This window comes from Lepisma saccharinum, chromosome 13 (assembly GCF_977018435.1).
Source record: "Lepisma saccharinum chromosome 13, izLepSacc3.1, whole genome shotgun sequence".
Taxonomy (NCBI): Eukaryota; Metazoa; Arthropoda; class Insecta; order Zygentoma; family Lepismatidae; genus Lepisma; species Lepisma saccharinum.
In genome coordinates this window covers 54,399,228-54,687,585 of record NC_139241.1, presented here as the reverse complement: position 1 = coordinate 54,687,585, position 288,358 = coordinate 54,399,228, and the positions used below count along the sequence as shown (strand labels likewise).

General features: G+C 37.2%; 4 protein-coding genes across 7 annotated transcripts; 2 read left to right on the top strand and 2 right to left on the bottom strand.

Annotated features, from left to right (window-relative positions):
• Positions 1–14,262: 14,262 nt before the first annotated feature.
• On the top strand, positions 14,263–87,019 carry rig (gem nuclear organelle associated protein rigor mortis). Its single transcript, XM_083134194.1, has 21 exons — positions 14,263–14,537; positions 22,424–22,771; positions 27,066–27,309; positions 35,864–36,485; positions 37,956–38,064; positions 39,597–39,759; positions 41,582–41,668; positions 42,233–42,347; positions 44,062–44,258; positions 51,736–51,878; positions 54,123–54,297; positions 57,858–57,974; positions 67,704–67,781; positions 68,960–69,256; positions 71,018–71,162; positions 72,137–72,230; positions 72,661–72,824; positions 74,566–74,776; positions 81,516–81,767; positions 83,233–83,398; positions 85,254–87,019. Exons 2-21 carry the CDS (start codon positions 22,445–22,447, stop codon positions 86,387–86,389), a joined length of 4,842 nt encoding a protein of 1,613 aa, XP_082990320.1. The 5' UTR covers positions 14,263–14,537; positions 22,424–22,444; the 3' UTR covers positions 86,390–87,019.
• A 22,738-nt stretch (positions 87,020–109,757) lies between these two features.
• LOC145997294 (breast carcinoma-amplified sequence 3 homolog) lies at positions 109,758–177,533 on the bottom strand. 4 transcript variants are annotated; one of them, XM_083134191.1, is made up of 9 exons: positions 177,449–177,533; positions 171,571–171,709; positions 164,986–165,363; positions 159,103–160,393; positions 153,865–154,082; positions 150,395–150,480; positions 146,394–146,542; positions 142,518–142,661; positions 109,758–118,935 (listed from the first exon to the last, which is right to left on the bottom strand). In XM_083134191.1, the coding sequence occupies exons 2-9, from the start codon at positions 171,691–171,693 to the stop codon at positions 118,787–118,789; spliced, it is 2,538 nt and encodes an 845-aa protein (XP_082990317.1). In that variant the 5' UTR covers positions 171,694–171,709; positions 177,449–177,533; the 3' UTR covers positions 109,758–118,786. The 4 variants fall into 4 exon arrangements, with proteins under 4 accessions (XP_082990317.1, XP_082990315.1, XP_082990316.1 ...); XM_083134189.1 differs by lacking the exon at positions 109,758–118,935 and adding an exon at positions 126,030–134,421; XM_083134190.1 differs by lacking the exon at positions 109,758–118,935 and adding an exon at positions 126,030–134,421 and having other exon boundaries at positions 171,571–171,704; positions 177,449–177,507.
• A 54-nt stretch (positions 177,534–177,587) lies between these two features.
• snz (sorting nexin snazarus) lies at positions 177,588–246,900 on the top strand. The gene is made up of 19 exons (XM_083134188.1): positions 177,588–177,873; positions 179,637–179,850; positions 183,482–183,654; positions 184,857–184,991; positions 188,684–188,862; positions 210,677–210,863; positions 213,023–213,143; positions 215,248–215,385; positions 219,380–219,589; positions 220,919–221,105; positions 222,946–223,079; positions 224,325–224,498; positions 230,895–231,034; positions 233,038–233,161; positions 235,079–235,212; positions 235,597–235,827; positions 239,564–239,707; positions 243,452–243,590; positions 244,660–246,900. Coding segments are annotated over exons 1-19 (2,820 nt in total). The 5' UTR covers positions 177,588–177,871; the 3' UTR covers positions 244,714–246,900.
• Positions 246,901–252,848: 5,948 nt separating this feature from the next.
• Positions 252,849–273,215, bottom strand: LOC145996969 (uncharacterized). Its single transcript, XM_083133559.1, has 3 exons — positions 273,198–273,215; positions 258,622–258,855; positions 252,849–253,955 (listed from the first exon to the last, which is right to left on the bottom strand). Exons 2-3 carry the CDS (start codon positions 258,848–258,850, stop codon positions 253,495–253,497), a joined length of 690 nt encoding a protein of 229 aa, XP_082989685.1. The 5' UTR covers positions 258,851–258,855; positions 273,198–273,215; the 3' UTR covers positions 252,849–253,494.
• Positions 273,216–288,358: the final 15,143 nt, after the last annotated feature.

Below are 288,358 nucleotides of genomic sequence, written 5' to 3'. Positions count from 1 at the left end.
GGTCTCCAAATTTTTGTTTTCAGGCCTCTTTGGATCTGAACCACTGAGTAATGTATCTCCATTGCAAATTGAATGTGGGATCCTTTAACATGTTGACTGTCAAGCTCCTGAGCTAATGATATTGCTTGGGGCCAAACTACTTCCTAATATTTGCTTATATGATCAAAAGGCTTGTATCTAACATCGACAATACCCACTAAGAGTTTGAGTTTAAGCCCACTTTATTCACAGTAAGGCTAATCGCGACTGAATGTACTGTTTAAGGTGAAATTTCAACCAGTATGTACCTCCACTGGGTATCAAACCTGGGACACCTTGATTACAAGATGGTTACCACTACACCATCAGGGAGGCCCTGCCAATATGATAAATATGCATGTAGTGAAGGCCAGAAAAAATTGTTGGCAATGAAGCCTGCAGGTGTAACTTGCAGTTTGATGTAATATTTGCATTAAACTAGCACCTGAAGTTGAAAATTGTATCTGGGGCAGGGTGTCTATCAGTTAGGAATGTGAAGGAAGTCAAGCAAGTAGGCCAAGAAAGTCAAGAAAAAGTCACAAAATTATGCTTGTGGTCAAGAATTGTTGCTAATTTTTTTTTACAGTATAGTGAATGTACATTGTAGTGGGATTTGATAAATTGTATTGAGTTGTGGTAAAGATTTGTTCACTCTGTTTCTCAAGAATTACATTCTTCTATGTGTGAAGTTTTGTAAAACTATTAAAGTAATGTGGCCATTCCCCATCCAGGATGAAGTCTGAAGCATTAAGTTTTACATGTATTAATAATTAAAGCAAGTCTAAATCTCTTTTTAAAGTAGAGCTTCAATTTTCATCTTAACTGGCCTTGCGGTAGGGGTTTTTCATTGAATAAAAATATATATTTTCTTTACTACACCTAATTAGAGGACAATTAAATAAATGTTAAGAAAAAATGAGGGTCAAGAAAATGTAAAGTCATGGAAAAGTCAAGAATTTTGGATGTTATTGTGGTAAACACCCTGTGGGAGATGCTCTTATGGTTTGACATGGTGACAATGGGACTGTTGAAGGATGCTTTGGGAAAATTTTGCTAGCTGGGGGATACCATGTTTACTACTGAAGTCAATAATGATTGGCACTGTGCCTAACAAGAAAAGATACACATTGTTTTCCAAACCTAGTGGATTCACAAACAATGGAGGAAGCTCAAAACAAAGAAATCAAGGACACAAACTGAATAATCAATCACATCATTTGTTCATTCCACGAAACTTCTGGTCAAGCAATAGAGGCTCGGTCGAGAATGATGGTCTCGATACTAGTAATAAAATAAATTCTTCCAATCAGCTAGTTTACTTCTGCATAGCAAATAGAAACCTGTCTAAATAGAAACCAAACATCATCCATCAGTACTCATCCCATTCCTGCTGCAGCCTCGGACGAGGTATGGTTCGGTTTGTTTTGGATTAGTGTTCTGTTTTTACTGTCAGATTATGAACTCGCTACACTCATCCTTTTGCCAGATACAGCATTTAAAGAAATCAATATATATTTTATTTGCATTTACTAATGAAAAGTTTGAGATAGACACTGTCTCCCATCTCTATTGACACTCCACTACTGCAAGTATTTATTATCTGATGTGATGGTTCTTCTATTACCATGAGATTTTAATGCACTGATTACATTTCTTACAACTGCAAGCATGTACAATTCTTGTAGAATTTTTGAAGTGGAAACAGGAACTGAATAGAACCAAGTATTTCAACAGATCAGGACAAAAAACATTTCAGGATGGATGATTAAAACAGTGGTATGTTCGTCAACTAGCAATCGAACGTGTAAACTGTCCAGCAAGAATTGAAGCCACAGTAAATGAAGAAACTGGGCACATAACTGTATTTTATCATCATACTCATGTTGTTCATGCAAAGAACCACAAACCCTTCGTAAGCATGGCTATTTCAACTGAATTTCAACAAAATTTTAGTGTTCCCCCTTCCTTATATGGAAAATAGGAATTATGGTTGTGCATAAATAAGTCTAAGGATTGGGTTTAGAAAGTTGAGAAGATATTGTGACAGAAGTCTACTTACAGTGCATGAGTCATCTAAAGAAAGATGGTAGTTGTCGTCCTCAGAAGAATGTCTTGACACAAAATTTTAGATTGAGTATACCAAAAAAATACTCGTACCAGGTGTTGTTAAACAGCTTCTTTGCACAGAATTTTAGTATAATACCTTTGAAACATTAAAATAGCAAAAAATATGTTGCCTCCTGTAACGTTCTTTAATGAGATTCGACTATTTCTTTGCAGGGTCAATCTGAAGAGTGTGAGTGTGTGTGTGTGTCACACACAATCTGGTTAATTATGGGATCGAGTCATGCCGGGACGTAGCTCAATTAAATAAACATAAGATTTCAGTTTGGGTCACCCTTGACCACCTCTACCCTGAATGGTGTGGACTAAGGATGTTGGGAGCCTTAGTCGGTTGAATGATACTCACCACTTGCGTGATGATTTGGCCCTCGGCTATTGGCGTCGGCGACAGTTGGGCAGAGATGGGTGCACTGGAGATGGCGGGAGATGCTGGAGACTGCTGGCTTAGATGCTGACAGCGATAGGAGGCGGCAGGAGTTTTGGTGGCTTATCGCTGGACCGCTACTTCTCCGGACTTGGGCTGGCTTCTTGGCTTCTGGCTCTCTGTAGTCCAGACTGCTGCAATCATACCGCACACTTGTTGCGATCTCGTGATGATGTGATCTTGTCAATCAGCGTCGATGGTGTCTATTTACCATCTCCAGGTTTATTTTTATACTTCAGAATTCCTTTGAGATGTGGTGGACTTTGCACCTGAAGATATTCACCAGGGGTATCCCTTGATGCTGGTGGAAAGTTATAGTGGAGGTGCAATCACTGCTGGTAAGGGCCATTGCCTTGCTGACTGTGCAGAGCCGAGTGGAAATTTCTTATTACTAGACTCTGCATCTGGTAGAAATTGGGGTGAATGAGCTTTCAACCAATGAGTTTCAGAGCTATGATTTAACAAATGGAGATTTCAATTTTTATGCTCCCAATTCCTTCATCTCTCTCTCTCTCTCTCACCACACACACACAGAGAGAGAGAGAGAGAGAGAGAGATGTATACACGTATGTAAAAATGAAACAAGATGAAGAACTCCAAATAAAAAAAATGTGATATTATACCCAATTCATAACATGAAGAACTGTTCGAAAGAGAAAATATTATTGGCATGTGTTACTTTCTTCTCATTACACATTGAGTGTTTGGGAAGGTGTTGAAAACAGAATGTTATAATACGGTGGCGCTTAATTGAACCTAATGACATGGAGAAAAATCTGACATGATGGGAAGAAATTTGTCATATCCTCCATCAGCATTCAAAATACTTCCACAATAGCCTATTGGTTTGTATCAACCGAAATTTCCCATGTTTAAATTTAGTTTATTGCAGTCTGTAATAAGTGTAATGGAATGGTGAATGTGAGAATTTTAATTGTGAAATTTTGAAAAATCCTGACATGATGGGGAAAAAAATGGATGCCATTTCTGTGATCTGCACTCAAAATACTATTATACTTTCAGAATCGCCTACTGATTTGAAACCATCCAAATTTTTCCCCCAAAATGGAGGGCTGTGTGATTATATAATTTCAGCAGTTTAAAATAAGAAAGTCTAGTTACTGAGTTATGACAACTCATCACATCACATTAAATAACTCGTAAATTGTTCTCATGTAGCATTATAGCACTTTAAAATGTCTTGTGACATTTTATGTGAACTTCTTTCTAGACACACAGGATGCAAAAAGAAGAAGTTTTTGAAAGTTTGCAAGCCTTTTTAAAGTGTTGCAGTGGATTATTATGAGCGTCCCTACTTCAATATGATGTAATCAAGATTCTTGTTGTTTGGGTTAACCTGGAGAGGGAGGAAAATGGCATAGAAATATATACAAATATGGAAAAATAATAATGCTAATTTGACCAGCTCTGTTTATGCCCCTGCTGCCCATTCTTTTCTGTCATATGCAACAAAAACAAGTCGCTGCAGTCAGTCAGCAGTCCCACAAAAGACTTACACAGAAGGGTAGGAATCCACAACCCTCCCTCCACACAGTGACATTCATTCCTTTCCCAAGAACTCTGGAATCTGCCCAGCATGATGATAATGGTGGTTTTGAAAATGTCCACGTTCTTACCCAAGAGTTTGCAAGCAAGAATTGGCAATGGATGATTTGTTTCATTTTTCCACATAGCATTGACCACTAGGCAGTTACATGCCTTCGATGTCACATTTGGGTGCAGCACATCAGTTCTGCCTTGGTTCTTGTCATCTGCTTTCCAAAAGGGTACAGCATTTCTCGAAAATCTATGTGGAACTTCTTGTGTTGGACCCCCAAGTCACAAAGGTGAATGAACCTTTGAAAATGACATATCTTGACTAAAGAGTTGTTTCTCTTGGCTGCTCGTCTAGTCACTCAAGATCATTGACAACAGTGGAGAAAATTCAAAAGATACTTATCGATACCAACATGGCTCCGTCCTACTGTTTTTATGAATTCTTGTTCAGATTTCTGGCCTCCCCGATGGCATTGTCACCTTGTAATCAAGAGGTCCCAGGTTCGATACCCGGTGGAGGCACATAGTGGTTCGGATCCCACTTTAAACTGCAGGTCCAGTCCCAATTAGCCTTAATATGCATAAAGTGGACTTAAAACACCAACTCAATCAAATTATTCAGATTTCTGTACAGCAATCGCAACAATTTGTTCACAAGAATAGAGTGGTTTAAGGAGTAAAAAACTCTGGAGATACATTTATTTGAATTTGAACTTAAAATTTTGGGTGCGTCAGCACCTAGGCTATTTTGCACCTGTCACGTTATACAGGATCCAGCCCTTACCATAACTAAAATAGCATAATTGCAATGTTGTTTTACTAAACTATTAAAATATTCTGACTTGTTAAAAGCTAAGATATGAGAAAATACCATGTAATTCAAGTGGTGACATTTTATGATAAATACTACTCCCTCTGTCCCATAATTATAGTCCGGTATACCAAAATGGTAGTACAGGAATGACAGCCGAAGAGGCAGATGAAAAGTACAATTTGTACTGATCCTTGAGTAGTAAAGTTGTATGACTCATTCCCTTGTTTCATGTTCTTCTGCCTACATCAATGTCACAGTTTGAATATCGAGCAATTATTACGAGACAACAAACAAAGTTGTACCGGACAATAATTATGGGACAGAGGGAGTAATATTTTTTTGTGACTTGCAAACTGTAAGTTATAGCAATTACTGCCATGTCGAACAAAGTAAGGAAAGAACATTTGACTGCCATAACTAGGGGTGTCCAAGGATAAAAATTTGTGATGAGAACATGTGTAAAATTCAAGATTTTCACCATGTTCACAAATTTTGCAAGTTTCCCATCCCGAAACTGGTCCAGAAATGGCAAATTTTATCAGTTCCGTATGATAGGATTTCCCTCCCCAATCATGTTTTGGGAAACTTACAAAATTTGTGAACTGTAGGAGCTGGAGTCATTGGCTGTGAGTATGCGACTATTTTCGCTACAATTGGCACACATGTCTATTTGATTAACGATAAAGAGAAAATCCTCCCCCATCTTGACGAAGAGATCTCATGGTGAAAATCTTGAATTCTACACACTATCCCCCTCCCTCTTAAGTGATTGTTTTTGCATTTCTGGAATAAAAAAACATTAATTTCAAAAAATTTAGACACTTTTAGCAGAAAAAATACCAAGAAATAACCATTTCCCAACACAATCCTTTGGAATTTCTTGATTTGTCGGGATCTCAAAAAGTCGAAAATCATTTCCCCAAGTTGGCAATTCACATGCTGTCACTTTGAATTACTTTTCTTTTATACAGTAACCTTTGATGCATAAAAACATTGATCATTGGTGCTACGATGGAGAGCAGATTAAGTGCTCTCTGCTTGATATCAATGCATCATGAAAAATTTCAAAATGATAAAGAATTGTTCATCATCAAAGTGATAGATATTTATGGAAAGGAAGCAAGGCGAATCCAAATTCTTTTTAAATAGTGGACTCAAGTTGGAATTTGTCAACAGCGCCAAGGTATTTTCACTCAATTTCAATTTTATAATTTGTAAAATAATAATAACAAGAAAAGGTAACAACTTCTGTAACTGAGGGTCAAGATATGAAATCTTACTTTGAGTCTCAATGAGAAAAAAATCCTGTGGGCACCTTTGTACCACATTACAATTTTTAAGTTTGGATTGAACTCCATCCCTTATCACAAACCTCTATTTTACTTCTTTTATATTGACCTGTGTTATCTCTCATGGCTCAATACTGTTGTCTTCATTACATTTAGCCATTGCATCATTCACCATAACATGCTTTTCCTTGTTCTTTGTTGTCTGACAAAAAATGTTTGCAAAGAACCACTATTGAATTTTCTGGGTGCCTTTGGATAATTCTATTCCTGTGTTGTTCCTAAATAGTATTCATTATTTGTTTAGTTGACCTCTGTGACAGCGGGTGACCACAGTGTGCTAAGATGGCGGGTGTCCCAGGTTTCGAATCCCAGTCTGGATATGGGTGTTCTTTATGACTGTCTCTTCACCATATCATCACTCATTCTCTTCATCATGAATAGACAAAAGTGACAGAAAAGTGATACTAAACAAAAATACATTTGTTTTTTTGTTTAAGTGATCTTGCAGGATGGCAACTATAGGGCCATGGTAATATTCAAGTATAATTCCCAGTTTTAAAGGCGAATTTTCCAAAAATTCAAGGGTACATGCAGATAGATGTTCTCTCTCTTTCAATCCTAGATATTAGTACCGTCTCTCTCCACCCACACACAGATATAGTAACAATATAAAGGGTCTGAGTCATTCCAATGGAACCAAAAATTCTAATTCAATTAAATGGTGTACATACTTAAAAAAAATATTTAATTTATGGTGCAGAGTTTACGTTTGCCATTTAACATACTAAGACTCGAAATGCATCTACAAACATAAATCGCAAATGTTACGGCATATACTAATCTATGAAAGATTGCTAATTGTATAAAAATTTCAAACTCAATTTAACATCAACTTCGAGATATTTTATCTTGCAATAATCTTCCATCTGTCAGATAGATTGTTCTGCAAAGGATACTAACAAAGTAAACAGATTGAGAGAAAACTGTTCTATTTTCCACGCAGCTTTCTTTTCCTTCTTTGATAAAAATAAAGCTGAACTGTGAAAAACGTGCCTCAGTGAATTTATAGACATGTATAAATTCAATGGAATTTTGATTCACAAAAGTTGCTATTTTCACGTGCACAGAGAAAAATCCATGCAGAATTAGAATTGGAAATGGTCGGGAAAAAATGGCTTTCTGCGGCTTTTTTCACAAAAGTGTGTCAAATCAATGAAAATACAGGAGTTGGCAGTATTTTTCCTGTTTCATTGTTTTCGTTTAGCTCCCTACTGTAAAGTGGACACTCATTTCATAATATAAAATACAATTTACAATATGAAATTCGTAGATAGACATAAACATTGTTGAAACGGTTCCTACCGAGTGTTATCTTCATATTTTGGTTGGCTTATTAAATAAATCTATGTAGTATAAACATATTCATGTAATTAGAGTAGTTTTGTATGTTTTTTTTTTTTAATATAACCTAATAGTATGATCAGTAAGATACTATTTACAATGTTTGAATTTGTTATACGAACACGTACATGAAGCAAAAAAGAAAATACTGCTCTACCTTTAGAAAGTCTAGTATCAAATCTCTTTACATTAAATTTTGTGTTCAGTAAAATATGTATATTTGTATTCTGGCTTTCCAGTACATCATGCATAATTTGGATAAATGGCTGCTAAACCTGGTCACAGAGCAACTAGTGGTGTATTTTCGCTGCTTGTTGCAAAATTCTCAATATTTGTGAGACCTCAGCCCAGTAAATTTATTTCTTACAAGTCAATGCCCTGATCCCAACAATTTCACTGATAAATACATTTCTGATCTTTAAAGTTTATATGGAAATTAATATGCACCCTTAATTAATATTTATATATCAACTCTGGCATAATCATGGTTCAATTATGTATAGACTTGCTGTAAAATATAAAATTAGATTTAAATTTGTTGTCAATCCCTGGGTGCAATGGATTTTTGCGGCCCAGCAGTTGAAAAACACTGGCACTAAAACTGAAGCAGAAGCAAATAAGACTGGTCACAAATGTCAAGCAAAAAAATCCTATTTTACAACTCTGGACTGGACCTACAGATTGAAATGAGATCCGAGGCACTCTGACCACTGAGGTTCGATCTTCTTGTTACAAGGCAACATTAATAATTTATTCCACTCCAGAGGCCCATTTGTGATTATAAAAGGAAACTTCTATCAAAAAGCTGGCCTTTTTACAACAATAGTACTAGCAATTTGTTCTCTGTGATTTACAGGCTAAATTAAATCTTAATGTCTGATGATGTAGCTAACAATCTTGTTAAGTTTAGAGAATATTCAGACCAAAGCAACACATGACAGTGGGGGGCCATGACAACTGACATGGGCCCCTTCAGTCTGTAAGCAAACATCCACCATGCATGCACAAGCAAGACCGAGGTGAAATGATGTGCGCCATTGAAGGAGATTTCAGACTGAAGTCACAGATGACAAGCGACACAGTCTCATTCAGTATAAAGCAAAACATTCACCGTGCATACCATTGAGAAAACAGTGTAGTCCGAGCAACATGCAAGTGACATGTTTAGGTCGTTGTCACACTTTGTTTTAAAAGGTTGAATGGTTTACTGAGAGTCTGCTTCCAAGTGACTGACACATGTCACTTGTTGCTTTGGTCTGAAAGTTCCCTGAGAAAATAGTACAGGCCAAGTAACAAGTGACACTTGCTTCGGGGTCATTGGATGTCAATTCATCCAGGTCATGTCACCCACCATCCCCAATTTTGACTAAATTCAGTATACTTATACAATTTTTAATGCTGATTACAAAAACAATATTTTTTAGATTGGTCTAGGGGTTCAGAAGTTAACGCACTTTCTAAAATCTCCGTGTACGCCACTTGCAGATCCACTTTGAATGACACGCATTAGGTTATAAATGATGGTATCTTCCCTCAGGTTTGTCGTAGAAACTTCAAGTTTCTTTTCTTTTGTTAAAAATGGTGTAAGCTTTCATTCAAATAAGGTTTCAGATGAATGTATTAATAACCATGTATTTTTATGTATAGTTCCATGTAATTTTTAGAAGACTAAATTACTTACTTCAATAGCGAATTTCGTGCAATACCCCCCCCCCTTCAATTTCCCACCAATTTTATATGTGGGTAGCTCGGAGTGTGTACTAATGCCTGATGGAAGAATTGGAATGGGCGGTTCAGAGACAGGGTGATAAAAAACCTGAGGGAAAATACCATCATTTATAACCTATTGTGTGTTATTCAAGGTGGAGCCGCAAGTGGCGTACACAGAGATTTTAAAGAGCACGCCAAGTTACAGGCTTGGTCACATGACAAGTGGAGTTGTTGTTCATTTGTTAGAAATTGCAGAGGTAGAAAGCCAGCAAGTTGTTTGTTGCAGTTCTTCAAATGTGTGGAAATGTATGTATAAGAACATTTGCTATGTGATTTCTGTGGTGAAACACAAGTGTTTAAAATGTGGAAAAGCAACGTGTTCTCGGTTATATCTACTGATCGTATTTGGCACTGCAGTCGAAGTGCAGTTTGAAAGATTTACACTTCCAGTCAACACCTTCAAGACCACACTGCAAGATCATTCTCGAAGTATACTCGCTTCAAGTATGGTCTTGCATCTTTTGGACACGGCCTGATACTCTCTTTGAATATTCCATAATTCATGTATTAATGTTAAATTTCAAGGGTACATATTAATTAATGTTTAAAGTTGAAAAAATAGGATGATATCTGCGAGAAAAATTGATGGGATCGGAGCATCAACTTTGAAAATACGACAGTTTCAAGTGATTCTTCCATTTCTAGTACATTCAGCCACATGTGATAGATATTGAAATAATCTAATGTGTGTCTATTCAGCCGACATCAGTGTTACTATTAATACCATGTTCCTGGGTGGATCACAGTTGTAACTTTATGCACACAAAATATGCCTGTTATGGCATGCAAGACCTTTTAACACATATTTTGACTTTGTATTTGCTAAACAAGCTGTGATTGATCAATAGTTCCAAAGTTATTGAACCTTGCAGTTAGCTACAATACTTATTGATCAAATATGGGTCACAATTTTTGTTGTGCACCACCTTCTTCCACAGGCTATAGCTTTAGAACTATTTCTCAGAGAAACCTAATATCCAAGACTTTCTGAAATTGGTCTGACAAGGAATGACCCATATAATTTCTTTACTGATATTTAAATGTAGTTGCGGTAGCTCAGTCATTAAGGCGTCTGACTACCATGTGAGAGATCCGGGTTCGATCACCGGCGGGGGAGAACCAGGAATTTTTCCACCTGTTCAAGCAGCTCCGGTACCCACCCAGCATCGTATAAAGTTGGTACCTAGAGAAAACTCAGGGGGGGGGGTAAAGGCAGCCAGGGGCATGGTGCTGATCACATCACCTCCACCTTCGGCTGTGATCAAGAAATTGTGGGGACCTAACCTCACACCCCCTATACGCCATCATGGCATGGTGCATAACACACAGGAGCACTTTACTTTACTGATATTTAAAAACTGTTTAAGCTATGTATATGATTCATCATATCTGGTTGAAAATATATGTAACTTTTTGAATTTGGTATTGCCTAGCCTTTTTATATAAATAAAGTTTACTATAAGTTGTCTTACTTCTGTGTACATGGACATCTCCAGGATCTTTTCGAGGGGGGTGGGCAGGAATATTTTTACCCCTCAAAAAACACTATTTCAGTCTGAAATTATCATGTTTCTTCAATGAATTTATAATAAATAACATGAATTACCGTGACTGAAATGAAATTATGTGTGAAATATGTAGTTTTTAAGTGGACAGTCATTTTCCTTGGCTCCTTTCGGATGTCCATATCTGTGTATGTAAATTACAGTGGCACATTCTCCAATTACCACGATTACAGCTAGTAAACCAACTTTTTTCATATTGTATTTCATTTAAAGTATGGTTTATTGCTCATTATATATTCTGCAAGCTACGAAAACAAGCTTCTAAACCAGAATTTAAGTAAATTATTTACAAAAACTTAAAAACTGGTCTCCATCACACCTTCTGATGACCAGGTTTCCTCCCAGATTGTAGGTAAGGGAGACGAAAAGAAAGTAGGAGAGTGGTTATTTAAAAACATGAGGCTTCAGGGTGTTTGGCAGACAATGTTGTTATGTGAAGGGAAATTTATCTTGCTACAGGGAAACCTATGGCAGACAATGTTGTTATGTGAAGGGAAATTTATCTTGCTACAGGGAAACCTATGTCCAATTGTAGGTAAAGATTGAATTTTATGAAAAATTTTAAAAAAGCAGAAAATTTGAAGTTGTTGGATTTCCATTTTCTTTTATTTACTTGCATGCCTTCATTAGTGTTTTTCTTCTATTACATATATTACATAGGCCTATATCTGGTACACTAGATCAAATTTTCAGAAACCTGTGCGTTACTGTATAAAAAGCAGGGTACCAGTTAGATATAGTGAAAACACATTTAACTCCGAATAATTTACATTTGTACTTACCTTATATGCATAGCGGAACATTTTTCAACTTGGGATTATGTTTTTTTCACTGAAAAAAGTGTAATTTTTCAGATTACAAGTATTTATTGGTCGTTGCTAATTCGCTTTCGTTACACACAATATGGCGGGCAAATCTTGACTCACGTTGTCTATCGTCAGCTGATATGCAGTGTTTCCAAACTTATGAACCGAAAAATGCCACACAAACTATTCACAAAAGGTTTTTAAGCGAAAATTGATCCACAAACCATTCATGGAAGGTTAAGTTAGGTTAGGCAAAAATAGAAAATTAAATTGGGGGAAAAAACCGCTCGCACGTCATCTTGTAAAACTACAGTGTGGTTGCTACACTAACACTTATTAACCGAAAAAAGATAGTTTTTAGGCTAACACTGATCCACAAACCATTCAAAGAAGGTTAGGTTAGGTTCAGTTCGGTTAGGCAAAAATAGAAAATTAAATTGGAAAAAAAAACTCGCTCATACGTCATCTTGTAAAACGACTGCGTGGTTGCTACACTGACAGGGGGTTACATATTTGAATGCACAGAACATTTGATTCACGTAGTTGATGGTAATGGTGGCACGAGCTATCGTGCAACGGAGATACATTAATGTCGAAAATGACATTATTTACCGGCCGAATAAGTTGCACGAATTGAAAGAACACTATTCCCAGCTTCCAAAAGTCCACAGGAACTCAATTCCGTAAGTACTTTCCCATCATTTCTCCTGTAAATTTGAAGAATTCTGTTTTCACTATATCTAACTGTTACCAAAAGCAGAATTTATACTAGCATTAACATGAACTCATTTCCTAAAGTATATATTTTGGTCCTTTTCATCATGGACGTAATGGCATTTTAACTTTGTGTTCTGTAATTTATCATCAAATTCTAAACAGGGTCATTCCATGTGAAAATGCTTAAAGAACTAAACCTGACCCACCTAACTACGAAAGTATGAGTGCAAAATGTGCAATTTTTTCAACACCTTTAAATTGCAGTATTTTGGCAATCATGGCACCTGTAGAAGCTTATTGAACAAAATCTTCAAACATTTTGATACACAAATGACTGGTGTCAAGCACATGGGGCCGTTTACCCACCATACCCCTCCTGAATTACATTGACATTTATATTAATCGACAGATTTTGATGTTTTGCATAATATAAAATTAGTTGCAGCATGCGGAAAACACAAATAACTGAGATATTCGATCATAAAGTATGACCAGCAAAAGCAAAAACCTGCCATTTTGGAGTGCTTCCGCCGCTTGTTATTATTAAAACCCTTTGTATGCACACTCAAATAGCAAAAGAACAAGTCGATAATAACTATTGGTACCAAACCTAACCTAACTATGTAAAATTATACTTGCTGTTGTAGAATGTCGTTTTGGGTGCTAGATTCAATTGCGCAAAACTTTCAGGCTCTTATTGGTAAAGAAACACTTTATTTCACAGTGGCACATTTTCGCGAGCTAAAATCAACTGAAAACGTTCACAAACAACAAAATATTCATATACCATGCAAAACCTTTCACATTCTATAGAGGGTGTACACAGGGTCAAGGGTGCCAAACTCCACAGTATGTGTTAACAGACGTAAATCGAAATCGAACCATGTAAAAATTACGTACGTAGCATGATGAAATCGCAATAAAACAAAAGGAACTTGGGCCCCAAAATCACTATAAATTGGGTATTTATGAAAGAATGTGGGGGTTATACGGATATATCACTGCCTCACATAACACACTCATATCAACATGTTTCAAGAAGCTTGCACTAAAATATCATTAACTATTTAATGTAAAAAAAACAGTGCATTAATTACAACCCCTCACAGAAGAGGTTTATTGAGAAATATTAATCTGGCTAGGTCTAACATTGCATTTAGAGGGGTGTAGGGGTAAATTTACAGCCAAAGTAACTGTAAATTGGGCATTTGTGAAAAAATGTGGGGTTTGTGCTGATAAATCACTGCCTCGCAGTACATACCCATATTAACATGTTGCATATTGCTGGAATCTTGCACTAAACGATCATTACGCCAATGCTAAGGTTTCTCTTACAGACATTTCTTTCGTCACAGCTCCTCTTCCATTTTTCAGTATCATAATTTTATACTCTAGTTATTGCATTATTGATTCAACTGTCTTGTCTACTCACTTTCGGCGAGTTTGTATCTTGCAGTTTTCAATATAATTTTATACTCCAGTTATTGCATTATTATCATTATTGATTCAACTGTCTACTAACTTAAGGGAGTTTGTAAAAGGATTTCACCTGAAAATGATATCAATCCGACAAATTATTCACACACTTCTTTATAATTAACATATATTCAATTGATATACAGAATAAGACAACAACAAACAACACGCTTCGGTATCTGATCTTCATTTGTTTACATGACGATTGCGCGAGGCCCCTTAATTAGGATTTCATCATCACTTCCGGTGCTAGTCCTGTCCTATGTGGAAAAAGAAATTTCGCGTCCCGTACACCCCTACCAAGCACTGTTCGCATGATTTAGGCACCATGTAGCATGAGACTGTTGTATTCTGTTTGGTTGTGCTGCACAGCCGTATGCGGCATTATACTGACGCAGTATTCGTCGCATGCTACATTCAACGGTATAAAGTGGTTGCAAAGAAGAGCATAAAATGGCATCACCAGCACTGTGCTTGCGGCTTTATTACGAATAGTGTGTTTTTGAATTTTGATGTCAACTTTAAACATTTGAATACTGCTCTTTTTTCGTGGTGATTTTACGTTATACATTGGTGGTAAGTATATTTCAATTTTTATAAATTCTATTTGTAGCGTAACACCAATATTTGTGCGTATCTAATAAGTAATATCTTTTTTTTAGGCTTACATTCCAATCATTGTGGTGGTAATATTTTTAATATTCGCAGGTGAAGTTGACAGCGTTTGTACGTGTAAGTAATTATGTAAATGCGGTATTTTGTTATTTAATTGCACCTAAGCTAGATCCATATTGTACAAACGTTTGTATGACGGTTTTGTATAAAGCATGATTATTGATCGGGTGTAATTCCGTAGTGTCCACCTTCTCAAAAGGGCAAAATTTCGTGTTTCCTTTTTTTGGCTGAAGAAGCAGTGGTAAATTTCTTATATCCGGAAAACGGATTTCTTGAAATTTACAGGAGAAATTACTTACCGAATGCAGTTTCTTTATAGTTGTGGAAGTTCGGGGAAGTGTTTTCTCGCATCGTTCATTGAATTTGGGGTACTACTTTACTATACCGGAGACACCTATCAATGATTTATTTCGCAATTTTTTAGATTGCTAATGTACTATTCTGGGTAACACTTTACTATACCGGAGACGGATTTCTTCAAATTTACAGGAGAAACTACTTACGCAAATCATTTTCTGTAGCGTTGTTGATGTTCGGGAATGTAGTTTTGATCCATTTTAATGCGAATGCATGTGGTTTTCTACGAAAATCTATTTCCGACGCGCTATTGCTTCTGCCGCCACATCATGATGTGTCGAGGATGCGTCGTGAAGTTGTTGCCGGGTGTGGAAGATGCCGTGGAATTTGTAATTCCGATGTTGTTCGTATATGCTAAATTGAACGAAAGGAGTGCTAATGGAACCTAACCTAACAGGCCTAACCTAACCTAGTAGGCATACCTTGTCCCCGTGATGGTTCGTGGGGCTATCGTATGTAAGAAATAGACATTATTTTCGTTAGAAATCCATTATTTCACCTAAAGAAATGTTCTACAACGCAGAATAGTACGTTATCAATGTAAAAAATTGCGAAATAAATCATTGATAAGTGTCTCAGGTATAGTAAAGTAGTACCCGATTCTGCATTGCGGAACGTTTCTTTAGGTGAAATAATGAATTTCTAACGAAAATAATGTCTATTTCTTACATTAACGAGTACTTACTGTTGTTCCTTATTTCCCACAAACCATCCACGGGTAGCCCCACGAACCATCACGGGGACGAGGTAAGCCTACTAGGTTAGGTTTCATGAGCACTTCTTTCGTTCAATTTAGCATATACGGACAATACGAGAGCGTATTGTGCTCTCGTGCAGAAAGCAAATGGCGGCAACAGCAATAGTGAGTCGGAAATAGATTTTCGTAGAAAACCACATGAATTTGCATTAAAATGGATCAAAACTACATTCTCGAACATCATCAACGCTACAGAAAATGATTTGCGTAAGTACTTTCTCCTGTAAATTTGAAGAAATCCGTCTCAGGTATAGTAAAGTGTTATCCCATTTCCGGCAAGGTTAGGTTAGGTAAGCATAGTTAAAAAAAATTCTGGTAAAAAAAGGCATGTTTGGAAACACTGGCGAGACCTCGTGATTTTCCACGCTCGCGCCATCTGCAGGTACATAATGGAAAGAACGGCATAATGTTGTCGCTTTGCACAAAATGCAAGTTTATTATATCAAAAGTGCTTATTTCTTGTTGAGCAGCATTCTACGGTGAGAAAATACCTCCACGAACTTTCAAAATACTACAGAAACTCATTTCTGTAAGTAGTTTCTTTTTTAAAAATGAAGAAATGTCTCTGATAAAACAGACATTTACCGGAAATGGTTCGTGGGGCTATCGTGAATGGTTTTTGGGGCTATACGTCAATGGTTTTTGGTGCTATTTGTCAATGGTTTGTGATGACACAATGAACATGAAAGTAGGTATTTTTTGGTTAAAAAGGTTGAAACACTGCATACCCACTCCAAATCGACAAAACACAAGCACGACGTGCGATGATCCACAGCTGTGCGCACCATATCGTATGTTCCGCAACAGAAGAAAGGACCCAAAAGAATTACTCGTAATGTGAAAAATCGAAGTTATTTTCGTGTAAAAAGCATAATGGCACCTTCAACTATGTTCTGCAATACACAATTGGTAAGTACGAACCATTTAAAACTAGAAATGTGTCTCCGATATAACTGACATTTACCTTGAATTTTGCCGGTAAATCATCTATTTTTCAATACTAAATTTGTGACCGATGCACAAAAGCTGTTGAATCCCTTTCCTTCCAGATGGATGTTGCCTGTGTGTGAGGACGTAATCACGGTCAATGCCGGTCAGTGTTTCCAAACACGTGTTTTTGTAACTGATAAAGGTTCGTTTCCGCAAATGGTTTGTGGGGCTACGCATTTTTTTTTCTAAACCAATTTTTAAATATTCTAACCAAAGCGTGACCCAACCTAACCTAACCTTACCGGAAATGGTTCGTGGGGCTATGTATAAATGGTTTGTGGTGCTACGTAGGTATTTTTGGGTGGAGTGGGGTGCAAACACTGCATGCCGAGTACGGTAGTGAAACTGACCGCCATTTTGCGTGTTAGAGAAGACAAAAAGAAACTAAGAAAACTTACTCGATATGTTGCAAATAGAGCTTATTTCCGTGAAATAAGCGAAATGCCACCTTCAACAATGCAGAATACGTAAGTATGAATATTGAAATTAAATGAACTAGCAAATTTCAGCCGTTTCCCGGACACAAGCAACATCTGGCTGAAAGGAAATGGATGCAACAGCTTTCGTGCATTGGTCACACATTTATATCGAAAAATAGGTGATTTGCCGGCAAAATTCAATGAACGATGAGAGAGAACACTTCCCCGAACTTCCACAACTATAAAGAAACTGCATTCGGTAAGTAATTTCTCCTGTAAATTTGAAGAAATCCATTTTCCGGATATAAGAAATTTACCGAAGCAGTTATTAGGAGATAAGGAAATGCATCATAATTAAGCAAATAAGCACAAGAAAATTTGATGGCGAGAAGAATTCAGGGTAAAACTATCAAAGCCGGAAATCGGATTTCTTCAAATTTGCAGGTGAAAGTACTTACGGAATTGAGTTTCTGTGTAATTTCGGAAGGTCGTAGAAGTCTTTTCTCATATTTTTCAATGTATTTGGCCGCTAAATCATGTATTTTTCTATAATAATGTCCGTCTGATGCACGAAAGCTGTTGCTTGCATTTCCATCCATGTACTTGTACCGGATGTTGCGAGCATCTGATGATGTAATCCGTGGTAAGTGTTTCCCAACACACAGTTTTTTCACTATATTGTCCAACCTAAAGCAACCTAACCTATTCTTACCATGATGATGCATGGGGCTATCGTGAATGTTTTTCGGGGCTATTCGTGAATAGTTATATGATCCAGAATGGTTTTTGGGGCTATTCGTGGATGGTCATACTATCCCGAATGGTTTTTGGGGCTCTGTGAGAATTTTTCTCTTAAGAAGGTTGAATCACAGCACTAGTCAAGATTTGCCCGCCATTTTGCGCATTCAGGAAGCGAGAAAAGAACGAACAATAATTACTCGATATTTCGACTATATACTAACTTCGTTAAAAAAAGCAAAATCCCTTGTTATACAATTTTTCGCAATGCAGAATAAGTAAGTACGAATGTCAAGAATTACAGAATAAACGAATTACAGACAATGCCCGGCTTTGATAGTTATACCGAAATCAGATATTCGATTAATCCACCAACTAGTAATTGTCGGTAAAACTTTGATAGTGTTCCAACACCTCTCACTCATTTATTTCGTCATTTTTAACATTCGTACTTACCTATTCTGAATTTGCGAAAGATTCTTCAATGTGCTTTTTTGCTTTTTTTCACGAAAAAAGTTCAATTTTTGACATAAAGAGTAATTATTAAATCATTGACGCTAGCCCCAAAAACTATCCACGGGTAGCCCCACAAACCATTGATGTTAGCCCCAAAAATTCACGATAGCCCCATGAACCATCACAGGGATGAGGTATGCCTACGAGGTTAGGTTAGGCCTGTTAGGTTAGGTTCCATTAGCACTCATTTCGTTCAATTTAGCATATACGGACAGCATCGGTTTTTATCGATGAAAGAAAATACCAACAAGAACTTCTAAATGGTACACTATCGAAGTTTTACCTAATTGTCTTCCAGATGGGTGACTTGAAATGCTCTCCTAGGAAGAAGCATTTAATTAGGAAAATTAGCTCAGAAATCATAGTTTGTTGTTTAAATACACCGGCAAACCATATTAACAAAGGCTGCGACTATTTTCACCAGGGTCTGAAAACAGCACATGTGGCTATTTTCACTAGCAAAATAATTACCTGAATCATACCATAACTCGGTGGTTCCCAAAGTGTGTGCCGTGGATGGCTTACAGGGGCGCCGCAAAATGTTCTAACATTTTCACTGAAATGACACTTATTCCAATGTACCTAGAGTTACCAGACGTCCGGTTTTTCCTGGACATGTCCTACATTTTAGCCTTATGTCCAGCGTCCGGGAGGAATTTGAAAAATATCATAAATGTCCTACATTTTGAGCGTCACATAATATTAATTAGGAAAGTAGGTAACAGAAGATAAAAATCATGCAAGTTGCAAGTCTATAAACTGTGGTTCCAAACTCAATAGTGATATTTATTTTGATTCAGTCATTGCCCAAAAAGAAAGAAAGTTTGTCCTATTAAAAAAAATAATGGAAAAATGGAGCAATTAATTTGATAATTTCAGTTCAATGCCTGGGCAGAATTTCTTGTCTTTGGGTTTATACTGATGTTACAAGGTGTTGCCCATTCTTATTCAATATAATTTGATTTTAAAGCAGGGGTATAGAGAACATAGTTATTCAGGGTGTCTGCCAGTCAAGAAAGTCATGGAAGTCAAGAAAAAGTAATGAAATCAACAAGTAGGCCAAGAAGTCAGTAAGAAGGCAATACATTATTCTTGTGATGAAGAATTTTTGCTATCATAATGATTTAATTTATTTTACTTCACTTTTTTCTGTCCCTTTGGCTAATTGCGAAGATGAGGATGAATGGTGGTAAGCAAAGATGGATGAAGGGACAGTCACAAACAGAAACCCCACATAAGATTATACTGGCTGTGAGTCCAGACGCCAAGGCCTCGCTTGTCTGCCAAACATAGTTCAGGATGCATTAATACCAGAAAACATATGTAATTCTCTCCTTAAATTCATCTTCAGTTTTTATCTTAACTGACCCTTTATTAGGAGTTTTCATAAAATAAATATTTATTTTCTTAATTACCAATTTCCAACTTTACCTAAGTAGGGGTTGAATAAATAAACGTTAAGAAACAAAGGTCTAGAATAGTCCAGAAAAGATCAAGAATTCTGGATGTGTTCTTTTGGTAGACATCCTGTTATTGAACTAAAAACTACCCAAGATGAAACTTCTGGAACAATTTTAAATTACGGTAATTGCTGAATATTTGTTTGCCATTACAGGTCATAATTAAAATGTTGAGAGAGTGCTTTCATTACCACCAGCACAATAGACTCATGAGAGAAATGATTTTTTCATAAAGTCTGTGAAATGTTTGGTACTGGTCCCTATAATTTCAAAGAGTTTGACTGTCCACTCTAGCATAAATATACAGTTTGACTGTCCACTCTAGCATAAATATACAGTTTGACTGTCCACTCTAGCATAAATATACAGTTTGACTAAACCTGAAATTTTGATAAAAATTGTCTCCTCTGAGAAGTACCACTTAAATCATGTAGTAAGAGGTGTATTGATTAGTATGATTGCAAGTTTTGAAATGTTGCATTTAAAAATTCATTAAGAATTTATTTTTTTGAAACTTGAAAGTGTCATTTTTCAACTACTTTCTAACGTGTTCTATAGAAATATGTATTATTTATTGAGAATGTTTTGTGTCCTACATTTTGACTTAATGTCCTACATTTTGGGACAGCATGTCCTACATTTCCCTTACAGCGACCTGGTAACCCTAAATGTACAGTATGTGCTTATTTATTCCTTTTTATGTGTAAAATGTTTCTGAATTTGAAATACCTGTGTGTTTATTTTTTAACTTAAGGCAAGCAACCTAACCACACTAACTGAGCATTGCAAGTGTTAGATAAGCCTACATTCTGACTTTGGCACCCCTGAAAGAATCTTGAAATGGTAAGGGCACCATGAAAAATTCTTGAAGCACTAAGGGCACCGTGAAACAAAAAAGTTTCGGAACCCCTGCCATAATGTATTTTATCTTATTTTATTTTATTCATTGGCAGTGTTACCAAGCTTACTGCTCAGAAGTTATTTTAACCCTTAAACGCATGAATTATTTTTTTCTTGTTTTGAGCCTAATATCTGTTATGTACTAATAAGTGATTTGGAATCATTTTTTGAAAATTTTCATTCTCTCTTTTCAAATGATGCCCCGTTACCATATGGTAATGCTATGCTACAAATTGATTTATTATTAAAAACTTGGAATTTTTTGAATTAACCTTAAAATTACTTCCAAAATTTGATTATTTTTTAAAATAATACAAATATTATAGATCAATTGTACATTAATCTCACATTTTCTGAGCTAAAGGAGCTCCAGTATCTATTTAGTACATAATGATTACTCTATATTCACATATTGTTTATCATTCTTGGGTATTCACTTGTCATAGAAACTTTGTATTGAGTTGAATTGAAGTTTTTAAGTCCACTTTATGCACAGAATAGCTAATCGGGACTGGGCCTACAATTTAAAGTTAGATCGAAACCAATGTGCCATGTACCTCCACCATGTATTGAACCTGTGACCCCTTGATTACAAGGTGATGACATTACCACTACGCAATCGGGGAGGCCCTTGTCATAGAAACGTATGAAACATGGAACGTGAAGTCCAACCACATATTTCATATGTCCAATGCGAACACTACTGGTGGACCACCAGCATACCACACATCTTTTAAAACCTTCCTTTGTGTTGTAATGGGCCACCAAGCTCCCTTAGGTGCAACACGAAATGATGTCATATAGTTTTGAGCGATATCCATCCAAATTCAAGCTGGGAGAATTTTTGTGTTGGTAAATAGCATAGCATGGCCGAGGAGAGGCTAGAAAACGCTCTTCCGATGTGCTGACGCCTGTCCCAGCAACGTGACTCCTCTCAGGACACCCTCTTCCCCTGCGTGACTTGGCTGCCAGCCCATTACCACTATCATGTGAAAACTGAAGCCGGAAGATTATTTTAGTGCGTTCATTCCCTTGCTAGAAAAACCTATGCATATCCTAGAAATGAGAAAATAGCGAAAAAAATAGAATGTGATTTTTGGAGGGCTGACCCCCTCCCCCCATATAACCGAACTAATATTAAACCTTGCTCATTGTTTATTACATACCTCATGACTCATGCAGAACTCAAAACTTGTATATCCGAACATAATCAGAATCACAGTATGTCCAAAAAAGTTAGATACTACATGCAAAAGCATCTTGTCACCTATAGGTGACAGTCCGTCGTTGGCGTAAATACAGGCTTTTAAGGGTTAAAGAACCAGTAACAACATGAATAACTATGCAATACAATCTAATATATGGCCAACTCTATCATATTGCTGCAATTTTAAAAATTCGGCTAACAACAGTGCAAAAATTTCTGATGGCATGTTTATTATTCTGATGTAATGATACAGAAAACACACATACGATGCTCGTTATTTTTCTTAAAATAGGTAATGGAAATTTCCATAAGCGAACTCAAAATTAGAATTGAACTGAATTTGAAAATTCAGATGCTATAGCAACTATGCACCCTGTATGTTTCTACCCCTGGGTGGGAATGTTTCTTTTATCATGTGTACATGTGTCTTCTTTTCTTTTCAGGCTGTGTATGAGTAACACAACATGAACAAGTTCACTTTTCCACCGTCCCCGAATTGGTTTCTGAGTAACGCATTAGCGTGTTTAGAAGATGGCACCACAGCCTATGCATCAGGATGCATCATCGTCCTGATCGAGCCCATCCCCTACGATACGGATACCAGCACCAGTCCAGTTTTTCATCTCCTGCCTAAGTTGCACAGGGAAAGAATCACCGCTGTCTCATTTTCCCCAACAGTCAAGGATGCAGCAAAATATACAAACTGCCTGGTGTCTGGTTCTGACGATGGCAGAGTTCTTGTGTGGGACTTGAAGGAAAAGAATGCAATTCTTGCTCATGCAACACATGAGGTTAGTGTATTTCATAAATGTGCATCTGTGAATTGCTTGAAATGAGTGACTGGGCTGTATCTACTGACCTGTGGTTATTAGCGGATAGTGCCCCTTCACCTCTTATACCCCCACCCTCAATTGTGATCGCAATACTAGGTCAACACTGAAATTTTGTAACTAAGACCAGGAAACAAATATGGGACCACTGATTACCCAGAGGCTACAGGTTTGAGTCCTTTTTGTGTTGTTACACAGTTCATCCTTATTACTTAGCAACCCAACCCAATTAGTTTTGAGGTACCAATAACTAAATAGTAGGGATGGGTCGATATGTAATTTTTGGCCGATACCGGTAAAGTACCAATACCGATATTCTACCAATCCGATTTAAAAATTCAAATGGTCCTTGAAGATCTGAATGGTTCATTGACCTCTTTAATAAATGCTTGTTTCCAGGTTACTGCAGTGCAAAAGAAGTTGCATACTTATACATTTACTTTTTTAAAAAATAGGGCATGGATATTATCCATAAAAATTATAAGAAAATGGTAGAATTTTGCACTGAATTATAAAATAATCTGTAATTTTACCTATAAACCGATATGTGTATATCGGCCGATACCGATGAGAGAACTGATTAATCTATCCCATCCCTCCTAAATAGTAATAAAAATGTCCACATATTTCACAAAAGAAAGGTTTCATGTATTCAAAATTTAATCAAATCTATACATATTAAAATAAAACGGATAGATTGACATGCCATAGTTCCTGTGTTGTACCTCCTTTATAGCATGGTGACTAAAACTATTACCTTGTACTCAAGGGGTAGGCATACTGCAGGGCATGAAATTTCAAGTTTGAAATCAGTCGCCGGATGAAAATCTTTGGTCGCCACTATTTTATATTGATAAATAATAAAAATATGAGCACTTATTAAAAAGTTAGGAATTAATGTTTGTGTAGCGCTGTCGTTCTGCACTGAAGTACCACTTATCAATCGCTGCTGCTGGGTCAAACTCTGACAGGGAGGATGGGGGGGGGGGGGCGTTTATGGAAACTCTGAGCAAATCATCCAGTGTCTCAGTCTTCAGAGAGTTCCTGTAAGTAGTCTTGAGTCTGTTGTGACAGCTGAAACCTCCCTCACATGAGGCTGTGCTCACTGGTAGAACAGCACAAAATGTCAAAATCTGGAGCAAATTGGGGAATCTTGCTGAACACTCCGCACTGTGGATCGGCACTATGGATCTTCTCCAGCGTCTGATTCAAAGCTGGAGAAGGAAACAAAAGTTTGTATTCTGTCCACTATGCTGACAGAACATCCATTTTCTCATTATAAAGGCTCGGGTTCAAGTATATGTAGAGCTTCTTTATCTCTTCTATCCCAAACTGAAGAATATTTTCTTTGGGAGGCCAACCCAAGGTGTCGAAAACATGCAGAGATGCAATCGCATCTGTTGACATAGACGGCAATGTTTCTGTGATGTACACCTTCGCATTGTTAATTAAGTTTCCTCTAACAGTCTGAAACTTTTGCACATCCCTGATCTTCCCTGAAATGGATACATGGTCCAAGAAATCTTGTTCGCTTGGTCCAACATTAGATTCCAGGTCAGCCAAAACTGAAATACAGTGTTCAATTCTTATTTTCAGAGATGCAATCAAAAGATTCTTATTTTGTAGTGCCACGTTTAAAGGGTTCAATTTCCCGTAGAAATCCAAAAGGCAGTACAGAAGCTTAACAAATTTAAATTGCTTCAAACTTTTCTGCAAATCCTTAGCTATAGCGCCATCATTCTCTTTTCTATGGGCCACAATAGCTTTCCATGATTGCAAGAGAGCTCTTATTGCACGTTCTTTGCTGGCTAACCACCTAATAGTGTGGATATCACTCAGTTTTAGAATTTCTTCTATAACTTCTGCCGTTTCTCTCAAGAGGTGAAGTCTTGAGGCATGTTTGACACACATTTGAAACAACGAAATTTTAGTCGCCAGCCCAAAACGTTTGGTTGCCGATGGCAACCTGGCGACCGGAAATTTCGTGCCCTGGCATACTGCAATGTTGGGATCCCACTTTAAGCTGTAATAATTCTTACAGTGCCATGTATGTGAAAAGCTAAGTATTTTCACTAGAGCTCAATAAGCTCATTAATTTTTCAAAACTAATATTGAGTGAATTTTTTTTTTGTTTTTTGGCAAAAAATTCAAAGTTTCACAGCATGCCTAGCAAATATCTCGACATACCCATTGAGAACCACTGTTTTAACAACATTTATATTCAGAATTATCTGGGGCATGTTGTTTCATATCACTTCCTACTAAAAATAATTCTGCTTTTGACAAACTAATACCCTTGAAGCAAACTCACATGTGCATTGTATACAAGTTGTAGAGGATATTCACAGAACAAACCCAATTTGGTGTGTTTCATGCAAGAACAAACATATCGCATCACACAAAAATCAACTTTAGGAATACCGTAATGAACTTCACAATCTTAATGTGTGTGACCATTGTGTGGCAATCAAACGTAACAACTAAAAAACCTATAAATAGTATCACATTAAGCATGTAACATCTGAGCTTGGGACTGACATAGAACTATTTTGATCAATTTTAATTGTTACAGTGTTCAATTAAAATAGCAAAACTATCAACATCCATATCATTATAAAAGTAATTTTAAAGTAAATTCACTTCGGCCATAAATTATAATATTTACAGATGTTTCATCTTCACAAAATTGACAAATTTATTGAAAGAAATACTTAATGCTAGACAAACCTGACAGAATATTAAATTGTTAGATAGGTAGCAGCACTTCATGTATTTTAATGTAGTATTCACTTTCAATTCTAGATCATTTTCTGTCCCCTGTTCATTCAAACAAGCTTCGTTTCTGACACTTTTCTCTCTATTTCGTTCACTCCCCTCTCATTTGCACTTCCTTGATTTTGTGTCTATGCTTTAACATATATTCACTTAGTGCAGTTTTTAGCTTTTCCTCTTTGTTCTCTATCCTATATTATCTAATTATTTCATTGATACTTCTCCCAATCTGTCTATATGTTTGGTTCCACATCTACGACATTCTACTTCTTACAAGGAGAGGGCACAGCTTGGGAAATGGAGCTTTGGACGAGACTTCGTGTAGTGGTAGGGTACGCTACAGGTATTGATATGCCAAAGTACTAGCATCTACTAGCCAACAATTTTCGAGAAAAAGGACCTCATAATTTCGAAGCTTTCTAAGCATGCCTCAAGAGGTAAAGATATTGTCTGACTGCCAAGTGGCCTGGTGACACTGTGCATATTAGTTTCACACACCGAAGGTTCTAGTTTCAATTCTCGTTTGATTGCATTTACTTTTTTTATTAACTTCAGCAACTATAAGTTGTGTGGGATCCAACGGCTTGAAAGTTTCCGTACGTTCAGATGACCATGCAAAATCGTATGTATTGCTTTCATGTCAATGTTCAAGGATGCCTGAATCTCAGTATGTCACATGCCGATCTCTCTCAATCATTTCACGCACAACATCAACATTATTGGCAACAGCAGACGTGGATGGACAACCTTCACAAAATTCATCACTGAGAAATGTGCGACCACGCTGGAATTCGGAAAACCAATTGTACACAATACTATTGGATGGTGCTTCATCCCCAAAAGCCAAATGAAGTCGCTCCATACATTTGAAATACTAAAAAATCATTGCCCAAAAGTGTTCACGAGAAATTTCCATTTCTCACATGAAACTACTACTTCAAACTGCTGTGAAAAATAATCGAATAGCAGAACACTAGTGCCACTGTTGGTGGTAGTTTGCAGAATCTTTTCCAGCAGCCCTCGTATAAGGTGAGTGCTGAGATGTCACTAATTTCAGTGAAACAGTACATTAAACCTAAGAGATGCATGGCCTTTTTTGTGATGCCTAAAATTTGTTCCTCAAATATGAGCTTTTGCTTGAAAAGAATGCCTAGGTGTTTATGAGAGGATACTGTTTTGATGTTATTGCCAGAGATGGAGCAAGATGACTTTAACAGGTTCTCTTGAGAGAGATAGTGAGAGTAGTACACTTTTCAGGATGTAATGTAAAGTCCCATGCCAGACACCAGGAAGTAAATGTTGTTATGTCATTCTGAAGAAGAGAGTATTGTTGGCTTGAAAAAAATTCTGGGACACCAGAATGAAACGTCAACACAAAAATAAAAATCTCTTTCATAGTAATAATTTCTGTATTGTTTGGTAATATTATCTTTGTGATATGTTACGTATGACTTATATATTTGTTCTTTTGCATGTTTTCCAGCATCATAAAGTGACGTGTGTGGATTGGTCACCAAGAAAATCAGATGTGGTGATATCCGGAGACGACCAGGGGTGGTTAGTTTGTTGGGATTTATATACAAATGTAACACGTGTGATTAATCTTGCTGGATTCTGTGGTGGCCATGGGAGACGTTCAGTGTTGTCCATTGCTTGCTGTCCACACATGGACGATGTTGTTGCAATTGGCTGCAGAGAGGGCCTTCTTTACGTGTTCGATATCAGTAGTAAGTTTGAACAAGTCCATGCACTATTATTTTCTGTTGTATTACCTATTACAGTGTTAGGTTTTACTTAGTATGATTCAGCTTAGCTCTATTATGCATTAAATTTCCATGGTCCCTTGAAAAATGTTTCAGAGTTCTACTGCAATGATATAAACAGGAACTGTCTCTTTAGTGACTAAACATGATATTTAAATGTACTGCAATTACATCCTTCTCAAGAAGTAAGAATACAATTTATAAGTAGGCAGATTTAATGCTCTATACAATGGCCTGTAGTAGCTTAGTTAGTAGAGCGTGTGGCTACCATGTGGGTCTGGGTTCGAAACCTGGGGAAGGAGATCTAAACCAGGACTTTTTAAAATATATAGACATCCTATATTATTATTTAATTACCCTTTCATTTCTCTATTTCTGTGTGGCTCTGAGGCCCATCCAACCTCTTATCAGAGAGTACCTGGGGACATCCCAGGAGGTAAAGGTGGCCAGGTGTGATGTTTATCACATCGTCCCAAGTATGGCCGAGATCAAGAATTTGTTGAGCTCTATCTACATGCACAAGGGTACCTTTACCTATACTGATGTTTTATTGCATAAAGTTTATAATGTGGGAAAATGAAAAAAAAATGATATTCTACTGATATTGTGCATTTTATATTCCAGCTGGGAAAAGTGTTCACTTGTGTTTAACATTTAATTTAAGTATGATTTAAATGATGATGAAAATATAAATGAAACAGACAAAATAAGAATTGGGAGCACATACATAATGCAATAGAATCAGCAGCTAAAGAAAGTATAGGATACCATAAACCAAGAAAAAGTAAGCCATGGTTTGATAATGAATGTCATAATCTAATAGAAATAAGAAATCAGGCTAGACTTAGGTGGTTAAATAACTCTGATGATACAAATCTAAGCAATTATAATAGAATAAAGCGAGAAGTTAACAGCACGTTTAGAAGTAAAAAAAAGAGCTTACTTGAAAAGCAAAATTAACGAAATTGAAACAAACAGCAAAACCAAAAATATCAGACAGTTATATAAAGGTGTAAATGAATTTAGAAAGGGGTGGCTACCTAAAGTAAACTTGATAAAAGATAAAGACGGTGATTTTCTAGCTGACCCAAGCGATATTCTAAATAGATGGAAGAACTACTTTAATGACCTTTTAAATGTTCATGAAGGAGATAAATCAGAAGTAAATGATGTGCACACAGCAAAACCTTTAGTTCCAGAACCTAACTTGACTGAAGTTAAAGATGCTATTAAAATGCTAAGAATAACAAAGCACATAGATTTAATACCAGCTGAGTTAATTAAATATGGTGGAAATTCGTTAATATGTGAAATTCATAAATTAATTTGTTTAATATGGAATAAAGAAGAAATTCCTCAACAGTGGAAAGAATCCATAATTGTTCCTGTGTTTAAAAAAGGTGATAAAATGAACTGCAATAATTACCGTGGAATTTCTCTACTCTCAACAACATATAAAATATTATCTAACATTCTTTTAACAAGACTAACACCATATGCTAATGAAATTATAGGTGATTATCAATGTGGATTTAAACACATTAAATTATAGGTGATTATCAAAAACGTAACAGATCAACTACAGATCAAATATTTCACATTAGACAGACACTTGAAAAAAAGTGGGAATATAATCAAAATGTCCATCAGCTATTCATTGATTTCAAAAAAGCATATGATTCGGTCAAAAGAGATTAATTATATAATATATTAGTCGAGTTTGGAATACCTAAGAAGCTTGTTAGTATGATAAAAGTGTGCACCAGTGAAACAGAAATTAAAATGCGTGTGGGTATTAATGTGTCTGACAAATTTACAATTCATGATGGGTTAAAACAAGGAGATGCATTATCTCCATTGCTCATTAATTTTGCCTTAGAGTATGCTGTTAGGAAAAGAAACTAACGAAGGACTAAAATTAAATGGTGTGACTCAGTTGTTAGCATATGCAGATGATGTAGACTTATTAGGGGATGATATAAATACAATTAAGAATAATGCTAAAATATTTTTCAAAACTGCTAAAGAGATAGGTTTGGAAGTTAACCAAGAGAAAACTAAATATATGCTTACAGGCCGAAATCAAGTGTTAGGTAATAATCAAAATCTAATTATTGATAACAACTCGTTTGAACTAGTTTCCAAATTCAAATACTTAGGAGTAATATTAACAAGTGAAAATTATATTAAAGAGGAAATAAAAAGTAGGCTTAATTCAGGAAATGCATGTTACTTCTCTCTTCATAAACTATTGTCTTCTCGTTTAATATCTAAGAAACTAAAAGTTAAAATATACAAAACAGTAATTTTGCCTGTAGTATTATACATGTGGCCGCGGTGGCTCAGTCGGTAACGCGTCTGACTACCATGCTCAAGGTCCCGGGTTCGATCCCCGGCCGGTTCAAATCCGGGAACTTTTCTAACGGTGGAAGCGGCCCCGGCGCCTACCCAGCGTCGAATAACATGGGTACCTGGGGGAAACCCTGGGGGGTAAAGGCGGTCAGTGGCGTGATGCTGATCACATCACCCCCACTCACGACCGGATCAAGAAAGTGTGGGGCGTTACCCCCACACCCCCTATACGCCTTCATGGCGTGGTGCTATGCACAGGGGAACACTTTACCTTTTTTTTTTTTACCTTTAGTATTATACAGGGTAAGTCAAAATGATGGACCTGATTACAGAAATTTATTCTGTAAAATCTAAAAAACATTGTTATTGTGGGACATGCGCTTCGAAAGGTTAACTTTCAAAGTTTAGTCTCCACGCAGTGTTTCTACTTTCTACCGCTAGGAGTCAGCAGCGAGCAGCAAGCAGGAAAATGGCGTTGACTGGAGAACAGATATCTTTCTGTGTGCTTGATTATCATGTGAACAAGTCTGTGATTAGTGTGCAATGGCATTTCCGAACCAACTATCGGAGAGAACCACCTACGGGGAAGGCCATTCGTAAGTGGTATGAACATTTCAGAGATCGGGCTGCATCTGTAAACGAAAATCGAATGGCCGTCCGTCGACTGGGGAAGAGACAATGGGACGAGTGCGCACATGTTTCATGCGGAGTCCACAGAAATCCATCTACCAGGCAGCGAGAGAACTTCAACTTCTGCAGAAAACTGTCTGGCGGGTTCTGCGGAAACGTTTACAAATGAAACCCTACTGCTTGCAACTAGTTCAAGCCTTAAAAGACACTGATTATGCTTTCTGCGAGTCCTTCTGTGCTGATTTCCTTGCATTAATGGAAAAGGATGGGTTCTGCGAGAGGTTGATGTACAGTGATGAAGCAACTTTTCACCTTTCAGGGAAAGTGAATAGACACAACGTAAGGATTTTGGGAATTGCTAACCCCAATGAATTTGTGGAACACGAAACGTGATTCTCCCAAAGTGAATGTCTTTTGTGCCATTTCCCATGAAATGATTTATGGGCCCTTTTCCTTCCATGAACGTACTGTGACAGGACTTGTTTTCCTTGATATGCTGCAACTATGGCTCCTTCCACAGCTTGCAGAGGATAGCGCAGATTTCATTCTCCAGTTGGATGGTGCCCCTGCGCATTACCATGGCAGCGTTTGGGACCATCTCAATGGGGCATTGGAACAACGTTGGATAGGCCGTGCATCTCCGGAGGATCGACCTCTCCTTCATTGGCCACCTCGTTCCCCCGACTTGACCCCTTTGTGATTTCTTCATTTGGGGTTTTGTCAAGGATCATGTTTACGTACCACCACTTCCAACAACATTGGATAACCTGCATGCCCGCATCACAGCAGCCATTGCTGATATTGACCGCAACATGCTACACAAGGTTTGGCAGGAGATAGACTATCGGCTTGATGTGTGCCGTGTTACGCGAGGTGCTCACATAGAACATTTGTGATTTGTTTGAAAAAAAAAAAACTTTGACAGTTTACCTTTCTTATCACATGTCTCACAATAACATTTGTTTATTATATTTCACAGAATAAATGTCTGAAATCGGGTCCATCATTTTGACACCCTGTATGGGTGTGAAACTTGGTCCCTTACATTGAAAGAGGAACATAAATAGAGAGTATTTGAAAATAAGATCCTTAGGAAAATCTTTGGACCTAAAAGGAATGAGGAGACAGGTGAGTGGAGAAGACTACATAATTTAGAACTACATAATTTGTATTCATGTCCAGATATTATTAGAATGATTAAAGCAAGAAGACTTAGGTGGGCAGACCATGTGGCACGAATGGGACAGGAAAGAGGAGTTTACAGGATTCTTGTTGGGAAACCTGATGGTAAGAGACCTGTAGATGGAGGGACAACGTTAGGATATCAGTAGGGATGAAAAAGAGTATATAGATCTTGCTCAGGATAGGGACAGATGGAAAGCCTGTGTTGCTGCAGCCATGAACCTTCGGTTTTAAGAAGGCTACAGAGTTACAGTCAACTCTCGATTCTACGACCCCGGGTATAACGACCCCCTCGAAGTAACGACCCTTTTCCCGGGAATCGTGAAAAATTTAGAAAAAAGTTGAAACATTTCGAAAAAAAAGTTGAAAAATTGAAGGAAATCCGCCGAAAAATGCGTTTTTTCCCAATCATTCCCTTCACGAGTGCTCTACCGCTCACAATTGGGTCTGAACTAAAAATAGACACCACTACACCATGCTTGAGTGATATCCAATAGCACTTGACCTCTGCCCCCCCCCTCCCTCAAGCGCACCAATGTTACCCAAAGCCGCTACCCAACGTGCCAGGGTTGTTTTGCCACGCTTTCTCTTGGATACCCGAGAAGAGAAGATCGAATGTGCTTGGATGTTATTTTAAATCAACCTTGACTTGTTTCCTTGTCCTAAGAGCTGCTGAAAACTCGAAGGTGAGGGGTGGGGGGGGGAGCAGCCCGAAATGACTGCTGGACTTGCAGTCTTTGGCAGGTCAAGCTCTTTCATCGATAAATACACCACCTTGAGAGATAAGATCGCAGGAATGTTCCAAAATACAGATGCGTGGCACCTGGAAGTCTAGCCCATCTGTCCAGCTCTGACCTAGATTTCAGTAGGTTCCCGTGAGTGAGCAATTCTCGACCTTGTAGCCGACAACTTCCAGTAACCACTTTCATTCAAAACGTGTTCTTTGTTCCCTGCAACACTTCATAAAAAAGCGAAACTGTTAGAGATAATCAAAGCCACATAGGCGAACTAAAGATCGTCAACCCGCTTAATGCGTTGTCATCCAGGTTTCCACAAAAGTTTACTTCGATCTTACGTGCATCATAACTCCCGTTTCCCACTTCATACGTTTTCCTAATTCTGTCGTAATATCTGCCAAAAAAATGTTCCGTTGGCTGACTGACTTCTCCCCTTTTTCCTGTCAGCAAAGGGGGGAGGGGCAATTTTCTTGCTCGTGTGCCCAAACGGGCTGATTACAGGCGAGGGTGGAAGTGGACCCACCCCTCTTCCTTTAACGTCTAAAATGGGGCAATCAGTTCTGAATATATTCTTGAAAACGAACAAAAACAGAATAAAAAAAATAACCCTCCCCCCTTTTCCCAGCTTATTCTCCGCCACTGGTGTGCACGGCAATGTTGATAATTGCAGAATTCAGGTCTTTTTTTATGCTGTTGTCTGCATAAGAAATATTACCCGTATTATTATCTGTTGCATGGTAAAACGTAAAGCAAGGGTCATTTCTTTCTTCTTTACACTGCTGTTAAAAGTTCCGTCTTCTTTAAAATACTGGGACTTTTCTCTTCTGCCACCTGTTGCTCGAACTTCCAGCCGGTCTCTTTGTTTTTACTGGCGCCAGTGTTTTGTCTAGCGTCTGCAAAGCTCTTGCTTGCCGATAACAGCAATGACTCATCCAGCGTGAAGAAAAAAGTTATTGTTTTGAATCTCGCAAAGCTGTTTTCATTTGACGATAACGAAATTCGATCTCCAGAAAGGAAAACAAGAGTTAAAACAACTTCAAGTTCTGCGCCTTCTGATGAGCAAAACTGTAAATTTAATTCACATCCGCTTTTCTTCAGAACCATTCATGTGAAGAAAAACAAGTGCTCAATGTAGGAATGGTCGCTGAGATTGATTAAAAAGACATTATTCAAGGGGAAAACTTTTGGAGGAGTGGGTGTTTGACATCGGGAATACTCCTAAATCCAACATTAAATCATCGATTAACGTGAGAGTAAATAACGATCTACCATTTTGATATGTAAAAGTGCGCAGCTTCATAAAGCTTGTTCATTTTATGCTGATGGGCTAATCGGGACTAAATATACAGTTTAAAGTGAAATTCAATTCCAAACCTAAATGACTTTCGACTGGGACGCTGTTTAATGACGTGTCCTAGAATACACATTGGGTGAAGACAGATCGCAAGTTGCACATTTCCTTTTTCACACGGGATTACAATGCAAGTCAAGGAAGGAGTTTGGACTGCTCCCTTGAATGGGGAAGGGGGGAGGGTGAATGAAGTTGGTTGAAGCAAAGAAAACTTTTTTTTTTGCGATGTATTTTACACAGCCGAACCAGAACGAAAATTACAGCCCCACCTTTTTTTTTGTCTGGTGCCTATAAAGGTGTAACTGGTGTCAAGATTCTTCGAGTTTCGCTTCCAGAGATTGTTTTCCTTTCCATAGGTCTCCGTGCAAACGGCTTTCTCATGAACTATAATTGTAAGAATTTCCTGGAAAAGCAACGACTGTGCACAATTGAAAGAAAGCAACATTATTTTTTGTTCTATTTTCCTTCTCGCAACACGCATCCTGTGCATAACAGGTTGTATAACTACCAGGATAAATGGTGTTACCATCTCCTATGCATCTTTGTGTCCGTTTGAGCTCCGTTTAAGCAGAAAATTGGGGCAAATTCCAATAACGACCCCTTCGAAATTACGACCCTTTTCCCGGGAACTGTGAAAGGTCGTTGAATCGAGAGTTGACTGTAGTTAGTTATGTAAAAATGCTAAGTTTACTTGAATTCCCCTTGTGTCTTACAATTCCCAACATTTTTATTTTAAATACAAATATAACAAATACATATGTATTTTTTTAATACAGACACATGTAGTGTCAAATTATAGCATTTCCAAATACAGTGGGGGAAGGGAGGTTTTTTTCTGTTTGTTATTTTACATTGTTTGGCTTAATTTCATGAGCATGGACGTCTGCACGATTTTTCCAAAGGGGGGGGGGGGGAAACTAAACCCTTTTTTTCTTCATAATACTCTTGTCAACTTAAAAAAGATTGCTTCAGTTTGAAGTTTTCATTTTCCTGCAATGCACTTTCAATGATTAACATATATTACTGCTACTGAAATGAATGTGTGAAATATGTACTTTCAGATAGACTTTCATTTCGTGCCCCCCTGTCCTGACGTTCCATGTCCATGAGGATGAATGGTGAACCAATAAAATGATGAAAGGACAAGCAGAATTATACATCTGTCCTTAACGAGCATAACACACCTTTGGTTTTGCAGTGCATTATGCTAACCACTCTCCTACTTAAGCCAGCAAAGCAGGTTTTCAAACTTTTGTCAGGAGGCATCAAGAAGAGTAGCTGTGCACAGCTGAGTACCCATGATTTTTGTGGGTGGATTACGTCTTCTTTTTAAGTAAACAGTCTTACATTTTGTCATCTTTTCCTGTGTTATTTTTTGGACTACTGAGCCAATTGGATTGTGGTTTTGCCCCTTCCCCCACATTTGGTATGTCAGTGGTTGTGTAAACAGTTGAGTTCATTACAAATAATAATATGGTATGACAGAATATAAATTAAGAATGAAACATAAGTATTAGCACTTTTTTTAAAAAAAAAAATGTCAGTTGAAGTGTTATTCTAAAGAGCTTTAAGGATAAGAGTGACAATTTCGCACCAGGTATTCCATTTGTTTAAATATCGTTGGAATGAGCACTAGTACTGAAAAAGCAAGACATAGGACAAGAGAGTATGAATTTCTCTTCATGTTGCAAGTGGAGCTTTTTTTTTTTAAATAGATTATTAAACTAGATATGATCTGTAAACAATATGATGAATAATTATTTATAGACTCCCTTGTGGACAAACAATTGAACTTCAAGTTACGGCTAATCAAATGGAAGTTTCGACTTTTCCTAACACAAGCATAATCTTCAACCTGTCCTGTTCCCACTGATGTATTTTGCTACATCATCGGAAGTTTGATTATCTCAAGAGAACATATAAAACAATACTTCCATAAGTGTAGTGCTAAGTTTCTGCCCCCTCCTGTAATCATCCATAGCTCAGACCACTCTTTCCCCAGCTTGCTGCCAGGAAAGGTCAGTGGCAGAGTTGCAGTTTTGGGTTCTTGCGAGTTGCGGAACGTGGAAACTGTCCCTCATGCTCTTAAAGTAATTGTACTAACTTAAGCATATTATTAACCTTTGTAGAAAAATGCATTATAAAATCATTCAGCCTGATGAATGTTTTGTAAGTAATAGTACACGAACTTCATGACATGCATTTTCAATGACTGGTACCAAAAACAACCCATGTACTGTAATGAAAATCCTCTTCTTTGTTTCAGAAACTGGAAGAGTAATTCACAGACTCAGCCGACATGATTACGATGTGGTGTCACTGGCGTGGTGTCCCGTTAACTACAATGTTCTGCAGAAGGATGATGCCCAGAAGAAGAACGACATTCTTCTCGCATCAGGGAGTCGCGAGAATGTGGTGTACATATGGCGAATATCCAGCACGGAGGGTCGCTTTGAAAGAAAGTTTGTGTTGCCTACGAAACCATTCGGCAGAGGCCACAAAGTATCCTCTTCGAAGGGCGATGAAAAACGTGGTTGGGTGACCGTGTGCTGGCCCACTCCTGAATTTCTACTCACAAACTCGATGTGGAACGAACTCATAGGGTGGGATCTCGTACCTCCTGAAGAGAACGCTGCACGGGAGAGTGCGATGCAGAAGTATTCCAAGTACTCGTACCACCTGGCTCACTCCATTCACTCGCGCGGACTCTTCAACATTGCCTGCGCAAGGAAGTGGGACGAGAGTGGAAAGAGGATTTTGGTGTGGACTGCGGCTCAAGATAGGCAGCTGGTAGCTTTTGAGCTTATATCAGGGAAAGTGTTGATGGTTGTCCCCACGTTCGGAAGCTTTGTCTATTGTTTGGCAGCCTCACCTGTGGATTCCAGCAGGTTAGTACTTCAGTCTTGTATTCAAGTTTTTACATAGTGTAAAATGCTCTTCTTCTTCTTCAAGTAGGCCTGTGCCAATACTACTTTCAACTGCAATGCTCTTACAGATTCCGATACTTAAAAATCATAAAAATACAATGTAGTTCCCAACAATGAAACTATTATATTGATCTACCAAAGTTTTGCTTAAAACTATGTTTCTCAACTTCTGGGCCACAGCTTGGTACCAGGTTTGGCATCAGCTATAAACTTCTCCTGAAATTTGTCATTTTAGTTGCACAAAAATTTTCATTAAAAAATATTTTGTAGTGGAAGTATTCTGATTAATATGAACTTTATAGCGTTCAAAATGCCACATGCCAGTGAAAATCAGCATTTGTCAAATTAATTTAACGATGTTGGTCTGAGGAATCTACAAGATTTCATTAAATCTAGTGGATGACAACTAATTAGAACCTAATTTTAGGATTGTCAACATGCCTAAACATAATCAAAGCTAATTGTGCTATAATGTGTTTAATAATATTTAATTTCATGGGCATATATTAATTAATTTTAAAGTTTTAAAAATTTGTAAGATTTTTATTAGTAAAATTCCTGGTCCATATCAGTTATTCCATTTTCAACCAGAGCCTCCCAGTTGGCGTAGTGGTAACGTTATTGCCTTGTAATCAAGGAATCCTGGGTTTGATACCCAGCGGAGGCTCATAGTATTTCGAATCACACTTAAAAAAACTATAGGTCCAGTTCCTATTAGCCTCTCTGTGCGTAAAGTCGACTTCAAAATCTCAAACAAACAAAAGAAACTCAATTTTCAACCAGTACTTTACAAAACTGATGCTACTTGTAACTGCTCAATCCTAATTTCAAGGGATTAACATTTTACTCTTTTATCACATTCAGAGAATTGAAAATAAATATATAATTAACATCTTGATTTGTAATAAAACTTTCTTTATAAAAATCATGTTCAATGCTTTTGTTTTATTTATTGCATCAATACAGACCTCTTTATTGAAACCAGATGAAATGTTTTGTGTTAAAATAGTTGCTAAAGTCTTAGTAAAACACTTTAAGTGATTTTGTATGATTTTAATTTTATTTACAGATAAAGATTTTTCACTTTCTTGAATATTCATGTAACCACCGTTTGACAAGAAAAATATTTTTAGAAGAATGTATTTACAAGCAGTTCCCTTTCCAAAACAAGATGTTTTGGCCCTGTTCATGTTTGGCCTTCATGAGAGAGTGTTTCTCAGTTTGTAACAACCATTTGAACCTTTCAAATGTGTTACAGTTCAACCAATGTTGTTTGAATGTTTTAGACTCCGTGAACCCCTGAAAAATGTTGTGGAAATTGGACCAAAGTATCATATTTCATATAGAGTAAGTAGCTTTTTTATTTTTGTTACGAATATTTTATATGAATTAGTAGATGTGTTTTGTTGAAGTATATTGTTCATTTTCCAGGATAGCTGTTGGGGCAGGTGATTCGTTGGTTCGTATATGGAACACAAGTAAACAGAGCTCTGTTGATATGATAACACTGTGGAGGCCGGTGAAGAAGAAAGTAATGTCTGTAAGTAGAGAACTACAACAGTATTGCTATTCTTTTTTCAGGATGGATACACACGAAATTATATTCTTACTGTGTAAGACCAGGTCCGTCAAAGTAAACAGCACAAAATACTGATTGCTTTCCTGGTGATGTCAATCAATATCCACTGATATCGGCTCAGCCCAGATGGAAATAATTATTGGCTTGGCTCGGTTGACGTAATCATTTCTCAAGAACTGTAGTTTACCTAAGTTCAAAAGTCCCAATTAGGATCTTTAGAAGGAGCTAAAAATTTGAAAAAAAAAAAAAAAGTTACAGTGATTTATGAGATACAATGTAGAGTCTATATTGCGCTGACCTTCATGGCAAAGTGGTTAGCACAGTGTGCTACAATGCCAGGGGTCCCGGATTTGAATCCTGGCCTGGGCATGGATGTTTGTGAGTGTCTCTTCATCAATTTTTCATCATCACTCATCCCCATCTTCGTAAATTAGCCAAAAGTGGCACAAAAAATGAAGTAAAATAAAGCAAATCATTCAATCACAGTGCACTATGATGTAGGGATCCTGGGTTCAAATCCAGCCTTTATATAGGGTTTTTTTGAGTGTCCCTTCATCAATTTTATCACAGCATCACTAGAGGCACATATTTTTGGTAAATAAAAAAGCAAAATTTCGGTATAAAAACTGAGTCAATTTCGGGTTCAAAAGCAGTAAATAAAATAAAATATTGGTGTTATAGCGGTGAAAAATTGGATCAAAAGTGGTATATAAAAAGACATTTTGGTTTTAAAATTGTGAATATAATCCTAAATTTGATTTAAACACTACACTTATTCCACAGAATTAACATTTCACTTCTAATAGCCCATTTATGTAGTTATCCGAGTATTAAGTTTAATTCTGTGTAAAGGAGTCAATTTTAATTTCTCCAATATTAACAGCAGAATTGATCAATTTTCCGGGAATTGCATAACTCTCAGGATAATTCAGACCTCGGAAGGTGCCGCGTCTGTGAATAAACCCTAAATTTCGTGTTTAAGAGTTAATTTCGCTTTTTGCAGTTCATTTCGCATTATTTCGTGACAAACATGGTCACAAAATGCATCTCACACCTTTCAAAAACATGAAAAATTAACACTACAATGTGTTTTTCCAAATTTCGTTTTTTCGTCAAAAACGAAATATGCATGCCCCTAAGCATCACTCATCCTGATTGCCACATTTAGCCCCTGATTGCCACATTTAGCCCCTGATTGCCGCATTTAGCCAAAAGTAGCTGAAAAGCAATGTAAAATAATCCAATTTAACCAGTCACTTGATATCTTGTATCTGCAACATGATGCATTTTCTGATGAATGTTCTTATAGTCATTTTTTAATGTCTAGTCATCAAACATCATGCTAAATTTCAACATTTTTTTTTGGGACAACCTGTATAAATAGTATGGAGAAAAGAATATGAGAATTCATAATTTGCTTTATCTCAGTAAATATGTACATGAGGAAGTACCTTCTGAAAATATTTACAATAATGTTTTTCTCCCATGTGTAGCTAGCATGGCATCCTCAGAAGGAGAATTGGTTGGCATATGGAACTGATGAAGGTCGTGTTGGATTGTTTGATCTTTCAACTGGGAGAGCGCCTATTCTGTTCAGGTCATTCCACCGATTTCCTGTCTACTGCCTTGCATGGGCACCTTCAGTATGTATAGAAGGTAAACATGAATTTGGATTAGTTACAAGGGTTTTTTATCATTATGATAAACTAATGTATTACGCTAGACATAAGCAACCGTGAAGACCAAGCAGGTTGAGTGCTGGGAAATACCGGTCTCGAGTTTGAGTCCTGGTAGAGCATGAATGTTCTTTATGAGTCTCCTTTTGTCAATTTTATATGATCATAATTCATGCCCATTGTTGTGGTTTATACTAAATAGGTAGAAAAGCAAAGTTAATGTTTAATGTAGGGAGCCTCTCCGGACAGGAAGTTTTTACTTGTGTACTTTTCTAACTTGCTGCAATGTACAAAAATAAATATTTGCAAGAGAACTGAATGTAATTGTCACAGAAAGATGAAATTTATACATTTTACTAGGGGTGCGGAATCCTGAAATGTCTGTACCGGGACCAGGAAAAAACTCCCCATTCCGATCCCAACTTTGTAAAATGATGTCCCATCCTAATCCCGACTTTGGGAAATGATTTCCTGACTTCTTGGGATCTTGAACAGTCGGTTAATTCCAAATGGTCATATTTAAAGTGGTTAATACCTCATGAACCCTAAAGGTCCCGGGTTCAAATCCAGGAACTTTTCTAACGTTGGAAGCGGCCCCGGCGCCCACCCAGCGTCGAATAACATGGCTACCTGGGGAAACCTGGGGGGTAAAGGTGGTCAGGGGCGTGATGCTGATCACATCACCCCCACTCACGACCGGATCAAGAAAGTTTGGGGCGTTACCCCCACACCCCCTATACGCCTTTATGGCATGGTGCTATGCACAGTGGAGCACTCATGTTTTCTGGATTGTAAGTGTCTGAAACTTCTCGGAAATTGTTGGATTTTATTCCAGAAAGGAAAAGGAATCACTTAAGAGAAAATGACATGTAGAATTTGAACATTTCCCCCCCCCCAAAAAAAAATTTCCACACTAGCTCGTAAAATTGCAAATTTTTCCCATCCTGAATGTCAGGCTAAAAAAAAATCCCCGTAACGATCCCATCCTGACCAAAAAAATTACTGTCCCTCACACCCCCTACATTTTACCTCCCAATAAAGAAAGTTACAAAAAGAAGAAAATGGAAATTTTACACAAAAATTGGCATTTCATCCCTGCGGCCACCACAATAGACCAATTTATAAGAAAAGACGTGATGCCACCTTATGAGAAACATTTCTGGAAAATTGCTTCTAGCATCAGCCCTATGGACACTGGATGGATGAAATTTACAGGGAAGCATAACAAAAGACTACTCTTTGAGAAAATGTAATACCACTCCTCAATTTTGGAAAAGAAAATAGAAAATATGTAACTAATTTTAAAAAACTGGGATTTTCGGTAATGTCGAAAATTGGTCATCTCCTGCTGGACCCCTAATTGTAGCACTTTGTGAACAATTTTTTTTCCATTTCATTTTTATCATTATTACATGTAAAAATAAAACATACCAGCAAAAAGTAGTGATTGAAGAGTAATACTAATATCTTATTCATAAGTTACAGTGCATAATTTTTTGAGGATAGAATGAACATTTTGAAAATCCTTTTGGTGTTTTGGCATTCCAGTATGTCATGCCTTCATATGTATATAAATGAACAAAGAAACAAGAACTGAAATAGCTTTTGTATTTTTCAACAAATTATGTGTTAATGGCTACCACATAGTGGTGGTTTCGTTTGAAACCAGCCTTCCGCTAAAGGCTAATGTGATTCATTATTAGTTTATGTAGTCTCTGATTTCACATTAACCACTGATTAAGTGTTAAAAGCTCATTGTTGAGGAAATAATGAGTGGAGTTCGTTTTTGTTTTTAATTTCAGGTTCAAATGTAACATTACCAGAATATTCCCTTTATTCATGTGGTGATAATGATATATTCCAGTTTAATCCTGATAAACCAGATGCAGGTATGTATTCAGTTTTCCTGCCACAAGTTTGTTTGTGTTACTGTGGCATGTGCATAATTTTCAGATATTAGACTTTGCGAAAGCATCACATGGCATTTTTGCAGACACGTCATGGCAGCAGGATTGTGAAAAGCATCGGCTTGTATCAGTGATCATATTCATGCTGATAATTTCTGATACTGATATGCTAATAACTAGGTAACTGCAGTGAGCTTGCCTTAGAAATAGAAACTATGTTTTTTGGTTGTTTACTGTACAAAACAAGGATTAAGTAACAAATTAGCAGCATTTTGCAGTAAATTATAGGCTATATATTGAAATATCTAATCAATAATATGTTAGCAGTTTTACGAATAAACTTATATGGTATAAAGTCAATATCAATAAGTATTGACTGATCTCTCCGAGGTCTAGATGTTCATGAATTTTCATATTTCATAAGCAGAATTATATTAATTTATAGATTCTGTACACTTGTAATGTTCATTAAAGTTAGTCAGGAAGTAATCTTGTGCATTGGCACTTCTTTGGGTAACTTTCCTCACCAACATGCTGTCTTTTCAGATCCAGTCACACTCAGCTTTATTTTGAAAGGGAAAGCTGGCGAAATTGACTCTCCAAGAACAGATATGTCATGGAAACCTGATTACCAATTGCTTGCAGTGGGCAACAAGAATGGGTAAGTCCATATAATTGTAAGAAGTGTACGAGGAAAAGTCATTAAATAACGTAAGTTTTATTCTAAACTAGCTGATTGCTTGGCATTGCCCGGTATTTATTTATCCCAATCTTCTATTAGATGGGAAAATAATGAATTCTAACTATAGTGTAAAATGAACTTGGAGTTGAATGGCATTGGGAGTGTCACTATTCATCTTAGCGACCCTGAAGACTATGGATCTACACTAATATCGGTCGTTTTACATGTTACCCCTTCCCAGCCCCACCCCTAGGGAGGCCAGATGTGTCTTGGAGTTGTCACTTTTCATCTTAGCGACCCCGAAAACTATGGATTCCAAACTAATATCGGTTTTTTTCACTTATTTTTACATGTCACACCCTTCCCGCCCCCACCCCTAGGGGTGCCAGATGTGTCTTGGAGTTGTCACTATTCATCTTAGCAACCCCGAAAACTATAGATTCCACACTAATATCAGTCATTTTCGATTATTTTTACATGTCACCCCCTTCCCACCCTGATCCCGAGGGGTGCCAGGGCTGTCTTACCCCCACAGTATTTCTTTCCATATTGCAAGTGATATGTATACCAAGTTTGGTTGAAATCGCTCCAGGCGTTCGAGAGTTATGGCGGAACAAACACACACACACACATCCATTTATATATATTAGATGTGCACAATGGAAAATATTATTTCAGGACACAAAATCGCTCCTTAGCAAACACCCTATATGGAGGTTGTGATGATCAACCAGTATGCACCTGTGTATTAACATGGCTGCTCTCAACTTTCAACTTGCACCATGGAAGAGCAAAAAAACGTTATTAGTTTTTTGTGATCGTAGGGTGTGAAAGCATTTGGTGGCAGAAAGTAAAATAAACCAAATCGATCAAACCAAATGAGAAGTATTGCTTTGGGTGTAAGGGATAATGTTCTTGTAAGCACCAAAATTTTGAAAGCTCCCTAAAATACTGAAAATATTGATGCCAATAAATTTGGACCTTTCTGAAATATCAGTGTTCCTGTCATTATTAACTCTCTCGCTGCGGGATTGTGGCACACTGATATAGCTTTTGCTGCGTAGTTTTTTGGGGAAATTTTCAGAATTGCATAAATTTGTAAAAAGAAGTATTCAAAAGTATGATATGAATACTTCTCCTATTTGAAAAACGACCATAGCTCGGAGTTAATCTTGGTGGTAGAATTTCATTTTTATTGAAGTGGATACAGTGGTGTGTCCAAGGGAAGGGGAGGGGGTTGGTAGGGCTTGTAACCCTTTCTTTTTTCCATCATTCCTAAGAAAAGAATGATAAAAGGAGGAAAGATAGCGAAATGTGGGCTGACAACTAAAAAGAAAAACCTCATACCCCTTTCAAAAATCTTTGGCATGCCACCGAGCAGATAAATGATCCTTGTTGACATTGTTCTTTACATACACACGGCGGTACATGTTTTTCATTTGTTCAGAACCAATGTGAGTTATTTCCTTCAAAAACAGTTCAAATGACAGTGACGAGAATATTCGAAATCGCCTGCAGTCAGTTTCAGTAAGTTACGCATACTGAAGTGTCTTGCCACAGCGAAAGAGTTAAGCTAGGTAGTAGTTTGTAGAGCATTATTATAAATAACAGTAATGGTTGTCGATAGTGACTGCTTGTTTTGTGTGTGCCTATTTTCATCGTAAATCTCTTAATAATGACACTTATTTTCCAGCTCTGTTGACCTGTACAAACCTCCATATTTGACACACGTGAAAACCCTGCTACCTTTCAAAAAGTTGATCCTATGTATGGCATGGCACCCAGAATGCACTGCAACAGATCCTGAATATTCTCCATATCGCCACTGGCTTGCTGTCTCTTCTTGTGAAAACTCAATCCAAGTGTTCGACCTAACGGCCGTAATGAATGGTAAGTTGTAGTTAAAGAATGAAGAATATAAACTAGGGATGGGCCGATATGAAATTTTGGCCGATACCGATAAAGTAACGATATAAAATTTATCGATACCGATAACCGATATTCTACCGATCTGATATAAAATTAGAAATGGTCCTTGAAGAACCTGAAAGGTTCATTGACCTCCTTAATAAATGTGTGTTTCAAGGTGACTGCAGTGAAAAAGAAATTGCATATTTAGACATTTACTTTCTTATAAATTAGGGCATGGAGATTATCCATAAAAATTACAACAAAATGGCAGAATTTTGCACTAAATTATCAAATATTTATCGATATATCGGATCGGTAAAGTAATCGGTAATTTTACCGATAAACCGATACACCGATATGCCTATATTGGCCGATACCGATAGAGTACCGATTAATCGGTCCCATCCCTAATATAAAGTACCTTTAGTAATGCATACTTTGTAACTGTTGTGCGAATGGTATAAATTTGTAGAAAATAATATGCCAGGTGAAATGTTTTGGTGGAGATAGTGTGTTCACCTACCATCACACACGAGCTTTAACATCGATATCAGTTGCACAAAAAAAAGTTTTGTTTTTATGACCGAGGTGGCGCGGTTTTGGTAGAGATTGAGCGTGCAACTACCATCACACGACAGCCTTACAATTGGAATTTGTGTGAGAAATGGAAAATAACTTTTTAAAAAATTGTTTCCAATGTATGAATCACAAACATGGACAGACGATGTGAGCTAGAAATTTAAATTCTAGTTTAAAAGCACAACGGAGGTATAATATTAAATATATCTGACAGGAAAGTGTGCAAAATAGAAAGGAAAATACTTGGGAGAAGTAAAAAAAATATATATCTATAGAAAAATGTTGAGTAAAAAAATTAACACCAGAAAATTTAGGTCCATACAAATGTATGACATCAATAATTTTTAAAAAGTTGATAAGGATTACCAGGTGTGCTGATTAATAATTCTTAATTGATCCGAAAGAAAACAAGTGTATCTGGGTAGAAAGGTAACAAATGCTTTTTTCAAAGTATGCGCCATCGCTAGCTAGCTATACATTGTGTCCATCTGTCCGTCAAATTGTAGATGCCCTTCCAGAAAAATTGTTCACATTTTGAGGTGATCCAGTCAGCAAGCCATTGTTCGACATCTTCGTAATTGTTGAAGTGTTGCTGGGAAAGTGAGTGAGACATTGATGAAAACAAGTGGTGAGTATGGTGTGTGGGGCAAGAATTCCCAGCCAAGTGCCTTTGTGTCTGATGCCTTTCGCTGTGTGTGATGAGGCATTGTCGTGCTGCAAAATCACTTTTCTGTGTCTTGTCGCCCAAGGCACTTTTCGATCAATGCATGGTTCAAATTGATGAGTTGTTGACGGTAGCGAATGGCATTCACTGTTTCACCTGGTTTCAGAAGCTCATGGTACACCACACCCTTCTGATCCCACCAAATGCACAGCATTGTCTTCCTTACGAAGCGATTCAGTTTTGCGGTCGATGTTGAAGGTTGTCCTGGGTCAACCCATGACTTTTTGCATTTTGGGTTCTCGAAGTAGATCCATTTTTCATCCCCAGTCACTATCCGATGCAAGATAGACTTTCTTTCATGCTGAGAAACAACACTTCACACACCGTTTTTCGCTTTTCCATTTTTCTGTCGTTCAGATGATGTGGGACCCATTTTCCTGCCTTCAGGATTTTTTACATGGCATGAAGACAATCAGATATGGTTTGGCGACCAACATTTAACTTCTCTGCCAGTTGTTGTTGCGTTTTCGTATCATCTTCGTCCAACAGTGCTTGCAATTCGGCGTCTTGGATTTTTTTCGGCTGGCCCGGGCGATCTTTGTCTTTCAAGTTGAAATCACTACTTTTGAATCGTCAAAACCAATGCACACACGCATCTTGCATTAGGACATTGTCACCGTACGTTTCCACAAGGATACAATGGCTTTCACTCACATTTTTCTTTTGATTGAACAAGAAAAGCAGGGTGTGCCGCACATGCTCCTTATTTGGTTTGAAGGTCAACATGTTTCCCCCCACAAACCCAATATCAAGATCACTCGCACTCTGTTACACATCCACGGCGTCTTGACAGGTAATGTCCTCGCAACACACTGACGTAACAGTTGAGACTGTGCACCAACCCTTGCTTCCAGCACCATCCAGCGACGAAATTACGAATTATTAACCAGCACACCTGGTATTATGTGTGTTAGAGAATGTTTGCATTGAGTAGCTTGTTTTTAAGTCCATTTTATACATAGAAAGCCAACAATATAAAGGGATTCAAATTACTATGTGCCTCCACCAGGTATGGAACTTAGGACCTTTTAAATTTAGTAATGATTTTTTTTTCCATTGCAAGTATTCGTCCAATTTGGAAGTCTACACATTGACTCCTTACTATGGGCAAGAAAGTGTAATTTGTAGCTAATTGCATAAAGTGTATGATTGCAAAGCAATTTTGCACCAGGCGATAGGAAAAATTGTTGTTTAAGAGTGGGTACATGCATAGTGGCATGTCTCGTGGGGTCCCTGTGGAAACATCCAAGCGAGGGGCATGTTAACACCCTCCCTATAGTTCAGACCTTTTGCCTTGTGATTTCCCATGTGTTAAGTTCCATGAAAGAGGCCCTTGCAATTTGGTGATACTATTGTTTGTTTAACTTGCTGTCTGGGTTTCAAATTACAAATTATTTGAACCAACCTGTACTTATACTAGGTTGCCAACATTAGTTGACCTATTCATAGGGTGACCATATGTCTCGTTTTGACTGGGCCCGACCCTGTGGCCGAGTGGTTAGCACATCGCGCTGCGATGCCAAGGGTCCCGGGTTCGAATCCCGGTCGGGCTTGGTTGTTTGTGAATGTCCATTCATCAATTTCATCACTCATCCCCATCTTCGCAAATTAGCCAAGAGGCACAAAACGCGAAGTAAAATAAACTCAATCAATCAATCGTTTTGACTGGGACAGTCCCGTTTTAGAGGCATGTCCCGGTCATCCCATCCAGATTATTAAAAACCCACTATTTGTCCCATTTTATAGAAGTCTAGGAGTTATCTTTGAAACCAAGTCTAAATTTCAGAGACATTCATGCTAAAATAGATGTATTGTTTTGGGTGTGTTCCGATATTTGTAGAGCAGTGAATAAGCATGTAGTTTTTTTACAAAATTGCAACAAGAAATTGAAGTTCCTGCATCTTAATACAAACTTAGGTTGTTGTTATTTAACCTTTTGGTGCCCAAGCGTCTCGATCGAGATGCTGTGTCAAGGTCGTAGTTTTTATGTTATAACTTTTCTATTTTTGGCTAGAATATCGATTTTATTTTTTTATATTGTTCCTAACACATATATTTAACAGAAATTGTTTTTTGCATTTTTTTTGTCTTCATGAAAATGGAGGGGGAAAGGTGGGAAAAGGTACTTCTCTTTTGCGGCTCTTTTCAACGTCAAATTTTTGCCGACAAAGGAAGACCGGCTTTGTTGTTCTAAAGCAATGCTTTTCACGTCCTCCTGCTATCTGCGTTCGAAGGAAGCTTGTTTATAAGTATCCGATGTCAAAATGAAAGTTTTCCGCGAGGACGGAAGCAGGGGGAGGGGGGAGGGGGAAAACTGGTTGTTGAATCTGCGTTGTGAGAATGGGAATTCGAAGCGCGCTGAAGGAAACCTTTGTTTGTGAGCACAAGTGTTCCACAAATGTTGAACAGAGGTCACAAAGCATTGTCTAAAAATAGAATGTCAAGCAGCTGCAAGAATCGGCGTTCATTTTTCAGTGCGTTCTAGCTTTTCGTCCGTGAAAGTTGTGCGTACGTGTGTGTCGTTTTTTGCCGAAGTGCGAGGATTTTTTTCATTTCAGGGGTACAGCTCGCGTTACATTGGTCATACGGCAATGATGCAAATATTTTTCTGTTTCTTACATGCCAGCGATAATTTCTATGTGCATTTTGAACTTTTCATATCCTTTTTTTCGGGGGGGCGGGGGAGAGATACCCCTTTTTTTTAAAAAAAAAAATCGGGGGATTTCCCCCCTTTCACCCTCCATATGTGCGCCGAATGTGAATAAATTATATATCGTCTGAATCTGTGATTCATTCTGCGTACAACGGTATATCGTTCATATCTCCAGGGCAAATAGTCTCTGAGCTAAAGTTATTTCAAGGTACCGCTGCATTTTGAAGCTTGAATCAGTGGCGTGCCGACAATTCCTTTTGGGGGTATAACTCAAGGTACATTGGTCATATGATAATAATGCAAATATTTTTGTGTTCCTTACATGTTAGCGATCATTTCCATGTGCATGTCGACACTGTCATGTACTTTTTGCTTGAGGGGAGGGTGGGGGAACACAATTTTTTCCCCCGAAATTTTGTAATTTTGAGAGTTGGCCTCCTCCCCCTCGCCACATATATGCCGAATTTGCAAAAATTTCATATAGTCTGAATCTCTGGTTCATTCCGCGTACAACGGTATATCACTCATCTCTCTAGGGCAATTAGCTTCCGATCTACACTTATTTAATTGAAACTCTGCATTTTGCTCAAAATCGGCTCGGTACCCAGAGGCTTACTTGTGAAAAAGGTCTTGGGCGTCAAAAGGTTAAGCGTCACACTTCAACCTGGTGGTAAAAATTTGAGCTTTTTTAAAAAATCAGAAATTCACCATCTAATGGTCTCCATAGCCTCTACCAAGTTTCAGGAAAATCCGTTGCTTCGACCAAGCTTCAGAGGGCTCTCAGTAGGGGAAATTAAACCTAGTGCCACATTTGCACATGGTGGTGAAAATTTGAACTATTTTCTTTCCCACCAGCATTCGCTTCAGCATGGTCTCCATAGTGTCTGCACCATGTTTCAGTGAAATCTGTTGCTTGGAATGGTCTCCAGAGGGCTTTGAATAGGGCAACTATAATTTTGGCCACCCTGTATGTCATTTTCATTTCAACCATAGCAATAATTCATATTTAAGCAAAGTTAGAAATCTGTTCATGGCAAGAAAGGCAGATAAATTTAACCTTTTGGGTCCCAAGCGTCTCGATCGAGACGCTGTGTCAAGGTCGTAGTTTTTACTTTTCTAATTTTGGCTAGAATTTCGATTTTTTTTAATATTGTACCTAACACATGTATTTAACAGAAATGTTTCTTGCGCTTTTTTTTTCTTCATGACAATGGAGGGGAAAAGGTGGGAAAAGGTACTTCTCTTTTGCGTCTGTTTTCAAGGGGAAATTTTTGCTGACAAAGGAAGACCGGCTTTGTTGTTCTAAAGCAATGCTTTTCACTCCCGCGTGGTAACTGCATTCGAAGGAAGCTTGTTTATCAGTATCCGATGTCAAAATGAAAGTTTTCCGTGCGGGTGCAAGCAGGAGGTGGGGGGAGGGGGAAGACTGGTTGTTGAATCTGCGTTGTGAGAATAGAATTTCGAGGTGCGCTGAAGGAAACCTTTGTTTTTGAGCACAAGTGTTCCACAAGTTGCAACACAGGTTACCCTGCATTGTCTAAAAATAGAATTTTTCAATGCGTTCCAGCTTTTCGTCCATGAAAGTTGTGCGTAGGTGTGTGTCGTTTTGTGCCCAAGTGCGAGGATATTTTTTGAGTGAAGTGACAGACTTCCAAGGACTTTTTTGTCATTACGTGTTTTTCTTGTGGTGTGAAAAGTGTGGTAGTGTCGTTTGTGTCTGCTGTGTCCCCAAAAGGCTTATAGTCGACCATGGCTGCCCCCGGTGATCTCCGTTCTGATGAAATCCTAGATAAGCTGGAGGATGTGGTACAGACTCCGAGTGGGATACGCCGAATGTGCATAAATTATATATCGTCTGAATCTGTGATGCATTCTGCGTACAATGGTATAACTTTCATATCTCTAGGGCATTTAGTTTCTGGGTATAGTCATTTCAATATAACTCTGCATTTCGCTCAATTCCGAAGCTTGAGACAGTGGCGTACAAGCCTTTCGTTTCAGGGGTACAATTCGCGTTACATTGGTCATATGACAATGATGCAAATATTTTTCTGTTTCTTACATGCCCCATTTTTTTAAAAAAAAGTATTTTTCAGGGGATTTCCCCCCTTTCCCCCTCCATATGTATGCTGAATGTGAATAAATTATATATCGTCTGAATCTGTGATTCATTCTGCGTGCAACGGTATATCATTCATATCTCCAGGGCAAATAGTCTCTGAGCTAAAGTCATTTCAAGGTACCGCTGCATTTTGAAGCTTGAATCAGTGGTGTGCCGACCATTCCTTTTGGGGGTACAACTCACGTTACATTGGTCATATGATAATAATGCAAATATTTTTGTGTTCCTTACATGTCAGCGATAATTTCCATGTGCATGTCGACACTGTCATGTACTTTTTCTTGGGGGGGGGGGGGGGAACCCATTTTTTCCCGAAATTTTGTAATTTTGAGAGTTAGCCCCTCCCCCCACCACATATACGCCGAATTGGCATAAATTTCATATAGTCTGAATCTCTGGTTCATTCCGCGTACAACAGTATATCACTCCTCTCTCTAGGGCAATTAGCCTCCAATCTACACTCATTTAATTGAAACTCTGCATTCTGCTCAAAATTTACTCGGGACCCAGGAGGTTACATGTGAAAATGGCCTTGGGACTCAAAAGGTTAATGCTCTTCAGAAAATGTTCATGGATCATTGGGTAAATAAGTAAGACAAAAATGTCAAGAAATTATGCTTGTGGTCAAGAATGTTTGCTGTTTGTTTTACAGTACAGTGAGCCAGCCCCTGTAGCGGAGTGGTTAGCACATCACACTAGGATGCCAGAGGTCCAAAGTTCGAGTCCCGGCCTGGGCGTGGATGTTTGTCAGTGTCCACTCATCAATTTCATCACATCATCGCTCATCTCCATTTTCGCAAATTAGCCAAAAGTGGCACAAAAGGCGAAGTAAAATAAAGCAAATCAATCAATCAATACAGTATAGTGAATTTACATTGTTATCTACATGTAGTAGGATTTGATAAAAATGAATATTTGAAAATCTAAAATTATATTGGGTTGTACTTAAGATTTGTTCACTTTGTTTCTTAAAAATTACATTGTATGTGTGAAGTTGTGTAAAAATGTTAAATAAAGTAATGTGGCCATTCTCCTATCCCCAGGATGAAGTCTGAAACACTAATTTTTACATGCATTAATAATTAAAGCAAGTCTAAATGTCTTGTTAAAGTACAACTTCAGTTTTCATCTTAACCGGCCTTATGGTAGGGATTTTTCATTGAATTAAATAATTATATATATATATATATATATATATATTCTCAATTACTGTACTTAAGTAGAGGGCGATTAACTAAATATTAAGACAAAGGTCAAGAAAAAGTAACAAATTTTGATTGTGTTATTTTGGTAGGTAGGAGCAAATTGTCTTCCCCTACACACACAATAAAATTGATTTCTTTAGATGAAATGTAAAAATGTGTATTGTTGTTTGCAGGTGATTCTAGTGGATGTGATGGCCTTGGCCTCCTGAAGAGTGCAATAACACTAACTGGCCACAATAACAAAGTTCTGCATTTGGCATGGAGCCCGCATATCAGTGGTCAACTTGTGTCTGCATCGAATGATTTCACAGCAAGGGTAAGGATTCATAGACTATTCTGTAATTCCATATTTGCTTTTTTAATGATTATGGTTCAGAAGTTGATGACCTAAAATGTTAAAAAATGACCTGTAGAATGAACTTAAAATTACAAAAATGAGCTAAAATGGTAAAAAAATGATCTAAAATAATTTTCGCTCTTAAGATCAAAACTTGATTTTTGCATAAATTATGAGAGAGTATGTGTTAAAAACACTAAGAAACACACAAAACAGCATGATAAAACAGGATGTTAAGGAAGGTATACACATGATCAAAAACAAATAATCTTAATGACAATTTATGTGCAAATCTTTATTTATCATGGTACAAGACCGTAAAACTTAAAAATCCATCCCTCCCAGCTAACAATCCAAACATACAAGAACTTACCAACACTGCAAGACCGCAATGACATCTACTGGCAGACACAGCGAGTAGCGCCAGCAGAACTTCAACTGCGTCCCTTCCATCGCCCCTCGACCAGCCCTAATGATGATTCCAAGATGGAATAGAAAGCTCGGAAGAACTCCTAAAGTGTTTTTTTTCGTGCTGTTTGTGTTTTTAACAAATATGCTGCCGGCACGTGATGTAAGAAGTTTTTTACTGTCATACAAGAGAGTAGTTTAATAATTTGATAAAATCTGTTGTTTGGTGGTTTAAACTACTGAAGAAAGGGGGGAGGGGAAGCAATTAAATGCTACTGTAGGTTTTTTTTTTACTTCAAGATTACATAAATTACACTTTTCTATAACCATATTTTCAATTAATGGCGAACTTGCTAAAAATACTGTCAGAAAATTTAAATATATAAGTTATGTCAGCAGATATATTTAAAATTCACAAAACTACAGGGGAAGAGGAAAATAAACCTCAAAATTGAAGAAAAATGCAATAAAAACAGCAAAAAATACTGAAGAATGACCTGAAAGCCAAAAAAGGCCGAAAAATGCAAAATAAAAATGACATTTTCTGGTTCTGAATGAAGGGCAATGGACTGATATTATTTTTAGAATTGTTCTCAAGGCTCAGAAAAAAAATGATTTTTCATCAACTTCCGAACCCTAATTATTATTATTAATTTAATGAAGACAGCCAATACTCTTCCCTGATTCCCAATGATAAAGGCCACCGGAGTTAGCTGCTGATAACATAACCTCCAGTGTGACAAGATCGAGAATATGGGGAGCTCCATCTTCCTTTTTGTTTCTTAATGTATTGGGCTAAAAAGAGACCAGAAAGTAGGTTGCTTACAGATTGTACAAGTGTACTAGCGCTGAGCCAATATGGGTGCCGATGTGTTGGTATCGGCTGATACCCGTGGTATTGGTTGGAATTTATTTACCAATACCTGCCCATACTTTTCCAGTGTTTTCCTGTTTCGCAGAGAGTGTGAAAAATGCCACACATTTTCACAGTCTAATGATCCTGGAAGTTATGCAAAATTTGATTATTTTTAAAACTTTGCATTGTGGAGAAGATGTATTTTTTTACGTACCAGGTATTGGAGTGCAATACTCACACAATAATATTAATCAAGATTTTGAACAAACATCAATATTGGTAAGAATATCAGCATTGGTGTCAACTCAGAGTGGTATCAGTTCAGCCCTAACGTATACATTTTTTGGGGACACCCTGTAGAATGTAATGTACACCAACTGTCAGAATATATTTAATTATTTATTTATTTGCATTTATGCAAAATGGCTTTCATTCTGTTTGTAGTACCTTGACTTAAATATATCTTAGACAATTAAATGTAATACACTCAACATTAGGGATGTGACAAATAAATTGTTACTCTATTGATATTGGTTGATTACTAATCCAATATATCTATAAATATATTATAATGTAGGGCAAAATTCTGCCATTTTGTTATAATTTTTATGGATAATCTCCATGCCTTACTTTTTAAGAAAGTGAATGTCTAAGGATGCAAGTTCTTTTACACTGCAGTCACCTCAAAACTATTTAAATTAATAATATTTCATTCAACAACAATCATAATATGTTTAATTAAAACATACATTTATTAAGGAGGTCAATGAACCATTCAGGTTCTTCAAGGACCATTTGGAATTTATATTACATCGGTTATTGATATCAGTAAATTTTATATCGAAATTTTATTGATATCGGCCAAAATTCTTATTGACACATCCCTATTAATGAGTTTAGTTATAGGTTTTGTTATTTTTTTAATAAATATTGTTTGTAACTTTTCTATATTTATAAAGGTTTGGAATGTTACCAAGCAAGAAACAATTGCTATCTATGCAGATCATGCTGCTCACGTAATGTGCTGCATGTGGAGTTCTGTAGATCCAGATTTTATAATTACTGGTAGCGAGGACTTTACATTGAGAGTGTGGAAGTTGAGTGAACACCCTGAACAAAATTTTGTGGACAAGAGTAAGTATTTTTTTTAGCTGGAAGGAGAGATTTTTTTAATTATGTCGTTAGTTATATATATCAGAAGTTGAAAATTTTTACTAATATACAGCTGATGGTATATCAGTAAAACTACGTGGGCAAATCAAAAAGTAAGTTACACTCAAGCCGTGTTCCTGTACTAAAATAATTATGCTTGGTGGCAGCACTGTCCGGAATGTATTCTTGTATTCTCCCCATGCCCAAAGCAGCCATGCTGCAGCTACTTTAATATGAGAGTAGTCACCGTGTCAGTATGGCATGTCATACTGAGGTGGGGTCCAACATTGAGTTGCGCTCAGTCGTCCAATTTTTGTGGACACGAAGGCATAATCAGAGTGAACTCCATCGCCAAATTGTCGAGGTGTATGGTGGGAATGCAATGTCGCATCCCATGATCAGGAAATTGCCAGATGTTCGAAAGAATGAACGTGAACGACGAACAGTGTGTCGGGCAGGCTGCAACTGGAACACTATCGACAAAAACGGAATATGTGAATGCAATCATCCTTGCCAACCACCATGTAAAATTTAAAAGAGATTGCAAGTGAACTGAACATATCGTACAATAGTGTGTCTATGCTGATTCATGACCAGTTGGGTGTATAGTAAACTTTGCTCTCACTGGGTGCCACGATTGTTAACTGATGAGCACAAAAGTCAACTCAGTTGAAATTGGACAGAATTTTTACACAAGAAATAAAAAAACTGGTCACACGATTCAAAAAGTGCTTGGAATACCTTGGTGACTATGTTGAAAAACGTTAAATGTTCATACATTTTTCTCCAAAAATTTCCTTTCTAATGTGTCTTGTTTGTTTTATACAGGGGGTGTAACTTAGTTTTTGATTTGCCCTAGTAGGAGTTTTATGACATAAATTTCCACAGATATGCTGTAAAACATAAAAAAATGCTCTAATGTCGAGGTTGCCTCCATCGGATAAGAGAGGTGGTGGGGTTGCTGTAGCTGACAGTCGTGGCTCCCCCTAAATAGCTTGCATGAGAAATTCTCAGAATCATCTGAGGTGTTCAGAACACAAGTGGCATAACTCAGTTGTCATGGAAATGGAGTTACATGTATAACTTAAAACTGTGAAGTTGCAACATTTCAGTGCTAGAAGTAAAGTATCTCCTCAGTTTCAAGTTCTTGCTCATAGAGTCATCACTATGTTTGTGCTCCAATAGCTAAACCTAATACTGTGTTGTTTAAATGTGCCTTTTCCTCAATTCTGTCTTGAATGGAGTTACACCACTTGTTCTCTGCACCCCTCATATATTGTGGAACAAGAATCACTAGAGGCACATACTTTTGTTAAATTAAAAAAAAATAACAAAATTTCGGTGCAAAAACAGAGTCAATTTTTGGTTCAAAAGCAGTGTATAAAATGACGTTTTGGTTTTAAAATTGTAAATGTGATCCTAAATTTGATTTAAAAACTGCAATTATTACAGAAAATAATCATATCCATTCTAATAGCACATTTATGTAGTTACCAGAGTATTAAGTTTATTCTTGTATAAAGAAGTCGATTTTTGCTTCTCAAATATTTACAGCTGAATTAATCAATTTCCCGTGAATTGCATAACTTACAGGATAATTCAAACTTCAGAAAGTGTCATGCCTGTAAATAAATTCTAAATTTCATGTTTAAAAATCAATTTCGCATTTTGCAGTTCATTTCGCATCATTTCATGACAAAACAGTATAGGAAAATGCACCTCACACTTTTCAGAAACATGAAAAATTAACATTACGGCATGTTATTTCACATTTCATGTTTTCGTTGAAAACAAAATATGCCTGCCTCTAAGGATCACAAGGAGAGGGAACAAGAGAGACTGAAAGAAATTTGAAGACTTGAGAGATATTAATTAACAGAAAGGTATATACTGATAGAGAAACAGAAAGGGAAGAGGACAGAGGAGGAAAAAGAGATGTTGAATGAAAGAAAAAAGAAAAGGATATTTACGGCATAACCAAGAGAACTCCCAGCAAACTTGCCAGCTAAAGTGCACAGTCATTTGTTTTCTGCTCTCACTCCCTCGCCCCCCTCTCTCTTGTGCCTGCGAGCAGTGTCATTCTTATCTTGTTCAAACTGTAGTGGGAAAAGGAATGAAAGAGAAATGGGAAGGAAGAAAATTGAGAAAGGAAAGAAAAAAAAGATAAGAATGAGGCAATGAAGAAAAGGAGAAAAGAGAAAGAACCAGACAAAGTAAGAAAAAAAAGAAGAAAGATTGCTAGTTTTAATATCTATTTTTTGCACAGAAAGGCTAATCGAGACTGGGCCCACAGATTAAAATGAGATATGAAAATCTATACTTACTATGGTAAAAGTGGCTATTGGTATTTCCCACTTTCTTGTAATTTTTTTATTGCTAAATTTTACTAAAAATTCTTTATTAACAATATGTCAATCCTGCCCTTATCACTTGTAAATGTGGCGAGACTATTCTAAAAACCTGGTTAAGTGTGCTGTTAGCTAAAATATGGAGACCTTTTTGTAGACATGTTTAAATTTATAAATTGCCAGGGTGGCTACAAGGAATTCCGTGAATTATTGGCTCCGGCAATTATGCTTGAATTCTGTACGAATTTTACTTTGTAGACATGAAAAATTTCAATGTTTATCACCCCAGTGCCATTGAATCTTTTCGGGCCTCCCCGATGGCGCAGTGGTAGCGTCGTCACCTTGTAATCAAGGGGTCCCGGGTTCGATACCCGGTGGAGGCACAAGTGGTTCGGATCCCACTTTAAACTGTAGGTCCAGTCCCAATTAGCCATACTGTGCATAAAGTGGACTTAAAACAACAAATCAACCAACCAACCATTGAATCTTTTCATATTTATAAATGCTCTGGGGTATGTATTTCACAGTTTAGATTTTGAGTTTATCGAGGAAGTAAAATAAAGCTGCAGTTGAAAACAAAACAGATTACTCTCCGTCCGTATACTTTGTTATCACATAATAATATCTCTGACAGATGAACAAGTCACCTGAATATGCCAAATCTAACTTTTTTTGAGATTTTAAGCTATAAGTTAATTTATGACCGAAATACAACTGCGTTTAGCGTCAGTTCATTGTCTGTCTATATATGTTGGAATCACAATGACCCTTTATATTGTTAATATTCTTTTTGGTGGTGGTGGCGGGGGGGATAATAAGTAATGTTGAAATAGAAAAAGAAACTCTTACTTGTATCCTTGAATTTTTGGAAAGTTCACCTTGAAAATCCGGAATTATACTTCATTATTATCAGGGTCTTAGAGTACCCACCCTCATTGCCCTAGTGGCTTTTAGTCTGGGAAATTTTGGTTCTTCATCTGGGAAAATCCTGGAATCTTGTTACGAAATTTGAGACATCACTTTATAGGCATTTAGGACAAAATTTCAGCACAGAATTAATTAAAATCTCACATTAAATTATGGGGGGGGGGTTAATGAAATCAGAAAATTTGGTTAAGGTCTACATGTATATGTATGCAAATACATATTTTTCCTTGATTAACTGTCGTGGTTATCTTTGTATATAATTAACAGATAATCTGAAACAGGAGGCTCTGAAGAATAGAAAGGAAGCGAGGAAGCAATTGATGAAACTGGAAGTGCAAAAGAAGGAAATGATTGCCCAAAGTGCAGAAGTTACGCCTGTGGAAGGTTTGTGCTTTGTATTTTACTAGATTGTAGCATGGTTTTATAATCAGCAGCAATTGTAAAATCATATTGCTTTCATGGTAAGCATGTTTTCTTCATCAAGTATGAACATCTTTCAAAAGCGTGAAGTGAGTTAATAATAATAATTATTATTCACTATATATAAGGGATGGCACTTATAAAAGTTTTGTTGAGGCTGATGAACAGGGAACGGATTTATATGTAGTAAAAATGTGCTAAGTATGTAAATACATATTTAGTTATTTTCACCAAAATATGGAGTTAACTTAAAATTGTAAAAATTTACGTCTTTAATGATATAAAGACACTACACCAGCTATACTCCTCGTCCTGATTCCAACCTCACTTTACATCAAAGAATGTTCCGAAAGCTCAGTTTTCCCCCTAACAACCACATGTCAGGTCCACGTGGAGTCCAATAAATCGTCCCCTGAAACCTTTCCCACCAATAGCGTTCGTCCAAGAAATGACAGCTCTCATCAAGTCCACTTGGAGTAAATGAGATGTTGCTAATTTGGTTTCCTTAGAGATTTTTGAACGCGAGGTTGTGATTCTTTATCTTTGCTAGGTTGTGTTATTGTGGTGTGCTATTTTTTTTTTTATATATATAATATAAAGACCATGGGATTAAACGTCGCAGTGAATGAATGGATGTCTAAAACACTGCAGGCAAAAGCGACAACAGCGCTTTTCCGAAAGTCAGGTGGTGGCTCGAAACCAGATATGGGTACATTTGGCTTCCTCTGGGGTTGGGTCAAAGATGCCGAACTGGCGCTACGTTCAAGACTTCAGCTTTGTTTAAAATATAGTCTCGGCGTTGTAACTATTACCACGACTGTCTTGAAGAAAAAGCACAAGTGAATCCTGTACATGTGCCCCAAAATCGTTGCTTCTGTTGCTGCTGCCGGGCATGCAACTAGTAGTGAGGGTGGGGTTAGGAATGGGCTGCTTGACTTGGGACTCTCTTCCAATGTTGCCAAAATAACATATAACCACCAGGAGCCGGTGCTTGAGGCATTTTTTATTGTTGACAATAATTCTAAATAAACAGGAATTTCAAGCAAACAATTTGAAGGGGTAAGATTGAAAAAAAAACTACATTATTGTTCGGATGAATGAAAACTTGTAATGAATGCAATTGGAGAGTACAAAAAACGTAATAAACTTTCATTTGTATAACGTCGTTTCGGACTTTATTACTTATTTGCAAGAAATTCACTCAACTCTTTCAGTCACATGGAAACATGTAGTTATTGTGCGAATTCTGGAATATACGTGGAGAAATGTTCTGAAATATGAAAATAATATGTATAAGTAATTAAAATATGAGCCAAAACCTAATATACGTACTAATATGGAAAATTAAAACTGATTTTTTAGAGTCTACATGTCATGATGCACAAAGATAGTTAAAAATATAGCTGATACATAAATGTATATGTTCGTTCCTTGAAGAACATGAATAAAACATGAATGACTCCTTAAACTCTTAAATGTATGTAAGCAGGTGACCATTAGGGGTTTTGCTTTTAAAAATACCTGCATATTTGTACATTTAATTTACAAAGTTAAGGCATATGAATTACAGCAGAACTTCGATTTTATGTTCTTCGGTGGACCACTTAAAATGTAGGGAAACTTCATGATGTTTTGATCTATTGGGACCATGAGGATTGACAGTATGAAAAAGGAAAATTTAAAATCTGGTAATATAAGATTGGAGTTCTACTGTATTGGATCAGTAAAATACCCTTATATTGGCCAAAACCAAAATAATATCAATCAATGTCCCATCCCTAATACAGGGTGAGCCTAGAGAAATACGAGGGCTATTTTTTTCAACCTCCGATGGTGCCGCCAGCTGGCCCATGAAGCACTAGGAAGTGGGGCATCACGCAGCGTGATTGGCATCCCCCCTGCCACTACCACCACCACTGCCAAGGCCAACGCTTCAGTTGAAGCTGAGCTATGGGCACGTAGAGATGTCTGTTATAATCGACTCTCCCGCCAAGTGCGTTACTGGTTGACTTCATGGAGCCGGGGACCACAATCAATACGGCTGCATACTGTGAGACATTGTGGAGACTACGCAGAGCCATCCAGAACAAATGGAGAGGCATTGTCTTGCTTCATGATAATGCCCGACTGCATGTTGCTGCGTCAACCCAGTCCCTTCTTCAACAATTCCAGTGGGAAGTGTTTGATCACCCTCCCTACATCCCAGACCTTACGCTGAGGGACTTCCACCTTTTCCCGATGATGAACAATTGGTTGGAAGGACGGCGCTTCCACACCAATGAGGAACTTCGGGATACCATGCAGACAGAGGGTATTGGAAAGCTGGTGCGTAGGTATGATAAATGTCTGAATCTTCTTGGTGATAACGTTGAAGAGTAGATTATAGTACATAACTTTTGTCAATAAGCCCATTTTGCTATTCACTGTGTAGATTTCATGCCCTATCGGAGGTTAAAAAAAATAGCCCTCGTAGTTTCAGTTTTACAGATACAAGAGTTTTAATAACGTGGCTGAAATACTTACATGGTTGGAAGAGTATGTCCTGAAGTTTACATGACTACATCACAAATGTTCTCTGTAGGACCCTTTTGTAACAGCACATGTCAGTGCTATAGTTCTCTTCAAACATGTCTCAGCATGTACTTGTCAACTGTTGCACAGGCAAGCGGTTTTGTCAAATTTCTTGCTTTAATCGTAAATGGACTGCCTTGTGGGTGGTTGTTTGCCATACCGTGTTCTAAATCTATGCTGTACTACAGTAACAGAATTTGCTTTTGATAATTTAAGCACACACAAAGCCTTTTCTACCTGGTTAGTGACCATATTGCTCAACTGACAGCAAGGGTGCTCATGTGATGCCAATGTCGCAAAAACAAACAGGTTATGTTTCGTACACTTTTTGTTTGCTGTTTATAAATATATAATTAATAATGCATTTTGCAGCCTATGGTACCAGACAGTTTCTTGAATAAACTAATTCTTATAGAACTACCATGCCTGATTTCTTTCGAATCAAACACATACATTGCTTGATAATGATCTCACTGGTTCCTTAATTCTTTCCAGACGATCGACAGGCAGTTTTTTTCTGCAGCTTTTTTCGGCTTTTTTCACAAAAGTATCTCGAATCAATGAAAATACAGGAATTGGCAGTATTTTTCCTCTTCCATGGTTTCCATTTATCTCCGTACTGTAAAATAGACACTCATTTCTAAATGTAAAATACAATTTACAATATGTAATTTATAGCTAGACATAAACAGTGTTTTCAAGAAAACTGGCTTTTTTGAATGGGCAGTTCTTTCCGAGTGTTATCTTCATATTTCGGTAGGCTTATTAAATAGATCTATGTAGTATAAACATATTTGTAGTTTTGTATGGGTTTTTAATAGCACCTAATAGTATGATATGATTTCCAATGTTTGAATTTGTTATACGAACATGTACATGAAGCAAAGAAAGAAAATACTGCTCTACCTTTTGAAAATCTATTATCAGATCTCTTTATATTAAATTTTGTGTTCAGTGAAATATATATTTATATTCTGGTTTTCCAGTACATCATGTATAATTTGGTTAAATGGCCACTAAACCTGGTCATGGAGCAACTAGTGATCTATTTTGGCTTCTTGGTGCAGTGGTTCTCAACCTTTGTGAGACCACAGCCCGGTAATTTATTTCTTACAAGTCAATGCCCTGATCCCAACTATTCACTCATAAATACATTTCTGATCTTTAAACTTTATATGGAAATTAATATATCAAGCATGGCATAATCATAGTTCAATTATGTAAAGACTTGCTGTCAAATATAAAATTAGATTTAGAAAATTAGTCGTCAATCCCTGGGTGCTACGGACTTTTTGCACCCTGGCAGTTGAAAAACACTGGCACTAAAACTGAAGTATAGAAGCAAATAAGACTGGCCGCAAATCTGGACTGGACCTACAGTTTGAAATGAGATCCGAAGGACTTTGCCTCCACTGAGCATTGAACCTCATACCTCTTCTTATTACAAGGCAACACTCCAGAGGGTCATTCATGATTATAAAAGGAGCCTTCTATCAAAAAGCCGGCATTTTTCCAACAACAGTACTTGCAATTTATTCTGTGTCATTTACAGGCTAAATGAAATCTTAATCTCTGATGAAGTAGCTAACAAGCTTGACAAGTATAGAGAACATTCAGACATTCTATATCTGAAAACTCTCAACTGGATGTAATATATCTGGATTTTTCGAAAGCTTTTGACTCTATAAACCACAATTTCCTGCTTCATAAATTATCCCACCGTTTCAATATTCATGGAAACTTTCTCTCTCTGCTCAAGCACTACCTCCAAAACAGACAACAAAAAGTTGTTCTTTCCGGAATGTCTTCTTCTTATCAAGCTGTATCTTCTGGTGTACCTCAAGGCAGTGTTCTTGGACCTCTTCTCTTCATCCTGTACCTTGATGATCTTCCAGAATATCTTTCCGATTCATGCAAAAATCTTCTCTTGTTCGCTGACGATTGCAAAATATATAGTAAAATCTCCAAGTTCAGTGACATGACACTTCTGCTAAAGAATTTAGATTCTTTAATAAAGTGGTGTGAATTATGGAACTTAAAACTCAACCCTCAAAAATGTACCATGATGACCTTCTCCTTAAAGAAAAACACATTTAATACTAAATATTTCATGAAAAATAATTGTGTTCAAAGAGTTGCCGCACAAAAGGACCTGGGTGTCATATTTGACGAGAAACTTTCCTTTTCTGAGCACATCTCTACAGTCACAAGGGGTTCAATGCGTATGCTGGATCTTCTCTATCGTTTCACGGAAATAAACAACTTGACTGCTCTTGGCACCTTTTACAAATTTTTTCTGTGACCTAAAATTCAATACTGTTCTCCGATCTGTTCTATGGCATGCCCCTCAAATTCAGATAGACTAAATTCCGTCCAAAATTTCTTCTTGGCCATTGTTCGACACCGAATTCCGTCCACAAAACACTTGCAAAAGTCCATCCTCCTGCAAGTGTTAACCTTTTGATGCCCAATACCTTTTTCACAAGTAAGCCTCTGGGTACCGAGCCGATTTTGAGCAAAATGCAGAGTTTCAATTAAATGAATGTAGATCGGAAGCTAATTGCCCTAGAGAGATGAGTGATATACCGTTGTACGCGGAATGAACCAGAGATTCAGACTATATGAAATTTTTGCAAATTCAGCGTATATGTGGTGGGGGGATAGGGCTAACTCTCAAAATTCCAAAAATTTGGTTCCCCACCCTCCTCCCAAGAAAAAAGTACATGACAGTGTTGACATGCACATAGAAATGATCGCTGACATGTAAGGAACACAAAAATATTTGCATTATTATCATATGACCAATGTAACTTGAGTTGTACCCCCAAAAGGAATGGTCGGCACACCACTGATTCAAGCTTCAAAATGCAGCGGTACCTTGAAATGCCTATAGCTCAGAAACTAAATGCCCTAGAGATATGAAAGATATACCGTTGTACGCAGAATGAATCACAGATTCAGACGATATATAATTTATGCACATTCGGCATACATATGGAGGGGGAAAGGGGGGAAATCCCCTCAAAAATACTTTTCTTTAAAAAAAATGGTGTTTCCCCCTGCTCGAAAAAAATGTCAAAATGCACAAAATGCAAAATTAATGCAAATTTGGTGTATATATGGAGGGGGAAGGGAGAAAACCCCCAAAAATTATTTTAAAAAATTGTCACCACCCAAAAAATGTCCTCGCACTTGGGCACAAAACGACACCTACGCACAACATTCACGGACGAAAAGCTAGAACGTAGTGACAAATGAGCGCCAATTCTTGCAGCTGCTTGAAATTCTATTTTTAGACAATGCTGGGTAACCCCTGTTGCCACTTGTGGACACTTGTGCTAAAAAAAACAAAGGTTTCCTTCAGCACGCTTCGAAATTCCATTCTCACAACGCAGATTCAACAACCAGTCTTCCCCCTCCCCCCTGCTTGCACCCTCATGGAAAACTTTCATTTTGACATCGGATACTGATAAACAAGTTTCCTTAGACTGCACTTAGCAGGAGGGAGTGAAAAGCATTGCTTTAGAACAACAAAGTCGACCTTCCTTTGTCGGCAAAAAATTGACCTTTAAAAGAGACGCAAAAGAGAAGTCCCTTTTCCCACCTTTCCCCCTCCATTTTCATGAAGACAAAAAAAATGCAAAAAAACCATTTCTGTTAAATACATGTGTTAGGAACAATATAAAAAAATAAAATCGAAATTCTAGCCAAAAATAGAAAAGTTATAACGTAAAAACTACGACCTTGACACAGCATCTCGATCGAGATGCTTGGTACCCCGAGGGTTACTTTTGGGTATCTCGTTCGAGATGCTTGGGCACCAAAAGGTTAAATATCCAAACTCCTCAAGAGAGACATAGACAGGCTGACCATATATTTCTACATAAAATAGTGAATGGCAACATCAGAAGTGACCGCCTTCTTCAGGAAATTCACTTTCGTGTGCCTGCCCGCTCAACAAGAAGCACTCAACTTTTTGCTTCTCAGAAGTCGAGATTGTGCCTCATCCAGCTCTCTCTGTTCCATAGACTGCCCAGTGAATATAATAATCTAGGAAGCCAAATAGATATTTTTGAAAATCTGGACAGTTTTAGAAGAAAGTTAGCTAAAAGTATGTAAGTCTCTTAACCACATGTAATTTTTTGTTATTATTTTTGTTCTATTATGTTATTATTTTTTTGTCCTTATGTTCTATAAAAATGTTCCCATGTAAAATGGCTAACGCTGTATTTGGAATCTTCTATTAAATAAATAAATAAAGCAACACATGACGGGGGGGGGGGGGGGGTCACATTGAATTGGCAAGTGACATGGACCCCTTCACTGCCTTCAGTCTGTAAACAAGCATCCACCAAGCATGCACAAACAAGACCAAGGCTACGTGATTCGCACCAATAAAGGATCTTTCAGATTGAAGTCACAGATGACAAGCGACGCATTCTCCTTCAGTATAAAGCAAGACGGTCAGTGCATGCAAGAACAACAGACCAAAGCGGCACGATGCACACCATTGAGAAAACAGTGTGACATGTTTAGCTCGTTGTCGCATTTTGGTTTAAAAGGTTGAATGAATTACTGAGGGTCTGCTTCCAACTGACACATGTCATGTGTTGCTTCAGTCTGAAAGTTCCCTGAGAAAACTGTAGAGCCCAAGTGACAAGCGACACTTGCAGCTTATGTTGGTTCGGTTCTAAAGGTTGCATTTACTTGGGTTCCAAGAGCCACATGTCGCTTCCATCTCAAAGCTCTGTTAAACAGGACATATACACAAATTCACAAAATACCTATACTTCTGCATATGTGTTACGAACAGTAAAGAATTTTAATTGTCCCGAAACATCTAATATTTTGATAATATTTGTTTCATATTTTATGACATCAACATTTAAATTGAGACACAAATCTGTAAGAGCTTGCTTTAAGTCCATTTCATGGTCAGATGTGCTCATCAGGACTACACGTTTAGTTTTAACCATAGCTTACGCATGCCATACAAGAAACTTACATACCGGGAGGTGGCTGAAAAGCCCACACTTTTTTATCACTAAAATTCAAGAAAACATTTTATTATTGTATCACTGCTTCCTTTGCTGATTATACAGGATATACACAAATGAATGGTGCAGTTTTAAATGTCAATTTTAAAAAAAATGTTTTCAACTTACGTGGTTGCAGCAAACACTGTTAGAGGTAGAAACTGCCCCAGTTTTTGATATGCGAGTTAAAATTACAATCCTTCAAAGTGCGCTCCCCTGGTCACACGACACACATAAACGCGGTAATCAAACTCGTTCCAGACACGGTGTAACATGTCCACTGTAATGTCCTGCACTGCATGCGTTATCCGATCACGAAGTTGCTGGATGGAAGTTGGCATTGGTTGTGCATAAACCCTGTCTTTAATAAACCTCCATAGAAAGAAATCGCACAGCATAAGATCTGGGAAACGAGGGGACCAAGTGAAGTGTTTGCTGCAACCACGTAAGTTGAAAAAATAATTTTTTATTGACATTTATAACTGCACCATTCATTTCTGTATACCCTGTATATGTGCAGTTATTTATTAATTATAATAATTACAAAAATTACTATCAGTAATAAAAAATAATAACCAATTATTGCATGAGTGTCTCACATATATTTTATAATTCACTAATACTCACAAAATTCATAATCTTTTTTTATTAATGCTTTTTAGTTTGTAGAAGTGCGGTTGTTTATTAAGTATAATAAATAAATACAATAATTACCATCATTACCAACCAATTGTACACTTTCACTGGCATGAGTGTCTTGAATGAGACACATTCAAAGATGCACAACAAGTGCATTTTGCCTCCTAATCACATTACATTTGTTTTTATGAACAAAAGTAATAATTAAATATTGGGAGCATCCTAGGAAACAATGTAATTTATTTCTAAACAGTTGAAAAATCTACAAAAATAGAGGTGGTGGGCCTGCAACCCTATCGGTAAGCTAGGGTTAAAATTGTATGTGAACCGTTATGCAATATGTGTCCACTGGGATTGGCCAATATCTGTTTCTTGGCTGCTACATCATGTAAATTTCTATTAGTTGTAAAATATGTCACTACAAACATGTAAACTCATAACAGTAACTTCAAGTGAAATAGGTTAGCTGTAATTGGCAACTCTACTATAAAATTATATTGTGAATGAACAACAGGCTGAAATCCCACCACATCTCTTGTGCAAGTGTGTTGTAACCACCGGTTTCAAATTTCAACCAATATATGTTGCATTTTCTTTGCTGAATTTTACTTGTACTCGTGTTGAATTAAGTTGCCACTTCAGATTTCCCAGTTAGTAACGATCTTGATCCTAAGGAAGTTTTTATGTTATTTTGATGAATTAATTTTATATTACCTATTCAAAATATGTTTTCAGTAACTTTTATGGAATGTTATAATTTTCTTTAGTTTTAAGAAATTGTTAGAGAAGAAAAATCATAAATGTGAGAAATATATAAAATGTAACATATTATGTATCTGTGGAAAGAGGAAGTGTTTAGAGAAAAGTTAAATAATAATGCAGGTAACAACATATTTGTACGATTTTTTTATAAACATGTGAAAAAAGTCTCCTGGGAAAAACTACATTCTAAGTCCTCTCCCAAAAGGGTTAAACAACTCAAATAAATTTCTACAAAATCTTTAAGCACAAATTGTTTATTATCCCAATGTGTCTACTCGCTAGCAATTCCTAGGTTATTGTAGGAATTATGCAAGAATTGTACATGCATTTGGTTTACAACCATAAAAAGACCCAGCAACTAGTAAAACAGAGTTTAGGCAACCGTGGTTTACAAGAAAACACCTGTTTATTCTTGGGATTTCATTAAGATTCTCTTCAGTTATCAGTTTTTTCAGAACCAGTGCATTGTCAAAACGAAATTAATTCACTGAACGGATTTCACAGTTGCTCTAATTTCCATAAATATCAAGTCTACTTGAAAGTTTTCAATGATCTTTGTTCTCAAGAAGAAAGTATTTCCTTGCATTGGAAGATTATTTTAAATATAAATCTGTTTATTTTGATTTACAGTCTTCCCACTTCTGTGTTGCCAACTTCAGTCTAACTTATTTGCTTTATTTTCCAGATTCTGTTAGTAAATCTGAATCACAAAAGAATGCTAATGTACCACCAGACCAGTTAAAAATGGTTCAGAAAGAAAAAGGTATGTTTAAATTTGTAACAGTTTACTTAGGATAACAATTTTCTTCTCAGTACTACGTTACGCACAATCTATTGTATTGATCATAGTTGAGACTACCAGACGTCCTCTTTCTTTGAAATATTCTAGATTTTGGGTATTATGTAATTTTAACAGATATTAGGGGGAGATTTAAGGGAGTGGCTTCTTGGTGTCCTTGTTTGAAAATAGGGGTATGATTCCACATAGTACATCTTGGTAACTGCTTTTTGCAGGCTAATGAGGCTCTGGTGTGAGGACCTACGGCCAGTATACTCCTCTGTAGGGCTGTGTTTTGTCCTTATATGTGCTAAGTGCCCTTTTACAGCCTCAGCTTTTAACTCTGCTAGGGATATTTTAGTCCATCTTCAATATTCCTCATACTGAAAACTTTTCCTAGAAATGATGAATGAACATTTTGCATCCAAAACATTTGGATTTTTTAAATTTCTAGTTTGTATCTTGGCCTGATCAAAAAACAAAAAACATCTTGCACATCCCTACTTGATATCAGAGGTTGTCCAGAATTTTTGCGCTGATGCAAGGGTAAATTTAGGGAGGAATGAAAGGATGGGTGAATAAGACAATGCCTGGAACACGTATGGTAGCTCAATTGATTACAATTTGGGAATTTCATCCTCAAATATTCATTTTAAAATTACTTTTTGAAGTGAAAATATGTCGTTTGCACAATTCTTCTTTGTAAGTGCCCCTTAGTGACAGAAGAGCAACACTAAGTAACAATACAGACACAATATTGAAGAATAAACATGTTGAGTTTTGTTTTTAAGTCCACTTTATGAACATACAGGCTATTCGTACTGGATCTACAGTTCAAAGTGGGATCTGAAGCACTGTGCAATGTGCCTCCACCGGTATCGGACCGGGTATCCTATAATTACAAGACAATGCTGTTACCAATACACCGTTTAGAGGCACTTGATTCGTCTGATTAGCATGCAAAGTTGAAGAGAGAGCATTGTTTAAATATGATAGTAAGTCGTTATGGTTTACTGTAGAAAGTTATGTAAATGTCAGTGAATGTAGTTTCACAGAATGAGTGACAACCTTGTCTTGCAACAATTAAATTTTTTTAGTATTGTTTAATTAGTTTTTTTAGGTTTTTAAAGTAGTCATAAAAATAATTTGTATTTACTTTGCAGACGCTTCGTACGGACCCAAAAAAATTACCAAGAAATCATTTTTCCCTGTTACCTCAATAATGCATAACCATGGGCTGGAAAACTTCATGCGGGACTGCAACGTGATACTGCAAACATACGAGAATAAGCAGAAGTCGGCAACCGAAGAAGCAAGCTCGGGTGACGGTGGAATGGAGAACGGTGTGTCTACAGAATCAGAAGAATCTCCGACTCGATCTGAACTGGGCTCGGACAATTTAATTCATTTAGGATTCTTCGGAGACCGGGATGCCATGCTTAGGCTTATGGACGAGGAAGGTATGACATTTTACATTGTGTTATTTTGGGCTGAACCGATACCAATGACGACTTACAATACCAGGGGGTGGAAATTATGTGTGAATTATTGGCTGCAGGAATTCTGTGGAAATTCTTTTCTGTAGACATGCATTTTTTTAGTAATTCAAATTGCATTGAATTTCTAAATGCCCTGAGGCAAGTTTTTCACAGGTAGCTTTTATTTTTATCGAGCAAGGAACAGAATGCTGCGTGTAAAATGAAACAATTCTCAATCCATTTATTTTGTTACAGAGTGACCAGAAACAAAACCTTCCACCAAAATCCTTCCTGCACCTTCTCCTGTTGTGGTTCTTTTGTGTGTGGTCCTTATGTAGTGTCCTTTGCAGAACAATCTATCTGAGAAATGGAAGATTATTATAAGAGAAGTTATCTTGAACCTGATTAGGTAAATTTGAGTTTGAAATTCTTGTACAATTAACATTTTGTAGATTATTATATCCAGAAATCCCGTAACACTTGTGACTTGTAAAAAAGGTATTTAAAATGACGTATCGATGTGAATATGGTGAATATAACCCTACATTTGATTTAAAACCAATACTTCTTGCCCAACATAAACATAAACATTTCCCTTTTAATAACACATTTATGTAGTTATCTGAGTATGAAATTTATTCCTGTGTAAATGAAATGTTTGCAGCAGAATGAATCAATTTTCTATGATTTGCATAACTTGCAGGATAATTCAGACTCCAGAAAGTGTTGTGTTTGTAAATGAACTCTAAATTTCGTGTTTTAAGAGTTTATTTCACATTTTGCAGTTCATTCTGCATCCTTTTGCGACAAAAATTGGTAGGAAAATGCACCCCACCTTATAAAAACATGAAAAATGAACATTACAGTGTGTTATTTTACATTTTGTGTTTCTGCATGCCGTATGGATAAATAATATTATAGCAGTGAAAAATCAGATCAAAAGCGGTATGTAAAAATAAGATTTAGGTTTTGAAAATTGTGAATATAATCCTAAATTTGATTTAAAAACTGCACTTATTGCAGAAAATAATCATATCCCTTCTAATAGCACATTTAGGTAGTTACCAGAGTATTAAGTTTATTCCTGTATAAAGAGATCCATTTTTGCTTCTCAAATATTTACAACAAAATTAATCAATTTTCTGTAAATTTCATAACTTGCAGGATAATGCAAACGTAAGAAAGTGTCGCTTTGCTAAACAAACAATAAATTTTGTTTTTAAGAGTCCATTTCGTATTTTGCAGTTCATTTTGCATCATTTTGTGACAAAATCAGGGTAGGAAAATACAAGTCGCACCTTTTCTGTGTTATTTCATATATCATGTTTTCGTGAAAGACGAAGAATGCATGCCTCTATGCATATATAAACATTTATTTTTTAAAATAAAGTAGGGAAAGGAAATTATATACATTAAAATTATAACAAAATGGCACTAAAAGAGATATTTATAGATATATCGGATCAGTAAAATTATCAGTAATTTTACGCATAAACTGATGCACCAATATGCCTATACTGGCTGATAACGATAGTGTACCGATTAATCTGTCTCATCCCTATCAAGCACAGAAGATCGGAATGTGTATTGCTATCGTTGTTTGGTCGTCAAATTTTCTATGGCCAACAAAAATGTCCATTTTAAAATTAATTACAGTGCAAAATATAATGTGTGGCAAAAATTGGTTACTAGAGCATTCGTTTTCAGAGTAAATTTCAAAATATATTACCATTCGTATTTCAGCCAAGCATCACCAAAATACCAATATGGAATATTTCTATCAGATGCAGTTATGGAAAGGAAAGGTGAGTGATGCGTTGAAAGAAGCTGCAAGGAGGATGGAGTTGACCGACTGGCATGTGGCAATGGCCCCAATGGTAAATCATATGTAAGTAGAACTATTCCTTTCATTTTGTTCAATATTTCAAGCACTTGTTTACTTACTTTTTGTTATCAGGACTAATAATTCGGGAATAAAACAGTGTGTAGTTTGAGAAGTAGGCAGGGCCAAGGGGGATGAGAGGTGTGACCCAAAAGTCAACCTCACTTCGACGTAGTACACCTCGGTAAGTGTCATTTTCAGAACAATCTACACACAGATTATTGCAAGATAAGATATCATGGATATTGAATAGGCAAATTTTAGTTTGAAATTATTGTACAATTAACAACTTATAGATTAGTATATCCCGTAACATTAATTAGTGACTTCTGTTTGCAGACATATTTCGAGTCGTGAGTATTTGAAATGGCAAGTGTAAACTCTGCACCTTAAATTGAATATTTAAATGTATACGCATCATACCGTTTAATTGAATTGAATTAAATTTTTTGGATTCGTTGGGATCACACAGACCCTTTATTTTCTTAATATAATTGAGTGTGTATGTATGTGGGTGTCGAGAGGTGGTAATACAGTGTGTCCGGTTGAAAATATACCAGTAAGAAATTCGAATAACTCTGCAACCGTTGGTGATAGACATGTCCGGTTACGTTTATTTGGAAGAGGGAATCATAGAATTTTATGATAAGCAAAAGAAAATTGCAGCACTCACCTCAGTAGATCTCAATGTGAGCTCCTTTAGTGGCTCGACAAACATCAAGTCGGTACTCAACCTCAATCTATAAGTTGCGCAACGTTTGACGTATCACAGACGCACGTGCATTGATAATTCTTTCTCATAGATCGTCCAACCCTTGCACAGGTGTTCGGTAGATAATAGTCTTGACACCCAAAATCCACATGCAGTTATTGAACATGAACGCGACAGCCCAAAGTTAAATGAGTGTGTGCTTTGACACGGGATTCTGTAATTGGGCCTTTCTTCTTGTTTTCTAAATGGTGTGTTGATTTTTCCTCAGGCTGTGGAGAGAGATGTGTGAAGCTTACGCCAATCAACTTGCTGAAGATGGCAGACACCACAAGGCTGCTTCTTACTTACTGATGTGTCAAAAGGTAATTTGAATATTTTTTTCATTAGTTATAATAAACTGATAGCATAGTCTATGGGCAATCTTTACTTATGTTCCAACAAAGTTAACATAGCAGCTCGGGAGTAAAACCTGATAATCCACTCTCCAATGTAGTTAACATAGGATGCAGTTCCTGTAAAATTGTGAATGAAGTTCCTGCAGTAGCCGGTGATAGCCAGGAACACATCAGAACTTCTGAATAATCCATAATCTATATGATGAACATAAACTTTCACTTGCATTCCTACAATTCAGTAACAAGAACACGTAATAGTGGAAAAGGTAGGGAATTTGATTGGATAAAATGAGAAGGAACTCTGAGAAAGGTCTGATGCTGTTTTCGTAGTTGTGAACCTGTTTTTTTTTTTTTTATGTAATACTACTATTTAGTAATTAATTTATTATTATTTCAGGTGGATAAAGCCATACAACATCTAGTGAGGCATAAATTTTTCAGAGAAGCCTTGGCCATTGTTCAATGTCGTTTACCTTCAGATGAGTCGACGATTAATGACATCCTTAGTAAGTGGGCGGATCACTTGTTTTTGGAAGGAAATTATGAATTGGCTGTCAAATGGTAAGTTCTACAGATTCCTTGTGTCTCTTTTAAGTGATCTTATTATATTTAAACTGGAGGATTCGTAATACGTTGAATGCCACAATAAAAAAAAAAAATCCTTGGGGCCACAATGTTTTATTATGGAAATATAATAAAAACGTTGAAAGCAATATGTTTCTTGATGGTTAGATGAAAATATAATTTATATTTCACTCACAGCATGGTCTTTTCTGAGTATTGTTATTGGTTTTCGGAACATTGGTATTTTTTTTTCTGAGCATTAAGTCTTTTGTTTGTAACATGACTCTGCCGTATACTATTGTATTGATATCGTTCGAGGAACTGGCCAGCAAAAATTCAAAGCCAAACGCACAATAGGAAAATCAGTTCATGAGTGAAAATGTATTTTTGTTTACTTGCCAGATTTAAGTTAAATGTAAAGGCAAATTTAAATGTAAAAGAAGTTAATGTATATCTATTTATTTGATCCATGCTTTTAAAATTCTTTGTATTAATTGTAACAATAACGGCACCACTAAATAAGATTTTAACGAACCATCTGCAAAATTTTGTCCACAGGACCACACTTCGCGTAACATGTATGTTATAGCATGGTACCATTGAGTTGCCTGTGCACCACAAGACTCCCAAGGTAAAGAGACGTGTGAGGTAAATATGCTTCACGAGGCCCCAGGTGTAAAACTAGAATGAGTTAAATACAACTCACAGCTCACCTTGCCTCAAATCAATGGAAGGGGAGGGGGTAAAGGTGGCCAGAAAATGGTGTTGATCACATCACCTCCAAAATGGCAAAGATCGAGAATGTGTGGGGTGCTACGCCCCAGATCCTCTAAATGTGCCTTCATGGCACACTGCTATATGCAATGGGAACTTTACCTTACTTTTACCCGAAGACAAAGGAAGGTGTTCCGTTCCCTCTCTTGAAACATAGTGTTAGAATAGATCAAGATAGTAGTGTTCTAGGCAATGGATAACTTCCAATTAAAATTGCATGCTGATAAAGAACAATTGTCACTAACACTCAGAGAATTCTTATGTAGAATTGGTAGAGGCGCACATTTTTGGTAAATAAAATTTCAAAATTTCGGTACAAAAACAGAGTCAATTTCGGGTTCAAAGGCAGTAAATAAAATGAAATTTTGCTGTTATAGCGGTGAACAAGTGCCAAGTGCCATATAAAATGATATTTTGGTTGGTTTTAAAAAATGTGAATATAATCCCAAGTTTGATTTAAAAACTGCACTATTACACAAAATAAACATATCTCTTCTAATAGCACATTAAATCATTACCACAATATTAAGTTTATTCCTGTATAAAGGGGTCTATTTTTGCTTCTCAAATATTTACAGCAGAATTAATCAATTTTCTGTGAATTGCATAACTCGCAGGATACTTCAGACTTCAGAAAGTGTCACGTCGGTATATAAATGGTAAATTTCGTGTTTAAGAGTCTATTTCGCATTTTGCAGTTCATTACGCATCATTCCGTGACAAAACAGGGTAGGAAAATGCACCTCACACCTTAAATTAACTTTAGAATGTGTTATTTCACATTTCGTGTTTTCGTCAAAAACAATATATGCATGCCTCTAAGAATTGGTCAAATATAGGTTATCAGTATATCTAAATTTCATAAATACTCTGTTGGTTTTGGTGAAAATTTCTTATTGTTCCATCTATAATAATGAATGTATGAATGCAGTCTGATTGTTCACATTTTTCTTTCTTTATGCAGCTGCATATCTGTTGGAAAATTTGTGGAAGCAGCTAAGATCCTGAACAGGAAGGCAGATGTAGCATCTCGTAAATTGGGAGCATTTCTTGCTAAGAAAGGTGGAGATAGGCATCTAGCAAGAACGCTTGCTGAACAATGTATTAATGACTGCTTGCTCAAATATAATTGGTCTACAGCATATGCTGTTATCGAGGAGCATCCTGAACTTCAGGTAAGTTCTGCCCAGGGTGGATAAGATTTTTTAAAAAGAAATGTGCTTATAATTGCTTGTTATTTTTTTGGCATTGCACATATAGAAAGACTTTTTCTGGTAAATGGCATTATAAAATATTTGAACAGTTTGATTAAAGCAAATAAAAAATTGTATGTAAATACAACCTACTATTAGGCGTCCTGATGGCGCAGTGGTAGAATCCTCGCCTTGCAATCAAGAGGTCCCGGGTTTGATACCCGGTGGAGGTACATAGTGGTTCGGATCCCACTTTAAACTGTAGGTCAAGTCCCAATTAGCCTTTCTGTGTATAAAGTGGACTTAAAACAAAAACTCAAATGAACCTACTATGGAAATGTTTGTTGAGTGTGTTAATGAAACTATAATAATTTCAGAACTTTTCTTCCAGTGAAAATAGAACATTTTGTATGTATACTATATACAGTCAACTCTCGATACAACGACCTTTCACGGTTCCCGGGAAAAGGGTCGTTATTTCGAAGGGGTCGTTATTGGAATTTGCACCAATTTTTAGCTTCAACGGAGCTGAAACTGACACGAAGATTCGTAGGAGACAGTAACACAATTTATCCTGCATAGTTATACAACCTGTAATGCACAGGACGCATGTCGTGAGAAGGAAAATAGAACACGAAAACGTTTAAAAAGAAAAAAGGACTTTAAATAATGTTATTTTCTTTTAATTGTGCACAGTCGTTGCTCTTCCCCAAAATTCTTACAATTCTAGTTCATGAGAAACTAGTTTGCAATGAGATCTACGAAAAGGAAAACAATCGTTTATTGCAAGCGAAACTCGAAGAATCTTGACACCAGTTACACTGACGCCAGCAAAAGTCAGGAGATAATCGGGCAGAATGAATGTTGGATTTTATACCGGTCTACTAGAGCATTGTACAGGATTAAATGGTAAGATAAAATCTCTTGGGAGACACAACACAACCTTTCTTGGCACCAGGCCAAAAAAGCGGGTCTGTAAATTTCGTTCTGGTTCGGCTGTGTAAAATACATCGTCAAAAAAAGTCGCTTTTTCTTTGCTTCAACCAACTTCATATTCATCCCCCTCCCCCCATTTAAGTGATCAGGGCAAACTATTCCCTGACTTGCATCGAAATCCTGCCTGAAAAAGGAAACACGTTAGTACATATGTTTTTTTTTTTTTGTCTGTCCCTGCCAATTCCCCTAAGGTTGTGTACTATTATATTTCAGTTATGTAGATCACACTTTAAACTGCATACAGGTATCCAGTGTCAATTAGCCCAACAGCATAAACTGAACTCTAAACAAGTTTTGACACTTTCGCAAGTTCATTTTTCCGCGCAAAATTTATTTGCGATCGATTTCACCACCCGTCTGGAAGTGTCGTCTTCTCTTGCTGCGGGCGGCATGGTTCCTTCTTCCGTGAAAGGCAGAAAGTAAAAGGCTCGCATCAACTAGCATCGTCATGAACACAAGCGGAAGAAGATGGAACCACCCCGCCGCAAGATAAGAGTTATGGTCTCTTTTTTTTTTTTTTTTTTCAGAAAGCTGGAGAAGAGCGGAAGAAACTGGCTTGTCTTTTAACTCCTCGCTTTGTGTACGGTGTTCGAATTTCGTAATCATCAAAGCAAAACAGTCTTGCGAAGCTGCAGATTCAAAACAATGCCGTTTTTCTTCTGGATGAGTCATTGTGATTATTACCGTAGTTGATAAGGGCAAGCGATGTTTGCCACCTAGACAAAACACTGGCGCCGGGCAGTAGCAGTCTGGCTGAAAAGGAAGGGAGGGGGAACAGGTGGTTGAACGAGTTTTAAAGAACATCGCACTGCACGTGTTGAAGAAGAGAAGTCTTATCAGTAAAGTGCTAATTTTCGAAGCAAGCTGCAGACGGGAAAAAAAGAAGGGTGGATCGAGCAAAAGAAGGGTGGATCGAGCACTGCTTAACGTATTCCCATGCTGTCAATGAACACACGAGCAATGTTTCAGACGCAGAACTTGAATAAAAACCAGCGCGTGCCTTATACTGTATACGCATAAATACGGTATATATGTAGTACTTTTTTTCTCTGTGTATCAAATTTGACCTTTTTCAAACATTTTCACTAAGTGAGCAAACTTGAAGTCTGCAATTATTGCAGTTGCGACGAAAATCAAAAGCAACATAATCGTCCAATAAGTCAGTCCAGATGATACCTTTAATGGAGGCCATGGATGCACAATTCTTCCTCCTTACATGTATATATTTTTACCATGTCAAAAGTCGCATTAACAAAACAATAATTAAATATTGCTAGATAGTGAAACGGACAAAAAACACGTAATTTTATAAACATAGAATATCAATAAGTCTACTCGTCATTGGCAATATTCAGGCTTATTTTTATCAATTGTCAGTAAACAAGTCAATCCAAGCGAATGGTGGGATGACACATTTAATGGAGGCCATAGATGCATAATTCTACCTCCTTATATGTACATATATGTTAACCATGTAAAATATCGCATTACCAAAACAAAACAATAAACATTGCTAGAAAATTAAACAGACAAAAACACGTAATTTTATAAACATAAAACACCAATAAATCTACTCACCATTGACAATATTCAGGCTTATTTTCATCAATTGTCAGTTTGTCCTTGATCAAATTCACTGGTCCCCCCCCCACACACACACACACTGCTTCCCCCTCCCCACTACTTTCTGAAGAAGTCCATTATCGATGTCTGTTTCTTCTTAGACTGTTCTGCAAAGTCTTTCACTTTGTAAAAGTGAGACCACATCTCTTCACTGGCGCCCCTGTGTTTGAGTATGCGTTCATACACATCCCCCGCTTTGAGAATTTCTTTGATGGTGGGGACATCTTCAGGCTCTTCAATTTCTTCCTCCCCCTCTTCATCGCTAGATTCCTGCTGCCCTCCGACTATATCCGCATCATCGAGGGTGCCCCAGACAGCAATGTCATTGTCCGCTGTTATGTACTGCTCGTATGTGCAGCCTGGGGCCAAACTCTGCCAAGTTTCTTCGTTGCATGGACGAGAGAAAGTCGGGGGAACAGACGCAGGCGCTGTCGATTGCGCAGGCTGGGGCTCCGCATCCACTGGCGGCAGGCTGTCTGAGTCTTTGGCGGCAGCGGAAGGCACACCGACGGCAGGTTCTTCGTCGACTCGTGGGACAAAGTGGGCGTGTCGGAAACATTTTGTAATAACTTCAGGACTCACAGCCCTCCAACTGGCGACGATTCCTCCCATGGCCCTGAACACGTCCCACTTCTTGACTTCCTGGCCCATGTCAAGTTTCCACACCATACCCCGCACAATCATCTCACGGTACTTCACCTTCACTTGTTGGATTATCCCCTGGTCCAGAGGCTGAAGCACGCTGGTGGTGTTCTTTGGTAAGAAAACCAGCTCGATGTTCCGGAGATTGTCGAGAGAAGGATGTGCAGGGCAATTGTCGACGAAGAGCACGACTTTCCTGTTTGCCGCACCCATCCTCGAGTCGAAACCTCGAAGCCACCTCGTAAAAACCCCCGAGGTCATCCATGCCTTCTTATTAAAGTCATAATCACAAGGCAGGATGTTGCCCTTGAAACCTCGGGGTTTCTTGAACTTTCCGATCACGAGGGGCTTCATTTTATCGCTGCCGTCCATGTTGCAGCACAGAAGGACGGTGAGACGCTCTTTACTCCTCTTCGCACCCTTGCACTTATCCCCTTTCACGGCAAGAGTGCGATCTGGCATCAGATTGTAAAATATCCCCAGCTCGTCAGCGTTGTACACATCTTGAGGCAGATAGCGGTTGAGGATGTTTTGTACCAACGGCAGCCACTCACTCACCGATTTCGGATCGACCGATGCACTTTCGCCGACGACTTTGTGGCTGGATATTCCGTGACGCACTTTGAAACGCTCCAGCCACCCACTTGAACATTTAAAGTTATCTATCCCCAACTTCAGGGCAAAGTCGTCGGCCTTCTTCTGCATCATTGGTCCATTAATAGGTATATTTTGCGCTCTATGCTGGCCAAACCACTCCAGCATAGCCTTTTCCAGGTTTGCATGCGCCGCGCCTTTCAAATTTTTCGATTTAACATTGTGACCTTCCTTCTGCACTGCGTTCACGATTTCATCTCTCATTTTGAGAATCGTGAAAAGCGTCGACTTCGGAATACCATGCTGCCGTGCAATCTCTGTCTTTGTGATTTTCTTTTCGTCCACTTCCTGGATGATCTCATACTTCTTGATAAGCGTCAAGAATGTCCTCTTTCCACTCATTTTGCCGAAATCACAAATCCGTAATAAATAGCGTGGGTCGTCAAAAATCGTTCACAAAATCAAATCCAAAAATACAAACAAATCGAAATATAAAAAAGCGTAAGCGTAAGTCGTCAAAATAGCCGTAATCAAAACCAAGAGAAATCCAAAATCGTAATCCAAAACACAATGCACAAATCCAAGACGTAATAGCACAAGCACAAAGAGAGGGTAGCGTATCCAAGAGCAAGCGAAATCACAATGGCAAAACAAGCCTGGCGCGTAAGTAGTGACCGTCGCTGAGCTTGGGGGAGGGTATGACAGAGGTCAAGTGCTATTGGATATCACTCAAGCGTGGTGTGGTGGTGTCTATTTTTAGATCAGGCCTACTTGCGACCCGCAGAGCGCTCGTGAAGGGAAATGCAACACAGCGAATAAAATGAGTGCAAGAAACGTATTTTTCGGCCGATTTCCTTGAATTTTTCAACTTTTTTTTTTTTTTTTTTTTTTTTTTTTTCACGGTTCCCGGGAAAAGGGTCGTTACTTCGAGAGGGTCGTTAAATCCAGGGTCTTAGAATCGAGAGTTGACTGTAATTGTAACTTAAAATATTTTTTTTTGTCTTTATAGGTGAATTTTGGCAATTTTATAATGATAGTTCGCAAAAATGTCAGCTGCCATGTTTGTTTACAGTTTAATGATAATGACACTATTTATGGTTTAACATGATTAGTTTTGTGTATATTACTGTACACAAATTTTTTTGTACAAAAGTGAATGAAAAGAATTTTGTGTGTGTTAACAGTTTACATATTATTACATTTCCTTTCGTATGAGCTTCACCACAGCAATAGATATATTTTGTTTCCTTACTTTTCCTTTCTTAGAAGCTAATAAACACCATTCATTGATTACAAGATTAATATACTTTCACCAAAAGTAATTTTTGTATCTACAAATTCCTTATGTACATTCTTCTGTAAATTATTTCTATATAGTGATCTAAATCTGTGATTTAAAAAAAAAATCAACCTGATTTAAATCAAACCACTTTGGTTGTGCCGCACTGACAAAGTACAATATAATCTCAATTTTAGGTTTTCCAGGAATCAAGGGAAATGAACCTAAAATCCATGAAATTTTTATAACATGTTGCTCTACTGTGACCCTAATTTGTTACAGTCCAAATTTATTCAAAATGATTGGAGTTTCAATATTCTTTTCTGGAAGGTCAGGGAACGTGCCATTTAGAACCACATCAATTGATGGAGACACACTCAAAGTTTTCTTTGCTAACAAGCAGTGTCCTGTAGTTCAACGTTTGGCTGCCAGGGCTGAGCCGATACCATTTTGAACCCATACCCCTTTACATCAATATGATTACGGTTCAAAAACGGCTCAGCCATAGTTGCAAAGTATGAAAACTTGATCCCATAATCGTGTCGATGGAATGACCTGCTGTTTCCATGCAGCAATTTTATTTTTAACACATTGTACTTAATTTCCTATTCTTGAATAAGGATCGGGTTTGATCTGAAAATTAGATTCACCAACAAGAGAAAGATTCATATTGTGATTATTTCTCAGGGTGGCCACTCACCGGGAATTCTACGTGAATATTGACTCCAGGAATTATGCGTGAATTCTGCTTGAATTTTTATCCGTAGATGGGAAAAATTATAACTTTTATTAATCCAAATCCTATTGAATTTATACATATTTATAAATGCCCTGATAGAAGTTTTTCAGTTTATTTTTTTATTTTTATCGAGGAAGGAAAATAATGCTGTGTGAAAAATAGAACAGAATTCTCTCAATCCGTTTACTTTGTTAGTGTCCTTGTAGAGCAATGTGACAGACGGAAGATTATTGCAAGTGTATCGTGAAGATGATTAGCTATATTTGAGTTTGAAATTCTTACACAATTAACAATTTTTCGCAGATTAGAATATATCCCATAACATTTGTGACTTGTGTTTGTAGATGTATTTCGAGTCTGAGTATGTGAAATGGTAAATGTAAACTACGGACCTCAAATTAAATATTTTAAATATACCGTTTAATTAAATTAAATTAAAATTTTTGAATACATTGGAATCACACAGACCCTTTATATTGTTACTATATTTGTGTGTGCATATGTGTGGGTGTTGAGAGGCGATAATACGTAAGGTTGAAACAGTAAAAACACATGCTTGTAGCCTTGAATTTTAGGAAAATTCGCCTTGAAAATGGAATTATACTTGAATTTTATCATGGTTGTAGAGTACACCCAGCCTGTTTCTATTGTAATAATGTACATTATTTCTCAGTTTTAATTTTTCTAAAAATAATATTTATTCTGTACCAAGTTTTAAAAAAATCCATAAAAGAAACAGACTATATTATACAGGTGTGACTACAGTTTTTATACTGATAATATGTATTTATTTGTGCATGTATGTTTTTGTAATCCAAAATTAAAAATTATTCCTTATTTTATTCCAGGATTTTGCATTGGTTGTAGCAGTGCACAGGGAACTGGCAACCAGATCAAAGACCTTTGATAAATTTAGGAGCGGCCTACTCTCCGATTTCCTCGCCATTGGCTTGGAAGAATCCCTACTAGATCACATTCATACTCTGTGGAAAGAGGACCAGAGGTGCATATGCTTTCAGAATGACCCAGATAAAGAGGCCTGCTATGGTAAATTGGAAAAAGGCTACAGAATGAGCCAAGCACCAAAAAATGTGATGCAGGTGAGTTTGAGAAATATGTCTCGAGTAGAGTTTAGACAAAGCCACCCTGAATCGATGTCAATGCCCATCCTGATAACATTACCGATATTTGAACATGGTAGAAACAATTTACAGTTGTTCAGATTATTTATTAGGGATGGGCCGATGTGAAATTTGCCGATACCGATAACTGATATTCTACCGATACCGATAACCGATATTCTACCGATCCGATATAAAATTAGAAATGGTCGTTGAAGAACCTGAAAAGTTCATTGACCCCCTTAATAAATGTGTGTTTCAAGTTGACTGCAGTGAAAAAGAAATTGCATATTTAGACATTTACTTTTTTTAGTAAGTAGGGTATGGAGATTATCCATAAAAGTTACAACAAAATGGCAGAATTTTGCACTAAATTATCAGTAGAGGCACATATTTTTGGTAAATAAAAAAGCAAAATTTCGGTACAAAAACAGTCAATTTCGGGTTCAAAAGCGGTAAATAAAATAAAATATCGGTGTTATAGCGGTGAAAAATTGGATGGAAAGTGGTATATAAAAATACATTTTGGTTTTAAAATTGTGGATATAATCCTAAATTTGATTTAAAAACTACACTTATTCTACAGAATTAACATTTCACTTCTAATAGCACATTTATGTAGTTATCAGTGTATTAAGTTTATTTCTGTGTAAAGGAGTCCATTTTTGCTCCTCCAATATTAACAGCAGAATTAATCAATTTTCCGGGAATTGCATAACTCTCAGGATAATTCAGACCTCAGAAGGTGTCGTGTCGGTGAATAAACCCTAAATTTCGTTTGGAAGAGTTAATTTCGCTTTTTGCAGTTTATTTCGCATTATTTCGTGACAAAACATGGTCACAATATGTATCTCACACCTTTGAAAAACATGAAAAATTAACACTACAATGTGTTTTTTCAAATTTCGTTTCTTTGTCAAAAACGAAATATGCATGCCCCTAATTATCAGATATTAATCGATATATCGGATCAGTAAAATAATCGGTACTTTTACTGATACACCGATATGCCTATATCGGCCGATACCGATAGAGTACCGACTAATCGGTCCCATCCCTATTATTTATAAATAGAGGCATGCATATTTCGTTTTTTACGGAAACACAAAATGTGAAATAACACTCTGTAATGTTCATTTTATTTATTTTTGAAAAGTTGTGAGGTGCACTTTTCTTCAATGTTTTGTCACGAAATGATGCAAAACTCAAAACACTCCTAAACATGAAATTTAGATTTTATTTACGGGCACAACACTTTCTGAATTATTCTGAGAGTTACGTAAATCACGAAAAATTGATTAATTTTTTAAGTTTTCCACTAAATACACCCATGTCATTTAAATCAACATTGTTGATAGAAAGAACATTATTTTTTATGTGCTTTTTGTGATAATTGTCCATCTCTTTCATTCAGACTTATGAATTGTCATGCATTATCTTCTAGGTGTGGGTTTGTGTTGCCAGAGAACTTACCCTTGCTGCACTAACTACATCAAGAGAGACCCGTCTCTCCCATTTAGTTCAGGCTATGTCAATTTGCTATGAGTATGAACTACAGTTCCCAAAGAAGTGTCTTCTGTTGCAGCTTTCCATGTGGGTCACACAGAGCGGTAAGTGAAAACTTCATAGTAACTAACTCTCTAGTATCCTTAAACCTGAAGGTTTATGGCTGTAGCAACACAAGCCTTCTGTCTTTTCGTATCCTGGGAAAGATCAATCCAAACTTTTCCATCCTTACCGATTTTCTTTAGGTCCATCTCCACGTTATCCCTCCATCTTCATTTTGGCCTTCCTACAGGTCTTACCGTCAGGTTTCCCAACAAGAATCCTGTAAAATCTTTTCCTCTCCCATTCGTGCCACATGGCCTGCCCACCTAAATCATCTTGATTTAATCATTCTAATAATACCTGGACATGAATACATATTATGCACACATAATAACACGAGTGCGTATTACTCACTTGAGATAAACGAAATAATGTCTTTATAAAAGAGAAAAAACTTTTTTTTCCAAAAACACTAAAATTGCTTACTTACGATTAGCGAGTAGTCCAATGTTGATTAGAGCAACGTTTTGGGGTAACTACTTTACCCTTCTTCAGACTTTTCTTGGCATTGGAATCATGCCGCATCACTTATAAAGAAACAAGGATTGGTTAAAAGGTGAATGGTTTAAAAAATATGATTTGTGAACGTAGTCTAAGCCTTAATAAAACTCCCATATTATGTATCCCTCCATTAAGCAGCCCCGAAGGTGCAATATAAAAGGACTGCTCCCAAACTGTTAAAACGTCTCGCTGACCGATGTCCATGCTGGTAACTGGTTATTGGCAAAATGCAGGAAGCAGTCGAGGTATTCCGCGTCCGTTCCTTCCCCCTCCCCCCACTCTATTTCCTTCAAAGCCTACGTCATATCCAACAGGAAGTCTCGTGTTTGCTGTGTAGCCCGGAAAACCTCTGGCGTAACATGGAATCCCATTCTGTTTTTCTTTTTGTCTTCTTCCCATCTTTTAAACATTCTGATCCAGATATCGTCAACGTTGCCGTCTTCCCTGTTTAATTTTTGTTGTCTATCCTTACAAATGTAAGCGGCCTCGTAAACATTTCTACTTATAGGTTTATTTCGTGTGGCTCTTTATAATAAGTGACACGGCATGATTCCAATGCCAAGAAAAGCCTGAAGAAGGGGAAAGTAGTTACCCCAAAACGTTGCTCTAATCAACATTGGACTACTCGCTAATCGTAAGTAAGCAATTTTAGTGTTTTTAGAAAATAAGGTTTTTTCCTTTTATAAATACATTATTTCGTACATATTATGCAGTTCTAAATTATTCTAAATAAGTTTGATAAACAATTAGAAATTAAAGAACATTCAAAGACACACTTTTCCCATGTTATTCGTAAGAGGAAAGTTGGTATGTTTCTGGCGTAAGATCGAAGGAGTGGAAAAATGTGTACACACACTGAACATGTGATAAAGTAATTGTTTCCATTGTTTGCATTAGGGTGAGCTCATACCGCTGCTTGAGAATTGTAACAATTAAAAGTTGTTCAAAATATTAGTTAATATTAGAATGGTTTTTAGTGTGTTTTGCAACAATATTCCACTCCAATTATAAACTTCAGTTTACCAGAGTTTTGCTTTAAAATATTAAAAAATTACATCGATATAATACAATTTTTTAACATTATATTGATACAAAATCAATGGAAACTTCGAATTGTGCATAACTTTAATGATAATTAGACACTGCAAAAGTACTGCACTGCATTTTTTCAGACTCCATGAACAATCAAAGTGCTTGAAAAGTATCAGTAAATAAAATCTAACTGATACTTTCTGATTCTGATACCACTGGCTGATACATCGGCTAAGCCCTAGAAAGAACTGATATCTATCGTTAAAGATGTACAATGAAACCTTGATTATAAGCCTGTGGCTAAAGTTTCTCTAAAAATTTCAGAGTTGAAGAAGGTGCATGGAACAATGCCAGAAGACAGTCCAAAATCCCAATTCCTTGCAAAGAGCCTGAGAGCATTTTTAGGTATGGGACTTGTTCACTGGATACAAGATATTAGTGATAATTTTGAACGTTTAAGCAGCTCCCCCCAACATGAATTAGAAAATGCACAGGATGAAAATGAAATCTTGTTCAGTTGCTTTAAACTAGTCAAGGATTACATTGGTGACCTGCTAGATGAAGAAACTGTTTCATATTGTAAATGTGTAGAGGACATTGCGAAGCATGAGAAAGAAGTGGCGTCTAACATAGGCAGGAATAAGGCTATGCAGAATGGAGTGGAAAATGAGAAAAAGGATGTTCAGGTGGGAAGTGAGAGCAAGGATGTCCAGGTCGAAAGTGAGAACAAAGATGTTCAGGTGGAAAGTGAGAGGAAGGATGTTCAGATGGAAAGTGTGAGCAAGGATGTCCAGGTAGAAAGTGCAAACAAGGATGTCCAGGTAGAAAGTGCAAGCAAGGATGTCCAGGTAGAAAGTGCAAGCAAGGACATCCAGGTTGAAAGTGCAAGCAAGGACATCCAGGTAGAAAGTGCAAGCAAGAATGCTCAGGTGGAAAGTGCAAGCAAGGATGTCCAGGTAGAAAGTGCAAGCAAGGATGTCAAGGTAGAAAGTGCAAGCAAGGATGTCCAGGTAGAAAGTGCAAGCAAGGATGTCCAGGTTGAAAGTGCAAGCAAGGACATCCAGGTAGAAAGTGCAAGCAAGAATGCTCAGGTGGAAAGTGCAAGCAAGGATGTTCAGGTGGAAAGCGCAAGCAAGGACATCCAGGGGGAAAGTGAAAGTGTTCGAAAAGAAGATGAAGCAGACGTCGTAAGTCAAACTGGGGACAATCATATGCAAGAATCTCAACAAGGTGGAGTCATTGGTACCGATCTTGGAAAACTTCAGTTACTTAAGGAACAGAAGAGGCAGTTTGAAGAAACGAGAATTGCATCTCCAAATCCTTACAATGCCTGTGATAAGCTGACGGATATTTGCAAGAGACTGTTGATAGCATACAGTGCCCCAGAGAAACGTCAGTGCGTGTCCGAGCAACTGCAGACTCTTTTTTCATGGACAAAAAACAACACTCCCACAGTGTAGCAATTGCTGTGGATATTTCTAAGAGCTAGTACCAAGCTTTCTCAGGAGGTAACGAATTTTACACTCTTGAAGCACTTAGCTCTTCAACTGAGTATTTGTTTCATGCTGCTGGGTTAATCTACCTTGAATATTTTCCCAGCTTTTGTTTATTATTTTTTTTCTGAGATACACAATTGTGATAAAGTAGAAGAAACCAAGTACCACCTTTTATTTTCTTTCTATACATTTTTATGTACTGTACTATTGTTTTAAAGCAAAAGAGATGGCAATAATTTTGTTTATCTTTATGCATAGGCAATCTTTTTGTTCATTTTTCTGCTTACAAATATTTAGGTATCATTTCATTACGTATAAATATGTAATAGCTACTCTTAAACATAAAGTAGTTTATACCGTAAAGGTTTTATACATACACATATATATTATATATAATTACCAGGTAAGTTGATAAACAGTATTGTTATGTTCTGAGGAAGTAGAGCATTATGTGATTTCGCAACAGTCAACATTCATCGTTCACATCTAGAAGTGTTAAAATGAACATGCATGACAGCTAATCTAAAGTTGTAAAACAGGAAGCTTCATTCTTTGTATATCCATCCAGTTGTAAAAAAATATATCTGAATGCAAAATAAAGTTTTTGCTTTAATTTTTGATCTTTTGTAACCTTGCTTCCATGTTAATAAAACATTAAAATACTGACCAAGGCAGAATTTATTGTATAGAAAATATTAGGGATGGGACCGATTAATCGGTACTCTATCGGTATCGGCCGATATAGGCATATTGATGTATCGGTTTATCGATAAAATTACCGATTATTTTACCGATCGAATATATCGATTATTATCTGATAATTTAGTGCAAAATTCTGCCATTTTGTTGTCATTTTTAGGGATATTCTCCATGCCCTACTTTCTAAAAAAGTAAATGTCTAAATATGCAATTTCTCTTGTACTGCAGTCACCTTGAAACACACATTTATTAAAGAGGTCAATGAACCTTTCAGGTTCTTCAAGGACCATTTCTAATATTATATCGGATCGGTAGAATATCGGTTATCGGTATCGGTAAATTTTATATCGGTACTTTATCGGCATCGGCCAAAATTTCATATCGGCCCATCCATAGAAAATATATACACTAAAAAGGTAACGTTTCCACCCTCTAACCGAGTCTTCTTCAGACGAATATTCACACTAGAATGATCCTAGTGTGAATATTCATCTGAAGAAGACCCTGTTAGAGGGTGGAAACGTTACCTTTTTAGTGTATAGCCTATATTTTCTATACAATAAATTATGCCTTGGTCAGTATTTTAATGTTTTATTGATCTTTTGTAGTTTAGTCGTGTTTCAGATATTGCACAGAGGCTATGCTACGCTGAACCCACTAATAAACTAAAATAAATAACTAGGACTCAGGTGATACTGATGTAGTGATATCGGTATTCGAAAGTATCTGAATTTGTTAACCAATACCTTTCCGATTGAGGATTTTGCATAGTATGTCAAAGCAGCGCATGCAGTTTGAATATCCTGGTAATTGGATCTAGCATACTCTGGTTATATTGTGGAATTTTGGATGGTTTAGTTTCATCTTGTTCGCTTTGTGCCTCTAGAGGGAGGTAGGGGGTTGTGTACTTTTTTCTACATTTGAAAGGTTCATAGAAGTTCTGCGATGTATATAGATAGGACTTGTTTATAGAATAAATAACTCATGGTTCTTTCCAGTCCCGAGAAAAATGTTAAGATGTGGCACTGTACAACATGGATATACTTTGATTGATTGATTTGGTGTTTTAAGTCCACTTTATGCACAGTAAGGCTAATCGGGACTGGACCTTAGAGTTTAAAGTGGGGTCCAAACCACCTCCACTGGGTATCGAACCTGGGACCCCTTGATTACAAGGCGACGATTCTACCACAACGTCATCAGGAAGGCCCTAACATGGACAGACTGTCATAGCATTTACAGGACATGACGATGAACAATTTTCCTTTATAACAGTGAACAGTGTGCTTGTTGAGACTTTACTTTGATGCCAAGTGTCCTCGAAAAGCTACATTTTCTGTCCAATATGTGTGCACCCATGCAACGCAAACTCAGGGTTGCTACTAGCAGTTATATTCAATTTTAGTTTCCAATTTACTGGAGAGACTCTGTAAGACAAAAGTTATTTGTGTATGCACGTGTGTGTTATCTATCTGTCTGTATATTATTAGTATTATTATTAATACATCTCAATTTTTTGAAATGGAAAATGGCTGTTTGTTTTAGGTACATGTAGTACTCAACTAATCGGGACTGGCCCTGCATTTTACAGTGATTTTTTTGTGGGGGGAGGTGTTGCTTGCATCACTTTTCTGCAACTTATGGGGAATCGCGATGATGAGGATGAGTTATGATGAGTTTGTGAGGGACACTCACAAATAACACCCATGCCCAAATCGGGATTCATTCCCATTGTGGCATGCTGCGCAAACCAGTTAACCACACAGGTCGGTTGCAATTTATAGTCTTATCCAAACCACTAAGTGGATCTCTCCCAGGATTCTCTGATTATAAGGTGATAGAATTAAGTGTGTGTAAGAGCTGAAGCACTACTTGTATTAGGTAACCAAGAAAGTTCTGTCAGATTTTCACCTGACATCTTCAAATGCCAAAAATGTACATGTAATGGACTTAACAGGTGCTAACCACTCCGGCTATATTCATATCCTGTAAGAGCTGTTGCCATGGGAATTATGATTGTGTTTTGTGTTGACTTTTAGTTCGGGCTTTGAGTTTTAAAGAGTGGTCAAGTGGAATGGTAAGAAGCTGTTATTTCTTTGAGTGAAATGGATTTTATGCACATAAGTATTTATTTTGCTAAGAAGTAAAATATACTTCTTTTCTCTTAGTGAAAACTTGACTTTGATTTTTATTTGACGAAGAAACAGACATTGTATTACCCAATACCCTGAGAGGCATCACGTGAATGCTATGGGTCTTCATGTGATTATTTGTATTGTATTTTAGTTAAATAATCATGTTTTTTTGATTGAAAGAACGTGTCAAGATTTTGGCACATCATTGTGGCTCCACCAGATATGTTGTTATGTTAGTGTTTATTTTTGTGTGCTCGTGAAGTGTAATTCATTTGTGATTGTGATGGAAAGTCTGTGCTAGAAGAAAATGGATAAGAGAATGTTGAGAAGTGCAAGTAAATCGTCGGCTGAGGAGAATGAATCTCCAGTGCAGTCAGTTCCAGTTACAGCAGATCTGCTTTCTTCATTACGGATGATGTTGGAGGAAAGCACAAGGGCTCTGGAAACCAAGATGCATCTGGTATCAGGAATTCAGGAAAACATTAGAGAAAATTCCAGAAATCTGGAAACCAAGATGCAAGGAAACTCCAGCAATCTGGAAGCCAAGATCCAAGAAAATTCCAGAAATCTGGAAACCAAGATGCAAGAAAACTCCAGCAATCGGAAGCCAAGATCCAAGAAAATTCCACTGCTCGGGTATCAAGAATTCAGGAAAACATTAGAGAAAATTCCAGAAATCTGGAAACCAAGATGCAAGGAAACTCCAGCAATCTGGAAGCCAAGATCCAAGAAAATTCCAGAAAACTGGAAACCAAGATGCAAGAAAACTCCAGCAATCGGAAGCCAAGATCCAAGAAAATTCCAGTGCTCTGGTATCAAGAATTGAGGAAAACATTAGAGAAAATTCCAGAAATCTGGAAACCAAGATGCAAGAAAACTCCAGCAATCTGGAAGCCAAGATCCAAGAAAACTCCAGTGCTCTGGAATCAAGAATTCAGGAAAACAGAAAATTCCAGCAATCTGGAAACCAAGATGCAAGAAAACTAGAAGCCGGGAAGCTAAGTTTCAGGAGAATGTAGCTATGTTGGAACACAATTTGCATTTAAAGTTAGAGGAAAGTGGTAGAAATCTGGTGGAAGCGAAACGGTGCTTAGAAGAAAAATTTTCACAGGGTTACTCGAAGTTCACAGAATCTGCTTTGAGATGGGGCAGAGACTGGAGAATTCGACTGCAAAAATGGAAGAAAATCAATAGAAGATAAAGCATTCAAACAGAGATCGTTAACTTACGTCAGACATGTGAAACAAGTGCGCTATAAGTGGAACCAAACATGAAAAACGAAATTGCCCTGTTGAGAGAAGAGGTTGAACAGTCGCAGGGAAACTTCCATAAGGAAATCACTGAAGAACAAGGCAGTTTCAGAAAGGACGTGTTTGAAAATGTGAATCCCCAGGTAACTGTTATCACAGATTAGTTAGAAGATACAGTTAACAAGAAAGTGAGATAGAAAGTAGCGGAGAATATAAAACAAACGGAGGGATACAGAAATACTGACGTAGAATGGATGAAAACTGTTGAAACTAAACAAGACAAATTTTCCTCAGATGTTGGTCATATCTGTAGTGAAATTGCACATATTTCTGCCCAGCTGAATAAGCTACAGATCCAAACGAAGTCTGATCATCCTCGAATCCACAGTGTATGTGAAGGTTCTGGAAGATGGACATTTTCTCCCTTCTGTTCAGATGAAGCCACAAACCAGCAAAGAAAAACCAAAAGGAAGAAGATGAACGAACCCAGCTCTTCAGACAGGGAATCAACTTCTCGCAGCAGAAGGAACAGAAGAGAGCCTTCTTCACTTATTGTACACACTGGCTGAAATATATTTAAAGGAATTGAATACTAACCTTGAAATTCTACAGATTCCTCAACATTATATGCTTGAAATCATTCCACATTTGCTAACTGGAAAGGCCTATAACTGGTTTTATTCCCTTAAGAACGAGTTCAGCACTTACTCTGATTTTTGCAGAGAATTCAAGAAGCATTTTGCTTCAACAGAAGCGAAATAGTGAATTGGCGTCTGTGAGGACTAGGCAGTACGTACAATAAGCAGAATGATAACAATATGGAGAAATATGTTTGGTCTGTGTACTCTGCCTATAGGAATCTTGAGTAATTATTACACCGAGCAGGAAGAAGGTGGTGCAAAAGTCATCACCTGATTTTCTTAGCCTATAGCTTGGGTTTTAAATTAAACAAAGCAGGTTTTTTTGTGTTACACTTGTAAGTTTTATGTCCTCAATTTTTAACGATAGCATCCATTAAATGACCACCATTCGAATTGATGCAAATTTGGGTTCTTTTTATTGCATTTTTCATGGTGTTGGAAAAAATCTGCAGGAAATGTTTTCAATTTCATGCTGAATATTGTCCTTTAGTTGCTGTAATGTCTCTGGCTTATTCACATAAACCAATGACTTTAAATATCCCAAAGGAAGCAAGACGTCGAATGGTTTGCGGTGTAGGTGCTGGACGATTGGGAAAATGTCGTCTAAATTCTCATTGTGTCAAGATTACAGATTATTCCTTAAAAATAATATCACAATTTTTCCACGTTCTTGTGGGGTATACTTATTCATTTACGCGCACAATAAATTTCGTGAGTATCTTCTATTTAACTGACAAAACACTACTGATATAAACAACAAGATGTCAAAATAAAGGTCAGTTCAAATAGGATGATGGCTTTTGCGCCACCTTTTAGTTAATCTAATCATTGGACAGTTGCCTTATAGAGTAAAGCAATTGTACCTGGCTCATGCTCCAACTTTAGCGGAGTTTGTTAAGAAATATGAGCAAGCAGAGGAACAAGATGCTTGGCGGTCGACATGGAGACGAGAATGGCTCTCAACAAAACAGCAGACATCTTCAAAGAACGTCTAGAATTTGCTTAGTTCAGTGGCAAAACAGCAGTAACCAAGCTCAGAGTTCATACCCTAGAGATGGAAATAATTACAGCAGCGTCAGTTTAGATCACGACGAGAATATCCAGCATCCAGAGGTAATCCTTACGATAGACCATATCCTAACAATGGTTTTTCTCGCCAAGACAACGTTTATCTCCACCGAGAGATAATTCTTCCAGAACTCAAATGACAAGCAGTGGCATGCAGACATACATCATTGAAATACGTATATCCCAATACTGAACGAGCATAGTGTGGAATTAACTAGGAACTTCTATTGGGACAACGGATCTAATCTGGATTAGGTGTGGGATTTTACTCTTGCCTAGCATAGAAACGTCCCCTTATGTTAGGCAGTCTCGGGTGAAACTGGGGGCAACAAGAGACTTTTTCCATTCTGGAGATGAAGATAAGAAACTGATACTTGTAATAAATCACGAGGAAAAGGAATTTAGATGTAAATTAAGGGAAGCTGTTCAGTGTAAAAATTCAGTGAGAGCCCCAAAAATTAAGGCACATCTGGCAAACGTAGACATAACCTGTATAGTCGACACTACAGCAGAGGTCTCAGTGATAAGTATAAATGTTTGGGCAAAAATAAAGAAAAATTTACCTGGAGCTACTTTGCAATTTGTACCTGAAGTTAGACTCGTTGAGTTTGCTGAGAAAAGTCGCACTAGAGTTGTTGGCAAACGTAGTATTGTGCTGAAAATTGCTGAGAGCACCATTCCAATGGAAATCTTCATTAATGAGGGTTTACCATCTGATTTGCTTTTGGTTTACTCGTTCCTGCAAAAGTATGAGGGGGAGATCAATCTTAAAGATAGAAAATTATATTTAAATGTGGATGGAGAGTTGCTTGAAAAGGAGCTAGAAGAGGATAATTCCGTAGATTAGCAGATGAACATCCGGAAATTTGAAGCTAGCTGTGACAATTGGACCACTCACCCCGAAAATATAAGAAAGAAAATTGACTAGTCTGTTGCTGAACATCGAACAAAAAACCAAATTTTTTGAAATATTCATGGCTCATAAGAAGGTGGCCAAAGGCTTAGAATGTGACATAGAATTAATGAGTAATGTTCCAGTGAGCCAGAGACCATATCCATTATCTGTAGCAAAGAGAGGAATTGGAAACTGAACTACAAAAATGGATGAATTGGGGTGTTATTGTGCCATGCAACTTGCCTTATTTAAATCCTCCTATTGTGGTAGATAAGAAAGTAAAATATAGTGTAGAGATATGGAGACTATTAAACCGAGAAAACCTCGTCATGTTAATATTCACACTTGTTTATTTCCTGAACTTGTCCGACCAGCGAGTGATCCCAAGAATGCACTAACTTGTAACTTCCGTTAAACAAGGAACTGAAAGGCAAACGCGTGGATCTAAACAAGATCCATCGTGTTCGAAAGGTTTAACAACCTTTCGATGCCTGAGATTATAAAAGCAAGCTCCTACCCGGAGCTCGCGCTCTATTAGAACTTGACTCTCATCGACGCTACATGGATAATTAGTCTGATACTTTACAACACATTACACTGCTGAACTACGACGATGGAACACGGAGTTACCGCTGCCTAGCATGCTACAAGTCGCAAGGGATCGCTCGGTCTGGTGAGCTGAGGGTCGAAGGATAGAACGTTGGCAACTGTCACGATTCGGTCTGCGAGAAGCATCAGGACAAGACATCACACACACCTACCAGGTATGAACAAGCGTGAATAACCTTTTACACCAACTTTCCATATCTCTACCCTCCTAACGGAGCAGGTTCAGCCAACAGATATTATTAAGCTCTACCTAAATGTTTAAATGAAACTTCCCTGTGACCTCAGATCCCAGGTAAAACGGGACTACAACATGGTGGAGGTGCTTCAGGCCCTTTTTTGCAATTAAGTACCCTCCTGTACGAATTGCTTTACATTAAATTATTCTCTCTCCCCCTCCCTCCCACTTTGGGAGCATTTTTAAAGTAAATTTTTAGTAATTCCAACTCATACTCCCACAGTACGCTTAAGATGCGTCAGACCTAGTGACCCTATGGAAAACAACCCCTCTTTTTCTTTTATGCAGAGTCCCCCCCCCTTCCAACAAAATCTAGTTCTTCTGCATAACATGTATTCAAGCATCATTCACACAGGAATGAGAACACTTGCTTATACTTATTTGACCAGCAATCTATTAATGACATAAATAACTGTATACCCATACTTTCATTTGTTCTTTGGTCAGCACGACGAACCTTCGTTTATGAATACATCACAGATAGCATTGCACGAACACCTAGATTCCTCCCTCGACCAAATCATAGAGTTAGCAACTGCAATCACGGCAAATCCAACAAATTCACGTCCTTTCTCCCCAATTCCCTCCCACCACTAACATGGCCACCCCAATCCCCACTGCATTATACCCGGCACCATTTAGCGGAAATGACCCAAAATACATTGACTCATTTTTCCTCAAGTTCCAAAGTGTAGCACACGCCGCAGGATGGTCAGAAGCTAAGAGTAAAGAGATGTTACCTTTATTTTTGACGGACACCGCTTTAACTTATTTTCATGACATACAGAAACGACCCACTTTTGTAGACTTGACATACACCCATATCAAGAACGAGCTAAGTACGCTATTTAAGGGATCGTACCTCTCAGCAGATCCCGTACAGATAATACTCCAAAGGAAGCAAATGATAACCGAACCCATTCACACCTACGTTATTGCTAAGAAGGCATTAGTCCAGCAATACTTCCCGAACGCCACTGAAGAACAAACTCTCTCTTATATAATCACGGGACTGCGAGCCAAATACATTGGCTGTTTAACTAATAAGCACTTTGCCAAAACAGAATAATTAATTGCCCACCTACAAAATTTCGAATGCCAGCAATCATTGATTAATTCCCGTATGATGGAGGAGAAATTGGAAATTGATCAGGCAATTGCACAAGCCAGCTTGCAGCAACAGACATTCTCCCCGACGCCACTTCACAGCTGTTCGCATGCACAGGTCTACTCCCCCCTCCCAAGTAATCCTCACAACCCGACTCAGCAGTTTGTGTCATACAACCAGTGTCCATCTCCTTTTCTCCCACCATCGACTCATCAAGTCCAAAGTCTACAATCACAACCCGTTCCTGTAATTCCTTCCCAGACCTATCAAGCACCCAGTTTCTCAGCGTTACAATCTGGCATGTTTGCTGTACCGAGTTCTGATAGTGCCCGCTGCGCGGCGCCACCAGCCGTAGCCACAGTGGAACACGCTCAAAATGCCGCCTCTAGTGACGAAATAAATAAACTTTCGTCACAAATGTCGAACTTAGCTTTGCATTCAACCGAACAGATGAACACAACTTCTATTTTTAATTTTTGCTCAAATGTGTTGGAATTTGTGAAAATGGCTAATCAAAACGCACATGACATGAACAGAGGTTTCAACAAGGGGAATAATAACTCCTCTTCCTACAGGAATAATAATAATAGAGCGAATCACAGAGGAAATTTTAGGTCGAACTTTCGAGGCCAATTCAGAGGTAATAGTAACAAGAGGTTTCAACGTCGAGATCAGGGTAATCGCGACGAAGCAAATACATCAGCCTGTAAGTTCTGTGGTCGTTATAATCACGAGAGCGATAACTGTTTTTACAAGCCACAACGAGACAGTGGTTTAAACTAAAATTGTCTTCGACTTGCAGGAACGAAATCGAAGATAATACCAGATTAGACAAAGTTCCTATCATTGAAAGAAATGGCCTATATTTTATCAATAGTAGCATACAAGGGAAACAGGTAGATTTACTTATTGACGTGGGTTCCCAAATCTCAATTTATCCCTCCCACCTACTTCCTACTGAAAGAAAAACATACAAGGTAGAATCCACAATCCAAGGTGTGTCCGGATCGAAACTGAGTGTGTCTGAAATTGTAGTTCTTCCTATCATAATTGGAAAGCGTAAATATTCGCACCCGTTTAGAATAGTAGATTCAACTAACGTCCCTCCCCTTTTAGGAAATGACTTTTTATGAACGCAGAGGTGCGAAATGTCGTTAAAAGACAACACAATAACTCTTTATCATTTAGGACGTACTCCAAATTATAGTATCTTAAGATCAAAGTACAAGACTCACCAGCTGTCCCATGACATATTCACTCAAATTGAGAATGTAAATGTGTATGAGGGAAAAGCTACCCTTTCAAACACAGTTCAGTTAAGTCCACGATCCAAGACTTATATCAATTTGAACATTACCACTACGACACCTAATACCCATAAGCCTGTACTTTTTACCCCATCTGCTTCCCTTATGACCCAGCATCCAGTAGTCCTTCCCAATGATGCAGTAAACACTCAGTCACCTGTCATTCCCAAAGACAACCCTATAGACAAGACTAATCATGACAAGAAAGATGATGATGACTTGTTCTTTCATCAAGTATTTCATGCACAAGCAGCAGATTTTGATATTAGTTCAGAACAACGTAAAGACCCCTATTTCAGAGACATTATTGACGTATTAGAAAACAAAGACAAACCTAGTAATCCAAAGCTAGAGAAACTTTCGTATTCTTATGTACTCAAAAATGGAGTCTTATACAGGACTAATAAAATCAAAACTGGTAATCGGGATAGACTTTGTATTCCCCATGCATTAAGAAATCAAGTTTTCGATCTTATTCATGCACACAAGATGAATGGAAGTCACCAAGGTGCACAAAAGACATATAATTTAATGCTTATGCGCTACTTTTTCCCTAATATGAAGACATTTGTGTACGATAAGGTTAGACATTGCATCCCTTGTCAGATTTCAAAGAAACCACAAGGTTCTAAACCGCATACGCTGCAAACATTTCAACCAGCCCAAATTCCTTTCCAACGAATTCATATTGACGTATGTGGTCCTTTAGTCTCTTCAAAAACGCACAAATACAAATATTTTCTATCAGTAGTTGATAGTTGCACAAGATACGTAATTACAGCTCCTTTGGCTAATCATGATGCACAAAACATAGCAACAGCTTTAGTTGAGAAAGTCTTTTTAGTCCATGGCATCCCGGAAACGATCTATTTAGATCGTTCAACACCCAATTCAAGTTTACTCTTACGAGAGTTAGCTAATATTACAGGCGTACAACTAAAATATGTAGATACTTGTGCCCATTTCACGAATGGATTAGTTGAAAGTTCATTTAGTTACTTGAAGAAAGTTATGAGAGTTTTTGTATTAGAGAAAAGGGCTTCGTGGTGTGACTATTTAGCTAGCGCAGCGTTCAGCCACAATGTTACAATCCATTCTGGATCCCTCCAGAGCCCGTATTTTACTTTATTTGGCTACAACCCAAGGATTTTAGCGGACGCAGTCCTTCCTTCGAACCCCGACAATATCTCCCAGACAAACGCACAGAGACTTGAACTCCTGACATCCATCCGAAAGACCGCTCACGACAACTTACACAAGCGTTACGAACAGCAGAAAAAGTACACAGAGCGCACTTCTAGGCAAATACAGTACTCACCAGGACAACATGTATGGATTCTAGATGCCACTCCGACTCCAGGTGTGTCAAAGCCTTTGCGTCCTCTTATAAGTATAAAGGAACTATTCTTCGCAAAGTTAACGAGAATTCCTATGAAGTCACTTAAATCGACGGCAGAAACAAGGAGAAATCTGACACTATTACTATTTCTAGACTTAAAGCCCACTACGACTAGTGCCATAAAAACCCCACTAACATATACGCTAACATTCATTAACACTCCACTCCGTTATCACTCTCTTTAGCCTCCTCGTTGCGTACATTGCACATGCTAACATCCCATGATCCAGCATTTTCTCACGCTCATCGACTCCCCCCCCCTCTTTCCACTTCCCGTGTTCGCACTGCATTTCTGCGTTAGAACGAACTCCTTTTTATTTTTAACAAGATCAGGATTACAGAATGCTATCTCAATCGTCGGAACATTTATAATACATCTCTTGCCTAATAATTAATTTTTACTGATATTTTAATGTTATTTTATAATTTCCGATTAAACGCATAGTAATAGTCAGAACATATCACTTAGCTGATTTGACTAATAAGTACTTAGCACGTTTATGATTCTAACTAACAAATATTTTTTTCCCCCATTTGCTGGTACATATACGCTCAAATGAAGAAAAAAGTACTAAGATAGAACAAGATCAATGATTTAAAGAACAAATGAACTGCGTAGAACTTGCTTGAACTTTTGGCTTTTTGGCCATAGCAATTTTTTTTTTTATTTACGCTCAGGTGTAACGCGAACTGCTTCTTTGAAGGCTGCAATGCACTAAATATGTTAACAAAGCATATAATAAATATAGGCAAATGTTCCCACTCTCTCCTTTAATTTTATAGTTCAAATATTGATAGCATACAACATACAACATACAATTACAACAAATACAATTAAAACTTACTCTATTTTTCAATGAACTATTACACAAATCTATTACTTACTCTTTTTCACTTCTTTTTCAATTTTTTTTTTATTAGCAGCGAATCGAAGGCGCTTAAACCTTTGTCCACAATACACGTAAAATTCTTCCAATTGCTTTTATAAACGACATTTACACATATTACAGAAGGAAATGTCTCGTAATCACTTAGTTCGTTCTATTATCGCTGAACTCCCCTTTCTTTTCTCATTTCAGACTCCTACAACAAGATGTCTCCAGCTCATTATGCTATTATCGCATCCATCATGATAGCTTTTCTCGGAATACTTATTTTATTGGCATTATTAATTATATGTTGCTGTTGTTCCCCCAAATCACCTGTCACAACACCCCGACAAGGATTAGAGAAACCTTCCATCAGTGCCCCAATTGCCTTACAATCACTTTCACATGCCCCGGAGACAACAGTCATTTCCACACCACCCCCTCTTCCCCCTCTTCACCTCTGGTACGAAACAAATAAATACTTCCACTCAATGTACCACCATTCTTTCGAAAGGACGCCGACTTCCGGCACCTCAGGTCAAGCCACCGTCGCCCCCGGCCCCTATTCCGGCTAGGCCGATTATTCCACCTATTCCCCCCCATTCCCCCCGGCGAACTTTCCTTACAACATGGAATTATTCCACCTACTCCCCCCCCCCCCGTTGCCCCGGCGAACTTTTCTTCAGGTAAACCTGTCACTCATAAACAGGTCCCCTTCAAAACTCTACGTCATATAAGCAACAACGCCCCTTCGCCATCCCTACGATTAGATATTACCTCCCCTCCCCCAAAATAATTCACCAGTTTTATCTGAAAGTCCTTTTTCAATTGATTTTATAACCCGTCATCATTTATTGTAAATCTGCTCCACTACCTTTTGCTTTTTTCCTAATTTTTCCCTTTTTGCGCTTGTTTCATTCTCATCGCCACGGATGCTACCGGACGGATTCATCATGACGACCACCGGCTTGTACAGTGGGATCCACGAGTATTACCGTGCAAATTGTCCATGACTATTTTCATTATATTTTTTCTCACATCCTATGTGTTTTTAAGCGATGGATTTTTATGTATGCTGGTGCAGAAGTTGTCAACAGTTTGTTTTGAGTTTTTTTTTTAATTCTTGAAGCTTCTATTGAATCAAATAAAGTGCACGAACATGGTGGTGGACAATTTGCACGATAATACTCGTGGATGCCACTGTACCATCGAGCGAGAGATCTAGGCTCATCGCAGAGAACGACGACGATCCTGTGGAATTCCAGCACCAAAGGACCCGTTCCTGTCTGGACCTCATGGCTGATTTTTCCCATCTCCCAGGCCGCGACCCAGATGTGGAGCGTTTTACTCAGGACGTCTCTTGACCCGAAGCGCCATCGCAAACTTGACTTCCAGACTGCCCTACCATGACGTCACGGCGACCTACATCGGCAAGGCCCCTCCCACTGAGTGCATCCTGCCCTTGTTTCCTGACGTCATATGATGCATATGTTATTTTTCATCGGCTCAAAGTGTTCCGGTGCTCAGCTACTTCAACTACCGTAAGGCACACGCTATTAGTACACACGCATGTCCTTTACAGTGCCAAAGTTTGTGCCCATGGGTGCTGCCCATACTGGATTAGAGATACGTCTCTTTCTTTTTTTTTATCGTCAGCTGCAAAGAACGTCCAGCCTATGGCGACATGAAGTCTACAGCGTTGCCATGGTAACTTACCTCAAAGCTCCGCCCAGCATCGTGTGTGTTATGCCGAGTGTACTTTGAACTCAGCAAACAGTAAATACAACCGCGTGCGGTTTCCGGCGTTTCTTCACACTGTGCTGACATGTGTTTTTGTTTTTTTTTATTATCGTGTTGTCATCATTCATTCAACACTGGTTCAGTGTCACACTTATGTAATTATTTCTATCCATGCCTCAGAACTTAGTTATTGTGCTCGTACTTTTTGAGTATATAAGAGGCTTTGACTTGCAACTTAATTTTTTTTCTACGTGTTTTATATTATTTTTCTCAACGGTGTTTGGTGCTACGATATTTTTGATGATATGACTCTTCTAATGATTTCAATTTTTTTTTACGGTGATGTGATTCTTCTAGTGATTGACTCGCTGTATTGGTTTTCTACGAGTTTGATATGTTAATAAATGATAATTTTTAAATATAACCTACTCCGGAGAAAGGTAGTCGACCATCACAGATTGGTTCGATTAACTCAACAAGGGGAATGTAGAGATATGGAGACTATTAAACCGAGAAAACCTCGTCATGTTAATATTCACACTTGTTTATTTCCTGAACTTGTCCGACCAGCGAGTGATCCCAAGAATGCGCTAACTTGTAACTTCCGTTAAACAAGGAACTGAAAGGCAAACGCGTGGATCTAAACAAGATCCATCGTGTTCGAAAGGTTTAACAACCTTTCGACGCCTGAGATTATAAAAGCAAGCTCCTACCCAGAGCTTGCGCTCTATTAGAACTTGACTCTCATCGACGATACATGGATAATTAGTCTGATACTTTACAACACATTACACTGCTGAACTACGACGATGGAACACGGAGTTACCGCTGCCTAGCATTCTACAAGTCGCAAGGGATCGCTCGGTCTGGTGAGCTGAGGGTCGAAGGATAGAACCTTGGCAACTGTCACGATTCGGTCTGCGAGAAGCATCAGGACAAGACATCACACACACCTACCAGGTATGAACAAGCGTGAATAACCTTTTACACCAACTTTCCATATCTCTACCCTCCTAACGGAGCAGGTTCAGCCAACAGATATTATTAAGCTCTACCTAAATGTTTAAATGAAACTTCCCTGTGACCTCAGATCCCAGGTAAAATGGGACTACAACAATAGTGTAGCGCAGTGGTTAGCGCATGTGCTCCATATTCCAGAGGTCCAAGGATCAAATCCACGAAGCGGCGAGAACTTTTTCAAGAACCTTCAATCATCATCAAAATTCGACTGGTTCAATCAGCAGATTACTGTGATCGATAAGTCCTCGGAGAAGCCAGCCAATCTCTAATAGGTACGGCAACAATCTAGAAATCGAAATAAGAAGTAGATAATGCGGTGAAAAAATTTATTGCCGCTGCAATGGGGATCGATCCTAGGACCTCTGGAACATGAAGCAAGTACACAACCACTGCACCACGATCTCCTTATTTTCAGATTTCAGCCGTCAGCCTGGAAATTAAAATAAAAGAATAGCGGTGTGTCCTTGAAAATTACTTTTACTTCTGGCTGGGATCGATCCTTGGACCTCTAGAATACTGACCACCTGTGCTAACCACCGTGCCATGAGATCATTCACTTCAGACATCTCTTCCCCAGAAGCTTTAATTTCACACCAGTCTGGAAAGTGTAATAACAAAATTATCTGCCGTTCTTGAAAAAGTTTCTAACGTTGGAGGAAATGCGATCCTTGGACCGTTCCAATGCGTCATTCATACAAAACACTACACCACCTTGGGATTGACTTCAAGCTTTGCTTCGTGCTCGAGGCATTTGCCCTTCGTTGTGTGAGGTGGTGGGAGGCGAACTGGATATTGTGCAGAGACCTGTTCCACCCTGCGATGTTTCAGGGGGGAAAGATTTTCTACCTACAATATATTCAGTTAGTCAACTCGTAGACATGTCTAGCGATGAAGGCTACCTTAATGTTCGACGGCTGTGTCCATTTGGCAAAGAATGGAACATTGCTACTTGAAGAATACTGTAGGCACCTTGTGGCGAATGACTGATCCGTCTGCACGTTATAATCTTTCAAAAGGACAGAACAGAAAATCTGGTATTTCCTCTGCCCTTGAGTTGGTTCCTATACATTAACATAGGAATAGCGATCTGCTTCTATGCATGAGAAACAATAGTATGCAAGTAGAGTATGTAATACGCGTACACGATGCAATCTATGTAAACAACATGGTGACAAGCTTGGGCTTCACAACTGGTGCAATTTAATCTGGGATCCGAACCACTATATGCCTGTCCCGGGTTTTGATTCCCGATGGAGGCACATAGTGGTTCGGATCCCACTTTAAACTGTAGGTCCAGTCCCAATTAGCCTTACTGTGCATAAAAGTGGACTTAAAACACAAACTCAATCAATCAATCAATTACGAGGCCAGGGCGTTACCACTGTGCCATCGGGGAGGCCTGTTAAACATTTCTCGGCACACTGTCTTGTTTGAGACAAAACAGTGTTCATTACCGGCATGCACCAAAGCAAATCTCTCCCCTGACCTCTAGGTGCTCGTAAGGCCGCAAAGAAAGTCTTGTGTCTTTACTGTTTTGTCCCTCCATTCTTTTTGCTCAGCAGCACCTCCACGAGTCGACAGTCATAGACGAGTCTAGAATTCTTTTTCTTGGATGTGCACAGAATATGCTGTAAGCATTATGTAATATTGGAAATATAATGAGCAGATTTGCAACTTATTCAACACAACAAAAAGTGCCCTTATATCAGTGATGTTTCCAGTGTTTTCGAAGGGGGGAGGGTACGTATACTTTTTAGTAGCTGGTCCTCATATGCCATCTTCTGCCGTTGACCCTCTTCTTTTAGGAATACTTATCCAAGGGAGAGTTATGACCAGCACATACCCCCATTGGACACGTCACGTCATTTCCATCAATACAATTACAAGGGTGCGTTCTAGGTCTAATTTGTGGACAGATGAACTAATCGGGACTGAACCTAGAATGTTCCTCCACCAATAAAACAAACCCAGGTCCCTTTGATTATAAAGGAATAGCATTAGCAGAATTTCCGTCCCATTATAATCAAGGGATCCAAGGTTCGATACCTGCTGGAGGCACATAGTGGTTCGTATCTCTCATAAAACTGTAGGTCCAGTCCCAATAAACCAATCTGTGCATAAAAGTGGACTTAAAACGCAATCAATCAATTATTAGTAGAGGTGTGAAATAAAAGGAGTTCTATTGTATTTGTATGAAGAATAATTACAGAAAAATGAAACAGACATTCTTTTAACTGTCTAGGGAAAACAGCTCGATCATTTTTTGTTCTTTAAATATGATATCAATCCTTTTCATAATACTTAGTCATCCTTTTGGGAGGGGCAAGTGAAACCTCCTCCCGAAAAATCCGCCAATGTATACAATGTGTGTGGGACTTTTCGCCGCACATCGCCTCGTATAAAAGTTGTAATCGAAGTTGTTGCATTTTGTGTACCTGTTGTTTTTTGGCATTTTTCTCCTCGTTTGGTGTTGCAAGAGGACCTTTAATCGCTTCGCTATTAATTTTGTAAACCATTTTGAACGATATTCCAGTTGTTTCAGCGGTTTTGCTTGCAGTCCAACTAACACTTGCCAGGATTTTTCTGCTTTAAGTATACAATAATATTTATTACAATTTGTCTCTTTTTACTTGTAAGACTCTGGACACCTTTATGCTTAATAATACCACCCACTGCCATTTTGCTGTTGTAGAATAATTATAATAATAAATCCCTTTAAGAAATACCCAAAATGAGAAAGCGAGCAGGCACACGATAAACCACTTGATCCCCGACGGAAGCCTATTCACGAACTTTTGCCTGAACATCCCCCCCCCCCCCTTTTCCTTCCCAACACGTGCTTGCAGCAAGTGGCAACCATTGGACGGCTGTTATTTTTAACTCCCCAAATCGCGGTAAACACAAGAAAGGAAAACGTCTTGTTTGGATGGTCCGAATTGCAAAAGAAGGTGTACACCAGGAAAAATCCCGGTCGGCAGGTTGCCATGGTGACTAAAAATTTCAGCCTGGCGACTGTGATCTTTTGCTGTTATATGTACGATATTTTGATGATTCTAAGTTCAAATTGCAGTACAGCATAAGTTAGCATATGATTTTTTTTTTTTATCAACTGTGTGAGCATTCCATAGAGTCCATAACAATTTCTTACCCTTTGTCCCCCAACACCCCATTTCCTGCTTTCTCAAATAATGTAGCGATGTTTTGAATATTGTGATGCTCAGCATCTTATACTGTGTTTCAAAAGTTGCACAACCCAAACTTTGGAAATATGTATACCTATCATGAAAATCATAAGAGATATTTACACTGGGTTTTCTGCATTATAAAGCCTCGTCCATTGAGATATTTTTCAATGCTTAAAATTATCAGTTCACTCCATACAGAAAATTATATAAATTAATAACTGACGGAAAGCAGCATTCAAATTTTTCCAGAAATGAACTTCTGAGTAAGAAAAATATGTAAGAAATTATCGAAGGGTCATAATCAGACATTTGATGACTGATGCCATGTCAGTCTGTCATTTGCGACCAATATTGGTCATGTGCAACATTTGATGAATTTTTGACTGGCGATTTTATGGATTGAGCGAAAAGTGCCATTTTTGGGACATATCTTCGTATATGGCAACACTAGCAGATCGAAATATTGCCAACAGTCGCAAACATGTGTCTAAGTATTGGCTATACATTTTCGTGAAAAATTGTAAATCAAGATTTTGTGCCGAAATTGGACTCTTGAGAGAATCCTAGGCTGTCCCTGTTTACATTGAATTCTCTTCACTCACTTTCGCTGCTACTGTGCCTGTTTGTTTTAATTGATTCAGTATGGCGTATTCATTGGAGCAGTACGTGTGCATTGCTGAACAGTATTTTACTACTCATTCTTACACTCATGTGCAAGAAGTTTTCCAATAAAAATGCCCTCTCTGCTTCTGCTGTAGCTACCTCACAAAGCAACTGTTTTACAACCAAACCACCAACAAATGATCCCACAAATTGTTTAAGAGTTAGTTCCCAGATGTCTTCAGCAAATGAACAATGTTTTTTTTTTTTAAAAAAAATAATGTAATTGCCTTTATTTAGATAAATGCTAACATAAATTTATGAACCCAGTGATAGCCTACAGGTTTAGTTTAGTACAGAAAATCCGGTGTAAATATCTCTTACGATTTTCATGATATACATTTTCAAAGTTTGAATTGTGCGACTTTTGAAACATGCTGTAGTATGCACAATTGCTAGTAGGTGTTTTCCTGGCTCCTAGCTTTGAAGAAAATTTTTCGAGCACTGGGGTACACCATCAAAGCCTTACATTTCCTCTGCTTTTTGCTTATTTATTATTATCTCTTCGAATGTTAACGACTTTTGTTTCTGACAGAAACACACTTGTTTAGGGGTGGTGATATCAAAGGTAAAAGCCCATAAGAGCCCATACTGAACTCTTAACTTGGGCTTGACTATAACGTTGCAGGAAATATGATCCTTCGACTGTTCCAATGCCAGTCATTCATGCAAAACACTACACCACTGTGTACATAGCTTCACTTGGTGGGAAAAGTTTTTTTACCTGCAATATTTTCAGTTAGTCAATTCGTAGACATGTCTAGCGATGAAGACTACCTTATTAATGTTTGACAGCTGAAGTACCATAGGAGGTTCATAGGCAGTAGCTTCTGGATTCAGTCCTCGGATTGGATCAGGTAGTTTATCGGAAGATGTTGCCGGTCGAATCTGTAAATTGTGGATCTTTTTGTGCAGTTCAGTGACTCTACTTATGTACATGTCTGTTCCTGAATTTCATCTTTTTAGCTTTCTCATGGAGAAAATTAACGTTTTCTCCAGCTGCCTTTGTTTCGACTTTCTGTTCTTGCACTATATTTTCCATGAGTTCCGTTCGTTCACCTAAGGTTTTTACCACTCCATTAATAGATTCTACAGAACTCTTTATATCTTGAATTCTCTTTGGAGGGTGAAATTCAGATTCTCTTCCAGACTGGACAATTTCAAGACAGGTTTCCATATTCTTCTTCAATTGTTCCTGTTCCTTCTCTATCCGTCCTTGCCAAACTGTTAAGAACTCTAGCTGCTCTTGGATAATTTCCTTTACCCTTTTGTCCACTTTTCAGTGACTTTAATACTAAGCTTTTCTATCTCTCCTCTGATGCTCTCTACCTGTTCAAGCTTGTGCCGAGAGAATAGAACCTGTAGTTCTGACCTTCGTTTTATATCTTCCTGTATCCTCCTTTCTTCCTGGTTTTCAATCGATGAACGGAAGATATTTAGTTCTTCTTTACTCTTTTCTTCTTCCTCCTCTTTCTCTTTCCATCTCTTTCTCTTTCCTTCTGCCTCCAAAAACAGGGGGGGCAAGGTGCCAAAACTGAGGGGGGGGGGGCTAAGACAGTTTATTTCCCTTTGTAGATAAGCTTTAGCACAGTGCGGGGACAAAATTGGCAAAAAGTGAAGGGGGGGGGGAGTTGTCTGTGATAATCTGAATATTATTTGAAGTAACAAACATTTTAAAAATCTTAACATTCTACAAATATCAAATCTTAAACACTCAAGTTCATTACACAGGTGTATATTAAAATTTACATGTTAGGGATATTTTTTAAACCTTCTGGAACCTCAGGTTCTTGTTGTGCCTCTTCCCAAAGTTAGGCCCCAAGTTACATTGCTGTATATGTTTAGTTGACAGTTGACCACAATAAAGCTGTGAATAAAACTGCAAACTTGTCTTCAAATAAATTGTCAAAAGTAAACTTCTGTTATGGAGTTTTATTTATAATTCTACATTTGGTTGAATATAATTATATATATATGCCTATCACAGATACATAAATGACATAAAATAGAGCACAAGTAAAAGTACAATGGTGACATTATATAGAATTATATCACCACCCATTTGCACACAGCAAATATGTATATATATATAGATTTTTTCTGTACAATATTTATAAATACTACAATACTATAGTAAGAGAACCTTTCGACCTTTCGGCATTGATTTCAAAAGACCTGATTCAGCAGTGGTTTTATTTGGTAACATGCACAGTGAGGAAAAAACTAGTTTTTTCATAGTGTAATTGAAACACAAACTGAGATTCATACAGTTTAAACCATTTATCAACAGACAGAATAAATAATGGTAAAATCATGGGGTAATATACCATGTAAATGGGCCTGTATTCCAGTGAAAGGTGAAAATCGTAGGAATTTCAGCATGTTTCAGTAATTCCCTGATGATGTAAGTTTTCTCCGACTGTACGCTATGATAAGAATGGCTAACTGAATTGCAGAAAGCAGAGTTTGTGTAACAAGATTTGGAATATATCGGAGGAGGGCATATTGTTACTGCTCTATGTAAACATGGGGTGAGGTCCAGGAGCATGCCCAGGATTTTCGAAAGGGTGGGGTTACATAGCCTACCCATTTTTTGGTAGTTGCCCCTCATTTTGCCATCTTTTCCTATCTTCGACTTCGTTTTTTTTTATAGAAATTCTGGGCCAAAAGGGGGGGGGGGTTATAACTGCCACCAACCCCCCCCCCCCCCTTGGGCACGCCACTGGTGAGGTATTACTTGCTCTAAATTTAGACACTGTTTTTATTTTCCCAAGATAAGGAATTTTTGTGAATCACAAAAAATAAGAAAAAACTGTGTGTAATACAAAGTAGTCTCTTTGGATTATCAGCAAGGAGTTGAGTGAACCCGAGAGTTTGTACCAGGATTAGGAAAATAAATCCCATCCCAATTGAGACTTGAAAAAAATCCAAAATGATTGTGTTTGAAAGTCATTAATTTTTAGATTTTTCTGTATTGTTAGTGTCTGAATTGTTTTGAAAATGGCAGTTTCAATTTCAGAAATTCAAAAGCAATCTCTTGAGGGGAGGAGTGGTGTGTAGAATTTGAGATTAACACTATATCTGAAAATTTCAAACATTTATCATCCTGAAAATTTTCCAACAGTTGTGAAAATGTGAATGTCAGGATTTTAAAGATTTCCTGTCCTGACAAAAAAAATGTCCATCCTGCATACCACTAATTATTAGCCATAGGTCATTTCTCTAAGCATTTGTACACCACTGTCGTCTTAGGGAGACTTTCAGAATGAAGTGAATACAGGCAAAAAGTGAACATTGCCACTTATAAATGTTACCATTTGTACCAGACTGAGCGGGCATGCTGCACGTGTTGCTTGTGTGTCACTTGGACTGGGCAATTTTTTCTCTAGCTTGGAATGTTTCCTCAATCACGGTTCCACAGTTGATGTTTTATCTTAATGAGCTATGTATCAACTTTAGAAGAGAGGTCAACCAAACTTTACAGTTTGAACCTATACTTTGATAATTTAATAAAACATCAATATGTACAGTCACGGACACTTCTGGGTTGTAACGGTTCCATTTACTTTCAACAAGCCAGAAGTGTCCGTGATTGTACAATGTTGAAAATTTAAATAGGATATTCTTTTGAATTTAGCATTCCAGTTATGGGCTTGATCATGTAAAGGGACTACGTTTGGATAATTTGGTACATCACTGCTAGTGTTTGAAAGAGTCACTGTTCGGAGATGCTAGTGCCACTATGATTGATTGATTTGGTTTATTTTACTTCACATTTCTGTCACTTTTGGCTAATCGTGGAGATGAGGATGATATGATGAAACTGATGAGGAGGCACTCGTAAAGAACACCCATGCCCAGGCTAGGATTCGAACCTGAGACCCCTAGGCATCGTGTCACACTGTGATAACCACTCCGCTAAGGAGGCTGGCTAGTGTCACTATGATTCCCAAGGTACGTGATCCAAGGTAGGAATTTTCCCAGCCTTATCCCTGCATAAGGTATGTGTGGGGTTCACTCACCCTCAAATAACTAAATAAATAGGTATGGGGGGATAAAGGTGGCTGGAGCATAATGCTGATCACATCACCTTTAAAAAAAAAAGATTGAGAATTAAAAAAAAACGAGATTGAGAATGTTTGGTGCTCACCCCCTTCATGGTATGGTGCAAAGGGCATGGAGAACTTTACCTAGTACAGACATGGCAACAGTCCAGACCTATGACAAAACCAAGAACACTTCTGTATTGGCAGAGAAGTTTGAAATCATACTTTCTTTAATATAAGTTTGTGATTTTGCACAATTGAATATTTCATATGTTTTGCATACAGCATCAAATTAATGTTTACTGGTTCAATGTGAGTCATAGAAAACACCACCAAACCCTTTAACATTACTAGAACTTCTATACTTTTCACTTTAGCCATTCTATGCCATCCAGTTTTAGGGTTGCTTTTCTGGAGCATTTATCACATCTGAATGTTCGACAATAAAAAGAAAAGGCTTCATAGCTACATGTAACAACTTTAATGTCAAAGATATTGTACTGTTAGGTATACAAGTGTGCCTGAAAAAAAAAAATAGGTAGGAATGTGATATGGAAATGATAAAATGAGTTGTTATAGACTCGAAAGACTGACCGTCTATTTGTGCCTTTGTATACTTAAGATTTTTGATACACCCAACAGCTCTGACAGTACAATATTGTCACCTAAGGATCTGGCAATAGTGATTAGGATTAAAGTGACAAGATTTTTAGGTGTGAAGGGAAGGGAACTTTTTCTGCTGTTCAAGGAAGATTTCACACCAAAGCAACATTTCACACTGTAGCAGCAAGTCGCACAAGTCTGCATTCGATTGGTGAAATTGTCAATTGACGTGCGCTACATGTTGCTTTGGTGTGAAATCTCCCTAAGACTCAAGGTGAAGGATGATGAGATGACACTGACTAGAGACAAACACACAGGAATACCCAGGACGAAACTTAAAAAGAAACTTCAGATATAAGATTTTGCATCAAATACTGACAGTGATTTATGCTTAGTCTGCAATCACACTTCCATTGTTAAAGTACTAATAGATGTCACTGTGACCTGCAATAACTGATTATCTCATTTACATATGAAAGATGAATACATATTTATTTTGTGAATTTACTAAAGAAACAAACAAAAAAAAAATATATCATCTATTTCTATTAAACTTGAAGTCAGATCCCAGGTGACTGTACCTAACCGTGCCAGTACGATACAATACGTTACAGTGATTGTACAACACACAAATATCATTTCACACAATTATCTGACGCACTGCTAAAAGTAGTAGGAAAATCAATATTGCACAATGAATTTAGATAAACTTCCATATCAAAAAATAACCTTTCTTTCTGTCCAACCTGTACAAACATGAGCAATCATTTGCCACACTGGCTTGCAAGAGATACGTGTAAAAAATGCAGGCACCATGTTTTTTTAGATTAAAACTATTTTTTTCATTCTTTTAAATACACTAACACATAACAATAAAATGGTTCACATATACACTATTATTTACACAGGAAATTTACTATTCTTATGAGGCAACTATTAATGGGAAGGTAATCTATTGAAATAAAGATTATTACACTTTAGAATTGCTACACCAAACCACCCTTTCGATGCATTAACACAATTTTTAAAGAATGGGCAAGGTCATTGTACCCATTCTTTGTTGAAGTTAACTGTATGAAGGAAAAATTACTTTGTTGCATATAGTATTTTTTAACCTAATAAGTTTTTATACCTAACTATGAAATTTGTAGTTATCAAAAAATCTGGAGAAATATAACTGATCACAATACAAGACCTGATGTACTACTGAAGGAACATGTTTTTTGCTATTGTTCATATATTTAACTATATTTCCTAGGTCATACCTGATTTATAAACATTAATTTACCATATCCTGAGTGAAAACAATTATACACAATTCATAAATATTTTGTTTTGGCTGTTACACATAATTTTCTATTAGTTACGTTACTGTATTTACATCTACTATAATCTACCTGATTCTACCTTAAAAACATGCATATCATTTACATTAATATGTATTCAAAAAAGAAAAAAAACTTCAATATGAATGCAAATTAACCATAGACATTCATTTTTTTAAAAAAAATGCTTCTCTTATGAGCATAGCATAAATTTAAAGCAATGCGTACTTTAAGACATTTTAAGCAACATTAATTAAAAATTATAAGTATACTCATACAAAATTGACTCAAAAACCTGACTCATCATATTTTCATAGCTACATGAAATCTGGTAGAAAAAAATAGGAATTGATTCTGCCATTGTTTGTAACTTGTTTTGTTTCAAATCACAAGACAGAATAACACACACATACACACACAAACACACACATATAAACTGAAAACGTAAGAAGCAATACACCAGTCATTTGAGTTGAACATTTACGTAGAGCTAATCTAAAGATGGATGACAAAAACAGACATTACATGACAGCGAAGAAAGTTGTAAATTGTAATTTTTCTTTTATGAGATTTGGTCCCTTACATTCAAATAGAAACAAAAATTCACTGATAAAAAATGACTTACTTACAGAAATAATAGTAGCTAACAGAATTTGGTTACATATAATGCGGTTATCTAATATTACTTTCTCTTTAGATTAATTGTGATGATGTGGGTGAATGATGCTTAGATGAATCTTATGAAGGGTGAAACATAAAGGATGTAGACTGCAGTCAAGATTAAGAAACAAAACAGATAAAACTAGCTGATAACGAACTTCAGGATTTCAATATGGTGTACATGAAAGAGATTTACCTATAGATCAAGCTTTATAAATCAAATCATAGACTTTTGTATTTGGAGAATGCATATAGTGACATGTTACAGTTCTTATACATTGCAACTCGAGCTAGCGAATATTCTTATCACTAGAAATACAAAAAGAGTTTATCGTACTAACAATAACACAGGGAAACAATTTCAAAATTTTGGAAATTTTCACAAAATGTAATTTAGACACAGGTGCAGTAAACAAGCTGAATGAGGGGGGATGCAATAACTTCGGATTCAAAAGAAGGAATGACATTTAAAACCATCTAAGTTTAAATTATATTGATTAAAAACAAGTTGCTGAAAGTGTATACATTTAACTATGACCACAGAGAATTAAGTACTACAAAAACACTTTCTTTGGCAACGAAAGATTATGGAATAAAAATTAAGTGGGTGCTGTGGATCTTTGCATGGTTTGGAAAATGGGGCTGTGGTGCAAATGGGGCTCTGAAGTATGTTACAGAAACAAAATCATGGACTAAAAACCTCTGTCCAAAAGAACATTGTAAATCACATTATTTCCATTCCCCTTAATGCTATATTATTGCTTTCAACACTCACAGATCATCAAATACATAAAATTAAGAACATTACATGATAATATTCAAGAAGGGTGGGCAAGAGAGGCACAACAAAGAACTTCATAAACAAAACTGTGTTCATATGGCATAAATGTCTTTTTTTAGTCTCCTAAACTAACTAACCAAAGAAAAATGTGATCACAGTGCACTAATGCAGAATACAGGTAAGTAATTTAGTTATGCATACACCTCGCTATCATTCCTAAACATGTAAAATGCAATTACTTTGTATGCATGTCTAGTTTTTTGGTTCTATTAATTTCTTGGAATTAATAGGAATGTTGATAGTTCTGACAAGGATACTGAATTTGATAGAATCAAAAACCAACACAGAAATGTTTAATGCCACTTACAGCATCAAAATATGAATGGTTTTTGTATGACGTGGCAAAGAATTGAAATAGTCTTTATAAACATGAAACTGGGTAACTAAGCCCCGCGACAAGTTAAGTTGGCAGCAACTTTTCGCCCATGTAGACCCAAACGTGCACGCAGAATATAGTTCCGCTGCAATACTGCCGATTTCCTCAATGTCTGTGATATGAACGGCTCGGCGGTTGAGGCAAGACTCGCACGGGAGATGCTGAGCGCCGTTCTTGCGCAGTTTAATACATAAAACCTTCTGCAAACTTAACCTGTCGCGGGGTATAAGGCCTCAATTCCACAGCACTATGAAGCATGGATGTGCAATTTCTTCCTACTTTCTTTTACAGATGTCACTTAACATATAGTGTTCACATATATGCCACTAGGCATACAACAGAGGTACCAATATTATGATTTCTAAAATCGATAGCAATAATGGATGGATATAATCTTAACACTAGTAATAATGATGATAAAATTTACATTACAAGTAAAGAGTGTATACAATGTATGGGGTATATTGCTTCTTTCACACGAAGCCACTGATTGCAATGATCAGTTGTCGATGCTTTTATCAGAACATAGTTTTCAAAGCAAACATCACCAGAAATGAGCTGTAATATAGTGTCAACTTTTTTGAAGCAACCTTTTAGCAGAAGTTTGTTACTTTATCAAAACTTTGGGGTGTGTTTTAGAAAGTATATTATGAGACATAGGCAACAATAGGAGAAGTTTCAGTGTTCAAGAAAGTTTGCTCAAATAACAAAATACTCGCTAACATGTAAGTAAACAATTTTTACATGTTTTTTTTAAAATAATTTTTAAGGAATTTTTTTCGAAAGCATTATTCAAATTATTATTATTAACTAAATATACATTAATTCAATTATCAATGACAATATTTACTTTATGTAGAAGTTTAAGTGAAAATGCATGTTCAACCAGAGTCAAATTACAAGGTTATATTCTTTTTACTTCAAAATTTATGTCAAGAATCAGATTTTTTTAAATGGTTCAAACTATATATAAAACTATATTTCAATTGCCAATACACTTGTTTTGAATATTATGTACATTAATTATTACTGATGTTTGGTTCATTGTTTACATCTTCCATAAAGATTTGCTGTGAATAACAGGTATTTAAAAGGAAATAAAGGCTATGGCAAACACTAACGAAAAGTTGAAACAATGTAATTTAAAAAAATAATGAAATTTAATAATAAAAAATGTGTTCCATAGCAAAGGTAGAATTTTCGACACATTATTGTACCATTACATATGGCCATGATGTGAATGGTACTTTGACTGGCATTGGCAACCAATCATTGTTATCAGTCACCTATGAAAGAGTCTGCAGATAATACACTTCTCTACATGGTATTCAAAAAGTCCTGCATCATAGGCTCAGGTGAGACTGCACCAGGGTTTTATGAGACTGGCTGGATACCATGTTTCCAGAAACACTAAGGACTATGCTTGCCAGATTTCAAACCGTTGGCCTATGGATTCTGGGGGTATCTGAAATCCCACATATAGAACATGCCACATGATATATTCCCCATATGCTCAACAACCGATGGCTGTGCATACAGACCTGTGTGGAACTTGATAGAAGGCATACTGAACCAATGCTATGATTTAGGCTATAGCGAAGGACATTTTAGACACCCTGTATTAAATAATAAACATATTTTGTACGTGGAAAAACATTAGAATCAAATTTATAAAATAAAGATACAAAAACACAATAGCATCATCAGCTGGTGTGAGTATTCGCAACAGCTAAAACAAATACATTCATAATGTACGACTTATCACATCAAATCTTCCACAGCTCTTGTACAGACTAAATCCCATGGTGCAAGAGCCATTTGAAAGTCAAGTTCTTGAAAGACCTTGGATATCACATTGTCATCAAATCAGTACACATCACCACTGTATGTATGGTAGTACTTCCTTCAACTAACTAGCAGTGTGGACAGAACCAAGAACAGTTTTCACAAAACCAGGACTTGTCATCAGTAAAATTACACTTTTCTAAAAAAAATATTTCCATTGTAGTAAATAAGGAAGAAAAATCATGTGTTCAAATGTTCTACAGACACTGGTTTAATACAGATGGAAACTAAGAAATGCCAACCAGTGATGCACCCAAGGGAGAGGGTGGGGGTCATAACCCCCCCCCTTTTGGCTCAGTATTTCTAAAAAAAAGTATACGTAACCCCCACCCCCATTTTTGAAAATCCTGGCCATGTCACTGGTGCCAACTAAAGATGTTTTATCAAAAATCTGCCTTTCCTCTGAAAATTTGAACTCTGATATTCTCTTAATGAGAATGTTAAGTACAAGATTGAATGTGGAAGATCTGACATTACTACTGCTAAAAATCACAAAGTGCCGTCACAGTTGTGATTGTTCACTCACATTTCAACAAGCATGGATCAAAATTTGCTATAACTTTACAGAATACACATATTAAAAAAAACATATTTCTAAAAAGAAAAGAAAAAACAATTTTTCTAGGATATAAAGTGCCTACAAAAAAAAATATGCAGCAATTACAGAAAGTTTTCTGAAGCTTACTCCAATCACAAATACACATTTACTCACACAGATTAAAGACACAGAGAGTATCAAGCAATTAAAGATTATTATTAAACTCTTAATCTAATATCACTTTTCTGAAGGAGACGAGAAACTACAAAAATAAAGACCAAAAACTACTAGTCATATGTCGAAAGTAACTATTTTATGTACATCCACAAATACAAAATGTAAGCAAAAACCTTCATGCGGTTTACTCTTCTAATTCTCATAAGAATCATTCTAAATTCTGTCATCAGCTCAAATGGCCCTTGCAGAAAGGTTTACTATACAGGGTGTACCACTGAAAATGACCCATTTTAATTTGTTATTGCTGGAAAACTCCCGTGTCTGAAGTTCAAAAAATGAATTAGTACACAAGCAGGCCATTACACACATGGAAAAAGTACAATGTCAAGTCCAATAGTAATTCTTAAGTTAGATGCTCTGGAACATGTTTGGGGGTAATGGAAATATGGTAGTTTGTTTGTGCTACCAAAGAAACACATGTCCAAGAGCATTTCCTTCTCTTCCTTGCAAATTCAATTTTTAAACTTCAGATGCAATCTGTTTTTCTAAAGTGGGACACCCTGTACATCAATGTGTTAACTTAATTAGAACTCAAACGAGTATATTTCCTCTTCTTTAAATATGTGTTTCAATATGTAAACATTATGCAAGATTATGCTTTCCTAAGTGTTTTAATTGAAAAGCAAATAAAAAATCTGATTTTACTAGAATTTGAACCTAAATGATCTAACCAGCTCTTAAACTGAGAACAAGTGACAGTCATATGTCTTTTTATACTTGGGATGGAAGAGCCTAACCTACTGGTGGAGACTTTCGGTAGCATATTTGTAAACTGACAATTTGATATTTCTACAAATAACCTGTTATGTATGTTATGTATATAATTTCTTATTACCCCGATTGATGTAAAAAGTAAAAATTCATATACATTTCTTGTTAAAAATATTTTTCTTTCTGAAGTAAATTTCTGCCATCAGATCTATAAATTTTATATATAGGCCTATGTCCCTGTATATCATATTTAATCCTAGGCCTTTACTTTCTGAGAGCTGGCATACTTCTGAGAGCTTGCAACAGTATGCCAATTTGAAGTCGAGAATAAAAACTAATCAATTGTGTTAATAAAAGGAATATAGATAAATATGAATAAATGTGCAAACATGTATTAATACACCACAGTATATTATTTTTGGAGGTTTGTATGATTGACTTTCCATGATTGTCATTTGTGTCACCATAGTAACCTGACTTATCAAGAGAAGTTGAACCTTGAATACCAAGGCCGCGAAAAAAATGCTCATTTAGTAAAAGCCTTGGTCCGGAATACTGAAGTTTCATTCAAAGATTCTGAGAAGTTAAAAATAAAGCTTTCAAGAACTGCCACTCTCATCTTCAAGGTCTTGAAAGGAGAAATCTTCTTTAAATTCGTCTGGTTCTTAATTGAAAACATCCATCACCCAGAAATCTTTGATTTTCTACTTGCTTTGTAGCCAACTTCTTCACTTACTTCGTGGCAAATGTTAATGACTGATCTTTCTGTAAGAACTTATTAAAAGAATGATATAAAATAGATTAATTTCCCCAGTATCCTTATTAGAAAAATTTTGATTTACTTAAATTTTCTTATTCCTATTATTGTCTCAATATCGAAAGCTAAGAAAAAAATGTATGTATTACTTTACATTAGTGAACTTCGCAGTAATAACAAACAAAACATGTTTTATAAAACATTTCAGCTCACTCTATTTGTTATTTCAACTTGTAATAATGATTCAATGTTTGCAGTCCTAATTAAGTTAAACAAAAGAACAAATACATTGTTATTTCATGCCATTTACACTATTTCTGAATCTGTTGGATGTAAGATATGTATAAAGGCTGATGAGAATAATTCAGTAGCTTTGATTAGTGTTCATTTTGAGCTATTGCAATGAAATACTTAAAACATGAAGAAGGCATTATTCATGCAACTATCTAAAGGACAGCCCTATCATCAAAGTAGTTTTAAAAAATAGTTTAATCTGGTCAAAAGTTACTAACTAGGATAGTTCACATGTTATATACATTCACACATATATGTATATGTTAGGTATGTTTCATGCACTTTCTTTCTTATGCCAGTATATGCATGCACTGTATGTAAACATACAGAAAAATTTAATTTGAGTACAAATATGAATCCCTAGCTTCATGCATAGTAATAATTTTTGATGATGAAAAATGCTTGACAATGGAGTGAAGCAGCACAGTAAAAGTTCTGATAATCATCATTCATTAAGATATATCTCTGATTGGTAGATATTACATACATGCATCTATATGTATTTCTTTCTCCTTTTACATGAAAAATTCATAAACAGCTAGTAACGAGAAATTATAATTCCTTTTCTGTTTCAAAAGTGCTGAAATCAAAACAGCAAACTTGATTACAAGTATCATAGTTTTCAGAGATCATTCATGATTCTCCAGCTGAATGTATATTAACAATTTTTCATTCCGGTTTTGTCATATAAAAAGACATTTGAGGTAAGATATTAGCAATGTCCTTTTCTTAATTGTATTAGTATGTCTGATTGTATTTAACTGATACATGAAAGACTGTTCTATATTGCCATACTCATGCAGGCAAACTGTACAAGCATGTTGTTGTACCATATATTTTTTTTCTTATTTTTTCCTTCCAGAAGTAAATAAAACTCCCTTTCTCCCACTATTAAAACACTCGATGTTCCGATCTTTATAGATCTGCTTTTGGATGCGATATGACTATTACAGCAGTGGATGTAGTGTGTTTTTCCAACAAAGAATACCATACTATTTCCTTTGTACTAGGATGATATGTGCGGAAACATTACATGTAAGTATACTTCTGTAGCAGATCTTTTACAATTATTTGGATTAAATATTATTAACATTTGCTCTTTCTCTAAAGCATTAACAATGCTTGTGCAAGCATTGCTCACATGATATAATTATTTAACCTTGTACATGCACACGATAAAGGCTAACATGAGCTGGATAATCTTTTCATGCCTTTTACGTTTTGTGTGATTACAATACGGTAAAATTAAGACATAGTTGCCTCGCGCCGCAGGCGTTCACCTTAAAATCTACAGTGTCTCCCGTGATGTCACACCGAGCCACTGGAATCACTAGGAAAGACAAGAATGTTCTCGGCCGTGTATGACGGGGAGCAGCAAGCGTCAAACGAAGCTCGACTGGCTGAGCTAAAGCTGCTTGAGCTCAAATCTTCGTAGCTCGCAAGGCTTTGGCTCCCACCTGTAAAGAAAGATACGGAGAAAAGGAAATTGTTACAGGATAATATATAGAGATGGAAATGCATGCTGGAATATTAAATTTGTTAAATTCAATGGAATTTTCAGACTGAAGCAACAAGGCAACGAGCGACATGGGGTGCCCAAGGGCTCCATCAGTCTAAAGCAAAACATTCACTGCTTATGTGCAATCAACAGACGTCCAGCTTGTTGTGTTGATTCGCTTTGAAAGGTTGCATTGATTACTGATGGTTCACTTCCAAACACCACGTGTCGCTTGCCACCTCTTGTATTCTACATCTTACTTCAGTCTGAAAGATCCGTAAGGGTATTAAGGTACATTTTTGTAAAAGTTGAACATTTATTCAAATTCGATCAAAATACACATGAGACAATAGAGGACAGTGAGTTTTTAACTTACAATCCGGCACACACAGGGGATATACTATGCAGAAATTTCTCTGAAAAATGCAGGCCGACCAGGACTTGAACCTGCATCTCTGGCCTACCATGCCATTGCACTACCAACTGAAAAACTAAATATGCTGACCAAGGCAGTAATTTATTTTATTAAAAACCTAAACTAAATGTGTAACGTAAGAAGAATGCAAACAAGAAAAAGGAAAACAGAGAAGAGAAAGAGGAAGGGATTATCTACAAAGTGAAATGTAAAGAATGTCAGTGTGCGTACATAGGAGAAACGAAAAAGAGGCTGAAAGACAGGTTGAAACAACATAGGGATGATGTACGACTTAAGAGAGAGAGAAATGCGATATTTAAACACACGAGAGAAACAGGACATGACATAGAGTGGGATGAGGCTAAACAGATAGGAAGGGAGAAGAGAGTACTAGTGAGAAAATGGAAGGAGGCCAAGGAAATAGAGAAGAAAGGAAAGAAGACACAATGAACTGGAATGGGGGACTGATGATAAACAAAGAATGGAAGAAGGTGTTAGAAAGAGTGGAAAGGACAAGAGAGAAAGAGGAGAGGAGAAGGAAGAAGGAAGAAAAATGAAGGAAAAAGAGCGTGAGATAAAAAGTCCAACCACATTCTATATGGAAGTAAATATGTTTAGCATTTTAGGTGAAAGTACAGTTGACAAGGGAAAGCCATCTGCTAAAAGTTCCAGAACAACTTTCTATTAGTCTGGAGGGAGTAATGTTTGTGTATATATAATGCCCTGTTTTTGTATCTTGTTACATTTGTACTTGATACAGAGTCTGAAGAAGACCTTGCTAGAAGGTTGAAATGTTACGTTCAGTTTATGTTTTTTATAAAATAAATTACTGCCTTGGTCAGCATATTGAGTTTTTCATAATCATGGAAACAAGGCTTAATGGTGTTATACCAACTGAACTATTTATTTATTTATTTATTTTTTGAGAAAATTTCAGATACAGCACAGGTGGCCACTTTACACTGAAATTGTCAACAATGAGAAAGCAATAATTATAATAAGCATAAAAATAAAATAAAAATTAAAAAATAATAATTAAGAGTAACAAAACAACATAAAAATTGAATAGCAAATGAACAAAAAAATAAGTAAAAGATGGCACTATGTGATATTAATTACAGGCATTTCTTCTGATGGAAGACCGAAAGGCAAACTCGGAGGAAAATATATCAATATTTGAGGGGAGATCATTATATTGTGCTGCAAGTCTATAAAAGAGAGATCTTTTTTGAATTTCTAGTCTAGGTTTTTTTGTATAAAATAATCTTGTGTTGCATGTTGTGCGCATAGGTACTCGAAAGTGGAATTCCTCAAGAAGTGTGTTGCAGTGGATTTTGCCATTCACAATTTTGTATAAATAACTGAAATCATTCTGCAAACGTCGCTGATAAGCAGTTTGTAAGTTTAGAAAAGACAGGAGATGCAGAGATGAAAAATTGCGTACTGAGGGAACCCTGTGATGGACTATAGCTAGGAAGAAGTGAAAGACTGAATTGATTCTGGAGAGGTGAGTGGGACATGCCATGGACCAGACGGGATAGCAGTATTCTATTATTGGGGAGATGAATGATTTGAAGTACAAGGTGAGGGCTGAGATGTCACTAATTTCAGTGAAACAGTAGAGTAAACCTAAAAGACGCATGGCCTTTTTTGTGGTGAATAAAATATGTTCCTCAAATGTGAGCTTTTGGTCGAAAAGAACGCCTAGGTCTTTGTGAGAGGATACTGCTTTGATGTTATTGCCAGAGATGGAGTAAGATGGCTTTAACAGATTCTTCTTGAGAGAGATAGTAAGAGCCCTTGTTTCACCTTATTTTTAGCTGTTGCTGTTTTTCCAGTATGGAATTGTCTCTGTCAGTGCTACCACAATGGAAGCTGTTGCCTATGAAACACTGTTAACTAGGAATGGCCAAGTCTGGATAAACTTTCATCCGGATATTGGATAATTTCTAACCAGATACCAGATACTCTATCCAAATTGTCCAAATTATCCATACATCTGAATTATCCAGGTATAATATATCTGGATATTTAAATTATCTAGCTATCTGGAAATTCAGATTATCCAAAATTTCCATATATCTAATTGTGTGCATTATACGGACAATTTTATTGTTTATGATTTTAAGGCCTATCCACATATTCTATTATTTGTAATGTTCGTATTTCACTGTATATATTTTCTACTTATCCTTCATCAAAGCTGTACTATCCAGAAATCCGAATTATCCAGGTATTCGAATAATCTGGATATCCATTCTATCCAGATTTTTGTACTAACCAGATATCCAAATTATCCAGATTTTATGGCCATCCCCACTGTTAACATACAGTGTGTCTAGTTTCTGGCATATCGTTCCATTGCTCTACCACCTGAGCTACTGAGCCAGTCCTTGTCATTATTTTACTTGCGTGGAACTGTCTCTGTCAGTTGCTGCAACAGGATCTGTTGACTTTTGCTATATCTTGTGTGTGTAACAAACCATAAGGTAATTTACAACTCTAAGCTGGAAGAAACTAAGCACTGTTGACATCAGCAATGTTTTAAAAGGCAACAGACCCTGTTGCAGTAACCCTGACAGACAGTTCCACGCAAGTAAAATAGTAACAAGGAACACTCAGGTCAAACCAGGGCAGGCTCAGTAGTTCAGCAATGGAACGATATGCTAGAGACCCAGGTTAGAGTCTTGCTCGAGCCTGCATGTCTTGCTAAAATTTCTAGTGAGTTTTTTAAGTCAGAGATTTACTTTGCAGTTGTAAGAGCCCTTGTTACACCAGTTATAGCTCATTAAAAATATCATTAATAAATATATTTCGATATCCTGATTATTTCTTATGGAAAATGAAAATGCTCGCTCTTCAACTTTAATGTTTCCCTAATCACAGCAATGGCTTGACATTTATCATAAAGGCAATTTCTTCCATGTTTCTTTTTCTATTCATAAGTTTTGTGCAGTTACAGTAAGTAACATGTTCCTAAAGTAATTAAAAAAAGTAAAACTTTCTTAAGCTCTCGTGTAAAAATCCATCTGACACCAGGACGTATTTTTTCACCCTCTTGTTATTTAGCATTGCTTTTCTGCCACCTTTGGCTAATCGAAAAGATGAAGATGAAATGGATGAAAAGACAATGTATTACGTGGATGGCTACTAAGACTCCTGGCATCACAGGACATTGTGAATACCACTCTGCTATTTTTTCTCATCTCCAGATGAACCTTTTTCCTCTTGCATTTTATCATGATGGGGATTCAATCTTAGGTATCTTCCCTTACTGATCTTATGAAATATCCACTATTTTGCTCCCAACCTAACCTACTTGATCAATAATGCAAAGCAATGCGCAAATAAGACTACAGTGCCAAGTGGATTCTTTTTCCTCAAGCTTTGAAACTGTTCTGGGTTGTCCATGCAACATGTGTCAACAAAGTTCATTGGCAACTCTTAATAGCTCTTTAAGTGGCTTCTTACAGAACAGCTAATTGTCCCATTTATTTTTTTTCGACATATTTTTATTCATAATGCATATGACTGAGATACATACACACATGGTTTGTAGCAATAATGCCAATAATACTATATTCATTAACATTTCTAATGAAATACCTATCATTAGGCAATGCTTTTCGGACAAATTTAAACATGTACATTATCCTTATTCCTTTAAGTGTGAAATGAAATGCATTTTACAATAGCTAATAGTCCCCCAGAATTTCTGAAAATTGCAGGTGACCACAAGGAAAAAATATGATTTCTTATTTCAGAAATTATTGTTGTTTACCAGCTTTGTCACAGAGATGTTCTTTTTAAAGCTGCTTACTTAGGGAAATATACAATGTCAGAGAAGTACATGTATCCCCATTTGCATGTAACCTGCTGAGGTAGTGTTGGAAATTGGCTGGTATTCGGTTTCTTAGGAATGATTTTGTTTTCATGGTTGGCTTTTAAGCTTTTAAGGTCGAATGGAACGGTCACTTGAATTTGCACCATGGCTGATGTGAGCAACGACTAGTGACATGTGTGTGGGTGCATGAACAACGCCAATAGCAAACAACGTAATGTAAAGTTTGCAAATGTGTTATTCCGTCTGTAATTTTTTGGTGATAACCACAAATTGTCTTGAAGTTTCATGGAGTACGAAAGTTCTGGAAAGTTTTCCGAGATCTTAAAACCTTTGAAATCTGTTCCAATTTTACTTAGACAATATTTCCTACTGAAATAGTTTCAACAGCCACAATGCCTTCGAGAACAAGAAGTTGGCCCTCTGAGCCAGCAACAATCCCAGAATCCCAGTAACGGGACCTTAGAGAGAGGCAGGAAGGGGAGGATACCTTTTACATAACAAAAATTGTTGCTGAGTAGTCAAAATTTTAACATAAATTAAAACAGTTTCAAAATTTGTTCTCAAAATATTACACATTAATGGAAATATATTGTGGATAAAAATTACAATATTCTGATAGCTTACGCCTTTCTTCTCCTGCAATCATCAAATTAATAATAAATAGGTAACTACAATCTAATAAGGGCAAAAAATAAAACCCAACCATCGTTATTTATAAAAATAAATTTATTTAACCTGAAGCACTATAACTAAAAATTAATTATGACAATAATTTAGAATAGCTTGCATTTGCCTTTAGTATATTTATCATATGATTGCAAAATTAATTACCAGTAATACAATTTGATTTTTCAGACATCACAAATATTTCAAACAATTCCACATCAATAATTTTCCACGTACCACTAGTAATATGGAAAAGTACATAGTAAAATACTGAGACCGTATCAATATAATATTATTACCTTAATTTATAATTACAATTGTAAAACCAAATTTCACTGACTATTCTAAAAATTTACATTTCACAAATCTAAATATTATAATTTTATTACTAATAAATAACTAAAATTACATAGCTTTAAAGCAATTTTAAACACAATAATATATACATATCAAGTTAAAAAATATCACTTCTGGCTGTAATTTTACATAATTAAGAAACCAACATGTATGGTTTAACTTCAAAATCAAACTATAGTATTCAATTTCATGCTCTGAAAAAATAATCATTAAAATCATGAAGATTAATTACTTATTGAATTCACTGATATAATTCAACAATAGTTAATGAATTTTTACAATTAGAACCTGCAATTAAATTTACAGATTGAGTGTTTAACAAGCAAGAACACCATATTTTACACAAATTATATTTCTTGATAACTAATTTATGACAAGAAGTTAACTTTGTACTCTTAAAGCTTTCAGGTTACATATTTTTTTCCTTGGCTGGTAAAATAGTTTTTGTTCTTAAGGATGGTGAAACATTATGTACTGCAAGATGCTCAATGAAGATGTGTGCCTGTGATTGTTTATACATGTGTGTGTGTATTATGAACGTTTGTATAACCTCATAAATTTTTGCAGCAATGATAATCAAGATTGTAATATCCCAGAGAGCTCCAACAGAAATCTCAACAAAGAGATTAAACACTTTATTTTCCCTAGTGAGTGTTGTTCATATCCTTCCTTATATCGTGCCGAGAGATCGGGAGAAGCGTGGCGGGCGGCGCTGACGGAGATGCCGACATTTGCGGCCTGTAATGCCCGCTTATTTTTATGGACATATACAGACATTTATATAAATATTGCAAAACGAGCACTAATCTGTGTTATAAGAGTACTGTTTTAATTTTAGTAGCTTAGTGGCTGTATGTGCCGATGATTTTGACACGCCCACCTCTTGTGAAACACGGCGTAGAGGTTTGTTTGGAGAACGTTCTAACGCTGCACCAATTTCATCGACTTTTGCTTCGGTTAGAATCCGTCATTTTTGCTTAGATGTTTTAAAATTTAACGATCCAGTTTCTCGTAATTTAAGGACAAGATGTCTAACCGTATCTCTGTGTGGAGTTGAAACGCCTGGGAATTTCAGTACAAATTGCCTACACACGTCTCGACACGAGTCTGTTTTCACATACGTGTCATACATAAAAAATCTTTGTTCTAACGTGAACCTTGCTGCTGGCATTCCAATCATCTCACTGACACAACACACATACACACTGCAATAACACAAACAAGTAACTGCAAGTAACCAAGAATAACACTCTTGCGCACAGTACGAAATTAACACGCACTTGGTTTACATTTTTCGCCACTATATTCACAACTCTGTCTTCATCTAGTCGCGAAGGAACAAAAAAACTCGAGCTCGGATATTTCGGATTGCAAGGAAGCTCATGAAAACCATTCACTTTTAACGGTTTCGTCTGCAGCGTAATCTTGATACAGTGTTGCACATTCGAAACCTCCAAACGATTCCCATGGCCACAAAACTCTTTCAAGGATATAAACTTAAGCAGGACGTTACTGGTCAAAACTATGATTAAAATGCTTTATTATCTGTGGCTCTTAACATCGTTTCTAAAGCATATTTATTTGTGTGATGAATTACAGAAGAACTTTTGCGTGTTATAACACAGGTTAGTGCTCGTTTTGCAATATTTATGTAAATGTCTGCATATGTCTATAAAAATAAGCGGGCATTACAGGCCGCAAATGTCGGCATCTCCGTCAGCGCCGCCCGCCACGCTTCCCCCGATCTCTCGGCTGAAGATCGAAATGGACGCACGGTATATATACATACAAGAGCTGGGGCATAACTCATGGCAACTACATTTTTTCTCAAAGTTGAACAGTGGTACCACAATATGATTGTATGCACCGAAGAACATGACACTTGTAGTATGTGGACATGTCACTAGATGGCAGTGTGATGAATGGTTATTGTACAAATGGCAGTGGTAATTCATTGTTGAGTCAACCAGCATGCCACGTTGTGAACAGCATTCACGTATCAAAATGACTGTTTTTCGGGGAGAAGTGCCAGAGAATGCCACAGGAATCTGGTGGAAACTGTAGGCAATAGTGACCAATCACAGTATGTCTCTCTTTTGTTCCTGTAATATTCCTATGCTTTCAGACTTTTAAACACATGTGGCACAATGCTATCTTTAAGGATCCCTTGCTCTCTTCTCTACCCCATACCTGGTACACATGATCCACCTTGTTCAGACTTTCAACAATACACTGCCCCCTTCCATTTTTACATTTCGCATTTTCATGCTGGCCCTTCATCCTCACGAAAAAAAGAAAATGGTTGCCATGACGTATGCCAACCCTCATATATAAAAACTCTGGTTTTGTAGATTAACCGGTACTTTAGTATTATACAGATTACCTAATTTGTCTATGTTAAATTATATTGCCCTCTCAAACATGAGTTGTTGACCCTACCATGCAAACCCCCCGCTTTTGCTCAAGGTCAGGCATTCAACTAACCTAACCAGGTTAGGTTAGGATCAACGAGCTTCTTGGTGGTATAGCTGACTTTTGGGAATCACAATTAACAAAAGGCTAATTGTATGAATAATATCTTGTCAACTTTCAAATACAGTGTTCCTATTATGTCCATAAGTGTTCCCTTTCCCAGAAAACAGACAGTCTGAAATGAAGTAGTCTGTATAATACTAAAGTACCAATTAAACCTTAGGAGATGGAGCCTTGTGCTCCGGACGGGACTTTTCAAGCACATGCTTTTCAAACTTGCAGCAATGTACAAAAAAGCATGGCTCGAGAACTAATTGTTGTAGATATGAAATCGGATTTTTTTCCCCAGGAATGAAAGGGCATTCAGAAGTAAAATTTAGACATTGTATCCAACAATAATGAAAATTAAAGGAAGAAAAAGAAATTCAAAATTTAACAAAGTAATTGGTATATGGCACACCCCTGTGGCCACCACAATAGACCAAAGTGAATGAAAAAATGCAGTATGTAGCTGTGGTACATTTCTATAACCATGCAAAGTTGCGTTGTAAATAGACTAATACATCTTGGGGAAAAAATAATAACAATTTATACAAACAGTGTTACCAATTTATGGGGAAAAAAATCCAGAACTTTGCTTCTTGCATCATCCCTATGGACACTGGATGTCCCAAATTTTCAGGGAACCACAAGAAAAGACCACTCTTTGAGGATATGTAATGGTCATCTCCCAATTTTGAGAAAAAATATAAAATTATGTAACATTTTCGAAAGGCGTAATTTTTGGGAAATTAGTAAAATTGGGCATTTCCTGCTCAATCCTTAACTGTTGCATGTTGTGAATATGTTCTTGTGTTTTCATTAATACATGTAAAATAAAACTTATCTGCAAAAAGCGGTAGTTGAAGAGTAAATAGCCCATTTATAAAATCTATCCCATCTCATAATATGTATACAAATGAACAAAAAAGACAGAACTGAATTAACAAGCGCAGTTTTGAAGAAATAGTACATTAATTGCTGCCAGATGGTGCTGGCAACACTGTCTTACCAGCCATCCATTTAAGGTTAAATGCCTACTGCAGCATTGTTTTCTAAGCCACAATTCATTATAATAACCTGGTTACCTACATTAAGAAAATAAATGAGCTAGTCGGGGTTGCCACGGGACATTCACAATTTTATACTGGAACAGTAGAATATTGGTTAGCAGTAAATCTTGTATCTTTATAACTAATGGCATTCCTAGAATGTCAATGTTTGAAATGAATATTTAACACATTTAATCCATGGGTAATAACTAATAATAAGTAAATTCGAGATGTCTAAATGCACATCACTTCGACAATTAGATTTTCATTTATAATGACACAAAGAGCACTATGTGTGTCAAGTGGTTGGTTCTGTAACATCTTATGCATGTAAAAACTTATGTACTTGTATGTTGCATTTATCCTTACATACTGCCAGCTGTAGTGAAGAATGTGGAAAAGAAAAAACATGTGACAATACGTTTTACACACACTAAACATGTGTGTTCTGAAAAGCGGACCAGTTTTGGTAACTTGTTCTTAATGTGCTCAACTGTATATCTGATATTTTTCTTTTGGTTATGTATTTACAGATATATGTACATTTGCAGCCTGTTTGGATAATTTTAAAGACTTTCTTTATTATAAAAATGGACGTCGTTTTTTTTAATGCAAAGAGCTTACAGTTATATGACATATACAATAAGTCAGTGAGGAACAATAATGAAATAAAATATATTTGTTTATATAAATAAAGTTCTTTGCACAATTTTAATAATGCCATCATATATGTTAAAGTTATTTCTAAGCCTAATTTGCAGAGAAACTATTCTCATTAGAACATTCACATTTATGAGACCTCTAACCCATAACTGGTGTGCTACGGGTCAAAATGCTTGCGAGCGTGAATTTCCATTTCTATAGTTTATGAGTTTCCCAGTATAGGGCTCTGGTTCTCAGTAGCTGTTTATTATTGCAGTGTCCATTGACAGCAGTACCGCCTGACACGTGCAGTTGATTGTTTTTGTATAGTAGCGAGTTCGGGTCAATCTGACCCACACAACATCGTTTACGTTAGCATATTGTGTGGCGTTTGTTGTTATGGCGCAAAACATGAACAAAAATTTGGCCAACGATTGTGACACTATATGTCATTTGATTGAGAATGAAGAGTCAGATGATAATGTGGAAATTCAAAGTGATGTTTCTGAGCTTGTAAGAAGTGCAAATGACATGTGTGTGGCATATGTACTGTGAGATTTTTCATATATTGTGACCGAAGTTAAGTGATGCAGAAAACTTTTCAATTCATAAACAATTTACGAATGTCGGTGTTTTTATTCATGTTTGTTTTCTTAATTCCATATACTGAACGATTATCTTGAACATTAGTGAGTTCAGAATTTTGAACAAAATTATCAGTCTCTATAAACAAGAAAAAAATGGTAAATAATAGTTGATAATTTTTTTTTAACATTTTAGTGTGAAGAATTTTAAGCATAAATATGTTTTGTATACTTACTTAACATTAATGCAATCAATAAAAATTTTTTGATCATATACTTTCAAAATAAAGAAAAAAACCCTGGGTTAGGCTTATCATACATCCGGGATTAGCCTGGACAGTCCTGTTTTTTTAGTGCTGTCCGGGATTGCAAAATGTCCAGGGTTTTGATAATCTGAACATGAAAATAGCTACCGGTATTGAATATTCACGACCAGAATGTACATTCTTGAACGAGGTTATTCAAAACCAAAAGGTAGGTTGTGGTTCAAGTTCTGTAAAAGTACCAGATACTATTGAAGAGAAGTGGCAAGCAATTTTTAAGATGTTTCAAAAGACTGATATTTCATGTACCAACATTTCTAAAATGTTTGAGTTTGCTATGTCTTTGTTTGGAACATCTGCTCCAGTTGAGAGAGTATTTTCAATTATGGGGAATATTTGGTCTGCAGAAAGACCTAAACTTCTAGTATCCACTGTTAAACATCTGCTGAATGTTAAAATTAATTCATACCTTTCATGTTGTGAATTTTATGATGTTATTAAAACAAACAAGCCATTTCTGAAAAAAGTCATGTCTAGTGAAATGTGCAACTGAGTCAACTAACAGAAAATGCTACCTAGAACAGAAAGGTTTCCTAAACATCAGAAAATGTATTATTCAATTAAACATTTGAAAATTAATTGATTGATTTTAGAAAATAATGGTAATATTTTTTCTTGTACAATTTATAGTTTAATGTTCCAATAAAAGGTTAAGGCTTTTAAGTAATTAAATTTTTTTTTGTAAAAAAAAACTGAAATTCAGCAGTAAAGAGTTGATCGTGAATATGTCCTGGGTTGGACCCAAAAAAAATATGGTAAGCCTACCCTGGGTCCTTTTGATTTGTTTGATTGATTTGTTGTATTTTAAGTCCACTTTATGCACAGAAAGGCTAATCGGGACTAGACCTACAGTTTAAAGTGGGATCTGAACCACTATGTGCCTCCACCAGGTATCGAACCCGGGACCCCTTGATTACAATGTGATGACGCTACCACTGCACCATCGGGGAGGCCTTTGGGTCATTTTGACACTCACCACACCAGTCAAGGGTTAAAGATAATATTTCCCATGGAACGGAATCTAATAAAAGACATTATTGCTAGAAAAAACTATTATGTACATCATTATTCTTCAAGACATGAAAATTAAACAATAATGTCAACATACATGTAAACACTGTCCCTATATACACACACACAGAAATTCTATTTGTAATACTTGAGTATCTGATCTTGTACATGAATTTGATTTTTCTGATTACAATCAATCCTACATTATAGCACAGATTCAAGGGTGGTATAATATCTATCTAAATAGTATTGATATTTCAGGAGTGATTTTCATAACAAAAGAAACCTGAAAGGCAAAATAGGCAATTGTGTTACACACAGTATCAATGAGGTTCTGTTTTATCATGTATGCTCGTGATTCATTATGAGATCCATGGACATTTAACATCAGTATGTCCTAAATAGTTCACATTTTCAAAAAGTTAATACGTTCTTGCGACTTAGTCAACCACAGATATGAACGTTTGTAAAAGCAGGTATGTTTCACAATTATATAATTAAAAGCTGTGCATATTTGATTAAAAATTCTGTTGGGTACACCTGTCATGTAAAAGATCAATGATCGCATTTGAAAGCCCAATATAATAACTTTCTCATAACACACACAATATCTCGCACCACATGCTGCAACAAAAAATTAACAAATCCACAATATGCAAACAACATACATGTGAATTTGCATATTTTCTTGTGAATTGAATTTGCTGATATTAGGAGAATTGCTCTACAACACATGAAATTGTGCACTTATGAAGGTTTTTATTTTATATACATTTTTTTGTTTTAGTCTACTTTATTCACAGGAAGGGTAATCTGGAATGGACCTACAGTTTAAAGTGGGATCCAAACCACAATGTGCATCCAATCAGGTACTGAACCCGGAACCCCTTGATTACAAGGCGATGACTTTACCGCATACTTATGAAAAACTGTGAGTGATACTGACACCAATTACGATTTGAAATTATCAATTTTAATTAAATGATATATAACAGCAGATGCAATTAAGGAAGATGGGTGGGTATGTTATGAAGTGTTGAAAGTGTAATTTGATTAATTATTTTAATTGCATAGGTGAATTTCTGTGTTTACTATGGTAATGAATAATTATTTTACTTATATAAAGGGATAAATGGTTAGAACTCTTGCATTTGCTGCTTGATCCCAGGATCTATACCTCATGGGAGATAACAGCAGCAATGGTTTAGTTTAGTTTAGTTTTACATTCACATTCACTTTACTGTGTCAAAGCACGATATTTACTGTTTCTGATGCTCTTTCCGATAATTTATTGAACTGATTGCAATGCCAATATTCAAACAATTCTGTTGTACATGATTATTTTTAAACTAATGTGTGGCGTATCAGCCCTGTAAGGGGCAGGGCCTGCCTACCTACCAACCAGTTAGGGGAGTGACATGTGGTCAGCACGATGAACCACCAGTCATTGTGTAGGCTTTATATGACCAGGTTACGCTGTTCATTCATAGCTTCTAATTTCCTCACAATAGTAGGTGCGCCACCGGTCCCATACACAGGCCAAAATCTTAGGAAGGAGACTCGAACGTGTGTGTGTCCTGTAGCAGTAGCCCAAAGCTTGCTTACACCTTATACCACAAGGTCATGGTGCACAACATTGTAAATGATTACTTAACCAAAATAAAATGCAATTTTCAGCATGAAAAAAGTAAATACTGTACAAAATTCTAAAATATCATGCATTGGTGCAGAAACAATTTTCACGGAGTGATATGAAAATCATCACAAGAAAACAGATTTTTTTAAAAATGTTTTTCTTACAGCATAATTCTACATGAAACTTGCCAAAATAATATCATTATGTCCTCTGTGATGAATATTTTGGAAGTAAGAAATATATTATCAGAATAGATTTAAAAATTGGAATTTTTCAGATTTTAATACTGGTTCCAAAGTCAATATTCTTACATAGAAAATATGCTCCATTACATCCCCATATAAGAAGAAAATAAGAAATGCTCATTGCATGCAGGAAAATTTCAAAATTTTCACGGGAGCAGGCCACATCTTTAGCTGTAGAGGAAATTAAGTGTATGCAAAAGTAAGCATTGAACCTGCAAGATTAGCAAGTCAGGAAAGAAGATAACTGAAGCATGGCATGGTTTTCTGCCAAATTACACCTTCATCCACAACACATCCAATGACCTGGCAACTCTGAAGGTCCAGTTCTTACTTCCGCATACAATTTCTTTCTTCTACGACTTATGATGCAGCTTGCATCGATGGAAATTATGGAAAATGCATAATATTCACTATTTCTACAAAAAACATTGTGGGAAAATGGATTTTATGAGTAAATGGTTATCTCGTGAAGTTATGAATATTGTAAGGGAAAACTCTGGTACATCTATACAGTACAATTCCAACGAAAAATATATAACTATATTTATAAATATATATATACTAAAGTGGCCACGGTGGCTCAGTCAGTCACGCATCTGACTACCATGCTCAAGGTCCCGGGTTTGATTCCCGGCTGGTTCAAATCCGGGAACTTTTCTAACATTGGAAGCAGCCCCGGCACCCACCCAGCATCGAATAACATGGGTAACTGGGGGAAACCCTGGGGGTAAAGGTGGTCAGGGGTGTGATGCTGATCACATCACCCCCACTCATGACCGGATCAAGAAAGTGTGGGGTGTTACCCCCACACCCCCTATATGCCTTCACGGCATGTAGCTATGCACAGGGGAGCACTTTACCTTTATATTTATAAATATGTTGAACTACTATGAATTGTTACAACAAAATCGACATTGGTGGAAATTGGTGACAGAATCAACATTGGTGGAAATTGGTAAGAGTATTGGCATTGATATCAGTCCAAAGTATATTTCAGTCTTCACTACAAATGCTATGATGTACAATTCATGAGTTTATATGAAAATACAGTAATCCCTCAGTAATCTGGCAGATATCAGACCAGAGGACTGCCGGATTAACGAAAACGCCGGATTAGTTGAGGTTCATTTTAAAAAATACATTTTAATAGCAAAACCTATGTTTATTGCACAAAATATGTATGTATGTTCATATATTAAAATGGAAATTAGTGTTGTAAACAAAAATTGTGTGTGCAACAATGACGCGTACAGATCGCTATACTGAGCCTAGTGTTTACCTCGTGCCAAGGTCTCTGACACCGAGTTAGTAACTTGTTTTCCCTTTCATGCTCCCCCCTCGGTCAATGCCAGATTGGCGAAGTGCCGGATTATAGAGGGACCACTGTATTTGTTTTGAATACAGAAGTATAGTTGGGTGATAAGCAAAAATTGCTTGTAGACTTAAAAACAATTAAGAAGTTTGTATTAGAGCAATGCGATGGAGTGCAAAAAGAGGAAAAAGCAAGTCAATGGGAACATATTAGTTCTCTCTACTCACAGATGGAATTATGAATTAGATATATATTGTTAATAGCACAAGAAAGAGAATTTTATTTTTCAATTTCAGTTTTGAAAAAGGAATTATTTTACTTTTTTTTTTTTTTTAGAAAAAGAAACACTAAACTTGCCAAGATGCTCTCCATCACTCAGCTTGTCACCTTTTCTTCTTACGATTCTTCTTGCCCTTCTTCCCGATAACCGTGACCTGGCTTTCTGTATAGTTGTTCCCCTCAGGAATGGAGTCCACGCAGCTATTGTAAATCGCGTCGTCATCAGGTAGCGAATTTTGATTTTCCACATGGTTCGGTTTCCTGGTGTAATTCGAGTTGCATTCAATGTACGCCAACGAGGGGCTACCGTTTAATCGTTCCTCCACGTCACACGAACCTTCAGAATCCTTATTTGTCTCCCCTAAAGAGCACACCTCGTGGTCCGTATCCTTTTCGCTTCCACTTTCGACTGTCACCATCGTCATCGTGGAAGAGATATACTCAGAGGAGAATGGGATTTCTTCGTCTGTACTCTCTGAATAAACAGGTATTGTTATTCCGGTTCCCAAGGAATCAGTATCGTCCGATCCTGCTCGATCAGTTTCCAAAATTGGCACGTTTCTTCTACCTTCAACAAGAAAATGATTTTTTCTTTTTTTTTTCTTTCCGTGTGTTTACTAACGTAGAAAATTATATTTTGTTAAAACTAACCGTAACACTACAGTTTTGTTTACAACATATGTGCAATTATACATCTACAAGTGTTACGTAAAAACAGTACAAAAATGTTCAACGGTATACTTTAAAAATTACTCATGTGAATACAAGCAAACATACCACTCCTCTCAGAAGATTTTTTTAAAAACTATTTTCAATTGGTGAAGACACTGCACAATAACTATATTTCAGACCATTCAAGACACAAAAGAAATGGATATAATACACTGAAATTTGATGAGTCTCCCAATGTATCAACCATTATGTTAATATTTACAGGTAACAACAATGGAATGTAATAGATTTCACAGACTGGATGCATATATAAAGAAATATTTCTTGCATTTGGCATATTTTGCTTGTATTCTTTGATGCATCCATAATTCCCTGTTTCAATGATTTTTGGTTGAAAATTCAGGTTATTTGTGAAATGGGATGAAATTAAGCTATGTATATATACAATAATGAAAATAATTAACTACTAAAGGATATGTGAATGGCAATGCCATCTACACCAGGTTACACAAATGTGAATACTGCAGTTACAAGCAACAAGATAAAATGCAGCAACTTTGATGCCAGCAGCAGTTGAATAACGTTGCGAAAAGCATGACATTCCATTTTGTACCCTGTACCTTTCATCTCATTACAAGAAAGAAATTAACTTAAATTTTATAGCACTACAAATCCCTGCAAACTTACAATGAAAAACCAAAAACTTCTGGAATAATGTGAAGTATATAAAAAAATATTTAATAACTATGTACTGGTCAGCAAATATAAGGAAAACTATGAAACTTGCAAACTAAAATGGGAGTTTATTTCATAAATGCAGTTTAGGCCAAAAAACATTGTATATTGATAATTTTGAAATAGAATGGCATTGATATTACTTAAACTTACGCACAGAGCAGTTTTCCCATATTGGTTGAGCAGTATGACAGTATTAAGTCTGTTGTTTATTAGTAAGCAAAATCACTCAAGGTGATGGTTGCATTAGTAAGATATACCCAGTCTTAGTATAAATACTGTCACGAGTTTGGAAGGTGGCTCCTCGCCTGGTGTTCACAGTCAATAATTTCCCCTGGCAACTACGAACATGTGAGTCATTGCTAGTTGAGCTACAGAAGTGAGAGAATGTGTGTTTAGCTTCCAAGATCGAATGGGGCAATTACAAAATTGTGTGGCTGCTATAGCACTCCATAAGCTTTGAATGTCCCAAGAGGTTCATGCATTGTACTATCCAGTTGTTTACTGACTCTGAAACAATGAATGACAGATCCAGGCAAGGTCGGCCGTGCACTGTAAAGAACGTGCAACTGGTGAAATCAGTGCGCAGGAATCATGTACAGAAGCAACCAGTGATGTCCTGTGAACTGAACATTTCCAAAATGACCATGTCTCGTGTGCTACAAAGTGGCCTAGGACTGAAAGCTTACAAATGATGCATAGGTTACATTCTCACAAAACAGAGGGCAATAACAGCAAAATACCTACTGGAGCATTATGCAGTAAATGGGCTCAGAAGAATTATGTTCACTGTTGAGGAGGCTTTCAACTCTCAAAGTGACAAGGTACATGCCACACAAGAAGCTAGCGCAAAGGCTCCAAAGGTCCACATGAACCACTGTCCTGCTTCAATCATGGGATGGTTGGGGAAAAACAGGGGGGGAGGGGTAGGGTGAGTTATGGTGGCACCACTAAGCTGCAATTCTGCAAGGAAGGGGTAAAAACATCAACCAAAGTGTACAATGGAACAGTCCTGGAGACAATGGTCAAGGATCTGAGAAACATTCTCTTTCATGGTCAGGAGTGGAGCTTTCAGCAGGATTCTGCGCCAGCTCATAAGGCTCGAACAACCCAGCAGTGGCTTGAGACAAACATTCCCAAGTTTATTTCCCCCTCAGATTGGCCATCATACAGATCCCGACCGTCTGGGCTACAAATTGCGACTTGTGCTTCAAGACATGGCTTGCAAGAACAAAAAAACCCAATAGAGTCAGTCTGAAGTGCTCTTGTGAAGGCAGTGGCAGATTTCCCTCTCGATACAGCATATAATGCAAATTGATGAGTGGTCAGAGAGACCGAGGGCATGTGTGCATTTGAAAAATCATCAATGCTTTGTGTACAAAATATATTCGTGGGATATTACAATATCTTAAAGGATCTTTTGTTATTTCATGTAAAACTTTGTGACAGTAATTATGGTAAGACTCTGTACAAGTGTTCAGGAAGCCAAAACAAGTAAAAATCACAAACTCAAAAAATAAAGCAACTCAGGTAGTATGGTACGAAGTGTCGGAAAACAAACAAGCACTGCACAGGAACTTGTAACAATACTAATTTCAATAAACATTTGGATATATTCTGAAATTTGAAACTATTCGAATAGATACAAATTGGTACAGGCTCAGATGAAAGAGTACCCTCGTTACTTGTAGGCATATCAGTGTGCAGGTAAAAAAATTTACATAATTTTACCGATCTGATTTCTAATACCCCAACCTTAGGGCAAAGTCCTGCCGTTCTGTTAATATCTCGTGGTGCAACAGCTTATTGAGGGTCCGGACGTACCTATCGACTATTAGTTTCACTCCCACCTCATCCTACTCACTCACTCCCTGAGGTGGGAGATCATTCACCAGTTACGGTGTGACGTGTGGTTCAGCAGCCCCCAGTCATTGTTGCAGGTTTCAATGACCGGGTTACACTACATTCATAGCTTCCCGATTTCCTCACGATGGTTAGTAGCCACCAGTGCCATACGCAGGCCAAAATCTTAGGAGAAAAGTTGTTATGATTCCTCCAGGAGACTCAAACCTGCACGTGGCCCATAGATGGAGCCCAAAGCATGATCCCTTAGACCTCAAGGCCATGTGGGATTCCTGCCGTTCTGATACTGAAACAATTACTATCTAAAAGCTGAATTGGTACGCTACCAGTTATCATTATGTTTGCATTTCGTATCTGTGCATTATCGGCATTAACAGATATTTCATATTTCTCAGATGGTGCACACAGGGTCAGTCAAAAAGCATAAAAACTGAATTTTTCATGTAGCTGGAATTATAAATAAATTCTGCTTATTTAAGATTCTTAAAAATACAGCACGAGCCTCATTGCCATTAGCATAAAATATGCACGTCACTATCTACTGCTGTGCAGCGTGACGATAGATAGTGACTTGCGCTTTTTACGTAAGGCAGCTGATGACAATGATGCAGGTGCTGTCTTTTTAAATCCCACATCTTTTATCCCTTTCACCATTTTTTACTCTGTTTTAATCCTGCAATGTCATTTTTGGACACCCTTGAGGAAGATTCTGGCAATGCATCTGAAACATCAGAATTTGTAAGCTGTGGTTTTGGTTTGGTTTGAGTTGGTGTTTTAAGTGCACTTTGTGCACAGTAAGGCTAATCGGGACTGGACCTACAGTTTAAAGTGGAATCTGAACCACTATGTTCCTCCATCGGGTATCAAACCCGGGACCCTTTGATTACAAGGCAACAACACTACCACTGCACCATTGGGCTGTAAGCTGTGGTTATGTTAACTTTTAAGAAATTACTTAAGATTCTATTTGATATGTGCATACTGAGATACAAGCAAAATTTAAAGACATACTTGTGTGGAGTGGTCTATATACAAGTCTCATTTTTAGATCTTTCCCCTCGACTTAACATTCTTTGCACACCCATCAGAGATTTTTCATCCTGATTTCTTAAGACTTCATTGTATGCTTAGCACAATATTAGAAAATTTGTCCATTAAAAATAAGAGCTCTATATTTGGGAAACAATTCACAATGATATTCATGACTTTTCCAGCAAAGCTATAAGATATCTGGATGCTATATCAATATCAGCTGATATCAGTAATGATATCTAGGCTATCACTAAAATCATCCAGTTACCAGTTGCAGTGCACTCTAATAGTAAATATATTTAAAGTAACGAAAAGGTTAATATGTATATCTCAAAATATAATTTAGTAATGTTGCTAAATGCTTCTTCAAACAGGAAAGATCACGGAGACAAGTTTGAACTTGCAAGAAGAGTTGCTCTATATGGCAATGTAGCATACATACAGGCATCCATTGCCCACTTTCTTGGAGCATTTGGACTAAGGAAATGCCATAGAGGCAATAAAACATCAAACCATCCGGACTATTCAATAATACAGCTTGAATGTATAACAAAACAGAAATTAATAACTTGAAAGTTTATTAATATATTTAGTTAAAGTTTTTCTACCTATAGAGTAACTCAAAATGCTTTCTTTGACAATGTTTGATTGCATCCTGCACATGCATGTAATTGCACTTTATCTATGAGTGAGCAACATGGTAGTCATGTACTTATCTTTTCACTCCCTCCCACCTCAGGCCCGGGTTTTTAATTCTCGTAATTTTTTCTGTGGGCGTTTGTAACATGTCAAGTTTACCAAACAGCAGTACATGAAGAGGTTTTCTCGGGCAATCAGCCAGGTGATTTCTGGATAGGCTTCCGAGCTTTCGAGAGCTATTTATTGGGACCATCTCATCAAAGAAGCAATAGCCATACACGGGGAAAAGGAAAACCTCAAGACACACGGGACTCGAACTGGACCCAGCCTGGTTAGCGATAGTCGACTGGGAGTGTGGATGTCAGAGAAATGCCACCTGATTGGCCCACCACCTACCCACACCAAATCCATATAACTTCACCCTGACTTATCTCTACACACTTCAATCCCTGAAGATGAGAGTGACGTTAGCTCTCTAAAGCTCGGAAGCCTATCTGGAAATCACCTGGCTGATTGCCCGAAAAAACCTCTTCAACATTCGCCGCCAGGAAAGCTTCAAGTATTATTATAGCAGTACATGATCTTCCTGATCTACAATGATGCATTTGTGCTGCTACAATGCTGTCGAACACATGGGCAGAAATTGAACAAAGACTGAATGTCTGTTGTACCACTAAAGCTGTGTGTATATCAAAGTACACTAGTTATGAAAAAACAAAAACAAAAAACATTACTGTATTGATAGCAAATATCTCAATAAACTTTCAAGTTATTCATTTTTGTTTTATTAAACTTTTAAGCCAGACACCCTGTATAGAAGGAAAGTCACAATTTGTGGTAATTTTGCTAAATGTGCATTTATGAGCATATTGAGAATTTTTTAAATGTTTACAGTCAGAAGCTTTTCATAAAATGGTTGTCATTGTTTTAAAAAAAAAAACCTTTTTCAAGGCACACTAGATGTTGTCCAGTCACATATTAAAAAGTTTCTGACTTAGATGTCTGGGTGTTAATAGGTGTATCCATTGTAAAAAGTATTAAAATTAGGGAGCTTTCAGACTGAAGTGTCAGGCGATACTTGGAAACGAACCATCAGAAATAAATGCAACCTTTCTTACCAAAGTCATACAAAGCTGCACATATCACTTGGATGTCACTTAGATTGGTGCATTTTCTATATAGTGTGTTTGTCACTTCAGTTACTCATGTGCAGTGAATGCTTTTTTAGAGACTGGAGGCACCCATGTCACTTGTCACTTAGGTGTGAAACCCCAAGTAGCATGCCACTTGTCACTTTGGTCTGGTAGCGTATTTCCAATTAACACCATCAATGTTGTTCAACTGGAGGAGGGAAGGGGGGGCTTACTGCCAAAAATAATCAGATGGAATTGTAATATGTGACCAACAACATTTAGTGGGCAATAAGAAAGAAATGGTATGGTTTTCAAAACAGTGGCATGCTTATTTAATGGACAACTCAAGACTGTAAATACATTTTCAATTCTTTTTGGTGATGTTCAAGTTAAATAATTTCATTTTTTTTTGTCTCAGGTACTGATACTCAAACAAAGAGTTATGACCACAATTTGCAGGTAACCTAACACCAAATCAATGTATCCTTAAACCTTTAATGACTTTTCATTGTTGGCCAGTTGTTAATCAACCCAACATAAAAAAAGTACACACATTTTAAGCCATTTCATCTAAGTCATCAGCACCAAAACAAAAGGCAGAGGATAATGGTAAATCCATTTTGATAGTGTGCATAACTTGTTACTATCACTAACACTTTCATTCCAATACAAATATTATTAGGCTTTATATAAGAAGCTTTGTACATACAGCTTAAATATTGCTACATAAAATCTTTATCCTTGTTTTTACTGTATTTAAATAAAAGTGTTAATAATGGTGCATTTAGAATAGTAAAAATATGCTGTCAATATGACAATTCTGAATAAATAAAAATTGTTAAGTAATGCAAAAAAAAAAGTGATCAGTCAATCGATTTTTTCTTACATATACATTTCAAACTTATTAAAACAGATTCGAAACATTGGTTTTAACAAGAACCTTGTAAGCCATACGTAAGTAAGATCTATATTTTATTTTTAATAATCAGTAACTGTGGTTATGAGAACATTTAAGAAATTATTTCAAACTTAAAAAAAAAATTTAAAAAAAATGGGTGCCACTTTTAAACTTTCGTAGAAGCATAAATTAGGAACGAGAATTTCTTGAATTTACAATGGTACTTCCATGCATAGTACAACATCATATATCAACATAATGTAAGATAAATCTACATTCTTGCAGGAGACAAAATGAACAGAAAAGTTTTATGATTATGTGGTTCTTGCACAAGACGTGAACTCGAGAGAACAGTGGTAGTAATACAAAAACAATAAATTCACTTTCATGCCCAAGGGCAGACACAAAGTAGAAACTCTAGTCCTAGATTTCTTGTGCAAAACACTTTATCAATTTCAGCAACAGCCTGTTGCAATACATCATGGCTTTGCTTCAGCTCTTGTAGCACAGATTGGAGACCATCCTGTGTGAGAGGATGTGCATACAATGGTCTACAATCTGTGATACAATCAAAAACCATTAGATATTCTTTTATTTTAATATAACAATAGGATTTGAAGCTATATTCTATAATTATTTGTTCTTTTGAAAAAAAACAAATATGGAATTAGTTGCATTAACTGTATGCCAGCATATTTTATTTTAAGAATGTATCTGATATGAAAGTAGGGGATATATGAGTAGTTGGCGAATCCCTAACATATAGAACTAGTTTCAGCACAACAGTGGTACACTGATATGACACAGTTGCAATGTAATACTATTCAAACCTTTACAGGTATTCTGATCAATTTTGGGCTTATATAATCTTCAAGTATCAGTGTTAAGAGTAAGTTAAGTATTGGTTCAAAGTAATATTGACACAACCTTAAGAAAAGTAGTTATGTGATTTGAAAGGCTTCTCACAGCACATGGGGTAAGACAGTTTCTAGTGTGAAATAAATTACAAACTTCTTTATATTTCTGTGTCTATTTAGTGTTTAATTAACTCTCTTTGTGGTCGCCACCATCCATGCTGCAACTTGGACATGTTGGTACACGTTTATAAATCTTTCATCATATTTTCTATTTCATCAAAGAAAAATTTTCTTCCACTAAACAACATGGGACACAGAGTATATGTACTATAACTTGATGAAAAGCTGAGTGTAAACTGTCGTCCAGAGAGACACCCAACGTGAAATTTTGGCATTTTATGCCAATGTTGTGCAGCAATTTACTATCAACCTCTGGCTACAATTTCCACAACTTAGATCTCTGTGAAAGTGTCTTATTAACGTCTGGAAATTGTAGGGGAGGCCAGATTTTGGCTGGATAGCTCAGAATGCCAAAGCCCCTGGTTTCTTTCATGGTAGAGCCATAAGCTTCACATAACATTTCAATAAATTTTAATGAGCGCAGTTGTAATTTTGGTAACTCAGTAGAGCCTTGATTTTATATTTACTCCTGCATTTAAATTATCAAAAAATCCCCCACCCTGTTCCACTGTGTTAGTTGCACATGAATTTTCAGTTTCTTCAAAGGTTTTAAGGCTGCATAATACACACAATTGTCTATTCGAGCACACTCACAGTGAGATATAAGCAGGCATTGTTAAATAAACATGAAAAAAGCATGCAAGGACATACTCACCAGTATCACGAGTTGGAATCCCGGAACTTTCCATCATCGCATCAGCCAGGTCTTCCCGCAACTGGGTCTCCCCAGGGCCTGATCCATCCGAGTCCCCCGTTTCACCATACACTTCCATTAGCCTCGGTGACTGTTCGTAACTACCTGGTAAATAAGAACAACAATTAATCTTGCTCACTAGGCAAAGGAAAAAAAAACAGATGCACCCAGATACTAAAAACTATATTTTGTATTTGTTATTTAGTATTGCTTCTAGTTAATTCTGACAGAGAGGGTGAGTGATGAGCAGAGATGAGCTGATAGAGATGGCAATGTATTGGTATTGGTTGGAATTAATTTATTGATACCAGTAAATACTTTTTGAGCATTTTGGTCTTTCACGGGTTCCGCAAAATTGCCACACAACACTTATGCAAAACTCAAAGTTTCTTTATATTTTTCACCCATCTGAAAAACTGGATTATGTGATTACTAGAGCCCGGATGTTCAGGCACTGAAAAGTATTAAAAATGGCAGGCAAAAAGGCAACGGAAAATTGAAAAAAAGGTAGTGTATGTTGAAAAAAAGGCAGTCAAGTTTCAGAAGAGGCAGTGAAAATTGAAGAAGATACGTTAAAAATTGAAGAGAAGAACTTAAATTCTTCTCAAATCTTTAAAAATGTATTTAAAAATAATAATTTGAATAACAAGGGTTATTGAAAAACGAAATCAAATAGAAGAGAAATATAATTTTAAAAAATGCCTTGTCGGAATGACAAAAGAGGCAAAAAAAAAGGCATCGTAAGGTGAAATAGGCAAAAAAAGGCAACATAATGCCTTGTTGGAATGACAAAAGAGGCAAAAAAAGGCAAAAATGTTTGAAAAAGGCAGCATAAGGTGAAATAGGCAAAAAAAAGGCAACATGAAGTATTGTTCAGAACGTTAAGAACCTTCGGATCGATGTACTTTTGTGTTAAATTTTTGTCTACCAGCATCGGAAACGAATAGGCATTTTGCCTAAAATCCAGGCTCTAGTAATTACATAACATGTACAGGGTGCAGCAACTGAACCTGACAGTTTTAATTACAAATAAAAACAAAACTCTTTCCTGCAACGAAGTCAATTTAATATATGTTGTACTACATCTCAGAGCATTTTAGGAAGACAGTACCATGAGTACTATTTCATGCCGTTCCTTGACAGACAGTTCATTTATTGAATAGCACACCTGTGAAATGCTGCAATGGAATCTGGTGATTTTTAAATCAACACTGAATGGAAATTGCGCAAAGTAACCACATTCAGCTGTTTGTTATCTCAAAACATGTTAGTCAGCATACAGAATACCCGTGCTTTTCTGGTTGAGACATTTTTCATAATGAATGCGTGGTGGCAATGCAGCGTGCCTTCCATCGGCACTTTAGTATTCACCGTAATCTGCATGTTCCCAGTCGGAATACCATTTTACTGTGGGTAAGGAACTTCAATCAGATGACACCGAAGAAAATTTAAATTTGCAACGAGTTATGCAAAGTTTCTACACAAATGTGTTCGCAATAACGGCAGCCACCTGACAGGTGTGCTATTCAAAAAAATGAACTGTCCTTGTCAAGAAATTGCATGAAACTGCCCCTCATGCCACTTTCCTAAAATGCTTTTAGATGTGGTACAACATGATTAAATTGACTTCGTTGCAGGAAAGAGTTTTGTTTTTATTTGTAATTAACAACCGCCAGGTTCAGTTGCAGCACCCTGTATTCTGATGTAATTCATGAATATATGAAAGCAAAATTCTTGGTAAATTGCAGTGAAATAATTACACACTAATATTAACCAATATTTTGAAGAACTTTCAATTATCAGCGTTGGAGGGAATCGGTAAAGAGCATCAGTATTGGCGTGGGTATTGGTTCAAGCTGATATTGACTCAGTGACTACTAGATTTAATGAATGGATAATGACAAAGAACACACATGCCCCAGCCAACCGTGAAATTCAGTAACGAGATGGAATATTGACCATTAATATGCTCATCCATGGAGCTAGCAGATACTAAAAACTAGGGCAGAGCAAATGCCACTTCAAAATGATATCAGTACCTGTGCTGATACCGCCTTTTCTTCTTTCTTTTCTTGTATCCTGAAAACTAGGATGCGATAACCCCAGAATATTGAGAGCCTTCTGTAGGTAATAAAATGCTTTTATCTCAAAGTAAGATTTATAGCACATTCGTGGTTTCGGCATTGGTGTGACAATATGTTTGATGAAGAAACTATTCTTCTTGCTTTGTAGTTTCTTGTGGTTTTATTCCGATTGTAATAGAGAAGCACTTAATATGCTAATATTGACCAATAATGAATATTTTGTATCTTTTTTTTTTTTAATACAGAGACTTTGATTCAAAATAAAATTTATTTACTGATTCTGATAAACGATATTCTACTGATCATAGTAAATAAAATTACATATCGCCGCAACAATGTCAAAACAACGAATGTGCAAATTTTCACTTTTTCACCTAGTGCAGTTTCAAACTTATTTTTGTTGATATATTCCTATGCTAACTTATATGACCAAATAAACAGTGATAAGCAGGGACACATTTTACCAATGACAACATTTATCCAAGTGGTATTTCCAAGGAGACTGAATATTAAAATGCTTTCATATCAAAGTAAAATTGCACATTCATGGTTTTGTCATGTGACAATATGTTCTATGATGAAACTTTCTTAAGCCTTAAGTCTATATGACCATACTGTGGCTCAATGACTATTCCAGACAGTCATGCTGGTATTTATTCATGTGCTTTAGAGTGTGTCATGACTCATGACCCATGACTTTTGAATGCGCAGTTCTTTTATTGGATTTTTCACTTCTTCGTGATTCAAGTCTTTATTCCCCTTGCTGAAACCAAAATTTTGCAACAGGAGAACAACTGGTTGAATGCAAATGTGACTGCCCGAAGCAGTGCCATGATATACTGAACAAAAGTAGATATTATTTGTGACTCCACTATCATTATTTCCAGTGGCCAAAAAATTTGAAACATGCACTTTTGTTATATATGAGGCATGTTTTCTTGTCCCACTTTTCAAATATGAAGAAAAAATCTTTCTCAGAAAGTAAAACCAACAAGTGCACAAGGAAAAAATATGAGAACCATTTCAAACCATAGCCTCAGAGGGCACAAAACAAAATAATAATAAAAGTTTTTATTCCTCTTCTAACTACAAATTCAATAAAGCATCATTTGTGACCGTAGTATCATTGGTTTGAGAGATGAAAAAAAAATTATGAGTTGTGCATAATTTCAATGTTTGCACTGAAAACAGCCTTGACATTGAGGCTAAAACTGTAGAACACAGGTCAGCATCTACGGTTAAAGCTTGCTTCTCCTCAGAAAGATTAACTACATGTTTAGACATGTACTTTACAAAACAAGGGAAATAAGAATACCTTTATGATAATTTACAAACATAACAGAATGGCAAAATTGTGCAGAAAATTACAGGTTATTTATAGAAATATTGGATCGGTAAAATAATTTGCAATTAATTTTAATAATAATGCGGAGATACGTCTGGGTTGGCTAATAGTGATATAGTACCGATCAATCTGTTGTATTTCAAGATTTTAATTTAGCTCTATCATAACACCAACAGTCTACTCTAAGCAACAGTTAGTTATGTCTCATCATTAGAACATTAATAAAACAACACATGCATAAGTTTGATGTTTATTTAATTCCGTTACTACTGAACTAGGAATTAATGATACAATATCAATTAATTTAAACAGAAAAAAAAATCCAGATTTCTGACTCGGATACTAGAAACTGTACCTGATCATTCAGCACGATGATGCACACATAAATGAGAAAAATGCTTTACTTACTACCTGATCCTGATTCAATGAGTACAGGGACCACAGGGCCAGTGCTTGAAGGTGGCATGTTCACTGGATTGGAACGTGCTGGTCGAGTACCAGGACCTGTTCCTACTTCAATAGCTTCTATCTCTGTTATAGATGATGGATTACAGATGCTGCAAATATATACAGACACTTTATAAAGACAATTCAGAGAAACAATGCATTTATATGTAGAAATTTAACCCTTTTGGCACGTATGCACAGAAGTGGAAATATTGCAGTCAACATACCATTTTAGATCCTTTTCTGAATAATAATTACTGTGCCATTATGTAATGTACAGAGCTCAAATTTTGTGTAAAAATACAAAATACTACAATTTACAATATAACGTACAAAAACTTTATGTAATATTTTCAAGCATCAGTGTTGCCACCCAAAATTTTCCAAAAATGTATAAAAAATATGTTTGTTCATTCTCTTTGTTACTATGTACCATACATACCTAAAATTTTGGATATGAATATGAAATACTATTGTCTAAAATATAACTTACAAAAACTTATGTAACTTTTTTAAAGCGTCAGTGTTGCCATACTCCAAAAAATCTATTTTTTTCTTTATTCTCTCTTTATTACTCAGTTACACATACAATATAGACCTTAAATTTTGTGTACAAATACAAGCTACTACACATTACAATATAGCTTTATATACAATAACTATATGTAATTTTCTTCAAGCATCAGTGTTGCCATCACAAAAACCTCTAAAAAAATTCTGTTTATTATCTCTATTTTTCTAAATATTCAGTGAATGATATCACTTTCTACATTCTCTTCTTCAGTTCACACCCAGAACCATTCACAACCTCCTCCACAGAATGCTGAATATCATCTTGGGAGAGATTTCTGCAGGGAACAACCTGGACAAACTTTGTCAGCCATTGTGCCAAATGAGAAAATGCACAGCACACATGCCATAAGGACCAGCAGAGAAAGAACAAAGAAACAGCACTAGGAATTAAGTGGGAAACTTATGAATTGAAATATCAAAAATTTGCAGCAAAACATTTCACGAATGATGTAGAAACACGTACACATTTTCACCACCACTCAAAAACAAAGAACATATATCTACATTATCCTCGTTTTGTGCACCATAGAGAAAAATGTACACATACATTCTCTGCACTGAAATGATTAAGCAACACATGTCCAAGACTCAAAGCCAGGCCCCTAGATTAACGGGACAGTGTTCAACCAACTGCGCTACCAAACCTATCCTGGTTTCGCTTTCCCTTCTGCTGTTTTATCCACATGGAATTGTCTTTGGGAGAGACTACGCACCATCGACATCATAATTATTTCAAAGATACCGATCTTATTGCAGTATAGCTGTGAGAGACGATACCACACAGGTAAACAATGGCATGGTATGCCAGAGACCCCAGTTTGTAAATCCAGCAGCCGTAAACACGTTGAACATAGCTGGGATCATAACTTTCCCAGCACCACATAGAGGTGGAAGCATCCAACACAATTTCTCAGAAAATATTTAATCCCCCCCCCCTTTCATCTATATATGCATGAATGTATAAAATATTCAAATTTCAATGCAATATGAGTATTGGAAGTTTGTCAAAAGCTGGTTTAATTTTCAATGGAATGGCTCAGGCTTTCACAAGGCATAAAATGTTTACATCCAAGGGTAATTTACTCTAGACAGTTGGAGTGATTAGGAGGGGCAAGGAAAGGGGGTCAGTTACCCCACTTCTTGCAACTTTTTAACCCAGCACTATGAGCACTTTATGCTAAGCCTTGTCTAACAAGAAAAAATAAACTGTCTTTGCCCCCCAATTTTGGCACCAAATCGCCACCTTTTCAGGAAGTTCCTGTAGCCTCACATTAATTCAAAGTGAATGGAAAAATGCCAAAATTTAGCTCTACCATGTGCCTACAATCTTACTAAGTATAGGTAAAAATTTCCAATTGTTTATTACAAAAAATAATTAATATGTATTATGCAATAGCAAAAAAGCAGTTTTGTCATTTATTCATTAGTAAGCTATGTAACCTAGTTAATTGAATTTACATACTACTATTATATTTTTGAGAAAATGTGCAAACAATAATTTTAAAAAACAACAAAATTTACTGAAAAAATGTACGTATTCTTTTAAATTTTTCATTCAGCCCTGTTTGACAATGGCCGCGGTGGCTCAGTCAGTAACGCATCTGACTACCATGCTAAAGGTCCCGGGTTCGATCCCCGGCCGGTTCAAATCCAGGAACTTTTCTAACGATGGAAGCGGCCCCGGTGCCCACCCAGCGTCGAATAACATGGATACCTGGGGGAAACCCTGGGGGGTAAAGGCAGTCAGGGGCGTGATGCTGATCACATCACTCCCACTCACGACCGGATCAAGAAAGTTTTCTACAATCATATTACGACCCCCGTGTATCTCGGGGTATACGCCATATTGAAAACTGGTCGATCGTGAGGATGAAAGAAAATCTAAATGGAAGAACTCCGAAGTGTTTTTTATCGTGCTGTTAATGTGTGATTTTAGTGTTTTAACAAATATGTTGCCGGCACGTGACGTAAGAAGTTTTCTACAATCACACTAAGAGTACTACGTTTAGAGTTTTTATTCACATTGCTTTATTGCAGGGTAACAGAGGCTCTTCAAATAGGTGGAGCCACAATCTGATTTCATTGTCACTAACCACATTACACTTCATGTCAAAAAATATCATGTATGTCTTTATAAATATAAACACTTAAAATTATAAACAGTATGAAAACATATACCATATTTACGCATGTATAATGCGCACCCTGGTTTTTGATGGGGAAAAGTGACAAAAAATTATATCCCGTATATAATGCGCAGTATCATTGAGTTTCAAGAAATGGCTTTCTTAGTTGTAGGTCGTAAAGCTATTGTTATGCTGATCACGAGTGAATGACATCATATCTATTCAATGAATCACTTGCTGCTATGTGGACCAAGCGGAGAAGAATATCACTTGTGTATGCAATGAATCACCAACCCACACCACCTCCCCCTCTCCCTCCACTGTGCTTTCACTCTTTAACCACATTATTTATTCTGTAATAGTAGACAGTGAGATCAAAATTATGTTATGGATTTGCAGTGTTCAGGAAGTTATCTTCTATTATTTCTTATCCAACAAATACCGCTGTGATGGGAGGTGCATTCTCGAATTCTGCCAGAATGGCACTGCTTTTCTAGGTGTCGCAGAACATTCCATTACAAAGTAAAAAATCATGGGAAATGGCTTTGAAATTTTTATATTTTGAAATTTCCTTCTTTACTTTTTCTAAGAAAACTTCAAAATATATACTTTTTTCCGTGACTAAACGTAACATTTATATGAGGCACATTCAGGACCCTCAAACTAGCAGTTAGCAACACAAGATTTTTTCCATTAAGGAATTTACACACTCCATATATATATTATTATTTGGCCAGTAATACATTTTAATTATGATTTTATTTTTCCTTATCTTTTCTTAAGACCATAAGAATCAGAACGTTTCTTCATTTTGTGATGAAGTTATTTCAACTGCATTTCACATTAGTGTCACCATCTTGAATGTAATACTGTTACCATATTCAGAAACTACATGATTTAAGCTTTACAACGATATATAACATGATAGAGCTCCGTAAACACGAAAAATCAATGAATGTGTCACAAAATCATGGAATGACCCTGTATGGTTGCATGTTGGCTGTCAAAATTATTTACGTGCATAATACACACGACAGTTTTTAGGAGCAAAAATTTTGGGAAAAAGTGCGCATTATATATGAGTAAATACGGTACATGCCAGAACTTCTGTCCTAATAGAGTAAACGAAATGTAAATAAAACTAATTAATTCTTAATTAATAATACTTCAATCTACCATAACACTGTTTTCATACTGGTAAGAGTTTTGGTAGGGAACAATGTCTAGCAATTAGTCTTGTATTCTCTGGCAAAGATTACTTACTTATTTGGAGGGTTGAAGGTTTTGAAGGTAAACTGTGGGCCCATCCACAATCGCCTATGAGGCCCTGCATGCGTAACTATTTCCACCTAGAGAAACACAGAATTAAGAAATGTCTCAGATGAATTAAACTAGAGATGTGAAGTCTGAATAACACAAAAAACAACATTTACATTTTTGCATTCACAACACCATATAAACAAAGTGGGTGATTCACTAATTGTGTGAATTCTGTGCTTTGCCTCCCACATGCAATTTTCATCACTATTTTTGTAAGTCCCTCTTATTCTGTCCTGTGTACGGCTACCATATTTTCTGTGTATGAAATCGCATGGCAACTCACTATATATATTATAACGAATCTAAGCATGGGGTAAGTGGAATGGGATTGTAGGAGAGAAAAATAGCTAAAAGCCAATATTGGCATACTGACAAAGTTCCCAATGGAATGTTTTGATTTTATTGCCGGGTGTCAGCATTGGTGGATATAAGGTGCTTGCAGATCCTGTGGTGAGGAGGTTTCTTTAAATGGTTGGTTTCATATCAGTCATTAAGGAACTTTAGTCCTAAACATTGTTCAATATACAGAGTGTTCCGTACATATCTCCCTAATTTCAATTAATTAATGGGAACGATGTACGATGAATTGTGAAATAACTGTAACACCAAATGAAAGGCCAGATCTTCAAGTTTTTTTGCATGACTTGAAGTTGTCCGTTTGCTCACTACGCAGCGCCACGGTCGCATAAATAAAAATGGCGGCTGTTCAACAACGTGCATAGGCAGTGGTGTGGTATGCTGAGACAAAATCTGTGATTGCAAAGCAATCAAATTTCAGACGAGTGTACGGAGGAGTTGCACCTGATGCTAAATCAATTAGGCTGTTGTTTAGTAAGTTTCTAACAACCGGCAGTGTGTTAAAACAATCTGGCGGAGCTCGCCATCGTGTGTCAGAGGAAAAGGTGGAAGAAATTCGAGCGGGGTTACAGACAAGCCCAAGTAAATCAATCCGCCAATCATCTAGGCAATTCAATGTGCCTCCAACAACAATCCATAGAGTTGTGCACAAGCAGCTCCGGTTGTATCCGTATAAAGTGCAGATTGTGCAACAATTGAAGCCAGATAATAAGCCGCATCGCAAAGAATTTAGTATGGAAATGTTCTCGAGATGAATCCTCACTTCCTTGACAACGTCTTGTTTTCAGACGAAGCAACGTTTCACATGTAGGGGATTGTCAACCGGCATAACGTACGGATCTGTGGATCTGAAAACCCACATGTGTACAGGGAACATGTACGCTATAGCCCAAAATTGAATTTTTAGTGTGGTCTAATGAAGGACAGGATCATCGGTTCGTTTGTTTTCAATGAAGTTAGAGTAACAGGTCCTGTGTACCTGGACATGTGGTAGCAGTTTGTGTACCCCCAGGTAGTTACTCTACAACCGGACATCATATTCCAACAAGATGGAGCTCCCCCACACTGGAGTCTGGATGTTCGGAGGTCCCTCAATTCGAAATTTCCTAATCGCTGGATTGGACGTGATGCATGCATATGGTGGCCGCCACGTTCACCTGACCTCACTCTGCTAGACTTCTTCCTCTGCGGTTACGTAAAGGATCGTCTGTTTGCAATTCCAGTGAATAACATCCCAGAGTTTCGAACTTGCATACGTGATACGATTGCAACAGTAACAGGAGACATTGGAGAGAACATGGCAAGAAGTTGAATACAGACTGGATATTGTTCGTGCTACCAATGGGGCACATGTGGAGGTGTATTAGTGTATGGAAAATAAAATTTATGAGTTTTTCTTCAATTATCTGAAATTTCATTGCTCTATCATTCATACTTTCTTTTCTACGATAAATTGAAATTAGGGAGATTTGAAGGGAACACCCGGTATAATACTTAAAATACATGTCTCTTCAAACAAGCTTTGAAAACTGGACAAAAGTTTCCATAAAATAGTCAATTACATGTTATGGGAATACATTCATACTTCAAAAATTGATTTTTCATAACAAAATATGACAGACAAAGTACCTCAAACATTTCACAAACTCAAAAAATCTGTTTTCATATGGATATCCCCCGCATTGCACAACGTTTTGCTTATGTGTTTGGACTTTAAAATGATTTTGAACATTTAACAACACTTACTGAAATTAAAAATTTATTTGAAATTCTATTAGGGCTGAGCTTGTTTAGAATTCTGATTAATATTAATACAGTGGAACTTCCATTTTAATGTTTTTCAGGGAACCATGGTGTAAAAATCTGCAATGCAAGAAAAGGTAAAATCTGGAAAAATTTAATATTATATATATATATATATACCCTCTCGGGATCATGAAAATTGAACGTGCACAGTGTGCCAAAATTCACTACACAATACCATTTACAGTGAAAGAATGCATTGTTTGCAAACAAAATTGACGTAAAAAGTTGTCATAGATTGAGAGAAATGTACATCCACCTCACATATAGTGTGTGTAATTCATCCTTTTTTAAATATAGGTACGTCCGAATGCTGCAGCTTTCCTCTGAGTTGTGCATGTAACACAGAACCAGTTGCAAAGATCTACCTCCTAAGTTTTTGTAATTTCGTCTCAGTTGTAGGTGATTTACCTAAGTGATGAAAAAGCTTTCCCCGATTTCTTCATGCATTTCACCAGTACGTCCCTCTCCATGCACTCATACGCTAAAAACAAGACATTCCTCAATAGCGAAACAGCTAGTATCTGCCACGGTTTATAAGACATAAAACAATAGTCACACCACCTCAGAAATACAAGGCAGGAAACACAAGCAGGAAACCAAACACATGAGTACTTCATGCTGCCAAATCATTGTCTTTAACTGCAGCATTCAGATGTACCTCTATCGGAAAATATGCACAACTCCATGGTTAGCGCTTTCACCTTTGGTGGAAGTGGTCCTGGGGATTGATTCCTTTCGTCCCCAAAATTTCAGTGTTGACCCAGCATCCTGAGCACAATCTGGGAACTACTTGAAACAGAAAAAGTGAGCTCTGGTGTCGAAAGCCAGAAAACAGCAGCACTGACCACGTGTTGCCCAACAAAAAGCCACTTGGCAGCCCTTGGCCATCACAGGGCCGTAGTGCCACGATATCTTAGGGAGAGCACTGTAAATAGTATCTGATCATGACTTTTGGCTCACAGTGTAAAATACGGCAAAATTTTATATCTGTAAACGTAAAATCGAGGTTCCCCTGTATATACAGTATTCCACTGCGATTACACACCTACATTTACCAGCGGATTACTTTAAAATATTCAAGATCATAATCCTTCGCCCTTTCTTACCTCTGGCTGGGTCGGCATTCAAGAATTAGAAAGTATAAAAGTAGTTGACATTTAACTACAAAAAGCATTTTTCACATAACATTGCTGCAAAATAAACAACAACTTGATCGGATGAGCCCTAGTCTAGAAATTTGATACACATACCTGAGACAACCACCTTTCATCGGAATCTTCAACTTCAGTAGAAGACACAAAGGACTGATCACATGTCATTCTATCAGGCAACACCATCAGAGGATTGCTCGCGGGTAGCGGAGGCTGCAGCTCGTAGCTGTGGTGAGGCCTTAGAAGAGTCCACTGGGCCCTTGCTCGAACTTCCAGTTCGATTGGGGAATCATCACAAACCTTTTCTTTGGGAACGCCTAGAAAACAAGAAGTTGATTCTTCAGCAGGTGTTCAAAATGGGACCATAAAATTTAGGTGTTATCTGGCACATAGGAGCCAAAGTTGAAATGTACAAAACAATATATTAATTTTGAAATGGATTTAATCTTGCAGTCACATTTTACTATCCATAGAACTTCTTCAAGATTTAACTACCAATATATATATATATATATATATAATGGATAAAAGCAAGGAGGGCCAAAAGGGCTAAGTAAAATTCAAAGAAGGTAAAAGGAAACACTCACCGGACAGTAGAAAAATTCAAAATTTTCGCTAATTTCATAGCATCATCGGTGTGAGGAGAAATAGACAGAACCGAATTTTTCTACTGTCCGGTGAGTGTTTCCTTTTACCTTCTTTGATTTATTTATATATATATATATATATATATATATATATATATACACACACACACACACACACAGTTGAGTTTACATGCACGCACATTAGAGTATTGGCATGGGCCCACTTTCACTCGCTCAAACTCATTTGAGTATCCCACACTCAAGTGTTTACAATGGAACATCATTTTAATGTGACAATAAAATTGTACGTAAAATATCCATGCTGGCAGTTTCAGCCCACAATCATGTTTCATTTTCATGAAGCACTGTAGTAGGAAAATAGACTAAACTTCTTTTAAACATGGAGATAATGACTATGTTTACTTAAGTTAATATTTCACTGCATGTTTCACTTCACGATCCATGTTTGTTTGAGGGCCGACTACCACAGACAAATTACGGTTATTTGTGTACTAGTGAATTGTCTATTTGAGCAGAAATCGCTCATTGCAGCACATCCAGAGATAGAGAGGGGGAGAGAGAGGGGGACAGGGGGTGGTTAAGGGACATGTTGTAACATACTTCATTTTAGTCTAAAATAAACGTCTGTCTGAAACTTTAGGTTGCTATGCTTCAAAGAATTATGTCTTGAAATTTCTGCACAAACTGTAAAAAGAAAAAAAAAAGTTAGAACAGGGAAAAATTTTCTGGCCAAAAAAACCAATTTTGAGCCCCAAATTGGATCTACTTTTAGTTCTTTAAATTGTAAGTTAATGTTTTGGAACAAAATGTTCACATTTTCTGTATCAGAAGAGTGACATCAAAATGTAAGTTCTCCCTTCAGTACACGCGAAGTGCACAATCCAACTTGGTCTTGATCACTTGCTCACACCTCACCATTTGACCACACAAAATAATGTTTTACAAAAAGTTATAAATTGTGTTCATGATCACGAGCAAAGCTTCAGAAATGCAAATATAACAAACGTTGTACTCTAATAACAACCCACTTTCTGGCAAATCTATAAATTTCCTGAATGCATCTTACATGATGATATTGTACCAGTGCCGGTGATTAGAGGGTGGGGGAGAGGGGGAGGTCTCCCCCCCAGTTTTCGCCACTTTTGCCCATGCACTATGCTAAATCTTATCTACAAAGGAAAATATACTGTCTTTGCCCCCTAGTTTTCTCACCTTGCCCCCCCCCCTATCCAGTTTTGGGACCCAATCACCGCCACTGTATTGTACTAATCCCATATGAATTCATATGTGAATCCTTTTCTACACATACTGACAACTGTACTATATCCTCTACTTTCACAATGATTCACCTAACTCTAACCACTGCATTTCTGATTACAAGTTATTTTGCCTACATAACATTTTCATCTTAATTATACCACTGTGGTCATTATGTGCCATTTTGAGTACAATCCTTAGTACTATCCTGAATATTACTAATTTACTTTTCCAAAATAATGCAATGCCTAATTCAACTCTTTCTTTTATTAATTTATATTAACTCTTTAGTTATCCCCAGTGTCTTCTACTTTCATATGTGAACTGCATTTTACAAATGTAATTTAACTGTATTTAACAAAGAGGATAGAATCCTACTCTCTCTTGTATTTGGTCTAGGAATTAATTCTTGCACCTGGACAAGAGATGGCGTAACGAGCGTATCATCCCACAGTTCCGTGTATCCACACATGCATTGAAAACTCCTGTCAGCGCGCATCGTTCGTAGTATAGGGCAGTTGATTGACGCGTCAACAACAGCATTTTGTAGTCAACTGAATATGGCGCAGTTCGTGCCAGATAAAGTGTTTTTGTCGGGTGTTCTGCTTCATTACTTTAACATGCAGAAAAGTGCTACCGAAAGTCATCGTATTTTGGTGGAAGTGTATGGTGACCATGCGCTAGCTGAGCGAACGTGTCAGAAGTGGTTTGCACGGTTTAGAAGTGGTGATTTCGGCCTGGAAGACCAACAGCGACCTGGACAGCCAAAAAAATTTGAAGACCAAGAATTGAGAGCATTGCTCGATCAGGATTCGTGTCAAACGCAGGAAGAACTTGCAGAAGCATTAGGCGTTGATCAAACAACAGTTTCCAAATGCCTCAGAGCCATGGGAATGATTCAAAAGATGTCACATTGGGTTCCACATGAATTGAAAGACAGAGACGTCGAAAGACGAAAAACCATTTGCGAATTGCTGCTTCAAGACAGAAAAGAAAGGGGTTTTTGCATCACACTGTTACTGGCGATGAGAAGTGGATCCATTACGAGAACCCGAAACGAAAAAAGGCCTGGGTGAAGCCAGGTGAACCAGGTCCATCACAACTGAAACAAGATATTCACTGTGCAAATGTTATGCTGTGCATATGGTGGGATATGAAAGGTGTGGTGTACTATGAGCTGATGCAACCGGGTGAAACTATTAATGGAGAACGTTATCGACGACAATTGATGTGTTTGAAGCAAGCTCTGGCCAGGAAACGACCAGAATGGGAGAACAGACATGATAAACTTATTTTTCAACATGATAACGCTCGCCCACATGTTGCAAAACCGGTCAAAACCTATTTAGAAAATGTCGGATGGGAAGTTTTAACCCACCTGCAGTATTCACCAGACGTTGCTCCTTCGGACTACTACTTGTTCGATTGCATGAATAACAATTTGATTGGACAGCGGTTCACTTCTTCAGAAGATATCGAAAAATGGGTCTCTGACTGGATCGCTTCAAAGGATGAGGACTTCTTTCGCCACGGAATCCGTAACTTGCCTGACAGATGGGCGAAAGTGGTGGCTCGCGATGGACAATATTTTTCTTAAGGTATTTATGTATTTTGTGTTTGAACTACAGCTTCAATGTGTGCGTAACAACCACACGAATTAATTCCTAGACCAAATATATTCTCATATAACTGAAACTTCAGATATCACCGTTACATGATACACATATTCTTCCTGGAATACATCTTAATAATACTTTTCTTAGTTTTAAACTTATAACCTAATTTCAACTTCTTTGTGAAGAAGCTGCAAGGAACAAACGTAATATCTCAATCCATGCTGATGACAGAATAAGTATACACCTGCACATTTTTCTCAGATTTCAAGTGAGTCCAGATTTCAAAGAATCTACCTTGACCATTTTTCTAGTTTCCTTCACAGAAAAAGCGACTCATAATTCTTTCCTCTCATGCACAGTATACTCTAACTCATGTTTGTACACTGGCAGTTTTAGCAAAGGGCATATATCCCACCTGCTCCAAGTAATTAAAGTGTTACGGAAAGTGATGATATCATTATAGTACAAAGAACTAAAAAAAGTTCAAAGTGCATGTTTCACGTCTATACTTTGATAGCACTGAATGACCATAAAATATACTTGGATAATTGTGAATCTTTTGGGAGGAAGGTTTCTTTAAAAGAGGAACACAATAAATAATATGCCTATGGAAGATTTTAACTTTTCTTTGTTTGGACCACCCTAATGTACTGTGTTGGCCTAAACTTTTAACAAGAACAATGATACACAGAAGTTGAAAATTAAGTTGTCAATTTTGAAGGAAAAGAAAGTATGAAAAAAAAATTCATGATGGATCTAGTAAATGTGGTATTAAAATTGTGTATGCAAAATTTCATGTTTCTGCGTTGCAAATTTGATAGTTTTTCCGATTAATATCGAAGGTTAATTGCCTTCATTTACTGAGGATACAGTGTCTGGGACGGAGATTGTACAAACAAAGAAAGAAGTGACGCAATACCATCTCCATTCCAGATGTGGTATCCTCAGTGAATGAAGGCAGTTAGCCTCTGATAATAATCAACAAAAAACTATCAAATTCGCAATGCAGAAACACAAAATTTGGTGAACACAAATAAACAACATATTGGAAAAACACAAAAATTGGCACGGGAATGGACAATAAACATGTTCAAAAATCAAAAAACAACAAAACAATCAAGGCTTACTTATGGTTTAAAGCCAAGACTCAAGTTTCAGAAGAAGATGAGTTCAAACTACACAGGTTTTTTTTAGCACTGAACACATTAATTAAATTTCTAGAATACAGTAAAACCTCATTAATCTCGACCCCGATTAGCCTGACAGGCAAAAAAAAAAAGCAGAATGCAAGGTTTTAAATGTGGCTAGAAGCACTGCATTGTCGTATTGCTTTACATTTTACTGTACTGTATAGTGTATTTAGGCCTATGCCCTTTAAATACACCATAATAAACATGTTTTGTTGCTATAAACGGAGTTTTAATGCACTTTCTACTCTTCTTTTAGGTTATTTCAGTTAATCTGGACTTTCGTTAAATCGGTCAACTTATCCCCCCCATTAGTCCAGATTAACGAGGTTTTACTGTATTAGTGATACAAAGAAGCACATATAGAAAGATCTGATTACTTTATATCCTGCATTGAAAATGGTAAGACTTTTTGTACACATACTAAAAAGTCCATAAAAATAAAGATTTTGCAGTACTTTAGTATTATATGGACTAACACCTAATCTAAAATTGTATTATTTATATCTTGTAAACTTTCAAATACAGTGTTCCTATTATGTCCTTAAGTGTTTCTTTTGCTTTCCCAGAAAACATAAGGTCTGAAATGAGGTAGTCCGTATAATACTAAAGTACCGATTTTGCAATCACAGCCACAATTCCTCTAAATCAAGATTGAAATAAAATTACCTGACGCTGGCTTTGGTTCCAATATGTATTCTATCAAGTTCCCATGACAGGCTATCACAAACAGGGAGTCCACAGCCTTCTTGGATGACTTGTCTCTGGTAACAGTGGGGGATCCAACCAACCAAGCTCTGGGTGCAGCGAAACAAGCAGCCACTTTCAACGGCACACTATCGTCTGGCACTCCTCGCCCAACAGTCCTCGTGTTCGGAGGGTTCCGACATGGGTGCCCTCCTCCAGTTGTCAGCAAAGTCTGCATAGGCTGACGCAGCTGAGCCAATGGTGTAAGTACCGTCGGGTGAGGGTATGGCGGGATACGTGGATTAGGATAGGGTATGATCGGAGAAGCTTCAAAGCTTCCTCTGGCCGTAGTGGTTCCGCTTGAGGAATTCACGGAACCCAAACTACCAACCACAGGTACAGGGCTATTACGGCCGGAGGGGGGAGTATCATCTAATCCTGCACTTCGATGAAACCGACTGAGCCTATTAACAACGTGCTGGGAGGTGTGAGTCCGCACACCGATTGTCCCTCCGTACGGAGTGATAGGAAATATGTGAGTAGTTCCTCGCAAGGTGCTGACCGCGACCCATCTCGAGTCTGCCGAGAACGAGACGTCTTGAACTTTTGCAGACGTGTCTCCACGGTGAAGAATGTACAGATGATGCACGGCCGTCGACGAAGGTCCGGTGGGATGCGGAAGTATCCTAAAAACATGGAAATCATGTCCCTGCTTGTCTGCAGTTAGCAGTAATGTTCCTGACGGGTCGAAAGTTATAGAAACAACGGGCTCCGTTCCGTGAGCAACAAAATGAGCAATAACACCTTCGGTATCTTCAGCTATGTTCGCTTCACCCCTTCCAACACCCTGAGTGTCCAAGATTGTCACCACTCCTGGGTGTAGCACATTATTTCCTCCCATTTGCGTTGCAGGAATGGTCTTCTGTCCTGTTAAACTACTTGCCACTGTTTCGCCGAACTCTCGTAAACCTTTCGTCAGGCTCTTTGCTGCATGAAGCACACTTGCCGTATATGATGGCACGCCTTCCACCTCCGCTCCGCCACAGGAGCGGTTGATTGCTACCATCCTCTTCTCTGCATACGCGAGCCATCGTGTCCCTAGAGCCATGGGGTTGGGGTTTGGTCCTGGGCAGGGGTAACATGTGGTAACTGTAAATCGATCTTCAAATGTGCAAGCATCAAACACAGCAATTTTCTCTGGGAAACTAACAACAATAACGCGTCGATTTGCCAAAACATCGCTCACTGGGTTCTTGAATTTTATGCTCTTCACCTGAAATTCAAAAAGAAAAGAAATAGGTTTGGTGATTATTCAGTTCAAAATTGGTGAAGTTATTTTTCTTGTCGTCTACGGTTAAAACAAACTGTGTTTATATGCTTGTAATAACCGTAGACTACAAAAGAAATAATTGGTGAAGTTACTATTAGTGTTAATATTACCTCTTTCACGTAATAGATAACTAGGGTACATTAATTTGAGAATCTACATACAAAAGTCTACACTTGTATATGGATCAAGAATGGTACAGCTTCATTTATATAAACCAAGAATAATAAAATTTTAACAGTTACTATTGAAACAGACTACAACCTACGGATATTAGGTTATAAATATGAAAGTTATCAAAATGTAAAGCTTTATTTGTTAACTTTCATCTCGTAATCAGGGAGTTCTGGATGCATCTCCTGCTAGAGGCATCTTGGATTGTACAGTAGTTCAGATCCCATTTTTAATCTGTAGATCCAGATTTTTAAGTAGGATGACCCAAACTTTTACCTGGTTGGTAACCAAGTATGTTGAGTGTGATTTTTAGTTGCTGTCCAGTTAATCAAAATCCATTCTTATCTTTGTAACTAGCCTGAAGAGGAAGTAAATTCATTGCAATGTAAGAAAAATGGGTAAAAGGACCATTGCTCTCGAAGTGCAGAATACACAGGGACATATCTACAGGGTGTTTAGGGAGGAAACAGCAATATTCTGGTAGGTCAAAATATTGACAATTCTAAGCAAACAAAGCTTACATGAACGTAGGTCTGATTCATAGTGGTTACAAACATAACGTACATAAAACAGAAATACACCACAATCGTAAGGTAGGATAGAAAAGACATACGAGTGATCAGTTCAAAATGTGTATCCATCTCTGTGCTGTACACCCCACCCATCATTCGACACCTTAAAGAGAACTCCGTGGTTTCAAATCGGGCATCTGTGCTGGCCAGGAAATACAGCTGTCAAAACCGTTCCACCAGTTAAGAAACCTGTGATCGAGATGCTTGACCACTATGCCAGTATAATAGGACACTGCACCATCATGTTGCAGTAGGTGCCAGTATGTCATCAAACATGCCACACCTTACACTTGGAAATAACTATGTTTGGAAACTGGTTTACACAGTTCCAGTGGTCCCAGAGATTCATATTTCTTGTATTGTCAATTCAGACCGATGTGAAAATGTGAGTAGCTTCCCCGATGGCGCAGTGGTAGCATCAACAACTTGCAATCAAGGGGTCGATACCTGGTAGAGGCTCATAGTGGTTCGGATCCCACTTTAAACTGTAGGTCCAGTTCCGATTAGCCTTACTGTGCATAAAGCGGACTTAAAACAACAATTCTATCATCTGTGAGTAGTATGAATTGTAGTACTGCGCTACAGCGCCTAGAATAACGTAGTGTGGAAAACGGCATGCTTCTGCGCTCACTGGCTGGTTACACTCGAAAATGATCCGCTAGAGGCGCTGGTGTTGACCCCAGTGCTTGGTGTTCGACTGCTTATAATGGAAGTAAATGGAGTTTTCGCTGCAACGTCTGATTCTTTTACATGAAGCATTTCTATGAATGTGATAATTGCTATGATATTTGGTACAGTGGTCGCGAAGATATTAACGAACATTCTAGACAGTCGACCACGTCCTGTTATCGTCATACTTTCGTTAATAATACGGGAGAAAAAATACGCGTGGAATGCTCTTGGCAACTAAATGTTTGTGTATGAATTAGGTTCATTATTATCATTATCATCATCATCGTTTCTTTTAAAGATATACACACTGAAGCATTTGTATTTTGGATATTTACTGTCTCTTTTCTTCCGCTTTAAACTAACCGCGGCGATGATGATAATGATGATTGCATGAAACGACAAGGGGAACCCCACAAAACTTTCTTAGTGCCATCGACATGAGTGTAAGGAAACTTTCAAACCAATGGGGCAAGCGACATGGGATGGTCACACTGTCACACCAGTGACACACACTTCCAGACTGTAAAATAGCATTCATTGCACATGAGGGTCCAAACAGCAAACGACACGTTCATATGGCGTATTCGCGTGCTACTTGTTACTTCGGTTGGAAAGCTCCTTAAAGGAAGGGTGCTGAGACCGAAGCGACGCGCTACAGGGGGAGTTCCCAACTAAGTGACAAGCGACATGGTGCCTTCAGTCTATTAGCAAGCGTTGCTTGCGAACAACAGATAGGAGACACGATAAACCGCACATTACAACAACAGATCTAAGCGACACGATAAGCCACACGTGTCGCTTTGTCGCTTCTGCGTCGCTCAAACTGGGCCATTCCCTCAATAGCTTGCAACATGTTACCGTGGTTTGTTGTTCGCGCATAAGCGATGCAAAGAGTGTCTTGCTTTAGTGAGATTGCTTACCAAAGCGACAAGCGGCACGCGACACTTATCACTTGAGGATTTCACCAACCGAACGCTGGCCTGTGCTTCCCGTCATGCCGCTACGATGTGAAATGTTGCTCTTGATTGGCTCCTTTCCAAGCAACATGTGTCACTTCGGTATGAAAGTTGCCTTGGACCGAATGACCCGTGTCGCTTTGGTGTGAAATCCTCGTATCGTTTGTCGCGTGTCGCTTTGGTGTAAAATCTCCTTGAGGAAACGGTGCAGTCAGAGCTTTTGTCCCTACGTTTCGAAAGGCTGCATTGATTTCCGACTGCTCGCTTTCAAGCGACATTTGTGGTTTGTCGCCTCGGTATGAAATATCTCTCAGGATACTACTTATATTCTAATAACATAGAAAAATAAACTCTAATACACAGTCCAAGACCTGACGTCCGGAATCACATTGCGATGTTTCTTCTTGTGTTATGCATGCTATTTATTTATTAATTTTATTTTACTTTTCTTTCCAAATTAATGCCATTTCGTGACTGCAAATCACTCCACAAATATAACTGTTTCCATCAATTCACTTACCGCCTTTCTAGAGAAACAAATCTACACAATATATTCCAAAAACTAACTAAGCCGCATTACTTCCATAACAAAATTAGCACCTGGGTCGATCGCACTGTCATCTACTTGTCATCGTCTCGGGGAACCAGTTTCTTGGGTCGTTTTCCACACTACGTTACTCAAGGCGCTGTAACTGCGCTATTATGGTCAACCAGTGACGAAATTGCAGATGTGTGTTGCTGTCCCCTGGGACAAGATGTACACTCTGCACCACATGCAATGTGTGCCATATGCCACTTTGGAACATACCCATATGTGCTGATGTTGTACATTGGTAATCTGGCTAAACTGTACCATGGCCAAAATATTATATTAGTCAGAATTCTGTGCATTCCACGTTCCGATAACACATGCACATTGAGATGATTCCCGCATTCCTGTAATGTGTGAAATTTTTTGCAAGCATCCCTGAATTCTGTGCTCTGTGCAATGGGGATCGTCGCTGGAATTCATCAGCACTCTCATTACAACATCCGTACATGATTATCATTTATACTATTTGGGTGAATTAGCAATACAAAACATATATTAGAATGTTCACATACTCTTTGTGTGCCAAGATGTGCAATGTTGTATGGTCACTGCCAGGTCATTGGCACTAATGCTGCTCCCTTACATCTGGCCAGGAAAACTACTACAAACTACACACTGCAATATCTCGTTAAAAGTTATAAATTGCATGCATGTTTATTAACCTTTTTTGCTTTGAATCATTAATACTTTCAACCAGGGGTAGAAAAATACAGATCGCCCAGTCAGTATGGGACCTGACTTTTAAATTCAGTTCTAATCTTTTTCTAATATTTCATGTTTAATTGTGGAAATTTCAATTACCTTCATTTAAATAACGAGTGCAGTATGCGTCTTTTCATGTTTCTGTATCATGTGTATCATTAATTCAGAATAATAAACATGCCATTATAAATTTTTGCACTGTTGATAGCCTAAATTTTACAATCTGTAGCCATATGGTAGGAGTCGGCCATATATTAAAATGTATGGCATTTACCAGTCGAGCCTTCTTTACAAAGGCAACGCCAGTGCAAGACTTGATTACTTTTAATACAATCTTGTGTCAATTAATAAATTTAATGTTTTAAGATCACATTTCATAGCTTATCTCAAGTGAATTCATGGCTTTCTTAGCCCATATTATTTGCAACAAAAAAAAAAAACTGGCTCCTGAATTATTTTTAGTTTTGTCTACACCTGCTTTCAACTAGCGGGATATTGCAGATTCTTCTTGAAACATCCTGTATATAGAGAGATAGAGAGGAGGTAAAGATAAATATTGAAAGACAACTGTGTATATATACTGTAAAAATGAAAGCAAAAAAAGGAGGCTTGACCAGAATAAGAGTCTGGATCTTTGACATACAGTGCCAATGCTTTATCAACTGAGCTTGCCCTGGTTTCGCATGTTTTTGCTTCTGCTGTTTTATCTGTATGGCATTGTCTTTCTCAGATAAAAAGAAAAGATATGGTAAAAAACTTGTCATATTGATAAACATACATTGATAACTTGCCCACGGGGTTCATTACCCCCATCAGATGAATCTAGAATATGCTGAAATTGTTAATCATGATAAAACTTTTAAACCTTACCTGATCACCGGTCCTTAGGGATATGAAGCTCACAGAACAGAACTGCGGACCAGCCCCAGCACTATCACACAAAGCAACGATCGGCCTTTTGTGGGAAAAATTGTCCGCCGTCCCGAAAACAGACTCCGGTGTCGGCAAAATGCGAAGCGTACGGACCACCCCTTGTCTCCAGGATAAAACTTCCTGCGCTTCACCATTGGCTGGAACAGCCCACACCTGAACACCATTAGTGTAGCCTAAAACTAATAAAAGAGGCGGGGTGTTCCTATTCGCTTCTCCACTATCGGGATAAAAAACAGGGTCGTTGATGTCTGCATATTCAAATCGGGTCCATGTGATAGCTTCCTTGGCTTCCGATGTCGGACAACTTGTGTAACCCTGTCAAGAAAGGAGAACATCACATCAATTGTAATATTAGATCTACTGATTCAACCTCAGTTGTTTACTACCATACAGACAGGGACAACACCACAAATTATTGCAGAGAGGAGTCAGGCCATTGATAAAACTTGAATAGTAGAAATAATAACAATATATGTTACTTTAGTTATAATTGATAAAAATAAATCAATTTTGTTCCAATTTTTTATTATTATTATTTTTATTAAAAAGGGGAAACTTTCCTTCCTGATCCATAGACAAGTGAATATCCAGCACAACTCTTTTCCATTATTATTATTATTACTTTTACATATAAAGTTAGTGTACTAAATTTTACAGTTACTTTATTTTGTTACTAAATTTTACTTGTAAAGCTTAAGCTGCATCACCTCTCACTTAACACTACATTTTTCTTGGAATTTCAAAAACTGTGGGGCAATTTATAAGAACAATATATGTTACTTTAATTATAATTGATAAAAATAAATCAATTTTGTTCCAATTTTTTTATTATTATTATTTTTATTAAAAAGGGGAAACTTTCTTTCCTGATCCATAGACAAGTGAATATCCAGCACAACTCTTTTCCATTATTATTATTATTACTACTACTTTTACATATAAAGTTAGTGTACTAAATTTTACAGTTACTTTATTTTCTTATTAAATTTTACTTGTAAAGCTTATGTTGCGTGACCTCTCACTTAAAACTACATTTTTCTTTGAATTTCAAAAACTGTGGGGCAATTAATTCCTTGGGTTAAATAATAGAATATGAAAGTGTAACCTGGTTCCTGTATTCACACTCATTTTTTTTTCTTTTTGACCTAATGCAGTTTATACTTTAGTTATTCTGTTCCAAATTTCTTTCTGTTATTAACAATAAAAATAACGAGCAATCTGCTCTTTTATACCTTGAAATAAATTATGCCAATTTCTAGGTGGGTGTCAATGGGTCCATTCAACTCTCCCTCCCAACGCCCATACACACAGATGCCATAACTTCTAACCAATCACTAGTATAAAAGATCTTCCCTGTAAACCAAGCTTCTTCCTGGAACTCCAAAACAATCCTGGTTCACAATGTTCATGAGACATTAAACAGTTCTGGCTTTAACGCCTCATACCTCTATAATCAAAACCAACAATAAACGAGGAGTAAAGAAAAATGTGGGAACCAAAACTGCGCAGATTTGATGCCCTGGTATAGTTTATAAAGGCACCAGGGTACACAGCATATACCTCTGAATGTATGCAGATGGAGGAAGGGTATCTTCAGGGGTTTCCCTCCTCTTTTTTATTAGCAGAAAGCAGCGACAGACATTTTCTCGTGATTCTGATGTAATAGAAAAGGTAAAGTCACCACCTGTTCTTTACAACATGTTGTGAAAGCATATGGGGGAGGGGGCATGTGGAGGTAGTGTCCCCCACATTAACAAACTTAAACATTTGTGGAGGTGATGTGAACAACATGGCTACCTTTACCCTAGGTACCCATTTATTAGAGACTGGGTGAACCACAGAGCCACTCCAACACTTGACACCTTCCCACCTGAAATCACTGACCTCCTGCATGAGTCAGATGACCTACCAAGTGGGCCACTTCTATTTGATTCTGATGTATTTGCTGATATTTGAATAGTTGCTTGAAAACCAGTGTATGAATTTTGGAAGTGAACCTGATGAAGATTATTATTACACATCATTTTCAGCATGACAAAAGAATAAAATGAACAAAATTCTCTCAAAAGCACTTAATGCGCTGACCAAGGCAGCTTTATTTAAGTAACAGCACTAAACACGTAACGTTTCAACCCTGAACCAGGGCCTTCTTCAGACTATGAAACAATAATAATAATAAGTTTCTTAGTCTGAAGAAGGCACTGATACAGGGTCGAAATATTACGTGTATAGTGTTTTTACGTAAATAAAACTGCCTTGGTCAGCGCATCAAGTGCTTTTGTAAAATGGAAACAAGACCTAATTATGTTAAAGTTCTCTCAGTGCATTACAAATTCTGCACTGGTATGGAAGCAAGGATTCAAATATATGAGAAGGTGATAAAGTGAATGTGATTTTAAAGCATTACAATAAACCACAATTGTGTTTCTCTTTCACTAAAAATACATTCTTTTTATTACCTGTTTGGTATGGGGAAAACACCTTTCACTCGTTCATTTAGTCTTTTTTGACATTGGTACTTACCTATTATGCATTGCCAAACATTCTTTATGGTGGGATTTTGCTTTTCTCACGAAAATAATTTCACATAAACAGTATTCATTGTTCTTCCTTTTTTCGCTTCCGTAAAACACAATATGGTGGGCACAGCTTGACGCGTCATGGATCATGTGGGTATGCAGTGTTCCCAACCTTCGTAACCCAAAAATACCTGAATATCCCCACGAACCATTTCCGGCAAGGTTAGGTTAGGCAAGCATAGTTAAAATTTTGTTCGTAAAAAAATGCGACACAGCTTTAAAAAAAATCACCTTCACTTCTTGCAAAACAACGGTGTGGTTGGAAACACTGACAGGGGGTTACGTCATAAAACGTACGGAATATCCGGTCCACGTAGAGGAAGAACGGCAATTGTGCATCGGATATATATTTATCTTCGAAAATACATGAATTCCTGGTTCAATAGATTCAACGATGAAACAAAATACTTCCGCGAACTTCGAAAATGCCACAGAAACTGTTTTCTGTAAGTAGTTTCTCCCGTAAAATTGAAGAAATGCGTTTTCCCGATATCATACTGTTAACTTTTTTTTCTTTTTTAGATAAATCCAATGCTGTCCAATTATATGAACTAACTTAGTTCAAATGATGATGTTTTATGTTATTAAGGCTAGGCTGGACCTTTGGCATGCAAACGGGTGAATTTTTTCAAATTTTCCTCTCCATTCGAAAAACTTCTTGGATATTTCAAAATATGAAAGATTACATCAGCTTAGAATTCCTTCTAGAGAATTGACATGAATTTTCATGTAGTTTTCTTTCATTGTTGTCTACATATTATCAATAGTTTAATAGACTTATGTAATCAGAAAACTATTGATAATATCTAGACAACAGTGAGAGAAAACTACACGAAATTACACGTCAATGCTCTAGAAGGAATTCTAAGCTGATGTAATGTTTCATATTTTGAAATATCCAAGAAGTTTTTCGAATGGAGAGGAAAATTTGAAAAAAATCACCCGTTTGCATGCCAAAGGTCCAGCCTAGCCTTAACCAGTTGTTGCCATTTTGATGCAAACGAGATAATAGGCTGAAACTACTTAGGTGGACATTATATATTTCCTTAGCCTTCTTCATAAAAGAAATGAAGACTTTGTATTGAGTCCACAGCAGTCTTAGTGATTATTACAAAATAGAATGATAAGGGTTGAGAGTCTCAGTGGATCAGTTGATAGGGAGTCGGATTGCTACTTGGGAGAACTGGATTTGGAGGTAAAGGTGCCTGGAATATGGTGTTGATCACATCACCTCCACAAATAGTTGAGACTGAATGCACGGGGTTGTACCCATAGCTCCACCCCATGTCTTTACCACATGTTGCATTGTTTATAGGGTAGCTTCAGGTTTTACACTAAAGGTTACAATTAAAATGGGTTTTATATTTCAACCTTACATGGCTAGTCACTTTACACTAACAAAATGTGATAAATTTGCATCCCCTCCTTATCCTCTTATAAAAACGTTTCTTTTTCCCACCTGCTTGTCCCCGTAAACCAAAAATCCTGTCTATCTACTCTTTTTGCCTCTCCCCTCCTCCTGCTGGAATGAGCTTTCGCATGTATTTTCTTGCACAGAAAAAGTCTGGTGCCTGTGTTTAAAGCAGTTTTTCATTTCTGAAACTTTATCTGTGGACACCATACCAAAGAATTCATTTATCATGGTGGAATACACTGAAGCAGTGGGAAATGGAGATCCAAATTTCATTTCATTCTGATGGAGTTTTTAATTATCAGCTTTAATTAAAATCATGCCACCCTTTAGGGCCAAAGATGGATGATTATTTACACGTATGTCACGGAGAAATTCCCAAATCTATAATTTTAAAATGAACACCTCCAGGTTAATACTAATTGGTTAAGAGGATCTTGATCCCCTTGCACCAACCTTCAAAATGCTATGGTAGGGAACCTAATTAAACAACAAAGGTACCTTATGCAAGAAACCTTTGCACACTTTCCCCCCATTTAGCTCAGTCCAGTCACCACCTCTTCAACTGACTGAGATACAGCTTGCCATTCACTTCTCTACCTGCACACAGAATTGCAGTGTAGTAAATTTGGTGTCTTATTTGTAAGTTGTTAATTTCAACAATGCTTATGACCCCTAATTATTTCTCAGAATTAGACTAAATACTAAATAAAAGCACAAGCTATGACACACACGTGATATGTTGCATGAATAACATCAAATCCTTGTAATCAAAGGGTCCTGGCTTTGATTCCCGGTGAAGGAACATTGTACTGTGGTTCGGATCACACTTTAAGCTGTACATCCAGCCCTAATTAGTCTTTCAGTGCATAAAGTGGACCAAAAAAAAAAGGTTCATGAATTAACTGAGGCCATGCAGTGCTTACAGGGAAGCTTGCTCCACTTAAACCTCACACCCTAAATGCAATAGTATGATACAGAAGGCACGGATCTCAGCACAGATTTTTTTGCTTATGGTCAATACCAACAGAGGTCCAGTTTGACCACATGTAAAACCATATTTAAAAGATACCACCATCAATTTCTAGTGCAAAGTCATGCTTTAACAACTCCATGAGATACTAATTTAAAACTTAATTAATAACAATAGCTGCCATTTTTCAAGATGGCACCTGAAAGTCAACATTAAAGAAATGATTCGCCGGCTAAATTTAAGCTCACAAACTAGACTTTCATTTTTTGTCATAAAATAATGCACGGGTTTCCAGTTTCTGACTGGACCAATGTAACAAGACTGAAAAAAGACACCAAAATATTCAATTATATGCAAAAACATTATCACATACAATTCTGTTACACTGCACTGTCTTGTACGCCATTGACAATATACTAGGGATGGTACCCATTAATCGGTACTCTATCAATATCAGCCGATATAGGCATATTGGTGTATCGGTAAAATTACCAATTATTTTACCGATCCAGTCTGTTATAGGGAAAACACATTTCACTCGTCCATTTCGTCTCTTTTTTACATTCGTACTTACCTATTTTGCATTGCAAAACATTATTTAAGGTGGGATTTTGCTTTTTTCACCGAAATAATTGTAATTTTTCACATTACAAGTATTTATTGATCATTGCTTTTTCGCTTCTGTTACACGCAATATAGCAGGCAAATCTTGACTAGCGTTGTCTATCATCTGTGGGTATGCAGTGTTTCAAACTATCTTAACCGAAAAATTCCAATTTTCATGTTAATTTTATTTTCCGGGTTCCACAAACCATGCACGGATAGCCCCACGAACCATGCATGCATAGCCCCACAAACCATTAATAAATAGCCCCACGAACCATTCACGGCAAGGTTAGGTTCTGTTAGGTTAGGCAAACATAGTTAAAATTGTCACGTTCTGGGAAAATAATGGCGTCATTGGAAACACTGACCGGGGGTTACATCATCGAACTCATGGAACATTTGGTTCATGTAGTCGAAGGTTATGGAGGCAAGAGCTTTTGTGCATCGCAGAGACATTAATGTCAAAAAATACATGTTTTACCGGCCGAATAAATTGAACGAAGGGAGAAACACTTCCACGACCTTTCAAAAGTCTACAGAAACTCAGTTCTGTAAGTACTTTCTCCTGTAAAATTGAAGAAATGTGTTTTCCCTATAACAGAGTGTTACCATTACCCAATTAAAAAAAATTAGTGCAAAATTCTGCCATTTTGTTGTAATTTTTATGGATAATCTCCATACCCTACTTTCTAAAAAAGTAAATGTCTAAATATGCAATTTCTTTTTCACTGCAGTCACCTTGAAACACACATTTATTAAGGAGGTCAATGAACCTTTCAGGTTCTTCAAAGACCATTTCTAATTTTATATCGGATCGGTAAATTTTATATTGGTATTGACCAAAATTTCATATCTGCCCATCCCTACAATATACTGACTGCATCACGAGTTGATTTCAATAATAATAATAATAATAATAATTAAAAGAAACAAACACTAAAAGCATACTGTACCTGAGGTACCACTTCATTGATAAAACCTGCAACACTTTCAATTATAGAACGATCGCTCACAGGCTGAGGTGCCACAACATGTCCCCCTTGTCGGCTAGTCCTACGGGGTGATTCAGCTGACATGTTGTTGTGGACTGGTCTGGAAGAAAGTAATTTGTCAAACAATCTAATACTTAAATATTAATATCATCTGCCAGCATTTGAACAGAAATTTAATATACAGTGGCATCAGTTGGATTTGCACATTGTGCCCCTCGAGCCAGAACCACGCCACCCGCTGGCAAAACTGAATGCATGCAACCTCTCAACTGAAATGGATAGATTTAATTTAATTAAAATATTTCACAATTTCAAGTCATGATGTATATGTGTTACAGATGATGTGGGAAATGTTTATCTTGTACTGCTATACATATTTCACATCTTTTGAGAAAGTTCACTTAAAAATTGCCTTCTCACATTCTGCTCATATAAGCATCGTATATAAAATTTATTTGTTCTAAAGTGCACTTACGTTGGTTCACTATAACAACACTTCTATTGTAAGTTCATTACCTATCAACTTAGCAAAAACACATAAAGTGAATACTTTCTTCATGACACATCCACCTGTATGAATGCAAATACTTACATTCACAGTAGGCAGACAGAGGTCTCAGGTGCCGACTACATGGATCTCCTCTCAATAACATGTTGTTGATCATAGTTAGCTCTATTTCAGTGGTCCACAGTGTGCATATCGAAACTTCATAACCTCGGCTTTGAAAGCTACCAAATTTGCTAGGCACTTCAGTGGCAGAATACTCATATGAAGGTACTGTACATGGCTAGGGACAAGGATGCAAAACTTTTGTTTCCTGGTATGCACCACATTCAGTAATAACAACACTGAAGGAAGTGTGCTACGTAATCAATTTATCATGGAACAGTTGACTCTTTAAGTAATGGATTTCCTTTGAAGCGTTTACTCCTTTTCTTTTCATTGTTAAAATACTATGATTATAAAGTACAAGGGCCATTCCAACATTATGTGTGTTACATGGCTGCTTTGGGTATGGGGAGAATACATTTCGGACAGTGCTGCCACCAAGAGTGATTATTTTCTTATTATTTAGTACAGGAACACAGCTCGGGTGTAACTTACTTTTTGATTCGCCCTCGTATGTTTATATAAAACAGTGCAAGTTTAGCTTAGAATTCATTCTCGGTGAGGTACCCGACTGAAATTCGCCCCTCCCATCTGTAATTTCTGCATCTGCCACTGACAGATCCTAATCATTTTTCTTGGTGAAATTTGCAAATTACATGCATTCACAAACAATTAAACCTCAATGCAATTAACGACACAAATAATTTTCAGATTTCGATGGAGCAGAACCACTTTTTTAATGTAATGCCCCACAATCATATTTACTTTTAGTTTCATTTCTTTAGTTGGCAGAAAAGGAGAAGAGAAAATTCTCCATCAACAATGGCATGTTGTCACATGCCCCAAATTTGTTTGACAAGGAGGTAAGAAAAATATACAGGACCAAAATATATTAAACATAAACACATTATAAGGTTACAAGAAGGTCTTGGGAGTTTTGTGACCTAAAGCAAAATCTTTCTCTTTTGACTGTTTTAATTGTAACAAGAAATCAATTGCAATGAACTATATTATTCATTGTTGTGCATTATGGTGAAAAAGGTAATGCTTGTTTGAATAAAGTCTCCTATCCTAATTGATCCAAATTAACTGGTAAAACTTCGGTATGGTCCCAACACCTCTCCCTCGTTTCTTTCGTCATTTTTAACATTCATACTTACCTATTCTGCATTACGAAAGATTCTTCAAGGTGGTATTTTGCTTTTTTCATGAAAATAATTTCAATTTGAGACAAGAGGAGTAATTATTGTTGTTCCTTATTTTGCTTCCGTAAGACACAATATGGCGAGACAGCTTGATTAGCATGGTACATCATCATTGGGTATGCAGTGTTTCCAACCTTGTCAACCAAAAAATCCCCACGCTCCATTCACGGATAGCCCAAGAAACAAAAAAATCCCCACGAGCCATGCACGGATAGCCCCACAAACCATGCACGGCAAGGTTAGGTTAGGTTATGTTAGGCAAACATAGTTAAAATTCTCATCTTCATGCTAAAAATGGCATGGTTGTAAACACTGACAGGAAGTTACGTCATCAAACATTCGCAACATTTGGTTCACGTAGTGCAAGGAAATGAAAGGAACGACAATTGTGCATCGGAGAGATATTTTTGTTCAAAAATACATGATTTCCCAGTGAAATAGATTGTACACAAACTTCTAAATGCTACAGAAACTCATTTCCGTAAGTAGTTTCTTGTGTAAAAATAAAGAAATCCGTTGAGACCATACCAAAGTTTCACCAATTAACTTTCAGGATAAAGCAAAATTGCAGTGTTGATCTTTATGTCAGTAGCAATGAATGGTTCAACGGAAATTTTGAAAAGTTCTCAAATTCTGTGTATTATGGCCGAGCTCTGCCATTGTATTTTTTTTTTTAAAAAAAAGACAAAAACAATAGGTTTTAAATGTTTTGCATGTGATGTGGACACTTATACTTCACTTTCTTTTTTTTCGTTTGTTCGTGTTCAAAGCAATCCAAACATTAAAAATAATGTCTACTGCTAGGAGAGTTGACTAGATGATCTGTCTTCAACCAGCTAATTAATGAAGGCTCGGGTACCCTTTTCTACACCCTCGATTTTTCGCACATTTCAAATATTCTCGTTACAAAAATTAGTTCTTCATAATAAACGATGTTTCTAAATAGCGCGGACAGTAATTTTTTACATCTACGTGCTACGAAACTTACGTTTTTTATGAAATTAAAATTCCCTGTGTAACGTCAAAAAGGTTTTTCACAACTTTATGATGGCGAATGATGCATTCATGTCACAGGCGCAAGTCTGAAGATTTCGGATCATCGATTTATGTCACAGGCGCACGTCTGATTTTTTTCTTTTTCTTCTTATGACTGACTTGTGCAATAGGAACATTTGCGATTGCGACATGTTCTTTGTGTGATATATTGGCAGATTGGACATTTCAGACATTCGATTTCATTTATGCGACTTCAGAAATTGGAAATAATAATTTTTTTTAGCAACTGCATGCCGTATAGGGGAGGGTTGCTTTTTCTAAATGACTTGTGGGATGGGATAATTTGCGACTTCTAATTTTTATGATGGGAAGGGAGTGGAGGTTGGTATTCTGTGGAAAAGGACAACAACGACTTTCAACGTAGGAGTCACTTCATTTTTGGACTTACAACGAACCATTGGTGCTAGCCCCACGAATCATTGGCGCTAGCCCCACGAACCATTGGCGTTAGCCCCACGAATCATTGGCGCTAGCCCCACGAATCATTGGCGCTAGCCCCACGGAACCATTGGCGCTAGCCCCACGAACCATTGGCGCTAGCCCCACGTACCATTGGCGCTAGCCCCACGTACCATTGGCGCTAGCCCCACGAACCATTGGCGCTAGCCCCACGAACCATTGGCGCTAGCCCCAAGAACCATTGGCGCTAGCCCCACGAACCATTGGCGCTAGCCCCACGAACCATTGACGCGTGGATAGGTTAGTTCAGTTAGGTTGAGATCGATAGTTAAAATTTGGTGTCGTGTTAGTATCACGATCTAGAAATTGGAAATAATTGCGAACCATTGGCACTAGCCCCACGAACCATTGGCGCGTGGATAGGTTAGTTCAGTTAGGTTGAGATACATAGTTAAAATTTGGTGTCGGGCGAAGCAGATACGTAAGTACGAATGTCAAAAATTGACGAAACGAAAAAATTAGAGGTGTCCGAAGGATAGTAAATTTTTACCGCAACTTTAAACGGCTGTACAGTCGTAATTACTTCTTTCCGTGCTCCATTTTTTTTTATTCACAAATGGGATCACATAACCTACGTAATGAAAGAAAAATAATTTCAAAATTCGAGGGTGTAGAATAGGGTACCCGACCCTTAATGAACTTTTTCATCTGAAATGGTTGTCTTAAATTCCTGGTATTACACATGATTAATTTGAAGAGCATGGGAAAAGAATATTGCATCCAACTGACACTGTAAATTTAAATGTCAAATGAGGCCTCCCTTATGCTGCAGTGGTAACGTCGTTGCCTTGTAATCAAGGGGTCTCAGGTTCGATACCTGTTAGGAGGCACATAGTGGTTCGGATCCCACTTTAAACTATAGGTCCAGTTCCGATTAGCCTTACTGTGCATAAAGTGGACTTAAAACACCAAAATCATTAAATGTCAAATGAACTTTGATAATTAGTGTCACCTAGAAGTAGGCTGTAGTGTTTTATATATTCTCATGTTATGCTTTTCTTTTTGTGATTTTCACATAATACAAATTTTGGCTATGTATTTTTTATTTGCATGTGTAAGATCTATTAATGTAGTATTGTGTTGTAATGTATTGACAGGTCCTATATTACCATGTAGTGCAATTTGTACACACACGGTAGTCTTTGGACACAAATAAACTAAATTAACTGGATTAAATGCCTCAATGCTAAAGGACTGAACGCTGATAACATGGCATAATGCACTACCTACTAATAAACACTCCACTTTCACTCAAATTTTCAACAAATGTACATGCCAAAATGATGTAAACCAATCGTAACAGTTCGTTATATCAGAGACACATTTCTTCGTTTTTACAGAAGAAACTACTTACGGAAATGAGTTTCTCCAAGCTTTCCAACGTTCGTCGAGGTATTTTCTTTCATCGTGGAATATATTTGAACTTTCTTTCATCGTGGAATATATTTGAACGGGAAATCATGTGTTTTTCAAAAGAAATATCTCACCCACGCACAATTGCTATTGCTTTCGCTACGTGAACTGCATGCTGCATACGTTTGATGATGTAAGCCCCTGTCAGTGTTGCCAACCCCTTTTTTTCACTATGCTTGCCTAACCTAACTTTATCGGAAATGGTTCGTGGAGCTATCCAGGAATGGTTCATGGGGCTATTCGTCAGCTACTCGTGCATAATGTATAATTTTCACACTTGACGAACACGGTAGTAGGTATTTTTCGGTGAAGAAAGTTGGAAACACTGCAAATCTACAACATGAGTCAAAATATGCCCGCCATACTGTGTGTTACAGAAGCGAAGAAAGGAATAAAAAAAATCACTCTGTATGTGAAAAATTGTGTTTGTTTTCGTGTAAAAAGCATAATGCCACCTTGAACTATGTTCCGCAATACACAATTGGTAAATACGAACCAAGCGAAACACAAAATATCCAATTTTTATGTGTCTCCGATATAACGAATGTTACCTAAACGAACTTTCCATATTGAATCGCAGGTAAGTTTATTTAGTTTAATGATCTGTGAAATCTATTCACCCAATCGTCAAGAAATAATATTGTGAAGAAAATTAGTTTTAAAGGCCAAAAATGGCAGCAGCTCAATGGGAAAATAATCTAATAGGAACTCATACAATTCTTTTCCGAAGTACATATGAGTTCTTCCGACAGTCGAGATTACGTCCGTGAACAAGGCCGAAGGTAATTTCACGTAAATACATTACATCACCATAACTGAACAGGTGTCGTTATTCTCCGACCACATCAAGTTCCATCCTACGATTACTTTTTACGTGTGTATTTGGTTACCTTACCTTTTCTGACAAGAGATATTTCTACACTTACGCAATCTGAAAATAAACGTACTAACCATTTTGTTTTTGTTTTCGAACCCATACTGCGTCTTTGTCTTAGATTGGCATTGCACACTTAAAAGTAAGACTATAAGAGTGCTCAACACTATTCGGAAACATTTTATAAATTAGCTAAGTTTATTTAAAATATAAATGACTTACCTAAAATTTCTTTCTAATCAGCTGATCAAGTTCTTTGTCAGGGTCTCCTTCTCTCTGGGCTGTTTGTTTTCATCTGTAATTTTGAGTTTCGCCGCTGTGTCGCTAGAGTCGCGATTGTCAAAAATGACGTCACGCCATATCAAATCTAAATAATATTTATTATTCACCGTGCCGAAAATTATTTCCAAGTTTCGCGTGTAAATATCTTCATTATGCAAGCATAAAGCTACCTATGTAAAAATCCGGAACGCATACGTAGCAAATTATTATTTTTTTCGATTAAACCTGTACCAGTGAAATGTGGAGCTGGAAACACTGGAGTTGGGATTCGTCTTCTGCTGTAGATCATCAACATTCACCAACTATAAAGCACAGACCGAAGAGTTATTAATCTTAAGTAGTTATAATAATAAAAAGGATAAGATGTAAGTGTTAGAACACTAGTTCATTGTTTCATATTTACAACGAAATTCTTTGGTAATAGGGTAGATTATGTTGTTTACAAATGTTGGTATGTAAGTGTTGATTACATGTGTAAACAACAGAATGCAATACATACGAAGAGAACTAACACAAGGAAGTACTGTGTCTTCATTATTATCCAGCGTAATGCTTTTATTAAAAATCTAAAACATACATCCAGGAGCGAAAACTTTGAATAACATTTTCTGTAATCAACTTTTCAATGTGAAGTTTGTGCACAGTTTCTTCCTGCAACTTGAATATGACATATTCATGTCCTACAAACGTTTAGCATTAATTCAGGCTCATTTCCAACCTTCCAAAATGTTTTCTCATCATATCCTTTTTTACACGTTGCCAACATCATCTAGCATATGGAAGTCAAGCCATGAATAAATCGGAAAAGCAAATCAAATATTTCAATAGTTAATGAAACACAGTACGTATGTGAGACTATACTTGGATGAAAAATTGAAATGCTACTTTTTTAGAAGTAGAGGATATATATTTATGTAAATTAGCGATCTGATATACCAATCAGTATCTTATAATTTGGTGTAAACATATAATTGGTACGACCAGGTTTTGGAAATCCTCCATAATAAATTTAGAATTATAGCATGGCCGGATTAAGGTGGGTGCTATTAATGCTGCAGCATAGGCCCAGATGAAAACAGACGAGAATTTTCCGAGATCTGAACAGTTTTATTTTGCTATATTAACCTGGGTAACGGTGCAATCTCGTACAAACGAATTTCTTCATTTTTACAGGAGAAAATACTTACAGAATTGAGTTTCTGTAGATTGTTGAAAGGTCGTGGATGTATTTTTTTCCCATCGTTCAATATATTTGACCGCAAATACATGTATATTTCAAGAAAACTATGCTTGCCTAACCTAACCTAACCTTGCCAGAAATGGTTCGTGGGGTTACCCGTGAATGGTTTTTGGGGCTATCCGTCAATGGTTTTTGGAGCTATCCGTCAATGGTTTTCGGGGCTATACACCAATGGTTTTCGGGGCTATGCGTCAATGGTTATTTGGGGTTCGAACCCGGAAAAAAACCGAAATCAGTAACACCAAAGTCGTACTGTTCATGTGATAAATTGAAGTTATTTTCTTCACAAGAGCAAAATCTCACCTTCAAGAACCTTTCACAATGCATAATCGGTAAGTATGATTGTTAAAAATGACGAAAGAAACGAGTGAAAAGTGTTTGTGCGAGATCGCACCAGTACCTTAACCTGAAAATAAATCTTAGAATGAAATTTACAGCCCCAATTTTGGATGCCTAGACACAGGTAGTAAATTTTTCACCTTGAAAGTTAGACAGAAAAATTCGATGGTATGCAGCATCAGGCCCAATTTCATCTTAATCTGGCCCTGAGCATGACATTGTGCAACATTGTTACTTTTTTCATATAAAACTATTTTTTTATTACAGGGAAATAGAAAAATATTATATATATATATATATATATATATATATATATAATGTACAACATACATCCACAATAAAACAAATTAACACTCAAGAAATAACCTTTTAAAACAAATATAGACCTATGTACATGAGGTAACTCCCAAATGTATATCATAGTGCAAGAAGTGTACTGTTGCTGTAATCGTCTAGTAAATAAATTGTTTATAATGTAACATTGACATGCTATAAAAACATAAGAAATGAGTGTAAAAGAGAATTTGTATTTGTTTATTTACATTGCAGGTTCCGTGTATGCTTACCAGCATCAGGAATGCTTATCCTTGCTCTTTTTTATCGACCGGAATGGCTCAGTATTCTACTGTTCTGTATTGTGACTATTGCAGCTGTAGGTCTGGGTTTTTCTTCTGTGGTGGGAGCCCACATATTATTATCTTCAAAACATTGTTCTAATTCGAGATCGCCAGCTGAACTAGAAGCAATGCAGAAATTTCTTATGGTAAGAATAGTCATTATCATGACTACATTTGTGTACAAAATTATTGTCTATAATGTTTTGCCATTGTTTTAGAAGTTATTGGATCAGTGGACATCTTTACACTGATTTACGAATCAATTTTACCAGGAAATATCCTCAGAGTATTCCAGTGTGGTGTTAACTACCGCCCAAAACAAATGTAATGAGGGAGCCTCTCCGGACAGGAACTTTTCAAACTTGCCAGGAAAAAAAGTAGTATAGAACCAATTATTGTAGAGATATTAAATCAGTTTTTTTTTTCTTCAGAAGGACGGAGCTTTTAGCATAGGTGAAATTTATACTTTTTGCCTCGAAATGTTTAGTGTTAAGAAAAGAAAATGAAGAAGAAGAAATACCTTTTTCAAAATAATTGGCATTCGGCACACACCCGTGTAGCCACGACAATAGATCGAAGTCAATTAAAAAAAAGTGGTAGTATGTGACAGTGGTACACTCCTTCAACCGTGCAAAGTTTCATTGAAAACAGAATGATACTTCCTTATGAAAAAAAATAATAACAATGTATAAGAGTAGCAGAGTTGCCAGTATACAGAAACAATTTCGAGAATTTGAATAGTAACAATGGATATGTTGTTTTCTATTTTGAGTATGTAATTCCTTTAGAGGCATACAAATGAACAAAAAACACAGAACTGAAATATTCTGTGTAGTTTTCAAGGAATGGCGAGTTAATTGCTGCCACATGGTCAAAACAAATTTTAAAAATCGAACCTCCCCCCTCCCCCATGTCCCCCCTGGAGCCTTGATCATCACACATTGCTAAAGTGTTGATTTTTAAGCATTATTGCATCTAAAATTTATATTTTACAAAAGACAGCAGTGGTTTAGAAGTTATTGCAATTTTTATAAATCTAACCCATAATATTACAAGGGGTAACAAAAGACTTTTGCAATCCCCGCTTGTTAATAACAGTAACAATGAATGTATTGTTTCATAATTCGAGTATGTCATACTTTCATATGTATACCAATAAGAAGAAGAACTGTAATATTGTGTGTATGTAATTTTCATGATATGACTCAATTTCTGTCACGTGGAGGTGGTTTCGATCAAAACCAGCCATCCCAAATGCCTCAATGTGGGTGGTTTCACTTGAAACCGGCCGTCCACTGAAAATGAAACATTCCTAATTGAAGTGTTCACATTTAGATAAAAATGAGCAAAACAATTTTAATTCTATCTTTAATTTTATTTATGTTTAAAGTGTGTCTCTCTTCTTTTTTTTTTCTTTTTTTTTTAAATGATTCAGGCTCCTGTGTAACCAATTGGTTTGTGCACTCCCGGTGGAGCCAAAAAATTCTGTGTTGACCCAGCATCGTGAGGACAATTGGAGAGCTACCTTAAAACAGCCTCTCAAAGGGCTGTTGCACCATGGAGTATAGAGTTTTAAATCAGTTTTACTTGCCTGTAACTTCTTTAAGCCAAGGCTCAATATTTTTTTGTCCATTCAGTAGTTATGCGACTGTGTTTAAGTTAATACTTTTTTTTTTATTCTAGATATCTAGGAACCTTTGATGAAATGTCAGTTTGAACAGCTTTTTCTTTTGTAATAATTTGATGCTTGCTGTATGAATATTTCAGAAAATTGTAATTATTTCTTACTTCGTCAGAGTTTTGTATTGTTTAACAAAGCTGTTAGCCATTATTTTGTAATGTAACCAGAAATTGGATTGTTAACTCAATCATATAAGTTTTTCATACCCTAATGTAACTATGTTTATTTTATTTTACACGTTACTGTTACAGAATTAATGAAAAGAGAAAAAGAAAATAATTTTGTTTACTCTCATATGAAGTATTAACTGAATCTGTAACCACCCATTTAGGCCATGTGTACATAGATGATAGCGAATTGGTTGATTGTCGGCAGACGATATCCACAGGTCAAAGGCATAGAATCATTAACTGCAATGGTCCATATAATAATATGAGACTGAAAAGTTTGCAGCTTTCTTCTTTGCTTGATACCTCAGGAAAAGATGCAAAGAACTGCTTACTTCATTGTTAAGCATGGACTTAAAACTAACACTTACTTCGTTACAGTTTGGCACATGCAGAGATGTCTTGTCTTTAAATTTCAGCAAATGATGCAGGCTTGATCAGGACTCAAACCTGGGTCTCTGGCATACCGCGTCATTTGTCTACCAACTGAGCTGCTGAGCAGGCCTTGGTTTCGCATAATTTTTCACTCATGCTGTTTTTGTGACATGGTCTCTGTCAATGTGATCTGTTGTTGCCTTCCAAGCACTGTTGATATCAACTGTTCCTAGTTTGACCTAGCTTTAGAGATGTAAGGTGTCTTACTGTTCGGAAGACAGGAGATGTGTTATGTAGGTATTTAATGAAAGGAGGGTTATTTCCACACAGGTAAAAAGCAAGAATGAAAAATGAAGCTAAACTAGGGCAAGCTCAGTTGGCAGAGCAATGGCATGGTATGACAGAAACCCACATTTGAGTTCTTGTTGATCGTTTATTTTTCTCTGAAATGTCTACGTTTCACTCAGGCGTGGATCCACTGGGAGGGTGATAGGGGCAATCGCCCCTCCCAGCTGCAAGGTTTTTGAATATAGGATTATGCCTAATATTTTTGAAGGCTCAAAGGTTGTGTCTTATATCAACAACTTTAATGTCAAGAATATTTTTCTAAGTTCGAAACATTCAACTTTATCCTGAGGTTGGTCAATCGGAACTGGACCTAGAGTTTAAATTTGGATCCGAACAACCGGCGCAATGTGCCTCAAAAGGGGATCGAGCCAGAGAACCCTTGAGAAAATAGCACTATCACCCTGATTGCCCATCCAAATAAGTTTAAATAAATATTTACGCTCTAGAAAAATACTTATGTTCAATAAATCAGTATAGACCTAATCTATTTTTTCTCCATGCACACTTTTTTTTTTACACCCAATAATAATCATTTATTCCAGCCATGGACACCTATTTTTATGAAACAATACTCTAATCACTAGAACATGAAAGTCAGCTTGGTTCCTTTTTACAGTATGATATTTGTTTATATAAAACTGTGCAATTGTAAGTTAGAAAGGCTATTCGGGGAGGTGAGATACCTGACTGATATTCGCCCCTCCCAACTGTAACTTCTGCATCCCCCACTGGTATGCAGTGGGGGATGTACAGAGTTGTACAATCAAAATATTGGGATCCTATCACCACTGCCGACTTCTGTGGTGGAGAGGTTAGTACACCATGCAACAACGCCAAGCATCTCGGGTTTGAATCCCAACCTGGGCATAGATGTTCTTTCTGAGTGTCCTTTCATCATATCATCACTTATCCTCATCTTCGCAATTACAGTCTATCCTGGGTATCTCTGCAGTGAGCGAATGAAAACAAATCTGCATAAGTAGTGACTCAAAAGAGCTTGGCCAATGAACGTGAATATAAGTGACCAAAATGCCATATAAAATAAACCAATTCAAACCTGTCACCAGCGCACAGATTCAAGAGATTTCCATTAGCAAGCATTACCATGAGATTACCAATCCCTTCAATAGATCGCTACCAGCCAATTCACCATCTCCTATGTACACATGGACGTAGAGAAGTCATTGTTACCACTTTTCTTATTAGGAAAGAGAATCCATCAAACGGAAGCAGCTACAGCATCATCGGTTTCCTGTGGTCTTCGGCCGTGTCATTGACGGAGCTCTCCAGCAGTTGATAGACTACGCTCTGAGAGATTTTGTGGGAAAATGGCTTAATAACTTGGCCTTCAATTCTGATGCATTGCTACAATCCATGAAGTGAGTAACACTGGTTTCTAGTCACAGGAATAGGTTTGATGTTGAGCAATTTTATTTTGTATTCAGCTCTCAATCATACAGACAGGCTCAAATCACATAAAAAAAGGTAAAACAATGTTTGTATTTTATGCCTATCTAAACTAATTGTGATGATGAAAATGTCTAGGTAAAGAACTCAAACTTGCAGCTTTCAGTAGCGAGATTTTGAGTCGGTCACTCAACACAGTGGCTATTTCCCACTCCTTGTGTACTGCATGCTCTCACTGTCAGTCTGTCTAGCCCCCTCCTCTTCATACGCATATCCAAACCACATCAACCATGCCTTATCTATCCTGTTCCCATCAAAAACAAAATATGAATGTTATTACCTATCAGTAGTGGCCCATATAAAGTTTTTAATTGTCGGTAAATTTGGTGATAATTGTACAAAACTGATATTTGTATCAGTAGCCTGAAAGCTAGTGCAAAATTCTACCATTTTGTTATTTTTTCAGGAGTACTAACCTATCATTCATGTGAAGTACATATAATAAGAAATACACATGTATCTGTGTGTGTGTGAATGAGTGAGTGAGGCACATGTCCTTTCCTTGATTTTACATTTTCCTGCATTATACATTTAATTTTCCCAGCCCTGATGCAACAAAATGTTACTATTCTTTACTGAGTATTAAACTTTGCCACTTATTTAACTTAACTTTAACTGCAGTGTCTGAAAAATATGTGTGGATGTTCCACTGAAATTTATTTTTCAAAGCACATACGTTTATATTAATGTTAGTGTGAAACATCATATTGTTCAAGTGCAATTTTTTTGCCAAATTGTTCACTCTTATAATTAGTATGATATAGTCTTATAAAGTCAAAGTCTAAAAACACAGTGTCATTTTCTAATGTAATACTCATTGAAGTCACCTAGCCACAAACATTAATTAAGGAACCATTCATGTTCTTCTAGGAACACTTGGAATTTTATATTAGATTGGTAGAATATTATCAGCATTGGTAAATTTCATAACAACAAATATTTTATATGCAACATAGGAAGTAATTAGTTACATTCTTCATTTCCTAATATGATGGCTTTTTTACTATTTCAGTGTGACATGGTATAGAACAATATAACTAAAGTTTTTAGTTAGTGTTTTGAAATGATTTCTGTAGCATTCAAGTTTTACTATTGTAATCTTTGTTTCATTCAGGGAGGACATTTGGATTGGAGTTCAGAATCTACGAGAACGTCTCTCAAAAGTAGATCAAGCAAAACTAGTTGCATGTGACTTGATAACTAAGGTCACAAACCATTTTGAGCAGATAAGGATAGCTCAGGTTGCTGTGTGAGTATTATTCCATGCTGCATGTTACTATATTGTGTTAGAACCAACTTCCATGGTGCAGTGATTAGCACAATATGCTATGATGCCAGGGATCCTGAGTTCGAATCCCAGCCTTGGCATGGGTGATCGTTGTGAGTATCCTTTCATCATATAATCATAACTCATCCTCATCTTCATTAATCTAAAGTGACAGAAAAGCAAAGTGAAATATACTAAATCAATCAGTCAATCAATATATTATCTTAGAGAATTGTTTCTCAACGATGGGTGCGATCCACTGCCGGGTCACGAGGGGGCATTTGGTAAGTCGTGTTTGGTAAGTTGTGCTCGAAAATTTATTTACCGTGTCTTAAAAACCTATTACATTTCAATTTCTAAGATATATTGTTTTAACAATTGTACGTAGTTCAAAAACTCAAGGGAATCTGATATCTGCTATTTTTATTTCGGTCACAGCAATGAGTTCTTAAGTATCTGTGTTTCACATACACATAGACTTAAGGTGTCACTCAATATTTCCGACCGCCTGTGTGTGTGTGTGTGTGTGGTATATGCAGTTGCTAGAATAAAGTATGTGTAATTTGTTTAAGCAGGCGTAAAAGAGGGTTTCTTAAAGTACTCGATGTTAGCAAAAATATGATTATAAATTGGGTGCACGCCCCTACAAGTAATTCTTCTGGTGCCCATGCTTAGGGGTCCCATGAAGTGTAATATCCTTTCCCAGACTGAAAAAGGTTCAGAACCACTGTCTTAGAGCCATTGAGTGTTCTGTTTCATTCGGGTCATTGATATGAACTACTGTATTTACTCATGTATAATGTGCACTTTTGTTTCCAAATTTTGCACCCAAAAACTTTGGTGCATATTATGCACGGAATATTTTTTTCAAGTTTACGGAACCCTACCATGTTATATATCACTGTTTGATTTGATTTGATTTGTTGTTTTAAGTCCACTTTATGCACAGTAAGGCTAATCGGGACTGGACCTACAGTTTAAAGTGGGATCCGAACCACTTGTGCATCCACCGGGTATTGAACCCGGGACCCCTTGATTGCAAGGCGACGACGCAACCACTGCGCCATCGGGGAGGCTTATATATCATTGTAAAGCTTGAATTCTGTAGTTTCTGAATATGGCAACCGTATTCCATTCAAGATGGCGACACTAATGTGAATGCAGTTGAAATAAATTCATCACAAAATGAAGAAACGTTCCGATTTTTGTGGTGCTTTGGATGATAGAAAAGATAAGGAGAAGAAAAATAATAATTAAAATATATTACTGGCCAAATAATATGACATGTATGGATTGTGTAAAAGCTTTAATGAAAGAAATTTTGATCTCCGTTTCTACTATTACAGAATAAATAAGGTGGTTAAAGAATGAAAACTTTGGGATGCTAAATGCAATGGAGGAAGAGGGGGAGGTAGCTTGGGTTGGTGACTTACTGTTTACACAAGAGGATATTCTCCTCTTGGTCCACATAGCGACAGGTGGCTCATTGAATAGGTATGATGTCACTAGCTCTTGATTGGCATAGCAACAGCTTTACGACCTACAACTAAGAAAGCCATTTCTTGAACCTGGATTGTACTGCGCATTATACACGAGATAAAATCTTTTGTCACTTTTCCCCATCAAAAACCAGGGTGTGCATTATACACGCGTAAATACGGTAATTGATAATTTTGGAGATTGACTTTATCAGCGTTTTCTCTTTACTTGAAAAAAAAAAAAATATTTAAGTTTGTTGTGGTTCTTATAAATGAAAAACAAAATTCATCATTTTTAAAGAAATATTTTACATCACCTCTCTAGGTTAGTCACAGTAACAAGAATGGAGAATGACTTGATGAATCAGGATAATCGAACATAAATCAAAATTCATGTGTACTACTTTTGAAATATAGATTGAAATATTCATTTGATGTACAGGTTCTTCATAATGCCATCTCTTCGTGTTTAGCAGATCTTTAATCATACAAGATAGAATATTGCTGGGCACTCCTGTGGTGCCACTATTTTCAATCATTTCCTCCAAAATTTTGTTTTTTATATTAATTTTGGTGGCCAATGCCATCATCCTCATTGGAACTTGTTGCGTTGTTGCTTGGTGCATTTCTGTTGTCTTTTGTTCCTCCATTGCTGCTAGGTGCTCTGTTGAGAAGCATGGCAAAATTAACTTCCTAGATGTCGGACAACCCTTACCACCACCACAACCAACTCCCAGTAGCAAAAGTAGGTAGTTTGCCTTCGCCTACAATCCTACCACATCCAACTGGCTCTCCAAAGCTCTCTACCCCTACAAGATCCAAAGAGTGCACAAACCAAGTGCCAAAATAGCTGATAAACTAAACAAACATCAACGATGCTTCCTCTCCTCCCTTGACAACCGAGGTGTCTATAATGCAGTATGTTAGTGCAAGGCTCATTACATTGGCAGATCCATCAGACCAATCAATGAGAGAATTCAACAGCACCTAACTGATGCAAAAAAGAAGTCCAACCCATCACTGGACTTGCAAAACATATCAAATACAACAGCCATAAAATCGAAAAAAATGCATGTCAAATACAAAGGGCACACACTCATAGACACTAAGATCAAGGAAACGCATGCCATCATACACTTCCAACCCGAACTGGACATCGATAGTGGACAAGCACACCATGCATGAATTCTCCTACTGCAGCAACCCAAAGTCGTTCATCAAAATCCCCCCCAAAAAGAATTGTTCATCACACACATACACAAATATAGTTCGGATAAAAAATAGTTTGGATAAAAACACAGTAATGGTTTTTTGTTTGAATGTTGATAATTTGATTTTTTTAAAATTAAATTTTCGAAATTTGTAAGCTTTACACCAGAGGTGGTAACTTGAAATAAATTTTGGGGAGAGGCAAGGTTGGTATAAACAATATTTTATATATGTAATTATATACATAATATCTCCCCCCCCCTTCTGCCCCTGAAGTCAGCACCTATGCTTTACACAACGAAAACTGACAGTATTTTACAATTATCCAGTCAGTCGTAGCACAGGAACACTTACAAGAAACAAATTGTTCCTGAAATCATCCAACACTAAAACTAAGCTCGCATGTCAGAAGTTCCGAGCCAACTCGAAATTACCACAAAGAAAACACCAGACATTGTTTACCACTGGCCGAGATGCCAACAATCGAAAGGCACATGACAGTTGAAACCTTTCATTGAAGTTGAAATTAAATAAGAGACTATGACAGGATGAAGCACGACTCACATTCTTGTTTGCTACAGGAGTACTTGTGGATGTTCTTAAATCATGAAGTAGATGCTGAACATGTAATAACCATAACTAAAAATAAATAACAAGTCAATCAAACGAAATGATACCCCATTTTTGTGTGAAAATATGGTAGCTAATCTATAAAATGTTGTCCTTCCAAAAAAATTCCCATGATGCACGTATGCTGTGGGCACCCCTGGCAGCAATTAACACAGGTGAACTGCAAGTGACACAGATACAGGCAGACAGGTGACAACAGCGCACAACAGAAACGTGCCAAGCAACAAAGTAACAAGTTCCAAAGAGGGCGGTGGCCGTGGCCACCAAAATGAATAGATTAAACAAAGAACGTCTTCACGGGAACCATGAGTACTAAGTTTCTCTGTAATTAATTTTTTCTCGTAATTTATATTTCAGGGAAGGCAGAGAGCACCAGTTACCTGTCTTCATGCTGTCTCCTCATTTGATGTCCAATGGGAAAGAGGAGGATTACTTACGAAAAGTTGCTGAATTAACAATTGTTCTATTGTTACCACGTGGGTACTCGGCTAGTGCACCAGTCAAGCATCTGCTCAGGGAAGTCCTGGCATGTGCCAGTGAGTATTAGAAATACAAGCATTGAAGAAGGCAGGCATTACTTTTTATTAGCTAGTGCAGTTTTATTTAGGTTGTTTAATTGCAGTTAGTAACAGTTTCTTGAATGTTTGTGTAACCACTGTTTCACAAAGAGAAAAATATTTAAAAAGTACTCACAAGTGATTCTGATGTCGACGAAAAATGTTTTGGTTAAGTAGTTGTACTTTGGAAACAGAACCACTTGTACACTTGACATTAAGAAATAGTGCTTCGTGCCATGTATCGTCACCTTCACTAATAGTCAACGTGTGCCTTATATTAACATTCCATCGGTTGCACCTGGAAACGTAACAAGATCGGTTGTGCTGTATCTGCGAGATACTAGTACGATTTTAGTAACATATTCAGCATTACTTTTTTTACTTTCACCTTCTTAAAGTTTCGAATAACCACTTTTTGTAGATATAATATAATATAGCTGTATTAGATTATTTGGTACCTTATTTTACTTTAGTACTGCATATAATGATTCTTAAGCACCTTAAAAACCTCCATTTACCACCGTATATTCTATTTATTGTCATCTTACAACAAATTTATTTATACACGTCACTCTGCCGTTCGTCGCATTCATCATCACATTTCAGTTCAATCTCTGAATTACCTTCTCTTACCTTTGCATTATCACAATCAGCAACAAACCCTTATCACTGATGATATTGAATTACCCTCTCTTATCTTTGCATTATCACAATCAGCGACAGACCCTTATCACTGATGATATTGAATTACCTTCTCTTACCTTTGCATTAACACAATTAGCAACAAACCCTTATCACTGATGATATTGAATTACCTTCTTACCTTTGCATTATCACAATCAGCAACAGACCCTTATCACTGATGATATTGAATTACCTTCTCTTACCTTTGCATTATCACAATCAGCAAGAAACCCTTATCACTGATGATATTGAATTACCCTCTCTTACCTTTGCATTATCACAATCAGCGACAGACCCTTATCACTGATGATATTGAATTACCTTCTCTTACCTTTGCATTATCACAATTAGCAACAAACCCTTATCACTGATGATATTGAATTACCCTCTCTTATCTTTGCATTATCACAATCAGCGACAGACCCTTATCACTGATGATATTGAATTACCTTCTCTTACCTTTGCATTATCACAATTAGCAACAAACCCTTATCACTGATGATATTGAATTACCCTCTCTTACCTTTGCATTATCACAATCAGCGACAGACCCTTATCACTGATGATATTGCATTACCTTCTCTTACCTTTGCATTATCACAATCAGCGACAGACCCGTATCACTGATCATATTGAATTACCTTCTTACCTTTGCATTATCACAATCAGCAACAGACCCTTATCACTGATGATATTGAATTACCTTCTCTTACCTTTGCATTATCACAATCAGCAAGAAACCCTTATCACTGATGATATTGAATTACCCTCTCTTACCTTTGCATTATCACAATCAGCGACAGACCTTTATCACTGATGATATTGAATTACCTTCTCTTACGTTTGCATTATCACAATCAGCAACAGACCCGTATCACTGATGATATTGAATTACCTTCTCTTACCTTTGCATTATCACAATCAGTAACAGACCCTTATCACTGATGATATTGAATTACCTTCTCTTACCTTTGCATTATCACAATTAGCAACAAACCCTTATCACTGATGATATTGAATTACCCTCTCTTACCTTTGCATTATCACAATCAGCGACAGACCCTTATCACTGATGATATTGAATTACCTTCTCTTACCTTTGCATTATCACAATCAGCGACAGACCCGTATCACTGATGATATTGAATTACCTTCTTACCTTTGCATTATCACAATCAGCAACAGACCCTTATCACTGATGATATTGAATTACCTTCTCTTACCTTTGCATTATCACAATCAGCAAGAAACCCTTATCACTGATGATATTGAATTACCCTCTCTTACCTTTGCATTATCACAATCAGCGACAGACCCTTATCACTGATGATATTGAATTAGCTTCTCTTACGTTTGCATTATCACAATCAGTAACAGACCCGTATCACTGATGATATTGAATTACCTTCTCTTACCTTTGCATCACAATCAGCAACAAACCCTTATCACTGATGATATTGAATTACCTTCTCTTACCTTTGCATTATCACAATCAGTGACACCCTTATCACTGATGATATTGAATTACCTTCTCTTACCTTTGCATTATCACAATTAGCAACAAACCCTTATCACTGATGATACTGAATTACCCTCTCTTACCTTTGCATTATCACAATCAGCGACAGACCCTTATCACTGATGATATTGAATTACCTTCTCTTAACTTTGCATTATCACAATCAGCAACAGACCCTTATCACTGATGATATTGAATTACCTTCTCTTACCTTTGCATCACAATCAGCAACAAACCCTTATCACTGATGATATTGAATTACCTTCTCTTATCTTTGCATTATCACAATCAGCGACAGACCCTTATCACTGATGATATTGAATTACCTTCTCTTACCTTTGCATTATCACAATTAGCAACAAACCCTTATCACTGATGATATTGAATTACCCTCTCTTACCTTTGCATTATCACAATCAGCGACAGACCCGTATCACTGATGATATTGAATTACCTTCTCTTACCTTTGCATTATCACAATCAGCGACAGACCTTTATCACTGATGATATTGAATTACCTTCTCTTACCTTTGCATTATCACAATTAGCAACAAACCCTTATCACTGATGATATTGAATTACCCTCTCTTACCTTTGCATTATGACAATCAGCGACAGACCCTTATCACTGATGATATTGAATTACCTTCTCTTACCTTTGCATTATCACAATCAGTGACAGACCCGTATCACTGATGATATTGAATTACCTTCTTACCTTTGCATTATCACAATCAGCAACAGACCCTTATCACTGATGATATTGAATTACCTTCTCTTACCTTTGCATTATCACAATCAGCAAGAAACCCTTATCACTGATGATATTGAATTACCCTCTCTTACCTTTGCATTATCACAATCAGCGACAGACCCTTATCACTGATGATATTGAATTACCTTCTCTTACCTTTGCATTATCACAATCAGCAACAGACCCGTATCACTGATGATATTGAATTACCTTCTCTTACCTTTGCATTATCACAATCAGTAACAGACCCTTATCACTGATGATATTGAATTACCTTCTCTTACCTTTGCATCACAATCAGCAACAAACCCTTATCACTGATGATATTGAATTACCTTCTCTTACCTTTGCATTATCACAATCAGTGACACCCTTATCACTGATGATATTGAATTACCTTCTCTTACCTTTGCATTATCACAATTAGCAACAAACTCTTATCACTGATGATACTGAATTACCCTCTCTTACCTTTGCATTATCACAATCAGCGACAGACCCTTATCACTGATGATATTGAATTACCTTCTCTTACCTTTGCATTATCACAATCAGCAACAGACCCTTATCACTGATGATATTGAATTACCTTCTCTTACCTTTGCATCACAATCAGCAACAAACCCTTATCACTGATGATATTGAAATACCTTCTCTTATCTTTGCATTATCACAATCAGCGACAGACCATTATCACTGATGATATTGAATTACCTTCTCTTACCTTTGCATTATCACAATTAGCAACAAACCCTTATCACTGATGATATTGAATTACCCTGTCTTATCTTTGCATTATCACAATCAGCGACAGACCCTTATCACTGATGATATTGAATTACCTTCTCTTACCTTTGCATTATCACAATTAGCAACAAACCCTTATCACTGATGATATTGAATTACCCTCTCTTACCTTTGCATTATCACAATCAGCGACAGACCCTTATCACTGATGATATTGCATTACCTTCTCTTACCTTTGCATTATCACAATCAGCAACAGACCCTTATCACTGATGATATTGAATTACCTTCTCTTACCTTTGCATCACAATCAGCAACAAACCCTTATCACTGATGATATTGAAATACCTTCTCTTATCTTTGCATTATCACAATCAGCGACAGACCCTTATCACTGATGATATTGAATTACCTTCTCTTACCTTTGCATTATCACAATTAGCAACAAACCCTTATCACTGATGATATTGAATTACCCTGTCTTATCTTTGCATTATCACAATCAGCGACAGACCCTTATCACTGATGATATTGAATTACCTTCTCTTACCTTTGCATTATCACAATCAGCAACAGACCCTTATCACTGATGATATTGAATTACCTTCTCTTACCTTTGCATCACAATCAGCAACAAACCCTTATCACTGATGATATTGAAATACCTTCTCTTATCTTTGCATTATCACAATCAGCGACAGACCTTTATCACTGATGATATTGAATTACCTTCTCTTACCTTTGCATTATCACAATTAGCAACAAACCCTTATCACTGATGATATTGAATTACCCTGTCTTATCTTTGCATTATCACAATCAGCGACAGACCCTTATCACTGATGATATTGAATTACCTTCTCTTACCTTTGCATTATCACAATTAACAACAAACCCTTATCACTGATGATATTGAATTACCCTCTCTTACCTTTGCATTATCACAATCAGCGACAGACCCTTATCACTGATGATATTGCATTACCTTCTCTTACCTTTGCATTATCACAATCAGCGACAGATCCGTATCACTGATGATATTGAATTACCTTCTTACCTTTGCATTATCACAATAAGCAACAGACCCTTATCACTGATGATATTGAATTACCTTCTCTTACCTTTGCATTATCACAATCAGCAAGAAACCCTTATCACTGATGATATTGAATTACCCTCTCTTACCTTTGCATTATCACAATCAGCGACAGACCCTTATCACTGATGATATTGAATTACCTTCTCTTACCTTTGCATTATCACAATTAGCAACAAACCCTTATCACTGATGATATTGAATTACCCTCTCTTACCTTTGCATTATCACAATCAGCGACAGACCCTTATCACTGATGATATTGAATTACCTTCTCTTACCTTTGCATTATCACAATCAGCGACAGACCCGTATCACTGATGATATTGAATTACCTTCTTACCTTTGCATTATCACAATCAGCAACAGACCCTTATCACTGGTGATATTGAATTACCTTCTCTTACCTTTGCATTATCACAATCAGCAAGAAACCCTTATCACTGATGATATTGAATTACCCTCTCTTACCTTTGCATTATCACAATCAGCGACAGACCCTTATCACTGATGATATTGAATTAGCTTCTCTTACGTTTGCATTATCACAATCAGCAACAGACCCGTATCACTGATGATATTGAATTACCTTCTCTTACCTTTGCATTATCACAATCAGTAACAGACCCTTATCACTGATGATATTGAATTACCTTCTCTTACCTTTGCATCACAATCAGCAACAAACCCTTATCACTGATGATATTGAATTACCTTCTCTTACCTTTGCATTATCACAATCAGTGACACCCTTATCACTGATGATATTGAATTACCTTGTCTTACCTTTGCATTATCACAATTAGCAACAAACCCTTATCACTGATGATACTGAATTACCCTCTCTTACCTTTGCATTATCACAATCAGCGTTAGACCCTTATCACTGATGATATTGAATTACCTTCTCTTACCTTTTCATTATCACAATCAGCAACAGACCCTTATCACTGATGATATTGAATTACCTTCTCTTACCTTTGCATCACAATCAGCAACAAACCCTTATCACTGATGATATTGAATTACCTTCTCTTATCTTTGCATTATCACAATCAGCGACAGACCCTTATCACTAATGATATTGAATTACCTTCTCTTACCTTTGTATTATCACAATTAGCAACAAACCCTTATCACTGATGATATTGAATTACCCTCTCTTACCTTTGCATTATCACAATCAGCGACAGACCCTTATCACGGATGATATTGAATTACCTTCTCTTACCTTTGCATTATCACAATCAGCGACAGACCCGTATCACTGATGATATTGAATTACCTTCTCTTACCTTTGCATTATCACAATCAGCGACAGACCCTTATCACTGATGATATTGAATTACCTTCTCTTACCTTTGCATTATCACAATTAGCAACAAACCCTTATCACTGATGATATTGAATTACCCTCTCACCTTTGCATTATGACAATCAGCGACAGACCCTTATCACTGATGATATTGAATTACCTTCTCTTACCTTTGCATTATCACAATCAGCGACAGACCCGTATCACTGATGATATTGAATTACCTTCTTACCTTTGCATTATCACAATCAGCAACAGACCCTTATCACTGATGATATTGAATTACCTTCTCTTACCTTTGCATTATCACAATCAGCAAGAAACCCTTATCACTGATGATATTGAATTACCCTCTCTTACCTTTGCATTATCACAATCAGCGACAGACCCTTATCACTGATGATATTGAATTACCTTCTCTTACCTTTGCATTATCACAATCAGCAACAGACCCGTATCACTGATGATATTGAATTACCTTCTCTTACCTTTGCATTATCACAATCAGTAACAGACCCTTATCACTGATGATATTGAATTACCTTCTCTTACCTTTGCATCACAATCAGCTACAAACCCTTATCACTGATGATATTGAATTACCTTCTCTTACCTTTGCATTATCACAATCAGTGACACCCTTATCACTGATGATATTGAATTACCTTCTCTTACCTTTGCATTATCACAATTAGCAACAAACCCTTATCACTGATGATACTGAATTACCCTCTCTTACCTTTGCATTATCACAATCAACGACAGACCCTTATCACTGATGATATTGAATTACCTTCTCTTACCTTTGCATTATCACAATCAGCAACAGACCCTTATCACTGATGATATTGAATTACCTTCTCTTACCTTTGCATCACAATCAGCAACAAACCCTTATCACTGATGATATTGAATTACCTTCTCTTATCTTTGCATTATCACAATCAGCGACAGACCCTTATCACTGATGATATTGAATTACCTTCTCTTACCTTTGCATTATCACAATTAGCAACAAACCCTTATCACTGATGATATTGAATTACCCTCTCTTACCTTTGCATTATCACAATCAGCGACAGACCCTTATCACTGATGATATTGAATTACCTTCTCTTACCTTTGCATCACATTCAGCGACAGACTCTTATCACTGATGATATTGAATTACCTTCTCTTACCTTTGCATTATCACAATCAGCGACAGACCCTTATCACTGTGTAACGTGGTTGTTGCGTACGTAAGAAAAGACGGTGAAAGTTATTTAAGGAAACGTGCAAAAGGTCCGGGATCAATTATTGTACGTTCGTAGAAACGAATAACAACAACCAGTTACAAAAGTACTAAAGGGTTGAGGTTAATGGCAAGTGTTTATCACTGCCGCCTCAGTCTCGATTGAGAACCAGAAGACAAAAGGGGGACGCGTGTTTGAATGTATGGGACCCTCCCAAAAACAGTCACCAAAAAACAAAAGTATGTAATAAATACTCACAGAATATCGTGGAAAATTTCACACTGTACCGACCTTTCAATATAGGTATGCATATATTCATGTACAAGAGTGTACACGGAACGTCACAAAAATGTACGTACAATACAGACCAATCCATTCATCTTTTCATTTACCCCCTAGTAATCTTTCATTCTTTGTTAACTAGCAAGGTTCCAAAACAAAAAAGGGTGAAAAGAGAGAATAAAGTTCATTTGCGACCTTAAGTCAAAATTTATTGCGTTAATCACCCAGCGAAGAATGATTAACGTCCCAACATGAAAACGTATACACCAAAACGATTTTTAACTAGTAATCAGTCTTTTAAATCACACAATATTACTTCCAGAATAAATTCAACAATTATTTCTCCCTCCATTTACTCCGTAGTTTCATACATGAGGTCGTTATAGTTACGACAATGAATAATAAGAAATCCAACCAACCCGTAGAATTATGCAATATGCAATCTCTTTAACAAGTTAAATTCTCAACAACACGTTATAGTAAAAAGCTCTTATTATTTCTTCTTGTAACAATTTGTCGCCTTATTTTTACTTTGATGCTCTCTCCTATTACATTATTTTAATATTTTGTGCCAGACAAACATTATCTCTCATTGTATTCTGTCGACCTCTGAGACGCAATAATAAATTACCCTAACGTACGCCTTGCTCAATATTATTATTATTAGAAGTTCTCCTTTACTTTTTGTATGCGACAAATAGCAGCGACGACGCGTATGCCCAAACAATTACGTGGTTAATCCCATTTTGCATAGTTCTAATAAATCGACGCTTATATCTTGTTTCTTCCAACTATTATAACCGGAGATTCAAAGTATATGAAACCGGCGCACTTCACTTTATTTGCTATGCCGCAAAAGAAGGATTTGACACAGTACGTACCTTAATAGTTCACTCAAAAACTGTTCCAACTGGTCAATCGAACTCTGCAACTGGAGGGTCAAATAGGATTTGACTTCCTTCTCATCCGGTCGTCTTTTCCCTCACATTGGTATGGCGAAAGTCAGCTTTCGTCTCAATCCTGGTTTTCGTGGGAACGCTCCATAGAAGTAGTGGTAACGTGTATCCAGTGTAACACGCCAAAACAGCCTATGCACACGTCAAACGTGACACGGAACACGCATATTTGATTCCTCACAAGAAATGTAATCTTTCCACTACTTAACTTGAAATGCGAACATTGTAGAAGAATCCACTTTTGAGTGGTTGTGCGAAGTATCGAGAAATACTGCAAAACGAGTGCGTGCAATTAAGATCCAAAAAAAATGCCAGTCTCGTTCAGCGAGACACCGTTCCACACTAATCGCACGTCATCCTACTTTTTTCTCGCTCGTTTCCCTGCGAGAACCTGGCTGTTACGAGGAAGTCTGTCGGATCGGAACTCATTCAGCTTATCGTTCGTAAAAGCAGCTCTGGGCAAAGATAGGTGGAGACACCTAGCGGCGACTGGCACAACCAACAAGGTAAACGAGACGCAAGGCGTACTACGAAGGAGGACATGTGATGTCTTTCCTACGCGAAATATGACGTAATACTTCTTTAGTACAAATCGCGCAGGAAAAACTTCACAAACTCCCCCGGCTAACAAATATAAGAGAACAATATATATGATAACAACGACCATAATTATTTGGCAATAAAGGCACATGAACTAACCAGACACCAAATATACCATTTCGAGAGCACCAAATCCCTATATAAGGAAAATCCCCTTACTCAAAAAGTAATACCCAAAAGTATGGGTTTTTTTTTTTTTTGTTAAAAAACCATAAGAGCACCATATAAATAGAGAACATACATACCATGTGAGAATATATGCAAACAAGTACCTAAAACTATATATATATATCCCACACACATTGATTAGATTGAGACTAGATTAATTAATGACATAAATATGCACAATATTGGTAACCAATTGAGACCCAATAGATAATAAGATGAATAAATAATCTATAAAAATGATTGTGAAAAAGTGAGCATGAAAAGTCGATTGCAATCGTAATAATGAAATGACCATACTGGATGAAAGTTAACATTACAATTAAGAATACTCTTTACCTGATATATAAGCATATGTGCCATTAAAAGGGCATTACATCAAATTAAACATTCAAGATTCACAATACACTCAATACAAAGATACCTGTTAAATAACACCTGTAAGTAGGAAACGAAGGTCCAAAGAAACACTATAATGAGAAGAATTTCTCAAAACAAGAAGGAGAAGACGTTTTACATTCAAATTAGTACTCCTAGAAGATAATATGGTGGTTGTGTTTCCATTTGAATGCGTAGAATGAAGATTCCAAGATGGCACACTCGAAATTTATGTTTCCTCAATAAACATGAAAAATAAACAGAAAAAAAAGGCGAATTAGAAGAGAATAATGAGAGAAGAAGAAAAAAAAAGGATAGGACAGAGGAGAGGAAACCTAAACAGAGGGGAATACAATGAGAAATAGGAGCATCAATTACAATTTGTGCTTAAAACAGTCATCCTACATATACACCAAGAATTGCAGTAAGTAATATGCAATAAAAAATTATTTTACCAATGAAATCATGATTAACATCTGACAAAAGGCATTAGTTAAAAAGGCAAAATATTACACATAAGCTAATTTACAGCATGAAGAAAAAAAAATATTAACATAGAAATCATGTATACATCAAAATTGCATTAAGTAATATGCAATAAAAAATTATTTACCAATGAAATCATGTATACACCAAAATTGCATAAAATATATAAATCTTCAATGTTCTTAAGATTCTAAGTCAAATACACGACCAAAATACAAAATCCAAAGTTGTGGTATTCCATGCATTTCTTAGATGCGAGGAACTGGGTCATGAGAAGAGTAACGGGTGGTAGGGGGACGACGTCGGCAATGTGAAGCAGAGTGTCCATTTCGGCGGCAAAAGTTACAGTAGAAAGGTTGAAATGGGCGGGAAGAACGGTGAGGATTCTGCTCTCGGTTGGGGTACAAAAGTGAAGCTATTTGGGAATCCGATAAGTCCACCTCTAATGAAGGTTCCTCTCGCAGATAATACGGTTTGATATGTGATATATGGACCTTCCGGAGGAAAACCTCAGTTTCCGGATCGACTAATAGAACAGTTACAGGACCAAACACCTTAAAAACTTTAGCAGGACCTGCCCAACGTTGTTGGAGCTTTGCAGTGACTTTCTGAAAGGCATTACTTTGTGGGAAGGTTTTGTAAAGAACTAAATCTCCAACTTTAAAGGAGGAAGGTTGCCTTTTAGGGTCGTATCTATTACGCCGCGCTAGCCATGCTTTTTGTAAATGATGGAAGGCTTGCGCCCAACATTGTGCACGATCAGCGGAAGGAGGACCAGCTAATTCAGAATCGGATTTGAATTCCCAAAAAAAATTCATAGGTCCGTCAATGTCCCGTCCAAACAAAATCTGTGCTGGAGTAGTTTGTATACTATCCTGTACCGCCGTATTGAATGCAAACGAAATTGCATTTAAATGGACATCCCATTTAGTATGATCGTCAGAATGATAGGCGATCAGAGAGGCCTTAAGATTACGGATAAAGCGTTCTGCCAGTGAAGGATTAGGATAGTAGGAGCTAGTATATATATGTTTGACTCGAGACTCAAACAAGAAGGAATTGAAATAGCGAGATCGAAAATATGATGCATTATCAGATACCAATTCACACGGTGCCCCAAACACCAGAAACAAAGACCGAAGTTTTTCCACTATTTGATTAGATGTGGGTCCCCGAAGAGGATAAAGAGAAACCCACTTGGAAAATGCATCAACCACTACCAAGATGTAGGAATTTCCTTTGGACGAACGTACCAAAGGGCCAACAAGGTCAATATACAGTCGTCGCCAAGGATGTTTGATGATCTCCGATGATAAAAAACCAGGAGGTTTACGTATAACTAATTTGGCCTTTTGGCAAATGTCGCAAGACTTAACATATGTCTTAATGTCTTGAATACATGATGGCCACCAAAATATACTCATTATTTTTTTGGTACACTTTTGAACACCCAAGTGTGAACCTCCGACGGGGGTATCGTGGTAGTAACGGCAAATAAGATGTTGAAGAGATTGAGGAACGACAACTAATGAGAACTTAGAACGTGGAGGTTGCCAGACAAGTAAGTCATTGTAAAGAGCATAATGTTTATAGGATTGACCCGTTTGCAATTTCTGAATAATTGGAAGTAGAATAGAATCTTTGTGTTGAAGATCTAGAATGTCCGATTTGCTAAAGGGAATAATTTGGAATTTTGGTGCAGCACAGGCAAGAGAGGTAATGGATTGAGGAGAAATCTGAAATTCATCCGGTGAATACATTCTAGATAAGCAATCAGCAACGGGATTTAGTCGAGAAGCAATATGTTCTACAGAATAAGAAAAACGTGACAAATAAAGCAACCAACGACCAAACTTGCCGTATTGCTCAGGATGGCGTAGAAGCCAGGAAAGTGCCTGATTGTCCGTCTGGAGAGTGAAGTGCTTCTCGGTTAGATATGTTTCAAACTTTTTGAAACCATAAACAATGGCACAACATTCGGCCTCGTATATGGATTGTCGACGTTCTATGTCAGTACGCTTACGAGAAGCAAAAGCAATAGGACGTAATGATCCATCTGGCATACGTTGGTTCAGGGTAGCACCCAGAGCCAATCCCGAAGCATCGCATTGCAAAACAAATTCCCTTGAAAAATCGGGCAAAGCCAAAACAGTATGTTTAAGAAAAACCTGTTTAAGATGATCAAATTGTTGTTGATCGCTCTCGGACCACGTAAAGGGAAGACCCTTTTTCTTTTTGTCTGTTAAGAAGGAGGTAATATCAGAATACGATGGAATAAAGCGCGAATAGTATCCCAATAATCCTAAAACGCGCTGAACAGCTTTGACGTTCCTAGGAGAGGGCATATCTTGAATTGCTGAGATACGATCTGGATCTAAAACAAGTTGTCCCTCGCGTAAAATATATCCCAAATATTTAACCTCAGTTTGCATCCATTTGGATTTAACGGGATTTACAGTTAGACCGGCCTCACGAAATGCCTGCAACACCAATTTAAGATGAGTCAAATGAGTCTTTTCATCAGGACTGAAGATCAAGACATCATCAGCGTAGTTGACCAGGAATTTATATTTAAAAGGACCCAATATTTTGTCCAAGGCGCGAGTCAATAATTGGGTACCAAGATTAATACCAAACGGAACCCTAGTATAGCGGTATTGGCCAAAAGAGGTGACAAATGCCGTTAAGTCTTTACTAGGTTCATCTAGTCTTATCTGGTGAAAACTTTTGCAAAGATCCAAGCAAGAAAATACTTTAGCAGCTTGTAAATGTTGAAAAATCAAGTCTATACGGCTTTGTGGAAAGGCGTCATAGGCAATAAGCCGGTTAAGATGCTTATAACTACAAACAAGACGATGCCCGCCGTCTTTCTTATCTACGAGGAAACAAGGGGATGCGTAAGGGGAGGCACACTCCTCTATGATTTTCTCGTCTAACAACTCCTGAATTTGTTGACGTAAAATGTTTGTTTGGGTGGGGTTTAACTGAAATGGTTTTGAGCGAAAAGGAACATTAGTAATTAGGGGAATAGAAACAGGTTCCAGCGTACAAGTACCCACACGTTCTGTGACAACATCCTCATATTCCTGTAATAAACTGGTAATGCTGGGAGACAAGTTATTAGTTGGAGAGTGACTAACTTCCTCAATAAGTCGTACCTGATGTTTCTTTCTCTGAGGTACCGAAGAGGCGAAAGGAATGGGATCATTTGAATAGGGAAATGAAACAACTAACTGGTCAAAGGAAATAGTACCCTTGGAATGTGAAAAAAAATCTGAGCCAAGAATAACTGGAAAAGGTAAAGTGTCCGAAATCCAAAAGGTCCATTTCCAAGACAATCCCTGTAACTTCAATGTCAAAATCACATGTGAGTCAAGGCATATAGATTGATTATTAACAGTTTGCAACGTACGACTGATGTCTTGAAAAATAGATGGTACAGGACGTAAGGTGGCTAAAAATCCCCTCGCAATTAAGGACACAGAGCTTCCGGAATCGACAAGAAGACGACTCGGTGTAGAATTCAAGGTGGCATGAATAATAGGCATGACTTTTTTAATAATCGTCACAGGGTGTTCTATATGAGGTATAGTCGTAGTTTCTGATGGTGAAGAACGTTCCTTATCAATAGGAGAGGGCTCAATATTCGATAAATTAGTATTATGCCGTGAGACGACATTAAAGGGTAGATCATCAGTTTTCTTTGAACTATCCAAGGAAGGGGGAGGAGAAGGAAATACAGGTAAAGTTGGTAGAGGCTGTGGGAGATGAGAATCAATAGGGTGTAAAATACAGTTTTGCTCTTGTTGGTCCTGTCGACGTAATTCCATGGGCCATAACTCCCTAGACAAACAAATAAAACTAGTAATGGAAGTTGGTCGATCAAAACCCATTAAATGCATGCGGGTGGTATCTTGTAAATTCAATAATACGAATTCCAATAGACTAGATTCAGACCAGTCCACAGGTAGTACATGATAAACATCATAAATGTCATTCAAGTAAGTGGAAAGCATTTCCCCGGTTCGCTGAGGACGAAGGAGGTATTTATCTAGCAACATTTGCATTTTGGGATAAGGGACGAAGCGATACCACATAATGCGTCTAAACGTTGGCCATGGGAATTTCTCAGTAAGGGAATCATGCCAAGTTTCCCGGAGAGGTCCCCGTGTGGATGCAAATGCCATCAATAATAAGGATTCTAAATCTATAAGGTTTAATTTAAAAATTTTATGGAGATTTAACAAGAAATGGAACAACTGGTCGGGGTCCGAACCATCTGTCGGTAGTAATACCTGTAAAAGATCTACGGCTGTCGAATATCTAATGTAGTTTGTGATATTGGAATAATCGGGAGGCAACAAAAGTTCCCTAGGTGTGTGAAGGTTTGGGGTCTGCAAAAATGGCGAAGGTTGTATGTTAACGGGCGGGAAGGGAAAAGAAGCCGACCCAATCCCATGCAAATGGCCTTGAAGAGGAAGCGACATTATATTTATCACTTGGCTAGGATATCCAAAATGTCCACAAGGGAAGAGCCCGAACAAAAGAAAAGCCAATAGTATCCAATTGACAAGACAATTGCAAAAGTGCAACATCAAAATATCCAGTGAGATAAGTAGAAACAGTAAACCCAAAAAATTCCTATGTGGCAACGCTTTCTCAAAATTTTTATACGGAAGGAACGCAAAAAAAAAGGAGGGGGGTAAAAATTAGCAAAGCAAAAAAAAAAAATTGTTATACAAGGAAAACAGGTATGAACCAGAGTTATCGTAGCACCAATACTACCAAAAAATAGGAATATCCGGAAGGGAAAAAAATTTTTGCAATATTTCAACTGTGTAAGTTATAAAAAAAAAAAATAACCTGCTCTGATACCAGGAACTTTGTAACGTGGTTGTTGCGTACGTAAGAAAAGACGGTGAAAGTTATTTAAGGAAACGTGCAAAAGGTCCGGGATCAATTATTGTACGTTCGTAGAAACGAATAACAACAACCAGTTACAAAAGTACTAAAGGGTTGAGGTTAATGGCAAGTGTTTATCACTGCCGCCTCAGTCTCGATTGAGAACCAGAAGACAAAAGGGGGACGCGTGTTTGAATGTATGGGACCCTCCCAAAAACAGTCACCAAAAAACAAAAGTATGTAATAAATACTCACAGAATATCGTGGAAAATTTCACACTGTACCGACCTTTCAATATAGGTATGCATATATTCATGTACAAGAGTGTACACGGAACGTCACAAAAATGTACGTACAATACAGACCAATCCATTCATCTTTTCATTTACCCCCTAGTAATCTTTCATTCTTTGTTAACTAGCAAGGTTCCAAAACAAAAAAGGGTGAAAAGAGAGAATAAAGTTCATTTGCGACCTTAAGTCAAAATTTATTGCGTTAATCACCCAGCGAAGAATGATTAACGTCCCAACATGAAAACGTATACACCAAAACGATTTTTAACTAGTAATCAGTCTTTTAAATCACACAATATTACTTCCAGAATAAATTCAACAATTATTTCTCCCTCCATTTACTCCGTAGTTTCATACATGAGGTCGTTATAGTTACGACAATGAATAATAAGAAATCCAACCAACCCGTAGAATTATGCAATATGCAATCTCTTTAACAAGTTAAATTCTCAACAACACGTTATAGTAAAAAGCTCTTATTATTTCTTCTTGTAACAATTTGTCGCCTTATTTTTACTTTGATGCTCTCTCCTATTACATTATTTTAATATTTTGTGCCAGACAAACATTATCTCTCATTGTATTCTGTCGACCTCTGAGACGCAATAATAAATTACCCTAACGTACGCCTTGCTCAATATTATTATTATTAGAAGTTCTCCTTTACTTTTTGTATGCGACAAATAGCAGCGACGACGCGTATGCCCAAACAATTACGTGGTTAATCCCATTTTGCATAGTTCTAATAAATCGACGCTTATATCTTGTTTCTTCCAACTATTATAACCGGAGATTCAAAGTATATGAAACCGGCGCACTTCACTTTATTTGCTATGCCGCAAAAGAAGGATTTGACACAGTACGTACCTTAATAGTTCACTCAAAAACTGTTCCAACTGGTCAATCGAACTCTGCAACTGGAGGGTCAAATAGGATTTGACTTCCTTCTCATCCGGTCGTCTTTTCCCTCACATTGGTATGGCGAAAGTCAGCTTTCGTCTCAATCCTGGTTTTCGTGGGAACGCTCCATAGAAGTAGTGGTAACGTGTATCCAGTGTAACACGCCAAAACAGCCTATGCACACGTCAAACGTGACACGGAACACGCATATTTGATTCCTCACAAGAAATGTAATCTTTCCACTACTTAACTTGAAATGCGAACATTGTAGAAGAATCCACTTTTGAGTGGTTGTGCGAAGTATCGAGAAATACTGCAAAACGAGTGCGTGCAATTAAGATCCAAAAAAAATGCCAGTCTCGTTCAGCGAGACACCGTTCCACACTAATCGCACGTCATCCTACCTTTTTCTCGCTCGTTTCCCTGCGAGAACCTGGCTGTTACGAGGAAGTCTGTCGGATCGGAACTCATTCAGCTTATCGTTCGTAAAAGCAGCTCTGGGCAAAGATAGGTGGAGACACCTAGCGGCGACTGGCACAACCAACAAGGTAAACGAGACGCAAGGCGTACTACGAAGGAGGACATGTGATGTCTTTCCTACGCGAAATATGACGTAATACTTCTTTAGTACAAATCGCGCAGGAAAAACTTCACAACTGATGATATTGAATTACCTTCTCTTACCTTTGCATTATCACAATCAGCGACAGACTCTTATCACTGATGATATTGAATTACCCTCTCTTACCTTTGCATTATCACAATCAGCGACAGACCCTTATCACTGATGATATTGAATTACCTTCTCTTACCTTTGCATTATCACAATCAGCAACAGACCCTTATCACTGATGATATTGGATTACCTTCTCTTACCTTTGCATCACAATCAGCAACAAACCCTTATCACTGATGATATTGAATTACCTTCTCTTATCTTTGCATTATCACAACCAGCGACAGACCCTTATCACTGATGCTATTGAATTACCTTCTCTTACCTTTGCATTATCACAGTTAGCAACAAACCCTTATCACTGATGATATTGAATTACCCTCTCTTACCTTTGCATTATCACAATCAGCGACAGACCCTTATCACTGATGATATTGAATTACCTTCTCTTACCTTTGCATTATCACAATCAGCGACAGACCCGTATCACTGATGATATTGAATTACCTTCTCTTACCTTTGCATTATCACAATCAGCAACAGACCCTTATCACTGATGATATTGAATTACCTTCTCTTACCTTTGCATCACAATCAGCAAGAAACCCTTATCACTGATGATATTGAATTACCCTCTCTTACCTTTGCATTATCACAATCAGCGACAGACCCTTATCACTGATGATATTGAATTACCTTCTCTTACCTTTGCATTATCACAATCAGCGACAGACCCTTATCACTGATGATATTGAATTACCTTCTCTTACCTTTGCATTATCACAATCAGTAACAGACCCTTATCACTGATGATATTGAATTACCTTCTCTTACCTTTGCATCACAATCAGCAACAAACCCTTATCACTGATGATATTGAATTACCTTGTCTTACCTTTGCATCACAATCAGCGACAGACTCTTATCACTGATGATATTGAATTACCCTCTCTTACCTTTGCATTATCACAATCAGCGACAGACCCGTATCACTGATGATATTGAATTACCTTCTCTTACCTTTGCATTATCACAATCAGCAACAGACCCTTATCACTGATGATATTGAATTACCTTCTCTTACCTTTGCATCACAATCAGCAAGAAACCCTTATCACTGATGATATTGAATTACCCTCTCTTACCTTTGCATTATCACAATCAGCGACAGACCCTTATCACTGATGATATTGAATTACCTTCTCTTACCTTTGCATTATCACAATCAGCGACAGACTCGTATCACTGATGATATTGAATTACCTTCTCTTACCTTTGCATTATCACAATCAGTAACAGACCCTTATCACTGATGATATTGAATTACCCTCTCTTACCTTTGCATTATCACAATCAGCGACAGACCCTTATCACTGATGATATTGAATTACCTTCTCTTACCTTTGCATTATCACAGTTAGCAACAAACCCTTATCACTGATGATATTGAATTACCCTCTCTTACCTTTGCATTATCACAATCAGCGACAGACCCTTATCACTGATGATATTGAATTACCTTCTCTTACCTTTGCATTATCACAATCAGCGACAGACCCGTATCACTGATGATATTGAATTACCTTCTCTTACCTTTGCATTATCACAATCAGCAACAGACCCTTATCACTGATGATATTGAATTACCTTCTCTTACCTTTGCATCACAATCAGCAAGAAACCCTTATCACTGATGATATTGAATTACCCTCTCTTACCTTTGCATTATCACAATCAGCGACAGACCCTTATCACTGATGATATTGAATTACCTTCTCTTACCTTTGCATTATCACAATCAGCGACAGACCCGTATCACTGATGATATTGAATTACCTTCTCTTACCTTTGCATTATCACAATCAGTAACAGACCCTTATCACTGATGATATTGAATTACCTTCTCTTACCTTTGCATCACAATCAGCAACAAACCCTTATCACTGATGATATTGAATTACCTTGTCTTACCTTTGCATCACAATCAGCGACAGACTCTTATCACTGATGATATTGAATTACCCTCTCTTACCTTTGCATTATCACAATCAGCGACAGACCCGTATCACTGATGATATTGAATTACCTTCTCTTACCTTTGCATTATCACAATCAGCAACAGACCCTTATCACTGATGATATTGAATTACCTTCTCTTACCTTTGCATCACAATCAGCAAGAAACCCTTATCACTGATGATATTGAATTACCCTCTCTTACCTTTGCATTATCACAATCAGCGACAGACCCTTATCACTGATGATATTGAATTACCTTCTCTTACCTTTGCGTTATCACAATCAGCGACAGACTCGTATCACTGATGATATTGAATTACCTTCTCTTACCTTTGCATTATCACAATCAGTAACAGACCCTTATCACTGATGATATTGAATTACCCTCTCTTACCTTTGCATTATCACAATCAGCGACAGACCCTTATCACTGATGATATTGAATTACCTTGTCTGACCTTTGCATCACAATCAGCGACAGAGACTTATCACTGATGATATTGAATTACCCTCTCTTACCTTTGCATTATCACAATCAGCGACAGACCCTTATCACTGATGATATTGAATTACCTTCTCTTACCTTTGCATCACAATCAGCGACAGACTCTTATCACTGATGATATTGAATTACCCTCTCTTACCTTTGCATTATCACAATCAGCGACAGACCCTTATCACTGATGATATTGAATTACCTTCTCTTACTTTTGCATTATCACAATCAGCAACAAACCCTTATCACTGATGATATTGAATTACCCTCTCTTACCTTTGCATTATCACAATCAGCGACAGACCCTTATCACTGATGATATTGCATTCACTGCATTCACCATCAGCATGAACGAATGAATTTGGCATTTTTCCGAATTCTAATGGTAAATTGTACAAGTTACCATTAACCCAGATGAGATCGGTCACTCTGTATCCCACAGATACAGACAGCCTACTAATCCAAGACACGAAGGGGCACCATACGGAGACTGTTCTCATCTGTATTCATACCTGGAAGCAGCTACTGAGAAGCTTAGAACTACATGCCTAATTGTTTCTGAGAAAATAAACAATTTTAGTCACAAGTGTCTCACAGATACAGTGCAACTGATGAAGGGTTAATTTCAAATTTTCAAACCCATACAGGTTGCTCATTAGCATAGGAAAGTAGATTAGCATTCTATTATAATGTTAAAGAGGGAAGATGGGCAATGGGCTTAGCCTGCTCTTTGCTCTAGACTCATATTGTGAACGATCTACAGACTATATTAGCTCCGTGTCTCTTATGCATGTGTATTGTAACAACTTCTCTCAAATTCCAACTGGTAGATGAAGCATGTGTATTCTACTTGTGTTTTTACTTATGCTCTTTGGGATTAAAAAAATAATATAAAAAATACTCTTCAACATTTTAATAATACAAAGAAGAAAATTGCATTGTACAATTTATACGTGTTTATGCATCATGAAAATCATTCCTTCAGAATTTTTCATTATTTCTATATTTCATATTTAAGATATGTTTTCAGTGACTTTTGTTACAAAGTTGTATTTTTTCTTTCAAAAAAATTGTTAAAGAAGAACATTCATACTTCTGAGAAAATTGTAGATTAGGCACACAGGAGATGAACTACGTAGAAAGTTTCAGCGAAAATCCGGGTCTCTGTCACACCGTACCATTGTTCTACGATTCCACACAGGTAAAACAGCGATAGCGAAAAATCAGGCGAGGCCAGGCTGGCTCAGTAGCTCGGCGTGCCAGACACCCAGGTTCGAGTCCTCGTCGAGCCTGCATTTTTCGCAGAAAATTTCTACGTTGGGAGAAAATGTATTTAAAATGTTACATACTCCCTCTGTCCCATAATTATTGTCCGGTACACCTTTGTTTGTTGTCCCATAATCATTGGTAATCGGCTGGGTGGTATTTGTTGCTCCTCTTCACAATCTTGAAAACTGATCTACTATACCTCTCCTCATACGTATGCTTTCCATCTGCCTCTTCGTCTGTAATTCCTGTACTACCATTTCAGCCTACCAGACTATAATTATGGGACAGAGGGAGTACTATATAGCTGTGGAAGGAGAATGTCTTGTAGATTTCACAAAATTTTCGTAAATAATAACCAACTTAGATGATTTTTTTTTATTTATTTTATTTTACTTTGCATTTTGTGTCTCTTGGCTAATGTGCGAAGATGGGGATGAGTGATGAAATAATGAAATTGATGAATGGACATTCACAAACAACCATACCCGAGCGGGATTCGAACCCGAAACCCCTGGCATCGCAGCGCGATGTGACTTATATGATTGTCTCATGTGCAATTTATGAATATTTTAAAGCAAAATTCTGATACTTTAATGTGATATTGTTCCAATGGAGCATTTATATATTAAAATTTATAAATATTCTGAACTAAATTGAATTGTTACAATTTCCAAGCATCTTTGGTAAGAGTGTTGTCATTGATATCCATAATGGATGAAAGTGGTATCGACACAGCCTTAGTAATGAACTCGATGTCTTTTTTCTATTTCTTGTATTTTATGTCGCTTTTCTACCTCCTGGGTTAATTGCAGCATCAAGGGTGAGTGATGAACTGGTAAATTGGTGATTCCACAAACACCATGCCTGACTAGGGTTCGAACCTGTGACCTCTGCTTTCGTAGCATGTTTCGGTGACAACTCCACCAGAGAGAGAGACTCTGTAATTAACTGTAACAAACAAATTTGATTCTTCTGATTGTTGAAATATTTTTTCTGATTGTTGAAATATTTTTTTCAACAGTAATGTATCCAGCCATTTCAATGCTGTGTGATCCTGACTACATAAACCAGAAGTTGCTTGCATACATACAACAGCAACAGCAGGCCATGGCTATTCACAAGAAGACGTATGCATATGCGGCGAGTTTTGAAGATTTCATCCATATGATTAGGGAATGTAATGATGTTGAAATTCTGAAACATATCAGGTGAGTTGCCTTGTTGATAGGTATTTCTGTAGCTAAAGCACATTATTTTCCCTCAACACATATTAAAGTCCATTGTATTTTTTTTTTTTTTTTAAATTAGAAGTGTTCCACAAAATTGTATCAAAGAACAAGTACTAAATTTTTTTTTTGTAATAGCCTTTCTGCATTTCACTGCTCGGATATCACAGTTTCTCGTTTGGAGACAAAGTGGTCCCCAATTTCCCTCGCAATGCTGGATCGATACTGATATTCTGGGGTTTCCAGTTCGGATTCTACCCTAGACTGTTTCCTAACACAAAGATGGGTGCAATAACTGGCTATGGAAACCAACAAATGATGCATGGATATACTATTATAACTAAAGTTGCTTTTCATAATTGGGAAAAGGGAGATGCGGTAGTATATAAATACGGAGAAACTAGTACTAACTTTTATCCACGAAGCTGTTTTTTCCTTTTCGATTAATTTCAGTGGCCACTGCCACCATCCTCGTTGGAACTTGCTGTACCATTGCTTGGCGTGTGTCTTTTGTTCGTAGTTTTCTGGTTGCCGCTAGGTGCATTGTGCGTCTGGGTGTGTCATCCGCTATTTCTGGGTGATAACTGTTGTAGTAGGGGAATCCAAGTGTGGTGCGCTTGCCCGCTATTGATATTTAGTGCATTATGGCATGCGTTTCCTTGATTTTGCTGTCTACGAGCGTGTGGGCAGTGTGTTTGACTTTAACGTTTTGAATTTTATGGCTCTTGTTTTTGATATGTTTAGCAGGGCCAGTAGTGGGTTGGGCTTTTTTTGCATCTGCTAGGTGCTGTTGGATTCTTTCATTGACAGATCTGATGGACCTGCCGATGTAATGTGCCTTGCATTCACACTCTGCATCGTATACACCTGGGTTATCAAGGGGGAGAGGAAGTACCGTTTGTGTTTGTTCAGTTTATCATCTATTTTGGAATTGGGTTTGTGCGCTACTTTGATGCCGTATGGGAGAAGGGCTTTGGATATGCGGTTGGAAGTTGTGGGATGGTAAGGGAAGGCAAACCATTTATATTGGCCGCTGGAGGTTGAATATGGCTGGGTTGCTTGCAAATGGGTTGATTGTGGTTGGTTAGTGTGTCTGGCCTGTATTTCCGCTTTACTGCACCAAGTGGAAAATTGTGCTTCAGTGTAGCCATGTTTCAGGGCTATGGTGGCTATCTCCTGTCGTAGATCCTCTTCTCTGCAACAGTAGGAGAAGGCTCTTTGATAAAAGTTCAGCCACACATTGGCTTTTTGCTTGAGGGATGGCTAGAGAGAGCATGTATCCGGTTTTCTGTAGACAGTGGTTGTGAATTTGTTAAGTGCACGGCTGATGGTGATGTCCAGGAAGTTGATTTTACCATGTTTTTCTTGTTCTACAGGGAAGTTGGGCCTGGGGTGGATGCTATTTAGCTTGTTCACTAGGAGGTTTTCTTCTGTTTTTTTGTATACGACTATTGTGTCGTCCGCGTACCTTCCATATCAGATGTATTGTAGTTCTGGAGTGTGGAGTATCTCTTTTTCATCCAGGTGCATGATGATGTTGGATAAAGGAGCTGATAGAGGATTGCCCATCGCAAGGCTCTCGGATTGATTGTAGAATTTATCTTCAAACTGAAAGTAGTTGTATTTTAGACAAACTTCCAATAGCCTAGTTGTCTCTTGTACCTCTAGAGCAGGGATTCTGTTTGTTGTCAGCCATCTTTCAACTGAACGCAGCGCTAGGTCTATGGGGATTGAACTGTTCATATCTACTATGTCAATGCTGGCTAATTTTGCACTGTCAGCTTGCACTATTGAAGTCACCAGATTTTTAGCGTCGGCACTGTTGCACGCCAAGCAACAGTACAGCAAGTTCCAACAAGGATGGTGGCAGTGGCCACTGAAATTAATCGAAAAAGAAAAAACAGCTTCGCAGATAAAAAAAGTACTAGTTTCTTCGTATTTAAAATTGCTTTGTTTGAGAAACCAGTTAGCTAGTTTTTTTGGGTTTTTTTGTCCGCATGCCCTGTTTTCATCAATTGATGACTGTGCATGCAGTTACTGAATTTCATTGTCCGTGGGGTACAATGTAAGGTATAGCATTTATTAAATTCATGTAACACCGGAAATCATTGTAAATGCAGTGCCATGTTTCTGTCTTATAGGTACAATATATTCACCGAAATCATGCAAGCTACTACAATCCATAATTTAAAGAAGGCGAAAGGATTGGATCCTGATAAGGAAGTGTTGTCGTATGGGATTGGCAAGGGAGATCTGTTGCAGGTAACAATTTTCTGCATAAATATAGATTTTTATAACATTATTGAGAATAAACATAGTACCAGTGAGAAATCTGTTTAATTAATGTATGTTAAAGCATTAATGCATGCAATATTCAGAATATGGCACATTGTTTACTTAATAAATATTTTCTGTTTGTACAGCCAATGGCAAAGATAATAGTAGGCAAATTGTCCATCACTATTTTCATTCTTGTTTTATTCTATGCCCTGTAGTATTTTAACAAATGGAATTCTGTTTAAGTGAAGCAGATATTATCCTTTGCTTATTGACGTTTTTATATTCATGATTATGACATTGTGATAGACAGCCGAATGAAAATGGTGATGGACATTTTGCCTACTATTACTTTTGCCATTGGGTGTACAATGCAGTTCTGACTGTCACAAGAAAAATGAAAGTATTAAGGATGAAAATAAGGGGTAAAGAAACAGAACGAAGCATTGATAACCTTTGTTCGAACTACGATCCGGACATTCACCTGGAATAATATCAGTTGGGTTTGAAGGCTAAGGTCTTTGAACATGCAAGTTCCTGAACACAAGTGTGCCATTTCAATTCATTCTTTGCCTTTCTCTGCTTCTTCTCTCCTCTTCCCTTATCACTTTTCCCTTTAATGTTTTATCTTCAGAGCTACACTCAATAATACACATTAATTGCTATATCCAAGCATGTTCTAGCCTCTTGGGCCACTCTTACAACCAGCCCTTGTCAATAAGGAAGTGCAAGAGAAAAGAATACGTGAGGAATACACACAAAATTTACAGGATTAATAAAAAGTTAGAATAATACAAACACAGAGAAAGTTATGTGTAATACTAATAGTGATGTTATTTTGTGGTAAAGAGAATTGCAGTGTGAGTTAATTAGTTATTATTATTAGGGCTCCCGACATTCTTTAAGCATCATCATGGCAACTGTGTTTTGGGACAGGCAGGGTGTTTTGTTAGTGGACAATTAACTCAGCTTTTGTGAGTAACTGGCTATTATCACAGGTGGCAGAGTTCTATGAGAAGGGAATCCAAAAACTCGTAGTTCGTTACGATTAATATTTAAACCGGGAAGGAAATTATGTAGAGAAATAGAGAAGTGTATGTAAATTCAGAAAATAAAGGGTTTCTTGAAAAATATTTACTTACTTCGTTTCTATTGCAAAATGGACCTTACTTAAAAAATAACCCTCGTATTATTATTATTGTGATGATGAAATATACAAGAAAAATTAAAAATGGAAATAAAAAGTTACAAAGAGGTCCCTTGACTAGTTTTCATCCAATTGCTGTTTGAACAGATATTGTTTGAGGTTTCATTTCATTTAAATGTGGTATGTAAAGGTGAGATAAAAAAAAGGTAAAATTCCCGATGCATATTGTACCATGAAGGCACATTTAGGCAATGTGGAGGTAGAATCCCACACATTCACGATCTCGGCCATTTTGGAGGTGATGTGATCAACACCATGCTCCAGCTGCCTTTACCCCCCCAGGGTTGCTCCCAGGTAACCATTGCTTTGAGGCTGGGTGAGCCTCAGAGCCACTTTATGTGCAATCGCAAATCGAACCTGGGTCTCCCATGTGGCAGTCAGATGCCCTACCTACTAAATGACCACATGTGGTATGTAAGTTGATAATTAAAAGATTTTTTTTTTTAATGTTGGTAATTAAGAAATTAAACTGTATTCAAAGGGAATATATTTTAAAGAAAAGTAATTCACATCATTTATAGGAGCCAGCTAAAAAATTGTCCTGGCAAGGGCTTGCATCTGGGCCTCCATTTCACTATACATTGCTTTACCACCGAGCTAACGAGCCCGGCTTCATCTCAGTTTCCACTTAAACTGAATCATGTGTTCTGACTATCTTACCAGGCTTACTACAGTAGGCATGATTCCCTTTGAATTCCTGCTGGCCATGTGCAGATATTTCTCCCAGCATGCAACTGAGTGTTGGATTGTTTTTTGGTGAACATTGTAATAAAAGTGATATTTCATCAACTTCTTTTATTTTCACTTACTTCCTTGTATTTGTGAAATTATGGTTTTGTTAGCACAAATTTGACACTATTTGTAACACTTGTATATTTGCAGGCCAGAAACCTTAAACGGTATATAAATCAATTGACATATGCAAAGAGTCAGTGTGAGAAACGACTAAAATCATTGGGATGGATGTACTATTTTCCAGAGGAAAATGATGGAGATTCTGATAATATGGCAGCACGGAAGGTAAGCTGAAGACATTTTTAGTCATGTACATAAATTATTAACCAGTATATGTGTGTAATTGATAAAACCAATATGAAGGCACAGGTGCGATTTTATTGTTAGTATAAATTGTCCATGTTTGATTGATTGAGTTGGTGTTTTAAGTCCACTTTATGCACAGTAATGCTAATTGGGACTGGACCTACAGTTTAAAGTGGAATCTGAACCACTATGTGCCTCCACCGGGTATCGAACCCGGGACTCCAGGTAGTGACGATGCTACCACTGCGCCATTGGGGAGGCCCTATGTACATGATTGGTAATAATGAAATCAAATGGAGTGTATCCCCAATTATACATTCCAGGGAATCACTATATAACAATGTAACAAACATACTTTCACAACACATAGAGAACATCAAGGCAAATAACTAGTTTTCTTGTTAAAGGTCTTATTTTGATGCATTACAAACTCACCAATAACTAAAACAGCCATCCACGGCCATCCAGACAAGCAGTGAGATAAAAAGACTGACTCAACAGACACAGTGTGAATACCATACGAGTCATTCCATGCCACATCCCTAGCCGTGTGTGTCAAGCGCAGATCCGGCATATTGTTGACCGCCATATTGAATTCAATGCAAAAATTTCAAAGGAAAGGGGGTGATGTGATATATCAAATGAGGCTAGAATTTCACGAGAAATGAAGTGACGAAGGTTTATCCAACATATATTTAACCACCAAAAATTTATTACTGCATGCTTGTAACCATTTTCTCCTTTTCGAGGTGTTAAAAACAAAGCATTGGAATGCTCCTAACATGTTAGGAACTCATCGAGATCATGCTGACATCTTGGGAGAGAAAGAAGTATACGCACCATTGCATATGATTTTAATCAGCTACATTCACCAAATAGTTGAATAGTGAAGAATATTGGGAAAAGTATCTCAAACAATTACATGACACTTCCTTTGGAATGAAAAATTCTTCAGTGACGAGGCAAATTTTTATGTTCACGGTGAAGTTAATAAAAATAATATGCAATACCTGTGATTTGCTCAGTCAAATGGTTGTTGCTGGTAAGCTAATTATGTGGTATAATGTATGGCGAACGGAAATGGTTGGTCCATATTCAACAATGGAACCTTAAGTGGTGAGGGCTTCTTGGATTTGTTAAGTGAACAGGTTTTTTCACCCTTGCTTACGGGATATGGCACTTTTCGAGAGTTTTGAAACAGGACAGTGTGTGACCACACTATGTGGACATTTTCGCAATTTCTTCATGGTAATTTTCTAGGTAGATTGATGGGCACACGGGGATCTATTAAAAGGCCTGCACATTCCCCAGATCTAACATCTTAGGAGGACTTTTACCTTCAGAAACATTTGAAGAGAATGGTGCATGCACTAAAAGTCACTGATATTGACCATCTGAGAGAAGGCATAGTTGTTGCTTGCGATGTTGTTGCACATGCTACATTGCCAAATGTTCTATGCGAGTGTGAGAGACGTCAACGAGTGTGCTCACAGGAACATTGACAACATTATAATGTGCATATATCGTAAGTGAAAGATATGTGTATAACTTTTTGCTGGCGTAAGATACTTTGGAAAATCCTTCATCACTTCATTTCTCGTAAAATTCTAGCCTCATTTGATATATCACATCACCCCCTTTCCTTTGAAATTTTTGCGTTGAATTCAATATGGCGGTCAACAATGTGCCGGACCTGCCCTTGACACACACGGCTAGGGATCTCCCTGTGCATAACCTATTTCTTTTATGACCAATTATACCCACCCAGGATAACTCCTTCACATTTTGTAGGGGGTGTTAAGGGACATTTGACTCTTCATAGTTCATGTAATGGGGCTTTTATCAGTCACATAGTTACACATATTATTTTGTATCTTATGATCCCATTGCAGTCCCTGAATGATTTTTTGATATGTTTTATAGTATGGAATAAGGGACCAAATATATTTTTTTCACGATTTTTGGTGATGACATGTTTTGAGATATTCAGGGTCAAAGGTCAAGGTCACGTGACAAAATTATATTTTTATCCAAAGGTAGGCTTGTTAAATATCACTAGAAAGCTTGTTCAATTCCCTGTACAATAAGCTTTATTTGAGCTTCCTAGGCAAAATAGGGGCGTAGTTACAGCAGATTTAGTATAGCTAAGCGGGCTCAAAAAGGGCAATTTATGCTAACTTTGACCTTGAATAATTTAACAATTACAAGACGCACGAAACTAAAAAATTTCATAGTTACTAAGTTCGATGCATAGTTTCAACTCCCCAAATTTCATGAAAATCTGAGATGGTCAGGTCAAAGGCTGTGTTGATTTCGCATGGAATGACTCATATACATCCCTGGGTTTTCAGAAAAGGTAAGTAGAATTGGTTCAAAATTCCAACTCAGGACATCAGTACTAAACCAGAAAACCCCATACAAGCTAGCAAAAGCTGCAAGCCTGTATAGGAGATTCAGGACATCGACTACAGAATAGATAGATGAACACAAACAGCACACCTGTAAAGGAGAAACACTTAAAAAATAGCCGAACATGCATCGAGTGAATCACATAGAACAGTACTACTCAAAGAACCAAATTGGAAACTAAGGAAAATCAAAAGAAGCAGCCTTCATAGCAATGGTCCAAAACCCTATAAGTCATCCCAGTGTAGAATTCAAGTACATATGGTTCCTCTCAGGGTGTAAGGGGTGCTCCTTCCACGTAGTGCACCCAATAGTCAACCTCACTTCCACGTAGTACACCCTGGACTGCAGACTAACGAGGCACTGGCAACTGGCTTCATGGCCAGTATAATTTTGTTTGTGTTGACCTGTGTTTTGTCCTTATTTGTGCTGAGTGCTCCTTTACAGCCTCAGCTTTTAACGAAAGTCAGAAGATTTTAATATTTTATGATTTTAGTTATGCAACGTTATAGTTGTTATGTGTAACGATAAGGGGCTGGACCCCGTATAATGTGACGGGTGCAAAATAGCCTTAGTGCTGACGCACCCAAAATTTTAAATTCAAATTCAAATTCATATGGTTCCTCTCCTCAAAAATTACAAATAGTAACATAAATGGAGCAAAAATTAGTACAGAATTCTGGGAGGGTGCCATGGAGTAGATGGTTAGAGCAATGGATTTCATGGAGTAGATGGTTAGAGCAATGGATTTGTAACAAAAATTACAGGTCTGTCGTAGGTTTGATTCTCAAGACCAGCAAAATAAATTTAATCTGAAAATGAAGGATGAGGTGCTCTGTCAAAATGTAGCATTAGAATAAGTATAGGTTAAAGCACTAAACAAAGGATAATGCCCCATTAACGTTGCATGCCAAACTCATAGTTACCACTGACATTTTTTTCCTGTCAGAAAACATATGTATGTGTTGTTTGTTTGTAATTTTCTTAAAAATTAATTGCCACATCTGATGCCTGTGCGTGGACTGATGCAATGGATTCTTTTAATACTTTTTCTTCTTCTTTTTTGTTACATTTGTGTAAACACAGCATTCTTCTTATGCCCTGTTGCCTTGATGTGTTGAGAGAGTTCTGATTCAGGATACATAATAATAATAATAATAATAATCTGTGGTGTGACAGCCCTCAAAGGGCCTTGGCCTATCTCCCGACTGCCAGTCTCTCTCCCACAATCCTACTTAGAGCTGTGATCCTCCACTAATGGGGTGATGGGGGAAGTCAGCACATCGAACCCCCAGCTGAGATTTCCGAGACCGGATTACGCTACTCACTCATAGCTCCACAATTTCCTCACAATGGTGGATTGCCACCGGCCCTATACACAGGCCGAGAACCCAGAGACTGAACCCAGGCAGATTCGAACCTATGCCGTCATGCAGTCAGAGCATAAAGCACAGTGCCTTAGACCGCACGGCCACGGAGAAGGACGATCAGAATACACAGAATTATATATTTGTGTATGAAGAGTATTTCCATATTTAACAATATTCAATATTATTCATTATCTTAGATGCTCCCTCTCCAGTCAGTGTTGGATAGTGTCATTGGTCGAAGATACCTGGCGCAGTTTCTAGAACAAGTGGAGCACCAGGCTCTGCTTGGGTTCTGGGGTGCTGTGGAGGAACTTCGCCAAGCCGAGAGGAAGAATTGGCACCAGCTGGGCACGGAAATTTTTTACACTTACATCCATTCCCCCACCAGTGTCATAAATGTTGATAAGGTGAGTTCAGAATGCATGCTTATTTTTAATGTTTGTCAATTAACCTTTATAAGTCAGAGCCTTGTCCTTAATTGTCGGATGTTAAAATTAGGAATGGGACCGATTAATCGGTACTCTATTGGTATCGGCAGATATAGGTATGTTGGTGTATCAGTTTATCGGTAAATTTACCGATCCGATATATCTATAAATATTAGGGATGGGACCGATTAATCGGTACTCTATTGATATTAGCCAATATAGGCATATCGATTTATCAGTAAAATTACCGATTATTTTACCGATCCGATATATCGATAAATATCTGATAATTTAGTACAAAATTCTGCCATTTTGTTGTAATTTTTATGGATAATCTCCGTGCCCTATTTTCTAAAAAAGTAAATGTCTATATATGCAATTTCTTTTTCACTGCAGTCACCTTGAAACACACATTTATTAAGGAGGTCAATGAACCTTTCATGTTCTTCAAAGACCATTTCTAATTTTATATCAGATCAGTAGAATATCGGTTATCGATAGAATATCGGTTATCCATAGAATATCGGTTATCCATAGAATATCGGTTATCGGTATTGGTAAATTTTATGTCGGTACTTTATCGGTATCAGCCAAAATTTCATATTGGCCCATCCCTAATAAATATCTTATAACTTAATGCAAAATTCAGCCAGTTTTTTGTAATTTTTATGGATAATCTCCATGCCCTACTATTTAAAAAAAGTAAATGTCTGAATATGCAACTTCTTTTGCACTGAAGTCACCTGCAAACAAATATTTATTGAGAATGTCACTGAACTATTCAGGTTCTTCAAAGACCCTTTGGAATCTTCTATCGGATCGGTAGAATATTGGTTATCGGTATCGGCAAATTTTATATCAGTACTTCGGTATCAGCCAAAATTTCATATCGACCCGTCCTTACTTAAAATGTTGCTTTTTACTCATTCTTACATTTTAGAATTTTTTTTTTTTTCAAAAAGATCCAGTGGTTGAGAAGTTATAGCTCTTTATCTTCAGTTTATCCCACAGTAACAAAAGGGAAACAAGGGACTTTTTCAAATGGTGCTTGTTAATGATAGTAACAATGCATATATTGTTTTGGTATTCGACTATGTAATACCTTTAGAGCTGTACTAATGAACAAAAAAGACAGAACTGAAATATTTTTCAAGAAATGGCACGTTAATTGCTGCCGGCTCATAATGATTGAATGGTAAATGTATTTTTGTACAAATTTTCAGTGTACAACTCTTCCACAAGATAAAGCATGGATTGCTTTAGCTTGAATAAGTATTTCTTTCCTGTTTATTGTTTTTGTTTTTTCAGGGCATTAGAAAACGAATGGAAGGGTTTCTTTTGGGAAATAAGGGCCCTGAAGTGTTCTATGAAGTGCAGGAGGATGTGGTGCGCACACTGGAAGAAAAACATTACCCATCTTTTCTTGTGAGCAGTGAATATCATAAGATGCAGGCTGCTATGGAGGAAGCTGGAAGCTCGGACCATGCCGGCAGTGGTACATCTATTCGTTATTCTTTATACTGGTACTTGGTGTTCTAGGCACTGGTGCCGTGCCTAAGTGGTCCACTTGAAAGTCCTAGACTGGGCATGGGTGATGTTTGTGAGTCCCTTCATCAATTGCATCTAATCATCCCTTATCCTCATTGCCATAAGGGATGTAAAGGGTGAACCTTTCCGAAGATACCCAACTGTCAACCTCCCTTCCACATGGTACAGTTTGGACTGCATTTTGCAGACTAGCATAGCTGTGGTGTCTGGACTCACGACTCTCCCTCTGGGCTCATATTGTGTTATCCCTACATGTTTGTGATTATCTCTTCATCATTTCACCTTATCACCATTCATCTTCATCTTTGCAATTAACCAAAACTAGCTGAAAAGTGAAGTAAAATAAAATAAATAAATCAATCAGTCATTGCTGTGATTAGCCAAAGTGGCAGAAAAAGTATGACAAATAATGAAAAATACAAATATTTTTCTAGGGACGATGTGGCATAAATTGCCATTAGTACAAATTAAATAACTCATTGGGTTGACAAACGTTTGCTTTAAGTGCACTTTATGCTAGGATAGGTTAATTGAGACAGGAACTACAGTTTAAATTGGAAATCTGTGCAATGTGCCTTGGTCGAGGATCAAACCCAGAACCCTTGATCACAAGGCAACAATCCTTCAGTACATTGTATTAGGTCAGCCCCCATGCCAGAGTGGTTAGCACATCACACTACAATGCCAGGGGTCCCAGGTTCGAATCCTAGCCTGGGCATGGATATTTTGTGAGTGTCCATTCATCACATCATCATTCATCCCCATCTTTGCAAATCAGGCTAAAGTGGCACAAAAAGTGAAGTAAAATGAAGCAACTCAATCAGTCAGTACATTGTAGTAACAAAAGTGGTTAACTGTTCATGAGCGTGTACGCCAATGGTAGAGTGGACGAGTTGTATCTTTACGGGTGAACCTTGACCACAACTGGCTGCGCAGTAGCAAAGGGAGGAGCTACCGGCTGCCTTAGCCAATGGGTGTCATTCTCCTTTAACTTTGTAAGAGCTGTCGACCGCTCAACGGCGAGTAGGTAACATCTACGGACTTGTATCTGCGTGAATTAGTCACGGTCACCCGCAGAGATACAGCTCGTCAACTCGAGCAGAGTATGAACTCAGTAAATGAGCATGTGCTCCATTTGCACATGGATAGAGCATTTCCTCACATACTTTCAAACGTAGAAACTGCTTGGATGCAAGAGTCGTTCAAGGTTAACCAAAACTTTTATGCATAAAGAAATGCTGTTCGTGCCTAATGTAAATCTCATTCATTAACTTGAAAGCAATTAAATATATCTTAAAATGCATTTCACTATTCGATTTGGCAGAAAATTTCACATGATTCTGATACGTTACATGTCCCTGTTTCCATCTGAAAAATTTATGTTGAATCTAACATGGCGGATCCAAGATGGCAGACTGGGTGCGTAACATGCATAAAGGATGCAGCACTTGCTATCCTAGATATTACATATTGATACATTTATGTCCAATTATATCTGTAGAAATTATATGGGTTGTTCCCGACTTTTGGATCACCCTGTATATTAGCTGATTAATCTGTAAATGAACCATTCATGTTCTTCAAGAGACATTTGCAATATTAATCAGAGCAGGATAACATTGGAATCAGTAAATTTTATTTTTGTACTTTATTGGAAATGACAAAGAATCCATACTTTGTATTGGTTGTATATTAAAATTGTTATGGCAAGTCAGCACCTTCTCGCAATGTGGGATTCTTGTTTCTTGAAACAAATTAAGTTTAATAAGAAAGGTTTGCGCTTGCAGCACTTCTAGATGAGCACCACTTGTCGGAGGTTGGAAACAGTGGGGAGTCCACATCGTTGCATGTAGCAGACCACTCAAACTATGCGAGACGAAAACTGGACCAGCTAGAAGAGAAACTAAACAATAAAGTTCAGGTAACGTATGAGAAAGCCATGTATTATTATTATTATTTTTATTATTAGTCCTGACACATACCTCAATATATACTGTTTGAATTTTCAGATTGAATTTAGCCCTTGCTCAGGAATGGAGAAGATTACAAATTAATACCACATGAGAAGGAACAAACAAATGTTGGTTAAAAACTTAGGTGTAGATTATTATTTTGTTTCTTTATGTGTGTGTATTGCATTTGCCCAATTCCCGTAGCAACAGGAGTTTGAAAGAAGTGCTCTGCTTACAAACCTTGGTTGACTAGAGACATGAGTGTATCATTGTGCTTGTCTCAGCATTCATTTCACTTGTTCACCATTAACCCAAGGGGTAGGAAACAAAATAGAAATAGACTCAATTTACTAAGGAACCTTAAAAAAATGTTCATGCAGCATATTTGTTAAATAATTAGTACTTTTTAGAGCATCATAAACAGAGGAAGGGTTTTCATTGGCTGATACTTTTCCATTAGTTTAGTCTCTCACATGGTCCACAAAAATGCTGTGCAACACTTTCATGAAATCTAATTTTCATGGCAGTGATGAAAATTCGAAATTTTCATTTAATTTGCACCAGTTTTGTGAGGTATAATAGAATTTGTGATTAGTGGAGACATTCATATTTCATTTTCCGTGGAAACACAAATGTGAAATAACATGCCGTAATGTTCATTTTTCATATTTTTGAAAGTTATGAGGTTTATTTTCCTACCATGTTTTTTTTTAATGAACTGCAAAATAAACTCTTAAATGGGAAAGTTAGACACAGAAAATTTATTAATTCTTCTGCAAATATTTGCTAATAACTTTATAAATGTGCTATTAGAAGGGAAATGTTTATTTTATGTAATAAATATATTTTTTAAATCAAATTCACAGTTTTAACACGAAAATGCCATTTTATACACAACTTTTTATTCTGAAATGTGCCCAGTTTTGTAATGAAAACTTGATCTTTTATTGACCATAAATATGTAGACCTGGTGATTACATAACAGATATTTTAATATTCTTGTAAAAATCTTGAATATTTCAAAACAAAAGTCTTGATAAATTTATGCATATTGGAGTGGAATATGAACACACAATAACATTAATCAATATTTTCAATGACTTGTAATGTTACAATTTTCAAGCATCGGTATCAGTATCAATTACGCAAATTGGTATCTTAATTAGTTATTAAGATTAACAAGTTATTGTTGTTTAATGGTCTTCTCTCTGTAGGCATTGCAGGCCCTTCGCACTTCCCTGAAGCCTGAATCTCGAGTGCTAACAATCCTAGAGAAGGAAGTGGAGTGGTTGGAAGGGGAGAAGAGGCAACTGGAGGCTCACTTATCAAGGACAGAGGCATGGGGGGAGCATCTGGGCCGTTGGAGAGCAACTGTGCAGTCTGCGGAGGTATGTCTGCTTTGTTTCAGATAAGGGCAGTGGCGGCGATTGGATGCCAAAACTGTGAGGCAAGGAAGTTTATTTTTCCTTGGTAGATAAGGCATTAAGAGCCCAGAGTTGGGGCAAAGAGTTGCATAAAGTGGGGGAGCAACTGTGCCCACTGCCGCCAGTGGATAAGGATAGCTTTTCTGATTTGTATCACTATTTCGACATCTGAGAACTAGAGCCATGTAACCAAAAATACAGCATTCACTTATGTTTTAACGCATCTCTTCTAAACAGCTCAATTGGAGTCAGATCGATGCATCTCCATCTGTTTTCCATAACGGTAAAGTAAAGTCAAGTGTCTCCAATTTAAGGTTTTTTCTTTTTAGGGTCCGACATATTCCTAAGAATACATTATTTTCCCTCTCCTGTAAAACTGATAAATTGGAGTTGGTTCTCACGTGACAATTTATGCTGTAACCTGCACCTGAAGTGGAAAAATGTTAGCTGGGGGATGTTGGGTCAAGCCCAAGGGTTAGCTGGGGGAGTGCTGACAATGAGACAGCTGGTGGGATGCTTTGCAACCCTCCCCCCTACCCCTGCATCCTCACTCACTTCGAGCACTGGCTGTAACTAACCTCTAACTAATACCTACCTTGGATGCAGGTTAAAGGTAGATGGAGTTTGGTGCTGATCACATATATCTGCAATTTAGAATGTGTGGAGCCCTATGTACCTTCAAGACATGGTGCAATGCACAGAGGATGCCTTTACCTTTAAAATTATTTCTGGGTTATTGGCAGGCGTTTGTATATTTTTTCACCATAAATTGTGAGAGCCAGATTTGTAATACAGTAAAACCTCGTTAATCTGGACCTCGATAAGCTAGACTTCGCTTAATCCAGACAGGCAAAAGGACAAAAAAAAAAAGAAGAAAGCAGAGTGCAAGGTTTTAAATGTAGCCAGAAGTAAACAAGAGAATTTCCCAAAGAAAAGGCAGTCAACCACTGATGAAATACTGTTTCCCGCGGACTTTGTACTGTACTGTTTAGTGTATTTAGGCCTATGCCCTTTAAATACACGATAATAAATGTGTTTTGTTGCTATAAACGGAGTTTCAATGCACTTTCTACTGTTCCTTTAGGTTATTTCAGTTAATCCGGACTTTCTTTAAACCGGTCAACTTAACCCCCCCCCCCATTAATCCAGATTAACGAGTTTTACTGTAATAAGAGCAGACTTCCGTAACAGAGTGGTTAGCACAGCATGCTACATTGCCAAGGGACCCGGATTCAAATTCTGGCCTGAGTATGAGTGTTCTTTTTGAGTTTCACTTCGTCAATTTCATCATATCATCACTCATCTTCATCTTCGCAATTAGGCAAGAGTGGCAGAAAAGCACAGTAAAATAAACCAAATTGATCAATCAGTCAATGCAATATTAAGGTTTTCCATATTCAGTAACACAAGTAACCCCTATCCTCCTCCTAGCTTCCTAAAACATAAAATGATTTATTAATTTAATTATAATTTGATGAAAAATTTATGTTATTATCCACAGAGGCCTGCTCAAGACCCGGAAGAAACCCGTCTGCAAGGAGGCGTGCCTACAATAATATGCAACATGCACATCAAGCCCAGGTGTTCGACATTGCGCAAGCGAGCTTCACGTTACAGCTGTGCACATGTCTCGATGCCTGCAAGGTTTTTCTCTTTATCCGGGTCCTAAGAAGACCCGTGAGACTCAATGTAGTTCTTGCAGGTAGAGGACGAGCACTACTGTCAGTGTTGCCAACGGCCATTATATTTTACTATGCATGGAAATATTTGAACTTCAGCTAGGCGCAGGTGCTTTGAGGTTGTATAACCATTGACGTAGCAAGGGGTGGGCGAAGTCGGTGACCACACTTGGTCTCGCGCATGTAGGTGCCTCGCATCTTACGAGGATGATACAAAAAACATAATAAATGGAAGTGAGAAAAATAGAAAAGGCTAATTTTTGTGAGCAATAAAATGAAAACCTTTTGTTTTTATCTGGCTTTATATTCTAGTTTAACGTTATAATTTGAATGAATACGTCAAATCAGAGGCGGGCGGGAGCTCTAAGCCTAAGGGACCCCGAAAAAGTCAAAATAATTCTAATTTCTCATGTGAAAAAAAAAGGTAAAGTGCTCCCCTGTGCTTAGCACCATGCCATGAAGGCGTATAGGGGGTGTGGGGGGTAACGCTCCACACTTTCTTGATCTGGCCATGAGTGGGAGTGATGTGATCAGCATCATGCCCCTGACTGCTTTTACCCCCCAGGGTTTCCCCCAGGTACCCATGTTATTCGATACTGGGTGGGCACCGGGGCCGCTTCCAACGTTAGAAACATTAACGCAAAAATTTGTTGGACATTTTTATCCATTTATTATTTTCTTGAATAAAAAGCACTTTGTCTTGGCTTTTCTTCTGTCTCGTGACCTTGCATAGGTACTTGATTTTAATATGTTAATGATAAAGCACCTCAAACTACCGCGGAGCAAAGTATGCGCCATTTAAATGCTTCCATTGTTTTAAACTGAAGAAGGGCATGGATAATATTAGCATTTCTTTCTTCCTTCCTACAACTTCAGATGCAGCTATTGCCCTCTGTAATGGTCACGAAGATAATTTATCTTCCGAATTTTCTGATCAAATTCTACGTTTCAGGAATGTGCTTACATCTGAAATCAAGTGCTTTGGCAAAGTTTCTTCTCCTTGATAGCTCTACACTAGCTTCCAGTGTTCTCTGTGTCGCCTTCTGTTTGTTTCCTATTCTTCAAGTAACAACCACAAAAAAAGAACTATCTTTCTCAAAATTGAAACTTATGTTAAACTTCTGGAAGGTAGTGTAGAATGGTATGATTCAGCCCAAATTTAGTGAACTCCGTAATCTCACTTTTGAACGTGAAAGGGCAAGATCTAATGATGTTGTGAAGTGAAAGTGTCATTCGCTGCCCAGAAGTCAGCTTTCTGTTAAGCAAGGTGGTTTGATTTAAATCAAGATTTAAGATTTAAATTAGGGAATTCTATTTTTTTAAAAATCACTTATTGAAATCACTTTAAATAAAATTACAGAATAATGTACACAAGAAATTTGTAGATATCAGAATCACTTTTTGTGAAAGTGCATTAATCTCGTAATCATTTAATGGTGATTATTAGGCTCTAAGAAAGGAAATAAAGCAAAATAAATGTACCGATGGGGTGAAGCTCATATGATAGTAAATGTAATATGGCATCTGAAAAAAACAATTAAATTTCCCTTGATTTAAAATTCCAACAATTTTAATAAGCAAAAGTAGCACATTTTTTAAATAGAATAATATACAAGATACTAATCATGTTAAACCGAAAACAGTGTCATTATCATTAAACTGTGTAAATAAATATGGCAGCTGATATTTGCCTAACCATCATTAAAAACACTAAAATTTGGCTACAAAGACTGTAAAAAATATTTTAAGTTATAATTATAGAGTACATCCAGAATATTTTATTTTCACTAAGAAAAGTTACTGAAATTATAATATATACTTTCATTAACACACTCAACAAACATTTTCATATTAGGTTCATTATGTTCAGTTCCAGAAACAGTAAAATGCATATTTACATGTAATTTGTTATTTGCTTTAATCAAACTGTTCAAATATTTTACAGAGCCGTTTATCAGAAAAGGCCTTTCTATGTAAAAAAGAAATATGTCTATGTGTATGGTGCAAAAAAAACATGCAAGCAATTTTAAACGTTTTTTTAGAAAAATAAAAAATATCGATTTAAATTAAATAAAATATCAAAAATTATAAATAAAAATCATTATTTTTATCCACCCAGCTGTTAAGAGGGGCGGGGGTTTGTCTTTTCTTCTTTTGAATATATAAATGCCAAAGAAAGATATGTTGTAATATGTGAAAATTCACAGGTGGAGCATCAATTCGTATAATTATTAATGTAAGTGTAGCCACAACCAGCCTTTCTAAGTAATTACATAAATTTCCTGGGAGAATCTGACTGTACTTGAGGGACCCAAATTTGTTTCTTGCATACGCATACTTTACAATTTTGTTACGCCTTTGCGTCAAATATTTAATATTACAAGAACATTACGACGTAACAACAAAATGAGATTCACAATTATTATCATCATCCAAGTCCTAAAATTCAAAATTAACTGGTACAATTAATGTGCAACAAAGTCAAAATTGCTAATTAAAAAAAGTCAAATTAGCTGTATCAATTGATTACACCAAAGATTTCACACTTATGGGGCAAATGACTATCATTTTAAGATATGTTGATGTTGAAACCGATTGTGTCGAAGAGCTTGTAGGTAGATATTTTGAGCCCCTAGATAGGATTGTGGTTTAGCACACCCCTCTCCCCCCTGCTCTATCAAGCGCACACATTTTATGTACGTCCTTCGATATTTTCTACTTAAGCCATTGTTTGTGACATTTACATCCTACAAATTTTGAAATGAGGAAACAAAGAATGACTCATTAAATAATATATAGGTTTTATTCAAAGATTCTTAGTTTGAATTTCTGATTTCTTTAAAAAAAAGTTTAGCATATTTAAGGATATTTCAGTTGTCTTACTGCCTAAAGAACATCTTAAAAAACGCACTATTACTACTTACTCCTTTGGTTAATGAAAATTCCAGCAGGGTGTTACTGTAGATCTGCCAAGTGTAAATTTCTCTGTCGCATACTATTAAATATAATTTTCGTCAGAAATGTATTATTATTATTAGGCTATTATATAAATATGATAATTTGATGACTTTTCCTTTGACTGTATCGATTCACATTGATATTTGAAACTTAAAGAACAGATGGGACCTTGCATTCTAATCTCACCCAGGGCTTCGCAATATGTTGCTACGCCACTGTACCTAAGATTTTGTAACTTCTCAAATTAGTTTCATTATTATGTCAAAGCGACTACCACATATTTTCCAAATTTGTTTTGAAGGTCTTGAAATAGGTTTGTGTGTCACTTCTGGTTTTGAAATGGTAAATCTTCTCTCGGTTTCATTTTTACGTAGTTTGTTTGTTGAAATGTGTAAATAGCATTGCCTGCTATTTGTACCCGTATGAAGATACAAGCTAACAATTACATTTTGTATCGTATTACTATCAATGTGGTCTGTAGAACTAGATAACTAGCATCAACATGGGCGAACGACGATTTGTTGAAAGAGATGACAATATGCAGAAGCCTTTTATAATGCAAATTCAGATTTCATGTTCCATTTTATGGACCATCGTGCCTTACTGTTCAGGGGGGTGTATATCTTGAGCAACTGATTCGGATATTGAATTTGCAAAATTACACCAGAGAGAAAATCTGTTTAATTGAGTATCGGGACTGGACCCTCAGTTTAAAGTGGGATCCGAACCACCATGTGCCTCCACCGGGTATCAAACCCGGGACCACTTGATTGCAAGGCAAATACACAACCACTGTGCCATAGGGGAGCACCCCCCAAAAATGTTTAATGTAGAACAACCACCAGTCACACAAAGTTCCAAAATATTTACGATGGCACTTTTTGCGAAACTTGCTTCGTACTCCTTTACAGGTGTCATCAGTGGTGGCGTTTAGGTAGGGAGGCAAGAGGGGGCAGTTGCCCCCACTTTTTACCAATTTTGCACCTTATGTACCAAGGAAAATTAAGCTGTCCTCCCCCCCAACACTTTTGCACCTTGGCCCCCTAGTTTTGGAACCCAATTGCCGCCACTAGGTGTGAGTGATACAAATGTTTTCTACCAAGGAATAAATGTCTGCAATTTCAAATTGATAAACGTGATTAACATTTTATGTGCTCCTTGGTCAGTTTAGAATCTAAAAGTTGGCAACGGTGACTGTGTGACTCATGTATCTGGAGATTGTGCAAAACCGGAATGAGCACTCGCTGAAGATAAGCGAGCTTCGTCTTGCAAGGCCTTCCAGTTACCCATGGGCTTTTGATGCTTGACGTGTCAAAACCCAGGGTGGGCCTAGTAAGTGAATCTGGCCGATGTGCAGCTCTCTGGTCATCCATGAAAGAAAAGAACAGCCTGTTTGCAGTTAATGCATGAAACATGTTTTCCGCAATATATCTCATTTAGAATAAAGTCCCAGTAACTGTTACTTTCTTAAATGAGTGATTGTAACTTAGTTACTTTAGTGACGAGCTAACTAAGTAACTCACTTACTTTCAAAAGGTAACTTTTGAAACACTTGCTTGCATGTTACTATCTGCATTTGCAGCAACGGGGCTGTGATGCACATTGCGATGGCAGTCTAGAACCTGTTGGTGAGGTAGGCTTGCATCTCTATGCATATTTACTCAGTTAGTGTTTTGATACAACATACAAACCATAATTTCCTAACCTTGTTTGTATGTTGCAGATACCAGATGAAAAGGAGCCCCCCCAGTTCGTCCTTGTTGTTCATGTGCTGGAAGATGAAACAGACGGAGATGCAATTTCTACAGGTTGGGTTGTCCTGCGGAAGCTCAATGATTTCCAAGAACTCCATAGGAAACTCTGGTAAGTGGACTGGAACTCAAGGCATCTGGTTTGACACTGACACATTTCAAACTGTTACCATAATGCTCATAAATACGTACAATAAGAATTGTTGCAGTAAACCTGGTTTAATTTTCAGAATACACCACTGCATTACCTGGACACAAGATGTGGCAGACTGATTTCATGCCACCTTCCTGGACATTATGCCCCTTGCATACCAAAATGCTTTTATTTTCTGATCCCATCCTTAGCGTGAATTAAAACAGATCTCATATTCGAACAAGTGTTCTTGTGTTATCAGCCAGGTTAAGTCGATGTTAGCATCCAGGACATTGACTTAACCTACCTGATAACCCGAGGACACTTGTTCAAACCATGTCTCAAGGAAAGTTACAATTCCTTTAGATCTCAACATCTAAGGTCTAAATCACCATCCCTGAGACCTTCTGTAAACAAACGGTCTCACCGATTCGATGTATCACTCCGCGTCAGCTGATCCATGACCGCAATCATCTGCTGTTACACTCATAGTTCGCCGCACCTATTCATTTTATATAAGAGCCTCTGAATGTGAGAACCCGTTCTCAAAACATCAGACGAATATGCAGCCGCATACATTGTTACTCTCCCGGTCATTCTCTCTTTCATAACCCTTAAAACTGCAGACACTGACACACCACTGCACTGGGATACCAACTTAACCACTTCATTTACTGGTTTCTCAGGATACTACTGACAGAACGTTACATAAATATTGAGTAGAATCTGTTTCTCACCCCTTTTCAAAGGCTGTCCTTGCTGGTGTTTTGAAAACAAGCTCGGAGAACATGGAGACTTTCCCTCACGCATAGAACTCGGCATGTTATTTTTCTAAGGATAGGTCAGGCAATATTACTAAGTTGCACTACTTCCTTGCTGTACACATGATTATTTTTAGAAAATAACCAATGTTATAAAATATCATTATGTACACAAATCTCTAAGCTCATTGAAAGTTATATTACTACAAAATGTTCACACTTATCTTGCCTTGCCATGTCACCAAGTTATTTTACGAAGTGCACAATATTTGGCGGAACAAAAATTGTTATTAGGTAGCTTGTCAAAGTTTCCAACCGCAATAAATTTACGAACTTTTTGTCTTGTTTTGATCATCATCAATATATTTATTGGACTTACAGCAATGCATATGGCTGTTTATGCCCATTATAAATTTTATTTACATAAGATACAATTTACATAAAATGTACAAACAAATTTCAAATACACTCCTATCTATATCAAACCTTAGAAATATACATTACCATGTTATATCATTTTGTCTAAAAAATGCAAGTAAAATATATTCAAAGAAAGAAGCCAAATTTATTGGAAATGATTACTGGTGCAAAGAGTTAACCATAAAGGTGAAGCAATAAGTAAAAAAAGAAAGAGCATTGGGTTTAAAGTGAGACGTCATTTGCGGCAGCGTATCCCATACTACAAATTTGCCATTGTTTTACCTTACGTAATGAATCCTGTAACAACGCTGGATTTTTGTGTGGATTATTTTACTTCTATGAGTTTGCAATGCTTTCTGCATGCAGATGGTTTTGTTTACAGAAGGTGTCAGGATTTGTGATTTGAACTATAGTGAAATATTCATGGATATACATCCAACTTTATCAAGAATTAACGGCTACACTAAAGATCCAGATATAGAGTACATCGCACAGCTCATTACTCCATAAAATCTATCTTTTTTTTTTTCTTAACTTAATGGCAGTGAGGCTAAGTTCTATATAGAAGTATTCTTCAAATTTATAAAGCAAAACCTTGGATATAAGCACTTTTGAAGTCCCTGTCATCCGAGTAGCTGACTACTTGGATCCAGGAGTTTTGATTAGATATTAGACCTCTTGCATTGTTAATAATAATGAAATGTCATATTGTTATTATATATTTTGTTTGGCATGTGTCACAAATGTGTGACAAATTCACATTATTAATTTGTTATTTTCTTGTAATAACTTTTCCTTTAGCCAGCTAGGTTCCAGTGTTAAGAATCTCGAACTTCCTTCAATGCCTGGGAAATTCCATTTTGGCAAGGGCAATGAGAAGAATTCTCTGGAAAAAGCCAAGGCTCAGATACAGAAATATCTAGAGGTAAATTAATAAAATGAAATTTTTATGTTCTAATTTTTGTCCAATTTAATATCAACAAAACAATACAGAAACTCAAAATAATCTGTTTAATGTGAACAGATAATTTCTTAGTCAGTTTTCTTTTAAACTTAATATTTCATAAGGATAATCACAAAGTTATATTGTAGTAAATCTTTTATAGAAATTAGCAGATATAATTTAAACTGTTATATTTTAACTAGAGCTGAGCCGATACCAATACTCTTACTAAATCCCACAGATACCGATACTTGAAAATTGCAATAATAAATATTTGTTCAAAATATTGACAACTATTGGCATGTAAATATTCTTCTCCTATTATATGCATCAATTTTCTAAGAAATGTGCTTTAGAATATTCAAGAATTACATCAGAATATCAAAATTGATTTTATGTAATCACAAAATGCAGCTTTTCGTGCAAAATTAGTGCAAAATAAAAATAAAGTTTGAATTTTTCATAATTTCCAGGATAATTGCACTCCGTGAAAATGTCACTCGGCATTCTTGCGGACCCTGTAAAAGACCAATACCGTGGAGAATCTGTGGAGGGTTACATTACGATATGCCGAGAAAGTATTAGCTGGTATCGGTAGATGAAATCCAACCAATACTTTTCAATACTGATACTAGTGGTATCGGCTGATACCGATACATCAGTATTGGTTTCAGTTCAGCCCTAATTTTAACTAAATAAAATTATCCACTAATTGATCAATAAACTAATAACATATTAATTTGTATTATTGTGTTAATGCCCAATATAGGTATATCAGCGTATTTTCCCATTATTTGTACAGTGCCCTCATTTGGTTGAAGGCAGTCTATGTAGCAGCTGCAAGCATACTGCTTGCCAGCGAAATCATGTTTCTCTTCAGTAAGCATACTTCAGAAAAGTGCAATAGAGCTAATTCTGATCAACATCATGTTATTAAGAACAGATCGATCAAAACTTGCCATCAGAAGGTGGCACCTCTCTGTCTGCCATGAATGTCAGTATTTCGTAATGTGCAGGCTGATGTGCCTTGTTGAAGAAGGATTTATATTCACTTCTATGTACATTTGTAAGGTGATAAGTAGTAAATCGATAAGTGTTGAGTGTGGTTATAATGCTGCACTTTAGAACAAAGAATTGTTATGTATGACACTTATAGGAAAACAAACTTGCACAGAACTAATGCATAGAAATGCATAAGTTTCTCAAAAGATATAGAAAATGTGCGGCAGTACAAGGACATTTCCTATATTATCTGTGACAAAAGTGCATGATTATTTTACTTATAATTGTGAAATATTTTAATTAAATTAACCTGTGCACTTGAGCTGAGGGGTCATGTACATCCAATATTGTCCCGTAAGCATCCTGCTTCCAGCTGCCTGAATAAATAGTTTACAATTTAGACCATTTCTCATTGTTTTTGTGGCAATGAATCAATACGATTTGATTTTTATAAAATGTTTGCAATTTTGTATTGGATTGCACACAGCAGAATATTAATTATTGGTGTCTTTACATCAGTATTTTTTTTCTGTCCATACACTTGACAGATGATTCTAATTCCTGTTATTTTCTGCATATTAGGTAACATGGGTTACAAATACAAAAAGGGCCTCCCTGATGGTGCATTGGTCACGTCATTACCTTGTAATCAAGGAATCCCGGGTTCGATACCCGGTGGAGGCACATAGTGGTTCGGATTCAACTTTAAACTGTAGGTCCAGTCCCGATTAGCCTTACTGTGCATAAAGTGGACTTAAAACACCAAATCAACCAACCGACAATTACAAAAAAAGAACATTAAACAATTGAGTACTTCTTCTTTATGTGCATTGATACATAAATTGTTTAAACAGACAGTTTTGGTTATTATTTGTATTTTTGTGTTACTGTTCACAGATTGTCATGGAGGATGAGAGGCTAAACCAGAGCGAAGCATTGTATGCTTTCCTCAGCCCTAGTTCCGAACATCTGAAGCAAGCTCTGCCATCGCCAAAGAAGTCAAGATTCTCCTTTTCCACTCTTTTCAAAAGGTAATCAAGTATTTTCTTCATAGGTGCTTATTTTACTTCACTTTTCTGCTGCTTTTTGTTAATTATGAACACAAGATATGATATGATGAAATTGATGAAGCGACACTTGCAAAGAACACCCACGCTGGGATTTGAACCCAGGTCCATGGGTGGCATTATAGCACACTGTACTACTCACTATGCCACAAAGGTCGGCATGTAGGGTTTTGAGAAATAAGAATGCGAAAGACCTACTTTCGATCCCTGATTGAGTCACAACTTTCACAGAACTTTATAGTACACACTTAATTTACTAATATAGGTTGTTACATTAATTTGGGGGCAAATTGAAAGGGAGTAACGGTATTTAGTCTTTCCTCATATATTTTATGTCTTCTGTTCTAGTGGAAGCTCAGGAGGTTCAGAGACAAAGGAGAGTAGCCGTGAAAGCGATGATGAGGAACTCTTGCTTCTGGATGAAACGGAAGTTGGTCGTGTGGAAGGAGGAAAGGATGCAATAGCCGAGCCCTTATATGCCCTTCTGGGAGAAGTTTTTGACCTTAGAGGTGTCTTCCGATGGCTGAGGAAAACACTAATTACATTTGTTCAGATCACATATGGAAGGACTATTAACAGGTAACATTTGATTTTGTGTTAAGTTCTCAAATGCAAGGGGAAAAAAGAAGGAATGTCACGTAAATGCTTTTTGGATAAAATGGCACTTTAAGGCACCAATTGTGCATTTATTTCAGTATCACCCGAATGGGCACTGCTACTAAAACAAACCCTGGGTGTACCCAAGAGTATGAATTTCTTTCCATGTTGCAAGTGCAAACATTTTGTTATGTTGATTATTAAGCTGGACAAAATGTTTGAAAAATATGATGTATAAGAATTTTCGGAATCCCATGTATTCCTTATGGGGAATCAACTTCAACATCAAGTTACGGCTAATCAAATGGAAGTTTCGACTTTTCCGCTGGTGAAATTCATCTTCAAACTGCCCTCTTCCCGTTGACATCTCTTTATATTCCATCGGAAGTTTTATATTCACAAGAGAATGAATCAAATCATACTCCCATATGATCAATGCTTTTTTCCTTGCCTCCTGGCAGTGTTGCCAAACCTGTAGGGCATAGAAGAACTAAATTTCACCTTAAATGGGGTTAAAACTGACTCTCATGGAGCTAGATTTACGATGGCTGGATAAAGTGCCTTCTAGGGTAATGTTAGTTGTCAAAGGGGTGGGGCACTGCTATTATCGTTAACTCTAAATTGATGACAATTTATTCTTAGTTTTCAACATCTAGATCCGGCAGCATAGCCCATCTCAATTATCCACCGATGGTGGTATGAAATCGAAAGTAAAGAATTCCCTGATAACAATATTATGTCAATTTCACGTGTAGCATTGTGCTATAAAGATGTAGCTGGGGAGATAAGAGAGTGGGGCGATGCAGCCAATATAACAATATCATGTCACGTACAAAATGTATAATTATGACGAAAGGTGGTCTATGTGGGTCGGAACCAGAGATGGCATCATAGTGCGGCACGGGGGGTGGGCATCCCAGTTCACAGCCAAACGAGTGCACGAAAGATTGATTGACTCTTGGCTAATTTGTGAAGATGGGGATGAGTGATGAAATTGATGAATGGACATTCGCAAACAACCAAGCCCGAGTGGGATTTGAACCCGGGACTCTTGGCATCGCAGTGCGATGTGCTAACCACTCGGCCACAGGGTTCGGCTAGAGTGCACGAAAGAGCCAGATCTGGCTCCAAGAGAGCTAAGTTGGCACACTGCCATGGAAGACACCCCTGGAAATTGTATCGCATGCCCTTAATGTTGGGACATTCCTTGTTCTTTACCAGTTCGCCAATCCTTTTGCCGCTTTTTCCATGGACATCTCGGCATGTATGGAATACTCCGTCAAATAGTACCTAGAACCACAAACAGAACGAGCACAGCACCCGAAAAAGTGCAAAAATGGACATTCCTTCTTTTTTCCCCTTACCCGTCAAATGTATTAGGTAGCATATCTAGTGTTTCCTTATTTGTGTTTACGTGGACCAATGTATTACCAAGAGAACTAAACTGACAGTCGACTGGCCTGATAACAATACCATTGTAACTGACATCCTTTAAAATATTCATAATTTCACATAAGATAATAATGTAATACAGTAAACCCTCGTTAACATGAATCCCAAGGGATCGAAAAATTAAGAGTTCATGTTAAAAAAATTCGTGCTAACCGGGGACTCAAATTTTATTGTTGCAATACAGTTCTTTCTACACAAACCATTTACAATACGTATTATGTATTTGAGTATTGTAGATAATGTAGATTTGGCCATTCCATACTGCTCAGCAATTGTCGTTTTGTTCAATGCACCACGGTCTACTTTCTCTAGGATTCTCAGTTTTGTTTGCAGATCTATACCTGTCTGCTTTCTCTTGGCCATGAGGCCTCCCCGATGGCGCAGTGGTAGTGTCATCGCCTTGTAATCAAGGGGTCCTGGGTTCGATACCCGGTGGAGGCACATAGTGGTTCGGATTCCACTTTAAACTGTAGGCCCAGTCCTGATTAGCCTTATACTGTGCATAGAGTGAACTTAAAACACCAACTCAAACCAAACCAACTCTCTTGGCCATGACTCCCATCTTACTGCTTGCAACTTGATGTTACTCGTACTGGCTACATTTAAAAAAATAGAAATACACATCTGAACACACGACTGAATTTGTTGGTTAAATACGTATAAGCTCATTGTTGACGCGATGATCACGATTGTCGAGCAATTATACCCATGTTTTAATCTTGATGTTACTTGTACTGGCTATGTTTTAAAGAATATAAAACACATTTGAACACATTGTTGATCTGAATTTGATTGTTGACAAGATGATAGAGATTGTTGAGCGATTTCTTGCATACCTAACAGATGAACGACAGAGGAACAACAGAAAAAAAATATGAAAAACTTTGAAAGTTCATGTTAAATGAGGTCTAATGACGCAACGGACTAAAAAACAGTTCGTAATTCATGGTAACCAAAATTCACGTTAACTGATAAACCTTTCTATAAAATACAATACATCCCTGCTGGGACCAACATTTTGTTCATGTTAACTGAGTGTTCGTCTTAAGCGAGTTTGTGTTAACGAGGGTTTACTGTAATAAAATAATTACTCTCTCTTCCTCCCTCCAACTAGCTTACAATACTGTGACTGTGAAATCATCAACTCTTAATGATGGGTTTTTTGTCTCTAGAAATAAGGTAATCTTTTCTGAAATTTCTTGTCTATCCTTGAAATATGTATCTAATAACATTTGGATCTCTAATAATTATGAAATATTGCAAATCAGAAGGTGGTGGTTTTTGTGTATTATTAATAATCTTATTTTCGTTGAGAAGTCTCCTACTTGATCACCAGGTGAGTGAATATCTAGCACAACTGTTTTCATTATATTTTTTTACATTTCATACAGTTACTGAAATGCATAACCTTGTTCCTGTATTTAAAACTATTTTTTCATCTAATGCAGTTTTGCCTTTGGTTATATTGTTTGAATAATAACTAACTGAAATATACTTCTGTTATTAACAATAAATATAACAACTATCTGCGATTTAGAAGCCACGGTGGTCGTCGGTACAGTGTCTGACTGCCACGCGGGAGTTTGATTCCCAGGTCGGAATTTTTCTGGCCTTGTCCCTGCATAAAGTGGCTCTGTGGCTCATCCAGCCTCAAATCAATGGGTACCTGGGGGATAAAAGTGACCAGAGTGTGGGGCTGATCGCATCATCTTCAAAATGGCAGAGCTTGAGAATGTGGTGGTGTATTATGTTATGCAGGGGACCTTCAAATGTAATAATTTTAATTAACACGTTTTCTGCTAGGGTGGTTTTACCAATTTTTCTCCTGCGCCAAAGTGGTTAGTGGACTTTATTTTGCAAATTAGAAAATTTTGTTTCTTGCCTGTAAAAAATAGAACAGTCAAAATACTTTTATGTGCACTTGACTCCCACCTCGTACAGTCATGCCTTATGCGCATCATTATTATACTTGTGACCGACGGCAAGCTAGGAAAACAAAGTGCAAATCACTTTTTCAGTTATAATCACCAACATGGCATGATTGGTGCGTGCCAGTTTCAGTCGTTATGTCATTATAACCAACGCTATATGTTAAACGAAACATTAATTAATTAATGTAGTGCATGTACTGTAGAATGTTAATAATTATAATGCTTTGAAGTATTACTTTGGGTGTCATTATTAGTTTAACATAGCAATTATATTTCTCTTGAAATGTTCGCATTTTGCATTGAACTTAATGTTTCATTGTTTTTGCATCTTGCAGACAAGTTCGTGAAACTGTGGCTTGGTTATTTTCTGAACCAATGCTCCATTATTACATTCAGCTGTTTGTGAAATCCTGGTGGCCGAATGGGGAACTTGCCGAACCAGCACCTAGTAGAACTGATGAGCAAAAGCTGAAAACCAGGTGATACATACAAATCATTTTTTATATATATTAGTATAAATATTAGGGAAACAAATCTTGAAAACTTCTCGAATGCTTATTTTGCATAGAGATCCAGAATACTATCTTAATTTTCCAGTGGAGTCAATTCAACATTGTACTTCGAAGTGTGTTCTTATTTATTTACTCTCCTCTTCAACAATTATAAGTCAGTTTACCGAAAATGCAAACTATGTTATTGTTGTATTTACATAGAAATATAAATTACCTGTTACAACAACTGCTCAAAATGGCCGCCATTGTTCTTGATGCACTTACTACACAATTGTGGGAATATTTGTGAAAAATTATAAGTTTTATGAGTTCTTTCAAGTGTTCCAAATCTGGCGGCTTCATGGCAAAAACTTTGTCTTTCAGAATTCCCCAAATTGGGTGAAGTCCGGAGATCTTGCAGGGCACTCCATGGTACCTCTTCTCCCCATCCACTCCCTGAAGTGCCCATTTACAAATTCCCGTACAATAAGGCCATAATAGTTTTTGTTGTATGTACGCATTGCTTGCATGATAGAATTATTTTCCTGTAGTTTACGGTTATTACAAGCATAAGAAAACAGTTTTTTCTTTGTGACGTTTCAGGAGAACACACGCTCCTTTCATCAGACATTTATTTTCATTTTGACTAAAGATACAGTTATAACAATGGTTAGTAATTTTTAAACAAAAAGAATCTGTTATATAATGGATGTTGTCAATGTTACATTGTTGTAATATAGCAACTTAACTGTGAAAAAAGCAGTCTATTTTATTTTTATTTTAGATTTTTTTTTTTTTTTTTTTTTTTTTTTTTTTTTTTTTTTGGTTTACTGTATGTGCAAATTACAATTACTTTATATTTGATGGCAAAATCTATCAGCAAAATAATGGTCTATCAATGGGAAACCCAGTATCCGGAATCATCTCCAGCATTTTCCTTCATTACATAGAATCTCCAATTGTTAATGCGATAGGTGCGGATATCAAACTCTACATCAGATATGTAGATGATGTGCTAATTATTGCTAAAAATGAGAACACCATCATGGACGTATTTAAATCGTTAAATGAATCACATCGTCGCATAAAATTCACTTGCGAACCCATGAATAACAATGTAATTTCTTTCCTTGATCTGCAAATTAAGACAACTGACTCAACAATTCAAACATCAGTCCATAGAAAAAAATTAGCGGGGGAAAAATACATCCATGCCAAATCAGAACATTCGCGTATAACAATGGATAACATATTTTTAAATTTTTTCCTGAGAGCACAAAGACTATGTTCTAATAATGAGGATATTAAAAATGAAGAAGAAAGGCTCTTTAATATAGCAAAAGAAAATGGCTTTCACACTAACAGAATAAACCAAATCAAAAAACAAGTTGCAAGAAAACTAAAGGAAAAGAGAAATACAGACAAAGATGAAAAATCTGTTGAAAAGAAATTTGTGTGCATTCCATTCCACAAGGGATTCTCACATAAAATTGCAAAAATTTTTAGAAGTTTTAATTTCAAAATTGTTTTTAAATCACCAAGAAGTTTGGAATGTACATTTAATGAATTCAAAATGAGAAACTCGCTACCAGATGTGGAAACCACAGGAATATATAATATAAGTTGTTCATGTTCAAAAGATTATGTGGGACAAACAGCAAGGAAAATGGCAATAAGATGGCACGAACATGATTTGGACATTATAAATCTAAACCCAAGAACAGGTTTGTCAACTCATATCATCGAAGAGAAGCATTTGATTAAAAAGAGAAGGGTTTTAAAAAGATTAACGGGAAACACAGAGTTGAATGTCTGGGAAGCCTCGTTCATTGCAGAAGAACACTGGAATAAATTAAATAATGAAAATGGTAACATAGATCCAGTGTGGAGTTTTCTTTTTCACAAATGGAGTAAGCCACCATCTTTAAAATTTAATGTAACAGAAAACATCAAGAGACTTTGTGAAAACAATGATGAATTTGAATTACCTGATGATATTTGGGATTCATAATTAAAAAAAAAAAAAAAAAAAAAAAAATCTAAAATAAAAATAAAATAGACTGCTTTTTTCACAGTTAAGTTGCTATATTACAACAATGTAACATTGACAACATCCATTATATAACAGATTCTTTTTGTTTAAAAATTACTAACCATTGTTATAACTGTATCTTTAGTCAAAATGAAAATAAATGTCTGATGAAAGGAGCGTGTGTTCTCCTGAAACGTCACAAAGAAAAAACTGTTTTCTTATGCTTGTAATAACCGTAAACTACAGGAAAATAATAAGGCCATAGTCATCATCATCCTTCGTCGTTTCCTGCTTCTGGCTGGGTCGGCATAGAAGTCAAGCCTCTCCATTTTTTGCTGGTCTTCCACCACTCCTCACTTTCCACAGTGTTCCAATGTTGTCCTCTTTTCCTAACATTTTCCACTATCTGCTCTTTCCACCAACATCTTGGTCTCCCCTTTGGCCTTACTCCTGTAAGCTCTTACTGGCAGTCTTTCTGCACCCATCCTCTTCATGTGTCCAAACCATCTCATCTGTGCCTGATCTGTTCTGCTCTAAAGCTTCACCACCCCCACTGTCTGTCGAATTCCTTTTCTATCCCTTCTAGTCTTCCCCAATATACTCCTTAACAATTTCATCTCCACTGCCTGCATCTTTCTTTTCTCTCTCTCTCTCATTCTGACCCTGTATTATAGACACTGATATTTTGAAAGATGAGACTGGTGTACCATACCAATTAAAAACTTATACCTTACATCATATTATATATCATTTACACTTTGTGGTACACTGTTATACCTTCTTCACTGAAGATAACCGGATTTGTCCAGAATTTTTCATAGGTTGTGGGGGAGTGGATAAAGTTCATATTTAGGAGGGTGTATTTAGAACCAAAATGATTAGAGGGGTGTTAGGGGCATGTGGATAAATCAGTGGCCAATTGCATTGGGCAATCGAGTCATGATCTTGCTGTTGAAGGTTCCAATTTTGAGTCCTGGCATGTGTGTTCCTTTGTGAGTGTCCCTTTAATAGAGATTTCACATAGTCATCACTCATTAATGTTACAATTAGCCTTACAAAGCAGAAAAGTGAAACATTTGTGTTATAAAAGTGTAAACATGTATAAATATACTCAAACAATATTATGAAGAAAATACCAAAATACACCAGAGGTGTATGAAATACATACCCAGGTGCTTATTATATAATTTGAATTTGAATTTATTGTGCAATTTGAATTGTCATAATTCATTTTGAGAGGCATAAAAGTGTTGTAAAAGTCCCCCCTCAACAACAAGAATTTGAATTACAGAATAGTTTACATCTTGTGCCAACATTATTAAGACAGGTTCAAGTCTCCTGGGGGAAGCGTATCAACTTTTCTCATGAGATTTTGGCGAGTGTATGGGACCGGTGGCCTCCCACCATCGTGAGGAAATTGGGGAGCTACGAATGAGTAGTGTAACCCAATCATGAAAACGTACAACTGCGACTGAGGGTTCGTTGTGCTGACCACATGTTACCCCGTGTGGGTGTGATGCCAGCAGTCTGTAGGTCGGCCCTGGCCCTCAAGACTGTTGCGTTACGGGTTATTATTAGTATTATTCTTAATAAATAGAATATTAAAGATTTATCTGAGAAAATGTAATCCCAAGACAGATTCAGCAGCTCACAAAAATTAGTATTAAGTATCGATAAAAATGGACATTCTCTTTTTGCAGGTGTGAGGCCAGAGAACAAGTGTTAAACAACATACCTGAAGTGCTAAGCAATCTCGTAGGACAACAAAGTGCACGGCGTGGTGTTGTCAAAGTGTTTGAAACACTTCAGGATGCACGTTTGAACAAACAGCTCTTTTATGTGAGTATGCATATGTATTTAGTTCACTTTCAGGCACTGGTATACACAAGAGGGGCAAGGGGGGGGGGGGGTTGAGGTGACAGCCCATCCTGAAATGTTGAGAAAATCAAAATTTTAAAGTGAAAGCTGCAAATAACTCGGGAAGAACCTCCGGAAAAAATCCTGCATCTCCTAGTGCTCTCAGTGTATTTGTAATGTATGGGTAACTTTATAACAGTGGGATTTTGAGTCAAAATAATGTGGTTCAATTAGGGACAATGGCCCTTATCTAGCAACATTATAATAACAGCCATGTTTTAAGCTCCTACATTAACATGAGGATTTGAATTGGAATATATTACTCCATATAAATCATATAAATTGGCAAATTCAATACAGTTGCACTTTTTTTTATTACAAGATAAAAAGTAAAAGTAAAGTGTTCCCCTGTGCATAGCACCACACCATGAAGGCGTATAGGGGTGTGAGGGTAACGCCCCACACTTTCTTGATCCAGTCGTGAGTGGGGGTGATGTGATCAGCATCACGCCCCTGACCGCCTTTACCCCCCAGGGTTTCCCCAGGTACCCATGTTATTCGACGCTGGGTGGGCGCCGGGGCCGCTTCCACTGTTAGAAAAGTTCCCGGATTTGAACCGGCCGGGGATCGAACCCGGGACCTTTAGCATGGTAGTCAGACGCGTTACCGACTGAGAATAAACAACATAAAATATTAATGAAGGATAGGATGTTTACTTTTTCACACACCCCATACATCATAATGTGGTATGTGTCATTTGCTCGCTTAAATTAGACGTATATAATGTATATAACTCAGCAAAAAAAAAGAGGGAAAATATTGATAATTTAGGGTCTGGCCATGTTGTTTTGGTATGCAAGGGCCTCCCCGATGATAAAATGGTAACCTTGTAATCAAGGGGTCCCAGGTTCAATCCACGGTGGAGGCACATTGCACATTTGTTCAGATCTCACTTTAAAATGTATGCCAAGTCCTGATTAGATTCAAAGATTCATTAGTGATTATATTCTAGCTATTAAATTATTAACACTATCTTTGTTTTTTTCTGCAGGACTTGTCTGAAATCCTCATTTATGAAGTATTTCCTGAAATAAAGAGGCACTGAATTTCTAGCATTCTAACGTGGATCAAATAACTGTCAACATTGAAACTCATCTCCTGAAAGAAGAGAGTGTAAATAATATAATTCCATGTTTATTTCTAGTCATGTTTTTATTTGTTATATTTATAAATTTATATATGAATATACAGGTACTTTAGAATTGTTTCTGCAATGATACTGAAGTTTGGCTGTGTGCACCTGTTCTCGAGAAATGAGTATATTAAAGTGCGTGTATGCATATACATGCATACTATTAAATAATACATATGGTACATTATTAGATTTTTTGACACATTCAGTTGTGTCAGCCATATGAAGGTGATGTTTCATGTTAACAAGCATGCATACTCATATCGAACATTACCTAACAATTGTTAATTGATTCAGCCAAAGTATTGTAGGGCAGAGAAAAGTTAAAGTAATGGGCTAAATGTGTTAATTAATAATTCTTCGGTGGAGTGGTTAGCACAGCATTATATGATGGTAGGGGTCCCAGATGTGAATCACACCCTGGCCACGGGTATTCTTTGTAAGTGCCCCTTCATGAATTTCATCGTATCATCATTCATCCTCATCAGGATTAGCCAAAAGTGGAAGAAAAGTGATGCTAAATAACAAAAAACACACTTAATAATGCTTCTTAGTTGTCCACATTGTGTGTTATAATGAAAAAATAATGAAAATGTGTAAATTACCACAATAGACATGAATTGCTCCATTGTTTTAATTATCACGAAACATAAAAATCAGTACTTTCAATATACTTAGTAATATGGGGGAACAGTGAAGAAGTAGTACAGAGACAGCTTGATAATTGGAATGAGGAAATTAGAAGAGGAGGAATAAAATTCAGTGCAGAAAAGAGTGAGGTGCTAATAACAAGAAACAGAGCCAGAAATGTACCAAGAATAAAGGTGGACGGTGGACACAAAAGACTTGAGGCTAGTTGAGAGCTTCAAATATCTAGGAAGCATAATTGAGAGAAATGGAAAGAGAGAAGTGGAACAATAGATGAGGTTAACAGAGGTGGACAAATGGGTGGCGGACTCTATCAAAGCGTTCAAAGATTAATATGGAACAGAAATGAAATGCAAGAAGATAATACATAACGCATACCAATATGTGCCAATAATTAGGTATGAAGCAGAGACTTGGACAATGACAGAGAGAGACAATAGAAAAATGCGGCTGTGGAGATGAAATTTTTAAGCAGTATATTGGGGGGGGATAGAATAAGGAATGAGGAGATATGACAGACAGTGGGGGTAATGAAACTTCAGGACAGAATAGGTCAGGCACAGGTGAGATGGTTCGGACAGAGGATGGGTGCAGAAATACTGCCAGTAAGAGCTTACAATGGACAAGAAGTGGAAGTAAGGCCAAAGGGGAGACCAAGATGCCGGTGGAAAGAGTAGATAGTGGAAAGTGTTAGAAGAAATACATGATTGGAACACCGTGGAAAGAGAGGAGTGGTGGGAGACCAGAAAAAAATGGAGAGGCTTGATTTCTATGCTATATGTTAATGAGCTTCATGCATAGACCATCTAATGAGAAGCCAACATTTTGATAGTTCCTTGACTCTTGCGTAATGAACAAACTGACTGATGTCTGTCGCACAGTAACCCTTCGAGAGCAAGACTTGTTGAGTGACTTTTCTTTGGGTAACATGTTGTCAGCATATTACCACTGCTATCTTGACGTTCTACATATGCAGGGTGTCCACAAGGATACTCCGTGTTTATAAACAGACATCACATCATTGTGATTTTCCCACTCATAATTGTTGCATTTTCTCTGGCAGTGGGGATATGAAGAGAAAGCATAGCTTCTTTTCGGCATGAGCAGGAATTACCTTGATATGTTCAGGGGAGATTCATTGAGAGATTGCGAGCCAGTAAATATTTGCACTACTCTTTCTAGGCACACCAATTTCATGAGCATAAGTTCGCTGACAGCAAGCATGTTTATAATTGGATAGGATATTTGTGGACACCCGGTATGTTACATTTGTAGAACTGACATTTTTTGTGAATTGTATGTTTGTATAAATCTTGTACATAATATATATATTTGTGAAATTATATTCTTGTAAAGTGGTAACATATTTCAAGAACTAAAATTCTTGTATGTGTGTACAATAATGTATGTAAATACTACAAAAGAGAAGTAAACATTCCAGTCAAACTTGAATTCCAGCTTATAGTTTTAATTCGTTTTTTTTTTACTTTCAACCACTGTTATTTTTAAAAAAGATATTTACCTACGTTTCGGAGGCTGAATCTGCCTCCGTCTTCAGGGTAGCGTGTAGTCGTTAGGTTACATAAATGGTTGCCTAGGAGGATTATTCTTGGTGGCCTAGGCTCCACCGCGTCTGTCGGTCACAAGGACCTCTATACAGGGTAAGTCAAAATGATGGACCCGATTACAGAAATTTATTCTGTGAAATCTAATAAACATATGTTATTGTGAGACATGCGCTTCGAAAGGTTAACTTTCAAAGTTTAGTTTCCACGCAGTGTTTCCACTTTCTACCGTTAGGAGTCAGCAGCGAGCAGGAAAATGGCGTTGACTGGAGAACAGAGATCTTTCTGTGTGCTTGATTATCATGTGAACAAGTCTGTGATTAGTGTGCAAAGACATTTCCGTACCATATATCGGAGAGAACCACCTACAGGGAAGGCCATTCGTAAGTGGTATCAAAATTTCAGAGATTCGGGCTGCATCTGTAAATGAAAATCGACTGGCCGTCCGTCGACTAGGAAAGACACAATGGAACGAGTGCGCACATGTTTCGTGCGGAGTCCACAGAAGTCCACCCACCGGACAGCGAGAGAACTTCAACTTCTACAGAAAACTGTCTGGCAGGTTCTGCGGAAACGTTTACAAATGAAACCCTACCACTTGCAACTAGTTCAGGCCTTAAAATACACTGATCATGCTTTGCGCGCGTCCTTCTGTGCTGATTTCCTCGCATTAATGGAAACCAATGGGTTCTCTGAGAGGTTAATTTACAGTGATGATGCAACTTTTCACCTTTCAGGGAAAGTGAATAGACTCAACGTAAGGATTTAGGGAAGTGCTAACCTCCATGAATTGGTGGAACACGAACGCGATTCTCCCAAAGTGAATGCCTTTTGTGCCATTTCCTATGAAAAGATTTATGGGCCCTTTTTCTTCCATGAACGTACTGTGACAGGACTTGTTTTCCTTGATATGCTGCAACTATGGCTCCTTCCACAGCTTGCAGAGGATAGCGCAGATTTCATTCTCCAATTGGATGGTGACCCTGCGCATTACCATGGCAACGCTCGGGACCATCTCAATGGAGCATTGGGACAACGTTGGATAGGCCGTGAATCTCCGGAGGATCGACGTCTCCTTCATTGGCCACCTCGTTCTCCCGACTTGACCCCATGGGATTTCTTCATGTGGGGTTTTGTCAAGGATCATGTTTACATACCACCACTTCCAACAACATTGGATGACCTGCGTGCCCGCATAACAGCAACCATTGCTGATATTGACCGCAACATGCTAGACAAGGTTTGGCAAGAGGTAGACTATCGGCTTGATGTGTGCTGTGTTACGCGAGGTGCTCACATAGAACACTTGTGATTTGTTTGAAAAAAACTTTGACAATTTACCTTTCTTAGCACATGTCTCACAATAACATTTGTTTATTATATTTCACAGAATAAATGTCTGAAATCGGGTCCATCATTTTGACTTACCCTGTATACATAAAATTGCCAGGTAAGATTATGAGTGGCCCAGGCTCCACTTTGTCAGATGACCACATCAAGGTCACGATCAAGGCTTCGTGTGGCACCGTTAGGTTTCCACCTTGATCTTAATGCCAGTACATGATCTGAATGTGTTGGCATTCAAATTTCTTCGACTAGAACTTACAAGAATTAAAATTTGTGGAAAGTCACCATCACTTGTCTGATTGAAATCTTTCCAGAACTCCATTAGTTCATAACCTGAGAGAATCTCTTCAACAAATTAATATTTCAGCCAAATTTCCTGAACCTTATGAGCATGATTTAGTAAAATATAGTATTTAGTTTATAATTTTTCACAATTTTATTTTTTTTTTAAAACAAGCTATCTCAACCTGCAATTGCTAATCCTGCCCCTGCATCTTGACCTCCACAATGACACCTTTGCATAAGTTTCAGGATATTCATACTTTGAGAAAGTATTCAGAAAAGTACTGTTATGGAACCACATGGTACCAATATTTCAAGATGAGTCCAGCCTTGTGTAAATGCAGATGTAATTCTAGCTTCCATTATGCCAGACTACTTAGGTCTCGTGTTCCGTCAGGTCCTCATGCACCATAAAGGAAAAAACATGCTTTTTGTGACAGTGTTTCAACATTTTGGTCCAGTTCTTTCCAACAATTTTTTACCTCTTAAGGCAGCTTTCAGACCGAAGCAGTAAGCAATCGACAACCAGCAGCATGAGGACTTCATACTGAAGTGAGAAGCAACGCACGTCCCTTCAGTCTAAAGCAAACATTCTACATGCATGTGCAGACAACATACTGGGGCGATACAATGCACAGTGTTGAGAAAACAGCCCAGTCTGAGCAACATGCAAGCAACACATGCAGCTTCCGATGTCACTTCAGTCTGAAAAGTTGCATTTATTTCTGAAGGTTGGTTTCTAAGAGAAAGGTGTTGCTTGTCACTTTGTTGTGAAAGCTCCCCAAGATTATAGCTGCCTGAATTGGATGGAACATATTGAGTGCTGGACTCACTATTGAAGGTTCCAGGTTTGAGTCCTGTTTGTTTTTCTCATCTCATGTAACCTGAAGATATTGGAAAGTGACATTAAATAAGAAAAACAAACAAAGAAATTCCTGTGCTGTACACACAACGGCAAAAGAAACAGTAGGTGAATTGTCTGCCACCATTTTAATTCAGTCTGTATCACACATTGTGATGACAATGAATTGAAATAATGAAGTCAATAAGCAGAGAACAATGCCTGCTTCGAACCAACATAGTTTCATTCCTTAAAACAACACAGAATGTAGAATAAAAAAGTAATTAAAATAGTGGTGGACAATTTGCCTACCATTATCTTTGCCGTTGACTGTACCTGATAAGGTTTGAATTTTAAAGTTCAACTTTATGCATAGAGTGGCTAATCAAGACTATTAAAATAGGATCTAAGACACCCCTGCATTTACTTACATTTCTATGTACCTGTTATTTACGAGGGTCACTATTTATATTTTGAGCCTAACAATGAAAAAACAGGAATTTGGCATTGAAAACTGCTTTATTGTTTTTCGAAGTACAGTAGAGCGTCGATTATCCGAAGTAATTGGGGGACATGGGTGTTCGGAAAACTGGTTTGTTCGGATAATCGAACTGTACATGTTTATTTGCCAAAAAGAAGTACTGTACAGTAAATTTATTCATAAAAACAGGCATCTCTTTAAGTATTACAAAGTAACGTACAAAGGCAATTTTAGTAGGAATATATAGTATGTGGTACAGTTTATTAAACAAAAATATGTACATATTACATACGCATTTTGCATGAACAATACATACACCGACAGAAGTGTGCTGATTGTTGAAACACAGCGACTGGCGGCTTGGCCGGTCAGCAGCGCCTTATGAAGGCCCCATTAGAAGCAATGTTCCGCCAGCGGTAATTCAGTGCGGCGACTACTGTGGGAAACTTGGTTTGGGAGTGAGGGGGATGGACGGTAGGGTGGGAGAGTAACAGGTGCGAGCGAGTACACAGTTCGGTTAAGCGGTCGTTCGGTTGACCGACGTTCGGATAATCGACGCTCTACTGTATTCTCCTTTATGGTCAATACACTTTTGCATTCGTTCGAACCATTTGTCAAAGCAGTTTTTCCAATCTTCTTGAGACACCTCCATAATATGGTTTTTGAATGCATCAATGGCGTCTTCCGCCGACGAAAATTGTTGTCCACGCAATTTATTCTTGACATTCGGGAACAAGAAGAAGTCATTGGGTGCCAAATCAGGACTGTACGGCGGATGACCCATCGATTCGATTTTTTGACTGTTCATGAAGTCGGTTGTTAGACGAGATGTGTGACAGCTGGCATAGTCTTGATGAAGAATGATCCGACGGCGTTTGTTTGTTTTCCGTATTTGACCGAAGACCTCTGGCAAACAAATTGTTGTGTACCATTCAGAGTTGACTGTTCTACGTTCCTCTAAAGGCACAGTTGCCACATGACCAGTTTTCCCGAAAAAACAGGCGACCATTTGTTTCGATGTGCTTCGAGCTCGAACAACTTTTGTTGGATTGGGTTCATCTTGAAACACCCATACAGTCGACTGCTGTTTATGTTCCGGCTCATATTCATATATCCATGATTCGTCACCTGTTACAATCTTATATACGTCTTTTGAAGCACCACGATTGTATTTATTGAGCATTTGTTTGCACCAATTGACGCGAGCGTCTTTTTGAGTTTTTGTCAAATTGTGTGGGATCCAACGAGAACATACCTTTCTCACAGCTAAATGATCATGTAATATTTTATATATGCTGGTGGAACTAATGCCTATGGTTGCCTCAATCTCACAGTATGTCACATGACGATCTTGCAGCATCAATGTTTTCTTGAACAACAACTGATTTTGGACGACCTTCGCGAATCTCGTCGGTGAGCGAATGGTGGCCACGATTAAATTCGTTATACCACACAGTGGCAAAGGATGGGGCTTCATCGCCAAATGTGGAAGTAAGTCAATCGATGCACTCTTGTCTTGATAATCCACGTCGAAAATCGTAAAAAATCATCGCACGAAAATGTTCATGAGTTAATTCCATTTTATTGTTGTCGCGCAATCTCCAAGGCAACATAAACAACACAAATGAAGCTATTGACAAAACATTTGAAGTACGTTATGGTCAATAATGCCAGACGATTCTGTGCAAACGTCAAATCGCGCCTAACTTCAATCAGTGTTGCCAAGGCTCAAAATATAAATAGTGACCCTCGTAATTCTATTAACAAGTATGCAGATACGGAAGCACATTTCATGTGTATATTAAGACCAGTTTAGTTGTGTTGTAGAACATAAAGACATGTGGCCCAATTTGACATGCTATGGAGGGGGGAGGAATAGGGATAGAGGGGACAAAATAGAGAACTAGGTATGTTAGTTATACATTACACACAAGAGTGAGCTGTTATGTACATTATACACAGATCAGCAGGAAAAGAGCCACTCTGAGAATGACGTCCACAATTAATAATTCTCTGTTCCATCACCAAAAACGTATGAACAAAATTCCCTGAAGAGTACTTTAGTGAGTGAGTAGTATGTTATCTTTTCATTTCTATAAACGTTACTGAAACCAATCGAGTTTGAGTGTCTTCTAAACAATCACCCAGTGGTCTGATTAAAATGTAGGCAGATTCCTTTCTTGTCATAGAATCTATATTTCGAGGCTCAAAGCTCCTATGCTTATTGTTAGGGCTCAGAAGTGGATGAACTAAAAAATCTCAACAACAGAAAAGGAGCAATAATAAACTCAAAAATGGCAAAATATACTGAAAAATGACTTAAAAGCAAAATAAAAACATTTTCTGATTCTGATTACTATCAGGTCTAACATTGTCTTCAAGGCCCAGAAAAATAAGATGCTTTTGAGCCCATGGCAGCTATGTGGTAAATATATTTTGATATTGTCTATCCAAAACACTATGTAGAATTGAAATTGTGTGTCAACACTTGGGACCCTTTCCTTGTAAGATTCAAACCTCTGGCCTAAGCAGGCAGGCGGGGGGGGACTGATGGGGCCACAGCCCCCTCCAAATTTTCAAATGAAAGCAGAAAAGAATTTGGGAAAACCAAAGTTCCTTAAAATAACCCCCCATTACCATTTTGATCTTGAACAACTTTTAAAATGAAGGTTAGAAATGGTGATTACGAAATATTTTACTGTATTCCAGCCCCCCCCCCCCCCCAACATAAAATGTAACATCCACCCTTACAATTCCAGCCCATCTGAAATAAAATTCTCCATATGCCAGTGCTTGGAACCATAGTTTTGAGCACATGGAAGCTGGTTGCAGTTAACCGAGCCATTGTTAAATGATAAAGTGAATAAAAATACATATATTACAGGAAAGATATTCTTTATTAGGAAATATTTTAAAGTTCTTTAGCTTTACACTTAGTTAATTACAACTGAAATTACTATTATCATGAATATATTTATAGCACATAGATATAATAACACAGCTGCATCACACATTGGGTAATTTAGTTTTAATATATAGAGTGAAACCCCAATTTTAAGTTCCTGAATTTTGGTTTCCCATCATTATACATTCAATCTTGATTGTCCAAATATAACAAAATACTAGAAAACTTTCTCCATTATACATTTTCCCGCATTGTAAGTTGTTTCAGATTGGTCCCCTGATAAACGTAAAATCAAGGTTCCACTGTATATGCACAATACTCATATGCAGGAGTAGAAAAATACGGGGTGCAGGTTTGCCATGGCGCATGAAAATTTTCATATATATATATTGCTCGCTTTTAGACCATATTTGCCCCACCCCCACCCCTAAAGGGGAACTCGTGCCTGATTTATTATTATTATTATTTTCCCCCTGCTCATATGCCTTTGGGATTATTCTATGAAATATCAAAATATATACATACATGTACTTTACATAGAAAGAATATTAACAATACACATAAAATTTATTCAACAATTTTTTATACATATGTGCTAAATATTGAGGGAAACTATAAATGCTTATTACACAATTTTCACCTTTTTCCTCTTAGAAGGAACTTCAGGATGACGTGTATTCTGTCTTCGATCTTGGGCCACTGCAAAAGCATAAGCATCTGCAGAATGTGCAGAAGACATCGAACTCATAGAAAACATGGCAGCAGCAGTGCCCAATATCATTTCAGGTTTCCTCCCTAAGTCACTCCCTGGTGGTGGACGATACAGCTGCACGGGCTTCGCAGAATCATAATTTTTGATCTTGTCCACAAATCCATCCTTGAGTATTGCAGCTAATCCAAGAACCCAGTCTCTGTCACTGTGGTCACCCATTAGGTATGATTTCCCATTGGATTGGTTCTTCAAAATGCATTCCCTTACTTTTGCAGGGGAAGTAATTAATTCTCCAACTTCATAGTAGCTGCCATTTTGTATGGGAGACTCTTTGGTGTATGATGGTACGAATATATTGTTTTCATCGTGTTTTCCTGGGCAAAAAATATAAAACATCATGTCATAATTATGTCAAGAATGACTAAAAAATGTACTAAATGCCAAAGTCTCAGTAAAGATTGGGTCGTAAATGAACAGTTTGCGAGATATGGAGATATGCAAATGTATGGTTACGATCCACCACTGACTTGATTGTTTGTAACATCGTTTGCAAGATAATTACAAGTGATTGGCAGTGGTGGTGATTAGGGGGGACTGTTGCCTCCCCACTTTTGTCCCCACATTATGCTAAACCTTATCTACAGAGGGAAATATACTGACTATGGCCTCCCAGATTTGGCACTTTGCCCCTCTGGTTTAGGAACCCAATCGCCACCACTAGTGATTCGTTATGATCTGCCAATGACTTGATTGTACAAATCGTATGCTTGTCTTTTTGTGCATTCTGAGATTCATTTGTTTACAACTGAACACTGCTGGACATAACATACTGTACAGTGAAATAGTCCTTGGTAATAAAAGCAACAGTAATGTGTAGCAAGTTGAACCTTTAATTCTGTTCTTTGTTACTAAGTAGGACTATGGCACCTCACACATGTAAAGCATATGATGTGTACAATCAAGTCAGTGGTGGATCGTAACAATACAGTTGCAATTATCTTGCAAATGTTTAATTTGCAACCCCACGTTTACTAAGACTTTTTTTGCTTCTAATATCATGTGGTGGCCAGCGGCTACTATGATCGGTAGTGCCAACGTGATCAAGAAACAAAAAAAAATTTCCGCAATGTATTAATTTACAAGGGTTGGATAAAAAGTAATGGCAACACTGCTGTCCCGTGAAAGGGGTGAGTCACAACGCCACAAGCGTTTCGTGGCTGATAAAGGAATGTCAGACGAGGAAGTATAGTGAGTGGGAGCGATTGTATGTTATTCAGTCAAAAACAGCAGTGCTCTGAAGCAGAGGACGAGAGTGCAAGCGCCCTAACAATATGTTTAGGCAAGAAGAAGAACGTCTCTCAGGCAGACGGTCAACGCAGCCTACTTCTGCACCTTCTTGCAACACCACCTTCATCTCGCATTAAGAAGGAAGCGACGGTAAGGTGTCCCATCATCCTGCTTGACAATGCAAGGTGCCACACTACGAACAATGTGACGGCGCTCCTGCATAACTGGTAGTGGGAGGTACTGGAACATCCGCCATATTCACCGGTATGAGACCGTGTGATTACGACCGTTTTGTCAAAATGAAGGAACCACTGGGCGGGAAGCACTACGACACGCGCAAAGCCATCATACGTGCTATAGAGCGGTCACTGCGGGACATCGACAGAGATGGACGTGCTGACGGTGTACGACGCCTTCCATACGTGTGACAGAAGGTCATAGAGATGAGGGGCGATTACTTTGAAGGAATGTAACACGTGCGCCTCTGCCAATACAGTCAAGTACCAATTATACCAGTGTTGCCATTACTTTTTATCCAACCCTTGTAACAATACTTTGGCGAGGTATGCGTTTCCGAGGGTCGTGCCACGGCATGGGGGCTCTGCTCTTCGAGCCGCCTCTGGTTCTCACTGTTTCAGTTTGTGCTATCAGTTCTGGTACACCCTGTATTGATATGTAGAAAACCCTACATAAACTATACTCTTTACATCAACTATCACATCTCACCAGGTTTTTGTGATAAACTTGAATAAATTAATCAGGAATGGGCTAGATGCCAGCAGCGGTAGCAGTTTTTGTTTGTTTGTGTGAGACAGTAGCAGCAGTTTTACAACATACATTTACTTGCAATCCATTTCACTACATTACTGTTGTATAAATAATTTTAATCTTTTAGATGAGGTGAAAGGGGTGATCTTTTGAGATACAATATAAGTACTTAAAAATACTATAAAAATTATTACTTACAGTTCGTGAGCATATGTTTTATAGAAAACACGTTTCGAGATGCAACTAGTCTCTTCCTCAGGTGCACTTCTTAATTACTTCATGCCTACGTCAATTTTTAAGTACTTATATTGCATTGTAACAACGTGAGTAAGTCGCACACACCTTTTTTATATAATGAGATCTTTTGTAAAAAGGCATCCAAAAGACAACCTGTGTTGTCCTTATATGTACTGAGTCAGTCCCCCTTTAGAGATTCAGATTGTAACCTACATAAGAAGATTTTAGTCCTTGGAGAGACACATTGATTTTAGTTACGGTAAGTGACTGGGGCCCTCTATAATGTGACAGGTGGGCCATTCCACAGAAAGTGATCCTAGATGTACCGATCCTACCAGTGCTTTCAAGACGTGTCTATTGGTTACCACTTAAAAGGGAAGTTGGTAAAAGCACATTTCAGACTGCTGACCATTAGTATTACTTCATATGCTTCATTACTTTTATTACCCTTGGAAGTGGTAATCAATACACACACTTTGAAAGCACTGTTACAGTCAGGACATCTAGGCTCACTTTCTGTGGAATGGCTGAGGTGAAAATGGCAACACGATTTATGCCCTAGATACCAGATGGTTAAGTGGCCAGCACCATGTGACTGCAATGAACATGCCATTTCTCTAAAGCCAAAGATGATATTTCAGTTCTGCCCTTTTTGTTACAGGGTGACTACTCTAGGACAATCATAAAATTCAAGTACAATTCCCGGTTTTGAAGGCGAACTTTCAAAAAAAAAAAAAAAAAAAAAAAAAAAAAAAAAAAAAAAAAAAAAAAAAGACAGAGAGGGAGGGAGGGAGAGAGAGAGAGTGAGTGTGTGTTTATATATATATACAGGGTGACTGGTAATTAGATGTATTCCCTGAAAGGGGTTAAAGTAGAGACAATTTGTATCAGGAAGTGAGTGCTGGGATTGTGGGGTTTGGGTCGGCAGTTAAGGAATGATTCCGTGGCACGGAGGCCATGGGCATGGGGAATATTGGTGTAGAGGGATGTGACATCTACAGTTGTGAGGATGGTGTTAGGTGGTAGGGGTGGTAAGTTTTGGATGATGTTAAGGAAGTGGTTGGTGTCACGGAGGTAGGAGGGCAGGGCTTGGACGAGGGGTTGGAGGTGAGAGTCTAGAAAGGCTGAAATGCGTTCAGTGGGTGAATTGTAGCTGGACACAATGGGTCAGGTATGAGTGAGGAGATGGTGGAATTGGATAGGCCTTCAGGGGGTCCTCGGGAGAGGACAAAATCCCGAATTTTGTCTAGGTGTGTGGTAGATGAATCAACCGTGGTGGGCTTGTAGGTTGATGAATCAGAGAGTTGACGGGAGGCTTCCGCCACATAGTCAGAGGAGTTCATGACTACTGTGGTGGACCCTTTATCGGCGGGGAGGATTTTGATGTCCGGGTTGTTGCGGAGGGACCGGAGGGCTTGGTGCTGGGCTGAGGTTAGATTGTGGTGGGAAGAGGAGTTTTGGAGGTATGTACTGTCGGAAACATTGCTGACAACAGAGGTGATGTAACTTTCAAGGGGGTGGTTATTGGGAAGGGAGGGGGGATCATGGGGGGAGGGGAGGCAGAATTGGAGGAGACTGGGATGTATGTCTGAGGGATTAGCATTGGAGGAGGGATTCTTGGCCCAAAAACACATCCACCTAAGTCTGCGGGCGAAAGTTTGTATGTCAAATAGTAGCCGGAAATTGTTAGGGGTGGAGGCTGGGGAGAAGGTAAGACCTTTGGAAAGAACGTCAATTTCGGTGGTTGTGGTTGGAAAGGTTCAAGACAGAGGTGCAGTCAGTGGGTGGTTGGGGGTGAGGAATGTCAGTATGCTGGGGGCATCTTTTGTCCGAGGACTGGTGCTCTTCTGTGGTGTGGTGGGAGGGGGCATGGTTAAGAGATGGTAGGTTGGGGTGGAGTGGGTAGAGGTAAGGGTGGGTCTGGAAGTAAGGGACATGTAGTTTTTTGTTGGTGTTGTGGTGGGAGGGGGAGGGTGCATCCTGCATTCAGGGCTTGTATATATAATATTTGATATAAGGTGCGGAGTTTACATTCGCCATTTCACATACTCAAGACTCAAAATGCATCTACAAAAACGAGTCACAAATGGTACTGGATACATTAATCTACGAAAAATTGCTAATTGTATGAGAATCTCAAACTCAAATTTACCTAATCAACTTCAAGATATCTTATCTTGCCATAATCTTCTGTCTGTCAGATTGTTCTACAAAGGACACTAACAAAGTAAACGGATTGAGAGAATCTGCTTTATTTTGAACGCAGCTTTTTTTTTCTTCCTCGATAAAAATAAAACACCGAACTGTGAAAACTTGCCTCAGGAATTTATAAATATGTATAGCTTCAACGAGATTTGGATTAATAAAAATTGCAATTTTTCACGACTATGGAGAAAAATTCACGCAGAATTCAAGCATAATTCCAGGAGCCAATAATTCATGCATAATTTCCGGAATTCAAGGAATTCCTGATGAGTAGCCACCCTATGTTAATTTATATACACGTCACAGTCCAATATACTCAAATTGCAAAACACAACATTCACTGTTATTATTACCCAAGGGAACAAGTAAAATAATAAGCATAATGCTAAGTTTTCTCTTCCTCCTACAACCATCCAGCACACACACACACCTCTCATTCTGCAGCTCACTGCTGGGAAAGGTCGATGAGGGAGGAGCAGTTTTGGGTTATGGCGACTGGCTGCATGTGGAAACTGTCTCTCGTGTCCATAACAGTATATTTACCTTCTGCAGTTCTCCAGCTGCCATCTGTAAACTGAAACACCAAGCACCAGTGTTTATAAGAATTCTTGTTTTCAGCTGCACCATCTGGTGGGCAAGTGTAAAGGAACACATTTGCAAGCCGTTCAGCTGAATCATATTCCATAGGTACCGGATTACCAGAGCCTTCAATTGACCGTATGGTCTCTAGTGGTGCAGCCACAGGAAGACGAGCAACATTAGAGCGCCTCATAATTCCTAATTAGAAAATCTGAAAAGAAAAAAAACTATGTACATTAGATGAAACTTTTTGATAACCTGGTTTCCACAAACTGGATGATTTTGTACAGGAAAACGAGGCAAACATTTTAGGACTGAGCGGTAAAAGAAACTAAAGAAGGACTAAAATTAAATGGTGTGACTCAGTTGTTAGCATATGCAGATGATGTAGACTTACTGGGGGATGATGTGAATACAATTAAGAATAATGCTAAAATATTTTTCAAAACTGCTAAAGAGATAGGTTTGGAAGTTAACAAAGAGAAAACTAAATATATGCTTACAGGCCGAAACCAAGTGTTAGGTAATAATCAAAATCTAATTATTGATAACAACTCGTTTGAACCAGTTTCCAAATTCAAATACTTAGGAGTAATATTAACAAATGAAAATTATATTAAAGAGGAAATAAAAAGTAGGCTTAATTCAGGAAATGCATGTTACTTCTCTCTTCATAAACTTTTGTCTTCTCGTTTAATATCTAAGAAACTGAAAGTTAAAATATACAAAACAGTAATTTTGCCTGTAGTATTATATGCATGTGAAACTTGGTCCCTTACATTGAAAGAGGAACATAAATTGAGAGTATTTGAAAATAAGATCCTTAGGAAAATATTTGGACCTAAAAGGGATGAGGAGACAGGTGAGTGGAGAAGGTTACATAATTTAGAACTACATAATTTGTATTCATGTCCAGATATTATTAGAATAATTAAATCAAGAAGACTTAGGTGGGCAGGCCATGTGGCACGAATGGGAGAGGAACGAGGAGTTTACAGGATTCTTGTTGGGAAACCTGATGGTAAGAGACCTGTAGGAAGGCCAAGACGAAGATGGAGGGACAACGTTGAGATGGACCTAAGGGAAATCGGTAGGGATGGAAAAGAGTATATAGAACTTGCTCAAAATAGGGAAACATGGAAGGCCTGTGTTGCTGCAGCCATGAACCTTCGGGTTTAAGAAGGCTAGAGAGTTAGTTAGTTAGTTAGTTAGTTAGCTGATGCTTTTACCTACACTTCTGTCTTTCATGAGGTTTGCAAAAATTGGCGTGCAACACTTTTTTGGAATCAAATTTTCCTGGAAATTATGTAAAATTTGAACAGGGTTCCCACGCAAACTCCAAATCCATTTTCCCTGAGTTTTCCAGAATCCTCATATTTTTTCCAGAGTACTGAATGCACAGTAAATGACTACTATCATATTACAATGGCCTTCTCCATTTCCCCTCATAGCCATACCATCCTCACCTTCTTTATTACTGTTGTTTTCTGATGCAAATAACAAAACTAGTTCAATAATAAAATAAAATTACACTTCTTTGCATGTAATTAAGAACAAAGATGACCAGTTTTCTAGAACTTTAAACAACTCTGAAACAATTTCTAACATATCTGATATAGAACATTGAAATATTTTCACACTTTTCATATATGTTTATAAATGGATACAATATCAATTAATCTGTAATGCGTACAATAATAGTTAAGGCTAACAAATTATTGGAATTTTTAAAACATATAAAAATGAAGTGACAATTATTAGTACCGATTTAAAAAGGAATAATAAGTTACTGAGACTGAAATATAAAACAAGTAATGTACTTTAATGTCTGATACAGCAAATTAAGAAACTTTAATTCTCAGAAGCTTCAAGTTTTTTAAATTGTTCTGAAATAGCCCTTGCTTCTTCTTGCATCTTTTGTTGTTTGGCTTGTAAAGCACGGATCTCACTTGCTTTACGTTTCATTTATTTCCTTTTGTCGTCTTTGTGATCACATTTCTTTCTCATCTTCTGCAATGATTCTTCGTATCTAATATGTGCACCTTTAACACTCTGGATCATATCTTTGCTTACTTCTACATTTGCCACTCCTCCTACCACTTTCACTGCTTCATAAACTTTCCGAATAGCCACAACAGACTCTTCTTTCAAGTTTTCTATTGAAACCTGCTTATTTACAGAAAACCCTCTTTCCACATATGCATTGCCATGTGATAAAATCAAAACTAACTTAACAGTGTTCCAAAACAAGCCTAATCTAAGATGAAGAAGTGAGGAATGCTAGTACGTAATGGTAAGTTAGTGACAGTTGCAAGTGCAAGTGTGATGGGGTTAAGTATACACCATTCGACTGGCCTTCACCTCATGATATTCAATTTCTGGCATATCTGTTGAGACAACTATTTCACTACATGATATTAATGTAGATCTGCTGGTCCTACAAGTAATTCCATTTTACACATATGTGAGCTTTTGAGGCATGTAAAAATTCACATGTCATGTCATGACTATAACAATAGTTGAACATGATCAAAAACTTAAAATATGAACAAGTATTTATGAACAGTACATAATTCATATATGGTACTAGTAAGTAAATATTTAAAATTCTGTTCTAAATGCAGTAAATACGCAATCAACAATTTTGTACACAAAAGATGGCAGAAAATAAGTATTTCCTTAAACAGTACACTCCATTTTTTTTTACTATTTTGTAAAAACAGAAGGAAGAAAAAACTTAAAACTTCTCCCTAATAAGGGAACTCAGATGAACACTGGTTAACTTTGGACATCAGGTTATCTTTATTATGCGTTTTCCACATCTTGAAGTATATTTTACATCATGTAAAACATTGAAATCGGCTAATTAAATTTTAAAAAGCACAAAATTTATGAGGGTATACACTTGGTCACCAGCCCTGGAATCATATTTAAAAACAAGAAACAGACAAACAAATAGATATGAGTTCCTTGCTGAAAGAGAAATGCTACAACAGCTTGGATTATCCACAACCAGGAGCATATTATAATCCCTCAGTTTTGCTTCATTGGGAACCATTAACCAATTACAAGATTTTCCCTGAGATTTCCAGGTTTTCCAGGTGTGTGGGAACCCTGTTTGAAGTTTCTTGTTATTTTGGACCAGTTTTGTGTGAAAAAAATAGATTTTGTGATGGAATATCTTATTTAACCCTAGAACACTACCATACATAAAATTTACGTATACTTTGCGCTCAAATCCCACCCACCTGCACTGTACGTCAATTTTATGTAGCTGTAGTAAAACAAGAAAAATCTTTCACGTAATTTTGACATTTTAAATTCGATTTGGATAGTTAGATTTTGAAAACAAAAGTTTAAAACCATGCACTATTTTGTTGTAAGACTTTAAAATTACATTCGTTCCTAATTTAGAGCATTATGAATATTATTATTGTTTGCTTTTCATTGTTTGAACTTTTCGCCTTCATTCTTAATGTACGAACGGGCTTGTCAATCAAGACCTTCTCTTAAAGTATTCTATGTTTAATAAGACCATGTCTATACATTTTAAAATGAAGAATAAAAACTCCATTATAAGGAAAAATAAACAAAATAATGTTCACAAAGAATAGTCATTTTGTTTTCATGATGTAGAGGTTGTTTTAAAAATAGATTCCTTCATGTACGAAAAATTTACGTAGCGCTAAGTGTTCTAGGGTTAAACATTCTGATGTAATTCTTGGTAAATTGATGCACATAACTGGAGTGGTATACTTGCATTCTATTATTAACCAATATTTGATCTGGTACAATTTTCAAGCATCAGTATCGGCATTGGTGGGACTGTGTAAGACAGTGTTTCTCAACCTCCGGTTCGTGGTGCTATACCAGGTCCTAGCATGAATTATAGCAGGCTATGAATTCTCCTGAAACAGTTTTCCTCCAAATTAACTTCCTTAAAATGTAACTAATAATTAATTATGGGTTTCCCGAGTATAATAACATAGTCATCACTTTTCTAAGTAATGAGAATATTTTTGGTGATCAAAATGCAACGGGTCAATGAAAATCAGCACTTACCACATTAATTTAATAATATTGTCCTGAGGAAGCTACAAGATGCAATTATATCCAGTAGTTGACAACTAAGTTAAAACTTTTATATTATCAAAAGTTTAGACATGGTGGAACTACGTATTTCTCTTTATGAATGTCATAATTTATTTGTTAATATTTAATTTCAAAGGTGCATATTAATTAATATGTATTAATAATTAGACAGGTTTTTAAGAGTAAAATTGTTGGGACTGAGGCATCGACTTAAAAAGAGAAGCATTTACTGGTCCATGGTCTCAAACATCGAGAAACACTGCTGTAAGAGAATATGTATTGGTACGAGTATCGGTTCAAAGTTGTACTGCTCAAACTAAAACATTTGAAAGTTTAGGAACGAGCATGAATTTATGTTGTGATTTTAATAGAACTTGAATCTAAGTCATGGGAAGCAGTAATTGTGCACAAATTTCATGTTAAAAGTTAGGTTCCAGCAGTTGTACTTGTAAACTTTAATCTCGTATGTGTTGTATAAAACCTCCAGCTTCCATCAGGATCATGCGAGAGCCTTGTTCTCCTCCAGTCCAGCCCTTAAAAACCATCATGAAGTCCATTCAACTACCAACGAAAATTAGGGATGGCCCAAGTTCTGATTGCTTAATTCTGAACTAATCATGGTATAGATGAATTTTTTGCATGTATAAGTTTTTATTTATGTCTGTTGATTCATTCTTTAAAGGCTTAGTGATTGCTTATTGCGTATTTACTTGAGAATGATTTGCATCTTCTGTATATTCCTATATGATTCTTTGTTTGCAAGCAGCCATTTGGTTATGAGCTGTTGCTCAAATCTAGAACCGAGGGGTGTAACTGGGTTATTTGCTTCAACCCTGTTATCACACGAATGGGAAATGTTTTCCTCGTTAGATTAAACAGGTCAGGTTTGGGGCTCTTAGCATTAAAATAACGTCTCTTAAATGCTTCTCTATCTATTCTTAAATCATGACACCCCTTCAGCGGTGGATCCAGAAGTTACAGTTCGGAGGGTCAAATTTCAGTAGTGTACCTCACCTCACCAAGAAACCATTCTTGGGTGTTCGGGAAAATGCAAGTTTACAGCACATAGTTTGTACGTTTATTCTTTTAAAAACAACCATTACAGACATGATATACCCGTTAGATCCTGACTGTTTAGAATCTTTACGCATGACCAATATAAAATTACTTATAATATCGCGAATATCCCCTTATTCTTTAATTGGTTCAGTGAGAGTTGAAAGAAAGCACCAGAAAATTGTGACTCATTTGCCTTTTCGCAAATACCCTATACCTTGGTGCAACCTATCTTCCCAGTAACGTCAGGTGGGACTGCACTGCAACTTGATATATCACTCCGTGCCAAGGATGAAAATTTTTCACTGTCACATTTGCGTCTCGGAGTCCGCAGAGAAACCACATAGGAGGAGCAGAACGTTCTTGTGTGCAGCTGATCTTCATGCGGATAAATGGCAATGCTTGGCGCTAACGAAATACGAACACGAAAAGATAAACAAATTACAAAGTTAAAAAAGATATATTTGGACTGAGAAACCAACGGCCTTTGAATGTTTTGAATACGTAATAAATTAAGTACTGACATAAAGTAAACTTTGTCTTTACAAGTTATCCACGAAAGCCACTCTTGATGTACTTCTTTCTCGAAGCATTGTTTGGTACTTTCTCATTGCGAACAGAATGATACGGATAATCCATTATCCATGACAATTACGCTATTTGGTTGCAGTTTGGGTAGAATATCGACGAACCACGTCTCAAAACGCTGTCTCAATGTCTTTTCTCGAACGAAACAACAAACACTTTCCACAAAACCATCTTCCTTTCCTTACATACACAACAACGAACCTTCCATTTTTCGCCTAGGGCTGAACTCTGAGCCTAGATGGAAAGCATACCAATGTGACAGGCACGTATCTAGAAATACATTTCGGTGGGGGGGTCCGACCAAGTGTCTCAATAATAATAATAATAATAATAATAATAATAATAATAATATAATTAGAATAATTGTATTGAATTAAAATAATATTAATTGAATATGTAAATTAATTAATATTGCATTGCTGTTATTACATGAACAGGTAAAAAAAAAAGATATATATAACAACATCTATCCATTATGTAACTTACGTGTAGTTAAGATCCCCAAAATTTGTGTAAAAGCAACAGCCCTGGCAAGGAAATTTATGTCAAATAGACATAGAATTGAATATTTATGAATAACAAAAAAAGGACTTTAAAATACAATTAATTGTACTGTGATTGCTTTTAATTGCCTATTGGAATTGACAAAAAGTAAATTTGGTGATTAACATTTCATGCATATTATCATACGTGGTAGTGTGTATAAATCTTTGGAAGCCGTATGAGCCAAATTCCTTGCCTTTCAATAAGTTCAGCGGAAATATATAACAATCGATTGTACAACAAATGCTAAACAATTATATTTTGAATATTTGATTTTAGTACTTGCCAAGTCTTTTGGGGGGTGGGGATCTGAATCCCATGCACACCCCCTAAATACATTCTTGCAATGTGAAACAACTGTTGTGCCCTCCCAAGCTTTGCTTACAGAATGGCCGAAGGCTGACATGAACTCATGTCTCATACATGTAATACAGATTTTTCTTTCACAGCAAACCAACATCGCTTTATTGGCGCAGATATTCGTGGAGCAAAGCAACAATGTCGTCTACGAATGCTTCCTTACCTCAATACAAACGCAGGTCCTACAAAATACGCCTCATTGTTGATGTGCTTATGGATCAGGATCTCAATCAATTGCGGCAGCCACTTTTCCCACTGTTGGAAATTTAGTTTTCCCATTGCCCCTAAACGTTTTTATCACAGTTGAAATCGGCGCTTCATCACAAGTACATCGCAAATACGAATACGTTTACCCCCCCCCCCCCATGACTATTGAAAGTTTCCGGTAACGGTTCCGATTGTTTTATGATTTCTCTTAGCACAAAGACTAATTATCGTAGAATTTTGGAAATCCTTGTCACACGAGATTTGAACCTTCCTTAACACATTGGGGTCTCACGACGGGCATAGCCCGCAGTGCACTTAAAGTCAATGTGGACGAACGACGGGCATAGCCCATCCTACAGTATGCAATCGCTTTGCCGATTGAACGACGGGCTATGCTCGTACTTCGTCTCATGCGCGTGTTCAATGAAGCCGCTCTGTTGAAATTCCGATGCTAGGTGACTCATGTGATATTTTTATCTCGCACCTGTGACTGTTTGTTGTCGGGTTGATGTACTGTGCATTGTTTAGAATGGCGTCATTAGATCCAGACTGCATAGAAGAAATTCTGCATGAGGATTCCGCCTCAGAGTTTGAAGTTAGCGATGAAATTTGATGATGCAGATGAATTTGAAGATTTGGAAGGTAGGTTATATTTGTAATAATTATTGTCGACAATATAAACAGTGTTGCAAACTCTAGTATTTTATGAATGAAGTGAGAAGAGGTAATTTTTTTGGGTCTATTCATCTTGCCTCTTGCTCGATTCTCCTACATGCACTGATGTATTTTTAGTTCTTCCATTTATTATTTTGTATAGTGTATGTAAAATGAAAATTTATTTTATTTATTTAATTTATTTATTTATTTGTTTAATTTTTACAGATGACGCAGAACCAACTGATACATCGTCTGGTCCTGTCCTGCAGCCACTTTTTCATACAAAAGATAATTACTTGTAATTTGTAATTATTTGTTGTTATGTGCACATAAGAATTATTCTTATGCAAGATTCAAAAGATGTATTGATAGTTTATGTAGTTAATTATTGAAATTTCCAGATTACGAACTTAAAATATCTCTATATTAACATTTGTTACAATGTTGTACTTTTTTCTTCTTCACAAAACATTGCTGAAAAAAATATTAAAAAACGTCTGAAAATGAAAATAAAATTTAACAAATTTTTGTTCATTGAAAAGAGGAAGTTTTGTAGATTTAAGAAATATGTGGTAAATAAAAACAAATTAAAAATATTTTTTCTATGATTTTTTTGAAAAACAACCAAAAATCGCAGACCAGAGGTAACAATGCTGTATTATGAGGCCAGACCCGAATGTGTTAAAGTAATGAGCACTGTTTGGACTCGAAAGAAAGTTATTTATGTTGAAATAAAGAACTCGAAAATTACCTTACGCAAGCATGCGCACATCTCATGGACGAGATATTCTACGTCGACAAGCGACATTAAATATCATAGAAGCGTGGGAATGAATGTAGAAGTAAATTGGAAACTTTGTAGACTGCATTTAGGGACTTTATTTTAATGCTATGGGAACCAAACCTAACCTGCCTACCCTAACCACGAAAGCATATATTGAACAAAATCTTAAGTAATCGCTAAAACTCTGCAGTATGTGTTAACAGACGTGCATCGAAATCGAACCATGTAAAAATTGCATTCACAGCATGATGAAATCGCAATAAAACAAAAGGAACGTGGGCCAGTTTTCCCTTTACAATGCGATTTAAAGTAACACGCAAGCGAAACATTTGCCCGGATCTTGCTCGCTGAGAATGCATGATAACCAGCAGAGCAGACAAATAGAGTTGCCCTTACCCTCACTTCGACCTGCAACCCTGCTCCGAGATTCAGGTCAACGAACCCACACATAATTATTTAAGCTTTGACTTGCAGCAAAACAATCGTAAAGAATAGTCTTCATTTGAACAGGTTTTTCAGAATCTAATATCTGTAACACATATCTATGTATTGTATACGATGGAACGTGCTTCAAGTAAGGACCTATATATATTTGTGCTCAAGTCTCGCGAACTTGCCGTTCGAAGGCACGTTGCCATCCTGTATTCATTATCTGATTCCAAATCAGTTTCGTACACCCAACAGCGAAAGAAACAGTAGGCAAATTGTCCACCACCATTTTCATTCGCTCTGTATTACGCCATGTGTTGACAATGAATTTAAATAAAGACGTCAATAAGTAGAGAACAATGCCTGCTTCGAACCAAGATAGTTTCATTCCTAACACCAACACAGGATGTACAATATAAAAGTAATGAAAATAGTGGTGGACAATTTGCCTACCATTATCTTTGCCGTTGGCTGTATAGTTTACTAGTTTTAGGTACCGTACTCATTTTAATGGTTATTTATTATATGTTAATATATTCTGCAAGAATCCTTTCATTGTGACATTTTGAAATTCCTTCCCTTGTATCTTAATCTATTGAATTTCATTCCCTTGTTTTTCATTTTTCTGAGTGCAGACAGTGAAAGTATGAACGCTGTAAGTTTGCAATGCTGTTACGACGACACTGTCAAGTTAGGATGCACCTGAGTATGGGATAATAATGCATACTTGCATTTTTATTACATAAAAAATACATCATACTTTAAACAGGAACCAATCTGACTTCCATGTTACAGAGATTAGAGCATTGTTTTGCAAAAATAGGAAACCACGGCTGGAATAGATGGTTATTATTGCATGTTGTTATCATATTTCCTCCTATTGCCACTGTAAACTGGTATATTAACTAATTTTGGCCTCCTAATCAGTACACGAACCATGCACGGGTAGCCCCACAAACCATTGACGGATAGAACCATGAACCATTTCCGGTAAGGTTAGGCAAGCATAATTAAAATTTTGTTCGCAAAGAAATGCGATACATTTCTAAAAAAAAAATATATATATATATACACTTCTATCGGCTTCTTTCGCGATTTCCAGATGTCACCCCGCATTTTAACAACAGATTCGTGATTAGAAGGGCAAATTTAGTTATTATACCAAATATTAACGAAATTGGAGACATTCTCTATATTCTGCATTCGCTCCATATTTTGCATGGTATATGAATATTTTGTTTATGAACATTTTCAGTTAATTTTAGCTCGCGGAAATGTGTTATTGTGAAATAAAGTACGCCTGTTATTTTAGCGTGTTACTTTACCGTGGAGAAGAACAGCCTGAAGGGTTCGTGCAAGTGAATCGAGCACCCAAAATGACGTATCACAACAGCAACTATAATTTTACGTAGTTAGGTTAGGTATCAATAGTTAGTAACGATGTGTTCTTTCGCTATTTCAGTGCATACAAAGGGTTTGGTAACACTTTACTATAGGGGTGATGGATTTCTTACTTTTTACAGGAGAAAGTACTTACGCAAATCATTTTCTGTAGCGTTGTGGAGGTTCGTGAATGTAGTTTTGATCCATTTTAATGCGAATGCATGTTGTTTTCTGTGAAAATCTCTGTCCAACATGCTGTTTCTGCTGCCGCCATTTGCTTTCTGCACAAGAGCACAATGTTCCATGTGTTAGATGACGTAAACCCCGTAGTCAGTGTTTCAAACTCACTGTGTTATCACTATAACATGACGTGTAGAGTATTTTTAACTGTTTGCCTAATTTTACGGAAAATGGGTTTTGGGGCTAACGTGAATGGTTTGTGGGGCTAACATCAATGGTTTGAGAGGTATTAGCATAATTTCAAATCGGGGCATGAAAGTAGGTATTTTCCGATGAACAAAGTTGCAACACTGCATAAATAAACAAAACATTCTCACAACGCGCGATGAACCAGTACGCTATCGCCATAATGTGTGTTACAGAATCGAAATAACGAGTAGCTAACAGTAAGTACTCGTAAATGGGTACTACTTTACTATACCGGAGACACCTATCAATGATTTTTTCGGAATTTTTTACATTACTAACGTACTCTTCCGCATTGCGGAGGTGAAATAATGAAGTTATAACGAAAATAACGTCTATTTCTTACATTAATGAGTACTTACTAACTAACTAACTAACTAACTCCCTAGCCTTCTTAAACCCGAAGGTTCATGGCTGCAGCAACATAGGCCTTCCATCTTTCCCTATCTTCAGCAAGATCTATATACTCTTTTCCATCCCTACCGATTTCTCTTAGGTCCATCTCAATGTTGTCCCTCCATCTTCGTCTTGGCCTTCCTACAGGTCTCTTACCATCAGGTTTCCCAACAAGAATCCTGTAAACTCCTCTTTCCTCTCCCATTCGTGCCACATGGCCTGCCCACCTAAGTCTTCTTGATTTAATTATTCTAATAATATCTGGACATGAATACAAATTATGTAGTTCTAAATTATGTAACTTTCTCCACTCACCTGTCTCCTCATCCCTTTTAGGTCCAAAGATTTTCCTAAGGATCTTATTTTCAAATACCCTCAATTTATGTTCCTCTTTCAATGTAAGGGACCAAGTTTCACATCCATATAATACTACAGGCAAAATTACTGTTTTATATATTTTAACTTTTAGTTTCTTAGATATTAAACCAGAAGACAAAAGTTTATGAAGAGAGTAGTAACATGCATTTCCTGAATTAAGCCTACTTTTTATTTCCTCTTTAATATAATTTTCATTTTTTAATATTACTCCTAAGTATTTGAATTTGGAGACTGGTTCAAACGAGTTGTTATCAATAATTAGATTTTGATTATTACATAACACTTGGTTTCGGCCTGTAAGCATATATTTAGTTTTGTCTTTGTTAACTTCCAAACCTATCTCTTTAGCAGTTTTGAAAAATATTTTAGCATTATTCTTAATTGTATTCACATCATCCCCCAGTAAGTCTACATCATCTGCATATGCTAACAACTGAGTCACACCATTTAATTTTAGTCCTTCTTTAGTCTCTTTTACCTTCCTAACAGCATATTCCAGGCCAAAATTAAAGAGCAATGGAGATAATGCATCTCCTTGTTTTAACCCATCATGAATTGTAAATTTGTCAGACATAGTAATACCCACACGAATTTTACTTTCTGTTTCACTGGTGCATACTTTTATCATACTAACAAGCTTCTTAGGTATTCCAAACTCTACTAATATATTATATAATTTATCTCTTTTGACCGAATCATATGCTTTTTTGAAATCAATGAATAGCTGATGGACATTTTGATTATATTCCCATTTTTTTTCAAGTGTCTGTCTGATGTGAAAAATTTGATCTGTAGTTGATCTGTTACGTTTAAATCCACATTGATAATCACCTATAATTTCATTAGCATATGGGGTTAGTCTTGTTAAAATAATGTTAGACAATATTTTATATGTTGTTGAGAGTAGAGAAATTCCACGGTAATTATTGCAGTTCATTTTATCACCTTTTTTAAACACAGGAACAATTATGGATTCTTTCCACTGTTGAGGGATTTCTTCTTTATTCCATATTAAACAAATTAATTTATGAATTTGACATATTAATGAATTTCCACCATATTTAATTAACTCAGCTGGTATTAAATCAATGCCAGGTGCTTTGTTATTCTTTAGCCTTTTAATTGCATCTTTAACTTCAGTCAAGTTAGGTTCTGGAACTAAAGGTTCTGCTGTGTGGACTTCATTTACTTCTGATTTATCTCCTACATGGACATTTAAAAGGTCATTAAAGTAGTTCTTCCATCTATTTAGAATATCGTTTGGGTCAGCTAGAAGATCACCATCTTTATCTTTTATCAAGTTTACTTTAGGTTGCCACCCCTTTCTAAACTCATTTACACCTTTATATAAATCTCTGATATTTTTATTTTTGCTGTTTGTTTTAATTTCGTTAATTTTGCTTTTCAAGTAATCTCTTTTTTTACTTCTAAACGTGCGGTTAACTTTTCGCTTTATTCTATTATAATTGTTTAGATTTGTATCATCAGAGTTATTTAACCACCTAAGTCTAGCCTGATTTCTTATTTCTATTAGATTATGACATTCATTATCAAACCATGGCTTACTTTTTCTCGGTTTATGGTATCCTATACTTTCTTTAGCTGCTGATTCTATTGCATTACGTATGTGCTCCCAATTCTTATTTACGTCTGTTTCATTTATATTTTCATCATCATTTAAATCCTGCAAAACATCAAATCTATTTGACAGTTTAATTTGGTAATCTTTCTTAATTCTTTCATCAGTAAACTTTCCTGTATCAAATTTTAGAACTTTTAGATTTTGTTGCTTATGATTTAACACTGAGAGTCTTTCTCTTAATTTAGCAATTACTAAATAATGGTCACTGGCACAGTCAGCACCTCTAAGTGTACGAACGTCAATTATACTAGTATGCCTTCTCTTATCAATGAGAATATGATCTATCTGATTATGAGTTTTACCATCTGGAGAAGACCAGGTATATTTATGGATATCTTTATGTTTAAAAGTGGTACTTTTCACAATTAAATTCTTTGAGGTTGCAAAAGTAATCAATCTTATACCATTATCATTACATAATTCATGAAGACTTTCTTTACCAATCGTGGGTTTAAATGTCTCTTCTTTGCCAATCTGTGCATTACAGTCGCCTAACAGAATTTTCATATCATACTGAGAAAATTTATCAAAGACCTGTTCTAACTCTGTATAAAAATCATCTTTAGTATTATCATCTTTATCTTCCGTTGGTGCATGTATGTTTATTAAAATAATTTTACACCACCTACCCTGTAAAACTGCATATGATATCCTGTCATTAATAAATTCTACTGTTTTAAGAGCAGAGATAATTCTATTATTTATGAAAAAGCCTGTTCCAAAATTATGATTTTCAGTACCACCATAGAAAAAAGTATAATTTTTAGTTTTACAATTCCCTTCTCCTGGCCACCTAACTTCCTGGACAGCTACTACATCTAATTTATACTTAACTATCTCATTAACTGTACACTGAAATGCCCCAGGCTGGTAAAGGCTCAGAACATTCCAGGTGCCTAATTTAATATCCTTATTCCTAACGTAGATCTTATCTTTAGTCCAGGGACCTCCCAAAGTAGTCCCCACCCGGAGATCCGAACGGGGGACTATTTTACCTCCGGAATATTTTACCTTGGGAACATCCATGGCCTTATATTGCTGTTTCTTGACATTGTTTTTTTACAGTGCAGAGTTGTCAGCTCTACGCCTAACCCCCAATATGAATGGATGAAGTACTACACAAGACGAACACAAACACATTAGACAGCACAACTACTATACAAGAATCACACAAACAGATCACAACTATAGCACTTATGAGTACTTACTGTTGTTCCTTATTTCCAACAAACCCTCCACGGGTAGCCCCAAAAACCATTGACGTTAGCCCAAAAATTCACGATAGCCCCACGAACCATCACGGGGATGAGGTACGCCTACTAGGTTAAGTTCCATTAGCACTCCTTTCGTTCAATTTAGCATATATGGACAACATTGTGGCGGCAGCAGCAATAACGCATCAGAAATAGATTCGCATTAAAATGGATCAAAACTACATTCTCGAACATCAACAACGTTACAGAAAATGATTTGCGTAAGTACATTCTCCTGTAAATTTGAAGAAATCCGTCTCCGGTATAGTAAAGTGTTACCCGTAAATGTAAGAAATATACATCATTTTCGTTACAAATTCATTCGAAATGGCAGATTTTTGCTTACCCTGGTCATACTTTGTGATCGAATATCACCGTCATTTTTGTTTTCCACGCGCTGCAACAATTTTATATTACGCAAAATATCCAAATCTGTCGATTAATATAAATTTTAACGTAATTCTCGAGGGGGTACGGTGGGTAAACGGCCCATTTCACAGTCATTTCCACTCTTCGTCAAAACTCTTCCAATTCTCCTATAAAACATGGGAAAACCATTACATATTCGGAACTGGAACCAATGATAATGACACTACAAGTTAAACCATCCAAAATATTTCACTTACTCGAGGGGGTACAGAGGATAAAGGGTACCGGGAATCGAACCCAATATCCCTGGAAGATTGGCTTTATGATGCATTTTTATATCACTCAACAGGTAATTAAACTCAATGCATGTCTAGTTGATATTGAACTATTAATTGTACCAATTCGTAAATGTCATTTGTTGCTTTACGTTACCCTACTTTCACATTTATTACTTACGAAGTTAAACATTCACCTACAATCACTAACCTTTTCTTTCCTTACTTTCTTCCTTCATACACATACATGAGTAAATGATATGTATCAAAAAACAGACAAAATTCCCTGACCTGACTGAACAAAAATTAAAACAAACAAACACATAGTTGCCAACCCACTATTTACAATTACTTTGAGGCTGTTCAGTGTTGCCACAACCTGTAAGCACAATTTCCCTTTGCAAGGGGTCAAATTTCCCTTTCTCGCCCATTGTTTCCCTTCATCTAAAGAATTAAAAATTATTATTATTATCGTTCACCCATGTTTGTATGTATGTATAAAATGTTAAACAATTTCACTTTTATATGGTACGACGCCAGTAGTCCCGGTTCGAACCCCGACCTGGGTATTCATCAATTTCATCACTCATCCCCCCATCTTCGAAAATTAGCCAAGAGGCACAAAATGCGAAGTAAAATAAACTAAATCAATCAATCAATCTAATATGTTCTGGAGTTTCAGATTGTTTCCTTTGCTCCCCTTGTTCTTCTATGCTTCCATCGTCCAAGACGGACACAACCTTCCAACAAACACTCACACCTATGCTCACACTACGAGTAACCCAGTCTCCAATGAAGAATGAAGTAATGATAGTTTGCGACAAAGAGAACTTTATGGTTTGCACGTGCAGTGTTGAGGCAAAATTCAGAGAACCGCGGAAAGCTTTCCATAAACAATACCCTCAGACTCCCATTCCCAAAGCCGGGACATAACGGTGAATGGTCAATGACCTCCGGCCCCAAAAAACGGTAGCCGTATGTGGACCAACCCAAATCACACCCTTCCTCTCAGAACAAAGTATACGACAATTTTTTTTTAAAAAAAATTCTCATTTTCAGAACTGGAATCTCTTATAATATTTACTATAATTAATGTTGAGTCTGTCTTAAATGCTTAAATTTTCCCTGAAAATTCCCTATTTTTCATCGCATTTCCCTTTTCACTTAAAAATAGCTCCAAATTTCCCTTCAAGAGGGCAACACTGAGGCTGTTGTGTAAATGTAAATATTTTTGAAAAAGCGTGTGGCCACTTTTCATACATAATTTTAAAAATGTAGCCTTCCATATGTTATTTCCACCTAAATATGTATACGTCTCCAACTAATTATCATTTCAGCTCCAACTATATGGGACAATCCCGTATCAATTTCTTGCTGATCTGTTTCTGCGTAAAATATTTTCACGTCGTTGGCAACTCTGCTTGGAACACTAGTGAATCATGCTCACGACAGCAAGTATCAAGTGATGATTACATGGATGTGATATTTCGTAACAGTTGCAAATCATCCGAAAACGTCAATATTGAATAATAAGGGTACCGACATAATAATTTTCGATTCATTAACAAAAAATAAATCCTAAACCTTTCCAAATTTTAGTACACACATGCATTTCTTAAATGCTTTGCGTACAGTGGGATCCTTGAGTATTACCGCGCAAATTGTCCATCACCATGTTCATGCACTTTATTTGGCCCTATAAGAGCTTCAAGAATTAAAAGAAAACTCAAAACAAGCTGTTGACATCTTCTGTACCAGCGTAGATAAGAATCCATCGCTTAAAAACACATAGGATATAAGAGAAAAATTAATGAAATTAGTCATGGACAATTTGCAGGGTAATACTCATGGATCCCACTGTACTTGCAAAGGCTATTTGATCACAGATTAGCTAGGCATAGCTAGGTGTTGTGAAGGTACTGTACCTTTAACGAAAATTGGTCACTTCCTTGTTCTTTTCCGCTTTCCTTCTGTCGTAGTTAAGCTACTGATGCAATTATTTGACCTATGGGAACATCCCCGTCCAAGTGGGATTTTCCCGATTAATGTGTGTTCTCGGGAGATTCTGGGATGACATATTGACAAACTGCAGGCCGCATATCCTGACGAAAAAAGTGGCGTAGTCGCTGGCGACAGAATTGGGGCCTTTTCCTTAGTAGCCAGTTTAAATTTATCATCTACCAGTCGCGGTGATTAGGGTGAGTGATGTCGACATCGAGGCTACAGTTGCCCCCCCCCCCATCGTTGCCCCCACAGTATGGCCTCTACCACTGTCCTTAGTAGTGTAATTGATGCTATAGCTGGGTCGAGAAATGATGAACCCCCCTCAGGCAGATTTGGCTACACTTAAAACTTGCTCAGCATGCCCATATGAGCTTTTTGCTCAAGTGTGGTACTCCGTCTAATCCAAGATTTTGGTAAAAATGCCCTCGGGAAGTTCCTGTGAAATGATGAGCCCCCTCAGATTGATTTGTCCACACTTACAAAAGGCACTTCTGTCAGATTGTTGTCCATAAGCTTGTTAAAAATATGCCCCTCTTGATATTTTTTTTGCCCTCACCTAAAACTAAGCCAAGATACACCCACCCACACCCACCCATATTTACTTCCGGTCCACTTCCGGTTTAAGTTCAATTGGGCACCAGGTTCAATTTGTTTATCTAATAATAAAACAATGCAATATGCAGAAATCTTCTAGAATTGCTCTGTGACTCTCTCATTTCTTACATCATAAACATATGATTTTTCACCTATGAGAATAACACTACATATAGTGTCATCAGGGAGTGTATTGTGGAATTCACAGATAATTTTAATGTTTGTCCTGTCATTAACCACAACTTGTTTCCTTTTTGAAGTGTTGATGACAAACATGGGTCTCTGTGCTTTGAATTCATCTGGTGTGTAATACATGTCAGTATTGCCAGTAGTGACCCTTTTGTATGCTGTAAATGCTTCATATAATTTGAGGAAATCATCCTTGGACATGTCTAAATTATAATTTTCTCTGGGGAACACCTCATTTCTGCCATTTTTAAGATATATGTTCTTGATGTTGCAGTTATCAAATCTACTTGAATTTTTTTCCTGATTATTGTGTCTTCCAGTCTGAAACAGTACCACCACAAAATCCGGCATGTCATATTGTATACTGGAGAATGAATTTGTAGCATCAAACTCATAATAAGTACCAGTGGCAGGCTTCTGTACACATTGATATGTATAAAATTGTAAAGGTACTTGTGGATTTTTTATTATATCTGCTTTGTATTTAAGAGCATTACTGGCTTCATATTCAACAACCGGGATTCTTAGCTCCATAGTCTGAATAAGGCACTTGCCCTCATCAGGTAGGGTATTAGGCATAGCTTCCCCTGTAGGGTTTAATGTACTGTACCTCATCAAAGCATTATTATCATTGGCAGCTCTTCTAAATGTGATTCTTAAACCACCCTTCCACATAATATCTTTGTAATCTGAGAAGAATCCTGGCAACAGGCGCATGGGGAACAGCACTGTGTGGCTTTTAGATAATATTTTATCACCAGCCTCAAATCCACCTATTTTGTAGTAAGAAGCCTCGGTCTTGGATAATTTTAGTGTGGCCAAAGCTGTAGAGGTAATGCCAGGGTAATCCACTCTGTTTATAACAACACCATGTTTTCTGATCTCAATTTCAGAGAACAGATGCGGCACAAAATTGTCTACCAATCTTATATTTGAATTTGCCAGATAATCTGTACCATCGAGCTTTACAACATCAAACTTGATATATAGATCTGCTCTGTGGGGGTGTATAAAGCCATCCCCTACATCAAGATCAACCTCAATCTCTGTGTTGGGCTGATTTAAATTTGCAAATGTCCTCCTGTTTGGGGGGAATGATTGTAGCTCATAACTCTCAATATTTTCCATTTTATTTATTTATTTATTTAAAAACTGTTCAAAATTATTAATGCAGAGCTGGGTGATACAATTGTTGTGCATGGCGAGTTGATAGGACCTCAAGTCCAGAACAACATATTTTACATACCAGAGGGATCAGAGGTCTATGTCTATGACATCTACAATCTAACAACAAGATTGTTCTTAAGACCATACATGAGAACCCTCGATATATTACGTGAGGCTGGGTTCAAGAATACAATCAAGGGTAGAATAGTGCATTTACATGATAACTTCTGGGAAGGTATAGAATCTGAGAAATCAATTCTTTTTCCACACCTGGATCATATAAAAGGATTTGTGTTCTATCACAACACAGCCCAGCCTGTTGTCTCAAATTACAAATTCCGGCAGAGCATATTCAAGTACAAGACCCAGTGGTACAAGAACATGACCCTGCCCGGTAAACATATGTCGGTAATCAAAGAGCATTGCAGCAGGTTTTTTGGAAAATTTGACATATTACATTACCTGAAATATGCAGACAAAGACATAAAGGATAAATTTGTGGATGATATATTGTTAACATCCCTAAGAGATTACATGTGTGAGTACAGCATAGATGCAAGCCATGTTGCAGCTATGAATAGTTACATGAATGATTTTTTTAAACTGCTTGCCGATAAGAAGTGGCTTGTTGAAAATAAAAAGAAGAAATTCCTAAAGTACTGGACTATTTTACAGGTAGATAATCCACACATGTCTTAAAATTAGAATATTCAATCATCACAGATTTACCTACATATTGTTATTATCCTATACAAAACAAGTAACAATGACAACAAAACAGCATCATGTCTATTACCCAGACATATTGAATCGTGAAAAATATGCACACCCTATAAATCCTGAAGATGAGTGGGTCATCACGGAGAAGCTGGATGGGTCTCATGTATCTCTTGTGTATCAAGAAGGAAAAACTGTTGTACTCTGCAGCAGGAACATATACAATGTCAAAAACAATTTCTGCAATATAGAAAATTATACAACATGTATGAATGTGCTGTTTAGCCTTATAAGTGCCGAATCAAGTGACACAATTGTTGTACATGGAGTGGCGATAGGTCCCAAAATCAAGAACAAGATATCTTACAATTCTAATGGAGTGCAGGTTTATGTCTATGACATCTACAATGCAACAACAGCATTGTTCTTGAGGCCCTACATGAGAACCCTAGACATATTAATTGATGCTGGGTTCAAGAATACAATCAAAGGCAGAGTTGTGTATTTAGATGATAATTTCTGGACAGAGATAGAATCTGAAAAATCAATTCTGTTCCCGCATTTAGACCATATAAAGGGGTTTGTGTTCTATCACAACACAGCACAGCCTGTTGTTGATAATCACATGTTCAAGCAGAACATATTCAAGTACAAAACTGAATGGTACAAAAACCTGACACTTCCCGGAAAACCTATATCAGTAATCAAAAATCATTGTAGAAGATTTTTTGGAAAATATAATATGTATTTGTTAAGAGAGGCAGATTTAGATGTACAGGAGCAATTTATTAAAAAAATATTGCTCAAATGCATAATGTCCTACATGGATGAATACAGCATAGATGCAAGCAATGTTACAGCTTTGAACAATTACATGAAAATATTCTTCAAGTTTCCCACTTGGCATATTAAGAATAGAGATAGGGAAATGTTCAAGAAATGGGTTTTATTTAAGGTACAACATTTAGATCTGTAACATTTTAATTCTGTAATAATACATACATACATGTACAAGTATTGTTTCTATAGGTACAATGGCCGGGAAAACAACAAAATTAAATAATGTCTATTACCCAGACATAATAAATTTTGAAGTGTATACAGCCCCTATAGATTTTGAAGATGAGTGGGTTATGACAGACAAGCTAGATGGGCCCCATGTGGGTCTTGTGTATCGGGATGGAGAGGCTGTTGTGCTTTGCAGCAGGAACACATACAATGTTCAAAACAATTTCTGCGGTCTAGAAAATTATACAACAAGCATGCAGTTTACAATGCATGTTCTGTCCAAAATTATCAATGCCAGATCAAGTGATACAATTGTTGTTCATGGTGTGGCCATAGGACCCAAAATCCAGAACAACATATCCTACATATCTGAAGGTCCACAGGTGTATGTCTATGACATCTACAATGCAACAACAGGATTGTTCTTGAGACCATACATGAGAACCCTTGATCTATTGAGGAGAGCAGGTTTTGACAACACAGTCAAGGGCAGAATTGTGCATTTATGTGATGATGATAATTTTTGTGCAAACATGGAATCTGAAAAATCAATTCTCTTTCCGCACCTGGATCATATAGAGGGATTTGTGTTCCATCACAACACGTCCCAGCCTGTTGTTGATAATTACACGTTCAAGCAGAACATATTCAAGTACAAAACTGAGTGGTATAGAAACCTGACACTTCCCGGAGAACATATGTCGGTAATTATGGAACACTGCCATAAGTTTTTTTAACATATGACATATTGCAGTACTTGAAACGTGCAGACAAAGATCTACAGAAACACTTCACAGACACTATATTATTAAGATCCTTAAGGGATTACATGTGTAAATACAACATAGATTCAAGCCAAGTTGCAGCAATGAAGAATTACATGAATGCATTTTTTAATTTGCTTGCCGAGAAGAAGTGGATTGTCAGGAATAAATACAAGAAATTTATAAAGAACTGGACTATTGATCAGGTAGATAATCCATATAATCAATAGTATTGCATTATTGTGTGCAATCCCCAAGCACTGACATGAATTGCAAATCCCACATCTCAAAGTTTTACCTACCTGCTTTACAAAGCAGGTGCTGTGACCCCTGCGGTGATAAATAGCTGCAACATAATTTATTAGATTGTTGCATTTTTATTGTGTCAACAATGGAAACAACAAAATTGAATCATGTGTATTACCCAGACATGGTGAACCGTGAGAAATATGCACACCCTATAGATCCCAAAGATGAGTGGGTAATCACAGACAAGCTTGATGTATCTCACATAAGCCTTGTGTACCGTGAAGGCTCACCCACTGTACTCTGCAGCAGGAATACATATAATGTGCAGAGCAATTTTTGTGACCTGGAAGGGTATGCACAGAGCATGCACCCTGTTATGCAGAAACTGTTTGAACTTGTTGATGGTGATTTGGATGATACAATTGTTGTGCATGGTGAGGTGATAGGACCATAAAATCCAGAACAACATATCTTACATACCTGATGGGTCACAGGTTTATGTCTATGACATCTACAATGTAACAACAGGTATGTTTCTGAGGCCCTACATGAAAATTCTAGACATATTGAGGGAGGCAGGGTTCAAGAATGTAATCAAGGGTAGAATTGTGCATTTAACTCCTGACGTTTGGGCAAACATAGAATCTGAAAAATCAATTCTGTTCCCGCACATGGATCAGAAGGAGAGATTTGTGTTCTATCATAATATGGATTCTCCTGTTGCTTCAAACTGCAAATTCCAGGAGAACATATTCAAGTACAAAACACAGTGGTACAAGAAGAGAACCCTGTCCGGTACACCCGCAGCAGTGACCAAGGAGCATTGCAGCAGGTTTCTGGGAAAATATGACATAATACAGGATCTGAAGGATGTGGATGAGGTTATAAGAAATAAGTTTGTGGAAGATCTTGTGCTAAAATCTCTAAAGGATTACATGGATGAGTGCGGCATAGATTCAAGCCAGGTTGCAGCTTTGAACAATTACATAAATACAATTACAAAATTATAATTTAGACATGACCAAGGATGATTTCCTTAAATTATATGAGGCATTTACAGCATACAAAAGGGTCACTACTGGCAATACTGACATGTATTACACACCAGATGAATTCAAAGCACAGAGACCCATGTTTGTCATCAACACTTCAAAAAGGAAACAAGTTGTGGTTAATGACAGGACAAACATTAAAATTATCTGTGAATTCCACGATACACTCCCTGATGACACTATATGTAGTGTTATTCTTATAGGTGAAAAATCATATGTTTATGATGTAAGAAATGAGAGAGTCACAGAGCAATTCTAGAAGGCCTCTGCATATTGCATTGTTTTAATATTAGATAAACAAATTGAACCTGGTGCCCAATTGAACTTAAACCGGAAGTAAATATGGGTGGGTGTGGGTGGGTATGTGGGTTTTATGAGCATCTTGGCTTAGTTTTAGGTGTGGGCAAAAAATATATCAAGAGGGGCATATTTTTAACAAGCTTATGGACAACAATCTGACAGAAGTGCCTTTTGTAAGTGTGGACAAATCAATCTGAGGGTAAAGGTAAAAAAAAAAGGTAAAGTGTTCCCCAGTGCATAGCACCACGCCATGAAGGCGTATAGGGGGTGTGGGGGTAACGCCTCACACTTTCTTGATCCGGTTGTGAGTGGGGGTGATGTGATCAGCATCACGCCCCTGACCGCCTTTACCCCCCAGGGTTTCCCCCAGGTACCCATGTTATTCGACGCTGGGTGGGCGCCGGAGCCGCTTCCATCGTTAGAAAAGTTCCCGGATTTGAACCGGCCGGGGATCGAACCCGGGACCTTGAGCATGGTAGTCAGACGCGTTACCGACTGAGCCACCGCGGCCACGGGGGCTCATCATTTCACAGGAACTTCCCGAGGGCATTTTTACAAAAATCTTGGATTAGACGGAGTACCACACTTGAGCAAAAAGCTCATATGGGCATGTTGAGCAAGTTTTAAGTGTAGCCAAATCTGCCTGAGGGGGGTTCATCATTTCTCGTCCCAGTAGTATATACTTTTATACTACTGTCCTTGTTCCCCCTGTCATCTACTTATGCATTCTTGTTTTGTTTTTTTCGAGCCTAGATTTAAAATAGTCCATTCTAAAGACTCTCGTATGACAAGACCACACAAAAGGATACTGAAACTGGTTACAGACGGCCTGGACTGTAATAACGGAGTATTAAGCTTGCCGTATATAGCCTCACTAAAGTTGCATGATATAGAGCGACCACAAGGAAAAAAAACCTCCGACGAAAAGTCCCCGCGCAGCTTTCCCTTCTTCCGTTCAGCTCGGGTCGTAAGGAAGCATGGTCCACTCTCCCCCTCCCCTCCACACGTAGGACCGGATTAAGGAGGGTGATATTGATGCTGCAGCATTAGGCCCAGATGAAAACAGACGAGAATTTTCTGAAAGCTGAACATTTTTCTTTTGCTATATTAACCTTAAAATAAATCTTAGAATGAAAGTTTGAGCCCCAATTTTGGACATCTAGACACAGCATTACTTATTATACAGTTACTATTATTCTTTGCGCTGTGACGTAATTATAACGTCGTTGTGTTTATTGTTCACCGAATATTTCAAGCATCAGGCCCTGTCCACACAGGAGTCGCGGGTCTGTGCAGGTTTCTTTGCTTGTGGTTCCACTATATCAACTGCTAGTATTTACACAAGAGCAGTGGCGGCTGGTCATCTTGCTCCATGGGTGTGCACTTCAACCTTGTGTCTAGAAGGGGTGTTATCATCCCTCTCAATTACTCACACCCATTTTTGCGTACATAATAATCCTAAATGTATCCGCCGTATCTTCGTAGCGTCATCACCTTGTAATCACCGGTTATCTGTTCGATACCCGGTGAAGGCACATAGTGGTTCGGTTCCCACTTAAAACTGTAGGTCCAGTCCTGAGTAGCCTTATGTGCATAAAGTGAACTTAAAAAACACCAAATCAACTTTCAGCCGTATCATTACTGCAGTCGCTGCATGCTTTGTTGCTAACTTCTCCCTTGCTTCACAGTCTACAAAGCATTTAAGCGCATTAGTGTAGATGCGCGCAAACGCAGCTAGGTGCTCGTGAATTCCCTGTGACAGAAGCCAGAAGAGAGAACTGTTTTTTTTTTACGCAGACAGCCTCAGCTGAACACAAATCGAGTTGTGCTCATGAGTGCAGTGTAGCCAACCGAGGTCTGATAAAGCGAAGCATGTCAAGTGGCATCGGAACATTCTATATTTGAAGGAGATGATGTTCAACGAATAACTAATACAAATTATTTGCATTAGAGATTTATTTGGGTGTGCGAATAGGCAGAAGCAGCTACTGCACAGAAGGGCCCTTGTTCCTACAACTGTAGTACCATAACGTTTCCCTTTTCTCCCTCTCTTATTGCTGTTCCGGACTTGTTTTAAATTTCTTCAAATACAATCTCTCAATATACAAAGGTCACTCTGATAGCATAGTGGAACATTATTACCTTGTAATAAATGAAGACATACTTGTACATTGTACACTGCACACAAGCAACCATATTTTAACAGCACCTTCTTTCCTTGTTAATTGCAGCGTCACATGATGTATATCTGTATCAACGTACTCTTAACCACCTTGACCTGCCTTCCAACTATGGAGAGATTCTCCATAGAGTGTCATTGTAAAGGCATGTCTCAACAAGAACGTCAGATTTAATGTGAAAAAAATATTTTATTTTCATGAAATGGCATATACGTATTTCTACATCATTACAAAGGCTAGTTAAGTATAAGAAATAAATATCTGTCATATGTGCCCACGACTTGCTCTGCATGTAGTCACTCTATCGAAATTACTTATGACTCTTACACAGACTTGCTCCTCGATTTGGTCAATGAAATGTCGAATTTCCTCCTTGAGTTCTGGTAGGGTTCGGGGATTGTTTTTGTAAACCTGCGATTTCACATACTCCCAAAGGAAAAAGTTGAAGGGTGTCAGGTCACATGACCTCACTAGCCCGTACTGGTTGCCATTGCACAAAAGGATTCTGCCCAGACATTTATGATGCAGCAAGGCAATCAATCATCTCGAGGGAGGTATGGCAGTTAGCGTCATCCTACTGGAACCACACCAATAACAAGACAATGGCGCAATTCAAATCTGGTGTTCTTGTTGGGACACCCTTTTGTCAAAAACAGTATGAGATAGAATCTCGGGTTTTGATGATTCTAAAACGATGCACTAAAATACCCACAATATAAGTTTTGCTTCACTGTATACATATGTGTGGCATTGTCATCCATTCAGGTGGGATCAAATTATAAACAAGATGCTGTTCAGATTTTGTCCCCTATAATTCCTGTTGATGTTACTGGGTAGTGTCAAAAGTAGTTGAAAAATAATGTGTGTGTGAATTTTTCACCATTTATCAATGCACAGTGTGATAATTTTTTTTGTTTCATGAGCGAGTGTCTGGTTTTATGGGAGAGTAAAATTAATTTTGGTAGATATTACTGAGAATTTAGTTTTAGTTCAGTTTTCTTTATCAGAATTGAATACATGCAAATTTATATTTATCTTGCATTTAAACTTTTTTCGTCACAAGCCTTAAAAAAATATGTAATCACTGTGTTGATTTACACTGATATGTTTACATCAGTTCACCTCTATACCAAAATATATACTGTAAACAGTGTGTTTGATGTAAACTTATAATTTCGAAGAACTGGCTGATAGTTTATCACCCTTTTTCTTGTTGTTTTCCCAACAATTGCATGGCTGTTGCTCACACTACTAGCTTTATCTTGGTGGTTTGATCTCCACCATGTCTAGTCTCCCCAAAGATGTAGATGTGGCCTTTTACAAGGGTTCTAGGAATAGGTGCATCCAGAAAGTAGTATCAGTTTTGTAATAAAAAATAAAAAAAAGAATGAAAGAAGATAATTGAACAAAACCTTTTTATTCTGAAAGTTTTCTACACGGGCACCCATGACATTGAGGCACTTACCATACTGGGAGACAAGTTCTTGTATTCTCTTGTCATATACCACTGTAGCCAGTCAATTGGTGAAAGGATATGCAGGTTGCCCAGTACGAGCCAGTTGTACACTAGTTTTATGGAAGTTGCATTGCAGTAGTAGTTGTGTGTGTGTTTCTGTAGGCAGTCACTTTCCTCCAGGTGGACAGCAAACTTCATGGGGAGGGAGGATATCATAGGCATATTTATTATTATGCTAGTAAAACATTACTGATAGTTGCAAATTGCCCCTTACTTCTGATGTGTAATTAAATTGAGTGTAATTAGGGCCCATTCCACGTCAGGTCGACCAGAGCCTCCAGGTCAGCTGTTTTTGATTTGGATGAAATTTGTCATGAAGGTTCAATCATGTCTGGAAGGCTTGTATTTCAAATATTAGGTTCTTCCAAGAAATAGTTCTAGAGTTATATCCTGTGGAAGTAGGTTGTGCGCAACAGAAAATGTGACCCAAATCTGAGAAATGAGTGTCAGAGCTAACTTCATGACTCAATAACTTTGGAACTATTGATCACAGCCTAGTGATATTTACACCAAACAATCCTCTCACCAAGGAACACGTGCATCCCATCAAAATACCCTCAGTCTGTTTACATTAGCAAATAAAATACCCCAAAGTATGCCTTGAAAAGCCTTATGCGTCAAAAAATGCATATTTTGTGTGGCTGCTGTTACAACTGTAATCCAACCAGGAAGGTGGCATTAATTTTTCTAGTAACCCTGATGTGAGCTCAGTATGCACACATTATGTCGTCTCCATATATACGAGGGGAGACTGAAGAGTTCTCGGCCTACCCATGATGCATTTATCGTAGCTCAATGTTACTTTAGCTAATCATAATATATGCACTTGCAAAGCCCCATACCAAATTTCATAGTACCATCTTTTTTTGTTTTTGAGATTTTGATGTTTGAAGTGAAGATGGTGAGCATTTTCTGAAAAATGGATAAAGTGAGCATTCGTGCGGTTATCCAATACCTCCTGAAAAAAGGCATGAGCAGACAGGACATCCACAAGGACATGATGGAAACATGGGGGGGAGGATGCCCCATCGTATTCTACTGTGAAAAAGTGGGTGGAGGAATTCAAGAGGGTGAGCACCTCTGTCCAAGATGCACCTCGCAGTGGAAGGCCGGCAACGGCCTGTACTGAAGAAAACATCACAGCAATACAGGATCTTGTTATGGCAGACCGGCAAGTGACAGAACGTTACATCGCAGAGAAAGTGGAGATGTCCCAGGAACGCGTTGGACACATACTAACAGTTGTGCTGGACATGCACAAAGTGTCATGTCGATGGGTCCCAAAAATGTTGAGTGCTGAGAACAAACGTCAGAGACACCTCTTGTCTGCAGCAAACTTGACCCTCCTTCAGGCTGATCCTGAGACATTTCTCCAACATTTTGTAACCATGGACGAAGCATGGGTCCACCACTTTCAGCCAGAGTCCAAGGTGCAATCAAAACAGTGGAAACACTTTTCCTCCCCCACCCCCAAAAAGTTCAAGTCAGTGAAATCAGCTGGCAAGGTGATGGTCTCTGGTCCAGGGTGTCATCCTGGCTGTGTATCTAAAAAAAGGGTGAAACTATGTTATGCTGCTCAACTGAAGCGTTTGAGGGAGGCTATCAAGGTGAAACGTCGTGGAATGTTGAAGAAGCACGTCCTTTTCAATCAAGACAATGCACACGCGCACACGTCCACCATTGCAATGTCCGCCATCGAGTCCTGCGGCTTCGAACTGCTTCGACACCCTCCCTATTCACCAGAATTGGCTCCCTCAGACTTTCATCTGTTCCCTAAACTCAAGCAACACCTCGGCGGAATCCATTTTCCATCAGATGATGACGTCATGGCTGCGGTGGAGGACTTTTTTGTAGTGCAGGATGAAACGTTCTACAAGGAAGGCATCATGGGCCTGCAGCACCGGTGGCAAAAGTGTGTGGCGCTGAAAGGGGACTATGTTGAAAAATAGCCATGAACGATTGAGCTCCTGGCAACCCTTCAAGGGTAGGCCGAGAACTTTTCAGTCACCCCTCGTATTACCCAATCCATATATATGTGGTTGAATATGCAAGAAATTGAAAAATCACCGGAAATGGGAATGGTGTAGCACAAAAGGGACAAGAGATATCCAAACCAAGTTGCATACACTACATAATTAGACCTTCCTCTAATGTGTGTCCAAATTTCAACTTGTTGTTGCAAGGCACTAGTGCACAGTAAAGGTAGACCCTTAAATGCCCAGCTCGTTTTCAGTGGGAAGTTTAAAATTGCACAAGGTTCTAAATGAACTACGAATGCTGGAGTTAGATATTATAGCTTGTTTCTTTCAGTACAGTCTCAGCTACACACCTATTGTTGAAAAATCCAATTTGCAATAATCAAATAGAAGAAGAAGAAGACGAAAATTAATAACCTTATTCTTTTATTACAAAATTTCAATTTCGTTGGGCCCCCACGTAGGCAAAGCCAGGACGTGAGGGTTCAAAACACTTCCTGCGTATTGCCTGATTGTATTTCATTCTCGTAGCAAGAATTGTGCACTTACTGATGACACTTTCGTTGAAAAATATTTTCTAATATAAAAGCCGTGCTTTTTAACGGGAAATCAAAATTCCAAAGATTGTTATCTCGAAAACTATGAATCCTAGAGTTAAAACTTATACCTCATTTTCTTCCGTACACACTAGACAATACGCCCATGGTCGAATAAACTTAATTTTCATTTATCAAATAGAAGAAGACGAAAGTTAAATAAAACTATATTTTTACAAAATTTAAATTTCATCAGGCCCCCACGTAGGTAACGCCAGAACGTGATGGTTTGAAACGGAACCTGCATATTGCCGGATGTGTTTCATTCTCGTGGCAAGAATTGCAGACCTGCTTCTGATACTTTCGGAGAAAAAATATATATATTTTTTAAAAAAAAGCAGTAAATTTTAAGTTGCACCCACTACCCCCCCAAATATATTCACAATCATATTTAACTTTACTAAATACTAATAGACTAATAGGATGCTTAAGGCTCTTTGTGTAGCACTCAAAACATGTACTAGGGACGTTCAATATATAAGTTTCCCTGTGCTATAAAATATTGTATAAAGCAATGCCATTAAAAAGAAGCACATGGTTGACAAGCGCCA

What these genes read in the sequence shown, in the direction of transcription:
- rig (XM_083134194.1), top strand. Translation starts at nt 22,445, where the DNA reads ATGAACAAGTTCACTTTTCCACCGTCCCCGAATTGGTTTCTGAGTAAC. An exon ending in ACTTACTGATGTGTCAAAAG is followed by an intron (nt 72,231 to 72,660) that starts GTAATTTGAATA and finishes TTATTATTTCAG; the next exon opens with GTGGATAAAGCCATACAACA. An exon ending in CACCAAAAAATGTGATGCAG is followed by an intron (nt 81,768 to 83,232) that starts GTGAGTTTGAGA and finishes ATTATCTTCTAG; the next exon opens with GTGTGGGTTTGTGTTGCCAG.
- snz (XM_083134188.1), top strand. An exon ending in GAACTCCATAGGAAACTCTG is followed by an intron (nt 231,035 to 233,037) that starts GTAAGTGGACTG and finishes CTTTTCCTTTAG; the next exon opens with CCAGCTAGGTTCCAGTGTTA. An exon ending in GAGCAAAAGCTGAAAACCAG is followed by an intron (nt 239,708 to 243,451) that starts GTGATACATACA and finishes CTCTTTTTGCAG; the next exon opens with GTGTGAGGCCAGAGAACAAG.
- LOC145997294 (XM_083134189.1), bottom strand. Translation starts at nt 171,693, where the DNA reads ATGTCAGCTGAATCACCCCGTAGGACTAGCCGACAAGGGGGACATGTT. An exon ending in CCCTAAGGACCGGTGATCAG is followed by an intron (nt 160,394 to 164,985) that starts GTAAGGTTTAAA and finishes TTTGAATTTCAG; the next exon opens with GTGAAGAGCATAAAATTCAA. An exon ending in CATTGAATCAGGATCAGGTA is followed by an intron (nt 142,662 to 146,393) that starts GTAAGTAAAGCA and finishes CTTATTTACCAG; the next exon opens with GTAGTTACGAACAGTCACCG.
- LOC145996969 (XM_083133559.1), bottom strand. Translation starts at nt 258,850, where the DNA reads ATGAGGCGCTCTAATGTTGCTCGTCTTCCTGTGGCTGCACCACTAGAG. An exon ending in CAGCTGGAGAACTGCAGAAG is followed by an intron (nt 253,956 to 258,621) that starts GTAAATATACTG and finishes TTTTTTGCCCAG; the next exon opens with GAAAACACGATGAAAACAAT.